We start from the raw sequence: 244,558 nt of genomic DNA, 5'->3' as shown, positions 1-244,558 counted from the left end.
CGACGGTGGGTTTGTGCCCATAGGCGACGTTGTTGCCGGTGATGTCTGGTGAGGACCTGCCTTTACAACAGGCCTACAAACCCTCGGTCCAGCCTCTCTCAGCCTATTGCGGACAGTCTGAGCACTGATGGAGGGATTGTGCGTTCCTGGTGTAACTCGGGCAGTTGTTGTTGCCATCCTGTACCTGTCCCGCAGGTGTGATGTTCGGATGTACCGATCCTGTGCAGATGTTGTTACACGTGGTCTGCCACTGCGAGGACGATCAGCTGTCCGTCCTGTCTCCCTGTAGCGCTGTTTTAGGTGTCTCGCAGTACGGACATTGCAATTTCTTGCCCTGTTCACATCTGCAGTCCTCATGCCTTCTTGCAGCATGCCTAAGGCACGTTCACACAGATGAGCAGGGACCCTGTGCATCTTTCTTTTGGTGTTTTTCAGAGTCAGTAGAAAGGCCTCTTTAGTGTCCTAAGTTTTCAGAACTGAAACCTTAATTGCCTACCATATGTAAGCTTTTAGTGTCTTAACGACCGTTCCACAGGTGCCTGTTCATTAATTGTTTATGGTTCATTGAACAAGCATGGAAAACAGTGTTTAAACCCTTTACAATGAAGATGTGTGAAGTTATTTGGATTTTTACGAATGATCTTTGAATGACAGGGTCCTGAAAAAGGGACGTTTCTTTTTTTCCCCTGAGTTTATGTTAAAGCCACCGTGGACTGTAGAGAGGGGGAGAGTCATCAGCTTTTTTTATCCCAACCTCCTTTCTCCCTTTGGGGCGCCTCTTTGTCTGTTTCAGCTTTGGTTGACAGTGGGGGGCATACCATGTCTGTGAGGCGATTATTTGAGGAAATGGATTTAGAATTAAATAAAAAAACACCCAACAGCTGGACCCTCCCTCCCGCACACACACCACCACTGACCTCAGAGCGGGGTGTCTGGACTGGAGATGAGTTTTGACCAGGGGTTATCTGGAGCCGTGCAAGATAGAAGGTCCTCTGTCCATATGTATGTTCCGTGACAGTTAATCCAACAATGGTGGCGTCTGACAGACACACAGAGTCCGAGTTAGCCTGGCCCTAAGCCCTTAGAGATCCTTTAAGTGTTTAAACCAGGGAACACAATGGGGGGCATGGCAATGAAAGGAGATTTGCCCTTCTGATTGTCATTTAACAGTTAGTTTCTAGCTAAACTAATGGGCTGGTTATGTGTGTGTGTGTGTGTGTGTGTGTGTGTGTGTGTGTGTGTGTGTGTGTGCGCACGCTCGCGCGCATGTCACACTGGTGATATGTCGTCAAGTCAACTACAGTATGAGTAAAGGGATTGGGACTTCCTGTCCGTCTGCTGAGCGTGTGTGTGTGTTTGCAGTATGTGTTTGTCTATGAATCTGTGCATGTCTGCGTGTGTATTTATTTATGTGCAGAAGTGTGTGCGTGTGTGAGGATGTGTGCCTATACAGCTCTGGAAAAAATGAAGAGACCACTGCAAAATGATCACTTCCTCTGTATTTACTATATATAGGTATGTGTTTGGGTAAAATTGACATTTTTGTTTTATTCTATAAACTACTGACAACATTTCTCCCAAATTCCCCCAAACAATATTGTCATTTAGAGCATTGATTTGCAGAAAATGGCAACTGGTCAAAATAACAAAGGAGATGCAGTGTTGTCAGATCTCAAATAATGCAAATAAAATAAAGTTCATATTCATTTTTAAACAACACAATACTAATGTTCTAACTTAGGAAGAGTTCAGAAATCAATATTTGGTGGAATAACCCTGATTTTCAATCACAGCTTTCATGCGTCTTGGCATGCTCTCCACCAGTCTTTCACATTGATGTTGGGTGACTCCACTCCTGGCACAAAAATTCAAGCAGCTCGGCTTTGTTTGATGGCTTGTGACCATCCATCTTCCTCTTGATCACATTCCAGAGGTTTTCAATGTGGTTCAGGTGTGGAGATTGGGCTGGCCATGACAGGGTCTTGATCTGTTGCTCCTCCATCCACACCTTGATTGACCTGGCTGTGTGGCATGGAGCATTGTCCTGCTGGAAAAACCAATCCTCAGATTTGGGGAGCATTGTTAGAGCAGAAGGAAGCACGTTTTCTTCCAGGACAACCGTTGTACTTGGCTTGATTCATGCATCCTTCACAAAGACAAATCTGTCCGATTCCAGCCTTGCTGAAGCATCCCCAGATCATCACCGATCCACCACCAAATTTCACAGTGGGTGTGAGACACTGTGGCTTGTAGGCCTCTCCAACCACTCCACACATTTCTTGATAACAAACGATTGTTTTGGCAAGTTGGTTTGGATATCTACTTTGTGCAAGACACAAGTCATTTTTCCAACAATTGTTTACAGACAGATTATTTCACTAATAATTCACTGTATCACAATTCCAGTGGGTCAGAAGTTTACATACACTAAGTTGACTGTGCCTTTAAACAGCTTGGAAAATTCCCAAAAATGATGTCATTGCTTTAGAAGCTTCTGATAGGCTAATTGACATAATCCACTCACCTGTGGATGTATTTCCAGGCCTACCTTCAAACTCAGTGCCTCTTTGCTTGACATCATGGGAAAGACCTCAGAAAGTCTGGTTCATCCTTGGGAGCAATTTCGAAACGCCTAAAGGTACCACGTTCATCTGTACAAACAATAGTACGCAAGTATAAACACCATGGGACCACACAGTCGTCATACCACTCAGGAAGGAGACGCGTTCTGTCTCCTAGAGATGAATGTACTTTGGTGCGAAATGTGCAAATCAATCCCAGAACAACAGCAAAGGACCTTGTGAAGATACTGGAGGAAACAGGTACAAAAGTATCTATATCCACAGTAAAATGAGTCCTATATCAATATAACCTGAAAGGCCGCTCAGCAAGGAAGAAGCAACTGCTCCAAAACCGCCATAAAAAAAGCCAGACTACTGTTTGCATCTGCACATGGGGACAAAGATTGCACTTTTTGGAGAAATGTCCTCTGGTCTGATGAAACAAAAATAGAACTGTTTGGCCATAATGACCATCATTATGTTTTGGAGGAAAAAGGGGGAGGCTTTCAAGCCGAAGAACACCATCACAACCATGAAGCACGGGGGTGGCAGCATCATGTTGTGGGGGTGATTTGCTGCAGGAGGGACTGATGCACTTCACAAAATAGATGGCATCATGAGGAGGGAAAAATATGTGGATATATTGAAGCAACATCTCATGACATCAGACAGGAAGTTAAAGCTTGGTCTCAAATGGGTCTTCCAAGCACACTTCCAAAGTTGTGGCAAAATGGCTTAAGGACAACAAAGTCAAGGTATTGGAGTGGCCATCACAAAGGCCTGACCTCAATCCTATAGAAAATTAGTGGGCAGAACTGAAAAGCGTGTGCAAGCAAGGAGGTCTACAAACCTGACTCCGTTACGCCAGCTCTGTAAGGAGGAATGGGACAAAATTCACCCAACTTATTGTGGAAAGCTTGTGGAAGGCTACCCAAAATGTTTTCCCCAAGATAAACCATTTAAAGGCAATACTGCCAAATATTAATTGAGTGTATGTAAACTTCTGACCCACTTCTGACCCACTCTCTCTATTATTATTCTGGCATTTCACATTCTTGAAATAAAGTGGTGATCCTAACTGACCTAAGACATGGAATTTTTTACTAGGGTTACATTTCCAGGAATTGTGGAAAAACTGAGTTTAAATGTAGTTGGCTAAGGTGCATGTAAACTTCCGACTTTCAACTGCACACCTATAAATGGTAAAACCAGAGAAACGGATCATTTTGCAGTATGTCTTGTAATTTTTTTCCAGAGCTGTGTGTGTGTGTGTGTGTGTGTGTGTGTGTGTGTGTGTGTGTGTGTGTGTGTGTGTGCGCGCGTGTCAAAGTATGAGCGGGAGCAGGGTGCCGACACATGGATACAGCAGCTGGAGGTTTCTAGTCAATGTTCCGTAGTGAGCGACAGAAGGTTGGAAACATCAGCAGTTCTCATAAAGCGGATCTGAAGAATCATGCAAGTAACACCAGGGCCTTATTCATTAGTGCACGCCGTAGCAAACAGAAAATCGAAAATAAGCAATTCTTATTGGACAAATTCAGTTAGCTCCCTCCCCTTTTCAGCCTGTTTGCTTCAGTTTGGTTCCTAGTAAATACACTCCATGTCTATGATTTTGACTGAAATGGCATCATAGCATAGAGTTCCATTTGTGCCAAATTGCTATTCCTCTTCCTCTGTGAGCGACTGGCAGTTTATTGTTGGAGCATGTGTGATTTATTAAATAGGCATCATGCTACTCACACATGCACATCGTTACTTGACAGAGCTCTCTCACATACACATACACTCATAAAGACATACACACATGCATTCACATTCGCGTACACAAACACACATTGTGACTGAATGGGGGAATCACATTAGCCCAAATAATAAACAGACATGGTGTGTTTCGCAGAAATGCATTGTCTTACTGTGCTAAATCTGCCACTCTGTGACCTGGGAGAAAAACAGCCCACACCGCAGTTACACCCTGTTACTCTCAGTCACACACACTAGCTGTGTCAAACACACACACACTCAAATGTAGAAACACACACATTTACGCAGGCACGTAGACACACACACACACACACACAAACATATATACGCAGGCATGTCTACACACTCAAGCACATAGACACACACACACATAGGCATGTAGACACACATACACCTAGCACACACACACACACTCACCCACACACTAACCCACGCACACACTTGCAGTGTGATGAGAGAGAAATGAGGGAAGTGGGGCAGAGTGGGAGACATTGACAAAAACAACTGTGTGAAGGGGTGGGAGACCATTTCAAAGGAGTACCTCAGCACTCCTCATGTAGACACACACACACACACACACACACACACTCCTCAGCCCTGCTGGCCCCCTCTTCAAGCCACTAGTGGAAAGCAGCCAGTTGGAACCAATTGTCAACATCTTCATACGGAGCGAGAAACGGAAGGCGGGAGGGAGGGAGGGGGATGGATAGAAAGACAGAGAGAGAATGTCTTGTGCAGAGCTTGGCCACATCTCCCTGTGGTGCCATCAGCTTGAAGGGAAACACAGCAGGGACAGAGAGAGAAGGCAAATGGATCATCTTGGAATGAGTTGAGTCTCTCTCTCTCTCTCTCTCTCTCTCTCTCTCTCTCTCTCTCTCTTTCTCTCTCTCTCTCTTTCTCTCTCTCTCTCTCTCTCTCTCTCTCTCTCGCTCTCTCTCTCTCTCTCTCTCTCTCATAAGTCTCCATTTGTTATTCTTTGTTTTCTCTCCATCTTGTTTTTAGAGAAGTGTTTTCATCTGGGAGACTCAGCCCAGTCTGACACTATCTCCTTCCACTCCTCTGCACACACTCACACACACTCCTTCTCTTTCGCGGTGACCCCATTCTTCTGCGGAGGATCATCAATAGTTAAATATCCGTGGTGCCTCTGTCCCGCCGGTGTCCATCCGCTCCAGGCTTTTGACCGTCACATAAATGTGGGAGGGGTTCCGGGGTGTGTATATGTGTGAAGTGGTGCAGTAGGGCTAGGGTAGGGTGGGTTAAGGGGTTCGTTGGGGGGTTCGTTATAATTTCATGACCTGCCACACGAGGAGACAACATGACAATGTTAATTATTTAGCCCGCTTTGCCCTGTGTGCTGTATAGAGGCGGAGCTACCCCCCCCCCCCCCCTATTCCTTCCCATCGTCAGGCAGATTACAAGGTTTGCCCAGACGACTGCCTGAATGACACCCACAGTCTGCCAGAGCAACAATGGGACATCCCATACCATCACATACAATAACACACTCATGCAATTTGCATGAACACATATGATGTACATAGAGCGTACACATGCTCTAACAAAAACTCATGCACACTCATATACCCAAACATCAACTCTAACCCACACACACAACTTTATGACCCTTCTCCTGTTTCCAGCAAATGTCCAGGTGTCTAATGAGCGGAATGACCTTTGACCCTGCTGATAGGGTAATTGAGGTCAGGGGTAAGGATGTAACTAGAGAGAGGAAGAGGAAACAGAGGGGACTGGGGATGTCTGCAGCACGACTCTCCTTCTCCCCCCCCTAAACAAAGTTATATTGAATGTGTCTGACATCACAAAATGGAGTTCTAAAATGTAGTTTGGGCCGTTTAAAGATAAGTGACATTATCTCTATACCATCTGGCAGCAGGTGAGAACTGGCTATGTTCACTTGTGGAGGGCGGTTTGTGGTTTGGACTCATGGGTGTTAGGCTAACACACATGGGTATGAGCATACACAGTGCACAGGGCCAATCAAAATACCGGGGGACAGAGTGGCCTCGGACACAGGGAGAGGAAGATCGGAAGAGAGTGGAAAGACTGTAGTGAGGAAGAGGAAGAGAGAGTGAAGGAAAGGTTGGTAGAATTATTATAGCCTCCGATACATAGAGAGGAGAGAAGAGAGGAGAGGAAAATATAATACAAATTAAGTCAGAGAGAAGAAAAGACGAGGAAGGATATAGAGAGTGAAAGAGAGAGAGGGAAAGTGAGAGAATTACCATAGACACAGACACAAAGGAGAAGAGCGAAAGAGACGCATTGAAGGCACATTCAAGTATTTGACTAGAGGCCTACATTGCATATGACAATAGGCCGGCATTTCATGCAAAAACTTTGCTTTAAATAAGCCTTATTAAAACCTCTAGCTCTGGCGCCCTCTGTGGTCAGTTGGTGTAACGATTCTCCCTGGCTGTCAATCTGGTGCATTTTAGGCCACAATACACGTTTCTACAGTGTCTGTGTCCCAAATGGTACTCTATTGTCTTTGTAGGGCCCTGGTCAAATGTAGTGCACTACATAGGACATAGAGTCCCATTTGGAACACAGACAGTGTCTGCTTTAACTGATATTAAGCTTTGGCCTGTGGTCCTTTCTTATTCTGAGTTCCTCTTATATCTGGAGTTGGACGGTCCAAACGGGGTGGGGGGGGGGGGGGGGGGGGGGGGGGGGTGTGTCTGGGTGTGTTATCGCACCCCAGAGGACGGTCTCGTTGTTTCCTGTGTCTCTCTGTGGTTTCAGACTGGCAATGAGCCTCACTGGAGAGAGAGAGAGGGGGAGTAGAACAGAGAATGGAGAGAGAGTAGAGAGAGAGAGATGTTTTGATGGGGTGTGGTTGGTGGAAGACCTCCAGACTGGATAGAGGGATAGGACATGAGGTGGATCAGACGTCTCTCACCATTGGTTCCTCCCACGGGCATGAGGGGACGTCTGTTATCTGTCTGTGTCCTTCCCCTAAACAAGGGAGAGGCTCCTCTCCTTGAGTCACATTTACCCTCTGACCTCTAACCTCGCTCCCTGAGGGGTCAAGAGAGGAAGGGAGGTGTAAGGAGTGGGGTGGACGTTCAGGACGGATGCCACAGGAAATAGTCCTTGGTCTTGTCCTGCCCTCCTGCGGAGACTTCCTGTTATTGTTACAGAACGCCCAATCCTGTCCGACCTTGCCCTGTCATGTCCATCAAGCATTTCTGTCCACTGTTCAGTCCCCCCAGGGTGGTAGTATGTGTGTACGGTGGGGGAAGGGGAGTGTGTGTTTGGGATGTGTGTGTGTTCTTAGCGTGTGTGTGTCTGCCCTTCCAAACCCCTACCATCCCTCACCGTTTGCCCCACAAACACAGACAGACAGCTGGGTGGGTGTCATTGGATCTGTGTTTAGGTTGTCTGTGCTTAGCTGGGGCTCTGTGTGTGTGCAGCGAAGCGAGACTCACACTGCGGGCTATGGATGTTTGTGGTAGAGAGAGATTGCGAGGAAGAGAGAACTGAAAACTTGCTCGCACACTTTTTCACTTTTGGTAAAAAAATAAAGTCCCAAGATTATTGTTTGGAATGTGAGGACAAAAATCCCCTCTTGTTGACACGCACAGCTCATAGCTCCACGCACCTGCAGATTTCATTGACATTTACATGTTGGTAATTTAGCAGATGCTCTTATCCACAGCAATCCTCTCCTTTCACTGTGTCACTCACTCATCCCCTTCGCACCGGCTGATGCATCGAGCAGCAACAAAGGCTATCCACTTCTGTCGGTGTGTGGCCATCTTCAACACCGTGCCCTAGCACTGCTGGTGTGTGTGTGTGCGCGCGCGTGTGCGTGTGTGTGCGCGCGTGTGTGTGTGGTATAAAATGTGTGTGGTATCTTTTGATTGGTATAAGCGTCTAACCATATACCCCTCTGTGTGTGTTCTCCAGGTGTTCCATGCTAACACAGACCCATATGAGGTGGTGTTGAACCGCGTACCCCAGCCCGTCTTAGCCCGCTTCGTACGCATCCGACCTCAGGTCTGGAAGAACGGCATTGCCCTGCGCTTCGAGCTCTACGGCTGCCAGATCATAGGTGTGTGTGAGAGGGAGCCACGGGGAAACAGGTGTTTCAGTTATTTTGCATTAGATACTTGAAGCATCCTTTACATTATGTCCTCTGTCCCACTCCACGTCAAAACAGAGTATTTTTGAGAGACAAAATGTGTTCCGGCATCTCCTGCTCTGTCAGTGAAGAAACTTAAAATATCCCCTTAGAAGAAATGCCAGCCAGTTCATGCATTAACTACGCAGTAACATGAGCACACACACACACACACACACTCACACACGCAAACATAAGAACTTCCGACAGCAACCAGAGCATTAGTCTAATCAAAGTTTTACTCTGTTCTCAGCCAGCACGTCTCCAATCACTTCCTCCTCCGCATTCGTCTTTTCCCTCCTTTTCCCTATCAACCTACTTTCTCTCAACCCCTACAATCTCGCAGATGCAGTATGTCACAAGAATGGGTCACAATCAATCATTCATGACACTCTTGTTCACTTGTAAATCTTGAACTGTGATTCACAGGGGGAGAGAGAGTACCACTCATTAGCTAGTATTGCAAGTGCATGTTAGACTGGCTCTCACCGTTCAGGTACACACATAGTCACTTGAAGACAAGCACGATGACCTCACGTCGATACGCACAGTCACACACACACACACACACACACACACACACATGCATTTCTGTTGCCATTTATCCATAATTTACATTCATTGCTAGTGCTGTGAGATAACAGCATGAAACTTTGATCTGTGTGCTCTTAAACCGTCAACCCTACTAATGCTCTCCTCTCTTCTCCTCCTCTCTCTCTCTCCTCACTCTCTCTCCTCTCTTCTCCTCCTCACTCTCTCTCCTCTCTTCTCCACCTCACTCTCTCTCCTCTCTTCTCCTCCTCTCTCTCTCTCCTCTCTTCTCCTCCTCTCTCTCTCTCCTCTCTTCTCCTCCTCACTCTCTCTCCTCTCTTTTCCTCCTCTCTCTCTCCTCTCTTCTCCTCTTCACTCTCTCTCCTCTCTTCTCCACCTCACTCTCTCTCCTCTCTTCTCCTCCTCTCTCTCTCTCCTCTCTCTCTCTCCTCTCTTCTCCTCCTCTCTCTCTCCTCTCTTCTCCTCCTCACTATCTCTCCTCTCTTCTCCTCCTCTCTCTCTCTCCTCTCTTCTCCTCCTCTCTCTCTCTCCTCTCTTCTCCTCCTCTCTCTCTCTCCTCTCTTCTCCACCTCACTCTCTCTCCTCCTCTCTCTCTCTCCTCTCTCGGTCTCACTCCCCCTGTCTCGTCTTGTCTCTGGTCTTCTCTCCCCTGTTTCTCCCTCGGTCTCTTCCTCGCTAATCTCCTCTACCGTCCTCTTTCTCTCTCTCTCTACCATTCTCCCTCAATCTTTCTTTCTTCTCTCTCCTAGTTCCATCTCTCTCTCTTCCTCCTGTATCATCTCCTGTAACCCCTCCCCTTCTCTCCCTCCTTCTCTCTCGTTGCTTCTTTTACAGATAATATGTGAGGGTTGAAATGTGATAGTTTTGTGTAATGTATGACATTTACCCAATAAAGGGGATTTTGATGAATAATTTCCCTTCCCACTCCCCCTCCCTTCCCCATCCCTCTCCCCACCCATCTTCTTCCCTAACTTCAGATGCTCCGTGTTCAGAGATGCAGGGCCTCCTCTCTGGCCTGCTCCCCGATGCCCAGATCTCAGCCTCGTCAGCTCGAGACATGCTGTGGTCCCCTGGGAATGCCCGCCTGGTGGGCAGCCACTCAGGCTGGTTCCCCGGCCCCGCTCAGCCCCTGGCTGGGGAGGAGTGGCTCCAAGTGGACCTGGGTGTCCCCAAGACTGTCGGGGGGATTATTACCCAGGGGGCGAGGGGCGGAGAGGGGACAAGTAATACGGACAACAGGGCCTTTGTGAGGAAGTACCGCGTGGCTCACAGTCTAGACGGGAAGGACTGGGGGTTCGTTATGGACAGCAAGACCAGCCTGCCCAAGGTGGGTGTGGGGGAGGGGACATGTGTGGGGGTGATGTTGGGGTTGTGTGTGCGTGCGTGTCAGTGTAAAGTATGATTATACTCATTTTAAATAATCTACATAAAGATTTTTGCCACAGTACATTTCAATATTTCTGCTTTATTTCTGTGTGTGTGTTGCAGATATTTGAGGGGAATACCCACTACGACACCCCTGAGCTACGGCGTTTTGAGGAGACCCTGGCCCAGTTCATCAGGATCTATCCAGAGAGGTGGTCTCCTGCCGGGATCGGGATGAGAGTAGAAATATTGGGCTGTGACGTGCCAGGTAAGCCCGTGGTATTCTATTAACATTCTCAGCTTAGACACATGCACACTCCTCTCCCCACCAGAGACCGGAGTTCCATCCCCGCTCCAAACATTCAATCTGTTTCTCCTCTCTGTCATTTCATAACTGCCAAAATATCCTACAAATATGCACTACCGTTCAAAAGTTTGGGGTCACTTTAGAAATGTCCTCTATTCTGGTTAGAGCCAGTTTGCACTGTTCTGTGAAGGGAGTAGTACAGAGCGTTGTATGAGATCTTCAGTTTCTTGGCAATTTCTCGCATGGAATAGCCTTCATTTCTCTGAACAAGAATAGACTGACGAGTTTCAGAAGAAAGGTGTTTGTTTCTGGACATTTTGAGCCTGTAATCGAACCCACAAATGCTGATGCTCCAGATACTCAACTAGTCTAAAGATGGCCAGTTTTATTGCTTCTTTAATCAGCTGTTTCCAGCTACAATAGTCATTTACAACATGAACAATGTCTACACTGTATTTCTGATCAATCTGATGTTATTTTAATGGACAGAAAAACAAGCTTTTCTTTCAATATCAAGGACTATTCTAAGTGACCCCAAACTTTTGAACGGTTTGGGTATATTTTTAAAAAGTGTGTGGGCGTGCGCGTACTATATATCATCTGTGAGTCTACTGGATACACGATTAGGGAGTTGGAAAGCAAGTGGAAGTGGAAAAATCAGGGGAGTCTTGGAAAGAGTGAAGGTTAAAGTTACAGGGAGTGGAGAAAGGGTTGGACGGGTTTTGAGCAATCTGTCCCAAGGGTACCATGCACGCACACACTGTATGGTCTGCTATCCAGATGTGAGGTAGTAGACACATCTGGCCTCTCACTGCTCACTACTCCCACTGGGGACACCTGAGCTACAGCACCAGGACACCTGAGCTACAGCACCAGACAGACAGTGGGCTCAACACCTACACACACACACACACACACACACACACACACACACACACCCCTGAGCTGGTTCTAGGCCCCTCTCTCTGTTCCCACCCTGACTAGGATGTTCAACACATACGCATAAACACACACAGACAGACACTATAATGGCTCCTAATGGGCCTACACAGGACGTCTGCGCTGAATTCTCAACACCTACACCTACACACTGTAATCAGTGTTAGGGGAGAGCTTGTGTGTATGCGTGCATGGGTGCGTGTGCGTCTGTGCGTAAGGAACACAGCCCTGTTCGGTGGTGTAAGGAGGATGTGGACCTCTTAATATTTCATCCCACTCCTCTCTGACTCACTCACTATGCCATTAGAGAGGAGAAACAAGACCAGAATCCTCCGTTAACATAGAACAAGAGGACACAAACACACACACGCTCTCTCTCCGTCAGAATAACAGGCTAGTGCCCTTTGTTAGGGACCCTCAGTACCACACCCATGATTGGCCTACATGACTGACTGACAAATGAGCTGCATTCCTCTCCTCCCTACATCTCTCTCTCCTTGCTGTCCTATGTCACTTCCTCCTCGCCCCATCGCTTCCTGCTGCTGTCCCCAGTGGGGTCTACACACAGGCCCTGGGATTCAAACCGGCAACCCTTCACCTTGAGGCCACAGCCATCCCGGTGTTAACCCTGCCACATGTAAAAGGCATTGAGACCAGGTGAAAGCCCCGTGTTAAAGCAATCCGTCACAGGCTCCTCTTTATTGGACATGGAGGACATCCCAGAGAGATGGAGTAGTTTAACACCACACTGGTGTTCAACAGAGCATTTGGTCCACAAGTGTTCACAGTGCGGGAGGGTTGGAGTGCTATGCCTCGTAACACAGGAGGGAGGATTGTAAATCTTTTGTCACCCCTCCTTTTTTCTCCCACCACCTCTCTTTCTCATTCTCGCTCTTATTCTCTCTCTTTCTCTCCTCGCTCTGTATCTCTCTCTCTCTGTCTCTCTGTCTATCTGTCTCTCTCTGGTCTCTCTCTCTCTCACTGTTAAATCCCACACATGGCTCTGTTCTCTCCTCTCCTCTCTCTGTCTCTCTCTCTCTCTCTCTCCCTCTCTCTCTCTCTCTCTCTCTCTCTCTCTCTCTCTCTCTCTCTCTCTCTCTCTCTCTCTCTCTCTCTCTCACTGTTAAATCCCACACATGGCTCTGTTCTCTCCTCTCCTCTCTCTGTCTATCTGTCTCTCTCTGTCTCTGTCTCTCTCTGTCTCTCTGTCTCTCTCTCTCTCACTGTTAAATCCCACACATGGCTCTGTTCTCTCCTCTCCTCTCTCTGTTCCCACCCTTAGGCATAGTGCGTGGGTCTGTAAATGTTTTTGTTCTTCCTATTTCCTCCACTCTCCTCTGCTGTTTCTCATCACACACTCCCCCTCTCTGTTTTCTGCTGTCCATTCCAGGCTCTTTGGTCTCATTTCTTACACACACACCTCACACACATACACACTTATGCACACACAGATACACACACACATACACACACACACCTCACACACATATGCACACACACACACACACACACACACACACACACACACACACACACACACACACACACACATGCCTTGGACACAACTCTGCCTGGATATCTCTTTCTGCCTTCTTTCAAGATCAACTTCGGAGGTTTCTCTTAGGCTTTGTTTTACAGTCTTCAAGGACATATTGGGCTCTATTTTAACCTTTTACTGCAGTGGGCTAAATTAGGGTCACACAGAGTGCTTCTCTGTAATCTTAAACAAATCTACTTTGAAACAAGAGTATACACCTCACAAAAAAGTTGGACATATTTTGTCTATTAATTATGAATTTATGACAAATATTAATGACATTCTGGGTTTTGATGAATAAATAAATTGGCCTGTCAACACATTTCATGGCTTAATCCTGCATGCTGTTGCCTCAGGTTGCGTAGTCATCGACTACAATTAGGCTGGTGGCACGGAGTATTATTATTCCGAGTCCATTGTGGATTGAATAGCATAGGCTCCAGTAATGAGTACAGTAAAAAAAACAAAAAAAAAAACAGCTGGTGTTTGCTCAATATGTTTGGAGTGTTGACAGTCATAATTGTTGTAATTGGCGTCAATGAATAAAGGCCTTTACGCATCGCACTTCAAATAAATAGTAATACTAGGCTCCTGTGAATTGTCTTGTATGTGTAAGGCACGTTCTCAATAAGCCACATGTAGCCTGGGCCTACCGTTGATATGGCGTTACAGGACTGAATCAGTTGAATATGTTTGGAGGAGTGCGTCTTTGCTAACTGGACAAGATGTGCTCTTTGGAATGGGGACGTATACCAGCCGAATAGAGTTGCCTGTGCACTGCAGGTAGGCCTATGTGAATTGGGTATAATGCAAACGCATGACGACTAAGAGTGCAACATTTCAGGGGCGGCAGGTAGCCTAGCGGTTAAAACGTTGGGCCATTAACCGAAAGGTTGCTGGATCAAATCCCCGAGCTGACAATCTGTTATTCTGCCCCTGAACAAGGCAGTTAACCGTCCACGAAGGCTATATGCCCATCATGGAAAGATAGATTATATAGTCCGAAGGTTCATGTAACAATTGCTTGTTTTCTGTTTTGTTTGATTCAAAAACAAGCCAGTGTAGGCTACCCTTACCCTACTACAACGAAACAGCAATGTAGGCCGACATTGTAAATAAGATTTTGTTCTTAACTGACTTGCCTAGTTAAATAAAGGTTAAATAACAACATTTGGAAACCTTTTATGGATAGCCTTTTTGGCTAATGCATGGCCAGGATAAGAAAGACACCAGACACATTGCTGTTGAACCAGCTTTCGTTATAGTAGGGTAAGGTAAGCCTATAAGGGCTTGTTTTTTAATCAAACTAAACAGAAAACAACCTATTGTTACAGGAACCTATATATAATATAACCTTTAAATAATCTATCTTTCCATGTTGGGCATGTAGCCTGCGTGGAGGGGTGTTTACGCACATCCAAAACAATAACAGGAGCTGGCTAAGATAATGTACAATAGTACATAGATAGAAAGGAGATGTCTGCTCACTGTTTTTGCTGCTCTCAAACTTGATGTTTTAATAAAGCTTTGGTGATTTAAGATTTATTTCAAAGTGAGCGGATGGATTGAGCAGGACAAAAAAATGCATTGAGCAGGACAAAAAAATGCATTGGGCAGGACAAAAAAATGCATTGGGCAGGACAAAAAAATGCATTGAGTAGGACAAAAAAATGCATTGAGCAAGACAAAAAAATGCATTGAGCAAGACAAAAAAATGCATTGAGTAGGACAAAAAAATGCATTGAGCAGGACAAAAAAATGCATTGAGCAGGACAAAAAAATGCATTGAGTAGGACAAAAAAATGCATTGAGTAGGACCAAAAAATGCATTGAGCAGGACAAAAAAATGCATTGAGCAGGACAAAAAAACACATTGAGCAGAACAAAAAAATGCATTGAGCAGGACAAAAAAACACATTGAGCAGAACAAAAAAACACATTGAGCAGGACAAAAAAACGCACTGAGCAGAACAAAAAAATGCATTGAGCAGGACAAAAAAATGCATTGAGCAGGACAAAAAAATGCATTGAGCAGGACAAAAAAATGCATTGAGCAGTACAAAAAAACACATTGAGCAGGACAAAAAAATGCATTGAGCAGGACAAAAAAATGCATTGAGCAGGACAAAAAAATGCATTGGGCAGGACAAAAAAATGCATTGAGCAGGACAAAAAAATGCATTGAGCAGGACAAAAAAATGCATTGAGCAGGACAAAAAAATGCATTGAGTAGGACAAAAAAATGCATTGGGCAGGACAAAAAAATGCATTGAGCAGGACAAAAAAATGCATTGAGCAGGACAAAAAAATGCATTGAGCAGGACAAAAAAATGCATTGAGCAGGACAAAAAAATGCATTGGGCAGGACAAAAAAATGCATTGGGCAGGACAAAAAAATGCATTGGGCAGGACAAAAAAATGCATTGGGCAGGACAAAAAAATGCATTGGGCAGGACAAAAAAATGCATTGGGCAGGACAAAAAAATGCATTGGGCAGGACAAAAAAATGCATTGGGCAGGACAAAAAAATGCATTGAGCAGGACAAAAAAATGCATTGGGCAGGACAAAAAAATGTATTGGGCAGGACAAAAAAATGCATTGGGCAGGACAAAAAAATGCATTGGGCAGGACAAAAAAATGCATTGGGCAGGACAAAAAAATGCATTGGGCAGGACAAAAAAATGCATTGAGCAGTACAAAAAAAAACTTGCTTTCATTGACTGCAGGGGAGACTATGCTTGGTTTTTAATAATAATACAAATAAATGGGGGGAAAAAACGTTTTTGTGTCTATCTCTTGTTCTCTTGTTCCATGTGCATATGGGTACTGTACATCATGGCTGGAAAGGCTGCACTTCTGCTGTCTTATTGCTAAAACCAGTTTTTGGTTGGTCTTAAATATCCTCACGAGCGCTGCCTGAAATTGGCACTTTGGCGCACGTTTTTAAGGACACAGCTAAAATATTAACACCCCTCCCACCTCAGCACAAGCAAACTCAAAAAACAGGTAAATTACCAATCCAGGGTTTGAAAATAGAAAAGCGCCGGCTTTAACAGGTCGAACTTGCAAAGGAACGTGCGTTTGACAATTGCGCTGGTTTAATGTGTGGGCGGGCGGGTGTGTGTGTTTGTGAGTTTTACAGAGGCTCTTTACATAATTGACATTTTTTTCTTGCTCAAATTTTGTTGAGTCAGATTGTTCAGCGAGAGATATGGCTGTTTTCCAGAAGAGAAGGAGCGGAGTAGGGGGCTTGGGGGGTTCGAGAACAGTGAGCAAGGGGAAGGGGTGGAGCGCTGTTCACTGTATTCTCTGAAACATGACAGTTCCCCTGGTGCCGCTTGTATCAAGCGTCTCAGTGTAGGACTTCTGATTTAGGATCGGTTTTGCGTTTTTAGATCACAGTAGATGACATAACATAGATAGAGGGCTGAGTCGATCCTAAAAAAACAGTCTTCCTACTATAAGACACTTGATACTGTACATATGAGCCCTGTACTCCTTTCCGGTCTGAGGTGCAGGCCTCATTCTCCTCGACTGCACATTGACTCTGTATCGGTACCCCCTGTATATAGCCTCTCTATTGTTATTTTACTAATAATGTTTAATTATTTGTTACTTATATATATATTTTTTTACTTAACACTTTTTTCTTATAAAACTTCTTAAAGCATTGTTGGTTAAGGGCTTGTAAGTAAGCATTTCACTGTAAGGTGAAATACCTGAAATACCTGTTGTATTCGGTGCATGTGACAAATCACAGGGGCTGTTCCTGCACGAGGGTCCCTCTCCCTGAATGAGGAGGCCTTCTGATGCATGAGGCCTTCTGATGCATGAGGGGACGCTCTACCTGAATAAGGAGGCCTTCTCCTGAATGAGGGGATCCTCTCCCTGCATGGCTAGTCCTTCTCCTGCTTCTGATGCACGAGAAGGCCCTCCTGCACGAGGAGGCCTTCTGCGCAAGGAGAAAGGAACAGTGATACTGTATAAAGGCCGGCCTCTCGACGCAGCTCTGTAGCTGTGTCCTCACACATGTCAAGGAGTGGAGAGCCCTCGGGGAGAGGCAGGCAGGTCATAGCTCCTCGTCTCTCTCCCGTTACCCCTGACACCTCTGTCATACACGCAGACACAGAGAGACACACACACACACACCCCTGTCACACCCCACAAAGGTCAATCTGTTTCCACTGTGACAAGGCCTGACCTTTGAAAGCACGGAGATGCAATGGCTTGTACGAATGGCTTGCGCTAAGGGGGATAAAATAACAGGATACACGGTCCTCGGATGTGAAAAAGGTTAGGGAGGAGTAGGGGGTTAACGTATTTCCGGTGGGGTCCCCATAGCTCCTTGGTGATTAAAATCTGATCGGCCAACTAATTGCCTCAGTAAAGGGTGTGACATTAACGTTAGGCTAATGTCACGCAGTCAGAGACCTCAACAGCTGGGCACTATTCTTTCATGTAGCGCTATTTTAGCTGTGTTTTTCCACAGCGCCAGACGTCCGGCTGTGTACGTTTCATTCATTTCATCCGTTTCATTTTTTCCTCACAAGCAGTTGTGTCACGGTAAAATGTCAAAGGGATCAATCAACTATGGTGTCCATATTAGGACAGCCTCAGTCCCAGCAGGACTCGTTTCAATCTGTCCTAATATGGACAACGTAATCAACTTCCCTCCATGTTTGTTGTCGTCTGTGCTTCTCAAACGCCCGCTCAACGCTAACGGTGCTAGCCATGCCCAGGAAGCATCATTACACTGATGTAGCTATTATCTAGCAGCTATGTCTTTGGACTGCAGATGCATCCAGATTCTGCACTAGCAGTCTTGCTTTCCAGATGTTCGAGTTTGGTGTGTCTCTCCAGTCATTGCACTCTCCTAAAGGACATCTTGGGGAAAGTATGAATGCTTGGGGGGAAAATAATTGATACAGATTTTGACATAGAAATTATCAGAAAGCACAAGTATACTCTGAGGCAGTGGTTCCCAAACTTTTGGAACGGAGCCTGGAACAGAGTTTCCACAAATTCCCATGATGCGATATATGGGGCCATGGGTGTATGATAATATGATTAGGACCTTGGTTAGATTGTGGTTAGAATGCAGAGATGACCCAAACCTTTCCGTCTGTCATTGCATAACGGAGCCAGGGTTGTCCCATCTGGTCCCAATAGAATGGCCACTTATCGCCGATAACATTCCTAATGCAGTCTGTAGACCATGTGCTGCTGGAAGGAGTGTGTGTGTGTGTGTGTGTGTGTGCACTCGCACTCGCATGCATCCGTGTGTGTGTGTGTACGCGCTTGCTCGTGTGTGTGTGTGTGTGTGATCATCCATTCGAGGGTGAACTAGCTAGGCCCATTCATCCCCCATGGAGCCAGTGGTGTCTGGCCTGTCCTGACAGGGCCCCAGCCACTGGTCTGACTGGGCTGTGGATGGAGGTGGAGACAGTGGAGACGATCGAGACCCATGGAGGGAGGGAGATGTCGGGGCTAAGAGACACAACATGACTGGGCTATCACCGCCTGGCTCAGCCTGTCACCTCGTCTGGGAGGGGGAGGGAGGGAGGACGGGAGGGAGGGAAGGAGCATTGGAGATGACCTCAGACTCTCATTTAGGTGTGTGGAGTAAGCACTAGTCTGTGAGAAGCAGTCTGTGAGAAGCAGAGATTGAGAGAAGCAGAGATTCTGTGAGAAGCAGAGATTGAGAAATTGTATTCATGGGCAAACTGTTGATTAGTCAGAAAGCTGCGGTCACATTCACAATACGATGTTGTTTCATTGAGTATGTTTCATTTTGAGCATCTTGGATGTAACTGACAACACTTATGTGTTGTGCCTCCATAGAAACCAGCACGCTGGCTGACACAGCCACACCGACTTTGTCTGGTCCAATGGAGAGCAGCACTGCCCAGCGGTCGGGCAGAGGTGAGTGTCTGTAAGCATACTGTGTGGAAATGTTGCAAACTTTATGTTTGTATAATATTGTAGAATGTTTGATGGTTGATGTCTCTCTCTCTCTCTCTCTCTCTCTCTCTGTGTCTTTCTCTGTCCCTCTCCCACCCTTTCTCTCCAGGAGCTAGCTCCTCCCCTCCGTCAATGGGTGGTGTGTGTGACCTTGAGCAGGGTCTGTGTGGCTGGACTCACGACCTCAGCGCCCCTCTCCATTGGTCCCTCCACAGCAGCTCCAAAGCCCCAGCCCAGGGCCCCAGCCTGGATCTCGCTCTGCCCCCCACCGGTGAGTCTCCCTGAGCATAGCACAGCCAGCTTCCCCCCATAAGTCAGGGTTGGCAATGGTGGTTCACAACAACCATGTTCAGAAGGCAAGAAAGAGGTTAGATAGCCACTTGGGCTAATTTAGCTTGATATGCAGTGAAGTACTTGTTTGGTGTTCGTAAACATGTGGATGTACAAAAACTCTGTTTGAGCCCCAGCCGAAGCTGATTTTGTGACTTACACACACAACCACACAGACCTACACACACACACACGCACACACTTATAACGTGTAACTCATCCACTCTGCTCTATGTGACTGCGCTACAACTCTGTGACGCTAACGGATTGTTCCGGGAGCGTTCTGGGCAGGAAAAAGTTAAGAACCAGTAGCACTTATTAACTACAGAGGCAAGAGATTCTAGAGGGAAGAAACCAGGAACACCATATTCCCAGCCGTGCATTCCTGCCCCTCGATTACCTTGCAGGCAAATCTCTGGCTCCCTATGTAGCCTTCCATGTTCTTAGAGCAATTACTAAGTCCCCTTTATACATACCCCCAGATCAAAAAAGAGTGAAGCTTTTCGCATATTAATTAAAGATATGAGCAGTTTGGAGTTTTTCTTTGAGGTTTTCTTACACTGACCGTGCTATAAATGGCATCCTGTTCCCTATATAGTGCACTACTTTTGACCAGGTCCCTATGAGCCGGTCCTATGGGTACTGGTCAAAAGTAGTGCACTATAATAGGGAACAGGGGGCCATTTCGGACGCCGGTAAATGAGGGTTAAAGGGATTGTTATCCTGACCTTGTTTTAAAATTCATTGGTTTTGATATATTTCGAATGGGGGCCCATGAAATATTTAACAAGCTGCAGCTGTGAAGAATTAAAAGGGGGAGTCTCAGGACCTGCTCGCGCTCAAAGTGGTTCGGAATCTCTGATGTCACCTGGGCTTTAGATCGGGGAATCCCTGGGTATGTAGATCAAGGATTGTAGCCAAATCACCCAATCGCATCGCCCTGTTAGTGGTTAGCCTAAGAGAGAGGTTCTCTCTCTCTCTCTCTCTCTCTCTCTCTCTCTCTCTCTCTCTCTCTCTCTCTCTCTCTCTCTCATTCTCCCTCTCTCTCTCTCTCTCATTCTCCCTCTCTCTCTCTCTCTCATTCTCCCTTTCTCTCTCTCTCTCATTCTCCCTTTCTCTCTCTCTCTCTCATTCTCCCTTTCTCTCTCTATCTCACTGTCCCACGCTCCCCCCTCTTTCTCTCTCTCCCTCCCCCTCTCTCCCTCCCTCCCTTCCTTTATCTCTCTCGTGACCCAGAAAACTCAGACCCAGTAACCTCTTGATCTCTCTCTCTCTAAAATGTGAAAACATAACAGCCGGAGAACTAGCGGCGAAGCATATCAACGCGTGGTGCCTGCGGCGTCGATAACGAGGCCTGTGTTTGTAGATTGAGATCTCTTTGTCTTCGCTCGCTGCAGGAGACTGCTGAGAAAATGGATTAATAATGCTGTTGCATCATATCACGTGAACGCGCCCCTCTCGATTATGAGCTGTCTGCTGAACAAGCTGCGGAACAATGGGGGGAGCGTTCAGAGACGCCGGGTTCACCCGAGGTGTAGGGAGAGGGGGGCCTCTGCGAACGCATGAAGATCAGTTTGATAAAGTGGGGATGTTTTCTGTGTGGTGAAGACCCACACATACACACACGCAGACGTACGGACGCATGCACACCCTCGCGCACACACACTCCTACACACAGTCACACACACCCATGCAGTCACACACTTGCGCACGCACACACTCACACACAGAGAGACGCACAGCGATAGAGAGTGCTGTATGGTGCTGCATGGGAGGGCTCCTTACAAACACACACACACTGATGTGGCACACACACTAGAGAGCAGAGGGGGGCTGTCATCGTGACAGACTATTAGGGTGGCTACACACACATGCACATACTGCACAGTAGAATACACACTTGAATGTACTCAAGCTTTCTCTCCCTCTCACATACAATACAAACTTCAGTCGTCTCCCAGATTTAAGTTAGGTACAAATTGTAGAGTGTACATTCCCTTGATAAAGTGTTAAATTCATTACAAGTGAGTTATCTGCATTTACATTATGGATGCTGATTGCTGTCCTTCTACAGGTGGTCTAAATGTTTAATATAATCAAATAAATGATTTAGTTCCCTCCTCGACAACACATTATTTTACGACGTGCATGTAGCTACAGTAACCACCATAACATGGACACAAAAGAGCCATGCTGGATTTAGTTTGCAATCAATCAAACATTTATTTTTCTAATAAAAATAGTCAAGCTTGTGGTTCTACGGCTTCTTATGCTGTGATCCACACATCAAGGTCTCTGTGATGGACTGAGTCTTTTGGTTGTGACACTGACCCTCCATTTTTGGGAAAAAATTACCCTTAAGAGTCTCTCACATTTACATCCTCCTCCTCTTGGGGTCATAGACCTGGTGAGGGCTGCTGCTCCTCATGTCGCCACCATCTCTCATAGTGAAGGCTGCTGATTGGTTGTTGGAGAATGCTGTCTGGGTTGTGGCATTCTGGCTAGTGGATAATTGTTTAGTGGTTGTCTGGCTCGATGGCCAAAATATAGCAGCATTCTGCTGGCTAGATGACCAAAATGTAGCGGCTGCTGATTGGCTGGGCCAGACTGTTGTCTTGGTAGCGGCTGCTGATTGGCTGGGCCAGACTGTTGTCTTGGTAGTGGCTGCTGATTGGCTGGGCCAGACTGTTGTCTTGGTAGTGGCTGCTGATTGGCTGGGCCAGACTGTTGTCTTGGTAGTGGCTGCTGATTGGCTGGGCCAGACTGTTGCCTGCCAAGTGGCTACTGATTGGCTGTTGTCTTTCACCTCCACAACAACATCGACATCCATTGGCTCCACATATTGATGACAATGCACTTGATTGTTGTTGTTGATCTGGGGCCCCTCTTTCCAGTCCATAAAATTGTCCTGGTCTTGTCCATAGCTGGAGTTTAGCTGGAAGGTGGCAGGGGCTGAGTTGGGCTGGAACTGGCGTGCAAGTGGGGTATTCAAAAATTGACTTTGCCATTGTCCCTGCAATGAATCAATCAATAAATCACATTGTACTTATAAAGCCCTTTTTACATCAGCATTTGTCACAACGTGTTTTAGAGTAACCCACCCTAGGCCCAGGGCTCTGGTCAAAAGTATTTCACTAGCTATATAGGGAATACGTTGCCATTTCAGACTACTCACTATAATCTAGGCCAAACAAACCTGGTTCAGGTCCTGGTAGGTAGCCACTCCAGGCACTGGAGATCCTCCAGTCATCTGTGTGATCAGCCATGAGGCGAGAACGTCGTTAGGAACCATCCTCAACACTTTCCAGATGAACTGGTCCAAAAAGGGATGGAACTGGCTCAGATATTGGAGATAGTCCATTATTGAAAGAGCTTGGAGTAATTATATATTTTTTAATTGTTCAGAGCAGATAGCAATGTGATAGGCAATGCTTTCAAGTGCCTAAATGATTTGGTTGACCTCTAGAACGTTGCTTCACAGGTGTTCGGATGACATCACAGATGCATCACAATCGAGGTCAATGACTATGACATGCACGTGTTCTCAAGTTCTTTGAATTCTATTGTCTAGCTTGAACCAAAAAGCAATAAGGGCCATTCCTTAATAAAAATGTGTTTTCTATGAAATAAATCAAATAAATGTTCTCTATGAAGCTGTAGAAATGTAATCACCAAACAATTCGTAGATGGAGCTATAGATACAAGGACTGAAAGTCCAGGGGGTCAAAATTAGAATTTTTATCATATTTTGAAGACATTGTTTTCAATCTACACCTGTTGCCTGAGACCAGGGGACATAACATATACTATTTATATATGTTACATATTTCCATGTCAGTATGTAATATATAACAGTTTATACATGAACATTCAGCTGGAATATGGTCATGCTAATATCCATAACTTCATTGTACCTAGTGCCTCTTGGACAATACTCACTCACTCACTCACTCACTCACTCACTCACTCACTCACTCACACACTCACACACTCACACACTCACTCACTCACTCACTCACTCACACACTCACACACACACACACACACACACACATTTTTATCTGTAGTTCCATCACCTAACTGCTCTAACACACACTGTGATAAAGCACATGTGATCCTGTCAGGAATGTGTTGATACTGGTCCGTAGCCCACTTAACTCTACACACACACACACCCTGTCAGGTTCAATCCCACAAAGGATTCCAAAGTCCACATCCAATTGACTAACTAAACATCCTCTTCTATAAACAACTGTCTGTGTTTAACCCAATGCTATTATGTAATGGGTCTACCTGAATACCAATGGGAATGGCTCCCTTGGGTTGGCTGTGAATGCATCACCTTCCCTTAGCACTTGACTCTCTCACTGACCCTATTCTTCTGTTAGGCGTGTTTTGGTATGTATCACGTCCCTGTGCTATTGTAAGTCTGACCTTGTAGTTGTGGTATTGTGTGGTTTTATTCTTGTGTGTGCAGATGCGTTGATGTGCGCACGTGTGTGTGTGTGTGTGTACACTCCCTCGTGTGTGTGCACATGTGCCTATGTGTATGTATTGCCCATATGTGTGTATACATACTGTGTTCCCCTCACTGCATCATCTCAAGTCTCTAAACCCACCACTGCATTTCTGCCCCACACAGACCTGAATAGCTACCTGTACATCGAAGCCAACCCCAAGACGGAGCGGCAGCGAGCCAGGATCCTAAGCCCCATGGTGGGACCCGACACGGGGCCTCTCTGCCTGCTCTTCTCCTACCAGCTGTGGGGAGAGGCCCAGGGCACCTTGCGCATCCTTCTCCGCGATGCCCATCACAAGGAGACCCTTCTCTGGGCACTCCGCGGCGACCAGGGCCCCGTTTGGAAGGAGGGTCGCACCATCCTGCCCCGATCCCCTAAAGAGTTCCAGGTATTCGGGCGTCAGCATGCTCCCCTCTCCCTTCCAGAAAAATTGTCTGTTGCAGTTAGCTGGAGAAGAGTTAGCTGTAGAAACAAGTAGAAGTATATTACTAGTGGTTATGTGTTGCAGTGGTCCATATTCATGGTTATCGATTCCATGTATAAGATGTATCCCTGCATCTACATGTAGGTAATTTGCTTCTTCCTCCTCCTTCCTCTAATCTTCCTCCTCCTCATTCCCGTACTCTTCCTCCTCCTCATTCCCCTATTCTTCCTCCTCCTCATTCCCTTACTCTTCCTCCGCCTCCTTCCCCTATTCTTCCTCCTCCTCATTCCCGTACTCTTCCTCCTCCTCATTCCCCTATTCTTCCTCCTCCTCATTCCCTTACTCTTCCTCCTCCTCCTTCCCCTACTCTTCCTCCTCCTCCTTCCCCTACTCTTCCTCCTCCTCCTTCCCCTACTCTTCCTCCTCCTCCTTCCCATACTCTTCCTCCTCCTCCTTCCCCTACTCTTCCTCCTCCTTCCCTTACTCTTCCTCCGCCTCCTTCCCCTATTCTTCCTCCTCCTCCTCCTCTTACTCTTCCTCCTCCTCCTTCCCCTATTCTTCCTCCTCCTCATTCCCTTACTCTTCCTCCTCCTCCTTCCCCTACTCTTCCTCCTCCTCCTTCCCCTACTCTTCCTCCTCCTCCTTCCCCTACTCTTCCTCCTCCTCCTTCCCATACTCTTCCTCCTCCTCCTTCCCCTACTCTTCCTCCTCCTTCCCGTACTCTTCCTCCTCCTCCTTCCCCTACTCTTCCTCCTCCTCTCAGGTGGTTATGGAAGGCTTCTTTGACCATGGAACCAAGGGCCATATCATGATCGACAACATCCACATGAGTTCTGGTACACCTTTAGAGGAGTGCACACGTAAGTCTGCAGATTATACAAACATCTGTACACACACACTGACACACATACATACATGTGTATACACACACCTGACCCTCCAGCACCCCAGTTATTTTCCTCCGTCATCCCACCACCACACCACTCAACTTCTGTTCCCCCCTCTCTCTCTCTCATTCCTTCTCTACCTCCGTCTCCTCCGCCTCCTCCTCCTCTCCTCCCTTGGGGTCCCCGACCTGTCACTCCAGTTGTGCTTTAAACACCCCACACACACACAAACACGCACCCCAAGTTCCCTCATCAGAATTTCGGGGATAGACTGACTGGTACTTCTGAAAGCTGGGGCGAAGAGATGAAAGGAGAGAGAATGAACGAAAGAGTGGAGTGTTATTCCTCTGCCAGAAAAAGAAAGGAAGAATAGAAAGTAGGCCATAAATGCCCCGTGGGCCCCCGCGATGCTAATCTATGTTTTGTTAGATTTCTTCTTCTCCTCTCGTATCTGTAAACAGAGCTTTCCAGAGCCGTCAAAGCAATAGATCCGGCACAGGTGTGTTTGTGTGTGTGTTTGTGTGCGTGTGTGTGTGCTGGGCTTTTTAATCTAGCCAGAGCAGGGGTGGTTTAGGAGTAGGTCTTAAACAGATCACAGACAGACTGTGGGTTCTGAGCCAAAAACCTGCCATCACCGTCTGACTTCATAGAGTTGGGCTTAGAGTTGGGCTGTTGGGGTGGGGGTAGAGGTGGAGGTGTGGGGGGGGGGGGGTTAGTGAGTGTGCGTGTGTACGGTAGTGTGGTTGTGAGACGAAAGATGAAAACCCGTCCCCCCTCTGTCAACCGGTGTGGAAGTGCCTCTCCCCCTCTCTACCCATTTTCTCCTTATTCCTCATTCCCAAGGCATGCTGGGAGTGCTCTTATCAACCAGAGCAGTCGAGTTTGTTCACAGCACATTGGTGTTACCGCCAAAAAGGCTCCACTTCCCAAGTCACCCCTCTCGCAGGCCCCAATTCTTTTTGTTGCCATTCCAAGTCAATCAGACTGAACGTTGTGTGTGCAGTCAGCCAGCCAGACAGCAGCCTTCCCCAGCTCAACTGGACTCCACAGCTTTGAATGACTCAAACTTCACACAGTCGCCCTCCAAGTCTCCCAACTCACAGTAACACACTCTTTGACATTGCATTCTACCCCAAGAACATACATACCTACAGGCTATTTCATTCATTTCATTCATTTCTTTTGACTTGCAGTACTGAGAAAGTTGTCAATAGGCTATAGAGTGATATCAGTGCCAAAAGAATCCAAATTAAATTTGTTTAAATGTTGTTTTGGATGACTTTCCTAGCTATTGTTCAGGTTATAAACAGTCTTCTTTCTCTCTTTCAGAACCCTTTGCTGCCTTCCCTCCCGACATGACAGGTGAGTTTGCGCCCCTTTAGCCGTGTAATGATGTCACTTCCTGTGCAAATGTTTCCGCTTCCTGCTCGCTGCGCTGCACTGTACAGCTTTGGCTAATGGGAGCTTTTGCTTGATGGCACCCATGTGACAAGCCCAGTCCAATCAAAATAAATGGGCGTGCAAGAGCTGTGTTCGCCACTTGATTAATGCTGCCTGGGTGACAAACGATTCCCAAAATCATCATCAGCATCCAGACATCATCAAATGACATCAGAGCCCACTGAATCCAGCAGAATCCAGTTTATTGCAGAGAAATTCATACTATTGCTTTGACATCCATGGTTTTAAAAGAGCTGTCTGCCTCAGTAGTAATATTGGGAGAGCTATAGGGGATTGGTGTTATTGCTTGATATAGCGTTTTTGGCTGCTGATTCCAATAAGATAAGAGCTTGGGAATTTGTGTGTGTGATGTGTGCACTTCCTTCCTCCACCGTGACGCACGCAAACATACACACAGACACACACAGACTCATACACACATGCACGCACGCACACCCACACAGACACACAAAAGCACACGCACAAAAACTCACACATACACACTTCCCAGTGAAACGTAATCAAATAGAGTGACTCAGCTGCAACGCCAGTGTCTCTCTCATCCTCTCAGCTCTGTCTAATGAGCGTGTGCACAGTGCAGTGGCAGGTACACGCGCCATTTCCCTCTAATTATGTGACATGGTCGAATACTCAGGGTGGCTTCAACTCTACACCGCATATGGAGTCTCTCAGCTATCTCTCACTTTCTCTATCTCCCTCTCTCCCGGGCCCTTAAACTGCTGCTTTTGGTCCATTTTCCTAGATGAGACCTAAGAGTGCTTGGAAACTGTTGTCGGCGTCTGATTTCACAGACCTGTATGCATAGGAAGACGTTGTTAGGGCGATTGTGCAAAGAATGTGAGAGGGGTTCATAGGATTGAAGTGGAGGATCTGTGTTAGTAGAGGAGGGTCTCCACTGAGATACTTCTTGGCTTGAAGAGGAAAGAACTGACCAAGAGAGCAACAAAAACAAAGACTAGGACAGAACAGCAATGTGTCTTCCAAATAAACCCATGTGAACCTGCCCAACATATTCCATCACTGTCTCCAAATTAAAGAGAGAACAATCCAGAACATTCCTATGTAGGCTCCATGGGGTCTTATGATTGGTCAGTGGAGCACTGGGATTTCCTGTACCAACAGGAAGTAAGGGCTCCTCATTGGGAACAAAAAATATTTGACTTCATTAGTCACGTAACGTTGCATCAGTGACTTTTTGTGTCTTGATCCAACCCAGGTTTCAATCATAAATCAACCACAGGGGTTGAAACCTCTTTGGTTTGATTTCTTTCAAACTGAATTGATGTTTGTTGTCAAGTTAATTAGGTATCAATTCAAATTGTTCAGATGTCTCTGTCCAGTGGGTCTCTGTGTGTGTGTACATCTGTGTGTGTGTGTGTGTGTGTGTGTTTGTGTGCGTGTGTGCGTCCGTACTGTTACAGCTAATTATCACACCCTTTGTTTCACACCCAAGTTATTACATGAGAGCTTTATTCATTGGAGCATTGGATCAATTCAATCCCACGGACTAATTTCAAATCTGTAGCTATACTCTACTGCTCCTAGTGTGAAAATCACCTCTCTCACCATCGACTGCAACCCAAGCTTCAATCCTCAGATCAAAAAAAAACCCTGATGCATTTGATTTGTTTTAGCCATTATCTGTGATGAATAACTTTTTCCCCGTTTGAGCTGGCATGCTTGTGCATGCCCATGTGCTCGTACGCCTGCTGTTCATGTGATGGAAAGCCACAGGGGAGAAAACCCCCCACAAAAAACAAAGCGGTCAATTGGATGTGCTTAGCTTGCCTCCTCTCTACTCCCCCCCTCCCGAGCCAACATATTCCTTATCTCTCCACCAGGGGGAGGTGTTCCTGGCGGGAGTGACCCCACAGTAGACACGTTGGCGCTACCACTCATACCCACCCTCTGGTACTACCTCGTGGCCGCCGGGGGTGCCCTGATACTCCTGGCAGTGTCCATCTTGGTACGGGCGCTCTGTTGCCATCGACGAAGGCTGGCAGCGAAGAAGAGCCAGCTCTCTGTGTCCTACCACAGCCAATCCCAGTACTTTCAGTACTCCCAGTGCTCAGCCAGTAACCCGGTGACCGCCGCTCCAGGGACGGAGCCCGTGCTCACCGTGAGGCTAGACAACCACGGCCACCAAACATATGCCCTCTGCTGAAAGGAAGAGGTGGGGCTTACAGCTAAACACCTCCCCTTTTGATGGCATGGATCATGGAGGATGCAACGGGGGACAAGGATCGGAGTGGTATTGACAGTGACATTTTCTGTTGGGTCCTGCTTTCATCAGCAGCGGATGTTATTGTTCACAGACTAACTCTTCGAACACTATTTCTATCATTTGAATCTGTCTACGGACTATGGACGTAGTTTTGGCCACTGTTTTTCTGGGGGAGTTGGTCGTTGACATTTCACACTTCAAGCTGGGGTGATGTGATTCAGAGAGAGATGAAGCGATCTATGTGAGTGGCTCGTTTCAAACCCAACCTCCAGCCTTGCAGGACTATTGGTTCAAGTTCTGGTTCCTACCCCCTGGGGTTTCCTGAAATCACACCAGCACGGACACACTCAGTGTGGGCTAACCTCCCGGCCCTGTGTGGGTGCAGTAGTTCAGCCATGCAAAACCTCCAGCGCTGTCAGACCACAAACAGACAAGCGAGAGACACTGTCTTGCTGACAGCTCCGCTGGGACACTCCGAGAAGAGAGAAGAGCGAGAGGAGGGGGAATGTTACAGACAGAGACGATGGATGTGCCTACAGGAGAGGCTTCATTGTAAAGATGGTGCTTCAGGACAGGCTGCTAAGATGTCAGTGTTAATATTACTGAAGGAGATGTTAAATAGATACACTGTAACGATTATGTGCGTTTTGTTTATTATGAGTGGCCCGGGTTTATTGGGTATTCCAGTGTAAGACTAAAAGCATGTTTGAATATGAAGTTGAGCATTTTTGTGTCGCCCTTATTGACCTGAGGAATCAATCTCATTCACGCAGCTCAAGAATAATATTTTAGTAGTCCCACACCGGAAACCCCGCATCAAGCTTTTGATTGAATATGACCCCTCAGTCAGTCTGTGAGCAGAGTCCCCGTCTTTATAATATAATTATCATCATCATCATCATCATCACCTGTGATTTAATGCTCATTCCCACATTGTTTGTGTTCTATCTTGGAAAGTCCTCGATGGTGTCACCCATGTGAAAACATGTGTCTGGTAAGCCCCACATCCAACTCTGCAATACTCTCAAACAGCTGGAAGACCATTTTTTTTCCTGTTGCGTGTGCTCTTAGTTGAGAATGCACCAAAACATCATGGACAAACTGCAAACGATGCTTCCCTATAACTTAAGATGGAGGCTGGCGGGATGCATCCCTCATTAGAACATTGAGGGCATGAACAAAATGGCAAAGAATGTAATGGTATACCAACTGGTGGCCAAGAGAATTGGAAATATGTTTCAAATGGGACCAGGCCCAATTATGATTATAGTTAGCACATATTTAAGTTGGTTGGTTTGTTAGTGGTTATGTAGAGCTCTGTGAATCAGATGGCCCTTAAAGGGGAAGTTCATCCAAATTACAAAACATTGGCCATGTAAACAAAGCCTAAGCATGGATTCTATAGACTGATTTCAGGGGAATATTTGTGTTGTTGTTGAATTGTGTAGTTTGGTTGAACTATCCATTATTGTACATCCAGAGCTAGTTTAGTTCAATACCTGCCCATTCAGCCCATTCAGCCACCAAATATGTCAAAGGTGTTGGCCGACATCAAAAGTAGTCTATGAGATGAGTCCACGTCCCATAGTTGCGTAGATCCAGCTATATGCCTCAACCTCGAATGAGTGGAAAAGATAAACACCAAATCAAATCAGCAAATGATGGTGCTTCCATTTTGCAACCGGTGAACTGGGATGTGAACTTATCTCAACGTAAGTCCAATTCCCAGGTCTGAAAGCATCTGACAAACTTTGAGTTTGGAATGAACTGTCCCTTTAAGTAGGACAACCGTGTTTGGGTTAGAGTGATGCCTCCACGGAATTCAATAGAACATTTCTATGGAAGCCACCATGTTATCAGGGGGGGTTGAAGAAGGCTATAAGGAGTCTTCCCATAGAGTCTTCCCATTGAGTTGGGTGAATGTGTATGGCAATCAGGCTTTTTACTTTTCTCAGAGTTAAGAGGAGTTTTTTTGGCATCCACTCACAATGTGCTTTTAAATCAACTGGGGGTTGGGCACCCCACTCTGTCCATCTCACCGTAGGTCCGCTCCAAGCTCTTAATATCTCTAATTAGGTAATGGAGCGATAACATTTATTTAGGCTGTGGTAAGCACTTTTCTCTTTTCCCATCTCCTGCACACACAGACACAATCTCTCACGCAAACACACACACACACACACCCACCCACATGCAGTCTCTCTCACACATGCACACATGCACCCCTCCCCCGACACACACACTGCACCCCCCACACACACACACACACACCAGCAGCCAACAGCAGTTGCCCCTGGAGACCATATTAATGATTCTCGTTGAGGGCTCCAGTTAAGGTGTTCCTGCCAAGCACTTACTCCCACCCCTGTCCACATGCCAAGTGTTGCGCACACACCTCTCGAGATGAAAATCAACCTGAAGTTAAAGTGGCCTTTTCAAAAACGGCGTCGGGGTGAATTTTGGGGCGTTGAACGGAGGGCTCGGCTTATGCACTCCTAAGCACCACTCTCAGTGCTGATACTCATTGGTATCTCATGATGATCGCACCACATCACAACGCACTGGGTGGAAGCCAGGAGGGAACTGTGTTTGATTGTCTCATTGTCTGTTTAGCGCTCAATGCAAAATCTATTTGTATGATGATGATGATGATAAAATGGTTTGCTGATACTTTACTTGGGCTTTGCACCTCTTTGTGAGCTATGTCGAAAGTGTGATTTGAAATAGTTAAATGAATGTGAATATAGTATGGTCTGTGGTAATAAAGTGATATTTTTCTACATTGTGGTATGTGTCTGTATGCCATTGGACTTTAGCAGCCCCAACACATATTATAGTAAAATTATATTATAGTAAAATTATATTATATTAAATGATTGCATGAAACCAAAATGTACTGTGTGGATGCTTGGCATTGTACATACTTTGTACAATTGTTCTGTTGTATCTTCTTCTCTCATAGATAGGAGACCAGAGTTTGGAGACAGCAGACTTTTTAATGGCAGGGACCAGTTAGATGGAGGTAAGTGCTTCCATCAACTACAATGTATTTCATGTGTCCATTACTGCAATAGGTTTTTCCAAATGTGAAAAAACACCTAGTCTCTAATAAGCATCTCTCTTTGTCTCTCCTTCTCTACTCCTCCTTTCTCTCTCTCTCTCTCTCTCTCGCGCTCTCTCTCTCTCTCTCTCTCCCCCTCACTCTCCCCTCTCTCTCTCTCTCTCTCTCTCTCTCTCTCTCTCTCTCTCTCTCCCCCTCACTCTCCCCTCTCTCTCTCTCTCTCTCTCTCTCTCTCTCTCCCCCTCACTCTCCCCTCTCTCTCTCTCTCTCCCTCACTCTCCCCTCTCTCTCTATCTCTCCCTCACTCTCCCCTCTCTCTCTATCTCTCTCTCACTCTCTCCCTCACTCTCTCCTCTCTCTCATCTCCCTCTCTCTTTTCCTCCTGTCGTCCAGGCTGGGCGTTCCCCGAGGAGTTGAGTACCGCGGCCCCGTCCTCCGAGCCACTGGAGACGCGCGTCTCCTCCTCGGCAGACAAGGACAACTCGTGGCTGTACACGCTGGACCCCATCCTGGTCACCATCATCGTTATGAGCTCCCTGGGCGTGCTGCTGGGCGCTGTGTGCGCCGGCATGCTGCTCTACTGCACGTGCTCCTACAGTGGCCTGTCATCGCGTAGTTCTACCACGCTGGAGAACTACAACTTTGAGCTGTACGACGGCCTCAAGCACAAGGTGAAGCTCAACCAGCAGCGCTGCTGCACCGAGGCATGAGGGGAAAGAGTAGAGAGGGGAGAGGGGTAGAGGAATGTAGAGAGGCGGCCATTTTGAGGAGATTATTTTCTCCTTTGTTTTCTCTCTTTTGCTTGGACCGTGAATTTCCTTTCTGAGCTGAAGGACTACACCTGCCAGATGGAAGGACATTTTGGGGGAAATACACTTTTTTTAGACTGATCTTGAGACCCCTCCACCCTGCTTCAATCAAAGTGGTGCAGTCCAGGGTGGGGTTTTCTGGACCAAAACCAATGAGGGAAGGACCGGGTAATTCCCAAAGTGGTCCCTATAGCGGACTGTTCCATTGCCAGGGGAGTTCAAATATCAACACATATCAATACCTACTACCCCCCCCCCCAAATTCCATATAAATACGTCATAGTTTTCTAGGCCTAGTTTTTAAACTGGAAAGATGTTATGCTAAACTCCTTGACACAGGAAACGCCTTAGACAGGTGTTCATGCAGTGCTTAGATAGTATTTCTCGATCACGTGGACACAGTGGCCTAGAACCTAGGGAAGTGAATTCTTTATGAAGTGTTTTCGTTGAGTTAGACTCTTGCGTCTCTGTAACACATCAGCCTCAGTTCTCCACCCCATTTTCTGACAGGTCTGGGCTATTTTCAGATGAATCACCATCTTTGGTGTGTCTTTTTGTTATTTGTTCAATTCTTCTCTGTTTTCTTTCTCGTTTTGGCCCTTTGCCAGCCTGTGAATGCTGATAAAGAAAGGAGGGAATGGGGGGAGAAGGGGGGGGGGGGGGGGGGGGTTCTAATCATGTTCTCTTCTAAACGTGTTCAGTTTGAAGATAGAAAGCAAGGGAGTTTATTGTTAGATTTAGTTTCAGGCTGTTGTTGCCAGTGGGTTTGTATCGAAAAGAAGGTTGACAGTCGTGTTTACAGTAAACTGTGGCTAGGTGAAGTAAAGGTTAAGGTGGAGATGGTTTTGGGCAGTGCAACCTATGGATTGCTGGGAAATCCAGGCAGAGACTGAATAGCCATCTACAAATGAGAACTGATGCAGAGAGAAGGAAACAAAATGATGAATCAATGGAGCACAAAGTCCTAAATCAACCTCTCTGGGGACAATGCACTCTGTGTGTTGGATCAGGAACGAATCGACGATAAAACGCAAAGTGGGATACAAAAAAAAAAGATATATATATTCTAGATCATTACTTGACAGTGGACACACATCTGAGCTTTAAGTCAGCGATTGGCAGAGGAAACCCCAATGGAAGGACACCATTTCCTCAGAGTGGACCAATGTGGTCTTGGTGTCATGGTTCTTCACTTGTGCTCTCCTCGTTTGATGTTTGTTGCTCATTTTTTCACACTTTGACGTTGTCACGGTGAGGCTGGCGTGTTAACAGGAAACAGGTTTATGGGGAGAGGTAAATCAGGAGGATTTAAACACACATCTGCTCCCTCTGGACTCTCTAGCCTTGTGAAGGAGGAGTGGGAAAGAGAACAGTAAATCTTTCCACTGTACCTCAGACTTCTCACTTTCACACACACTGATCACACACACACATGCATACACAGCGTGCACATGCTAGCGCACACACACAGAAGACAGAGTATCCTGGTCATTCTGATGCAATGCTGGGCATGTATAGGGCTGTGTGCGTCTGGATGCACTGAAGTGGACCCAGGCTTGTGCTGACCGAGAGGCCCAGGTTGTTGGGGGAGGGGTCGCTGGGCCGTGAGGTAGAGTCTATCCCCTTCTCCCTTCCACCCTCCACCCCACCAACCCACATTCCCTCTCCTATCCCAGAGGCTCCCATCACTGGACCCCACTGACTCTCTTCCAAGTGCCTTGGAGCTTCTGTGATCCAGCTTGCCTTTGTAGCCCGAATCAGATTACAGATACAGAACAGTAGCCCAATCTGTCTGGGCGGGAGGGGCTAAAACACACCTCCCTGGGCAAGAATGAGTCAAACTCACCCCTCTGGGCAAGAGACCTCACGAGGACGACCTTGACACTGGTCAGACCTAATTGTTGCTTGGTGGTCTTTGTACAGAAATGTTCTTTTTATGATTGTTATTAATATTGTTATTATGATTATTTAATAAAGGATTTATACCGTACAGAGAACGTCATCGCTGGATGTGCTCATTTGTCTTGCTTTGTGTGAGTTTCAGATGGGTTGTTAGTATGAGGACACTGAGGTAACCTCGGCTTGTGCACACACACACACGCACACACAGTACATTGTATCGTCCATAGCCATGTACACACTTGTACACTCTAACAAACCAAACACCCTCACAGGCACATTTCTATTCACACACTGTACACCGTTTGTATTCACAAACTCTCTGTATAGGTCACACACACAGGCTTTCAAACACAAACATGAAAACAGACATGCATACACACAGTGTCAGCCAGCCATAGTTTTCCTCTCATCTCTCCATGGCCTCCCATTAGCCCAGACCTCTAGTCGCCCTTGTTCAGGAGCTCCAACATCAAAGCTTTGAAGTGTCCGGCATCTCTCTCACACACACACACACACACACACAATAACACACAAAGCACACACACACATATGATTACTCTGCTTCCTCCATTTACATGGCTCCCCATCTCCTACACATGGTTTTGTTTGGCCATGTCAGCCCTCATACCTAAACACTAACACAACCAGAAGGTATGGCCTGTAACATATCTGTGACTGCAAGGATTTCTTTGGCTGGCATTAGTAAGAGGGAGGAAATGGATACAGTCATAATATGAATAGGCCGTGTATTGAATTTAAAGGGAAGGTTTAATGAAATTTCGTAATTCGCTAAACTATCCCTTGAAGGGGGAAATTTGCCTCACAACAGACCAAAAAGGTAATTGTCTCATAACTTTTCATATCCCTCACAAAGGATTGACAACATTCACTGTTAGCTACTTCCTGGGAACCGTGGCTCAGCTTAGAGTTAGTTGCCTCCTTACTGAGGGCGTAATACCCACTGCTCCACAACCAGTGATTCAGAGCCTCGACACATGTTGTTACCCAGTCAAAGTGGGTGCGCGGCTGTTAGCACGCTCTGCGGTGCAACATAACAGCCCAATTATGGTCCCTAAACGCAACACCCGAACCAACAGAAGAGCACACCACCATCTGTTAGCTAGCGAGCAAGTGTGATTGATCCCAGCAGAAACGAGCTAGCACACCAGACAAACCATGACCGAACCGTCAACAATAAACTACCAAAGAAGACTGATTGTCGTTGTTCTGTGCAGGGGGGGGGGGGGGGGGGGGGGCTAGGTTCTTAAGACTCAAATTATAAAAAAGAAAAATAATGTTTTGCCAAATAATGTTTTTTCCCTTTTCTCTGTGAGTTAGAAATGGAATACTCCACATGAGCTCAGAGAGACGTCTCGCTTCTAACGTTGCACCCGGCCAGACCAGCCTTCAAAGCATCTGTAAACTGATAGGGCCAGATTAAGAGCGGCAGCGCCAGTGGACGCACAGCTCATTACTCATTCTGTAATCACAGTGTCTGTGTGAGGGCTACAGTGGTTGCTCCACTAAAAGTTTTGCGATTATGCTGCGGGACTTTGTAGGTCCAATCATTTATTTGTATCTTGATTACATGTAGAGAGGAGAGTGTTGTGTGGTGTGATTGGGTGTTGCTGTATATTTTGTTGGTTGTTGGTGTATTTGTTGAATGTAGGTTAGTTGGTTTGAGTGGATTTTCTCTGTGACTGAATCGACAGATGAGAGATAGACCTATTGACAGTCTGGGCGAGTTGGATCTGATCGAGATGGAGTGACAGTCCATTCTCCTCATCAGTGATTAACAGGAGCAGACCCCAGAGAAGCACCAAGAGACTGACCCAGTATCCCTTTCAGCAGTATCCAGACCCCTCACATCACACCATCCCTCCCCCCACACACACACTCCTTCTCCCTTCCACTGAGCAGCCCCCCTGTCTCACAAGGCATGCTGGGAAGTCAGCCCAGTCACATCCCTGCCTGTCCTGTCCTGTGTGCCAATGGTTCAAAGCTTATATCTGGGTCAGAGGAGGGGTGGACAGGGGATCCGGGCTGCTGCTGCCATAGAAATGGAATTAGATTCTAGAATAGATTATCCCATTCAAGTCAATGTTCTGTGATAGGTGGACCGGCGGCCACATTGAGTACTTCCATAGGCTAACCTAATTGCCTCCCTTCTAGTAATTATATTTCTATGATCGCTATCGCCCAAACACAGTGACATCCACAGCCACCTATCTAAACATTTACAGAAAGACAGGCTGTCACTCTTTCCTAGAGATTCATTCTCCAGACACTACAGGATATGGCTTCTGAAAGCAAATAAATGGAGGAAATATTAGAACAAGAACATAGAGTATCTCTGTTTGTGAGCTCAAACTAGGCCAGACTCAATGTGGATCTGTGTCCCAAATGTAACCCTATTCCCTGCATAGTGCACAACTAATGTAGTAGTGTAAGTACACCACTATATAGGGAATAGGTGGCCATTTGGGACGCAACCTGGTTCTCGCTCCCCTGTCATGGAAGGTCATCATGGAGGAAATTCACTCAGTATACATATTCCCTGTGAGCTGATTGAATGAGGCGCTCTTAAAGCTGAAGACAGCAAGAGGAAACCTTCAATTATCAATGCATTGCTCTGTTTGTAATTACCATTCAGATGGTAATTTCTCAAGTTATTAGTCGACCTTTGAGGTCAAATGTTTTTCATAAAGATCTAATATCTATGGGGCTCCGGAGTGGCGCAGTGGTCTAAGACACTGCATCTCAGGCGTCAATGCAGTTCCTGGTTTGAATCCAGGCTGCAACACATCTGGTTGTGATTGGGAGTCCCATAGGGCGGTGCACAATTGGCCCAGCGTCATCCAGGTTTGGGTAGGCCGTCATTGTGAGAAAGAATTTGTTCTTAACTGACTTGCCTAGTTAAATAAAGGTTACATTTAAAAAATAAAAACAACCTCATAGATATAAAGTCTCCCTGTTTAGGGGACCTGTGTGGTTTTGGTACTGGTTCCGACCAACATTTTTGCTTGTATATAGATCTGTGGACACTATATCGAAGGGGTAGCCCTGGTTCTCACGGACACAGAAGTATATCTCTTCCACCTGTGTGATGTAGGACGTGAAATCTGTCACCACTTGAAGTTGGGATTTCCCTCCTCCTACCATTTAATTCGCTCTTATGACTGTCCATCAACTTCTAGCTAAACCCTACGTTAAAGCCACTAATTAAGCACATGCATGCAATCCTTACGACACATTCAAAGCAACTGGGAACTCCGACTTCAGTACGTTCAAGACAACTGGGAAAAATACTAGCTCCGACTGAGATAAATCGTTTTGAATGGTCATCCAACTCGCTAGAGCTGTGTGACGTTCACAGCGGTGGGGAAGACGTTTTGTTTAAGAGAGACCTTTTTATTTTTATTTATTTATTTCACCTTTATTTAACCAGGTAGGCTGGTTGTCAATAATACAATAGAATAAGTATGTATACATATGTGTAAATGAGCTAGGATAAGGGAGGTAAGGCAATACATAGGCCATAGTGGCAAAATAATTACAATATAGCAATTAAACACTGGAGTGATAAATGTGCAGAAGATGAGTGTGCAAGTAGAGATACTGGGGTGAAAAGGAGCAATATTAATAAAATAAACAGTATGGGGATGGGGTAGTTGGATGGGCTATTTACAGATGGGTTATGTACAGTACAGGTGCAATGATCTGTGAGCTGCTCTGACAGCTGGTGCTTATAGTTAGTGAGGGAGATATGAGTCTCCAGCTTCAGTGATTTTTGCAGTTCGTTCCAGTCATTGGCTGCAGAGAACTAAAAGGAAAGGTGGCTAAAGGAGGAATTGGCTTTGGGGATGACCAGTGAAATACAGTGCCTTGCGAAAGTATTCGGCCCCCTTGAACTTTGCGACCTTTTGCCACATTTCAGGCTTCAAACATAAAGATATAAAACTGTATTTTTTTGTGAAGAATCAACAACAAGTGGGACACAATCATGAAGTGGAACGACATTTATTGGATATTTCAAACTTTTTTAACAAATCAAAAACTGAAAAATTGGGCGTGCAAAATTATTCAGCCCCCTTAAGTTAATACTTTGTAGCGCCACCTTTTGCTGCGATTACAGCTGTAAGTCGCTTGGGGTATGTCTCTATCAGTTTTGCACATCGAGAGACTGACATTTTTTCCCATTCCTCCTTGCAAAACAGCTCGAGCTCAGTGAGGTTGGATGGAGAGCATTTGTGAACAGCAGTTTTCAGTTCTTTCCACAGATTCTCGATTGGATTCAGGTCTGGACTTTGACTTGGCCATTCTAACACCTGGATATGTTTATTTTTGAACCATTCCATTGTAGATTTTGCTTTATGTTTTGGATCATTGTCTTGTTGGAAGACAAATCTCCGTCCCAGTCTCAGGTCTTTTGCAGACTCCATCAGGTTTTCTTCCAGAATGGTCCTGTATTTGGCTCCATCCATCTTCCCATCAATTTTAACCATCTTCCCTGTCCCTGCTGAAGAAAAGCAGGCCCAAACCATGATGCTGCCACCACCATGTTTGACAGTGGGGATGGTGTGTTCAGCTGTGTTGCTTTTACGCCAAACATAACGTTTTGCATTGTTGCCAAAAAGTTCAATTTTGGTTTCATCTGACCAGAGCACCTTCTTCCACATGTTTGGTGTGTCTCCCAGGTGGCTTGTGGCAAACTTTAAACTACACTTTTTATGGATATCTTTAAGAAATGGCTTTCTTCTTGCCACTCTTCCATAAAGGCCAGATTTGTGCAATATACGACTGAGTGTTGTCCTATGGACAGAGTCTCCCACCTCAGCTGTAGATCTCTGCAGTTCATCCAGAGTGATCATGGGCCTCTTGGCTGCATCTCTGATCAGTCTTCTCCTTGTATGAGCTGAAAGTTTAGAGGGACGGCCAGGTCTTGGTAGATTTGCAGTGGTCTGATACTCCTTCCATTTCAATATTATCGCTTGCACAGTGCTCCTTGGGATGTTTAAAGCTTGGGAAATATTTTTGTATCCAAATCCGGCTTTAAACTTCTTCACAGCAGTATCTCGGACCTGCCTGGTGTGTTCCTTGTTCTTCATGATGCTCTCTGTGCTTTTAACGGACCTCTGAGACTATCACAGTGCAGGTGCATTTATACGGAGACTTGATTACACACAGGTGAATTGTATTTATCATCATTAGTCATTTAGGTTAACATTGGATCATTCAGAGATCCTCACTGAACTTCTGGAGAGAGTTTGCTGCACTGAAAGTAAAGGGGCTGAATAATTTTGCACGTCCAATCTTTCAGTTTTTGATTTGTTAAACATTTTTGAAATATCCAATAAATGTCGTTCCACTTCATGATTGTGTCCCACTTGTTGTTGATTCTTCACAAAAAAATACAGTTTTATATCTTTATGTTTGAAGCCTGAAATGTGGCAAAGGGTCGCAAAGTTCAAGGGGGCCGAATACTTTCGCAAGGCACTGTATATCTGCTGGAGCGCGTGCTACGGGTGGGTGCTGCTATGGTGACCAGTGAGCTGAGATAAGGTGGGGCTTTACCTAGCAAAGACTTATAGATGACCTGGAGCCAGTGGGTTTGGCGACGAATATGAAGCGAGGTCCAGCCAATGAGAGCATACAGGTCGCAGTGGTGGATAGTATATGGGGCTTTGGTGACAAAACGGATGGCACTGTGATAGACTGCATCCAATTTGCTGAGTAGAGTATTGGAGGCTATTTTGTAAATGACGAAGTCAAGGATTTAGAAAATATGCTAATTTATTCATACAGTTTTGTTGAATAGGAAATAAAAAATATTAAAATATTATATATTTTATAGGATGTATCATATTTACACTGTGTACTTGAGCTTGTGTCCTCAAAGGTGATTACACCTCAGCAATGTATGTCTATTTTTACCAGAACCTTTCTTGAAGTATGCAGCATTACTAGAAATTGTTTATGCCCCTCATGATAAATAATTTTTTGGGATTACGGGATGTGATCCCGCACACCCCGTAACCTTTTGTTGCTACTTTCACTATCTGTTTGTGACAGAAAATCGGTCCTCAGTTGTCTGCACAAAGTCACCAGCTTAATGTGCTCCTCTTCTCTCTTCTCAATGCAACATGTCAACTGCCACCACAGACAATATTTCACTCTGGCCCCATACTCACTCATGTTGTACAACTGATGTACAAACCATTTGATACACTGGTTGTGAATAGGGCTGTTACAGTGACCGTATTACCGTCACACCAGCGGTCACGAGTCATAACAGCAGTCAAATTCCATGTGACCATTTAGTCACGGTAATTAAGCATCTCCAAGCTCTGATGCTGCTGATGGTCATTAGTAGCCTACCAAACTTGCTAACTGCCTGGTACTTGGCACTCTATTGTCCTTCTAATCTAATCAAACACTTCATGAGAGCCCATGAGCTCATGTTGCACAACATTTCTATAGGCTATGCAATTGTGTGAGGAAACAGAGTGATGGCCTCTATTAAAAAGAGGAGGATCCCATCAGCTTTCTATAGGCTAGGCCTACTATATTTACTTCTCAACTTTGCTAATATTGAGCACATTGCATATCTTTACAACAGGAGTATAGCCTACCTGGCGGGCATGAATATAAACCATAGGGAAACGCGCCCTCCAATCGCTATTTAAGTGCAGAGATGACATGTATTTTTTCCTCCTGCCTGTTTCGAGACAGTTACACGATAAATTTAAAACATTCAAGCAATAATTATTTAGTATATGTAAATAGAAAATTAAATCAAGAATAGTGTGATGGGTGACAATATTAGCCTATGAACTGTGAATGATACATTATCACTTGTGAATGCTGCCCAGTTTAAGGCAAGAAACATCACATGCTTTTTTTTGCGACTTTTTCAAATCATCGTCGAACACCTCATGTAGCCTAGCCCATAGGCTTACAACAGGTGTAGTGCCTAACTGGAATACATATGCAGCGTGTAAGTTTCAAGTTAGGGGGAAGATGATTTTCACCATAAAAATGCACCTTTATAATAAAAGCATTACATGCATAATCACATTTGTGTTCACTTTTCGCTTATAATGTGAAGAAATAGCCATATAGTTTATCAACATTTCAATCTAAACGTTCTCATCTGTTGAGTCAGGCTCATTGCGTAAAACAAGTTTGCTGATGCTAATGGTTGTATTACTTTGGGATCTATTGGATCCCACAACTGTCAAATACTTTGTTTGGAATATGTATTTCTCGCACAGAATACAATAGGTCAACACTTGTACTATGGGGGATAGTAGATTGACGTAGGCTAGTGCTTTTGAAGTTCGTTAGGCCTACTCACCTTGTTGGCTGACGAAAAGTAAATGTGGACAGTTCTTCCAATATCTTCAATATGCACCTCGGAATTGGATAAGGACTCTCACAGTTGCATCCCCGATGTGTCTGTCTTCACTTGTGAGTGAGAGGTGCTTCGGCACGCAGCCGGGAGTAGGGAATTATATTAATTTTATTTAACCCAAGGGCACAACGGCCACTGGCCACTTGTAGAACAACTAAAGTTACATGAATAACCGCTCAACACAGAATAGCCCCACGTGCTCACTTCCTCAAATCGTTTGGAGAAAATATTATTTATATTCTAAGCATATCTTGTCTGTTTAATGAACTAGTGTAGCCCACAGCCATATGGCATAGCCAGGTCAGGGCCTAACATAAGGACAACTCAGAGTATACCATTCTATACGGTTCTGCTCTTCTGAAATAGAATACATTTTCTTCATATCATGTTTCTTTAGAACTGTCTAAAATAAATAACTTATTGTCATTGTGTAGGCTTTATTAAATGGATTTGTAGACTTTTTTAAAAATGTAGATGTTCCAAAGGTCTGCATCAGTGGCTGGTAGGCCATGCATGGAAGCCACTCAGTGGCCCTATATGTTGCACACCCCTGAGACCAAAATGAATTAGCTAGCAAGCTAGCTAACTAGCTAGCGAGCATAGACCAATGCTACCTGCTCTCATAAGAGAGATCTGCAATTGATACTAACTTCAATCTTTTAGCCATATAATGAATTATATTCAGAGATTTCATCTGATTGTTTCTTTGAATCAGTACACCATACACACAATTTCTAGCCTATGACAGCCACCTAGCTAAAAGTGACGCGCCCCTATCAAAAAGTCAAAACCTACCTGGCTAGCATTAGCTTGAAGCAATAGATTTGTGCTACATGCTCTCATAAGAGGCTATCTGCAGTTTATACTAGCTTCAATCTATTATATCTGGAATGACTATAATCCCCATAGTTGTCACACCCTGACCATAGTTTGCTTTGTATGTTTCTATGTTTTGGTTGGTCAGGGTGTGATCTGAGTGGGCATTCTATGTTGGATGTCTTGTTTGTCTATTTCTATGTCTGGCCTGATATGGTTCTCAATCAGAGGCAGGTGTTAGTCAATGTCTCTGATTGGGAACCATATTTAGGTAGCCTGGGTTTCACTGTGTGTTTGTGGGTGATTGTTCCTGTCTCTGTGTTTTGCACCAGATAGGGCTGTTTTTTTGTTTTCCACGTTTATTGTTTTGTAGTGTTCATGTTTATCTGTTTTTATTAAACATGAATCAATATAACCACGCTGCGTTTTGGTCCGCCTCTACTTCACCACAGGAAAACCCTTACAATAGTTGTATTGTGACATTTAATGAGTTATTTGAATCACTAACTTTACACCACACACACGATCTCTAGCTAGCTGACGGCCAGTTGGACGTGCACCTCATGCTGAATTGTCAAAAGCCACGCACACTCATTTTCCGGTTGAGCGCACACACACAGCATTGCTAGCTCATTAATAATATATCTACTCACATGTTCAGGGTTTCTGGTTTTCTTTTATATTCCAGTATCGTGTGACTGTCTCGGTCAAGAAAGTTAAAATCCCAAATTGTATCCATCACCTTTGTTGGTGGCATATGTAATTAGTACAACAAGCTTTGACATGACAAATGTGTGCTCAATGTGTCTGCTTCATTGCCATCATTACATGAATGTGGAAAAAAACACTTTTGCCAAAATGACTTCAACCAATCCCTGTGGTCTAGATGATTGGCATCTATGCGGATGAAAGTTGCCATGTGAGGGTGTATTAGGACAGGACAACCACGTCAATATTAGGTTTTATTCCTGTCAATGTCCATCCAATGCAATTTTTTTTGTATTTGTAAATAAAGATCCAAATTTAAGAGCCTTTTTGGGAGCAGGTATGAAATTAATAGATGAACTGAGTTATGACAGTGAAAATGATTAAGATAATGTTTGCACAAGATAAAATCAACATTGATTATACCCTATACTATAGAATAACTGAAAAGGATTATGATCATATGTTTGCACACCACATGTCAGTATTAATTATTATCATCCATGACAGAATAGAATCATTAGGATGCAGGTCCCTGATTATTTGCTCTATTTATTTCAGTTGAGTTTGAGGGCCACATTCCAACAAAGATTTGCTGATCTACCCCGTGTAACTGAAGTCACAGTGTCGACACTATCTGAAGAAATAGAGAACCAGTGGGTGGTCTCCGACTCCTTAGACATCAGACTATCAGATAAGAAATCAATTGCCGACGATGATGATGATGAAGATTATCATCCACCTTCAGAGTTGGATGTTCCAGCACAAGTGGCAGCTGAGCCCGTGGACACAACTCCAGACAACCCATCAAACAAGAAATCCAAGATTCCACCAATGGGTAAGCCATGTGGTCCCAAATGCAAGAGGCAATGTACTCAGAGGGTAGGCAAAGGGAAATCTGGGGAAAGTATTGGGAGATGAAGTATAAGGAGAATAGGACATGGATCTTCCACATGGTGGCACAGCAATCTAAGAAAAATATCACTATTGGTGCTGACAGTCGACGCTGCAGGTCGTTTCTGTACCATCTTCCAAACCAGAGTGGTTCTGTACAACAGGTGTGCAAAGTGTTTTTTCTGACAACATTGGGCTACCACCCCAAAAATGACAAGCTGATTGTCACAATTAATCAAGTCAATCACCACCAAACTGATTCCATCAAAGCATCAGAGGGGAAAGAAAGCTTCAGCGAGCAAATTGAACATAAATCCAATCCTGCAACACATTGAGTCCTTCCATCACCAAATCAGCCACAACAGACGAGAGCATGCCCCACATCGCCTCTACCTCCCGGGTGACGTCAATATTCGGTTCATGCATAATGACTACAAGGAGAAGAACAAATATGCCAACTGCGGTTACGAGACCTATCGCAAGACGGTAAAAGGAAGGAACATCAGCTTTGTGAAGCTTGGAGAGGAGGAGTGCGAGCTCTGTTTGGTGCATGGTCATCATCTGAAGATGGAGCACAGGGAGAATGAGCCAAGACAACAGCCATGCAGCACCTGAATTCACCATCCCCAACCCCGACTGTGACAGAACCTACATCTCTCTGTAAATGCAAATGGTATCTTAGTGGAAGACACACAATCGATGCAGTTTCAACTCTGTTACACTGTCAGAAATTACACTGTTCTTTTATTAATAGCATAAATGAGAAGTAGTGTCACGACTTCGGCCGAAGTCGGCCCTTCTCCTTGTTCGGGTGGTGTTTGGCGGTCGACGTCACCGGCTTTCTAGTCACTACCGATCCATTTTTCTGTTTCGTTTTGTTTTGTCTGATTACATACACACCTGTTTTACATTCACTCATTACATTCCCTATTTAACCATCTGACATACATTTCTGTTCTGTCCGTGATTGTTTATGTTGTTAGTGGTTGTGTTTGTGTTAGAGTTTTGTTGTATGGTCCATTTTGGAATTCCAGTTGGATTACTCAATTGGATTACTCCATACCGCTCATCTCCTGCCTGACTGGAAAAGCCCTGGAGTGGGCCAACGCCATCTGGGGAAGGGAAGGTCCAACTCTGGATGACTAGGAGGACTTCTCCCGGAAGCGGGCAGTTTTTGATCATCCACCTGAAGGGAGAGCGGCGGGAGAGAGATTGTTTCATCTAAGACAGGGGATGAGGAGCGCTCAAGAGTTCGCACTGGACTTCCGAACTCTGGCAGCTGGTGTGGGATGGAATGAGAGGGCCCTGATCGACCACTACAGGTGTAGTTTACGTGAGGACGTTCGTAGGGAGCTAGCCTGCAGGGACACTACTCTCAACCTGGACCAGCTGGTGGACTTGTCTATCCGGCTGGATAACCTGTTGGCCTCCCGCGGACGTCTGGATCGGGGTCCGCCCGTTCCATTACCCAGCACATTGGATCCCACACCTATGGAGTTAGGAGGGGCTGCTATGAGGGGGACCGGAGCGGGGATCATTCCCTGTACCAGTTGTGGCCGCAGAGGGCACACTGCTGGTCGGTGCTGGGGTGGTTCTCCAGGAGGTCGAGGTAGCAGACCTGGTGGGTCTTCCCAGGTGAGTAGGCACACAACTCACCCAGAGCCCTCTGTTGCACACATGTGGTTACCTATAGAATTTCCTGAGTTCTCCTCACATTCCCAGCATAAGGCGCTAATAGATTCAGGCGCAGCTGGGAACTTTATTGACTGCTCCTTAGCACATAGATTAGGGATTCATATTGTTCCTGTTGATGTTCCCTTCCCCGTACATGCCTTCTATAGTCGTTCTTTGGGGTCGGGGCTAATTGGGGAGGTCACAGCGCCGGCAGGGGGATCACGAGGAGAGAATTAGTCTCTTCCTGATCGACTCTCCTGCATTTCCTGTTGTATTGGGTCTTCCTTGGTTGGCCTCTCATGATCCTATTATTTTGTGGCAACAGAGGGCTCTCAATGAATGGTCCTGTCAGTGTTCAGGTAGGTGTGTTGGTGTTTCCTTAGGTGCCACTACGGTGGAAAGTCCAAACCAGGTTTCCACCATGCACATTCCCCCCGAATATGCCGATTTGGCACTCGCCTTCTGTAAAAAGAAGGCGACTCAATTACCACCCCATCGACAGGGGGATTGTGCGATTGATCTCTTGGTAGATGCTGCACTTCCCAGGAGTCATGTGTATCCTCTGACACAGGAGGAGACGGTGGCTATGGAGACATATGTCACCGAATATCTGAGACAGGGATACATTCAACCTTCCATCTCACCTGTCTCCTCGAGTTTCTTTTTTGTGAAGAAAAAGGATGGATGTTTGCGCCCGTGTATTGATTATCGAGGTTTGAATAAGATCACGGTAAAATACAGTTACCCGCTGCCGCTCATAGCCAGTATGACCGAGTCATTACACTGGGCAAGCTTCTTCACAAAATTGGACCGCAGGAGCTCTTAAAACCTGGTGCGTATCCGGGCGGGAGATGAGTGGAAGACAGCATTTAGCACCACTTCTGGGCATTATGAGTACCTCGTCATGCCATACGGGTTGATGAATGCTCCATTAGTCTTCCAATCCTTTGTAGATGAGATTTTCAAGGACCTGCACGGGCAGGGTGTAGTGGTGTATATAGATGACATACTAATATACTCCGCTACACGCGCCAAGCATGTGTCCCTAACACACACACACCTCTCTCTCTTCTGGAAAGGACATCATCTTTGTTTTCTTTTTGACTTGTGTAAATATTTCTGAGTTTTGCTTGGTAGATTGTTGGAACATGACCTGTACGTCAAGGCTGAGAAATGTCTGTTCTTCCAACAGTCCATCTCCTTCCTAGGGTACCGCTTTTCAGCGTCAGGGGTAGAGATGGAGAATGATTGCATTTCAGCCGTGCTTAATTGGCCGACTCCAACCACGGTAAAGGAGGTGCAGCGGTTTTTAGGGTTTGCCAACTACTACCGGAGGGCTCCCATTACCTCACTGCTGAAGGGGGGGACCGGTGTGACTGCAGTGGACAGCAGAGGCGGACAGGGATTTTGGTCACCTGAAGGCTCTGTTTACCTCGGCTCCCGTGTTGGCTCATCCTGATCCCTCCTTAGCGTTCTTAGTTGAGGTGGACGTGTCCGAGACAGGGATAGGGGCTGTACTGTCTCAGCGCTCGGGTACGCCACTAAAGCTCTGCCCCTGTGCATTATTTTCGAAGAAGCTCTGCCCGGCGGAGCGAAACTGTGATGTGGGGGACCGGGAGATGTTAGCTGTTGTCATGGCTCTGAAAGCATGGAGACATTGGCTTGAGGGGGCTAGACACCCTTTTCTCATTTGGACTGACCACCGCAATCTGGAGTACATTCGAGCAGCGAGGAGACTGAACCCTCGCCAGAAAAGGTGGGCCATGTTTTTCACCCGTTTTGTTTTCACCCTTTCCTACAAACCAGGTTCCCAGAACGTGAAGGCAGACTCACTGTCCCTGCTGTATGATACAGAGGAGCGGTCCACGGATCCCACTCCCATAATTCCAGCTTCTCGCCTGGTGGCACCGGTGGTATGGGAGGTGGACGCGGACATCAAGCGGGCGTCACGTGCAGAGCCTACTCCCCCTGAGTGTCCAGCTGGGTGTCTGTACATTCTGTTTGATGTCCGCTATCGTTTGATCTGTTGGGCTCACACGTCACCCTCTGGTCATCCTGGCATCGGTCGGACGGTGCGCTGCCTTGCTGGGAAGTACTGGTGACCCACTTTAGCTAAGGACGTGAGGGTTTATGTTTCCTCCTGTTTGGTATGCGCACAGTGCAAGGCACCTAGACACCTGTCCAGAGGGAAATTACAACCCCTTCCCGTTCCACAACAACCATGGTCGCACCTATTGGTGGATTTCGTGACGGATCTTCCCCCGTCGCGGGGTAACACCACGATCCTGGTCGTTGTGGAACGGTTTTCTAAGTCCTACCGCCTTCTTCCTTTGCCCGGTCTCCCTATGGCTCTACAAACTGCGGAGGCCCTTTTCACCCACGTATTCCGGCACTACTATATGCCTGAGGATATAGTTTCTGATCGGGGTCCCCAATTCACATCTAGAGTATGGAGGGCGTTTATGGAACGACCTGGGGGTCTCGGTCAGCCTTACCTCAGGTTTTCACCCCGATAGTAACGGGCAGGTGGAAAGAGTCAACCAGGATGTGGGTAGGTTTCTGCGGTCCTATTGCCAGGACCGGCCAAGGGAGTGGGCGGTTTACATCCCCTGGGCGGAGATGGCCCAAAACTCCCTCCGCCACTCCTCTACCAACCTATCACCATTTCAATCCTGGCACCATGGCATCAGAGCCAGATCGAGGCTCCTGCGATGAATGGTTTCGGCACTTAGAAGAGACATGGAACGCTGCCCATGTGCAGCTACAACGGGACGTCAGGAGGCAAAAGGCAAGTGCTGACCGCTACCACAGTGAGGCCCCGGTGTATGAATGTATGTAACCCATACACCGGGGGATCGGGTCTGGCTCTCGACCCAAAACCTACCCCTTCACCTGCCCTGCCAGAAGCTGGATCCGTGGTTTGTGGGGCCATTTAAAGTCCTAAGGAGACTGAACAAGGTTTGTTATAGGTTGCACCTCCCCCCTGATTATCACATTAACCCCTCGTTCCATGTGTCTCTCCTCAGGCCGGTGGTGGCTGGTCCACTCCAGCAGTCTGAGGTGCGGGAGGTTCCTCCACCCCCTCTGGACATCGAGGGGGTCCCGGCGTATACCGTACGAGCCATCATGGACTCAAGGCATCGGGCGAGGGGCCTTCAGTACCTCGTGGAGTGGGAGGGGTACGGCCCGGAGGAGAGATGCTGGGTACCGGTGGAGGACATCCTAGATCCCTCATTACTACAGGAGTTTCACCGTCTCCACCCGGATCGCCCTGCGTGCCGTCCTCCTGGTCGTCCTCGAGGCCGGTGTCGGGGGGGGTACTGTCACGGACGTCACCGGCTTTCTAGTCACTACCGATCCATTTTTCTGTTTCGTTTTGTCTGATTACATACACACCTGTTTTACATTCACTCATTACATTCCCTATTTAACCATCTGACATACATTTCTGTTCTGTCCGTGATTGTTTATGTTGTTAGTGGTTGTGTTCGTGTTAGAGTTTTGTTGTATGTTCCATTTTGGAGTTCCAGTTGGATTACTCAATTGGATTACTCCATACCTGTGTCCTGCGCCTGACTCCGCTTTCACTCTGCACCCAATCGCTGACAGAATCACGGACCATTTTAATGGAGTCAGTAGGTACAGCCAGCCCTTCTCTCCCAGTAGAGGAGCGAGTTCAGCAGCACGCGACCATGTTAAACCAGCTAGGGCCAGCCATGGATCGCATGTTGCAAACTATGGACAGATAGGAGAGAGGAGGCTTTCCTGTCAATGCTACTACATCTCCACCAGCGCCTCAACCTACAGGGGTTCCTACTCCAGCTGGAGCTCTACCTGGCAGCTGTTCAGCCGGCTCCTTCCGGACGCGATCACTGACAAGTAGAGTAAACTAACAAATGAAAATGGCAGATACTGCTCTTTGCTTTGGTATTACCCTGCAATTTATAACATGTCATGCCAAGGAGGAAGGCAGTAACTGCCTTTTAAGGGTCAAAGGTCATGTCAGGGTCAACATTAATAAAAGATTTACTCATAGTAAGGCAACAGATCATTACATCTCCAATGATCTCCCTATAATTAATTTGGCTGGACAATTAAACTTTGAAGCCATTTTTCTCAGTTCCACGCTATGAGCAGTTACTGCCTTTTTGCTTCCATATGTGTTATTTCATCGTTTTAATCCAATCAAAGTTTATTTGTCATGTGCGCCGAATACAACAGGTGTACCTTACAGTGAAGTGCTTACTTACAGGCTCCAACCAATAGTGCAAAAAAGGTATTAGGTGAACAATAGGTAGGTAAAGAAATTAAACAACAGTAAAAAGACAGGCTGTATACAGTAGCGAGGCTACATACAGACACCGGTTAATCAGGCTGAGTCAGGTAGTAAGTACATGTAGATATCATTAAAGTGACTATGCATATATGATAAACAGAGAGTAGCAGAGGCATAAAAGAGGGGTTGGCAGGTGGTGGGTGGGTTTTGATGTCTTCACTATTATTCTACAATGTAGAAAATAGTACAAATAAAGAAAAACCCTTGAATGAGTAGGTGTGTCTAAACTTTTGACTGGTACTGTATACTTGACTACTTTGAGTATTTGAAAAGTTGTTCTTTTTTTATAAACCACAATATACAACTATTGTTTGTCCAGTTCTGGTTGCCATATTATTACCCAATTATTTAAAAGGGAGTGAGTCAACATAAATCTGGGTGAAAAACAAAGTGATGTACTGTATTTCATATTGAAAACCATCAATCAAGTATGTAAAATTGAAAATCCTTTACTTTCAATAGAAATGAGTCACCCTCAACAACAGAATGCACTGAACACAACTTGAGGCCCATCATTCAGCCAATTGTTCTCAAGATCTTTCTTTTGTTTTTATTATGTGTCAGGCAGATTTTTGTCTTTTGTTTTGGGAAGAATAATTCAAATGGCCTTCTCATAATTTCCCTCAAATTTCTTCTCTTTCATTACAGACTTCATTGAGGCGATAATAAAATTCAATGGCACTTCAATAAGTTTCAGAATAATTGACAATGTTGTTGCAAAAAAAAAACTTTGAGCCTATAAAGTTTGCCCATAAATAATCTGCCTCTGAATTCACTCTTCTTCAACAAATGATTTACCCAAACTGCATTATTTAGCCAATCTAGTCATATTCTAACTGTTTAATCATTTTTAGAGTGAGAAGCTTGGGTGACTATGTTTCTGCAGTATGAAGGGGCTGGTATGGGTACATTTGCTTTATGTACTCTTTTAATGTTGACTGATGGTTTGTTTTGTTCATTATCGCTCACTGAGTGAGCAGGGGTTTTGTTGATGGACGTTCCCATGCCTTGTAGAAGGTATGTTCACAGACCTTGACAGTGTGTGTCTGTGTGTCTGCGTGCCTGCATGCGTGCGTGCACATTAAAACACACACTTTTGTCCACGTGGGCAAGTGCCCGCGTGTGTGTTTGCCCGCGTGTGTGAGTGTACTTTATGTAATGACTGTGATGTTACCCCTCTCGGCTCTTTCCCCTTTCTCTCTGACTGATAGTTCTGTGCTTCTCTAAGTAACAGCACCCAGGGGAGAGAGGATTTACAACCCGTCAGCTGCTCAAAGACTAAGCTTAGCATCATTCAAACCACTGAGGTACGCACACACACATGAAAGCATGCACACACACGTGCACCCAGATCAGCACCTCTTTCAATCACTTATGAATGATGATATGGAAGTGTTCATGAGGAATTTATGGACGACATATGGAATGTAGAATTTATCTTTGCAAATCCCAGGAATGTTCCTGTATGGTATTGTTTTAGCGAGAAGATGATAATGCCCAGTACAGGAGATAGGAATCTCTAGGCACAGTGTGGTGAGACTCCACACTCTCACACACACACACACACACACACACACACACACACACACACACACACACACACACACACACACACACACACACACACACACACAGAGAAATGCGTAGAAGCGCACGCACACTGAGAGAGGAGGTGGTTGAAGATAGCTAGAAGACGATGCAAGGATGACAGAAATAGCTGGAGATGAAGGTAACAGAGAAAGAAGACAGAGGAAAGGTCATAAAGAATAAAGAAAAGATAAAGAAGTCAAATATAATTGATAGGAAATAGGGCCTAATGCTGTTATCAGTCTCTCTCAAGATTTTATTTTGGAGGGCCTCTGAGACAAAGTTTTCATCCCAAATGGCACCCTATTCAATATTGGCACTGGTAAAAAAAAAAATAGAAACTGAAAGTGTTCTTCGGCTGCCCCAATAGGAGAACCCTTTGAAGAACCCTTTTCTGTTCCAGGTAGAACCCTCTTAGGTTCAATGTAGAACCATTTCCACAGAGGGTTCTACATGGAAACAAAGAAGGGTTTTCCTATGGGTACAGCCAAAGAACCCTTTTGGAACCCTTTTTTCTAAGAGTGTAGGGAATAGGATGCGGTTTGGGACAAAGACCAAACAGCACAGGGACAGTGGGACACTAGCTGTAAACAGTTCTCTGTAGGATAAGCAAGCCTCACAAAAGGCCTTCCTCTCATGAATAGACCGCACACAAAGAGGCAGCACTGCACTTTCCATAAATACACTACACAAAACAACAAACACCCCAGAGTCGGCGGGCAAAATATATCTCTCCAAATACCACGTTATGCATCAATATCCGGTCTTTATTTTTGAAACTGTTTAAAAAGGCGTCACTCTAGGCTTATTTCTATGAATGCCCAGTGAAGGGACCCTTGGACTCGTCACCACCTGCCTGGCCTGTCCTGCAAACAAATTTGGGGAGGAAACACAGACTTCACATGTGTGTGTTTAAGTGGGGGTTGTATGTGTGTGCACATGTATATGCGCACACACATCTGTGTGCATTTGTGCATGTTCAGTGATATCCTGAGCTCTGTATTTTGAGTGGGAGCCGTCCTACCTGTACTTGTAGAAACAACAATGGCTGTTATAATGAATGCAGTTGTACAGTAGGCAAAAAGGGACACAACGTGATTTCCTATGAGCAAAATAACATAAGAACAGAGGTCAGTGGTGAGTCAAGCTCAACCATCAGTATCATATTTAAAGAAGAAATGTGTGCCCAGAAATGTCCCATCTGGCATGCAACATTAGCACAAAAAAACACTCTTTGAATACACAAAGTGTAACCGCTGAGTTAAATATGTGCATATTTGTGTAAAACATCAATGGCCCTGTCACACCTTGACCTTAGAAAACTTTTTATGTCTCTATTTTGGTTTGGTCAGGGTGTGATTTGAGTGGGCATTCTATGTTTATTTTTCTATGATTTGTATTTCTTTGTTTTGGCCGGGTATGGTTCTCAATCAGGGACAGCTGTCTATTGTTGTCTCTGATTGGGAACCATACTTAGGCAGCCCTTTTTCCCACCTGTCTTTGTGGGTAGTTGTCTTTGTTTGCTGGCACTATAGCATTTAGCTTCACGGTTGGGTTTTGGATTGTTTATTGTTTTTGTCGGCGTCAATATAATAAAAAGAATATGTACCCTCACCACGCTGCACCTTGTTCCGGTTCATTCGACAGCCGTGACATTCCCTTTGAGCAATTCAAGGTGATTTTCACATAGTTGTGGAAACAACAGATCATTCCCCAACAGACTAGGAAAGAAACTCAGCTTCACTCTACTCCAGACACTGGCTCCCTGCTGGGCTTAGTCTGGGCGAGGGTGTCAAACTCAGAGACGCACCATAGAAAAATGATCCCTACGAATATGACTCATGAAATCTGCTGCATTCAATGTTTGTAAGAGAGAGGGCAGATAAGATCAGTGTGTTTGTCCATGTGACATCTATCTATGTACAGCGTGATTGTGTGTATGTGTACATGTACTTGGGTGATTCCATGTATGTTTATGTGGTTCCGTAACATGAAACATACTGGCAGGGGAACATGCCAGCCGGACACTCCGCTATTCGTCAAAAAGTAGATGTTTCCCAAATTCCCACGCCCCCAACCAAATAAATAATCGTCCCTGTTTGACAGAGTGAGAGCCCCTTGTCTCCAGATGCTCTGACCTGGCGTGTCACACACACACACACACACTGATGCACACCTAACCCCCTGACACTCACACACATATGCCTGCCTGTCTGTCTTGTATCCTTCTGCACTACCCAAGGCCTCCTCATTCCCACCAACCCCACAGACAGACACCCAGAGGGGGATCGCATTGCCTGCAAATGATCAAACACCAACATGATGAATGGCTATCCTCTCTTGGTAATACATAAATGCAATATCTGTCACGGTCTGTCCCGAGGCAGAGGTAGTAACTCTTTTTAAGACTGACGCTTACGTGGCCTGGGGTGGCCTAGCGGACTGCCAGCATGGGTTTAAATCCAGCGCACTGCACTTTCAGCAATCTCTCTATCTCTCTTTCACCTGTCTTTATCCCAAAACACACAGAGACAAACAATATATGTGACTAAATGTTTTACACTCACTCTCAGGCGGTTTCTCCAGCCACCTGCCAGACCGGGAGTAGGACCCACTCTTGCGGATAGAAGATACCCATCCTCAAGAGTGCTCCCCGGGTGCCAGATCACAACCCTTATACTTAATTGAACACTTCCAACAGTTCTTATAGTTCATTATTCATAGTTGCTATGATTGGGACTATATATGCTCACTTTGGGGACCTTGAACTGTGTGGCTCAGTTGGTAAAGCATGACTCTTCAATGTCATGATTGTGCGTTAAAATCCCTCAACTGAAAATGTATGCACGAGCCATTGTAAATTGCTTTGGATAAAAGCATCCGCAAAATGGCATACATGATTATATTCTGAACTATTACTAGATGTAGGCTGTATCTGTAAAAGAGCATACTGATAGAAATGAAAGTCATGTTCAAAGGCAACCCAGTACATTAAGGCAAAGCCAGACTGTAGTGATGTGCTATACTAGCTCACATGCTAGCCTTCTTGAGGGGTAGGAGAAGCCACCAATGTGATCATCAAGATGCTGTAGCCTATACATCTACACTGAACAAAAATATAAACGCAACAAGCAACAATTTCAAAGATTTTACAGTTACAGCTCACTGAGCCAAGACCTCAGATATACATTTGTAGACCTCCACAAGTCTGGTTCATCCTTGGGAGCAATTTCCAAATGCCTGAAAGTACCACGTGCATCTGTACAAACAATAGCACGCAAGTATAAACACCATGGGACCACGCAGCCGTCATACTGCTCAGGAAGGAGACGCGTTCTGTCTACTAGAGATGAATGTACTTTCGTGAGAAAAGTGCAAATCAATGGGGACAAAGATCGTGGGGACAAAGATCGTTCTTTTTGGAGAAATGTCCTCTAGTCTGATGAAACAAAAATAGAACTGTTTGGCCATAATGACCATCGTCATGTTTGGAGGAAAAAGGGAGAGGCCTGCAAGCCGAAGAACATCATCCCAACTGTGAAGAACAGGGGTGGCAGCATCATGTTGTGGAGGTGCTTTGCTGAAGGAGGGACTGGTGCACTTCACAAAATAGATGGCATCATGAGGGGGGGAAATTATGTGGATATATTGAAGCAACATCTCAAGACATCAGTCAGAAAGTTAAAGCTTGGTCACAAATGGGTCTTTCAAATGGACAAGGACCCCATGCATACTTTCAAAGTTGTGGCAAAATGGCTTAAGGACAACAAGGTCAAGGTATTGGAGTGGCCATCACAAAGCCCTGACCTCAATCCTGTAGAAAATGTGTGGGCAGAACTAAAACAAATGTGTGCGAGCAAGGAGGCCTACAAACCTGACTCAGTTACACCAGCTCTGTCAGGAAGAATGGGCCAAAATTCACCCAACTTATTATGGGAAGCTTGTGGAAGGCCACCCAAAAACGTTTTACCCAAGTTAAGCTATTTAAAGGCAATGCTACCAAATACTAATTGAGTGTATGTAAACTTCTGACCCACTGGGAATGTGATGAAAGAAATATCAGCTGAAATAAATCCTTCTCTCTACTATTATTCTGACATTTCACATTCTTAAAATAAAGTGGGGATCCTAACTGACCAAAAACAGGGATTTTTTTCTAGGATTAAATGTCAGGAATTGTGAAAAACTGAGTGTAAACGTATTTGACTAAGGTGTATGTAAACTTCCGACTTCAACTGTAGGTTTTCAAGCAAATATAAGTCAAAACTGGAACTCAGCCACTCATGAACATTCGCTGACTTCTTGGTAAGCATCTCCAGTGGAGATTTAGCCTTGTATTTTAGGTTATTGTTCTGCTGAAAGGTGAATTCATCTCCCACTGTCTGGTGGAAAGCAAAGTGAACCAGGTTTTCCTCTAGGATTTTGCCTGTGTTTAGCTCATTCAGTTTCTTTTTTTATCCTGAAAATCTCCCCAGTCCTTAACGATTACAAGCATACCCATAACATGATACAGCCACCAGTATGCTTGAAAATATGGATATTGGTACTTACTAATGTGTTGTACTGGATTTGCCCCAAACATAACACTTTGTATTCAGGGAAAAAAGTGAATTGCTTTGCTACATTTCTTGCAGTATTAGTGCTTTGTTGCCAACAGGATGCATGTTGTAGAATATTTTTTATTCTGTATAGACTTCCTTCTTTTCACTCTGTCAGGTTATTATTATGGAGTAACTAGAATGTTGTTGATCCATTCTCAGTTTTCTCCCATCCCAGCCATTGCAATTTGTAACTGTTTTACTTAAAGTCATGATTGGCCTCATGGTGAGTGGTTTCTTTCCTTTCCAACAATTTGTCCAGCCAGTGACAAATCTCAGTTTAATCTGTTTTGTATTCAGGCTGTAGCACAACAAAATGTGGACAAATGTAAGGGGTGTGACTACTTTCTGAAGACACTGTATTCTGTTGGCAGTAATTCTGGTGGGATGTCCCTTTTTAATAATAAAAACATCTGTGATACTCCTACACTGTAACTAATGGAACATAAATGTTTTGAATACAATATCGTATGACAACACCCAGTCAGCAAAACAGTATAGTGACCACTGCTGCTTGTCATAAGAGTGATTTGTTTTTCAATATTTCATCAAAACTATAGGCCCATAGTACGTCAATGGCAGGCAGACAGAAAGGTTGGAGTCCTGCAAATGTATTCTTTCCCTTGCCAGTTGCCAGTGCTTTCAGACCTTTGGTTACAGGAAGCCTCGGAGTCACTCTAGCTATGATACGAGACTGCCCCTGGTGACCAAAACGCACTGTTGCATCGTAGACATGGTACTCAAATGAGTAAAAATGTACGAAAGCTGCTTCTTGTCAAGAAGTCCATGGCATACTACCTTACTGTGCTACCCACCCACTCATATACATTGGAGGTAATGCTTCCCTCGTTCAAGCTACCTCTATTTTTTTGTCTCTCTCACAGCCACGCTGACGTGTTCATTAAGCTTGTCTTAACTGTGGCACTATCTCTCACTCTTCCCTTCTTCTCTCTCTTCATGTCTCCCTTTCTGGCTCTTTGTCTATGTGTCTCTCTCTCCAACTGCCCCTTCCATCTCTCTATTCCTCTCCCCCCTCTCTCACTCTCTCTTGAGAATTTATTAACCCTTTATTTAACTCAAGCAAGTCAGTTAAGAACAAATTCTTATTTCCAAGAAGTGTGGTAAAGGTTTAGCGTTTGCAGAAAGTGTCTGTGTTTGTCAGCGACAACCTGACTGGCAGAGATATCTTCTCCCACTTCCCTCTTCTCCTTTCCCTTCCTCTTTCTCCCCTCTTTTCACCCCTCCTCTTTCTTCTTCTTCCTCTCCTCCTTTCCCTTCCTCTTCTCCCCTCTTTTCACCCCTCCTCTTTCTTCTTCTTCATCTCCTCCTTTCCCTTCCTCTTCTCCTTTCCCTTCCTCTTCTCCCCTCTTTTCACCCCTCCTCTTTCTTCTTCTTCCTCTCCTCCTTTCCCTTCCTCTTCTCCTTTCCCTTCCTCTTCTCCCCTCTTTTCACCCCTCCTCTTTCTTCTTCTTCCTCTCCTCGTTCCTCCTTTCCCTTCCTCTCACACTCCTCGTTAAGACGACAGTGCCCTACAGGGACCAACGACGTGTCCTTCTAAACCCTTTCACCTGGGTGTAAAGTGTATTGAATACCTAAAGGCTGTGGCATAGTTGTTAGTGCCATACCTACACCACTCATATACCAGTGTCTATGATTCACGTTCCGACCCACTTCCTGTGAAACACTCTATTCCTATTATTCCCTGTCTCTCCTGTCCAATAAAAATATTAACAAATACTTTATTAGCATTTTAGACAGGATACTGTGTTTAAAACAAGATAGTAGATTACCCTCACAGTGGAAACCGACATTATCAAAGTTGGTTTGTCAAGACAGTGATGTTTATTATGATCTTACAGAGAGTTGATACTGGCAGACTGGCTTGTCTCTTCGGGGGAGTTCTAGTAAATATTAAGAGTTTGGAGTGCTCTCGTACTGTACTTATTCAAAGATTGAAGTAGAAAATGATTTCCCCATATTTTCTGGGTAGATTTATAAAAGCCTGTGGCATTTGTGGTGCTAAACATGATGTCCTGCTCTTTCTGAGATTCTGAAATCTGACATCGCCATTTTTGGGATGGAACATCTACACACACTGTGTACAATGTGAACAACCAAAGGTGTTAAGATCACAATCTCAACATGATCTGAAAAAAACAACAACCCTCCCCTCCAAAGAAAGATATATCACAAAGTTGAATGGGTTTATAAACTGATATCCCTTTGGTCTCTGTTGAGATCTGAATGTAACATTTCTCCATGCTCCAAAGTGCAAGAATATAGGCCTACAATTTTACCGCTGTGCCAAAGCTTTAGATTGATACACCCCCTATCCTCCTCTCACTCTGCCCATCAAACTGTCAGTCAGTCAACCCACTTCAGTTCAGATGGAAAGCAACAACATGGAGAGGGAAAAAGAAAAGGGAGAAGAATGAAATAAATAAAATATGGACCTAAAAGAGGCCTTACGGTCCTGCTGTGCTGCACAGTGAGGTTGAGCCAGGCCCCACAATGAACAGGAGATATGAGCACTGTGTGGGTGTGTCCCAAATAGCACCTTTTCCCCTATGTAGTGCACTACTTTTGACCAGAGCCCATAGGTTGACATTTGGGACGCACATTGTGACAGACAGGCCATGGCAGCCATCGAATTCATTGGGGACAAAGGAGATGTGTGAGAGGCAGCTGATTGACAGAGGGCCCATTTCCACTCGCACAAAAGACTGGAGAGATGAAGCAGATAAGCCACTCTCTAGACCTTTTGTGAGCGGGCCAAATGATAAGATTTCCCTTTTCGATTCCTACTTATGTGCGTATGCTGCGCGGCGATGGACATAAGTTTTTTTGAAAGGTTCTTTTATTCCCCTTCTTTTTAAGCAGCTCAGATGTGACAGCTGCCTTTTCATTTCATCTCTGGTCTCCTTTGTCCCTTGGCTGAATTGAAAGCAGGATACTGGTGATCGGCTATAAGGCTTAAAGTGTGGCCCTCATCATGAAAAAGTCAATATACTCCGATATCCTCTCCAGGATTAGGTGCATTCTGCCGCATTCTGTAGAATACAAAGCATACTTACACATCAGAGATATCTAATTGCAGGTATCTTCTTAAAAAGCATAAAACTGCCAATAAATGTAATATCATGGGTAGTTCTTGTGCCACATTGAATTTACTTTCCCCCCCCCCCGATCCTCAACACCACTAACAGTAAATTGTTGACACCTTATGGCCCTAACCTACTGCTCTGCAACAGTACCCATTGATTCTTGGAGAATATGACTACTACTAAATGGCTCATGGGTTTATTACATCTGTCTTATCCCATCATAACCCCAAAAATATAAGGTTATTGTTCTCTATTGTAAATTATTACAATTATTCTATAAAATTGTATAATTTCACTCCTGGGCTACTGGGTGTGCAGGCTTTAGGTCCAGATCTGCAGTAACACACCTGATTTTGTTTTATGGTCCAGAGAGAAGACTGCTTAGTACAATACCTGAATCAGGTGTGTTAGTGATGGGCAAGAACATAAGTCTGCACACCAACTTATTGTAAATTGGTCTGGATGAGAGCATCTGCTAAATGATGCTCTTAGGTCATGTGAATGCACAAAAACACATAGTGGTGCAATGATGTCTCTGTGACAGGGATGGAGTGGATAAAGGACCTAGTCAGGTTAGAAGTAAGAAAGAGCATTTTCATGTTAGAACATCAAAAAAAATTATGTGGAAACCTTCAGTTGTCCAGAAGCAAGAAACAGGCCCATGATGCATGGTTCACATCAGTATTTTCAATCCGTTACGTTTTAATCAGTGACCTTTACCACTGCACTCTGCTCTCTCATCACAGGCACTCAGCATTTCAGAGAAATATTTTACATTTAAATAACAAAGGAACACAAAACGTACTCTGTTCGAGTAACGACCCAAAAGCAGATATGAAAAGTGCTACTGGCTGTTTAAGATATGTAAATGAAACGTGCTACTGAAGCAATAAAAAGGCCCATGGTGCAATCGTAATTCACATCAGCATTTTTCAATCTCTGATCTTTTAACCTATCCGTGACCTTTCCACTGCACTCCGTTCTCTCCTCTCATACGATAACTGAGCAAAAGCCGATATAAAGCTAGTGGTTTGTCACAACACAATCAGCAGAGACAGAGTGTGTACAATGGCCTCTGTCACAAAGCTGAACATTCTACTTTCTGTTCTGATGGGAAACATCCATGATGTCTAAGAAGTCTATTAGATGAAAGCAGAAGGAGGAAAGTATGCTTTTTACAACAATCTTGCTTTTTACAACTGTTTGACTTTTAAATCCGAAGCTGAAGAGAGCCTGCTTTTGTTGAACTCTTCTAACACTTCACCTGAATATTCCACGCTGAATGCTGGATTAAGGGATCGATGGAAATTGATTCATAACATGTCAACTGTCCTGATCCAGAACATCTCTGTCAGACACTGGACTATACAGGGCGGAGTGCTGGACATCTGGCAAGAGGAAACTCCAGAAAAGCATCAACCTCAGTGTCTGCAGTACTGAAGCTGTATAATCAGTTTATACAGTATGTATGTATGCTCATTTGGGAGGGAAATTGGACCTGCAGTGTGGGGATTCTTGGGGGGATGGTAACTTTACAGTCAGATGGCTCCGCAAGCACTTTTGGGACATGAACAAATCCGCAAATCCCTTCATGGAGGAAGTAAGGGGCCGGGTGCTGTTGGCTGACAACGGATCCTCTCTCCATATGACCAACTTCACATTTAATGCCTGGTAGTGGCGAGACGGCGTTGTGTTTACAGTCAAACCATCTTAGCGATCTACTGTATAAGGCAGTGTTAATTCACCATTATGTGGGAAAGAAGGCTGTGCTTCCCTGTTTCAACCCTGACCCCAATGGGACAAAGACATGGTGGGGGAGAATCCTCAGTCATCAAGGGAAGCAGACATCGTACGTTGTGAATGGAAGGTTGCAAGGAAAATACTCCCTAGTCATCCCATCACCGATGCTCAACAACTCAGGGTTTTATGATTGCCATCAGAAGCCCCCATCAAGAGTCATCATATCATATTGTCTAACGGTGTACCCTAAGTCTGAGTCCCTCAAAGAGTTTTTCTAAGAGGGAGGGGAGGTTGCCCTCACATGCAGCTGATGTCCCACAGTATGACAGGGTGGAGTGGCGGAGGAAGACTACAAAGGTGGCCAATGTTATTCTGGACACAAGATGTTATGCACGTGAGTGAGGACCCAAAAGCGGTTTAACAAAAACAGAGTCCTTTAATGTCAAAACACAGGTAAGACATAGATCCTCTTCAAATGTATATGATGGCAAAATAAACAACCCGCAGAGAGGGCGACAAATGAAACATAAAGTCCTTCTGAATATCACAGAAGAGTTCCCCTTCTAGCAGCAGAGGAGAATAGCTGGGTTAGAGTCCCCTTCTAGCAGCAGAGGAGAATAGCTGGGTTGTAGAGGACAGCGGTACCTGATCACACGTAGCATCAGATGAACAGGCAGATTCCGACAGGACAGGACAAGGGTGAAGCAAACGAGACGATAGTTTGGTTCTGGCATGAGAAACTCAAACGAGAATCTGACAAAGACAGAAGCAGGAACAGAGAGAGAAATAGAGACCTAATCAGAGGGAAAAAAGGGAACAGGTGGGAAAAGGGTGAACGAGGTAGTTAGAGAAGATGAGGAGCAGCTGGGGGAAGGAGAGGAAGAGAAGGTAACCTAATACGACCAGCAGAGGGAGACGGAGTGAAGAGAAAGAACAGGAACAAGACATAATATGACAATACATGACAGTACCCCCCCACTCACCGAGCGCCTCCTGGCGCACTCGAGGAGGAAACCTGGTGGCAACGGAGGAAATCATCGATCAGCGAACGGTCCAGCACGTCCCGAGAGGGAACCCAACTCCTTTCCTCAGGACCGTACCCCTCCCAATCCACTAGGTACTGATGACCACGGCCCCGAGGACGCATGTCCAAAATCTTACGGACCCTGTAGATAGGTGCGCCCTCGACAAGGATGGGGGGGGAGGGAAGACGAGCCGGGGCGCGAAGAACGGGCTTAACACAGGAGACATGGAAGACCGGGTGGACGCGACGAAGATATCGCGGAAGAAGAAGTCGCACTGCGACAGGATTAATGATCTGAGAAATACGGAACGGACCAATGAACCGCGGGGTCAACTTGCGAGAAGCTGTCTTAAGGGGAAGGTTCTGAGTGGAGAGCCAAACTCTCTGACCGCGACAATATCTAGGACTCTTAGTTCTACGCTTATTAGCGGCTCTCACAGTCTGCGCCCTATAACGGCAAAGTGCAGACCTGACCCTCTTCCAGGTGCGCTCGCAACGTTGGACAAAAGCCTGAGCGGAGGGGACGCTGGACTCGGCGAACTGAAACGAGAACAGCGGAGGCTGGTACCCGAGGCTACTCTGAAAAGGAGATAGCCTGGTCGCAGACGAAGGAAGCGAGTTGTGGGCGTATTCTGCCCAGGGGAGCTGTTCTGACCAAGACGCAGGGTTACGAAAAGAAAGACTGCGTAAGATGCGACCAATAGTCTGATTGGCCCGTTCTGCTTGACCGTTAGACTGGGGGTGAAAGCCGGAAGAGAGACTGACGGAAGCCCCAATCAAACGGCAAAACTCCCTCCAAAATTGAGACGTGAATTGCGGACCCCTGTCCGAAACGACGTCTGACGGAAGGCCATGAATTCTGAAAACATTCTCGATGATGATTTGTGCCGTTTCTTTAGCAGAAGGGAGCTTAGCAAGGGGAATAAAATGAGCCGCCTTAGAGAACCTATCGACAACCGTAAGAATAACAGTCTTCCCCGCTGACGAAGGCAGTCCGGTGATAAAATCTAAGGCGATGTGAGACCACGGTCGGTCGAGAGGGAATGGGAAGCGGTCTGAGACGGCCGGCAGGAGGGGAGTTACCGGACTTAGTCTGCGCGCAGACCGAACAAGCAGCCACGAAACGACGCGTGTCATGCTCCCGGGTGGGCCACCAAAAACGCTGGCGAATGGAAGCAAGCGTACCCCGAACGCCGGGGTGGCCGGCTAACTTGGCAGAGTGAGCCCACTGAAGAACGGCCAGACGAGTAGGAACGGGAACGAAAAGAAGGTTCCTAGGACAAGCGCGCGGCGACGGAGTGTGAGTGAGTGCTTGCTTTACCTGCCTCTCAATTCCCCAGACAGTCAACCCGACAACACGCCCCTCAGGGAGAATCCCCTCGGGGTCAGTGGAGGCTACTGAAGAACTGAAGAGACGAGATAAAGCATCAGGCTTGGTGTTCTTAGAGCGTGGACGATAAGAAATCACGAACTCGAAACGAGCGAAAAACAGCGCCCAACGAGCCTGACGCGCATTAAGTCGTTTGGCAGAACGGATGTACTCAAGGTTCCTATGGTCAGTCCAAACGACAAAAGGAACGGTCGCCCCCTCCAACCACTGTCGCCATTCGCCTAGGGCTAAGCGGATGGCGAGCAGTTCGCGGTTTCCCACATCATAGTTACGTTCCGACGGCGACAGGCGATGAGAAAAATACGCGCAAGGGTGGACCTTGTCGTCAGAGAGGGAGCGCTGAGAAAGAATGGCTCCCACGCCCACCTCTGACGCGTCAACCTCGACAACGAACTGTCTAGAGACGTCAGGTGTAACAAGGATAGGTGCGGATGTAAAACGATTCTTGAGGAGATCAAAAGCTCCCTGGGTGGAAACGGACCACTTAAAGCACGTCTTGACAGAAGTAAGGGCTGTGAGAGGAGCTGCCACCTGACCGAAATTACGGATGAAACGACGATAGAAATTCGCGAAGCCGAGAAAGCGCTGCAGCTCGACGCGTGACTTAGGGACGGGCCAATCAATGACAGCTTGGACCTTAGCGGGATCCATCTTAATGCCTTCAGCGGAAATAACAGAACCGAGAAATGTGACGGAGGAGGCATGGAAAGTGCACTTCTCAGCCTTCACAAAAAGACAATTCTCTAAAAGGCGCTGGAGGACACGTCGAACGTGCTGAACATGAATCTGGAGTGACGGTGAAAAAATCAGGATATCGTCAAGGTAAACGAAAACAAAGATGTTCAGCATGTCTCTCAGGACGTCATTGACTAATGCTTGAAAGACAGCTGGAGCGTTAGCGAGGCCGAAAGGAAGAACCCGGTATTCAAAGTGCCCTAACGGAGTGTTAAACGCCGTCTTCCACTCGTCCCCCTCCCTGATGCGCACGAGATGGTAAGCGTTACGAAGGTCCAACTTAGTGAAAAACCTGGCTCCCTGCAGGATCTCGAAGGCTGAATGGAGAGGATCCGAAGTCGCTGGGTCCATTCTTGGTCAGATTCTTCTGTTATGCACGTGAGTGAGGACCCAAAAGCGGTTTAACAAAAACAGAGTCCTTTAATGTCAAAACACAGGTAAGACATAGATCCTCTTCAAATGTATATGATGGCAAAATAAACAACCCGCAGAGAGGGCGACAAATGAAACATAAAGTCCTTCTGAATATCACAGAAGAGTTCCCCTTCTAGCAGCAGAGGAGAATAGCTGGGTTAGAGTCCCCTTCTAGCAGCAGAGGAGAATAGCTGGGTTGTAGAGGACAGAGGTACCTGATCACACGTAGCATCAGATGAACAGGCAGATTCCGACAGGACAGGACAAGGGTGAAGCAAACGAGACGATAGTTTGGTTCTGGCATGAGAAACTCAAACGAGAATCTGACAAAGACAGAAGCAGGAACAGAGAGAGAAATAGAGACCTAATCAGAGGGAAAAAAGGGAACAGGTGGGAAAAGGGTGAACGAGGTAGTTACAGAAGATGAGGAGCAGCTGGGGGAAGGAGAGGAAGAGAAGGTAACCTAATACGACCAGCAGAGGGAGATGGAGTGAAGAGAAAGAACAGGAACAAGACATAATATGACAATACATGACACAAGATGTATGGATAAGTATAAACAATTCCCTGAAGTTTTGGAGGTCATAATGAATGTATTTCGCCCTTAGGTCTGTCTGGTCCTCTCTGACCTCTCACCAGAGGACAGTGGGATACTGGTGTGCTCTCATCTCTGACCAGAAGAACATGGTCTGTTTATCAATAACTACAACCTTCTTGATTGAAGGGCAGAGAGACCCGTTTGGCATGGACTCCACATTATATGCTGTGTACTCTTCACATGCTGGGCTGTGCTATGGGGATGGACTTTGCTGTGATCACTGTGAACCTTCAGACCAGGAGAAGAGACCAGGCTTCCATGAAGACCAGGAGACGTTACCAGGTTTCCCCTGAAGAACATGAAGTCTGCAGCCAAGACGCTGGGCAGCAGAACAGCAGAGTGGAAGAGGAGAGTGAATAAAGGGAAGAGAGAGACAGGATAGTGAAGAATAAAGAGACGACTTTAACATTTTATCTGTTTTTTCACTTGCTCAATTGATCCAGATAGGTTTAAAGTCCACATACGACTTAAAAAAAATGAATGCTTTACTTTCAGTAGCTTCTGGACAGTATTTTTGTGCATGTAACAAAGCTAATGTAATTGTGTAGGGCAGCTATACCATAGCACATTTCCAAAATAACCTTTTTTTGCACATATGAATGTACACCATTTGTTTTTTAGACATAAAGCATTGATATTGAGTAGGTTTTAATAGGTCCACTCATTAAAAATAGCTCCACAAAAATGTTACTTTACCTTAATAATGTGTTACTTCTATGTACAATTGCGTTCAAGGATTTTGTTAATACTTCTATGTTAAGTTTATTTCAGGAATTTTGCTACAGCCACAATCTAGAAGATGTCCTGCGCTTCATTTGATTTGTCATTTCAATTAATGATATATACCCAGCTAATTGAATATTATGCCTCGTGAGCTTAGTACATCTTTCTTACCCTATCATCATAACCCAAACTATAAGGTTATTAAAGACAAAAAAAACTGCCTAATTCACAATAATGGGTTTTGTACCGCTCGCAAATGGTTTCTTCACACACCACACTAAGACATTATATAAGTGCACAAGGCAAGACCCAGATGCAGATGGTTGGTGTCTTATAATATTTATTCATCCAATGGGGTAAGGCAAGAGAATGGTCGTGGACAGGCAAAAGGGACAAAACCAGTTCAGAGTTCAAAAGGTACTGAAGAGCAGGCAGAATCAATGTCAGGGCAGCCAGGATGATCAGGCGGGTGGGAAAGTAGTCCAGAGTCAGGCAGGGGTCAAAACCGGAAGACTATCAAAAAGAGAATAGCAAAAGGAGTACGGGAAAAACACGCTGGTTGACTTGACTAACATACAAGACGAACTGGCACAGAGAGACAGGAAACACAGGGATGAATACACTGGGGAAAATAAGCGACACCTGGAAGGGGTGGAGACAATCACAGGAACAGGTGAAACAGATCAGGGTGTTTTTTCTTTTAGACATTTTCAATAATTTTTTTTTATGCATGCAAGTAGACCATCAGGTTTGTTTAAGTGAGCTGTATTCACATTCTCAGTTGGAGTGCTGATCTAGTTTGGCCTTTTAGATCCTAATCAAGAATGCTACGTTACGTTACGAGAGAGCGACGTCATCAGAGTGAGCAACAGGACACTGTACTGTCTACAACCCGGTTTGTTGTTTACATTAAAACTTTTTCATTAAATCGAATTTAATCCGAACTAACGTTTTGTTACTAAGGATTCCACAACGCAGTTAGCCTTTACGGCTGGGACTGCAAGTTTGTGTTCCTTATTTGTTGTTGCGTGGATTCCGCGAGTGCTAGCTGGCTGTACTACAGACACTGGTCGTCATCGTGGGAAAGACTCATTGCTATCTTTTCGTGAAACAACTGGTTGCAGTATAGAGCCAATCTGGATACCAAGCAGATCCTGAGGGAAATTGACGAGTACCAACAGTTTTACGCTATGGAGGAACAACATACTCCTTCGTGGAAAGATCCGACCACCTCACAAAATAACTTTAACCTGACAAAAAAAAGAAAAACAGATTAATCTACAGACACGGACAATTTACTTACCATTAAGGTAGAGGCTAGTGCTCTGGCTGGAATCCATGCAACAATGCAAAAGTTGAGTGAGGAGGTAGCAGGGCAGAGGGGGAGTTTGGAATTCAGCCAGAGTGAAATTCTCAAGCTCCAAAAAGAAAACAAGACACTCACAACCAAGGTAAAAATACACGATTCCAACATGGATTGTCTACTCAGGGAAAACAGGGTGATGAAGGAGACGCTACTAGACATACAAAGTCGTAGCATGCGTGAAAATCTAATTTTGTCTGGTATTCCTGAGCACGTATCCAATAATCCAGAGGGTGCGATCAGAGAATTCATGAAATCCGCATTGAAACTTCCTATAGAGACTGTAAACAAGGTGGCTTTCCACCAAGTACACAGACTTGGAGCTTGGAGCGACAAGACCAAGGGTCCCCGACCGATCATCACAAAATTTGAACACTACCAACAAAAGGAGCTGATCAAAAGCAGAGGAAGGGAGCTTAAAGGGACCAAATTCAGTCTCAATGACCAATTTCCAAAGGAGATAAACGAAAGTCGTAAGAGACTGTATCCGGTATAAAGAAAACAAAGGATGGATGGTAGGCGTGCCTTTATCATTGTGGACATAATCTTTATAGATGGACAACTATTCCGAGACAGCTCCATAACACCGTGTGGCTGTACTAAATTCTACAGGGACTTAAGGTTACGAAAAAAAATGAACTATGGGAACTGTTTAAAATATGTGAACATTATGAAGTGGATATGAACACACACGTACTCCACTACATGCTTGCTTACACATACGGACTTATACATACACGCACACACACCTGATCTCGCTCTCTTCTCTCTCTCTCTTTCTCTTTTCTCTTCTCTTCTCTCCCTCTGTCTCTATTGTCGAGAACCGTTTTATAATTGAATGTGTTTATTGTTTGTCTATCTTTTTTATGCATTTGTCTAAAAGTTTATGTATGTTTACAACAAGCAAGGGGAAGATATCAAAATAAGGTCATTGGGGAATAATAACGTATTGTACAGAATACATTTGGACTGTAGTGAAGCCGTCTCTAGGGTAATGCAAGGTCTCTTTCATGATCATGTGAAACGTCAATAACTTTGGAAATGCTGGGATGTATTTTTCAATTATGTTAAAGGTAATTATGATGCAACTATGATGGTGATACAATATGGATTACAATTATGAATATTAAGGCTATACGCACTACATGTTACACACATAGACACTCAACCATGCAAATTGGCAGAGTTATTATTTATTTGGACATCACACATTATATACAGACATCTTATACAGACATCATACACACTCATTATATCATATCCAATATCATACACATCAACCTACTCAGATTTGTTACACACATAATTTGTCTCAATTTTCAAACATCTGTGGCATTGGCTCACAGGCAAACAGGCAAGGGAACAAACAAATATTGCTAGAACCTATTTCTTGAATTCTAAATATCAGACATTTGAAAGCTCTAGTTTTGACCTTCATAATACCTCTGATGGCAGTAACTAGCACTAATTATGGTCAATTTAGCCTGAGAATAGTATCTAGTAAGGGGTGAAATAAGTATAGCTAGTTATAATTGTAAAGGTTTGGCAGATTATAAGAAAAGAAGATCAGTCTTTACTTGGCTAAAAGAAAAGGAATATAACATATACTGTTTACAGGAAACTCACTCTACATCCTTAGATGAAGTTGCGTGGAAAAAAGAATGGGGTGGTGAAGTAATTTTCTGTCATGGACAAAGGAACTCAAAGGGTGTGATGATATTAATTAACAAAAAAAATTGATCTGAATGTGCAAATAATCAGGAATGATTCGCAAGGAAGGTGGATCCTTTGAATTTGAAAGTGGACGAAAAAGAGATTTGGCTCATCAATCTATATGGTCAAAATCAGGATGATCCACACTTCTTCGAAAACTTGTATACCAATTTATTGAACTTACAGGCAACAAATGATCTAATCATTATGGTAGGAGACTATAACACAGTGTTAAGTACCTCAATGGAGCGTAAAGGTAATCACACTACAAACTATCATCACCGGGCCCTTAAGGAAATCACAAATATTATGGACACATTAGAAATAGTGGATATTTGGAGACTAAAAAACCCCGACCTAGTGAGATATACATGGAGGAGACTTAATCAAGCTAGTCGTCTTGACTACTTCCTTGTCTCTTTCTCTCTTGCATCAAAGGTTAAAAAAGTTTTAATAGGAGATAGAATGCGATCGGTTCATCATCTAATTGGCATTCACATAACTCTTGTAGATTATCCACGTGGACGGGGATATTGGACATTTTATCAAAGTTTACTGGAGGACAACTTATTTTTAACTAAGACTAAAGAGTATATAACTGAATTTTTCCAGTATAATATAGGTTCAGCAAATCCCCTTATTTTTTGGGATACCTTTAAATGTACCTTCAGGGGTCATTCAATTCAATATTGATCAATAATTTAAAAAAAAGCAGTTTCTGGCTAAAGAGACAAGAATAACAATAACCATGAACTAATAGTACAGGTAGATAGCAATACAAACGATACTAGAGAGATACAAAATACGTTAGAGGAAAAACAAAATGAACTTGAGGAACTTATTCAAGGACGATCTAATGTAATCTATTACAAAAATAAAGCAAACTGGATGGAATATGGAGAAAAAGTCATCTATGATTCTCCGAATTATATTTTAAAAGAGGAAGCTAATTATTTTAGGCAGATGTTCTCTTTTCCGTCTCATCCTCTTCCCCCTGAATGAAGATTACGGTAAGGAATTCTTTCCAAATAATATAAAAAATGGAAAATTACCAAATGTACAGAAAGATCAGTGCGAAGGCCAAATTACAGAGGAAGAACTTTTTGAGGCTATTAAATACTTTCAGTCTGGAAAACCCCCAGGCCTTGATGGCATACCGATAGAGGGATATCAAGGTTTTTTTATATACTAAAAGCTCCATTGTTAGATTGTTTTAACTACTCCTATAGAAATGGTAGTCTGTCAGGTACTCAGCAGTAAGGTCTGATTTCTCTATTATTAGAACAAGACCCAGATGGCAAATATAAAGACCCGGTCTATCTAAAAAACTGGAGGCCCCTTACACTTCAATGTTGTGATGCAGAAATACTAGCAAAATGCATAGCACTCAGAATTAAAAGGGTTTTACTAGGTATTCTTCATCCTGATCAGACAGGTTTTTTTACATGGATGATACGTTGGAGATAATATACGACAACTACTAGAAATAATAGAACATATAAGAATCCAGGAATGGTATTTATAGCTGATTTTGAAAAGGCATTTCATAAAGTAAGACTGGATTTTATTTATACATGCCTGGATTTTTTACATTTCTTATAAAATGGGTAAAAAATAATGTATAGTAACCCCAGGTGTAAAATAGTAAATAACAGCTACGTTTTGAATTGTCAAGAGGAGTTAAACAAGGGTGTGCGCTGTCACCATATCTATTCGTTATGGCTATCGAAATGCTAGCAATTAAAATCAGCCCCAATAACAACAATAGAGGATTAGAAATCCAAGGCTTAAAAACAAAGGTGTCCATGTATGCCGATGACTCAAGTTTTATGTTAAGTCCGCAAGCTAGATCCCTGCAACGTCTCATTGAAGATCTAGATAACGTTTCTGTACTCTCTGGACTAAAACCTAATTATGATAAGTGTACAATATTACTTGTTGGATCCTTAAAAAATACAACTTTTACATTACCTTGCAGCTTACCTATAAAATAGGCTGATGGTGAAGTAGACATACTCAGTATTCATATCACAAAAGATATAAATAAGCTCTTCACAATGAATTTAGATAGAAATCCTGCAATGAAGAGGTAAATATCTGTCTATTTATGGAAAATTAACTCCTTAGTCATATCTCAGTTTACTCACTTACTTGTTGCGCTGCCTACTCCTGATGATTCGTTTTTTCAAATTATATGAGCAATAAATATTTCACTTTATCTGGGACGCTAAACGAGACAAAATAAAACGAGCCTATCTATATAATGAATATGAATTGGGTGGGTTGAGATGATTAAATATAAACACACTAAACCTCTCTCTAAAAGCTTCACTCATTCAGAAGTTTTATTTGAACCCTAAATGGTTCTCAAGCAGATTAATAAGAAAAGCTCATCCATTGTTTAAAAATTTACTTTTTGCCTTTGTGCAGATTGCCATGTCTCATTTTCGATTAATTGAAAATGATACTTTTTTCAAAGGATCTCTCTTTTTCAAACAAGCATTGCAGAGCTGGCTACAATTTCAATTTCTTCCCCCTGAAAAGGTAGAACAAATATTACAACAAATATTATGGCTGCTGGTTGATAAAATATCTGTATTTATGGGAAAGATGTTTGAAAGGGGTATTTTGTTCTTAAATTATATTGTAAATTGTAATGGTAGAGTTATGTCCTTCATGGAGTTATCAGAACTGTACGGGAAGGTCTGCTCAATCCAAGAGTACCACCAATTGATTACAGCATTGCCCCAAAAATAGAGGAGGTGGGTGGCAGCGGGAGAAAGTGTCCAATATAAAGGAACAAAACTGGCGGAGGAACAAAAATAGCATAAATCGGAAAGTATACCAGTTTCATTTGAGGACCAGGATGTTGACAACTGTGCCATACAGATTGCAAAATAGTTGGGAAGAGATTTTTGATGTACCGATTCGATGGTACAGGGTGTATGAGTTGATGTATAAAACAACGCAAGATTCAAGACTTCGTGCTTTTCAGCTAAAATTATTATATACAATTCTTGCCACCAACAAAATGTTGAATATTTGGGGCATAAAATCATCGAAGCTCTGCAGATTTTGTTGTGAGGATACAGAATCAATAGACCATTTATTTTGGTATTGTTTCTGGTCTCAGGTTCAGGAATTGCTGAAAATGCATAGCATTGATCTAAAATGGACCCTAGAAATAGTGCTGTTAGGAGATCTGGAGAGACCGGGTCAGTCAATTACTACCTTTTTTCTATTTAGTTCATTATCTTGGTTGTTGGTGCATTGGGGGGTTCTTGGGGGTGGGGAATGGAATTAATTGTATTTTTTATTTTTTTTCTTCGGGGGAGGGGTCTCGAATGGTTGAGGGACAGCTATTGGGGAACTGTGGGGGAATCTTGGAGGGTTCGGGTTTCACAAGATTGTGATCATGAAAAAGGAAACTATGACATATATTTTATATCACTATCATGCGCACGCACCCTCACACATAAGGATGGCTCTGTTGCGGAAAGACTGATACATGTTTGATAGTGTCTTGATGCTGTATTGTTTGTCCTTCATGTTCTAATACTTTAATGTTACCCCTTGTGTTTTTTTGTAATAAATAATTATAAAAAATAAAAAAAAATAAAAAGACGATGATCCAAAACACAATCAAGTCTATATGAAAATAGCTGAAAAAGTAACACATTTGAAGTTTTGGAACGGCCTAGTCAAAGTCCAGACATAATCCCAATTGAGATGTTGTGGCAGGACTTGAAACGAGCAGTTCATGCTTTAAAAAAATCAAAATGTCGATGAGTTAAAGTATTTCTGCATGGAAGAGTGGGCAAAATTCCTCCACTGCGATGTGAGCGACTGATCAACAACTACAGGAAGAGTTTGTTTGGAGTCATTGCAGCTAAAGGTGGCACAACCAATTACTGAGTGTAAAGGGGCAATTACTTTTTTCACACAAGGGCATTGGGTGTTGCCTAACTTTGTTTATTTATCTAATACTAGGTTTTGGTTGAATATCTGACAACATTCAATATCAAAAATATGTAAAAGTAGAACAACTTAGAAAGTGGGCAAATACTTTTTCACAGCACTGTAACTAGTGCTCACATCTGTATTCATAAAAAGGCGTTGAAAGGCTGGTCAGGGCTCACATCAACACCACCATCCCAGATACCATGGACCCACTCCAATTCGCATACCGCCGAAACAGATCCACACATGACGCAATCTCTATTACACTCCACACTGCCCTCTCTCACCTACACAAGAGGAACACCTATGTGAGAATTCTGTTCATTCACAGCTCAGCGTTCAATACCACAGTGCCATCCAAGCTCTTCACTAAGGTAAGGACCCTGGGACTGAACACAGCCTTCTGCAACTAGATCCTGGACTTCTTGATGGGCTGCCCCCAGGTGGTGAGGGTAGGTAACAACACATCCACTATGCAGAACCTCAACACTGGTGCCCCTTAGGGGTGCGGTTTAGTCTCTCCCTGTACTCCCCGTTCACCCACGTCTGTGTGGCTGCGCATGACTCCAACACCATCATTAAGAGTGCTGATGACACGACAGTGGCAGGCCTGATCACTGATGACAATGAGACCGCTTATAAGGAGGAATTCAGAAACCTGGCAGTGTTGTGCCAGGACAACAACCCCCCCCCCCCCTTCAACATCCGCAAGGCAAAGTAGCTGATTGTGGACTACAGGACACGGAGGGCCGAGGACGCCCCATTCACATCGAAGGGACTGTAGTGGAGTGGGTCGAGAGCTTAAAGTTCCTCGGTGTCCACATCACTAAGGATTTATCATGGTCCATACACACCAACACAGTCGTGAAGAGGGCATGACAATGCCTCTTCCCCCTCAGGAGGATGAAAATATTTGGCATGGGCCCTCAGATCCCCAAAAAGTTCTACAGCTGCACCATTGAGAGCATCTTGAATGGCTGCATCACCGCTTGTGATGGCAACCGCAAGGCGCTACACAGGGTAGTGAATACGGCCGATCCGTGTCCTCTATACCAGGCAGTGTCAGAGGAAGGCCCTAATAATTTCTTTAGCAGTACCGATGCGCCAAGTCTCGAACCAACAAGACCCTGAACAGCGTCTACCCCCAAGCCATAAGACTGCTAAAGAGTTAGTTAAATAGTTAACCAAATAGCCACGCGGACGTTCTGCATGGACCCTTTTTGCACTAACGATTTTGTCTCATCACATATGCTGCTGCTACTGTTTATTCTCCATCCTGTTGACTTATCAAATGTCAAATAAAATGTATTTATATAACCGTTCGCACATCAGCTGATACCTCAAAGTGCTGTACAGAAACCCAGCCTAAAACCCCAAACAGCAAGCAATGCAGGTGTTGAAGAACGTTGGCTAGGAAAAACTCTCTAGAAAGGCCAAAACCTAGGAAGAAACCTAGAGAGGAACCATGCTATGAGTGGTGGCCAGTCCTCTTTTGGCTGTGCCGGGTGGAGATTATAACAGAACATGGCCAAGATGTTGAAATGTTCATAAATTACCAGCATGGTCAAATAATAGGTCTGGGACAGGTAGCACGTCCGGTGAACAGTTCAGGATTCCATAGTCGCAGGCAGAACCGTTGAAACTGGAGCAGCAGCACAGCCAGGTGGACTGGGGACAGCAAGGAGTCATCATGCCAGGTAGTCCTGAAGCATGGTCCTAGGGCTCAGGTCCTCCGAGAGAGAGAAAGAAAGAGAGAAAGAGAGAATTAGAGAGAGCATACTTAAATTCACACAGGACACCGGATAAGACAGGAGAAGTTCTCCAGATATAACAAACTGACCCTAGCCCCCTGACACATAAACTACTGCAGCACAAATACTGGAGGCTGAGACAGGAGGGGCAGGAGACACTGTGGCCCCATCCGATGATACCCCCGGACAGGGCCAAACAGGAAGGATATAACCCCACCCACTTTGCCAAAGCATAGCCCCCACACCACTAGAGGTATATTTTCAACCACCAACTTACCATCCTGAGACAAGGCCGAGTATAGCCCACAAAGATCTCCACCACGGCACAACCCAAGCGGGTGCGCCAACCCAGACAGGAAGATCACATCAGTGACTCAACCCACTCAAGTGACGCCAAGTCTAGAACCAACAAGACCCTGAACAGCTTCTACCCCCAAGCCATAAGACTGCTAAAGAGTTAGTTAAATAGTTATCCAAATGGTCAAATAATCACTTTATTTCTAGTTGTATGTGTATATCTATCTCAAATAACTCGTACCCCTGCACATCAACTCGGTACTAGTACCCTGTGTATATAGCCAAGTTATCACTACTCATTGTCTATTTATTATTACTTGTGTTAATACGTGTTATTACTTTTCTATTTCTCTATTTCTTTCTCAATTAATTGTTGGGAGGGGCCGTAATGAAACGTTTCACTGTTTGTCTGCACCTGTTGTTTACAAAGCATATGACAAATACAATTTGATTTGATTTGTAATGCATTGAAATTGCTACTCCATTTTGATAGGAACGATCAAATGTATTTTCTTATCCATTTTAATCATCTGTAGCTAAGATATTGGTATACTGACTGACTGTATACTGTTAGCCTATTCTTCTCTGTAAGCTATGATGAGACCCAGCGTTCAGATGGCATTTTGATGTGAGGTATGATGTCTTTGTATGTACGGTCATCTACTGGCCATATATGAGATTGCGTAACATTATATTTGAACATACTTGTTATCCAGGGTGCTCTAGGACCCGGTTCAGGCAGTAGTGTTTTGTAAGAAAGTGTCGATTGTCGAGTGATGGAATACTTTACTCCATGCATGCCACAAGAAGAATAAGGACAATTTACAAGTGGATACAACAAGATTACCATTATTGTTGTTTTTGACTTTTAATATCTCTTCGCGTAAAACGGGTTATTTGTTTGGAGCTTCAATTCACTAAATCGCTTTCCAGCACCAGCTTTTCTTGAGAAGGTGAGTGTTGTAATAACAGCAACAGATCTAAGCTAGCTAATTTAGCTAGCTAGCTATCTTGATAGGTCAGACAGATAACGCCACAAATGTATTTTATAAATTTTTTATTTAACTAGGTAAGTCTCACAAATGATAGCTAGAGAAAAACTCTACTGCTAAGGTTATTCTGAAGCTCTGTCGTTGTTGTCACATTGTTTAAATATGCCCTCTGTCAAAGAGCGGGCCACCAAGAAAAACAGGCTAACAATGCCACTGGGACAAATGCATCATGATTACCATGATAATATCTGTAGTGCTCAATAAATTATTCCATGAGAGCAACAACATCTGAAGCATTTGTTTAGAAAGTTCCATTTCATATGACGACAAAAACATAAACATTGGAGTTTTTTTTGGGGGGGGGGGTTATGAAAGTAAGGTACAGTTGTTCTGAACATTTATGTACATCCAAATGAATAATTTTATTAGTTGGAATTACTATGTGCACCATGACCTCTCTGAACTGGAGCTTGTGAGGGCTTCGTTCCTACATACCAAGCTACTCCATGGTACATTAGCCGTGTGTCAGCACACCACTGTAACCTAATTCTAGTATGATATTTTGAATGAATAACAGTTGATGAAATGTGATGTGTTTCAGGTGTCTTAAGTGCCTTGACTGAATCAGAATTGGTCCACTGCCTACCCCAGATGACAGGCTAGGGTGCTTTTAGGAGCCATGACAAAAGCACTAACCATATCTTAAAGTTCACAGCCCGATATAGCAGGGTTGGCCTGGATCTCTTAGGCCTATTAGGTCTGTTAAATTATTATAGACTAGGAAAAGATGCTTGCTGTGTTTTGCTTCATAGTACAACACACACACCTCAAGGAAATTCAATCTGCTCTTGACCCTGATACATTAAGTAGGGTATAGCATGATTGTCCTGCAAAATAATGCATTGCTGCTGGGGTGGTTATGAATGGAAGAAGTTAGACTAGTTGAATGTCATCATGAATCGCAGTTTAGAATAGGATACAAATACGGTCCTGTGCAAATACTGCAGAGAATGTATTTTTGAAAACTAATTTCATGCAGTCTACTGTATGATTTCCTTTGCCTGTCCTGCCTTTTTAGAATCTCTTAACATACATGTTTCTGATCTTGAGCCCTATGTGTAGGCTTAATGTGGTAGTAATATGTCTGTTATAGTGAATACTCTCTTTCCCCTCCCTGTCTCCCCAGCTCCCAGCCACCATGGTGGTAGTGCAAAGCTACTGTGAGGCCAGCGCTTCCATCTCCGAAGCCTGGCTGGAGGGCGGCATCTCGCCCTGCTTCTACTTCACCCTGGTGCCCACCGTCCTGCTTACCCTCTCTTTCTTCTTCGGCGCCTTCCACTGCGTCTGCTACCGCCGCTACGGCACCGAGATGGAGCCCAAGTTCGTGCCGCGCTCGCGCCTCTATGGCCTCCAACTGGCAGTCTCCCTGCTCCTCCTGCTGCAGTTCCTAGGGGGGCTGGTGTGGAGGGCAGCCGGAGGAGGGGAGCTCCCCGGCTATGTGGTGCTGTACGGCTGCCTGTCCATGCTGGGCTGGGTCTGGGCAGTGTCCCTGCTAAGGCTGGAGAGGAGGAGGGTGCTGGTGAGGGACCGGACGCGGGGCCACAGCACGGTGCTGCTGCTCTTCTGGGCTGTGGCATTTTCAGCGGAGAACCTGGCCTTCGTCTCCTGGGCCAGCCCCTACTGGTGGTGGGGCCTGGAGAACACACAGCAGCAGGTGAGAGAGGACCAATGGTATTGTTGAGGGTTTAACATTATAGAATGTCCCCAATATATCACTCAAAGAGACACGTCTGTTCTACATAATGTATTTATATCTGAATGTTTCACAACCTTGCCTACTGAACGTGGCACTGGGGTCTTTTCAGGAGGGTGTAGCGTTAGAGGACCTTCAGATAGAAATGTATTTGTGTAGAATAAACATGATTAACTGTCAGGTTATGTTGGAAATGGTGTTAGATCTGTTCCTTGCATTTCTGTCTGCATCGTTTGAAACGTTTCATCTCTTTGAATGAACCCCACAGTGAGGATGAACTGTGATCCCACTCCCTAGTTTCTTTGAGGTTGTTAAAATGTTGACATATATTGTTACTGGCTATTAGTATTAAACTTAACATTGAGTTTTTACATTCCATCACACAAGTCTAGTAATTGGCCTCCTCAAAAGTCAGTTAGTCTACTCATAGGGTGTGATACTGTATCTGCATAAATGGGACACATAGGCTAGGTTTTATGTTTCTTAAATCCCATTTCGTAATGACTGTTGTGATTGTAAAAAAAATATTACAAAGCAGTTTCTCGCAAGAAGACTGCTAATATAGAAACTGGCATTCCAACCATGACACAGCAGTGAAAGGGGGCGGAACCATTATCATTAGTCAGCTTTGAGTAACTCTAGAAGTGCAGAGTCATTGCCCCATCTTGTCATTCTACATCCCTCTCCCTCTGGCCACGCCCCCAAATATAAATGTTGTAACCAATCAGAACATGCCTTTTCTTAGTCCCACCCTGTGGCTGTCATTGGTCGTCCTACTCAGCATGACTTTAGGTTGTACAAGTCATGTCTGGAAGTATGGCTGTTTAATATGTCTCCCTGGTGTGTTCAACTGATGCATTCTGAATGCATCTTCATTAGCTTTTTACCAAGCTTTCACCATCTTCGTTCTTCCAATGGGTTGTTATACCACAAAGTATATGACACGGTCCACTGTTTACTTTGTGTCATAATATGTACAGTATTTTACTTTGTACAGTCAGTCTGACTGTAACCACTGACTCACCTCTCACCTTTGAATTGAGAGGTGAGGCAGGCACCTCTGCCTCACAGAGCAGACTTGATGACGAATCTGCTGATGTGCCCTTGAGCAATGCACTTAACCATAATTGCTCCTGTAAATCGTTCTGGATAAGAGAGTCTGCTAAATGACTTAAATGTAAATTGTATGTGTTGAATGGAGTATTGAAATAGTTTTTTCTGTGTTTTATGCAGCTATGCTTGTCAGTCAGCACTTATTTAAAGGAATACAAAACTCACTTTTTAATTATTATTTTTTTTACTCCTGATGTGCACCATTTGCGATTGATGGGATTGTATTAACAGTCCCATTGGGATTGAATTATCAGTGGACAACATACAAAAATATAGTATATGAGTGCAAGATTATTTTAAATAGTCCATGTGTAATTGCTACATCCATTTTTGAACTAATGATCTACACCCATTGATTCTTGAAGATTATAACTTTTGAATGCCTCATGAGCTTAGTTCAACTGTCATACCCCATATGAGCTTGTTTTACTTTAATGTTTATAACATTGTAAATGTAAACAAACAGTGTATAACCTCTAAAGATGGTTAAAACTATAATGTTTATACCATGGATGGTCAGTCCTTGCATCCATAGCTCTGTCTATGTATTTGAGTGGTTCTATTTCTCCAAGCCATTCCCTCAGCTTTTTACCAAAACTGCAGTTTGCCCCTTTAAAGGTTCAGTCATGACTTAGCGTTTTTCATTCATTACCTCAGGTGGAATTTTCTCTGTGGTTGATGCGCTACATCGGCACAGGAACACTCTTCTTCCTGGGCCTGAAGGCTCCGGGATTACCACGGAGACCGTACATGCTCCTGATCAACGAGGACGAACGTGACGTGGAGGGCGGCACTGGCCAGGTAACCTAGTAATGGAATCAAATGTTATTTCTCACATGCGCCGAATACAACAGGTGTAGACTTTACCGTGAAATGCTTACTTACAAGCCCTTAACCAACAATGCAGTTTTAAGAAAATAGAGTTAAGAAAATATTTACTAAATTAACTAAAAGTAAAAAAAAAATCATTTTTTAAAATATCACATTAAAATAACAATAACGAGGCATTTTACAGGGGGTACCAGCACCGAGTCAATGTGCGGGGGTAGAGGTTAGTCAAGGTAATTGAGGTAATATGTACAGGGAGTTAAGGGTAAAGTGACTGCATAGATAATAAATAGTGAGTAGCCACAGTGTAAAAAAAGGTATAGGGGTCCTGGATGGCAGGACGCTTGGCCCCAGTGATGTACTGGGCCGTATGCACTACCCTCTGTAGCGCCTTACGGACGGATGCTGAGCAGTTGCCATACCAGGCCTCGATGCAACCGTTCAGGATGCTCTCAATGTTGTAGCTGTAGAACTTTTTGAGGATCTGGGAACCCACCAATCTTATCAGCCTCCTGAGGAGGAATAGGCATTGTTGTGCATTCTTTGCGACTGTCTTGGTGTGTTTGGACCATGACAGTTTCTTGGTGATGTGGACACCAAGGAACTTGAAGCACTCGACCCACTCCGCCACAGCCCCGTCGATGTGAATGGAGGTGTGTTCGGCCTTCCATTTCATGTAGTCCATGATCAGCTCCTTTGTCTTGCTCACGTTGAGGGAGGTTGTTGTCCTGGCCTGACCTCCTTCCAAAATGCTGTCTCGTCATTGATCAGGCCTTCCACTGTTGTTTCGTCATCAAACTTAATGATGGTGTTGGAGTCATGCTTGGCCAGGCAGTCATGGGTGAACAAGGAGTACAGGAAGGGACTAAGTACGCACCCCTGAGGGGCCCTCATGTTGAGGATCAGCGTGGCAGATGTGTTGTTGCCTACCCTTACCACCTGGGGGGGCGGCCCATCAGGATCCAGTTGCAGAGGGAAGTGTTTAGTTCCAGTGTCCTTAGCTTAGTGATGAGCTTTGTGGGCACTATGGTGTTGACTACAGCTCAGCATTCAATGAACAGGTGTTCCTTTTGTCCAGGTGTGAAAGGGCAGTGTGGAGTGCAATTGAGATTGCATCATCTGTGGATCTGTTTGGGCTGTATGCAAATTGGAATGGATCTAGGGTTTCCAGGATGATGGTGTTGATGTGAGCCATGACCAGCCTTTCAAAACACTTCATGGCTACCAACTTGAGTGCTACTGGGTGGTAGTCATTTAGGCAGGTTACCTTGGCATTCCTGGGCACAGGCACTGTGGTGGTCTGTTTGAAACATGTAGGTATTACAGACTCGGTCAGGGAGAGGTTGAAAATGTCAGTGAAGGCACTTGACAGTTAGTTCACACATCCTCTGAGTACACTTCCTGATAATCTGTCTGGCGCCATGGCCTTGTGAATGTTGACCTGTTTAAAGGTCTTGCTCACATTGGCTACGGAACAGCTGGTGCTCTCATATGCATGCTTCAGTGTTGCTTGCCTCGAAGTGAGCATAAAAGGCATTTAGCCTGTCTGGTAGGCTTGCGTCATTGGGCAGCTGGCGGCTGGGTTTCCCTTTGTGGTCCGTAATAGTTTGCAAGCCCTACCATATCCGATGAGCGTCAGAGCCGGTGTAGAAGGATTCTATCTTAATCCTGTATTGATACTTTGCCTGTTTGATGGTTCGTTTGAGGGCATATCAGGAATTCTTATAAGCGTATGGATTAGTGTCCCGCTCCTTGAAAACGGCAGCTCCATGGCTTCTGTTTGGGACATGTACGTACGGTCACTGTGGGGACGATATCATCAATGTATTTATGGATGAAGCCGACGACTGAGGTGGTATATTCCTCAATGCCATTGGATGAATCCCAGAATTTATTCCAGTCTGTGCTAGAAAAACAGTCCTGTAGCTTAGCATCCGCTTCATCTGACCACTTCAGTATTGAGCGAGTCACTGGTACAACCTGCTTTAGTTTTTGCTTGTACGCAGGAATCAGGATGATCAAAGTTTTTTTTCTTTTTCTGGTTGCACAGGTGACATGTTGGTAGAAATGAGGTCAACCCGATTTAAGTTTGCCTGCATTAAAGTCCCCGGCCACAACCTTTTTTGTTGTTGTTTATTGTCTCTGTCTGTATTTATTACACAATAACCCCTAATATCTCTATCTGTATGCCAGCCCCTGTTGGATGGGGCAGAGGAATCTCAGTCTACCTGGCAGGACTTTGGGCAGAAGGTGCGTCTGCTGGTGCCCTACATGTGGCCCAAAGGCAGCATGCTGTTACAGGGCCTGGTGGTGCTCTGTCTGTGCCTGCTGGGTCTGGAGAGGGTCATCAATGTCTTCGTGCCCATCTACTACAAGAACATTGGTGAGAGAGCATCCCTCCTTTCGCAACATCTGCCCTAGATCCAGCTTTTATCTGGATTCCTTTTTAAATTCCTACGTGTTTGCTGTCACAGCCTTATTGGTTGTGTTGCAGGTTGTCTTTATTGGTGCTGCGCTGCATATTCTCAGAAGTATTGTGTGATATCATTGTGGCTATGATAATCTGCCCAGCAAAACTGCAGAAAAGATGACCTGGGACTGTCGACCCTTTTCAAAACCTCTCTCTCTCACTCTTATAGTGAATGAGCTGACTGATGGAAGCAGCTGGAAGACCTTGGCCACCACTGTGTGTGTCTATGTCTTGCTCAAGTTCCTGCAAGGTGGAGGGGCAGGTGAGTGCAAGGCTCTAAAGTGCGACTCATTTGGTAAATAATATTTTGCCCTGCGACTACTTTTTTATTTCGGGAGCACTGTGCAAGTATGAAAAAAATCTCCCAGATAATTGTTGTAATGATAAGACTTAGCCGTACCGTTGTCTCTGAGTTCCCTAGAGAAATAAGCGAGTGCAGATTCGTTAGTGTCCTTGTTGCACCATTACTACAGCGAAAGCGGCTTGTTTCTAGCCCAACCAGGTCAAAAGATCTGACCCGTATTAGCGCCGCAACATTTTTATCTTCCTATAGCGGATAGCTGGGACCACATTTTACATTCATAAACCATGTTGTGGGCCATTCTAAAACTACTCGCGAACCATTTGTTGACACTTTGTTCTGTCATTGGCTAGCTAGCTAACAACCTGGTGACTTGACCAGTCTATCCAGACATTTGGGGGCACAGAAAGAAAGGAAAAGGGATAGCTTCTTCAGGAGATCAATGAATATAGCAATGAATGAATGAGGGATATATTGCATGTCATCATCACAAACCTGAGTTTTTAGAGAGTAAAATGTGTAAAATGTTTTATCTAATCTCAAACAATATGGTGTATTTGCCGACCGCAATTTTCTGATGTGGTCATTCCTTGATATCAGGAAACGTCCATTGGTGCCTGCCATTGGTCAATTCTGGTGTTATGCAACGGATGGTTTCTCGACACATGATTTGTTTACATGGCAGGTTAGGATAATTAACGTGGCAGTTTAGGATAATTAACGTGGCAGGTTGGGAGAAGACTAAAGTTAGGAAAAGGGTTGGGTTTAGCTACAATGCTACACTTGTCAACAACTGTTGTCCCCAACGTGAAAGAAACGGCCAAGGACCAATGGCGAGCATCAATGGGTGTAATTTGATGGGTCAAGAAACCCCTATATAAAAAATTTTAAAAAACGCCCATAATTGCTGTCTGCAATTACACCCATCTCTCTCTCAATAGGAAAATAGTGCTTTTAATATTCTACAAATTACATTGTAATTTCAATTAGCAGTATTTGTATCAACGTTTTAGCTTTTATAATAACCTCATGTATTTACAGTGTTACATATTAGTTTCCAGGGCACAACATGTGCTTCAAAAGCAGCTATAATTCATCAAAGCCAAATATAAGCTATAAATCAATCAATGTAACAATACAGTGGTGCAAAAAGTATTTAGTCAGCCACCAATTGTGCAAGTTATCCCACTTATAAAGATGAGAGAGGCCTGTAATTTTCATCATAGGTACACTTCAACTATGAGTGACAAAATGAGAAAGAAAAGAAATTCCAGAAAATCACATTGTAAGATTTTTAATGAATTTATTTGCAAATTATGGTGGAAAATAAGTATTTGGTCACCTACATACAAGCAAGATTTCTGGCTCTCACAGACCTGTAACTTCTTCTTTAAGAGGCTCCTCTGTCCTCCACTCGATACCTGTATTAATGGCACCTGTTTGAACTTGTTATCAGTATAAAAGACACCTGTCCACAACCTCCAAACTCCACTATGGCCAAGACCAGAAACAAAATTGTAGACCTGCACCAGGCTGGGAAGACTGAATCTGCAATAGGTAAGCAGCTTGATTTGAAGAAATCAACTGTGGGAGCAATTATTAGGAAATAGAAGACATACAAGACCACTGATAATCTCCCTCGATCTGGGGCTCCACGCAAGATCTCACCCCGTGGGGTCAAAATGATCACAAGAACGGTGAGGAAAAATTCCAGAACCACACGGGGGGACCTAGTGAATGACCTGCAGAAAGCTGGGACCAAAGTAACAAAGCCTACCATTAGTAACACACTACGCCGCCAGGGACTCAAATCCTGCAGTGCCAGACGTGTCCCCCTGCTTAACCAGTACATGTCCAGGCCCGTCTGAAGTTTGCTAGAGAGCATTTGGATGATCCAGAAGAAGATTGGGAGAATGTCATATGGTCAGATGAAACCAAAATATAACTTTTTTGGTAAAAACTCAACTCGTTGTGTTTGGAGGACAAAGAATGCTGAGTTGCATCCAAAGAACACCATACCTACTGTGAAGCATGGGGGTGGAAACATCATGCTTTGGGGCTGTTTTTCTGCAAAGGGACCAGGACGACTGATCCGTGTAAAGGAAAGAATGAATGGGGCCATGTATCGTGAGATTTTGTGTGAAAACCTCCTTCCATCAGCAAGGGCATTGAAGATGAAACGTGGCTGGGTCTTTCAGCATGACAATGATCCCAAACACACCGCCCGGGCAACGAAGGAGTGGCTTCATAGAAGCATTTCAAGATCCTGGAGTGGCCTAACCAGTCTCCAGATCTCATCCCCATAGAAAATCTTTGGAGGGAGTTGAAAGTCCCTGTTGCCCAGCAACAGCCTCAAAACATCACTGCTCTAGAGGAGCATGGAGGAATGGGCCAAAATACCAGCAACAGTGTGTGAAAACCTTGTGAAGACTTACAGAAAACTTTTGACCTCTGTCATTGCCAACAAAGGGTATATAAAAAAGTATTGAGATAATACTTTTGTTATTGACCAAATACTTATTTTCCACCATAATTTGCAAATAAATTCATTAAAAATCCTACAATGTGATTTTCTGGATTTTTTTCCCCTCATTTTGTCTGTCATAGTTGAAGTGTACCTATGATGAAAATTACAGGCCTCTCTCATTCTTTTTAAGTGGGAGAACTTGCACAATTGGTGGCTGACTAAATACTTTTTTGCCCCACTGTATATATATATATATATATATTCTGGTGCTCCTAAATTTGATGTGGTGCCCCTAACTTTTTAAAATTGGGAACACCAGTGATACCAATACATTTAGAAAAAACATTTAGAGCCCTAGGTGAGGGGAATTTCACCTTCCATATTGTCTTTCTCTGCTACACCCATTCCTTGGTCTCCTTGAGTACTGTTATTTTAAATGTCTCTCTCGCTCTATATATCTCCTCTCCTCAACCCCACTCTTACCATTCCCCCCTGCCCTTTCCCTCTTCTTCTCTTTCCTGAACCTCACTCTCTCCCTAGGTGCGTCTGGCTTCATCAGTAACCTGCGCTCCTTCCTGTGGATCCGCGTGCAGCAGTACACCAACCGGGTGGTGCAGGTGCGTCTGTTCGGCCATTTACACTCACTGTCACTGCGCTGGCACCTGGGCCGACGCACCGGAGACGTCCTGCGTAGCATCGACCGCGGCACCTCCTCCATCAACAGCCTGCTCAGGTGAGCCTCCAAATAATAAATTGTGTCCGTGGTTTTCTGAGCCACGCCCCTACCTTTTTTTAAAGGTATGCATATCTGTATTCCCAGTCTTGAGAAACACATAGTTTAGGGCCTAATGAATTCATTTCAAGTCACTGATTTTCCTTATGAACTGTAACTCAGTAAAATATTTTAAGTTGTTGCATGTTGCGTTTTATATTTTTGTTCAGTGTATATACTGTACAGAGCCTTCAGAAAATAATCACAACCCTTGACCTTAAACAAAACAACAAATGATTTAAAAATGAAAAACTGAAATGTCTTGAGTCAATAAGTATTCAGCCACTTTGTTATGTAAAACTTAAATAAGTTCAGGAGTAAAAATTTACTTAACAATAACATTTAAAAAGCATACATGGAATATCCCTTTGAGCATGGTGAAGTTAGTAATTATACTTTGGATGTTGTATCAATACTCCAAGTCACTACAAAGATACAGGCATCCTTCCTAACTCAGTTGCCGGAGAGTAAGGAAACCGCTCAGGGATTTCACCATGAAGCCTATGGTGACTTTAAAACAGTTACAGAGTTGGCTGTTATAGGCTGTGATAGGAGTTGGCTGTAATGGCTGTGATAGGTTAGCCATCAGCGGCAGCTCACCGCTGCTAAATGAATATAGGGGAAATGCTGAACATACGTGTTTGATCTTGGTGTGATTTACCTTATCCTCAAAGTTTAGAGACTGCTTCCTCAGGGGTTTACTCAATTGTCAAAAAGAGAGATTAAACTGTTCTCCTTTCCACCTTAAAATTGAGTCTACATTCAATTTCTTCCATCACTACCAACCAGTGTGATGTGACCCAACTATGATCCCCCTGTAGTATGTCTTAGTTTCTTAGTATCATCCTAACCTGTGGACAGTCTGTGTGTTCATTCCGAGTTAAACCTGGCCTCCCTCTCTTTCTCTCCACAGCTACATTGTATTCAGCATCTTCCCCACCATCGCAGATATCGTCATCTCCATCATCTACTTCATCACCTACTTCAACGCCTGGTTCGGACTCATCATATTCATCTGCATGTTCCTCTACCTCAGTGAGTACAAGGCCTCCTTTCCAGAACCAATTCAGTTATATTTCTAAGAGAGTCAAATAAGAGAGTCAAATGTGTGAAATACTTTCAAATGACTTGACCTGCACCAATGGAATAGTCCCAAAAGTGTAAATTAAATCTAATCAAAATGTATTGGTCACATGCGCCGAATACAACAGGTATTCACCTTACAGTGAAATGCTTAATTACGAGCCCCTAACCAACAATGCATTAAAAAATGTAAAATACAGATAAGAAATAAAAGTAACAAGTAATTAAAGAGTAGCAGTTAAATAACAATTTATTTATTTATTTTTTATTTTACCTTTATTTAACTGGGCAAGTCAGGTAAGAACAAATTCTTATTTTCAATGACGCCCTAGGAACAGTGGGTTAACTGCCTGTTCAGGGGCAGAACGACAGATTTGTACCTTGTCAGCTCGGGGGTTTGAACTTGCAACCGTCCGGTTACTAGTCCAACGCTCTAACCACTAGGCTACCCTGCCGCCCACAATAGCGAGACTATGTACAGAGGGGGTCCGGTACATAGTCAATGTGTGGGGGAACCGGTTAGTTGAGGTATTATGTACATGGGTAGAGTTATTAAAGTGACTATGCATAGATGGTAACAACAGAGAGTGGCAGCGGTGTAAAAGAGGGGGGGGGGGGGGGGGGGGGACAATGCAAATAGTCTGGGTCTTATGGCTTGGGGGTAGAAGCTGTTTAGAAGCCTTTTGGACCTAGACTTGGCGCTCCTGTACCGCTTGCCGTGCGGTAGCAAAGAGAACAGTCTATGACTTGGGTGGCTGGAGTCTTTGACAATTTTTAGGACCTTCCTCTGACACCGCCTGGTATAGAGGTCCTGGATAGCAGGAAGCTTGACCCCAGTGATGTACTGTGCCTTTTACACTACCCTCTGTAGTGCCTTGCGGTCGGAGGCTGTGCAGTTGCCATACCAGGTAGTGATGCAACCAGTCAGGTTGTTCTCGATGGTGCAGCTGTAGAACCTTTTGAGGATCTGAGAACCCATACCAAATCTTTTCAGTCTCCTGAGAAGGAATAGGTTTTGTCGTGCCCTCTTCACAGCTGTCTTGGTGTGCTTGGACCATGTTAGTTTGTTGGTGATGTGGACACCAAGGAACTTGAAGCTCTCAACCTGCTCCACTGCAGCCCCGTCGATGAGAATGGGGGCGTGCGCGGTCCTCCTTTTCCTCTAGTCCACAATCATCTCCTTTGTCTTGACCACGTTGAGGGAGAATTTGTTGTCCTGGCACCACACTGCCAGGTATCTGACCTCCCTATAGGCTGTCTCGTTGTTGTCAGTGATCAGGCCTACCACTGTTGTGTCATCTGCAAACTTAATGATGGTGTCGGAGTCATGCCTGGCTGTGCAGTCATGAGTGAACAGGGAGTGCAGGAGGGGACTGAGCATACACCCCTGAGGGGCCCCTGTGTTGAGGATCAGCGTGGCGGATGTGTTGTTACCTAACCTTACCACCTAGGGTGGCCCATCGGGAAGTACAGGATCCAGCTGCAGTGGGAGGTGTTCAATCCCAGGTTCCTTAGCTTATTGATGAGCTTTGAGGGCACTATGGTGTTGAATGCAGAGCTGTAGTCATTGAATAGCATTCTCACATAGGTTTTCCTTTTGTCCAGATGGGAAAGGGCCGTGTGGAGTGCAATAGAGATTGCATTATCTGTTGGGGCAGTGTGTAAATTGGAGTGGGTCTATGGTTTCTGGGACAATGATGTTGATGTGAGCCATGACCAGCCTTTCAAAGCTACATGGCTACAGATGTGAGTGCTACAGGTCGGTAGTCATTTAGGCAGGTTGCTTTAGTATTCTTGGGCGCAGGCACTATGGTGGTCTGCTTAAAACATGTTGGTATTATAGACTCAGACAAGGAGAGTTTGAAAATGTCAGTGAAGACACTTGCCAGTTGGTCATCGCATGCTCGCAGTACACGTCCTGGTAATCTGTCTGGCCCTGCAGCCTTAAAGGTCTTACTCACATCGGCCACAGAGAGCGTGATCATAGTCTTCCGGAACAGCTGGTGTTCTCATGCTTGTTTCAGTGCCATTTGCCTCGAAGTGAGCATAGAAGTAGTTTAGCTCATTTGGTAGGCTCGTGTCACTGGGCAGCTCTCGGCTGTGCTTCCCTTTGTAGTCTGTAATGGTTTGCAAGCCCTGCCACATCCAACGAGCATCAGAGCCGGTGTAGTACGATTCAATCTTAGTCCTGAATTGACACTTTGCCTGTTTGGTGGTTCGTTGGAAGGCATAGTGGGATTTCTTATAAGCTTCCGGGTTAGAGTCCCGCTCCTTGAGTGGCAGCTCTAGCCTTTAGCTCAGTGCGGATGTTTCCTGTAATCCATGGCTTCTGGTTGGGGTATGTACGTACGGACACTGTGGGGACGACGTCATTGATGCACTTATTGATGAAGCCAGTGACTGATGTGGTGTACTCCTCAATGCCACCGGAAGAATCCTGGAACATATTCCAGTCTGTGCTAGCAAAACAGTCCTGTAGCTTAGCATCTGCTTCATCTGACCACTTTTTTATTGATCTAGTCACTTCCTGTGTTAATTTTTGCTTGAAAACAGGAATCAGGAGGATAGAATTGTGGTCAGATTTACCATGTGGAGGGCGAGGGAGAGCTTTGTATGTGTCTTTGTGTGTGGAGTAACGGTGGTCTAGAGTTTTTTTTCCCTCTGGTTGCACATTTAACATGCTGATAGAAATTTGCTAAGTTTCTCTGCATTAAAGTTCCCTGCAACTAGGAGCACTGCCTCTGGGTGAGTGTTTTCTTGTTTGCTTATGTCAGAATACAGCTCATTCAATGCTGTCTTAGTGCTAGCCTCTGACTGTGGTGGTATCTAAACAGCTACGAAAAATACAGATGAAAACTCTCTAAGTAGATAGTGTGGTCTACAGCTTATCATGAGATACTCTATCTCAGGCGAGCAATAGCTCGAGACTTCCTTAGATATTGTGCATCAACTGTTATTATATCCAAAGATTGCATGTTTGCCAGCAGAATGGAAGGAAGTGGGGGTTATTTGATCGCCTGCGAATTCTCAAAAGGCAGCCCGCCCTTTGGCACCTTTTTCTCCACCTCCTCTTCACACATATCACGGGGATCTGGGCATGTTCCCGAGAAAGCTGTATATAGTTTGCGTTGGGCTCATCAGACTCGTTAAAAGAAAAAAAGGATTCTACCAGCCCGTGGGGAGTAAACGCAATCCTGATGTCCAGAAGTTATTTTCGGTCATAAGAGACGGTAGCGGCAACATTATGTACAAAATTAGTTAAAAAATAAGTTACAAACAACGCAAATAAACAAACAAAAAACACAATCGGTTGGGGACACGTTAAACGTCTGCCTTCTTCTCCGGCGCCATTTTTAATCAACTCCAAGCTAAATCAATCACACCTATTTGAAAGTATTTTACATATGCGTTCGACCGAGATCCAGTAATACCGATGTAATATTTCATAATGGTCCATCGATACATCTCTTCAGCCCTTACCATCATCATCACGGAATGGAGGACCAAGTACAGGCGAGACATGAACACCCAGGACAACAACACAAAGTCCAAGGCTGTGGACTCCCTGCTCAACTTTGAGACGGTAACGAGATGGTCCCATTGACCTTTAACCTCTACTTGGATTGTGTTCTTTAGGGCACACAACAGAACATTTTTAAAAACATTATTCAACGTAAACATTCCAGGTAGTCCCTCCCAGTTTGTCTGTTTGATGCTTAATGAACATGACCCAGAATCCCTACCTGCCATGGTGGCACATGAAGATGCCCGCAAACATATTGCATTTCTGCAATATGAGAGTTGCTTCATGGCTGCGATTTGTAATGTTTTTCCAACAGGTGAAGTACTACAACGCAGAGAATTACGAGGTGAACCGTTTTGAGGACGCCATTCTGAAGTATCAGGTAATCCAGGCTATAGATGTCAAACTCTGATGAGTTGAGAATATAGATCTGAGTGCTTGCTTTGGTTTTTCACATGCACAGTCCCAAGAACCCAGCAGAAATCAGCTTTTCTTATATATGACTTTCATTTATCTGTCCAGTCTTTTATATTTAGCCAACAGTTGCATTCATGAGTTGTATTGACAAATGTCAATGATAAACATTAGGTCAGCCAAAGCAAAAATCTGATAAACATACATTTATATGACTACTGTAAGTACAGAAGTTGTTTGTTCATCGGGAAATGAATGTCCAACTAGACAGTGACAACTGGAGTTTGACAGCAATTATGTAAGCGTATTACAGTATTAAATTACAGACACTTTGTCCTGGGATTTCCTATGATCTTCTATGTAGAAGAACCCCTTATCTTCTAACGATTCTTGTGTTGCTTGTGAGTGTTCGTGGGAGTCTCATCTTTTCATATACTGTATAGCTTTTAATAGTTTGTAGCTCAAACCATTCGGACTCTACAGATGTTTTTGTTTACAAAACCCTGCCCTGGTCCCCTTCAAGCTCCACCCTTGTCTCACAAATACCACTCTAGCTCAACCCCTGTTAATCACACAGACTATGGATGCAGAAGAAATAGACAAATCCAATGTTACAATCCAGAAGTCTGTAGTGCAAACACACAATCTATAAAGTTAGAAGTCCTAAATCACACCTTCATTATGGTGGTGCTCATTGTCTTAACTTGCAAGCCCCTACCCAGCAGTGCAGTATTCAATATAATATCAAAAAAGTATAATTTAATAAGAAAATGTTTTGTAATAACACAAGAAATAAGAGAGGAAGCTATATACAGGGTACATGTGCAATGTGCAGGAATACTGGAGTTAGGTATGTACATGTAGGCAGGGATTAGGAGAAAGTGACTGGTAGCAGGATAAATAATAATAGTAAGTTTTAGTGTGTGTGGTGAGTGAGTGTCAGCAGGTGTGACAGGCGGATGAATACACAGTGCTTTCAGAAAGTATTCATACCCCTTGACTTATTCCACATTTAGTTTTTACAGCCTAAATTCAAAATAGATTAAATAGAATTTTGTCTCACCCATCTACACACAATACCCCATAATGAGTAAGTGAAAAATGTGTTTTTAGACATTTTTGCAAATGTATTTAAACTGAAATACAGAAATATCAAATTAACGTAACTATTCACTCTCAGGAGTCAATACTTTGTAGGAGCACTTTTCGCAGTGATTACAGCTGTGAGTCTTTCTGGGTAGGTCTCTAAGAACTTTCTACACCTGGATTGTGTAACATTTGCCCATTTTTATTCTTTAAAAACTCTTCAAGCTCTGTCAAATTGGTTGTTGATCTTGCCTTAGATTTTAAAGTAGATTTAAGTCAAAACTGTAACTCAGCCACTCAGGAACATTTACTGTCTTCTTGGTAAGCAACTCCAGTGTAGATTTGACTTTGTGTTTTAGGTTATTGTCCTGCTGAAAGGTGAATTCATCTTTCAGTGTCTGGATTTTGCCTGTGCTTGGTTCCATTCCGTTAAAAAAAAAATATTCTGGAAAAACTCCTCAGTCCTTAATGATTACAAGCATACCCATAACATGATGCAGCCACCACTATGCTTGGAGAGTTACGGTACTCAGTTAATTGCTTTGACACATTTCTTGCAGCAGGTAGTCTAGTAATTAGAGTGTTAGGCCAGTAACAGGAACGGTTGCTGGATTGAATCCCCGAGCTGACAAGGTAAAAATCTGTCATTCTGCCCCTGAGCAAGGCAGTTAACCCACTGTTCCCCGGGCGCCGAAAACGTGGATGTCGATTAAGGCAGCCCCCTGCACCTCTCTGATTGAGGGGTTGGGTTAAATGCGGAAGACACATTTCAGTTGAATACATTCAGTTGGACATCTGATTAGGTATCCCAACTTTCCCTTTCCCTATTACTTTAGTGCCTTGTTGGAAACAGGATGCATGTTTTGGAATATTTTTATTCTGTACAGGCTTACTTCTTCTCACTCTGTCAATTAGTTTAGTATTATGGAGTAACTACAATGTTGTCGATCCATCCTCAGCTTTCTTCTATCACAGCCAAGTAACTGTTTTAAAGTCACCATTGGCCTCATGGTGAAATTCCTGAGCGGTTTCCTTCCTCTCTGGCAACTGAGTTAGGAAGGATGCCTGTATTTTTGTAGTGACTTGGTGTATTGATAGACCAGCCAAAGTGTAGTTAATAACTTCACCATGCTCAAAGATATTCAACATTAGCTTTTTTTTAAATCTACCTATAGGTGCCCTTCTTTGGTGCCCTTCTGCATTGGAAAATCTCCCTGGTCATTGTGGTTGAATCTGTGTTTGAAATTCACTGCTCGTCTGAGGGACCTTACAATTATCTGTATGTGTGGGGTACAGAAATGAGCTAGTCATTAAAAAATCATGTTCAACATTTACTGCACACAGAGTGAGTCCATGTGACTAATGTGACTTTAAGCACATTTTTACTCCTAACTTATTTAGACTTGCCGTAACAAAGAGGTTAAATACTTATTGACGCAAGACACTTCAGATTTTAATTTTTAATTAATTTGTAAAGATGTCTAAAATTTATAATTCCACATTATGGGTTATTGTGTGTGTGTGTGTGGGCCAGTGACCAAAAAATCTAAATTTAATCCATTCAGGCTGTAACACAACTAAATGTGGAAAAAGTCATAAATAGTTTCTGAAGGCGTTTTACATGTAAACAAAAGTGACTGGTAGCATATATTTAAATACTATGGTAATATACGAATGATAATATATACAGTTGAAGTCGGAAGTTTACATACAACTTAGCCAAATACATTTAAACTCAGTTTTGCACAATTCCTGACATTTAATCATAGTAAAAATTCCCTGCATTAGGTCAGTTGGGATCACCACTATATTTTATGAATGTGAAATGTCAGAATAACAGTACAGAGAATGATTCATTTCAGCTTTTATTTCTTTCATCACATTCCCAGTGGGTCAGAAGTTAACATACACTCAATTAGTATTTGGTAGCATTGCCTTTCAATTGTTTAACTTGGGTCAAATGTTTCAGGCAGCCTTCCACAAGCTTCCCACGGTAAGTTGGGTGAATTTTGGCCCGTTCCTCCTGACAGAGCTGGTGTAACGGAGTCAGGTTTGTAGGCCTCCTTGCTGGCACACGCTTTTTCAGTTAAGCCCACAAATTTTCTATAGGGTTGAGGTCAGGGCTTTGTGATGGCCACTCCAATACCTTGACTTTGTTGTCCTTAAACCATTTGGAAGTATGCTTGGGGTCATTGTCCATTTGGAAGACCCATTTGCAACCAAGCCTTAACTTCCTGACTGGTGTCTTGATATGTTGCTTCAATATATCCACATCATTTTCCATCCTCATGACGCCATCTATTTTGTGAAGTGCACCAGTCCCTCCTGCAGCAAATCACCCCCACAACATGATGCTGCCACCCCCGTGCTTCACGGTTGGGATGGTGTTCTTCGGCTTGCAAGCCTCCCCTTTGTCCTCCAAACATAACGATTGTCATTATGGCCATACAGTTTTGTTTCATCAGACCAGAGGACATTTCTCCAAAAAGTATGATTTTTGTCCCCGTGTGCAGTTGCAAACCGTAGTCTGGCTTTTTATGGCGGTTTTGGAGCAGTGGCTTCTTCCTTACTGAGCGGCCTAACAGGCGATATAGGACTCGTTTTACTGTGGATAGATACTTTTGTACCTGTTTCCTCCAGCATCTTCACGAGGTCCTTTGCTGCTGTTCTGAGATTGATTTGCACTTTTCGCACCAAAGTACGTTCATGTCTAGGAGACAGAACAGAGTCTCCTTCCTGAGCGGTATGACGGCTGCGTGGTCCCATGGTGTTTCTACTTGCGTACTATTGTTTGTACAGATGAACGTGGTACCTTCAGGCGTTTGGAAATTGCTCCCAAGGATGAAACAGACTTGTGGAGGTCTACAAATGTTTTTTTTTGGCTGATTTCTTTAGATTTTCCCATGATGTCAAGCAAAGAGGCACTGAGTTTGAAGGTTAGCCTTGAAATACATCCACAGGTACACCTCCAATTGACACAAATTATGTCAATTAGCCTATCAGAAGCTTCTAAAGCCATGACATCATTTTCTGGAATTTTCCAAGACGTTTAAAGGCACAGTCAACTTAGTGTATGTAAACTTCTGACCCACTGGAATTGTGATACAGTGATATAAGTGAAGTAATCTGTCTGTAAACAATTGTTGGAGAAATTACTTGTGTCATGCACAAAGTAGATGTCCTAACCGACTTGCTAAAACTGTAGTTTGTTAACAAGAAATGTGTGGAGTTGTTGAAAAACAAGTTTTAATGACTACAACCTAAGTGTATGTAAACCTCCGACTTCAACTATACATGTAAACAGGAGTAATAGTGACCAGTAGCAGAATGAATAGATGTATACAACATTTTTTTTGACCACCTCAGAAGCATAGTTAGAGCTTGCCATCATTAATGATGTTCTAGGATTTTAGAACTGCAACCAGCAGACATTTCTTTAGCTTTTGTATCTCTATCCTGTTTCTAGGTCTGTTCAGCAGTGCAAACAGACAGCACAAACCGATCTGGGACCAGACTATAACTCTTTTGATTGTTGCGTTTGTGGCCTTTTTGTCTGTCTGTCCCCTCCCGTCTTAGACCTCAGAGTGGAAGACACAAGCTTCTCTGGCCTTCCTGAACCAGACACAGAACCTGATCATCGGTTCAGGTCTACTGGCCGGGTCACTGCTCTGTGCCTACTTTGTCCAGGAGGGCAAGTTTAAGGTACTGAGCTCGGAGCCGTTACTAGCTTAAAGGGAAAGTTGAGTATTTTACAATTTAATGTTAGATGGTTCCTCAACCTGACAATAGTCTATGAGCCAGGACTATGATCATTTATCCATGTTTGGTTTTAGTAAATATCCGGATGTGTAACCTGACCAGTGCAGCTTGGTTTGCCTCGGTAGTGTGAAAATCCCTATTGACCCACCTCAAGCTCCCTTCACTCATCCACTTTGCTCTACTCTGTGCTATGGCTATGTTGTTTTTTGGCTCTATGTCCTACATTAGATTAGAAAACGTTATTATACTCTATTAAGGAAATTATTTGTAACTTGCTTTGCCGACAAAAGCAATCAATACAAATGCACAACATCACTACTAGGCCGTGCAGCCTTGCTACTTTATGCATATATGTTTTCATGCATGTTTGAACATTTGCTAAAAAACTTACCTTTGACACAGTGTTGTGGTACTACATGTTTTTCTCAGTAATACATGTGGTGTATGAAGTATACATTCAAGTCAGATGCTGTGAACTTTAGCCTGGTTAAACAAAACTGAACGAAGTGAAACAATAGTGAACCAAGTGTTCAGTCTGGTTTAACCAGGCTAATGCACTCTATTTCCAGGTTGGAGACTTTGTCCTCTTTGGCACCTACATCATCCAGCTCTACACCCCTCTCAACTGGTTTGGAACCTACTACAGGTAAGAGGTGTTATGGGCTGGGTTCCAATTCTACTTCTTCCTACCTTCTCTAGTCTCTTTTATGTCTGTCACTTATAGCTAAATGGACTGTATTGGTTTCCACCATATTGCTTCCACATGTCTGACTTGATCAGGAAAGACACAAGCAAATGAAGCTAGACTTTTGACACAGATCTATAGAAGGCATTGTTTATAGCATCATGTATTACAGTACCCATAATGCACAACTGGTTCTCTTAATAATACTTATGTCCTCAACCTCCACAGAATGATCCAGAACTCCTTTATCGACATGGAGAGCATGTTTAAGCTCTTCACAGAGGAAGAGGAGGTAATTTTGAAATTGGTTGTCAATGACCAGCTTTTTGGTGTGTATGGGAGATACTCAATTGGAAAAGTCTGTCCACTCCTCCACCCTCCGTGACCTGGAAAAACGATAAGTGATCGAGAAGTACCAATTCGCAAGTAGGTAATTTTCTCCCATCCTCGATTACCTACTTCGACCGAGGATGCACAATAGTATCCTCGTGGCAGGAAGCATGGAAGTGTTTTAAAATCCCTTCGAATAAGCTTTTGTTTTCTCGGAGGAGAAAAGCATGTTCACATTTAAAAACAATACACTATATACAAAAGGATAAGTCATTTTATCTATACAATGTCGTGCACAACTAGCTAATTTAGTTTTTTATCACTACACATTTATTTTGCTGTAAGCATCATTTGCCTGATGATGCGTCAGTGGAGAAAGTCTAATTTCATGAAAAGCTTATTTGTTTCCACGTTCCTTCTCCTCGCCACCTCTCCTTGATTACCTTCAACCTTTTTCAAACGAGGCGAGGACGGAAGAGAGGAGGGAGGAGGCAAGCAAAACCAATCGAGATTCTCCCTGTGTCAGAATCTAATCTTTGCATTTCATTATGGGAAATACATTTTTTGTAATTTGATGTGCTTTATCTTGATTTCTCTTCAGGTGAAGGACATGGTGAATGCAGGGAACCTTCTCTATAAACTGGGAAAAGTGGAGTTTGAGAATGTGTACTTTAGCTACACTGACGGGTAAGTCCTAAGATTTGTATTTATTTATATTCAGGTCTTGTTTGGACTGATGAAACGTGTTTAGGCTATACACAGAGACTGATTCAGAAACAGTTTGATGAATAATTATAGTTGTGGTAGTTCCAGCGTTCTCCTTTGATCGGCGACATAGGTCTGGGTGCCTTGTAAGGATCTGACGGCGAGTGGGTAATCTCCCTTTACCATCGGTCCTATTAGCCAACGTACAATCATTGGATAATAAAGTAGACAAATTACGAGCACATGTATCCTGTATAAGACCATAAGCAAACAGGAAAATTCTCATCCAGATGCGGCTCTCCTAGTGGCCGGGGACTTTAATGCAGGGAAACTTAAATCTGCTTTACCTCATTTCTACACGCATGTTAAATGTGCAGCCAGAGGGGGGGGGGGGGGGAACTCTAGACCACCTTTACTCCACACACACAGATGCGTACAAAGCTCTCCCTCGCCCTCCATTTGGCAAATTTGACCACAATTCTATCCTCCTGATTCCTGCTTACAAGCAAAAACTAAAGCAGTAAGCACCAGTGACTTGGTCAATAAAAAAGTGGTCAGATGAAGATACAGTACTGTTTTGCTAGCACAGACTGGAATATGTTCCAGGATTCTTCCGATGGCATTGAGGAGTACACTACATCAGTCACTGGCTTCATCAATGACGTCGTCCCCACAGTGACTGTACGCACATACCCCAACCAGAAGCCATGGATTACAGGCAACATCTGCACTGAGCTAAAGGATAGAGCTGCCCTTTTCAAGGAGCGGTACTCTAACCCGGAAGCTTTTATGAAATCACGCTACGTCCTCCGACAAACCATCAAACAGGCAAAGCATCAATACAGGACTAAGATTGAATCGTACTACACTGGCTACGACGCTCGTCGGATGTGGCAGGGCTTGCAAACTATTATAGACTACAAAGGGAAGCACAGCCGCGAGCTGCCCAGTGACACGCGCCTACCAGACGAGCTAAATTACTTCTATGCTTGCTTCGAGGCAAGTAACACTAAAACATGCATGAGAGCATCAGCTGTTCCGGACGACTGTGTGATCACACTCTCCATAGCCAATGTGAGTAAGACCTTTAAACAGGTCAACATTCACAAGGCCGCAGGGCCAAACGGATTACCAGGACGTGTACTCTGAGCATGCGCTGACCAACTGGCAAGTGTCTTCACTGACATTTTCAACCTGTCCCTGTCTGAGTCTGTAATACCAACACGTTTCAAGCAGACCACCATAGTCCGTGTGCCCAAGAACACTAAGGTAACCTGCCTAAATGGACTACAGGTAAAGGAGGACCGAGCACAACTCCATTCTCATCGACAGGGCTGTTGAGAGCTTCAAGTTCCTTGGTGTCCACATCACCAACAAACTATCGTGGTCCAAACACACCAAGACAGTCGTGAAGAGGGCACGACAAAACCTATTCCCCCTCAGGAGACTGAAAAGATTTGGCATGGGTCCTCAGATCTTCAAAAGTTTCTACAGCTGCACCATCGAGGGCATTCTGAATGGTTGCATCACTGCCTGGTATGGCAACTGCTCTGCGTCCGACCACAATGCACTACAGAGGGTAGTGCGTACGGCCCAGTACATCACTGGGGCCAAGCTTCCTGCCATCCAGGACCTCTATACTAGGCAGTGTCAGAGGCAGGCTCTAAAAATTGTCAAAGACTCCGGCCACCCTAGTCATAGACTGTTCTCTCTGCTACCGCACGGCAAACGGTACTGGAGCGCCAAGTCTAGGTCCAAAATGCTTCTTAACAGCCTATCACACGGCTACCCAGACTAGTTGCATTACCCCCCCCCCCCCCCTTTACGCTGCTGCTACTCTCTGTTTATTATCTATGCATAGTCACTTTAACTCTACCTACATGTACATATTACCTCAACTAACTGGTTCCCCTGCACATTGTACCGGAATCCCCTGTATATATCCTCGCTATTGTTATTTTACTGCTGCTGTTTAATTGTTTTTTTTATTTTTTACTTATCTGTTTTTTACTTAAACAGTTATTTTTCTTAAAATTGCGCTGTTGTTTTAGGGCTTGTAAGTAAGCATTTCACAGTAAGGTCTACACCTGTATTATTCGGGCACATGTGACAAGTACAATTTGATTAAATATATATTTTGTGTTTTTGTTTTTTAAGGAAGGAGATCCTTAAGGACGTATCATTCACTGTGCAGCCAGGCCAGACTGTTGCATTGGTAAGATTTGGATTCGAAGCTTCCGAGCATTACCCAGAGGTTACGCACACTTGAGCAGTGTTTTGATTTCTCTCTATCAGTCATGGGATGGTTTGTGTCTGGACCATGTGTAGTACAGATGTTTCTTGCTTCTCAACAGTTTGTGTCTTTGTTGACATCCCTAGGTTGGCCAGTCAGGGTGTGGTAAGAGCACCCTCCTTCGCCTGCTCTTCCGTTTTTATGACGTCCAGGGAGGATGCATCCGCATCGATGGCCAGGACATCTCTAAGGTGAGTAATTTGCCCAGTTGCACAAAAATAGTTCCCAGACAAACTGCCTTGTTAGCAGATGCTGTATATAACATTAGGTTTGTTATATGTTGGTGGTCTTCTGGTTCAGTTAGACAGTATAGTTAATATGATACACCTGGGTCGTGTTCATTAGGCACCAAATTAAGAAAAAACTTATCAGGACGTTTGAAAACGTTTTTCCGTTGCGTGTCCTAATGAGCTTGAGTGTTCTGAGCCTCTTGGTATCTGGGTGCAGGTGAAGCAGGTGTCTCTGCGTGCCCACATCGGCGTGGTGCCCCAGGACACGGTCCTCTTCAACGACAACATCCGCGACAACATCCGCTACGGACGGATCTCTGCCAGCGACCACGAAGTGGAGGAGGCGGCTATCGCCGCAGACATTCATGAGAAGATCCAGACGTTCCCAGAAGGTATGGAAATACCACGGCCTCTTTTGCTGCTTTCCCAGACACCGATTAAGCCTTGTCCTAGACTAAAACACTATTTCAGTGGAGATTCTCTATTGAGTCCAGGACTAGGCTTAATCTGTGCCTGGAAACCAGAACTGTATGTTGCCATTATATTTCTGTCTGTAGTTAACCTGAAGGTGGCTTATGGGTGTCAATATTGTTGTTTTAAGGGTTTGTATTTACTAACCACATTTGCAGAATAATTTTGACTTCTTAATCTCCTCAAACAAGTGGGGAGATTTTGCAGCGTTCACACAGTAGCTGCCAGGTGCATTGTTACTGAATGAGGTGAGTGACGTTTGTGTCTGTGTTTTCTGTCTGTCCCCCTCCCAGGATACGACACCCAGGTGGGCGAGAGGGGTCTGAAGCTGAGCGGGGGGGAGAAGCAGAGGGTGGCTATTGCCCGGACCATCCTCAAGGCCCCTCAGATTATCCTGCTGGATGAGGTAAACTTTCAGGAAGGGCCACCAGGAGGGTCAATGACCATGTTCAAATAGATGCCCCGAGACACTGATCTTGGGTCAGTTTCATTTTTTAAATTGTTTTTTTTTGGCTAAGTTTAGGATTGGGGAGGGAAAGCTGGTCCTAGATCTTTACCTAGGAGAAACGTCACCCCGGAGCGTTCAAATACTTTAAAAACACCCTTCCTCCCTCCTCTACTCCTCTCCTGAGCTTACACAAATTGATAGGTGAACACAATGGCTCTATCACTTAGCTTTCACCAGTCCAGCCATGTCCGATCAAATATTTTTTCAAGAACGAGAGTAGGCAAGGATGCATTCTTAACGTATTTGATGAGGGCCAATGTTTGCCCCCACACCACTGATCCTCCTGTCATATTGTGTTACAGTGGATTAATAAAGTTTTCCCTCTGCACAGGCCACATCTGCTCTAGACACACAGACGGAGCGCAACATTCAGGCATCGCTCACCAAAGTGTGCTCCAATCGGACCACCATCGTCGTGGCTCACAGGTAAGGGATGGGTCTCAGGTGGACAAAAATGCATGTATAGAGGGAACCCATACATTAGGATCAGTGGAGACTGCTGAGGGGAGGATGGCTCATAATAATGGCTGGAACGCAGCGAATGGAATGGCATCATGATGTATTGGATACCATTCCACTCCAGCCATTACCACTAGCCTGTCCTCCTCAATTATGGTACCAACTAATACCCTTCTAATGTTAAGCTTATATGGTTTGGATCTGTCTTTAGTCTGATTGTGAATCGTCTGTCTTCAGGTTGTCGACCATCATCGGTGCCGACCAGATTCTTGTTCTAAGTGACGGTCAGATAGCAGAGCGAGGACGGTGAGGGAATGGTTGAAAGAGTGATTGTTCTGTTTCTGCACACTCCACAAGCCTATTCCAATCAAAATATTGTTTTATGCTCTTCAAGAAACAAACATCTAAAAAATGTATGTAAATGCCAAGAATGGGACTGGCCAATGTTTATGATGCTTCTCACACTATAGTCCTATTCTCAAAACCATATAGTGGGAACATCTTGGCGATGATGTTAATGGTGATTGTGTGTCCCCATTGTAACTACATATTCTCCACTTTCTCCCTCCCAGGCATGATGAGCTGCTGGCTAAGGGAGGGTTGTACTGTGACATGTGGATGAAGCAGCAACATGCCCAGGACTCAGACTCAGCCTCTGACACAGAAGCCAAAGACAGGAAGTCTGAGAAACTACAGCCCCCATCAGTCACTGCAGGCCACAGGAGCCACTGAGGATAGAGTAAGAGGTTCAAGGATATGTAGACATTGTGAGGAGATGGAGGAGGACGAGAGACGCAGTGAGAGGATTAGATACCTCAAAAGGCTGTTTTGTCTGCACTTTTTTCAGGTATCGAGGTTCATTCGTTCATGAGTTTTAAGCAGATATTTATTGGGTATTTAATGTTTGATCATTCAATCAAAATGTTTGTGCCATGAATGCCTCAGGCCAGTTGTTTTTAAGTGTATTCAGGATCGTGTTCATTAGGTTAACAGAAAATGTTTTAAAACGTTTTAAAATCTAAAATTAGTGTTTCTTATTGGACAAGTCCAGGAAGTCCCTCCTTATTGCAGTCTGTTTTGATCCGTTTTCTGCGTAATTAATCTCACTTGCCCTGCCGCAATTTTTTTTAATTGAGTCAACTGCTCGTTAACGTGTCGGAAAAGATACTAGAACGAGTAGCAGAAGCAGGGCGGTAGCTCGCTCCCACACACACTCTTTCTGCAAGTTACGGGCAAGTCTAGGGGCCAAATGTCCCCTCCCCTTCAAAAATGTGAAAGATATGAACACCTGCAAGATCCTAATTTATCCAAATGATCAGTGGCAAAAATCTGTGCACCTCGCTGTTGTCACATCCCACAGTCTGTTGACATACACTACGATACCAGTTCTGTTACACGCGTCTGTCCACGAGAGATTAGTGCCTAATGAACATGACCCAGGACTCCGTATAATTTGTCCTCTTGCTGTCTGAAGTCGGTTGACTGCAGCCGTCCAGAGAAGTGGCAACAAGTCCAAAGTAGACTAATACCTACCCTTAAGCGCAGGTATACGCAGTTTGGCAAAGTGTCTCACAAAACTTTTAATTGTTGACTAATTTTTAGGGGTTGACGAATGTATTAGTTTTATTTACAGCATCTAAAGATTTTTACTATACCCACTTTAAGCTTATTTCTTTTAGCTATTATACAAGCAATAGACTTACATTATACTTTATAGACTAATGAAATGATTCAGACCGAATTGAATGTTTAAACAAAGAAATCTGTTGCACTCTAAAAAAAATATATATATAAGTACAAAGGTATGTGTACGAGAACTTCAATTTTAAATTTTAATTTGGTTATTAGTAAAAACAGATATATAGTCTTGTGTTTGGTCTGTTTCACATCCAAGCTGCATCAATTTTACCCCAATCAGACTTGGGTCTAGGTGTTGACTGATGCATGCCAAATTATTCTGTAACTTTTATTTGTCACCAATGGTGATCAATAAGAACTACTGGCAGTATATATTTAAGAAAACAGAATCGGTAGAATTGACTAAATCCACAGCGGAAAAGCAAACCTTTCTCTATGAATGAACTCAGAATCTGCAAGCCTGTCTGTGCTGCTACCCGTTTTGAGTAAAGAACTACTGTCAGTGTATCTTTATTTTAATGGAAGAAATATGTCTGTATTTGAATTTGTTAATATCTATGCCTTGCATTCCCAAGGCAGTGTGGAGTTTGTCAATATCTGTTGATAATTATCATACTCCATTTACAGTACGTATTGTCAAATTCTGTTTAATTTATTTTTAAAAAGGACCATAAGGGAAGATCTAGCCATTTAGCTGAACTTGAGTTATTTGAGAGAGAATGTGGACTTTACACTACCGTTCAAATGTTTGGGGTCACTTAGAAATGTCCTTGTTTTTGAAAGAAAAGCTCATGTTTTTGTCCATTTAAATAACATCAAATTGATCAGAAATCAAATTGATCAGAAATACAGTTAATGTTGTAAATGACTATTGTCGCTGGAAACGGCAGAGTTTTTTTTAATGGAATATCTACATAGGCATACAGAGGCCCATTATCAGCAACCATCACTCCTGTGTTCCAATGGCACATTGTGCTAGCTAATCAAAGTTTATCATTTTAAAAGGCTAATTGATCATTAGAAAACCATTTTGCAATTATGTCAGCACAGCTGAAAACTGTTGTTCTGATTAAAGAAGCAAAAACTGGCTTTCTTTAGACTAGTTGAGTATCTGGAGCAACAGCATTTGTGTGTTCGATTACAGGCTCAAAATGGCCAGAAACAAATAATTTTCTTCTGAAACTTCTCAGTCTATTCTTGTTCTGAGAAATGAAGGCTATTCCATGCGAGAAATTGCCAAGAAACTGAAGATCTCGTACAACACTGTGTACTACTCCCTTCACAGAACAGCGAAAACTGGCTCTAACTAGTTATTTGACTTCTGAAGGTAATTGGTTACACCAGATCTTATTTAGGGTCTTCATAGCAAAGGGGGTGAATGCATATGCATGCACCACTTTTCTGTAATTTTAAGACATTTGCTTTCACTTCACCAATTTGGACTATTTTGTGTATGTCCATTACATGAAATAGAAATAAAAATACATTTAAATTACAGGTTGTAATGCAACAAAATAGGAAAAATGCCATGGGGGATGAATACTTCTGCAAGGCACTGTACAGCGCTGTGTACTACTCCCTTCACAGAACAGTGCAAACTGACTCTAAACAGAGTAGAAACAGGAGTGGGAGGCCCCGGTGCACAACTGAGCAAGAGGACAAGTACATTAGAGTGTCTAGTTTGAGAAACAGATGCCTCACAAGTCCTCAACTGGCAGCTTCATTAAATTGTACCCGAAAAACACCAGTCTCAACTTCAACAGTGAAGAGGCGAATCCGGAATGCTGAACTTCTTGGCAACGTGTCATTGGAACACAGGAGTGATGGTTGCTGATAATGGGCCTCTGTACGCCTATGTAGATATTCCACAAAGAATCTACCGTTTCCAGCGACAATAGTCATTTACAACATTAACAATGTCTACACTGTATTTCTGATCAAGTTGATGTAATTTTAATGGACAAAAAAAGTGTATTTCTTTCAAAAACAAGGACATTTCTATGTGACCCCAAACTTTTGAATGGTAGTGTTTATCTACGTGAAGTCCTTAGGGTTACGGGTTTGGGGTTGAATCAGAATTGGAAACTGCATTAATCAAGGGGAAGTGAAAACTGACATACTTAACATCCATATAGTGCACAGCGGACTTTACATCATGAAAAGCTGTCCGACTGGGAAATAATTAGATGAATCACAATGCATTTGAGCATTTGTGACTGCAGAAGTAATACCAAAGAGTGGTTCTGCTAGCAAATCACTTCTCTACCACTACAGCAGTCAATAATTTGTAGGTGTACAATGTGCACAAACTGTTGCAGTCAAATTACTTACACGAATGCACCATGAGTTTGAAATGTTCTGTGCCAATGAGTGACATTGACACCACAGGAGGTTGGTGGCACCCTAACTGGGGAGAACGGGCTTGTGGTAATGGCTGGAGCAGAATCAGTGGAATGGTTCAAATACATCACTATTGGTTTCCATGTGTTTGATGCCGCTGCATTTGCACTGTTCCAGCTATTCTTTTTGAGCAGGCTTCCCCTCAGCAGCCTCCACTGATTGACACAGAGAAAAATGTGTTTGTTTTGTCTTATATGTTAATAAAGGGTATAATTAAAGGTGAATTGTGACGAAGTGGGCTCTGTTTTTACTAATTTACCATATTGCTAGCTTTATATTATTAGACAACATTTTGTAGCCATACAGTAACTTGCATAACTGTTCCCAAGACTGTTCCTTCCCTGACTTCATCTTAGCTGTTGATTGGTTTCTAAGCGGGCTTGGCAAGCCATTACAACGGGTGTAACTGCTGTGCTAGCTAGTGCCGTTTTATAGATATTCAGCTAGAGTTTTCTCATCTAGTATTTGGCTAATTTTGAATAGACCGCATGGATTTCAACTAATTGTTTAGTGAATGAACATTTCCATTTTCTGACTTGGAGACCTGAAAGGAGCTGTGTAGCGACGCTCCCCGTCCAACCTGACAGAGCTTGAGAGGATCTGCAGAGAAGAATGGGAGAAACTCCCCAAATTTAGACCATTTTTCCATACAGAATCTTTCCAGATCCTTGATATCATTTGTCTGTGCTTATGGAATGCCCTCTTCAATTCAAACCACAGCTTTTCGATATGGTTCAAGTCGGGAGACTGAGAGCCATTGCACTCTTTAGATTTTGTGGTCAATTAACCATTTCTTTGTGGATTTTGATGTGTGCTTGGGGTTATTGTCTTGCTGGAAGATCCACTTGCAGCCAAGTTTCAGCCTCCTAGCAGAGGCAACCAGGTTTTGGCTAAACTGTCCAGGTACTTAGTAAAGTTACTAGCTACAGTGGGGCAAAAAAGTATTTAGTCAGCCACCAATTGTACAAGTTCTCCCACTTAAAAAGATGAGAGAAGCCTGTAATTTTCATCATAGGTACACTTCAACTATGACAGACAAAATGAGAAAAAAAATCCAGAAAATCACATTGTAGGATTTTTTATGAATTTATTTGCAAATTATGGTGGAAAATAAGTATTTGGTCACCTACAAACAAGCAAGATTTCTGGCTCTCACAGACCTGTAACTTCTTCTTGAAGAGGCTCCTCTGTCCTCCACTCGTTACCTTTATTAATGGCACCTGATTGAACTTGTCTTCAGTATAAAAGACACCTGTCCACAACCTCAAACTGTCACACTCCAAACTCCACTATGGCCAAGACCAAAGAGCTGTCAAAGGACACCAGAAACAAAATTGTAGACCTGCACCAGGCTGGGAAGAATGAATCTGCAATAGGTAAGCAGCTTGGTTTGAAGAAATCAACTGTGGGAGCAATTATTAGGAAATGGAAGACATACAAGACCACTGATAATCTCCCTCGATCTGGGGCTTCACGCAAGATCTCACCCCGTGGGGTCAAAATGATCACAAGAACGGTGAGCAAAAATCCCAGAACCACACGGGGGGACCTAGTGAATGACCTGCTGGGACCAAAGTAACAAAGCCTACCATCAGTAACACACTATGCCGCCAGGGACAAAAAATGATGTCAACATTGTGAACAGAGTGCCCATGGTGGCTGTGGGGTTATGGTATGGGCAGGCATAAGCTACGGACAATGAACACAATTGCATTTTATAAATGGTATTTTTTTGTTATTTTTTGTTGTATATATGTTATATAACCCTTTTTTCTCCCCAATTGTTGATCTTGTCTCATCTCTGCAACTCTAGCGACTCATAGCACGGACTCATAGCGGACTCATAGCTTGGGCCGACCCAGATTGCCAATTGAACTGTGTTTCCGCCAACACATTGGTGCTGCTGGTTTCCCGGTTAAGCTGCCACGAGTCGCTAGAGTGCGATGAGCCAAGTAAAGCCCCAACCGGCCAAACACCCTTAACTCGGACGACGCTGGGCCAATTGTGCGCTGTGCTATGGGACTCCCGGCCTCGGCCGGTTGTGGCACAGCCCGGAAATGAACCCGGCTCTGTAGTACAAGGCAATGCAGAGCCTTAAACCGCTGCGCCACTCGGGAGGCCCCTATCGAATGCACAAAAATACCGTGACAAGATCCTGAGGCGCATCGTGAGGCCCATTTTTTTAAGGTATCTGTAACCAACAGATGCATATCTGTATTCCCAGTCATGTGAAATCCATAGATTAGAGCCTAATGAATGTATTTAAATTTACTTATTTCCTCATATGAACTGTAATTCAGTAAAAGCAATTAAATTGTTTAGTTTATATTTTTGGCCAGTTTAAACAGTATCTGTCAAAAGTTTGGACACACCTACTCATTCCAGGGTTTTTGGAAAAAAAGTGTTAAACAAATCAAAATATATTTTTGATTTTTGATTCTTCAAAGTAGCCACCCTTTTCCTTGACAGCTTTTGACACTCTTGGCATTCTCTCAACCGGCTTCACCTGGAATGCTTTTCCAACTATCTTGAAGGAGTTCCCACATATGCTGAGCACTTGTTGGCTGCATTTCCTTCACTTTGCGGTTCAACTCATCCCAAACCATGTCAATTGGGTTGAGGTCAGGTGATTGTGGAGGCCAGGTCTCTTGATGCAGTACTCCATCACTCTCCTTCTTGGTCAAATAGCCCTTACACAGCCTGGAGAGGTTGAAAAACAAATTAAAGTCCCACTAAGCACAAACCAGATGGGATGGTGTATCGCTGCAGAATGCTATGGTAGCCATGCTGGTTAAGTATGCCTTGAATTCTAAATACATCACAGACAGTGTCACCAGCAAAGCACCCCCACACCATCACACCTCCTCCTCCATGCTTCACGGCGGGAACCACACATGCGGAGATCATCCGTTCACCTACTCTGCGTCTCACAAAGACAGCGCTTAGAACCAAAAATCAAACATTTCGACTCATCATACCAAAGGACCGATTTCCACCGGTCTAATGTCCATTGCTCATGTTTCTTGGCCTAACCAAATCTCTTCTTATTATTGGTGTCCTTTAGTAGTGGTTTCTTTGCAGCAATTCAACCATGAAGGCCTGATTCACGTAGTCTCCTCTGAACAGTTGATGTTGAGCTATGTGAAGCATTTATTTGAGCTGCAATTTCTGAGGCTGGTAACTCTAATGAACTTGTCCTCTGCAGCAGAGGTAACTCTGGTGTCACACCTTGATCTGTTTCACCTCTCTTTGTGATTGTCTCCACCCCCCTCCTGGTGTCGCTCATCTGCCCCATTATCCCCTGTGTATTTATACCTGTGTTCTCTGTTTGTCTGTTGCCATTTTGTTTTATTTTGTCAAGCCTACCAGTGTTTTCCCTCTGCGACCTCTCTCTTGACTGTTCCTGTTTCCTAGTTTCCCATTATGCCTGCCTGCCATCCTGTACCTTTGACCCACCTTTCTGTATTACTGACCTTTGCCTGCCCTGAGCCTGCCTGCCGTCCTGTACCTTTGCCCCACCTATCTGGATTAACGACCTCTGCCTGCCCTGGACCTGCTTTTTGCTTGCACCTGTTCAATTAATAAATTGATGTTGCTTTGACGTTGTCTGCATCTGGGTCTTACCTGAAACGTAATATCTGGGTATTCCTTTCCTTTGGCGGTCCTCATGAGAGCCAGTTTCATCATAGCACTTAATGGTTTTTGAAACTGCACTTGAAGAAACTTTAAAGGTTATTGAAGTTTTCTGCATTGACTGACCTTCATGTCTCAAAGTAATGATGGACTGTCGTTTCTCTTTGCTTATTTGAGCTGTTCTTGCCATTATATGGACTTGGTTTTTTTACCAAATAGGGCTATCTTCTGTATACCACCCCTACATTGTCACAGCACAACTGATTGGCACAAATGCATTAAGAAGGAACGAAATTCCACAAATGACCTTTTAACAAGTTACACCTGTTAATTCAAATGCATTCCAGGTGACTACCTCATGAAGCTGGTTGAGAGAGTGCCAAGATTGTGCAAAGCTGTCATCAAGGCAAAGGGTGGCTACTTTGAAGAATCACACTTTTTTGGTTACTAGATGATTACAAATGTTTTATTTCATAGTTTTAATGTCTTCACTATTAGTCGATGTAGAAAATAGTACAAAATAAAGAAAATTCCTGAATGAGTAGATGTGTCCAAACTTTTGACTGGTACTGTATATAATATATGTAGGCCTATAAAGTGCATTCGGAAAGTATTCAGACCTCTTGACTTTTTCCACATTTTGTTACGTTAAAGCCTTATTCTAAAATGGATTAAATTGTTATTTTTTCTCATCAATATACATACAATATCCCATAATGACAAAGCAAAAACAGGTTTTTAGAAATGTTTGCAAATGTATGAAAAACAAAAACAGAAATACGCTATTTACATAAGTATTCAGACACTTTGCTATGAGACTCGAAATTGAGCTCCGGTGTATCCTGTTTCCATTGATCATCCTTGAGAGTCCACCTGTGGTAAATTCAATTGATTGGACATGATTTTGAAAGGCACAAGTTCCCAAAGTTGACAGTGCATGTTAGAGCAAAAAAATTGCCATGTGTTGTCCATATGGCTCCGAGACAGGATGGGCCGAGGCACAGATCTGGGGAAGGTTACCAAAACATTTCTGCAGCATTGAAGGTCCCCAAGAACACAGTGGACTCCATCATTCTTAAATGTTAGAAGTTTGTAACCACCAATGTATGGGGTATTTTGTGTAGATTGATGGATAAATTAATAAATTTAATTCATTTTAGAATAAGGTTGTGACGTAACAAAATGTGTAAAAAGTCAAGGGGTCTGAATACTTTCCGAATGCACTGTATACATCATTTTCATAGCAGGACACTGTAAAGTTCATTATCCATCTGAAGAAGGTTTGAATCCTAAGCAACCTGCCTACACTGTCACGCCCTGATCTGTTTCACGTGTCCTTGTGCTTGTCTCCACCCCCTTTGCAGGTGTCGCCCATCTTCCCCATTATTCCTTGTGTATTTATACCTGTCGTTTGCCTGTCCCTGTGGTTACAATAAACGTTGTTACTTCACACTTGGGTCTTACCTTGATTCCTAATATACACATTGTTTGAAGTACAGTAGACCAACATACCCACTGTAGTAGTTCAAAGCTTTGTGCATGTAAACCTTGGTAGAGCATGGGTAGAGTAGGCATTGTGGCGCTCAACCTTTTCTAGTAAGTGACCATTGGACTTAAAAAAATGCCTGATTGATTACATGTATAATTTATCGCTCTCACGTGCGTACTTCTGTCCATTAACAACCAATGATGTGCTACATTTTTTAAGCATTTCTAACAATCTTTTTCAGCCGAATCGCAAAATTCTCAAATCAGACCAAAGCACTTCGGTTGCGCAGCAACAGCGCCAGCACCTAGCTAGCTAACACCAGTGTTTGGTTTTCACAAGACATAATGGGTCACATCTCATCCAAAAAGTTGACTCAAGTTTGCAAAAAAGCACCTGGAAGCACCTGGATGATCATCAAGAGTCTTGGAAGAATGTTCTATGGACAGATGAGTCAAACGTATAACTTTCTGGACGACATGGATCCCATTATGCCTGGCGAAAACCAAACACAGCATTTCACAGTAAGAACCTTATACCAACGGGTCAAGAACGGGGGCAGTATTGTGATAGTTTGGGGATGCTTTGCTGCCTCCTGGACGACTTGCCTTAATAGAGGGAACCATTCATTCTGCTCTCTATCAGAGAATTCTACAGGAGAATGTCTGTGAGCTGAATCTGAAGCGCAGCTGGGTCATGCAGCAAGACAATGATCCAAAACACAAAGTCTATATGAAAATAGCTGAAAGCAACAAATTTGAAGTTTTGGAACGGCCTAGTAAAAGTCCAGACCCAATCCCAATTGAGATGTTGTGGCAGGACTTGAAAATAACCTAAAAAATTAAAAACCCACAAATATCGCTGAGTTAAAGCATTTCTTTATGGAAGAGTTGGCCAAAATTCCTCCACAGTATTGTGAGAGACTGATCAACAACTACAGGAAGTGTTTGATTGGAGTCATTGCAGCTAAAGGTTGCACAACCAGTTATTAAGTGCAAGGAGGCAATTACTTTTTCATGCAAGGTTATTGGGTGTTGCATAACTTTGTTTATGCAATAAATGAAGTATGTATGTAATGTTGTTATTTGTTAATTCAGCTTCCCTATATCTAATACTAGGTTGTGGTTGAAGATCTGATAACATGCAGTATAGAAGATATGCAGAAGTGGAGAAAATTTGAAAGTGGGTAAATACTTATTCACAGCAGTGTAACTAGTACTCACATCTGTATTCATAAAAAGGCTTTGGAAGGCTGGTCACAACACCATCCCAGACACCCTAGACCCACTCCAATTTGCAGACCGATATCAACCCAGAGCATATATTTCTCTACCACATCACCAAATTGCTGCCGCAAGCTCTGGACCATTACACCGGATCATCGCAGCTAGCTAGCTGCAACCGAGTGGCTATTGTGGGCTAATGCATCTTGTCCAGAAGCAAACACCAGTTAGCCTTGAGCTAGCCTCAAGCTAGGCCCATCTCCCGGCCAGCCGACGGAGTATACCAGCAAATTCTTGGGCTACAATACCTCTTTTGCCAATTGGTCTGGACCCTTTATTGTCGTCATGGAGCCCCGCCGATCCATCAGGACTGGTCTGCCGACGTAATCGTCTGATATGGTTTTAACATCTGCTAGCCCCGGCCCGCCATCTTTCTGAACACTGTGTCTCCCGCTCGCCTAGCGTGGTAGCGACTAACGAACGGCTCCCTGACTCACCTATTGCTGCTCACTGGACCCTATGATCACTCAGCTACACAGCTGATGCCTGCTGGACTATTCATTAACACTGTACCTCATTTTGTTTATCTGTCGGCCCCAGCCTCGAACTCAGGTCCTGTGTGTACCTAACTGACCCTCTCTGCCCATTCATCACCATTTACCGTTGTTGTCTTAGCTCTCCCGACCAATCACCTGTGATTGTTTTATGCCTCTCTAATGTCAATATGCCTTGTCTACTGCTGTTTCATTTAGTTCTTATTATTTTATTTCCCTGTAGAGCCCGCAGTCATGCTTTGGATAGCTCTTTTGTCCCAACCCCCACGCATGTCGAGACCTCACCTGGCTTAACTGGTGCCTCCAGAGATGCAACCTCTGTCATTGTCACTCAATGCTTAGGTTTACCTCCACTGTACTCACATCCTACCATACCCTTGTGTGTACATTATGCCCTGAATCTATTCTGTCACTCCCAGAAATCTGCTCCTTTTAACCTCTGTTCCCAACGCACAAGACGACCAGTTCTCATAGCCGTACTCTTATCCTACTCCTCCTCTGTTCCTCTGGTGATATAGAGGTTAACCCAGGCCCTGTAGCCCCCAGTACTACACCTATTCCCCAGGCACTCTCATTTGTTGACTTCTGTAACCGTAAAAGCCTTGGTTTCATTCATGTTAACATCAGAAGCCTCCTCCCGAAGTTTGTTTCATTCACTGCTTTAGCACACGCCGCAAAACCTGATGTCCTAGCCTTGTCTGAATCCTGGCTTAGGAAGGCCACCAAAAATTCAGAAATTCCCATCCCCAACTGCAACATTTTCCGTCAAGATAGAACTGCCAAAGGAGGTGGAGTTAGCCTGCAGAGTTCTGTCTTACTATCCAGGTCTGTGCCCTACTCAATCAATTGAATGCAGTCTATCACAGTGCCAACCATTTTGTCACCGAAGCCCCATATACTACCCACCACTGCGACCTGTATGCTCTCGTTGGCTGGCCCTCACTAAATATTTGTCGCCAAACCAACTGGCTCCAGGTAATCTATAAGTCTTTGCTAGGTAAAGCCCCATCTTATTTCAGCTCACTGGTCACCATAGCAACACCCACCCGTAGCACGTGCTCCAGCAGGTATATTTCACTGGTCATCCCCAATGCCAACACTTCCTTTGGCCACCTTTCCTTCCAGTTCTCTGCTGCCAATGACTGGATCAAATTGCAAAAATCTCTGAAGCTGGAGTCTTATACCTCCCTCTCTAACTATAAGCACTGCACATCACATCACTCCAGTGTTAATGATACATTGTAATTATTTCGCCACTATGGCCTATTTATTGCCTTTACCTCCCTAATCTTACTACATTTGCACACACTGTATGTAGATTATTCTATTCAGTTATTGACTGTACATTTGTTTATCCCATGTGTAACTCTGTGTTGTTTTTGTCGCACTGCTTTGCTTTATCTTGGCCAGGCCGCAGTTGTAAATGAGAACTTGTTCTCACCTGGCCTACCTAGTTAAATAAAGGTGAAATAAAAAAATAAAATAAATACCTCTCCAGCAGATCCACAAATCTCTATTGCACTCCACACTCCCCTCTCCCACCTGGACAAAAGGGACACCTATGTGAGACTAATGTTCATTGACTACAGCTCAGCATTCAATAACACAGTGCCCTCCAAGCTCATCACTAAGGTAAGCACCCTGGGACTGAACACCTCCTCCTGCAACTAGATCCTGGACTTCCTGATGGGTCTCCCCCAGGTGGTGAGGGTAGGCAACAACACATCTGCCATGCTGAACCTCAACACTGGTGCCCCTCAGGCCTGTACGCCTTGTTCACCCATGACTGCGGGGCCAAGTTCAACTCCAACACCATCATTAAGAGTGCTGATGACACAACGGCGGTAGGCCTGATCACTGATGACAATGAGACCGCTTAAATGGAGGAGGTCACAGACCTGGCAGTGTAGTGCCGGGACAACAGCTTCCCCCTCAACATCAGCAATACAAAGGAGCTGACCGTGGACTACAGGACACGGAGGACCGAGGACGCCCCATTCACATCGAACGGGCTGTAGTGGAGCGGGTTGAGAGCTTCAAGTTCCTCAGTGTCCACATCACTATCAAGGTCCATACACACCAAATCAGTCGTGAAGAGGGCACTACGACGCCTCTTCTCCCACAGGAGGCTGAAAGGATTTGGCATGGGCTCTCAGATCCTCAAAAGGCTATACAGTTGCACCATTGAGAGCATCTTGAATGGCTGCATCACCGCTTGGTATGGCAACTGCTTGGCATCCGACAGCAAGGTGCTACAGAGGGTAATGCGCACGGCCCAGGACATCCCTGGGGCCGAGCTCCCTTCCATCCAGGTCCTCTGTACCAGGCGGTTTATGAGGAAGGACCTAAAAATGTGCTAATTCTCCAGACACCCAAGTCATAGACTGTTCTTTCTGCTACCGCACGGCAAGCAGTACCGATGCACCAAGTCTAGAACCAACAAGACCCTGAACAGCTTCTACCCCCAAGGCATTAGGCTGCTAGATAGTTAGTTAAATAGTTAACCAAATAGCCACCCGTATCATCTGCATTGACCCTTTTCTGCATTGACCCCATTGACCCTTTTTGTCTCATTACATATGCGGCTGCTACTGTTCCTTATCCGTCTGGTTGACTAATGACTTCATTCCTAGTTATACATGCAGATCTTTCTCAATTAACTCATATCAACTCTGTACTGGTACCCTGTGTATATAGCCAAGTTATCGCTACTCATTGTTTATTTATTATTCGTTTTACTATTACGTTTTATAACTTTTCAATTATTTCTCTATTTTCCTTCTTTCTGCATTGTTGGGAGGGACCGTAAGTAAACATTTCACAGTTTTTCTGCACCTGTTGTTTACAAGGCATGTGACAAATACAGTTTGATTTGTAATGCATTGAAATTTCTACTCCTCATTTTGATAGGACTTGCAGGAATGATCAAATGTTTTTTCTTATCCATCTTAATCTTCAGTAGCTAAATTGTTGGTATGCTGACTGTATACTGTCAGCCTTTTCTTCTCTGTAAACTATGATGAGACCCAGCGTTCAGATGGCATTTTGATGTGAGGTATGATGTCTTTGTATATGCCGTCATCTACTGGTCATATATGAGATTGCGTAACATTATATTTGAACATGCTTGTTATCCAGGGGGCTCTAGGACCCGGTTCAGGCAGTGTTTTGTAGGAAAGTGTCGATTGTCGAGTGATGGAATACTTTGCTCCTGTATGCCGCGAGAAGAATAAGGACAATTTACAAGTGGATACAACAAAATGACCATTATTGTTATTTTTTACTTTTAATATCTCTTCGCGTAAAACGGGTTATTTGTTTGGAGCTTCAATTCACTAAATCGCTTTCCAGCACCAGCTTGTCTTGAGAAGGTGAGTGTTGTTATAACAGCAACAGATCTAAGCTAGCTAATTTAGCTAGCTAGCTATCTTGATAGGTTGACTGACTGAAAAACCCACAAATGGTAGCTGGAGAAAAATTACTACTGCAAATCTGACGCTCTGTCGTCACAGTCACATTGTTTAATGTGACTGTTTAATTTGTCTGTCAAAGAAATGGACACCAAGAAAAACAGAAAAACAGGCTAAACAATACCACAGGGGAATATGCGTCTTGATTCCTATGATGATATCTGTCGTGCTCAAGAAAGGATTCCATAAGAGCCACATAACGTTTTTGTAAAACATAATCTGAAGCATTTGTTTAAAGTTCTATATCACATGACAACAAAAACAATGGAGTAATAGGGTTTAATCGTTTTTTTGGGGGGGTTATGATAATAAAGTGCAGTTGTTCTTTCATTAAGTCATGTACATCCAAATTAATAATTGTATTACTTGAAATTACAATGTGCACAGTGACCTCTCTCTGAACTGGAGCTTGTGAGGGCTTGTTCCAACATGCCAAGCTACTCCATGGTACATGTGTCGGCATACCACTGTGACCTAATTCTAGTGTGATATTTTGAATGATTATCAGTTGATGAAATGTGTTTTGGGTGTCTTAAGTGCCTTGACTGAATCAGAATTGGTCCACCGCCCACCCCAGATGACACTGTGGGGTGTGGATTCACCTGACTGGCTGGGATGCTGTTAGGAGCCATGATGGAAGCACTAACCATATCGTAAAGTTCACAGCCCGATATAGCAGGGCTGTCATGGATCTCCTAGGCATATTGAAGTCTGTTGAATGATTATAGACTAGGAAGAGATGCTTGCTGTTTTGCACTTCATAGTACAACACACACACCTCAAGGAGATTCAATCTGCTCTTGACCCTGATACATTAAGTAGGGTATAGCAAAATAATGAACAGGTGTTCATTGTGTTGACTAACTTAACTTTTAATCGCTGCGTGGAGAGTTATGAATGGAAGAAGTTAGACTAGTTGAATGTCATCATGAATAGGATAAAAATACGGTCCGGTGCAAATACTGCAGAGAATGTATTTTTGAAAACTAATTTCATGCAGTCTACTGTATGATTTCCTTTGCCTGTCCTGCCTTTTTAAAATCTCTTAACATACATGCGGACCAGGTTTCTGATCTTGAGCCCTATGTGTAGGCTTAATGTGGTAGTAATATATCTGTTATAGTGAATACTCTCTTTCCCCTCCCCGTCTCCCCAGCTCCCAGCCACCATGGTGGTAGTGCAAAGCTACTGTGAGGCCAGCGCTTCCATCTCCAAAGCCTGGCTGGAGGGCGGCATCTCGCCCTGCTTCTACTTCACCCTGGTGCCCACCGTCCTGCTTACCCTCTCCTCCTTCTTCGGCGCCTTCCACTGCGTCTGCTACCGCCGCTACGGCACCGAGATGGAGCCCAAGTTCGTGCCGCGCTCGCGCCTCTATGGCCTCCAACTGTCAGTCACCCTGCTCCTCCTGTTGCAGTTCCTAGGGGGGCTGGTGTGGAGGGCAGCCGGAGGAGGGGAGCTCCCCGGCTATGTGGTGCTGTACGGCTGCCTGTCCATGCTGGGCTGGGTCTGGGCAGTGGCCCTGCTAAGGCTGGAGAGGAGGAGGGTGCTGGTGAGGGACCGGACGCGGGGCCACAGCACGGTGCTGCTGCTCTTCTGGGCTGTGGCATTTTCAGCGGAGAACCTGGCCTTCGTCTCCTGGGCCAGCCCCTACTGGTGGTGGGGCCTGGAGAACACACAGAAGCAGGTGAGAGAAGAGGAGGGGTATGTTCAGGAGGGTGTAACATTATAGAATGTCCTCAATCTACAAATTACTCAGAGAGGCACGTCTGTTATACATTATGCACTGGAGTCTGTTTTAGGAGAGTGTAGCATTACAGGACTTTCAGAAATAAATATATTGTTGTATAACATACATGTTTAACTGTCAGGTTAAGATCTTTTCATTGCCTTTCTATCTGCAACGTTACAAACATTTCACCCATTTGGAATGAACCCCACAGCTCAACCGTCAGTGAGGATAAACTGCCATCCCACTCCATAGTTTCGCTGAGGTTGTTCAAATGTTGACATATAATGTTGCTTGATATAAGTATTAAACTTAGTTTCAACACTCCATTACACAAGTGTAGTAGTGGGCTTTCTAAAAAATTAAGTTAGTCTGCTCATAGGGTGTGATATCCATGTAAATGGGACACATAGGCTAGATGTAATATGGTTATTTTCAAGTACCTACTTAATAACCTCTAAATCCCTTATTCACCATGAGTGTTGTGGTTGTAGTTATTTTTTTAAAGTCTATTTCAAAGCAGTTTCTCACAAGTAGACTGCTAAAATAGGAACTGATTTTCCAACCATGACACAACAGTGGAAGGAAGGGGAGCCATGATCATTATTCAGCTATGAGTAACTCTAGAAGTGCTGAGTCACTGCCCCATCTTGCCCTTCCACATCCCTCTCCCTCTGGACACTCCCCCAAATAAATACACAGTTGTAGTCGGAAGTTTACATACACCTTAGCCAAATACATTTAAACTCAGTTTTTCACAATTCCTGACATTTAATCCTAGTAAAAATTCCCTGTCTTAGGTCAGCTAGGATCACCACTTTATTTTAAGAATGTGAAATGTCAGAATAATAGTAGAGAGAATGATTAATTTCAGCTTTTATTTATTTCATCACATTCCCAGTGGGTCAGAAGTTTACATACACTCAATTAGTATTTGGTAGCAAATAGTTTAACTTGGGTCAAATAGTTTAACTTGTGTCAAACGTGTCGGGTAGCCTTCCACAAGCTTCCCACAATAAGTTGGGTGAATTTTGGCCCATTCCTCCTGACAGAGCTGGTGTAACTGAGTCAGGTTGGTAGGCCTCCTTGTTCGCACACTCTTTCAGTTCTGCCCACAACGTTTCTATAGGATTGAGGTCAGGGCTTTGTGATGGCCACTCCAACACCTTGACTTTGTTGTCCTTAAGCCATTTTGCCACAACTTTGAAAGTATGCATGGGGTCCTTGTCCATTTGAAAGACCCATTTGTGACCAAGCTTTAACTTTCTGACTGATGTCTTGAGATGTTGCTTCAATATATCCACATAATTTCCCCCCCTCATGATGCCATCTATTTTGTGAAGTGCACCAGTCCCTCCTTCAGCAAAGCACCCCCACAACATGATGCTGCCACCCCTGTTCTTCACAGTTGGGATGATGTTCTTCGGCTTGCAAGCCTCTCCCTTTTTCCTCCAAACATAACGATGGTCATTATGGCCAAACAGTTCTATTTTTGTTTCATCAGACCAGAGGACATTTCTCCAAAAAGTATGATCTTTGTCCCCATGTGCAGTTGCAAACCATAGTCTGGCTTTTTTATGGCGGTTTTGGAGCAGTGGCTTCTTCCTTACTGGGCGGCCTTTCAGGTTATGTCGATATCGGACTCGTTTTACTGTGGATATTGATACTTTTGTACCTGTTTCCTCCAGCATCTTCACAAGGTCCTTTGCTGTTGTACTGGGATTGATTTTCACGCATCTCTTCCTGAGCGGTATGACGGCTGCCTGGTCCCATGGTGTTTATACTTGCGTGCTATTGTTTGTACAGATGAACGTGGTACCTTCAGGCGTTTGGAAATTGCTCCCAAGGATGAACCAGACTTGTGGGGGTCCACAATTTTTTTTCTGAGGTCTTGGCTGATTTCTTTTGATTTTCCCATGACAAGCAAAGAGGCACTGAGTTTGAAGGCAAGCCTTGAAATACATCCACAGGTACACCTCCAATTGATTCTCAAACGATGTCAATTAGCCTATCAGAAGCTTCTAAAGCCATGACATCATTTTCTGGAATTTTCCAAGACGTTTAAAGGCACAGTCAACTTAGTGTATGTGAACTTCTGACACACTGGAATTGTGATACAGTGAATTATAAGTGAAATAATCTGTCTGTAAACAATTGTTGGAAAAATTACTGTCATGCAAAGTAGATGTCCTAACCGACCTGCCAAATAGTTTGTTAACAAGAAATTTGTGGAGTGGTTGAAAAACAAGTTTTAATGACTACAACCTAAGTGTATGTAAACTTCCGACTTCAACTGTATATATATATACAGTGCCTTGCGAAAGTATTCGGCCCCCTTGAACTTTGCGACCTTTTGCCACATTTCAGGGTTCAAACATAAAGATATAAAACTGTATTTTTTTTGTGAAGAATCAACAACAAGTGGGACACAATCATGAAGTGGAACGACATTTATTGGATATTTCAAACTTTTTTAACAAATCAAAAACTGAAAAATTGGGCGTGCAAAATTATTCAGCCCCCTTAAGTTAATACTTTGTAGCGCCACTTTTTGCTGCGATTACAGCTGTAAGTCGCTTGGGGTATGTCTCTATCAGTTTTGCACATCGAGAGACTGAATTTTTTTCCCATTCCTCCTTGCAAAACAGCTCGAGCTCAGTGAGATTGGATGGAGAGCATTTGTGAACAGCAGTTTTCAGTTCTTTCCACAGATTCTCGATTGGATTCAGGTCTGGACTTTGACTTGGCCATTCTAACACCTGGATATGTTTATTTTTGAACCATTCCATTGTAGATTTTGCTTTATGTTTTGGATCATTGTCTTGTTGGAAGACAAATCTCCGTCCCAGTCTCAGGTCTTTTGCAGACTCCATCAGGTTTTCTTCCAGAATGGTCCTGTATTTGGCTCCATCCATCTTCCCATCAATTTTAACCATCTTCCCTGTCCCTGCTGAAGAAAAGCAGGCCCAAACCATGAAGTTCAATTTTGGTTTCATCTGACCAGAGCACCTTCTTCCACATGTTTGGTGTGTCTCCCAGGTGGCTTGTGGCAAACTTTAAACAACACTTTTTATGGATATCTTTAAGAAAGGGCTTTCTACTTGCCACTCTTCCATAAAGGCCAGATTTGTGCAATATACGACTGATTGTTGTCCTATGGACAGAGTCTCCCACCTCAGCTGTAGATCTCTGCAGTTCATCCAGAGTGATCATGGGCCTCCTGGCTGCATCTCTGATCAGTCTTCTCCTTGTATGAGCTGAAAGTTTAGAGGGACGGCCAGGTCTTGGTAGATTTGCAGTGGTCTGATACTCCTTCCATTTCAATATTATCGCTTGCACAGTGCTCCTTGGGATGTTTAAAGCTTGGGAAATCTTTTTGTATCCAAATCCGGCTTTAAACTTCTTCACAACAGTATCTCGGACCTGCCTGGTGTGTTCCTTGTTCTTCATGATGCTCTGTGCGCTTTTAACGGACCTCTGAGACTATCACAGTGCAGGTGCATTTATACGGAGACTTGATTACACACAGGTGGATTGTATTTATCATCATTAGTCATTTAGGTCAACATTGGATCATTCAGAGATCCTCACTGAACTTCTGGAGAGAGTTTGCTGCACTGAAAGTAAAGGGGCTGAATAATTTTGCACGCCCAATTTTTCAGTCTTTGATTTGTTAAAAAAGTTTGAAATATCCAATAAATGTCGTTCCACTTCATGATTGTGTCCCACTTGTTGTTGATTCTTCACAAATATATATATCTTTATGTTTGAAGCCTGAAATGTGGCAAAAGGTCGCAAAGTTCAAGGGGGCCGAATACTTTCGCAAGGCACTGTATGTGTATAGATGTAGTGTGTATACTGTAAATAGATGTCCTAGCCTACCTCTTTCTGGTAATACATTCAATGCAGTATTAGCCCTGTATTTAGTTACTTAATGATGGGTTTTGCGTAAAAAGCTTCTAACTTATACTCTTTTGCGCGATACGCACTCACCTGTGCGCCACTGGCCTCTCGCGTTAAACAACTCTCTTTAGCTTTTGGAGTCCCATGCAAGGACAAGCTAGACTAGAATAGCTTGATGGACATTGTAGAACTCACAGGTCATTTTAAAGAAGAGCGAACGTGCGATGGCGGTAGGCTATAGCAGTCATTTATTCAGACCCATAGCCATTTAATCTTCGTGAAGAGAATTGAAAGCCTTCTGCATCTAATTCTAGTCCTATATTATTTAAGGATGTCATTAGAATGATGAAGATAAAGGACAACTGTTGAATGCGAGGAAGGAATGACGCAACAAGAGGAGATGAGGTAGGCTAATAACATTAGGGGAAGTATTATGAAAGGTATATATGCGTCAGCCTACTAATTATACAAATAGGCCCTAATTTATATTTCAAAGTTCAAATCAAATTCACTAGCTTATAGGCTACTTGTAACTTTGAGGTCGCATGTGCTGCACCAGAATTGCATGTTATCTCCCTGCTTAATCATGGCTTGAACGATGTGTGTATTTTCAGTCCATAAATTACAGTACAGTAATACAGTTCGCACTCAAAGATTAGCATAGTGGAGCTTGTTTAATTTATTTACTGAAGAGAGCATATAACTAGCTACATCTATGGGCTTTTATGTGTTTCTGTCATGAGTAATGTGCATTAACCTATATCATATACAGCATGTATTGGATAACGGCACAATCATTTGGGCTTTTTTTCTGGGCTTGGGATCATTAACCTCTACAGGATCGGTGTCCGTTTCTCAAACTAGACACTCTAATGTACTTGTCCTCTTGCTCAGTTGTGCACAGGGGCCTCTCACTCGTCTTTCTATTCTGGTTAGAGACAGTGTGCGCTGTTTTGTGAAGGGAGTAGTACACAGCGTTGTACGAGATCTTCAGTTTATTGACCATTTCTCGCATGGAATAGCCTTCATTTCTCAGAACAAGAATAGACTGATGAGTTTCAGAAGAAAGGTATTTGTTTCTGGCCATTTTGATCCTGTAATCCAACACCCAAATGCTGATGCTCCAGGTACTCAACTAGTCTAAAGAAGTCCAGTTTTATTGCTTCTTTAATCAGAACAACAGTTTTCAGCTGTGCTAAAATAATTGAAAAATGATTTTTTAAGGATCAATTAGCCTTTTAAAATTATAAACTTGGATTAGATAATATTAACGTGCTGTTGGAAGACAGGAGTGATGGTTGCTGATAATGGGCCTCTTTACGCTTATATAGATATTCTATAAAAAATAATCTGCTGTTTGCAGCTACAATAGTCATTTATAACATTAACAATGTATTTCTGTATTTCTGATAAATGTTATGTTATTTTAATGGACAAAATTGTGCTTTTCTTTCAAAAACAAGGACATTTCTAAGTGACCCCAAACTTTTGAACGATGGTGTAGTTTATAAATTCCTCATGAGCTTAGTTCAACTTTCACACCACATCAGAACCCAAAATATAAGATTGTTTTACTCCAATGTTTGTAAATGTTAACAAACACTGTATAGCCTCAAAGCATGATTCAAATTAATTTTTATATTATGGATGGTCAGTACTTGCATACATAGCTTGGTCTATGAATTTGAGTGGTTTCATTTCTCCAGACCGATCCCTCAGCTTTTTTCCAAAACAGGCGGGGTACCCACTTTGTTATTGTTTCAACTGCGGATTGCCCCTTTAAAGGATCAGTTATGACTAAGCATTTTTCATTCATTACCTGAGGTGGAGTTTTCTCTATGGTTGATGCGCTACCTCGGCACAGGAACACTCTTCTTCCTGGGCCTGAAGGCTCCGGGGTTGCCACGGAGACCATATATGCTCCTGATCAACGAGGACGAACGTGACGTGGAGGGCGGCACTGGCCAGGTAACCTAGTAAACACATCCCTTATGTGTGTATAATATCCAATGACTGTATAAATAAGAATATATCCTGATTCAATTTGTGTATGTGTGTAAGTTTGTAATGAGTGTCTGTTTGTCTGTCTGTGCCACCATGTCCCATAATAACCCCTATCTCTACCTCAGCCCCTGTTGAGTGGGGCGGAGGAGTCCCAGTCTACCTGGCAGGACTTTGGGCAGAAGGTACGTCTGCTGGTGCCCTACATGTGGCCCCGGGGCAATATTCTACTACAGGGCCTGGTGCTGCTCTGCCTGTGCCTGCTTGGTTTGGAGAGGGTTATCAATGTCTTTGTCCCCATCTACTACAAGAACATCGGTGAGAGATCCTCCCTTGTTTCTGAACATCTCCCCAAGAACCAGCTTTTTTCTGAATACCTTTTAAGATCTTAGTTGTTGTCACAGCCTTATTATTTGCGTTGCAGGTCATCTTTATTTTCCAGAAGGCTTTGATATCATTGAGGCTGACATCTTAATATCTACCCAGCACAACTGCAGAAAAGATGACCTGAAACTGTCATTCCTTTTCAAAACCTCTCTTTCTGTCACAGTGAACGAGCTGACTGATGGGAGCAGCTGGAAGACCTTGGTCACCACTGTGTGTGTCTATGTCCTGCTCAAGATCCTGCAAGGTGGAGGGGCAGGTGAGTGGGACTTTCACCCCATATTTTCTTTCTCTACCGCTTTACTCATTCCTTGAGTGCTGTTATTTGAATTCTCTATTTTGTTCCCTCGCTCTCTCACTCCTCTCCCCTTTCCCCCTCTCCCCCTTCCCCCTCTTTCTTTCCCCTCTCTTTCCTAGGTGCATCTGGCTTCATCAGTAACCTGCGCTCCTTCCTGTGGATCCGCGTGCAGCAGTACACCAACCGGGTGGTGCAGGTGCGTCTGTTCGGCCACTTACACTCACTGTCACTGCGCTGGCACCTGGGCCGACGCACCGGGGACGTCCTGCGCAGCATCGACCGCGGCACCTCCTCCATCAACACGCTGCTCAGGTGAGTCTCATAATAATAAATTGTGTGTGTGTCAATGAGTACGTTTACATGCACACTAGTGATGCACCGATATGACGATATCTGATATTTACAATTTTATCAGCCTTTTAAGCATTCCACTACAGTTAAATAGTTAAAACACACACATGGCGCAGCGGTCTAAGGCACTGCATCTCAGTGCAAGAGGCGTCACTACAGTCCCTGGTTCAAATCCAGGTTGTATCACATCCGGCCGTGATTGGGAGTCCCATAGGGCGGCGCACAATTGGCCCAGTGTCGTCCGTGTTTGGCCGGGGTAGGCCGTCATTGTAAATAAGTATTTGATCTTAACTAACTCGCCTAGTTAAATAAAAGTTACACACACATACACACCACACTGACCAACAAGTTATTTTGTTGGCATTTACGTATGTCCCCATTACCAGTAAAACATCATCAAAACCTATTTCTTTCACTTACTTGCTGTGCCACTTACTTTCTGTGCCATTGTTAATTTGTTCAGTCATTTCATTCTCAACCACGATTTCTATGGTATGCCGTTTGGATTTTGCGTATCAAATAATATAATATTTAACACTTTCACGTGTCAAATAAGCTTGTTGACCAATCAGGACCTGAATATGACTGCAAGTCACACAATGATTTAACGCATTCATAAATGTTTTACATAGTTATTACACGTTGATTACACTATCACTCGTATTTCATGTCACAATGATTCATCGATACGTGTGCTATGAAGCTGGCAAAGTTGTCTCGCGCACCTACATTGCTGGTCATAAAAAAAGCTAGCTTGCTCATGGATGCAAACAATGTTAATCCAAGATCGCATAGCAGTTCAGACGTCTTTTGTCCTCGTCTTGTCGTGTCCTGTATATATATATATTTACAACTTTTTTCACATACATTTTATTTTTATTTTCCATCAACTCATCTTCTAAACACTCTCCTGCAACCAGCCTCACCAATTTATATTTATAAAAAAGTATTATTTACCTCAGATCTGCAATCCTTCAGGAAGCTAGCCAGAAACTCCAGGAGGCTGGCCAGAAACTAGCCAGAAGCTAGCCAGGAGCTAGCCCAGAAGCTAATCAGAAGCTAACCACGGTTTGTGGTCATCGGCTGTCCTTTAGTTCGAAAATCTATCGAAAATCTATCGCCAGTTTTGTACGGCGCAGCGCGGCTCGGAACGGAACATACCGGACCAATTTTTCTCTCCATGTCCCTGGATTTCAACTGCTCTCTGGACATTCATACCCGGATCTCACAGCTAGCTAGCTGCTATCCGTGTGACAGTCGGCTTTCGTCGATTCCGGAGCAAACATCGATTGTTCCGGTGCTAGCCAGCTCCGTCAATCACGCCTGAGTTCCATCATTCACTCCTGGGCTGCAGTCACCTATCCGGACCCGTTTCACTGCCTACGCGGAGCCCCACCGGGCCTTCACAACCGGACTGCCGACGTTATCTACCTGAAGGAGATCCGGCTGGCTCCTCTGTTGCGACGTTACCGGAACGCCCATCTGCGGCCCGCTAACCGTTAGCTGTCTTTCCGGCTGCTATCTGAATAGACAATCGGACAATTTATTTATTTGAATTATTATGTTTTCTTCTCGGGCCTCTATAACTATATCTATTGTTCTTATTTTTGTTGTTGTGTGATTTGGATTAATCACCTCTACCACACGGAACCCCACTAATCTACTGACCGAACGCAAGAGGTGGCTAACAACAGACTCCATCCTATGCTAGCTTGCTACCGGTTGGCTTGGCTAGCTGTCTAAATCGCCGTGACCCTAAACCAACCTCTCCACTCACTGGACCCTTTTGATCACTCGACTAAGCATGCCTCTCCTTAATGTCAATATGTCTTGTCCATTGCTGTTCTGGTTAGTGTTTATTGGCTTATTTCACTGTAGAGCCTCTAGTCCTGCTCACTATACCTTATCCAACCTATTAGTTCCACCACCCACACATGCAATGACATCTCCTGGTTTCAATGATGTTTCTAGAGACAATATCTCTCTCTTCATCACTCAATACCTAGGTTTACCTCCACTGTATTCACATCCTACCTTACCTTTGTCTGTACATTATACCTTGATGCTATTTTATCGCCCCCAGAAACCTCCTTTTACTCTCTGTTCCAGACGTTCTAGACGACCAATTCTTATTGCTTTTAGTCGCACCCTTATTCTACTACTCCTATGTTCCTCTGGCGATGTAGAGGTGAATCCAGGCCCTGCAGTGCCTAGCTCCACTCCTATTCCCCAGGCGCTCTCTTTTGACGACTTCTGTAACCGTAATAGCCTTGGTTTCATGCATGTTAACATTAGAAGCCTCCTCCCTAAGTTTGTTCTATTCACTGCTTTAGCACACTCTGCCAACCCGGATGTTCTAGCTGTGTCTGAATCCTGGCTTAGGAAGACCACCAAAAATTCAGACATTTTAATTCCAAACTACAACATTTTCAGACAAGATAGAACTGCCAAAGGGGGCGGTGTTGCAATTTACTGCAAAGATAGCCTGCAGAGTTCTGTCCTACTATCCAGGTCTGTACCCAAACAATTTGAACTTCTACTTTTAAAAATCCACCTTTCTAAAAACAAGTCTCTCACCGTTGCCGCCTGCTATAGACCACCCTCTGCCCCCAGCTGTGCTCTGGACACCATATGTGAACTGATTGCCCCCCATCTATCTTCAGAGCTCGTGCTGCTAGGCGACCTAAACTGGAACATGCTTAACACCCCAGCCATCCTACAATCTAAACTTGATGCCCTCAATCTCACACAAATTATCAATGAACCTACCAGGTACCTCCCCAAAGCCTTAAACACGGGCACCCTCTTAGATATCATCCTAACCAACTTCCCCTCTAAATACACCTCTGCTGTCTTCAACCAAGATCTCAGCGATCACTGCCTCATTGCCTGCATCCGTAATGGGTCAGCGGTCAAACGACCTCCTCTCATCACTGTAAAACGCTCCCTGAAACACTTCAGCGAGCAGGACTTTCTAATCGACCTGGCCGGGGTATCCTGGAAGGATATTGACCTCATCCCGTCAGTAGAGGATGCCTGGATATTTTTTAAAAATGCCTTCCTAACCATCTTAAATAAACATGCCCCATTCAAGAAATTTAGAACCAGGAACAGATATAGCCCTTGGTTCTCCCCAGACCTGACTGCCCTTAATCAACACAAAAACGTCCTATGGCGTTCTGCATTAGCATCGAACAGCCCCCGTGATATGCAGCTGTTCAAGGAAGCTAGAAACCATTATACACAGGCAGTTAGAAAAGCCAAGGCTAGCTTTTTCAAGCAGAAATTTGCTTCTTGCAACACTAACTCAAAAAAGTTCTGGGACACTGTAAAGTCCATGGAGAATAAGAACACCTCCTCCCAGCTGCCCAGTGCACTGAAGATAGGAAACACTGTCACCACTGATAAATCCACCATAATTGAAAATTTCAATAAGCATTTTTCTACTGCTGGCCATGCTTTCCACCTGGCTACTCCTACCCCTGTCAACAGCACTGCACCCCCAACAGCAACTCGCCCAAGCCTTCCCCATTTCTCCTTCTCCCAAATCCATTCAGCTGATGTTCTGAAAGAGCTGCAAAATCTGGACCCCTACAAATCAGCCGGGCTAGACAATCTGGACCCTTTCTTTCTAAAATTATCTGCCGAAATTGTTGCCACCCCTATTACTAGCCTGTTCAACCTCTCTTTCGTGTCGTCTGAGATTCCCAAAGATTGGAAAGCAGCTGCGGTCATCCCCCTCTTCAAAGGGGGGGACACTCTTGACCCAAACTGCTACAGACCTATATCTATCCTACCATGCCTTTCTAAGGTCTTCGAAAGCCAAGTCAACAAACAGATTACCGACCATTTTGAATCTCACCATACCTTCTCTGCTATGCAATCTGGTTTCAGAGCTGGTCATGGGTGCACCTCAGCCACGCTCAAGGTCCTAAACGATATCTTAACCGCCATCGATAAGAAACATTACTGTGCAGCCGTATTCATTGATCTGGCCAAGGCTTTCGACTCTGTCAATCACCACATCCTCATCGGCAGACTCAACAGCCTTGGTTTCTCAAATGATTGCCTCGCCTGGTTCACCAACTACTTCTCTGATAGAGTTCAGTGTGTCAAATCTGAGGGTCTGTTGTCCGGACCTCTGGCAGTCTCTATGGGGGTGCCACAGGGTTCAATTCTTGGACCGACTCTCTTCTCTGTATACATCAATGAGGTCGCTCTTGCTGCTGGTGAGTCTCTGATCCACCTCTACGCAGACGACACCATTCTGTATACTTCCGGCCCTTCTTTGGACACTGTGTTAACAACCCTCCAGGCAAGCTTCAATGCCATACAACTCTCCTTCCGTGGCCTCCAACTGCTCTTAAATACAAGTAAAACTAAATGCATGCTCTTCAACCGATCACTACCTGCACCTACCCGCCTGTCCAACATCACTACTCTGGACGGCTCTGACTTAGAATACGTGGACAACTACAAATACTTAGGTGTCTGGTTAGACTGTAAACTCTCCTTCCAGACCCATATCAAACATCTCCAATCCAAAGTTAAATCTAGAATTGGCTTCCTATTTCGCAACAAAGCATCCTTCACTCATGCTGCCAAACATACCCTTGTAAAACTGACCATCCTACCAATCCTCGACTTTGGCGATGTAATTTACAAAATAGCCTCCAATACCCTACTCAACAAACTGGATGCAGTCTATCACAGTGCAATCCGTTTTGTCACCAAAGCCCCATACACTACCCACCATTGCGACCTGTACGCTCTCGTTGGCTGGCCCTCGCTTCATACTCGTCGCCAAACCCACTGGCTCCATGTCATCTACAAGACCCTGCTAGGTAAAGTCCCCCCTTATCTCAGCTCGCTGGTCACCATAGCATCTCCCACCTGTAGCACACGCTCCAGCAGGTATATCTCTCTAGTCACCCCCAAAACCAATTCTTTCTTTGGCCGCCTCTCTTTCCAGTTCTCTGCTGCCAATGACTGGAACGAACTACAAAAATCTCTGAAACTGGAAACACTTATCTCCCTCACTAGCTTTAAGCACCAACTGTCAGAGCAGCTCACAGATTACTGCACCTGTACATAGCCCACATATAATTTAGCCCTATCAACTACCTCTTTCCCAACTGTATTTAATTAATTTATTTATTTTGCTCCTTTGCACCCCATTATTTTTATTTCTACTTTGCACATTCTTCCATTGCAAAACTACCATTCCATTGTTTTACTTTCTATATTGTATTTACCTTGCCACCAAGGCCTTTTTTTGCCTTTACCTCCCTTCTCACCTCATTTGCTCACATTGTATATAGACTTGTTTATACTTTATTATTGACTGTATGTTTGTTTTACTCCATGTGTAACTCTGTGTTGTTGTATCTGTCGAACAGCTTTGCTTTATCTTGGCCAGGTCGCAATTGTAAATGAGAACTTGTTCTCAACTTGCCTACCTGGTTAAATAAAGGTAAAATAAAATAAATAAAATAAAAATGTTCTTCCCCAAAAACATAGCAAAATTACATTATCTGTTTCAGTAGCTGTAGTTAGCTAGCTTAGCTAACTATATAGCTAAGTGTCATCATCTAAAATAACCCTAATTTATAGGACAGTTCTAATTTGATTAATGGTCAGACCCATCTATGTGAAGCTAGCCACAAAAGGATTAACTACAATAGTGGCCTTTCAAAATAGTGGACCCTTCAAAATAAAAGTATGGCATAATTTTACTATTTGTATTCATTTGCATCACTGTCAATGACATACTTTTATTTTGAAGGCAAACATCAAATTCCATTATTGTGCCTAATCCTTATTGTGGCGAGCTTCACAACATATAACCCGGTCTGGTCGAGCCTATATCTAGTCAGATGAACCTAGCTGGCTGCTTATAACGTTAGCTCTGGGCAACAGGTTTAAGTAGCTGGCTAGCAATTTATTTTTCATGAACTGAAGTTCAATTTCAATAGGCGAACAACAATACTTACTCACAAGGATTCCTAAATCATTGCTAAGAATAATGAAAATGCCTGCAGTTTCTACTGGTCATTGTTTTCAGGCTGGTTGTATTGGTGCTAGCTAGGTACCAAGCTAAAGCTTCCTACCTCAGAAGTTGTGGTCGAAGAAATTATGCTTTATTACCAACACAGTATTTATAACACATCGTTCGTGGCCGGTGTTTGCTTGTTTGCAGAATTTGTTGTACAGCTTTGACAGTGCCACTGGCGTGCAAAGACCGAAATGGCGTTCCATAGTATGTATGTCGGGAAGCTAATAGCAGTGACACTATTACTGTGTAACTCCGGTAGTACAACATCTGAAAAATAGCTCACTTGGTAGTGTGTGTACCGGTGCTCAACCAGTCGGCGAAAGCCAACATCACCCCCGACAGAGAACGGTTGATTGTCAAGGGCAATGAAATCCATTATCTTGGCTTTAATCGAATTTGTGTACGAGTTGTCTCGCTGAAATGTTCTTACTCTTTCAAATGACTACTCGACTTGTTGACTGCTCGATCCACACTGCAGACATTGAGGGCTAGGTTAGGAATGCTGTGTTGCACGTGTAGAGCAAAATTTGCCGTGGCGTTATTACGTCATGTACCTACGTTATATAGGTATGCTTTGACATTGATTTTGCACATCGGCGTTAAACTAGACATCGGCCGATACCGATGTTGGCATTTTTAGCTAATATCGTCCGATTCCGATATGTTCAACGATATATTGTGCATCCCTACTAATAATTATAATAGCAGTAGGCCGAGTATGAAAATAGTAATGTAAACACCTTACTCACATGTGCCAGCGTTGGTGGCTCAAGCCTCCCTCTTATTCGCGAGTGAAGCGAGTTCGGAAAAACTGAAAGTAGGCATCTTAGAAATAGCTTTTACTTACAAACATTGGCTGTAGTTGATTCAAGAAGGTAGTTATTGGATATTTCGTTTCCTGTCGACATTAAAATACATATTTTCTTAGTTATCATTCTCAGTAACACAACATTCAACTGTTCTTATGCCTGTGTAATAAAACGAATTACGTTTGAAGCAGCATTTTATTAGCATGTTACATAATACTTTGGTAATATTGTATTTTAATTGCATAGCAATTAGCTGAGTTTTTGTAACTACTGTTACTACAAGAGGAATAGTGACTGTTCCTTAATTCCTACAAACCTGACTCAGTTACTCCAGCTCTGTCAGGAGGAATGGGCCAAAATTCCCCCAACTTATTGTGGGAAGCTTGTGGAAGGCTACCCGACACGTTTGACCCACGTTAAACTATTTAAAGGTAATGCTACCAAATACTAATTGAGTGTATGTAAACTTCTGACCCACTGTGAAGGTGATGAAAGAAATAAAAGCTGAAATAAATCATTCTCTATGCTATTATTCTGACATTTCCCATTCTTAAAATAAAGTTATGATCCTAACTGACCTAAGACAGGTAATTATTACTAGGGTTAAATGTAAGGAATTGTGAAAAACTGAGTTTAAATGTATTTGGCTAAGGTGTATGTAAACTTCCTACTTCAACTGTATATAGCATTTTTCTAAGCGTTTTACATTATAAGTGGGAAACTCATCTGCCTTAGATTACTAATGATATCTTTCAGACACAGGTCGTATATGTCAAACACTGTCTAAGGCAATATATCCCCTAAAATGGGTGTGCAGATCCCCTGGGACTGCTGCGCAGAAGAAATATCAGCCCATGCAGAGAAGCACGAGATTGAACTTCACTTAATTTTCTACAGTTTTCCATGTCAGATAACACTACCAACGTATTCCTTTTACTGTTGTAATTGCGATCGAATCAACGCAATATTAGCCACTTTCAATGCAACATAGCAAAACAAAACTAACTATGCAAGACTTAGTATGCAAATCCAACTATGCAAGAGATTTTGTTGTAGGGAGAATGCATCGGATTGACAAGGCCCGTACTCTATACACAGACCGGTGCACCACAACCAATCAGAGCTGCAGTAGGCCTATATGCAAATAGACCATTGCCATATATGGAACTTGTGCCATTCACTTTGAACTGGACAGTGTTTACAGCATGAGCGGTCATTAGTAGATGTGCTTGTTTTGAGATTAAGGTGAGAGCTACATGTAGCCAGCCACCTGTGCACATTTGTTCAAATCCTTTGCTAGTGAGTGACTTATTAGCCCAGTTATCGATAATTTGTAGTCAGCAATGGGGGAGTGATTGCTTCCTACAAGAGAACAAAACGTGTGCATTTCTAGCTATCTTTGAAAAGTGAGTCAGATCAAGTTTTTTTTTGTCTTAGAGGCAGTGTTGTATTTTGAGACAAGCTTGAATAATCCAATACGCAGAGGGTAGAATAATTTGTCTGATTCTCTGTAATAATGGTATGGGATTAATTGTTTTATTTTGTAAAGTGGTTTCTTGCATCAAAGAGCACAACAACATTTTCAGACTGCCTTGTCTGAAGGACAAGTGGATAAACAGGTTCATGTCAAGCCATGCATGTTTTTTTTCAAAAGTGTCATGGAATGTAGGACTACATTAAACACCACACATTGGCTGCTACTGTAGGCTGGATGATAGAACAATTATTTCCATGTTAAAATGTTTTGGGATACATTTTCTCCATTGTTTTTGATGGTAGGCCACGGGTAGGCCTTCATTATGATCAAATAGCCACAGTAGCCTACTTGACCACTTAACTGTAACTTAAAGTAGGTACAGCCTCAGTGTTCACATTTAACGCCTGCCGGAAGTTGCACAGAATTTTCACAATGTTCAAGTTTGCGCTCAGCAGACCTGAAATTTGCTCAGTGCTGAAAAAAATTGAGGGAACATTGGTCTGAGGTATGCTTGATTGAGCTTGCCCTTAGCTTTGCACTTTTTGAACTATTCAGTATCAATCGTATCTCAAGTGTTTGGAAGTATTTGACATACATATTTGATCTGATTTACTTTATCCTCAAAGCTTAGATATGGCTTCCTCTGGTGTTTGCTCTATCCTTTCCACCTTAAAATTGATTCCACCTTCCATTTCTACTTGCCAGGCCGTGTAACTATGATCCATCCCGTACAGTCGTGGCCAAAAGTTTTGAGAATGACACAAATATTAATTTTCACAAAGTCTGCTGCCTCAGTGTCTTTAGATATTTTTGTCAGATGTTACGATTGAATACTGAAGTATAATTACAAGAATTTCATAAGTGTCAAAGGCTTTTATTGACAATTACATGAAGTTGATGCAAAGAGTCAATATTTGCAGTGTTGACCCTTCTTTTTCAAGACCTCTGCAATCTGCCCTGGCATGCTGTCAATTAACTTCTAGGCCACATCCTGATGGCAGCCCATTCTTGCATAATCAATGCTTGGAGTTTGTCAGAATTTGTGGGTTTTTGTTTGTCCACCCGCCTCTTGAGGATTGACCACAAGTTCTCAATGGGATAAAGGTCTGGGGAGTTTCCTTGCCATGGACCCAAAATATTAATGTTTTGTTTCCCTAGCCACTTAGTTATCACTTTTGCCTTATGGCAAGGTGCTCCATCATGCTAGAAAAGGCAACTGTTCCTGGATGGTTGGGAGAAGTTGCTCTCGGAGGATGTGTTGGTACCATTCTTTATTCATGGCTGTGTTCTTAGGCAAAATTGTGAGTGAGCCCACTCCCTTGGCTGAGAAGCAACCCCACACATTAATGGTCTCAGGATGCTTTACTGTTGGCATGATGGTAGTGCTCACCTTGTCTTCTCCAGACAAGCATTTTTCCAGATGCCCCAAACAATCGGAAAGAGGATTCATCAGAGAAAATGACTTTACCCCAGTCCTCAGCAGTCCAATCCCTGTACCTTTTGCAGAATATTAGTCTGTCCCTGATGTTTTTCCTGGAGAGAAGTGGCTTCTTTGCTGCCCTTCTTGACATCAGGCCATCCTCCAAAAGTCTTAGCCTCACTGTGCGTGCAGATGCACTCACACCTGCCTGCTGCCATTCCTGAGCAAGCTCTGTACTGGTGGTGCCCCGATCCCGCAGCTGAATCAACTTTAGGAGACTGTCCTGGCCCTTGCTGGAATTTCTTGGGCGCCCTGAAGCCTTCTTCATAACAATTGAACCGCTCTCCTTGAAGTTCTTGATGATCCGATAAATGGTTGATTTAGGTGCAATCTTACTGGCAGCAATATCCTTGCCTGTGAAGCCCTTTTTGTGCAAAGCAATGATGACGACACGTGTTTCCTTGCAACTCAACATGATAGACAGAGGAAGAACAATGATTCCAAGCACCACCCTCCTTTTGAAGCTTCCAGTCTGTTATTCGAACTCAATAAGCATGACAGAGTGATCTCCAGCCTTGTCCTCGTCAACACTCACACCTGTGTTAACAAGAGAATCACTGACATGATGTCAGCTGGTCCTTTTGTGGCAGGGCTGAAATGCAGTGGAATTTTGGGGGGGGAATCAGTTAATTTGCATGGCAAAGAGGGACTTTGCAATTAATTGCAATTCATCTGATCACTCTTCATAACATTCTGGAGTATATGCAAATTGCCATCATACAACCTGAGGCAGCAGACTGTGAAAATTAATATTTGTTTCATTCTCAAAATTTTGGGCCACGACTGTAGTATGTCTTAGTTTCTTAGTGTTATCCTGACCTCTGGACAGTCTGTAGTTTCCTGTGTCTGAATGTCTGACTTTCTGTGTCTGAACCCAGAGGTAAACCTGGACTCCCTCTCTTTCTCTCCACAGCTACATTGTATTCAGCATCTTCCCCACCATCGCAGATATCGTCATCTCCATCATCTACTTCATCACCTACTTCAACGCCTGGTTCGGACTCATCATATTCGTCTGTATGTTCCTCTACCTCAGTGAGTACAAGGCCTCCTTTCCAGAACCAATTCAGTTATATTTATAAGGTAATAATAATCTGATCTGAGTCAAATGTGATATGTCCTCTTGCTCAGTTGTTGCTCAGCTCTCTTTCTATTCTGGTTAGAGCCAGTTTGCGCTATTCTGTGAAGGGAGTTGTACGAGATCTTCAGTTTCTTGGCAATTTCCCGCATGGAATAGCCTTAATTTCTCAGAACAAGAATAGACTGACGAGTTTCAGAAGAAAGTTCTTTGTTTCTGGCCATTTTGAGCCTGTAATCGAACCCACAAATGCTGATGCTCCAGATAATCAACTAGTCTAAAGAAGGCAACTTATATTGCTGCTTTAATCAGTACAACAGTTTTTTCTAATGATCACTTAGCCTTTTAAAATGATAAACTTCGAATAGCTAACACAATGTGCCATTAAAACACAGGAGTGATGGTTGCTGATAATTGGCCTCTGTACACCTATGTAGATATTCCATAAAAAATGGAGCAATGTCTACACTGTATTTCTGATCAATTTGATGTGTAGAAAATGGGCTTTTCTTTCAAAAACAAGGACATTTCTAAGTGAACGGTAGTGTATCTTCAGAATGAGGTTGTTCTTCTATAACAGCCCCTTTACCCCACTTGGCCTTTTCATCCACTTTTTGGGGGAATTTAAAAAAATATATTTTAGTGTTCAATGTATTTTCAGTGTTATGTTTAACTCTGGCCTTTTCATTATGGGAGCAATGATAAATAATATTATAAATTTATTTGTTTATTACTTTTTTAAAACTGTTGCGTTAATGTGAATTTTGTCAAAAAGGGTGGTAAAATGCATAATATCTGATCAAAAAACATATTAATAATTATGAAATGGATAAGTACAGATCCTAATCTCAGTGATCCAAGAGGACATTTCATGAAAAATTACAATTTTTGGAGTCAAATTTCAGCTAGTAGTTTACATTTTTGATTGGTCAGATTTACATTACAGATAAGTGCAGGTGTGAGATGCGACTGAAATTTCACCGGTGGGGGAGAGCGAGAGAGAGAGGTGGACATGGAGGGTGCTTTGCTTGAAGCGCTGAACATCATCATGACATGACGTGAACTAGAATGTGCTTGAGCTATAGAGCCCCACAGTGGAGGTGTCATAATTCCCATAAAACCTAGCGGTCAAACAGGGAAACGGTTCCAATTGTTCACATGCGCCAAATATAACCTTTCTGTGAAATGCTTACTTAAGAAAATATTTACTAAATAAACTAATGTAGAAAAAAACAACAACACTACAAATAACAATAATAAGGCTATATTCTGTACAGGGGTACCGGTACTGAGTCAACGTGCGGAGGTACAGGTTAATCAAGGTAATTGAGGGAATATGTTCATGTAAGTAGGGGTAAAGTGACTATGCATAGATAATAAACATTGAGTAACAGCAATGTATTTTAATTTTTTATTTTTTACAAAATACATATAATTCAGCTCTATTTACTCTCAGAATCAAAAATGCTAAGTATCATCAAAGTAGACATCATGCAAGACTACAAATCCCTGCAGCTCCTGCAAGTCATCTCTCGCTGACACCTTTGGTAACAGGTATTGTGTATATTTTAAAACTTACACAAGACAGTTCAAAGAATTGTCAATTTTAAAGAAATGTTGCCAATTTATTCATTGTTCAATTTAGCTAACATTAGGTAGTTAATTGAGACATTCTTACCTTTGCCTCTTTTTGGCAGTCTAATCCAGATCATTAAATTTGTAGTTCTTTATGATCGCCACATTAGCAGCTAATTAGCATTTCATTTTTGGGTGATAAATACAGGCAAATAATTGATAAAATTCATTTAGTCTTCGAGAGATTTACACGGTAATCAAAACGTCACGCCAGGGTAGACCTACACGAAACACCACCCTTATTTGAAGTGTTTCTAAAATAAATGGTGGGAAAATGATTCAAATCTAATCAAATTTTATTAGTCACATGCACCGTATATAAAAGGTCCTTACAGTGAAATGCTTACTTACAAGCCCCTAACCAACAATGCAGTTTAAAAAAAATATGAATAAGAAGTAAAGTAACAAGTAATTAAAGAGCAGCAGTAAAATAACAGCTGTGAGACTATATCCAGAGGGGTACCGGTACAGAGTCAATGTGCAGGGTAGAGTTGTTAAAGTGGCTATGCATAGATGATAACAACAGAGAGTAGCAGCGGTGTAAAAGAGGGAGGGGGGGAGGCAATGCAAATAGTCTTGGTAGCCATTTTATTAGATGTTCAGAAGTCTTATGGCTTGGGGGAAGAAGCTGTTTAGAAGCCTCTTGGACCTAGACTTGGTGCTCCGTTACCACTTGCTGTGCGGTAGCAGAGAGAAAAGTCTATGACTAGGGTAGCTGGAGTCTTTGACAATTTTTAGGGCCTTCCTCTGACACCGCCTGGTATGGAGGTCCTGGATGGCAGGAAGCTTGGCCCCAATGATGTACTGTGCCTTTTGCACTACCCTCTGTAGTGCCTTGCGGTCCGAGGCAGAGCAGTTACCATACCTGGCAGTGATGCAACCAGTTAGGATGCTCTCGATGGTGCAGCTGTAGAACCCTTTGAGGATCTGAGGACACATGCCAAATCTTTTCAGTCTCCTGAAGGGGAATAGGTTTTGTTGTGCCCTCTTCACGACTGTCTTGGTGTGCTTGGACCATATTAGTTTGTTGGTGATGTGGACGGCAAGGAACTTGAAGCTCTCAACTTGCTCTACTACAGCCCCGTCGATGAGAATGGGGGTGTGCTCGGTGCTCTTTTTCCTCTAGTCCACAATCATCTCCTTTGTCTTGGTCACGTTGAGGGAGAGTTTGTTATCCTGGAATCACACTGCAAAGTCTCGGGCCTCCTCCCTATAGGCTGTCTCGTCATTGTCTGTGATCAGGACTACCACTATTGCCTCAATCGGCAAACTTAATGATAGTGTTGGAGTCGTGCCTGGCCGTGTAGTCATGAGTGAACAGAGAGTACAGGAGGGGACTGAGCACACACCCCTGGGGGGCCCCTGTGTTGAGGATCAGCGTGGCAGATGTGTTGTTGCCTACCCTTACCACCTGTTACCACCTGGGGACGGCCTGTCAGGAAGTACAGAATCCAGTTACAGAGGGAGGTGTTTAGTCCCAGGGTCCTTAGCTTATTGATGAGCTTTGAGGGCACTATGGTGTTGAATGCAGAGCTGTAGTCATTGAATAGCATTCTCACATAGGTGTTCCTTTTGTCCAGGTGGGAAAGGTCAGTGTGGAGTGCAATAGAGATTGCATCATCTGTGGATCTGTTGGGGCATTATGCAAATTGGGTCTAGGGCTAGGGGCTAGGGTCTAGGGTTTCTGGGATAATGGTGTTGATGTGAGCCATGACCAGCCTTTCAAAGCACTTCATGGCTACAGACGTGTGTGCTACGGGTTGGTAGTCATTTTTGCAGGTTACCTTAGTATTCTTGGGCGCAGGCACTATGGTGGTCTCCTTAAAACCTCTAGTGACTCCCCATCCCGCATGAGGGAGCGTAATCATCGACTGACACTAATTAGCATAACGCAACGGACATAAATATTCCTATTCATGAAAATCACAAGTGAAATATATTGAGACACAGCTTAGCCTTTTGTTAATCACCCTGTCATCTCAGATTTTCAAAATATGCTTTACAGCCAAAGCTAGACAAGCATTTGTGTAAGTTTATTGATAGCCTAGCATAGCATTTTGTCCAGCTAGCAGCAGGTAACTTGGTCACGGGAATCAGAAAAGCAATCAAATTAAATAATTTACCTTTGATGAGCTTCGGATGTTTTCACTCACGAGACTCCCAGTTAGATAGCCAATGTTTCTTTTTTCCAAAAATATTTATTTTTGTAGGCGAAATAGCTCCGTTTGTTCAGTCATGAAAATGCCGAAAAATATTCCAAATTAGCTCCATAATATCGACAGAAACATGGCAAACGTTGTTTATAATCAATCCTCAAGGTGTTATTCAAATATCTATTCGATAATATATCCACCGGGACAATTGATTTTTCAGTAGGACCGATTGGAATAATGGCTACCTCTGTATTTTACGCGAGAGTCACTCTGGGAGCCATCAGGTGACCAGTTGCGCAATGTAGCCGCTTACGGGTATTCTTCAACGTAAATGCGTAAAACTACGTCACAATGCTGTAGACACCTTGGGGAATATGGAGAAAAAGTAATCTGGTTGATAGCCCATTCACTGCTCAATAGGGATGCATTGGAACGCAGCGCTTTCAAAACATGAGGCACTTCCGGATTGGATTTTTCTCAGGCTTTCGCCTCTCAACATCAGTTATGTTATACTCACAGACAATATTTTTACAGTTTTGGAAACTTTAGAGTGTTTTCTATCCTAAGCTGTCAATTATATGCATATTCTAGCATCTTGTCCTGACAAAATATCCTGTTTACTACGGGAACGTTATTTTTCCAAAAATGAAAATACTGCCCCCTAGTCACAAGGTTAAAACATGTTGGTATTACAGAATTTGACAGGGAGAGGTTGAAAATGTCAGTAAAGACACTTGCCAGTTGGTCAGCACATGCTCGGAGTACACGTCCTGGTAATCTGTCTGTGAATGTTGACCTGTTTAAAGGTCTTACTCACATCGGCTACGGAGAGGGTGATCTCACAGTCTTACGGAACAGCAGGTGCTCTCATGCATTTTTCAGTGTTATTTGCCTCAAAGTGAGCGTAGAAGTAGTTTAGCTCGTCTGGTAGGCTCTTGACACTGGGCAGCTTTCGGCTGTGCTTCCCTTTGCAGTCTGTAATGGTTTGCAAGCCCTGCCACATCTGACGAGCTTCAGAGCTGGTGTAGTACGATTCTATCTTAGTCCTGTATTGATGCTTTGCCTGTTTGATGGTTCGTCGGAGGGCATAGCAGGATTTCTTATAAGCTTCCGGGTTAGAGTCCCGCTCCTTGAAAACGGCAGCTCTACCATTTAGCTCCGTGCAGATGTTGCCTATGTTTCTCTGCATTAAAGTCTGCGGCTACTAGGAGCACCGCCTCTGGGTGAGCGTTTTCTTGCTTGCTTATGGCGGAATACAGCTCCTTCAATGCTGTCTTAGTGCCAGCTTCTAACTGTGGGGGTGTCTAAACAGCTACGAAAAATACAGATGAAAACTATTAAGTAGATAGTGTGGTCTACAGCTTATCATGAGATACTCTACCTCTGGCGAGCAATAGCTCGAGACTTCCTTAGATATCGTGCACCAGCTGTTATTTCCGAAAATACATAGACCGCCTCCCCTTGTCTTACAAGACGCCGCTGTTCTATTCTGCCGGCCAGCTGTATGTTGATAGTGTCATCATTCAGCCACAACTCCGTGAAGCATAAGATATTACATTTTTGAATGTCCCGTTGGTAGTTTAAACGTGCGCATAGGTCATCTATTTTATTTACAAAGATTGCACGTTTGCTAGCAGAATGGATGGAAGTGAGTTATTCGATCACCTACAAATTCTCAAAGGGCAGCCCGCCCTCTGGCCCCTTTTTCTCCACCTCCTTTTCATGCATATCACGGGGATCTGGGCCTGTTCCCTGGAAAGCAGTATGTCGTTGGTTTTGGGCACGTTTGACTCGTTAAGAGAAAAAAAGGATTCTGTCAGTCTGTGGTGAGTAAGTTATTTTTGGTCATAAGAGACGGTAACTGCAACATTATGTACAAAATAAGTTTAAAAAACAAGTTACAAACGAGAGCAAATAAACAAACAAAAAAACACAATCTGTTGGAGACACGTCAGCCTTCTTCTCAGCGCCATTTTTTTGGAACCATTTCCTTGTTTGACCGCTAGATTTTATGGGTATTATGGCTCATACTGTGGTACTCAATAACTATCATTATAACTTTACAGAATTATATAAACATAATAGATCGGGAGGAATATTTTTGGAACAAAAAATAACATTCATTATTAACCGGTTCTCAAGATTTAAAAAGAATGGTTATATTCCGGAACACTAGAGATCAGTTTCCTTCTTAATTTTTAGTTTTTTCTGGTTCTGTTCCCTGAACGGGTTCCAACCCCTGGTAATAACAATGTAATATTTCATAATGGTTCATCAATATATTGCTCCAGCCCTTACCATCATCATCACGGAATGGAGGACCAAGTACAGGCGAGACATGAACACCCAGGACAACAACGCCAAGTCCAAGGCAGTGGACTCCCTGCTCAACTTTGAGACGGTACGGAGATGCTCCCATTGACTTATAACCTCAATACTTGGGTCGTGTTCATTAGTACTATAGTGGAGAAATTACAAGATTAAGTTATAATACTGTTATTGCATCAAATGGTTGTTTTATGCAATAGAATAGGGTTCTATTAGTACTCACTTATCTGTGTGTGTGAACTGAACTGCTTTCATTGTAGCTGGGGATTTTAACAAGGCTAATCTGAAAACAAGACTCCCCAAATTTTATCAGCATATCGATTGCGCAACCAGGGGAGGAAAGACCTTGGATCATTGTTACTCTAACTTCCGCGACGCATATAAGGCCCTGCCCCGCCCCCCTTTCGGAAAAGCTGACCACGACTCCATTTTGTTGATCCCTGCCTACAGACAGAAACTAAAACAAGAGGCTCCCACGCTGAGGTCTGTCCAACGCTGGTCCGACCAAGCTGACTCCACACTCCAAGACTGCTTCCATCACGTGGACTGGGAGATGTTTCGTATTGCGTCAGATAACAACATTGACGAATACGCTGATTCGGTGTGCGAGTTCATTAGAACGTGCGTTGAAGATGTCGTTCCCATAGCAACGATTAAAACATTCCCTAACCAGAAACCGTGGATTGATGGCAGCATTCGTGTGAAACTGAAAGCGCGAACCACTGCTTTTAATCAGGGCAAGGTGTCTGGTAACATGACCGAATACAAACAGTGCAGCTATTCCCTCCGCAAGGCTATCAAACAAGCTAAGCGCCAGTACAGAGACGAAGTAGAATCTCAATTCAACGGCTCAGACACAAGAGGCATGTGGCAGGGTCTACAGTCAATCACGGACTACAGGAAGAAACCCAGCCCAGTCACGGACCAGGATGTCTTGCTCCCAGGCAGACTAAATAACTTTTTTGCCCGCTTTGAGGACAATACAGTGCCACTGACACGGCCTGCAACGAAAACATGCGGTCTCTCCTTCACTGCAGCCGAGGTGAGTAAGACATTTAAACGTGTTAACCCTCGCAAGGCTGCAGGCCCAGACGGCATCCCCAGCCGCGCCCTCAGAGCATGCGCAGACCAGCTGGCCGGTGTGTTTACGGACATATTCAATCAATCCCTATACCAGTCTGCTGTTCCCACATGCTTCAAGAGGGCCACCATTGTTCCTGTTCCCAAAAAAGCTAAGGTAACTGAGCTAAACGACTACCGCCCCGTAGCACTCACATCCGTCATCATGAAGTGCTTTGAGAGACTAGTCAAGGACCATATCACCTCCACCCTACCTGACACCCTAGACCCACTCCAATTTGCTTACCGCCCAAATAGGTCCACAGACGATGCAATCTCAACCACACTGCACACTGCCCTAACCCATCTGGACAAGAGGAATACCTATGTGAGAATGCTGTTCATCGACTACAGCTCGGCATTCAACACCATAGTACCCTCCAAGCTCGTCATCAAGCTCGAGACCCTGGGTCTCGACCCCGCCCTGTGCAACTGGGTACTGGACTTCCTGACGGGCCGCCCCCAGGTGGTGAGGGTAGGCAACAACATCTCCTCCCCGCTGATCCTCAACACTGGGGCCCCACAAGGGTGCGTCCTGAGCCCTCTCCTGTACTCCCTGTTCACCCACGACTGCGTGGCCACGCACGCCTCCAACTCAATCATCAAGTTTGCGGACGACACAACAGTGGTAGGCTTGATTACCAACAACGATGAGACGGCCTACAGGGAGGAGGTGAGGGCCCTCGGAGTGTGGTGTCAGGAAAATAACCTCACACTCAACGTCAACAAAACTAAGGAGATGATTGTGGACTTCAGGAAACAGCAGAGGGAACACCCCCCTATCCACATCGATGGAACAGTAGTGGAGAGGGTAGCAAGTTTTAAGTTCCTCGGCATACACATCACAGACAAACTGAATTGGTCCACTCACACAGACAGCATCGTGAAGAAGGCGCAGCAGCGCCTCTTCAACCTCAGGAGGCTGAAGAAATTCGGCTTGTCACCAAAAGCACTCACAAACTTCTACAGATGCACAATCGAGAGCATCCTGGCGGGCTGTATCACCGCCTGGTATGGCAACTGCACCGCCCTCAACCGTAAGGCTCTCCAGAGGGTAGTGAGGTCTGCACAACGCATCACCGGGGGCAAACTACCTGCCCTCCAGGACACCTACACCACCCGATGTCACAAGAAGGCCATAAAGATCATCAAGGACATCAACCACCCGAGCCACTGCCTGTTCACCCCGCTATCATCCAGAAGGCGAGGTCAGTACAGGTGCATCAAAGCTGGGACCGAGAGACTGAAAAACAGCTTCTATCTCAAGGCCATCAGACTGTTAAACAGCCACCACTAACACTGAGTGGCTGCTGCCAACACACTGACACTGACTCAACTCCAGCCACTTTAATAATGGGAATTGATGGGAAATGATGTAAATATATCACTAGCCACTTTAAACAATGCTACCTTATATAAATGTTACTTACCCTACATTATTCATCTCATATGCATACGTATATACTGTACTCTATATCATCGACGGTATCCTTATGTAATACATGTATCACTAGCCACTTTATACTATACTATGCCACTTTGTTTACATACTCATCTCATTTGTACATACTGTACTCGATACCATCTACTGTATCTTGCCTATGCTGCTCTGTACCATCACTCATTCATATATCCTTATGTACATATTCTTTATCCCCTTACACTGTGTACAAGACAGTAGTTTTGGAATTGTTAGTTAGATTACTTGTTATTACTGCATTGTCGGAACTAGAAGCACAAGCATTTCGCTACACTCGCATTAACATCTGCTAACCATGTGTATGTGACAAATAAAATTTGATTTGATTTGAGAGGAGAGGAGCCTTTGATTTATGAATGGTTTGGTGATTAATTCCTACAGCATGCATTTCATAGAATGATTTGGTGTTTGTTTACTGTTAGGTACCAGGGAGAGATGCCTTGGGTATGAGAGGAACCTTGTCTTAGGGGCCAAACTCTGGTTTCTGTACAATAAGAAAAGTCTACATGACAAATACTATTTGGCTGGGGGATACTCCTTTCTCTTATATCAAGTCTCACCTTGTGACCCATTCCACATATCTGTTGTTTGTCATGTAAACTAAGTGGGTGTATCTTTGCTATACAATATCTTTGTATTCTTTGTGTCAGGGCTCACAACCCAACAGTCAAGAGTGTTGGGTTGACCAGCCTTGTTATTGCAGAGCACTCACATCATGACCTGCTTTCCTTATTAATAAGTTCATAAATATTTTTGTTTAAGTACAACTCTGACTTGTGTGATAAGTTTGTTTCTCCTCATTTGATAATAAAGAAATAACAACCACAAGACACACAAAGGAAAATGTTTCAGTCTGTTGGGTGCCTAATGAACACATTCCAGAATCCCCACCTGGCACATGAAGCTGTCCACAAACACATTACATTTTTGCAGCTTCAAAGTTGCTTCATAACTGTTTTTCCAACAGGTGAAGTACTACAACGCAGAAAATTATGAAGTGAACCGTTTTGAGGACGCCATCCTGAAGTATCAGGTAATCTAGACTATAGATGTCAAATGCTGAAGAGTTGAGAATGTAGATCTGTGTAAAGTTACACCAGAGTGCTTGCTTTGGTTATTCGGGTAGATGTGTTTTACCACCTTAGATGCATGCATAGTTCGAGCTTCTCCATCTCTACTAATGTTGCAGTTGCATTTGCATTCTGTCTGTCTGTCCCCTCCCATCCTAGATTTCAGAATGGAAGACCCAAGCCTCTCTGGCCTTCCTGAACCAGACCCAGAACCTGATTGTTGGCTCAGGCCTACTGTCAGGCTCACTGCTCTGTGCCTACTTTTTCCAGGAGGGCAAGTTTAAGGTACTGAGCTCAGAGTGCTTGCTAGCTTAAGGGTCATTCCACCTCGAAAAGGAGAAGAAAGAGGATTTTGACACCCACTTTCTCAGATTGTGCTGAAATCTTTCTTTAGTTAGAAACAGATAAGATTAGCATTCCTGAAACATTGTTTTGTTGAAATGTATAATTTGATCTAAGATAAATTAAGCTAATTGATTGCACCCAAATTGGCTATTTTAATTTATAGGATTTATATAATCTTCAATAAATAAATAATAATAAACTCAGTAAAAAAAGAAACATCCTCACTGTCAACTGCGTTTCTTTTCAGCAAACTTAACATGTAAATATTTGTATGAACATAACAAGATTCAACAACTGAGACATAAACTGAACAAGTTTCACAGAAATGGAATAATGTGTCCCTGAACAAAGGTGGGGTAAAAATCAAAAGTAACAGTCAGTATCTGGTGTGGCCACCAGCTGCATTAAGTACTACAGTGCATGTCCTCCTCATGGACTGCACCAGATTTGCCAGTTCTTTCTGTGAGATGTTACCCCCCTTTTCCACCAAGGCACCTGTAAGCTCCCGGACATACAATGGGGCAAAAAAGTATTTAGTCAGCCACCAATTGTGCAAGTTCTCCCACTTAAAAAGATGAGAGAGGCCTGTAATTTTCATCATAGGTACACTTCAACTATGACAGACAAAATGAGAAAAAAAATCCAGAAAATCACATTGCAGGATACATTTTTATTTATTTTATAATTTTTTACCCGTTTTTTTCTCCCTAATTTCGAGGTATCCAATTGTTTAGTAGCTACTATCTTGTCTCATCGCTACAACTCCCGTACGGCTCGGGAGAGACGAAGGTTGAAAGTCACGCGTCCTCCGATACACAACCCAACCAAGCCGCACTGCTTCTTAACACAGCGCGCATCCAACCCGGAAGCCAGCCGCACCAATGTGTCGGAGGAAACACCGTGCACCTGGCAGCCTTGGTTAGCGTGCACTGCGCCCGGCCCGCCACAGGAGTCGTTGGTGCGCGATGAGACAAGGATTTCCCTACCGGCCAAACCCTCCCTAACCCGGACGACGCTAGGCCAATTGTGCGTCGCCCCACGGACCTTCCGGTCGCGGCCGGTTACGACAACATTGTATGATTTTTAATGAATTTATTGCAAATTATGGTGGAAAATTAGTATTTGGTCACCTACAAACAAAGAAGATTTCTGGCTCTCACAGATCTGTAACTGCTTCTTTAAGAGGCTCCTCTGTCCTCCACTCGTTACCTGTATTAATGGCACCTGATTGAACTTGTTATCAGTATAAAAGACACCTGTCCACAACCTCAAACAGTCACACTCCAAACTCCACTATGGCCAAGACCAAAGAGCTGTCAAAGGACACCAGAAACAAAATTGTAGACCTGCACCAGGCTGGGAAGACTGAATCTGCAATAGGTAAGCAGCTTGGTTTGAAGAAATCAACTGTGGGAGCAATTATTAGGAAATGGAAGACATACAAGACCACTGATAATCTCCCTCGATCTGGGGCTCCACACAAGATCTCACCCCGTGGGGTCAGAATGATCACAAGAACGGTGAGCAAAAATCCCAGAACCACAAGGGGGGACCTAGTGAATGACCTGCAGAGAGCTGGGACCAAAGTAACAAAGCCTACCATCAGTAACACACTACGCCGCCAAGGACTCAAATCCTGCAGTGCCACACGTGTCCCCCTGCTTAAGCCAGTCCATGTCCAGGCCCGTCTGAAATTTGCTAGAGAGCATTTGGATGATCCAGAAGAAGATTGGGAGAATGTCATATGGTCAGATGAAACCAAAATATAACTTTTTGGTGAAAACTCAACTCGTTGTGTTTGGAGGACAAAGAATGCTGAGTTGCATCCAAAGAACACCATATCTACTGTGCAGCATGGGGGTGGAAACATCATGCTTTGGGGCTGTTTTTCTGCAAAGGGACCAGGACGACTGATCCGTGTAAAGGAAATAATAAATGGGGTCATGCATCCTGAGATTTTGAGGGAAAACCTCCTTCCATCAGCAAGGGCATGAAGATGAAACGTGGCTGGGTCTTTCAGCATGACAATGATCCCAAACACACCGCCCGGGCAATGAAGGAGTGGCTTCGTAAGAAGCATTTCAAGGTCCTGGAGTGGCCTAGCCAGTCTCCAGATCTCAACCCCATAGAAATCTTTGGAGGGAGGTGAAAGTCTGTGTTGCCCAGCAACAGCCCCAAAACATCACTGCTCTAGAGGAGATCTGCATGCAGGAATGGGCCAAAATACCAGCAACAGTGTGTGAAAACCTTGTGAAGACTTACAGAAAACGTTTGACCTCTGTCATTGCCAACAAAGGGTATATAACAAAGTATTGAGATAAACTTTTGTTAGTGACCAAATACTTATTTGTAAAATTGATATTTCATTAGCAAACATTTTCAAAATTTTTTTTTGCTTTGTCATTAAATAATATATTTTCCACATTTGTTACGTTATAGCCTTATTCTAAAATGTATTACATTGATGAGGGGGAAAAACAATCTACACACAATATACCCCACAATAACAAAGCAAAAACTGTTTTTTTTAGGAAATGTATATAAAAAATACAATTATATCACATTTACGTAAGTATTCAGACCCTTTACTCAGTACTTTGTTTCCCAGATGAGTGGCGGCTGTTACAGCAGCAAAGGGGGGACCAACTCCAAAATAATTCCCATGATTTTGGAACGAGATGTTCGACGAGCAGGTGTCCACCTACTTTTGGTCATGTAGATTTACTGTAGAAATCTTTGTCAGAAATAATGGTATATTTCCCTTGACGTAGCGATGCTGAATGTAAAAAATGTCTCAACATACCCCACTGCTATATTTGTTGAATATTATGTGAAAAATTAAAAGGGCATATTTGGATGAAATTAATTATCTTAATTTCTCAGAGATTAAAATATAACAAAATCATTTTACAGGAATGCAAATGTTATCTGTTTCTAACTACAAAAGCAATTTCAGAAAAATCTGAGCAGGTGGGTGTCTTGGCTTGCTGAAATGACAGCATTTTACAAATGAATGTAACAGCTCCTCACCCTGACAATAATAGTCAATGAGCCAGGAAAAACTGTAAAACTGGTTTGGTTTTTGTTAAACAGACACTTTCAGGATGAGAAACCATTTTACAACTTCAGTATTTTACAACTTCATGTTAAGGGCCTAGATACTCATTTTGTTACCTTTTTCACACTATTGAGCCATTCTAAAACAAACTGCTGGCTCTTTTCACATTGTGCTTTTCAGCATGGTTCCAGCAACTACGGTGAATGTCTGGAGGCATAACCAGGCCACTGCAGCTGGGTTTGGCTCAGTAGTGCGAAAAGCTCAACACTCTCACCTCAATCTCAGGCCGCTTTTCTCTTTCACTATGCTAGGGCTACGCTGTTTTTCGTCTCTATGTTTTACATTAGATTCTAAATCTTCATTGTACTCTAATAAGCAAATTATTCTTGCAGCTTGCCTTGCAGACAAACAAAATCAATACAAATGCAAAACATAGACGTATTGCATCACTATAAGGCCAAGCAGCCTTGCTATGGTTTCATGCTTGAAAAATGCATGTTTGAAGAAAAAAATCCTATAACACTGAGTGATGTTACATGTTTTTCTTAATAATAAATATGGTGTGTGAAGTGTTATGATACATTTAACCAGGTTAATGCCCTCTATCCCCAGCTTGGAGACTTTATCCTCTTTGGCACCTACATCATCCAGCTCTACACCCCTCTCAACTGGTTTGGAACCTACTACAGGTAAGAGGTGTTATGGGCTGAGTTTCAAATCTACTTCCTTACATCCTTCCCTAGTCTCCTTTATGGCTATCACTTACAGCTAAAAGCATATTGCTTCACCTGTCATGTGTTACTAGATCAGGAAAGACACAAGCAAATTAAGCTAGACTATTGAGATAAATCTATGAAAGGCATCATGTATTACAGTACCCATAATGCAAAACGGGCTCTGTATAATACATTGGTCTTCATCCTCCACAGAATCATCCAGAAGTCCTTCATCGACATGGAGAGCATGTTTAAGCTCTTCACCGAAGAAGAGGAGGTAATTTTGAAATTGGTTGTCGATGGTCATCATCAGTCAATCTCTCATGGGAAGATTATGCGTGTTAACCGAGAGATTGGGATGCGTAGGATAACGAGCAGTAGTAGTTCCAGTGTTTGGTTTTTCGACACGGGTTATTTGGACAAATCACGATTTCGCAGGTCTTGGGAACTTTCGAATTTCAGAAGTGGGATAGACTTTCTGCCTGTAATTTGCGAACAGAGAGAGTGGAGCTCCTTGTTCCAGTTCCACTCCATGGTCTAGCAATTGATTTCTTCTCTTAACATGTGTGGACCTAGAACTTAATCGAGCAGCTGACCAATTACGCGAGAGTCAATGACCAGCATTTTGGTGTCTGTCAGGATTTGTTTGCACTGCATTATGGGAAATACTTTTTTGGTCAAATAGATTTACTTTAACTTCCCTTCAGGTGAAGGACGTGGTGAATGCAGGGAATCTTCTCTATAAACTGGGAAAAGTGGAGTTTGAGAATGTGTACTTTAGCTACACTGACGGGTAAGTCCTTGCTTAGATCACTTAGATGTATTTTTAGGTCTTCTTTGGACTAATGATCCAGCACCTCTCAATTTTTTCTGATGTTGTGCCGAAAATATTCCCCCCTGCCAGAGTTTCTTCTATAGAAAGTATGTGACTCTGATGTGTGCCGCAGAAAGTATTTGAATCTAGCCACAAACATAAAGAAATTAGAAGGGGGGGGGGGATTTTGGCAAAACTATTTTCTTGCCTCCCGAAACATTTTGTAATATTTTAGAAAATATTGATAATACACAAATATTATCTCACAATAACAAAAAAACATAATTGAAAGTTAAGTTTGTTAACAAACATTAAATAAGAAATACAAATGTAGATATTTGCATAATAAGATATAAAATGACAAATTAAATATAAAAAGACAATAAATAACATAAAAAATATTGGAAAGCTGCAACAGTTTGGCTGAAAACCTGAGATCCTCCCCCCTTCCAATTTTCTTATTTTTGAGGCTAGAGTCAAGTACTTTCTGTGGCACACATCAGAGTCTAATACTTTCTATAGAACAAACTTCACGTCAGGATAGGCAACCCAAAATGAATAATTTATGTATGTGTGTTATATTAAACATAGAGGAGGGAGTAAAATGAAGGCAAGCAATAAACATTTCAGAACAACTGCTCATCGAATAAGACATAGGAGAGATGACGAATTCTGGCAAAGAGATTTATTTATAGACTAACACACTTGAAACAAATAGCCAAACTGAAAACTGTAGACATTACTAGTGCTTCCCCAGCGATCAAACCAACATAAAAAATCAAATGAAACGCAGCGAAATGTGATTAAAAGTCTCAACAAGCAAGCATGTCGCAGCGATGAGGAATTGAGTACGTGCGTGTTCAAGCATGTCGCAGCGATGAGGAATTGAGTACGTGCGTGTTCAAGCATGTCGCAGCGATGAGGAATTGAGTACGTGCGTGTTCAAGCATGTCGCAGCGATGAGGAATTGAGTACGTGCGTGTTCAAGCATGTCGCAGCGATGAGGAATTGAGTACGTGCGTGTTCAAGCATGTCGCAGCGATGAGGAATTGAGTACGTGCGTGTTCAAGCAAGTCGCAGCAATGAAGAATTGAGTATGTGCGTGTTCAAGCAAGTCGCAGCAATGAACAATTGAGTACGTGCGTGTTCAAGCAAGTCGCAGCAATGAAGAATTGAGTATGTGCGTGTTCAAGCAAGTCGCAGCAATGAACAATTGAGTACGTGCGTGTTCAAGCAAGTCGCAGCAATGAAGAACTGAGTACGTGAGTGTTCAAGCAAGTCGCAGCAATGAAGAATTGAGTACGTGCGTGTTCAAGCAAGTCTCAGCAATGAAGAATTGAGTACGTGCGTGTTCAAGCAAGTCTCAGCAATGAAGAATTGAGTATGTGCGTGTTCAAGCAAGTCGCAGCAATGAAGAATTGAGTATGTGCCTGTTCAAGCAAGTCTCAGCAATGAAGAGTTGAGTACGTGCGTGTTCACGCGATGGGGGGGGGGGATTCTGGCAGGGGGGAGCTTTTAGCACAACACCGGAACCCATTTACCAGGATCCGGCACCTCTCTTGGCATAATCAATTAGTTTCACTGTTTGCAATTTCAAAATTATAATAAAATCTATCAGTTAATTCAAGTGCCTACCCTGTAAATCTCATACCCCCTATAAACCGTAATGTGAAAACGTGCCTGATATTCTAAGAATTGATCTGTGTTGGGCCTGTCCAGGTTTATGGTTTGCGCAACATTGAAGCCTGTATAGACCAATGTGTGGCCATTGCTGTGGTGTGTGTGAGAGAGAGGAGCGTGCATGTATCTTTCTCGGAAATAGAATGAGATTCACTTTCTATGATCTCCCTCCCTCTCTCTGCTCTGATAGACATGAGCCTGCAACTCTAATCTCTGCAGTGTTGCACTTTGTTTATTTCCTCGTAGAAACATATCCCTGGGAAGGGTGCTGGACGTGCCTGAGCACCCTTGTAAATACATTTGCCAAAGTTACAGAATTACTGCTGTCTATTCAGAAATAAATGAAATCATTCAGATTACTACACCGTGGAGTAGGCCTATAATTTAGCCATAGCCGGTGAGTGAGCTGCACATCATTGGGTGAGTCAGTGAAACTGGAAAGCTTTTTTAGGACTATAATTTCCTCATATTTTACCATTTGTGTCACTCCACACACCTAGGCCAACTGGCGGCCCGTGGGCTGAATAAGGTTTTATTTGGCCCCCCTATGTTATATGAGCAAATAATACACATTTTTGAGTGAATTTTCATTGTTGGACATAAAAGACTAAAAACTCTGGGTAATCCACTCCAAGTGATTTTAATTTAAGACATTTGTTCCCAAGTATTCCCACGCATAATAGAGACGTGATCGTATACAAACGCAAGCCAGGTTTGAAATGATTTTGTTTTAGTCAAACATTATGTCTGTTTGGGATTCTTGCGGTCGATTCTTTGCAGTCTACAAATGATTTGTAATTATGTTCTGGCCCCCCGACCATCCGCTTAAGAAAAAATCGGCCCGCGGTTGAATCGAGTTGATGGATTCAATACAAGGTCGTTTTTATTGATCTCAGATTCTGTTTGTCAGTGTCAAAGTAGAATGTAATTTCAATCATTTGTGACGTATTAAATAAGATTCTGCTCAAGTCCCCAGTCATTTAAAATGATGTAGAATTGCAAGAAATGTGTTTTATGAAAGGCAACAAAAAATCCCAGACCCTAAACTTTAAAATAAAAAAATCCCCATGTGTGCAACTTCTTCAAGCACCTCTATATGCATGCAATTCTTTATTATAAAGGTGATTTTCTTTTTTTCCCATGTGTTCCCCCCCCAGGTCACCCTCCCTCGGCTCACTTTTTGTTCCGGCACCTCCCAATTTCCAAATGAACCACTAGCCTTACACAGTTAATGATTCAGAAACAGTTTGGTGAATAATCATAGTTGTGGTTGTTCCAGTGTTCTCCTTTGATGACATATATTTTTTGTGCTTCTGTGTTTTTTTTAAGGAAGGAGATTCTTAAGGACGTATCATTCACTGTGCAGCCAGGCCATACTGTTGCATTGGTAAGATTGAATTCCAAGCATTACCCAGAGGTTAAAGAGCGACTGCCTTTAAAAAACAATACTACATCCCTTTGGAAACCGCCTATGTGGCATCGATATGAGTCTGAAATAGTTATTCTAGTGTCAAAATTGACTACAAAGTGTGCGACGTTCATTTGCCCGCTAACATGGGGTGAACAGCTGTGGTGATTGCTCTCTATCCAATAGCATAGACAGTGAGACAGAACTGCCCAGCGGCTCTGACTTTGTTTACATAAGACAACACCTCACGCATTTTTTTTTACTTACGAAATACTGCACCAAAAACCTTAGTTAGATGTAAAATTGCTCCACTTAAACATCAGTAAAAAACAGCTAAATTAATTACAGATTTGTTGCAATGTCTTAGATTCATTCTTGGGATTTTGAGGACATGAAATAGGCTTCTGCGTCTGCAGTGTCTCATGGGGGACAAACATCATTAACCAAACGCGGAATCGGTCAGGAAACACACTTTCGAGACTGAAATCTCGTTTTTTGAATGCCAACAGAAAAACGCACGTGCCAATCAGCGTGTTCAGTGGCTCTTAAAGCAAATAATACTAGACTTCGGTCTTGAAGAGTGGTTCATTTCTCTCTTTTTCTCAACAGTCGTGATGGTTTGGATCTGTCGATTGTTCTCGCTTCTCAATTGTCTGTGTTTGTGTGTGGACGCCCCTAGGTTGGCCAGTCAGGGTGCGGTAAGAGCACCCTCCTTCGCCTGCTGTTCCGTTTCTATGACGTCCAGGGGGGATGCATCCGCATCGATGGCCAGGACATCTCTAAGGTGAGTATTTTGCCCAGTTGCAAGAAAATAGTTCCCAGGCTATCTATCTTATCACATGCTGTATATAACATTTTGTTTTCAATGCGCTCTGGTGGTTTTACAAGTCCAGGTAGTGCCTCCCCGTTTCACCCTTTACTGCTTAAGTGTCATCTGAGACTCTTCATTTCTGGGTGCAGGTGAAGCAGGTGTCTCTGCGTGCCCACATCGGCGTGGTGCCCCAGGACACAGTTCTCTTCAACGACAACATCCGCGACAACATCCGCTACGGACGCATCTCTGCCAGCGACCACGAAGTGGAGGCGGCGGCCATCGCCGCAGACATCCACAAGAAGATCCAGACGTTCCCAGAAGGTACGGAAATACCACCGTCTCTTTTGACGGTTTCTTGAACACCGATTTAAGCCAGCAGCATACCACCCTGCATCCCACTGCTAGCTTGCTTCTGAAGCTAAGCAGGGCCGGTGCTGGTCGGTCCCTGGATGGGAGATCCAGTGGTGTTGGAGGGCCAGTAGGAGGCACTCTTTCCTCCGGTCTAAAAAAAGATTGGCAGAGATTGGGGACATTGCCCTGTGTAAGGTGCCGTCTTTCGGATGGGTCGTTAAACGGATGTCCTGACTCTCTGGTCACTAAAGATCCCATGGCACTTATCGTAAGAGTTAAGGCTGTGTGATATTGCCAAAAAATCATATCTAGATTTTTTTTCAAACTTGTGTGATTCACAATAAATACGCTACATGGCCAAAAGTATGTAGACATCCCTTCAAATGTGTGAATTCAGGTATTTCAGCCACACCCGTTGCTGACAGGTATAAAATCAAGCACACAGCCATGCAATCTCCATAGACAAACATTGGCAGCAGAATGGCCCGTACTGAAGAGCTCAGTGACTTTCAATGTGGCATCGTCATAGGATCCCACCAGTGGTGGAAAAGGTACCCAATTTTCATACTTGAGTAAAGGTATAGATAACTTAATAGAAAGTTACTCAAGTAAAAGTGAAAGTCGGCCAGTAAAATACTACTTGAGTAAAATTCTAAAAGTATTTGGTTTTAAAAATACTTAAAGTATCAAAAGTAAATGTAATTGCTAAAATATACTTACGTATCAAAAGTACAAGTATAAATCGTTTCAAATTGCTTATAATAAGCAAAGCAGACAGCACCATTTTCTGTATGGATAGCCAGGGGCACACTCCAACACTCAGACCTTATTTACAAAAGATGTTTAGTGAGTCCACCAGGCCAGAGGTAGTAGGGATGACCACGTGTTCTCTTGATAAGTGTGTGATTTTGACAATTTTCCTGTCTTGCTAAGCATTCACAATGTAACGATTACTTTTGGTTGTCAGGGAAAATGTATGGAGTAAAAAGTACAATATTTTCTTTAGGAATGTGTCGTGATGTAAAAGTTGTCAAAAATATAAATAGTAAAGTACAGATACTCCAAAAAACAACATAACATTTACTTAAGTACTTTGTACCACTGGATACCACCTTTCCAACAAGTCAGTTGGTCACATTTCTGCCCTGCTAGAGCTGCTCCGGTAAACTGTAAGTGCTGTTTTTGTGAAGTGGAAACGTCTAGGAGCAACAATGGCTCAGCCGCGAAGTGGTTAGACCACACAAGCTCACAGAACGGGACCGCCAAATGATGAAATTGTCTGTCCTCGGTTGCATCACTCCCTACTGAGTTCCAAACAGCCTCTGGAAGCAACGTCAGTACAATAACTGTTCGTCGAGAGCTTCATGAATGGGATCCATGGCTGAACAGCTGCACACAAAGCCTAAGATCACCATGCGCAGTGCCAAGCGTCAGCTGGAGTAGTGTAAAGCCCACCGCCAATGGCCTCTAGAGCAGTGGAAACACGTTCTCTGAAATGATGAATCACGCTTCGCCATCTGGCAGTCCGACAGACAATTGGTGGAGGAGGAATAACAGTCTGGGGCTGTTTTTCATGGTGGCTGAATGGAAGCAGGTCCCCGCTGTAATGTTCCAACATCTAGTGGAAAGCCTTCCAAGAAGAGTAGAGGCTGTTACAGCAGCAAAGGGGGGACCAACTCCAAATTAATGCCCATGATTTTGGAATGAGATGTTCAATGAGCAGGTGTCCACATACCATTGACCATGTTGTGTATCTCCTTTTATTTTTTTACGTTTTTTTCTAAATAGGCGTTGTTGCACAATTAAAGCTCAATACACTGCATTTCAAACAGTCAGGAATAATGTAATGAATTATTTCATCAAATTAGTTTAACCTCCTTTTTGTTGTTGTTGCAATAATCACTGATCTGGCTTTCAAGTTTGTCTATAAAAATGCCCTTTCGTAACCAGAACCATGAAAAATGCACATCCACTAATAATGACCAACTTCTTGAAGCAGGCGTTATGGAAAATTAGCACAGATCTCATAAACAATCTCTCAAGCACAAGCCTATGTGCTAGTGAGTACCTGTATCAATTTTCTTTCTAACAACGTAGAACAATTGAACTGTTATGGACACACCTTCCTGCTTCCAACTGCTTGAAAAACATAGCCTGTTCACTTTGTTTAGATATTGAAATCAAGCGACCTAACTTGATGAGAAGATGCTTATTTCTCAGAATGAGAACGAGTTGCCAATTCATTATATAACTGCATATATTTTATTCTCATTGCACATTTCTAAAACACAGAATAGACCTCTAGCACATACAGTGGGGCAAAAAAGTATTTAGTCAGCCACCAATTGTGCACGTTCTCCCACTTAAAAAGATGAGAGAGGCCTGTAATTTTCATCATAGGTACACTTCAACTATGACAGACAAAATGAGAAAAAAAATCCAGAAAATCACATTGTAGGATTTTTTATGAATTTATTTGCAAATTATGGTGGAAAATAAGTATTTGGTCACCTACAAACAAGCAAGATTTCTGGCTCTCACAGACCTGTAACTTCTTCTTGAAGAGGCTCCTCTGTCCTCCACTCATTACCTGTATTAATGGCACCTGATTGAACTTGTCATCAGTATAAAAGACACCTGTCCACAACCTCAAACAGTCACACTCCAAACTCCACTATGGCCAAGACCAAAGAACTGTCAAAGGACACCAGAAACAAAATTGTAGACCTGCACCAGGCTGGGAAGACTGAATCTGCAATAGGTAAGCAGCTTGGTTTGAAGAAATCAACTGTAGGAGCAATTATTAGGAAATGGAAGACATACAAGACCACTGATAATCTCCCTCGATCTGGGGCTTCACGCAAGATCTTACCCTGTGGGGTCAAAATGATCACAAGAACGGTGAGCAAAAATCCCAGAACCAGCCTCCCGGGTGGCGCAGTGGTTAAGGGCGCTGTACTACAGCGCCAGCTGTGCCATCAGAGTCCCTGGGTTCGCGCCCAGGCTCTGTTGTAACCGGCCTCGACCGGGAGGTCCGTGGGGCGACGCACAATTGACCTAGCGTCGTCCGGGTTAGGGAGGGATTGGTCGGTAGGGATCTCCTTGTCTCATCGCGCACCAGCGACTCCTGTGGCGGGCCGGGCGCAGTGCGCGCTAGCCAAGGTTGCCAGGTGCACGGTGTAGCCTCCGACACATTGGTGCGGCTGGCTTCCGGGTTGGATGCGCGCTATGTTAAGAAACAGTACGGCTGGTTGGGTTGTGTATCGGAGGACGCATGACATTCAGCCTTCGTCTCTCCCAAGTTGTAGCAATGAGACAAGATAGTAGCTACTACAACAATTGGATACCACGAAATTGGGGAGAAAAGGGGGGTCAAATTAAAAAAAAAATGTTTTAAATAAATAAACAAAATAAAAAAATCCGAGAACCACACGGGGGGACCTAGTGAATGACCTGCAGAGAGCTGGGACCAAAGTAACAAAGCCTACCATCAGTAACACACTACGCCGCCAGGGACTCAAATCCTGCAGTACCTGACATGTCCCCCTGCTTAAGCCAGTACATGTCCAGGCCCGTCTGAAGTTTGCTAGAGAGCATTTGGATGATCCAGAAGAAGATTGGGAGAATGTCATATGGTCAGATGAAACCAAAATATAACTTTTTGGTAAAAACTCAACTCGTCGTGTTTGGAGGACAAAGAATGCTGAGTTGCATCCAAATAACACCATACATACTGTGAAGCATGGGGGTGGAAACATCATGCTTTGGGGCTGTTTTTCTGCAAAGGGACCAGGACGACTGATCCGTGTAAAGGAAAGAATGAATGGGGCCATATATCATGAGATTTTGAGTGAAAACCTCCTTCCATCAGCAAGGGCATTGAAAATGAAACGTGGCTGGGTCTTTCAGCATGACAATGATCCCAAACAGGCAACGAAGGAGTGGCTTCGTAAAAAGCATTTCAAGGTCCTGGAGTGGCCTAGCCAGTCTCCAGATCTCAACCCCATAGAAAATCTTTGGAGGGAGTTGAAAGTCCATGTTGCCCAGCAACAGCCCCAAAACATCACTGCTCTAGAGGAGATCTGCATGGAGGAATGGGCCAAAATACCAACAACAGTGTGTGAAAACCTTGTAAATACTTACAGAAAACATTTGACCTCCGTCATTGCCAACAAAGTAGTAGTATTGAGATAAACTTTTGTTATTGACCAAATACTTATTTTCCACCATAATTTGCAAATAAATTCATAAAAAAATCCTACAATGTGATTTTCTGGATTTTTTTCTCATTTTGTCTGTCATAGTTGAAGTGTACCTATGATGACAATTACAGGCCTCTCTCATCTTTTTAAGTGGGAGAACTTGCACAATTGGTGGCTAACTAAATACTTTGCCCCACTGTAAGTCTGTGGCTAAAATGCTGCTAGCGGTACAAACTGAGCATTCATTTTCCATACTCTCGTTTTAGTAGGGTCTGCTCTGTTCTACATTTTGGGAGTTGAGACATAAAAAGGGTGTCGTTAAAAAGGTTAAGTTCTCATGTAATTACAATAAAATGTCAAAGTTTTTCTGTGTCCAAATTACCTCTTCTGTTGGACCAAACTTCAAATGCAAATAGCAAGTTTATCTTTTGTATTTTGTTGTTGTGAGTGGAAGCGGGGAGGGACTTGCTGTCTGTGGAAAGGTGCACACAACACAGAAGGAGTGAAGGAGACGTGACCAAAAAGACAGAAGAACATTCATTTAAAAAAAACAAAAAATAAATAACCTTGATTCTTACGATACAGGCATTGTGGAACATCGTGCTAAAACATACATTTGAATTAATTTGATATACCCAGCCCTAGTAAGAGTTTGGGTGTTAACCCCGGTGTCCTGGCTAAATTCCCAATTTGGCCCTCATCATGGCAATTTAATCATCCCCAGCTTCCAATTGGCCCATTCTTGCCCCCCTCCTCATCTTGTAACTATTCCCAAAAGCGTTGCTGTAAATGAGAATGTGTTCTCAGTCAATTTACCGGTAAGGGTTAAATATGCCTTGTCCTGGACCCCAAAAAATGTTTCAATAGAGATTCTACCTAAGTCCAGGACTATGTTTAATCTGTGTCTGGGAAACCAGCGCTATATGCTGCCATTATAGTTCTGGCTGTACTTTTTAAAAACATTTTACCCCTTTTTCTCTCCAATTTCGTGGTATCCAATTGTTAGTAGCTACTATCTTGTCTCATCGCTACAACTCCCGTACGGGCTCGGGAGAGACGAAGGTTGAAAGTCATGCGTCCTCCGATACACAACCCAACCAAGCCGCACTGCTTCTTAACACAGCGCGCATCCAACCCGGAAGCCAGCCACACCAATGTGTCGGAGGAAACACTGTGCACCTGGCAACCTTAGTTAGCGTGCACTGCGCCCGGCCCGCCACAGGAGTCGCTGGTGCGCGATGAGACAAGGATATCCCTACCGGCCAAGCCCTCCCTAACCCGGACGATGCTAGGCCAATTGTGCCACCAGAGTCTCTGGTGGCACAGCTGGCGCTGCAGTACAGCACCCTTAACCACTGCGCCACCCAGGAGGCCCAGTTCTGGCTGTACTTAACCTGAAGTTGGCTTATGGATGTCAATGTTGTTGTTTTAAGGGTTAGCATAGGTGTTTTGTATTTACCAACCACATTTGCTGAAGCATTTTGACATGCACATCTACATTTCCTGAAACACACAGTAGCTCCCAGGTGCATTGTTAATGTATGACGTGAGTGACATTTGTCTGTGTTTTCTCTGTCTGTCCCCCTCCCAGGATATGACACCCAGGTGGGTGAGAGGGGTCTGAAGCTGAGCGGGGGGGAGAAGCAGAGGGTGGCTATCGCCCGGACCATCCTCAAGGCCCCTCAGATCATCCTGCTGGATGAGGTAAACTTTCAGGAAGGTTTACCAGTAGGCTCAATGACCCTGTTCAAGGTGTAGGGTGACGATGCCCCGAGACACTGATCTTGGGTCAGTTTAGCATTTATTTTTTATTTGTTTGGCTAAGTTTAAGATTGGGGAGGGAAAGCTGGTCCTAGACCTTTTACCTAGAAGAAACGTCACCCCGGAGCGTTCAAATACTTTAAAAACACACACTTTCTCCCTCCTCTCCTTGAAGTTATCGCTGAGCTTACACAAAATGATAGGTGAAATCAACAGCTCTATCACTTAGCTTTCACCAGTCCTGTCATGTCAGATCAGATATTTCTTCAAGGACGAGAGGATGCAAGGATGCATTCTTAACGTATTTGATGAGAGCCAATGTTTGCCCCCACACCACTGATCCTCCTGTCATATTGTGTTACAGTGGATTAATACAAGTTCACTGAACTTGAATATTTTAGTAATGTAATTTATCTCATAAAGTTTTCCCTCTGCACAGGCCACATCTGCTCTCGACACACAGACGGAGCGCAACATTCAGGCGTCGCTCATCAAAGTGTGCTCCAATCGGACCACCATCGTCGTGGCTCACAGGTAAGGGATGGGTCTCAGGTGGACAAAAATGCATGTATAGAGGGAACCCATACATTAGGATCAGTGGAGGCTGCTGAGGGGAGGATGGCTCATAATAATGGCTGGAACGCAGCGAAACCATGTGGTTTGATGTATTGGATACTATTCCACTCCAGCCATTACCACAAGCCCATCCTCCCCAATTAAGGTGCAACCAACCTTCTGGGATTAGGACACACACATTTCTCCCCTCTAATGCTTGAGTTTGTATGGTTTGGATCAGTGTGGTCTGTCGTCTAATTATGAATTGTCTGTCTTCAGGTTGTCGACCATCATCGGTGCCGACCAGATTCTTGTTCTAAGTGACGGTCAGATAGCAGAGCGAGGACGGTGAGGGAATGGTTGAAAGAGTGATTGTTCTGTTTCTGCACACTCCACAAACCTATTCCAATCAAAATATTGTTTTATGCTCTTCAAGAAACCAACATCTAAATAATGGAACAGACCAATGTTTATGATGCTATAGTCACACTATAGTCTTGTTCTCAAAACCATACAGTGCCCATGTGGGAACATCTTGGCATAGTACATGATGATGACTTTAATGGTGATTGTGTGTCCCCATTGTAACTACATATTCTCCACTTTCTCCCTCCCAGGCATGATGAGCTGCTGGCTAAGGGAGGGTTGTACTGTGACATGTGGATGAAGCAGCAACATGCCCAGGACTCAGACTCAGCCTCTGACACAGAAGCCAAAGACAGGAAGTCTGAGAAACTACAGCCCCCATCAGTCACTGCAGGCCACAGGAGCCACTGAGGATAGAGTGAGAGGTTCAAGGATATGTAGACATTGTGAGGAGACGGACGAGGGACGCAGGGAGAGGATTAGATACCTCAAAAGGCTGTTTTGTCTGTACTTTTTTAAGGTATCTGTCCATTGAGGTTCATTCGGTTATGAGTGAAGTTAAGCCCCACCCCAACCCTCTCTGTATGTTACGGGCAAGTCTAGGGGCCAAATGTCCCTTCCCCTTCCAAAATGTGAAAGATGCAAACACCTGCAAAATCATGATTTCTCTAAATGATCAGTGGCAAAAATCTGTGCACCTCGCTGTTGTCACATCCCACAGTCTGTTGACATACACTACGATACCAGTTCTGTTACATGCGTCTGTCCACGAGAGATTAGTGCCTAATAAACACGACCAGGACTCCGCATAATCCGTCCTCTTGAAGTGACAGCAAGTCCAAAGTAGACTAATACCTACCCTTAAGCGCAGGTATAGGCAGTTTGGCACAGTGTCTCACAAAACTTTGAATTGTTGACTAATGTTTAGGGGTAGAGAAAAGTATTTGTTTTATTTACAGCATCTACAGGTTCATTGTAAATTATATATATATTTTTTACTACACCCACTTTTTAGCTCATGAGACGGATCATTTTTGTTAGCTACTATACAAGCAATAGACTTACATTATACTTAATAGACAAATGAAGCGATTCAGACCGATGTGAATGGTTAACAAAAAAATCTGTTTCACTCTAATTGTTTTTTGTCTTAGTACAAAGGTATGCGTACAAGAACTTCAAAATCTAATTTTGGTTATTAGTAAAACAGATATTTAGTCTGTATTTGGTTCATTTAGCATCGAAACTGCATCAGTTTTACTCCAATTAGACTTGGGCATTATCATGTACTGTACAGTCTAGGTGTTGGCTGATACATGCAAAATTAACTGGCTGTAACTTTTATTTGTCACCAATGGTGATCAATAAGAACTACTGGCAGTATATTAAAGAGAACAGAGTCGATGGAAAAGGAAACCTTTATCTATGAATGAACTCAGAATGCTCAAACCTTTCTATGCTGCTACCTGTTTTGCGTAAAGAACTACTGTTAGTGTATCTTTATTTTAAAGGAAGAAATTAGTCTGTATATTTGAATTTGTAAATATCTATGCCTTGCATTCCCAAGGCAGTGTGGAGTTTGTCAATATCTGTTGATAATAATCACACTCCATTTACAGTACATATTGTCAAATTATTGTTTATTTTTTTAAAGGGCCATAAGGGAAGATCTATCCATTTAACTGAACTTGAGTTATTTGAGAGAGAATGTGGACTTTATATCTACGTGAAGTCCCTAGAGTTACGAGTTTGGGGTTGAATTGGAAACTGTCTGCATTAATCAAGGGAACGTGAAAATGGACATACTTGCCATCCATATATTGCACAGCAGACTACATCATGAAAAGTTATTTCAGACTGAAATAAATAGATGAATCCCAAATGCATTTGTGACTACAGAAGTAATACCAAAGAGCTAGCTAGAGTGGTTTTGCTAGCAAATCATTGCTCTACCACTACAGCAGTCAATCATTTGTAGGTGTACAATGTGTGCAAACTGGTGCAGTCAAATAATTTACACTAATGCCCATGAGTTTAAATGTTCTGTGTCAATGAGTGACATTGACACCACAGGAGGTTGGTGGCACCTTAATTGGGGATAACGGGCTTATGATAATGGCTGGAGTGGAATAGTATCAAATACATCAAACTATTGGTTTTCATGTGTTTGATGCCATTCCATTTGTGCCATTCCAGAAATGCAACATTTTTGTTCTGATAATAACTGCTTTGACACAATGTCAAACTCTTTTGTATGTGATTTGGGGGCATAGTTTGTTTTGTAGTGTGGTCTTTGCCTTTGTCACACTTCCAATGTGTGTGGCATCAGGCTATGCTTGGATGTCAAATACATAAATGGTTTGTTTTTTCTTTGTGTATATGTTAATAAATGGTATAATTAAAGATATATTATGACGAAGTGGGCTCTGTCTTGACTAATTTACCATATTGCTAGATGTATATTATTAGACAACATTTTGTAGCCATTTAGTACATTGCATAACTGTTCCCGCCCTCCTGTCTTGTCAGCCATCACGACGGGGGTTACTGCTGTGCTAGCTAGCCTGAGTAAAACCAGGCGCCGTTTTATAGCTATTCAGCTAGATTTTCTCTTTCTTCTATTTGGCTAATGTTGGATAGACATCATGGATTTCAACGAATTGTTTAGTGAACGAACATTACAATTTTCTGACTTTCAGGAGTTTACGGTAAGTTGGCCTGTCAAGGCGAGTGACGCTAGCTGAGTTGGCTAGTTTAGGTAATGAAATATGACAGCAAACGGGTTGACGTGAGTTTTAGACATATTTGGTAATAATCGCATTTTAAATAGGTATACCAGGTTAAACAACGTGTTGTATGCCTTTCTTACAATTGAACATCAAAACACGGCCAAGTTAACGTTTAACGTTACATACTGTACAGTATTGTACTAGCTCACGCGGTAACGTAGCTAACCAGCCTGCTAACGTTAGCTACATGTGAATGTGGTTGTTCTGGACTTAGCTTCAACTTCATGACTTGTCACCTAACGTTTACTGTTACCTCGTAAAACGGTAGCCAGCAAACCCAATGGGATAACCGAATATAAGAGTTTGTGGGATAGCTAGCTAACTTATTCCATCCGTGTTGACATGACTTGCTTATGTAAAGTTAGCTAGCTAACGTTATTTCAGTTTCGTTTTTGTCATGAAATTAGGCCCTTCGCTCAATGAACTCTGATCTGCCTTCACAGTTTCTTCCTGGACATCAGAAACTGTCTGAGAGAGTGCGGAAGCGATTATACTATGGCCTGGACCAAGACGGCTCTCTAGATAACCTTTCCTGTCCTGTTACAGGTTAGCTAATCTGTCTGTTAGGTTGTGTCCTGTCAATGTGTGACTGTTGTTTATTATGTTGTGAATTTGAATGATTGATTCATATGTTCTGAATATGATTTCTAGATATTGCTGTGGAACTCCTTCAGAAATCTGCCCCTAGCCCAATTCGAAAACTGCACAAGAAATATGCTGCTCATGTCGCGAGGTATGTTGTCATCGAATGTTGACACTTGTTATCCTTTTTGGGCATCTAATGGTCTTCATAACTTCATATAGTTGGTTTGTTTTTCAGGGAGGCGTGCATCTCTCCATGTGCCATGATGCTGGCCCTGGTCTACATCGAAAGGCTACGACACAGGAACCCCGAATACCTGCAAAAGATCTCCTCCTCTGACCTCTTCCTTATCTCCATGGTATGTGGGCCAAAGGTTGGATGCATCTCAAATGGCACCCTATTCCCATTGTAGTGTACTGCTTATTGTCAGACCAAAGACCTGCATTTCACTGTTAGTCTGCACCTGTTGTTTAAGAAGTATGTGACAATATTTATTTGATTGATTGGAATAGGGTGCCATTTGGGTTGTCTCGTTAGGCTAAATAGCCTTTGCCTAATTCTATGTGATAAGCATTAAGCCATCTGACCAGAATTATGCAATGGCCATGTGGGTGACTGAAAAGCACAGGTCTTCTCGCCAGAATTAGGTCATAGCGATGTCTGTGAAACACTAGTCGTCTCGTCAGAATTAAGCCACGGCTATGCATGTGATGGGCACAGAACAGCTTGTTATGAAAATGGGCATCTATAATTGCTGGGCATGTAGGGCCCAGACTCATATTCTACACCTAATTCTTGTTCAATTTAGAATTTCCCGCAGCCACCCGCAATGTGCTTTTTAGACCAGGAGTAGGCTTAAGTGTGTGTCTGGAAAATGTTTTTAAATCAAATCACATTTTATTCGTCACAAACTGTTTACAGCAGGTATAAAAGATGCAACAAAATGCTGACGTGATAGCTTCTTCAACAATGCAGGACATCAGTCAACAACAATAGTCACGTCAAAAGTAATAAGATGGAATCTCCTGTGTAGTATGTGTGAGGAGAAAGATGCAAATACATCTAGCTTTCTATGACATATGGACTGATCTTAACCTCCTAATCCTGTTTCGCCTTTCCTCCAGATGGTTGCCAGCAAATATTTGTACGACGAAGGGGAGGATGAGGAGGTGTTCAACGACGAGTGGGGGGCTGCTGGGAAACTGGACGTCCAGACTGTCAACACTCTGGAGATGAATTTCCTCGATGCTATTGTAAGTTATACGTAGTATTACATTACCAGCCTCAGAAATTGCTACCCAAATAAATGCTTCACAGAGTTCAAGTAACAGACGCGCTCAACATACACACAGGCTCAGAAACGTGTGGTCCCACTCAGAGCCATATATTTAATAGTGGTGCGTGGGTCAACCATTAGTTCACCCGTACCCGTCCGCAATGAATGTCTGAGGACCGACCCTAACCAGCTAAAATAGAAAATGCGCTGTAGGCTACAGTCAGAGACGGCAGAATGATTTTTTGACAGAAGGTGCATGATTTTTTTTATTGCCTGACTTAGGTATGTTTCTGCTTATAATTACGGACATTTTGGTAGGCTTTTTTAGTCACCCTGTCTATAATTAGATAGATACATGCAGCTTCCCTTCCATCATTATGTTTCCCTAGAAGACAAAATAAACCCTTGCTCACCAGAATATCATAAATCGATAGAATTAATGCTTCAATCTAGTTGACATTGGTCGTCTCTGCTTCTTTCAAGGAGCAAAGACGTTCAGGAACCGGGAGAAAATGCAATAACAAAAAAAATGAAATATTTTCTGTGTAAATTTCCAAATGGCATCAGGTGGACTTGTTGTAAGGAAATAGAAAGCTGTGTAAACAATCCAACGGGTTTCTGAAAATATTTCAGTTGTGCTTGGATGCATATTTTATGTGGTTGAAATACTATCAGCTTTTATGATGCTGATAAAGATAGCACCTCTACAGATGGTATCTAACTGCGCATTCGCTTTTTCTCAAGATGCTGAAAGAAAGAAATCATATTTCTCCACTCCTGTTTGAGTCTAAATGTTTCCTACATTTGGTGTATCATTTTACTGCAATAAATGCTAAGTTCCGCATGGGGTTAATATTAAGGCTTTGTGAGAGGTTATAGACCTAAAGTCAGTGTCCAGATTTCAGTATCCTTTTAACCCATCTGAACAGTGGGCTACAGTTCCCTTGAAGTGTCATATGCCTATTTTAAAGTATAGCGCCTCACAATCATCACATAACATAGCTGACACTGTTATCATCCTCTTTTACCACTTTACCAAATCTTTCCCAAACATGACTTTTCTTGCCCCGCCTTTTCTTTATTTTCAACTCTCCGTTTCGTAGCTTTTCTCTTATTGTCCTTTTTGCTTCACTGGATCGCCATTAACTTTTTTCTGTTCGGCCCCTTCCCAAAAGCATTTTACAATTGGGGTGTAGGCTATTTGGCGCGTGAATCTGAAAAATGGCAAGAGAAGTACAGTTGCAAAAACCATCAAGTTCTATGATGAAACTGGCTCTCATGAGGGCCGCCACTTGAAAGGAAGACCCAGAGTCACCTCTGCTGCGGAGGATGAGTTACCAGCCTCAGAAATTGCTACCCAAATAAATGCTTCACAGAGTTCAAGTAACAGACGCGCTCAACATCGTCTGTTCAGAGGAGACTACGTGAATCAGGCCTTCATGGTCGAATTGCTGCAAAGAAACCACTACTAAAGGACACCAATAAGAAAAGAAGAGACTTGCTTGGGCCAAGAAACATGTGCAATGAACATTAGACTGGTGGAGATCTGTCCTTTGGTCTGGTGAGTCCAAATTTGAGATTTTTTGTTGTTGACCTCCGTGTCTTTGTGAGAAGTAGTGTAGGTGAACAGATGATCGCTGCATGTGTGATTCCCACCCTGAAGCATGGAGGAGGTGTGAAGGTGTGGGGGTGCTTTGCTGGTGACACTGTCAATGATTTATTTAGAATTCAAGACACACTTAACCAGCATGGCTACTACTGCATTCTGCAGCGATACGCCATCCCATCTGGTTTGCGCTTAGTGGGACTAGTCACAGGACAATGACTCAAAACACACCTCCAGGCTGTGTAAGGGCTATTTGACCAAGAAGGAGAGTGATGGAGTGCTGCATCAGATGACCTGGCCTCCACAATCCCCCGACCTCAACCCAATTGAGATGGTTTGGGATGAGTTGGACCGCAGAGTGAAGGAAAAGCAGCCAACAAGTACTCAGCAAACAGTATGTGTGAACTCCTTCAAGACTGTTGGAAAAGCATTCCTCATGAAGCTGGTTGAGAGAGTGCCAAGAGTGTGCAAAGCTGTCATCAAGGCGAAGGGTGGCTACTTTGAAGAATCTCAATTATAAATATATTTTGGTTTCTGCACGATTCCATATGTGTTGTTTTGATTTCTTCACTATAATTCTACAAAGTCGAAAATAGTACAAATAAAGAAAACAAAACTTTGAATGAGTAGGTGTGTCCAAACTTTTGAATGGTACTGTATATTCCATGATATTTCACACATGCAAGGCTTGACATTAACCTGTTTATCCACTTGTCCAGACAAGGATGTGACTGAGAATATTGTTTGACTCAAACCACTTTACAAAATAAAATACGTCATTATTCCCATACCATTATTACAGAGAATCAGACAAATTATACTACTGCCTATTGGCTACTTAGCTTAAAAATGTTTTTAAAAAAAAGCTCTTTACCCAACACTTTTTGTGCTCTTGTAGGAAGCAATCAGTCCCCAATTGCTGACTAGAAATTGTCTATAACTGGGCTAGTGTGGGCAAATGTGCACAGGTTGCTACATGTAGCTCTTGCTTTGATCTCAAAAAAAGAGCATATACTCACAACCGGTCACGCTGTAAACACAGTTCAGTTGAAAGTAAATTGCACCAATCCATGACAATGGTCTATTTGCATATAAGCCTACTGAAGCTCTGATTGGTTATGGCGCACCGGTCTGTGTAGAGTACGGCCTGAGTTGTGCCTGTCAATGCAATGGTATCCTACTCTGATCCTTTCTGTCTACTACAAAATCTCATGCATAGATCGTTTTGCATACTAAGTGTTGCATAGTTTTGTTTTGGTTTGTTGCATTGAAAGTGGCTGATATTGTGTTGATTTGATCACAATTCCCACAGTAAAGGGAAACGTTAATAGTGTTAACTAACGGGTAAAACTGTAGAAAGTTGATTAAATTCATTCTCGTGCTTCTCTGCGCAGGCTGGTATTTATTCTACTTGACAGTCCCTGGGGAACTGCAGCTTAGAGAGAACATTGCTAGCACACACACGTCATCCACACAATATTTCATGACCCTAAACCCACCCGCCCGTGGTTATAACCATGGGGACTGCAGGTTGTGTCAACCCGCGCATCACTAATATTTAAATCCCATTGTACTGTATTTGTATGGACATATAATATGCAATCTGACAGCTGCTCTCACTTCTGTGTTTTAGGAGTGGAGCCTCTTCACTGAGCCAGGGGACTACTTTGGCATACTGAATCAACTAGAAACCAGGTTTGTGATTGTTGTCATTCACGTAGATCGTTTTTCGTGCTGGTGCAGGTTTCCCCATGGGTGATTTAAAAAATAAATAAATAAATATTTTTCCAATGTATTGTTGGACATTACTTTAATGTAAAAACACCAGCAAATCATTTCCAAGTGATTTTAATTCTGGATTCTGTTCCAAAGTATTCCTATGCATAATAGAGAGAGATACAGTATATGTGATGGTATACAAATCTGTGCAAGATTTGAAATTGTTTTAGTCAAATATATCTGTTTGCCCTTCTTGTAGTCAATTTGCAGTCTACAAAATATTTGTAATTATGTTCTGACCCCCTAACCATCAGCTCGAGAAACAATAGGCCTGTGTGTCGGGGTGGGCGGATGTATCTGTGTGTGACTCCTAATGCATTAGAACCATTAGAAACACAAGAAGCTATGAAGGGTTCGGAATGTCATAGAGACTTCTATTTTTGTAAGCCCCATGACTTTTCAGGGATTAACTAAATTAGTAGTGTCAAGTTCTTGTGGTAATTTGGCTGGTAGATCTGACACAGCTGCTAATTCAAACAAAGGGTTGGTCATGTGTGTCACATGAGCGTAGTAACATGAGCGTAGCCAGACTCTGTTCTAGGTCCATCTCTCTCTCTCTCTCTCTCTCTCTGTTTGCATTGAGTGTGGACTGTGTGTGTGTATTAACTCTGGCCTGTTGTGACTCCAGTATTGCAGAGAACCAGGGGATGAAGCGAGGCTGGTTCACCTACACTGACCTCTGTGTGCTTCTGGAGCAGGCGGCGTGGCGACAAGCACTGACGGCCATCTACCTGCACTTTGCCAAGGTGAGGAGGGGCCAGTGGTCAGAGGACAGGGCAGTGGGGTCCACATTGCACTGAAGGTCTGAGTTGTGGGTAATCCTCAGTATGGGCACACCGTAGCAGAACATTTTGAAATGGACAATAGCATTTCTTATTTGACATGTTCAGGTAGTATGTTTTCTCCTGTTTTGTGCCGAATGGACACAACGCTAGTCTCAGAAACGCCCCTGAAATTAACATGTCATGGAAATTCTTACACAGGGATACTCGAAGTCGATCTTAAATGAATCATTGTTTATTGTCAGCGTGCTGGAGAGGTTTCAACAAACTCAATACACCATAGTGAATTTCTGTTAGGAGCTCTGCTGTGGCAATCCTAGCAGTTGTCTGCTATACACAGACAAGTTATATTTGCATGATTTAGCATAATTAATTCATCATTACAGTTTTGTTTAATTTATGTGACTGATCAATATTGGGTCATACATGTGACAGACCAATACCTCACGAGGCTTCTTCTCTCTAAGCTGTGACCTTGAAACTGAAATATCTTTCTTTCTCATAACAAGGTCTGGGCGTACTGCCAAATTGTAGATACTGATAAGTGAGGATTTGTTAAATCAGTCACTTACATGAACACAAAAATTGGTTATTAGAACAGCACATGAATGAACACAGAAATGAGTTATAAGAAAAGCACAAGTATAACATTTCCATCACATCAATTCCTGAAAACTGCTCATTGTAGAAACCCACATAAACTATGTGTTGATTGAAAGAAACAACACTTTTGAAAGTAGTTAGTTTGGGAGGGAAGGAAGGAAAAACACACTGAAAGAAATCCACTAAATTCACGTCCTCACCTCTCTAGGTGACCTGCATGCTGGGGCTGGTGTATCTGACCAGTGTCGCGGGCCTTATCGCCACCAGCCTCCCCAGGAGCAGCCAGCCCCTGTCCCCAGTCAGCCAAGTCCACCTGCCTAGCTCCAGCCTCTCTCCACCACCACCACTAGGCCTGCTCCCAGTCCCAGAGACCCCAAGTCCAGCATCCGACCTCCCTCGCTGCTGCGTCTTGGGCAACGACAGTCACAAACGCAGACCTGGCATTCTCCACACCCACGACAACCACGGCTCGCCAACCACCTCCCAGACCTCTATACTGTGTCTATGGGGCTCTCTCCTCACTTCCCTAAGCCACACTGACCCACACCCCCAGCCTGACACTGAACCAGCCTTGTCCGCCTCCTCTCTGCACTACCCCGGCTGCCCAGTTACAGTGGGGAGCCTCCCTCTTGGCTCCATCCAGTGCGGCCCATCGAACACCTCTGCTCCACTACTTGAGCCTGGAACCCCTGGTCACCCCTCAGCACCGTGGCTGGCCCCTGTCCCCCTCCTCTACGGAGCCATCCCAATGCTCCTGGACTCCCGTCTGACTGGCATGGCAACCCTCCGTGTCGGACCCTGCTGCCCACAATTCATGCTGCCCATCGAGAAAGCCCAATCTCTCCTCATGCCCAGCTAGACACAGACGGACAAAACAAGCCACAATCGTTACCCTGCAATGACTATGACGCCGGACTCCAAATTAAACCAACCGATTTTTCAGAATGCGTCCGTTGCAGTGAAAGGATTGATTTTGTTTTGTATGTGCATTGTTTTGTTGCATATACTGTCTACATTTGAGATAAGGCCCCCTAAAGGTGAGTAGCACATTTTGTACAGTGGTTTGCCAGCTGAATTGGTGTAAATAAGTGAGATGAACTCATAACAGCGTGAGATCTGAGTTCTGTGCTCAGACCCTCGTATCTTTTCTAACGTAGATTTTTCAAAGGAGGTTGGATCACAGCGCTTTACAATGGGTGTTTCCAAAGTCAAGGAGGTGTTTGAGGTCTAGAAGGTGTGTACATGGCAAACTAATCTTTCTTGTTTGGTTTAAAAAAATACACAAAAATATGTCTATGCATGGCTACCATACCCACACAGCGTTTGTTACTACCTAGTCTTTGGCCTGGGTACCAGATTTGTTTGTGTCATCATTCCACTCACACTCCATGTTTGGCATGACAAAGTGGCATGATGGAAGAAACAGACTGGTACCCAGGCTACCTACTCTTTACCTATGCTTGAAAATGGGGGCTTGTGGGAGTTGGGCTAAGTCAAGTTTTTAGTTGGAAGAGTTAAGTTTTGATGTGACATCATAGCTATTTGAGAATGTGTTGAGAAAGTAAGAAAGTCGAGAAAGTCTCCACAAGTCAGTACTGTACTGTAGCGCTTTAAGAAGGGAGGCAATTTAGCCTGGTCCCAGATCTGTTTGTGCTCTTGCCAACTCTATTGCTGTCCTTGTCAAGCCAAACATTGCATGACAATGAGTGGGAAGGAGTTGGATTGATGGCACAAACAGACTTGCACTCAAGCTAGAGACAACTAGCCTACATTTGATTTGCCATGGAGTTTTTGGGTCATTATTCTCTCATTTACTGTAGTTATTTTAAAAAAATGTCAACATATTTTTGCACAGATGGCTACTGGTCCCTGCACTGAACAATAGTAGAGATGTAATGCTTTTTTATTCCAGTGAAAAAACAGTAAACATTCAATTCATATCTCGGTTTGGCTGCCCCTCAAGTCGTGTTCATTAGGGCACATCATAGCGAAATGCTTTACACCACTTCGCAATAGCAAACGAAAATAGAAGTTTCTTATTGGACAAGGTCAGAGAGCCCCCCCCCCCCCCCCCTTTTTGGGGACATTTGTTTCATTTCCTGCCTACTGAACATGACCCTAAACTCAGATAGCACTGGGGGACAGATGGAACTCTTAACTATTTATTTTACCATGATAGAATGCAGTGGCTATCTCTAATTTAATGTTTGTACAACAGAATGCCACGCAACTGAAATAGGTCATAACCAGTTTACTGTTTTGATGTTTTTTAAATAAGAGTTTTGAATATGATTGAAAATGTATCTAATGAATGCGATTTTCATCCAATTACCCTTTCCATGGAAACAGTTGTATTGTGCAAAACATCACTTTTTTTAAGTAGAAATGTCGTTTTTTTAAATTTATGCAATTAATTAGTATCCCTCTTTAACATACCAATTTGGTTGGGGAGACCTGACAACATTAAAAACCACTCAATCACTCGCATATAATTTGTCTTCTCCACCCGCTCAAAATTGGAAAATGTCTTCTTTCTCCATAGATTTAGTTGAATGGGTATGTCCATTATTGAATGGGGATGTAAATTCTGGTAATACTATTTCAGTCTCTCATCCCTGAAAAACAGTTGGCTCTTCTCATATTCTTCTACTCAAGATAGAAGGTTCTTGCTAGGGAATTTGATATTTGTACATATGACTTGGTTTTACATTGACACCTTTCTTACAAAGCCAGGAGGCACTGTGGTCCCTAGGACATTAACTCATGAAGTTTGGCTTTTGTTGAATTGCTGAAAACATCTAAATTAAACATTTTTCAAATCAGACTTAGATTTTGAAGCACAATATCCTTACATTTTGTAAACAATGTGTAGAAATCTGTAAAAAATAATAATAAAATGCTTGACTCTTAACCACATTTTTTTCATTTGTCATTTATGCCTGTATTGCTGTTCACATGGTCCACTGACATACAGTATGTAATGTGAGTTGTCAACATTGAGCTATTAATCTCACAATCTGGGCACGCACACACACCCTAGAAAGCAATATGCCATTTGAGCTGACATCTAAGAACTGCAGTCACACAGGCACTGATCTACATGTGTGGTGTCAAGCAAGCATTAACAGAATATATGGGGTTCTGTGGGCCGTAGTCACACAGCGTCTCAGCGTAGGATTGCTAATCAAGGATCAGGTTACCTCTGTCATCTAAAAGCTAAGCGAAGGACCCTGGGACTAAACACCACCCTCTGCAACTGGATCCTGTACTTCCTGACGGGCCGCCCTCAGGTGGTAAGGGTAGGTAACAACATCCTCCACGCTGATCCTCAACACGGGGGCCCCTCGGGTGTGTTCTCAGTCCCCTCCTGTACTCCCTGTTCACTCACAATTGCATGACCAGGCATGACTCCCAACACCATCAAGTTTGCCGATGACACAATAGTGGGAGGTCTGATCACCGACAACGATGAGACAGCCAAAAGGGAGGAGGTCAGAGATATGGCCGTGTGGTGCCAGGACAATAACCTCTCCCTCAACATGATCAAGACAAAGGAGATGATTGTGGACTACAAGAAAAGGATGACCGAGCACGCACCATTCGCATCGACTGGGCTGCAGTGGAGCAGGTTGAGAGATTCAAGTTCCTTGGTGTCCACATCACCAACAAGCTATCATAGTCCAAACACACCAAGACTGTTATGAAGAGGGCACGACAAAGCCTATTCCCCCTTAGGAGACTGAAAAGATTTGGCATGGGTCTTCAGATCCTCGTAAGGTTCTACAGCTGCACCATCAAGAGCATGGTTGCATCATTGCCTGGTATGGCAACTGCTCGGCCTCCGACCGCAAGGCACTACAGAGAGTAGTGCGTACAGTCCAGTACATCACTGGGGCCAACCTTACTGCCATCTAGGACCTCTATACCAGGCGGTGTCGGAGGAAGGCCCTAAAAATGGTCAATGACTCCAGCCACCCTAGTCATAGACTGTTCTCTCTGCTACCACACGGCAAGCGGTACCGGAGTGCCAAATCTAGAATGGACTGAGGGCTTGCAGGCCTGTTGTAAGGCAGGTCCTCACCAGACATCACCGGCAACAACATCGCCTATGGGCACAAACCCACCGTCGCTGGACCAGACAGGACTGGCAAAAAGTGCTCTACACTGACGAGTCGGGGTTTTGTCTCACCAGGGTGAGATTCGCATTTATCGTTGAAGCGTTACACCGAGGCCTCTACTCTGGAGCGGGATACATTTGGAGGTGGAGGGGCCGTCATGGTCTGGGGCGGTGTGTCACAGCATCATCGGACTGAGCTTGTTGTCATTGCAGGCAATCTCAACGCTGTGCGTTACAGGGAAGACATCCTCCACCCTCATGTGGTACCCTTCCTGCAGGCTCATCCTGACATGACCCTCCAGTATGAAAATGCCTCCAGCCATACTGCTCGTTCTGTGCGTGATTTCCTGCAAGACAGGAATGTCAGTGTTCTGCCATGGCCAGCGAAGAGCCCGGATCTCAATCCCATGGAGCACTTCTGGGACCTGTTGGATCGGAGTGCGAGGGCTAGGGCCATTCTCCCCAGAAATGTCCGGATACTGACTTACCCACACCAGATACTGACTTACTTTTGATTTTGACCCCCCCTTTGTTCAGGGACATTATTTTTACATTTCTGTTAGTCACATGTCTGTGGAACTTGTTCAGTTTATGTCTCAGTTGTTGAATCTTGTCATGTTCATACAAATATTTACACATCTTAAGTTTGCTGAAAATAAACACAGTTGACAGTGAGAGGACAATTATTTTTAGGCTGAGTTTATTACCTCAATTACCTCGACTAACCGGTGCCCCCGCACATTGACTATGTAACGATATCACCTGTATATGGCCTCACTATTGTTATTTTACTGCTACTGTTGAATTATTTGTTACTTTTATTTTCAATTTTTTACTTAACATTTATTTTTCTTAACCTCTTATGGCATTGTTGGTTAAGGGCTTGTAAGTAAGCATTTCACTGTAAGGTTGTGTTCGGCTCAACTTTATCCTAGATCAGCACTCCTACTCTGAGACTCTTTGTAAATATGAGCCCCAATCTTCTCCAATATGTGTGTTGAGAGGAGAGAGGACATGAGGAATCAAGGCAACGCAATTCAAATGCAATCTACCCAGCAACAACTTTGCACAACATAGTGTGCTTCACCTCGTTTCCTGTTATTGCTGCCCTCCTTAAGCTTGTGCAAATAACAATGAACAACACAATGCCAATGGGAACAGGAAGCCATTACAGCTGAATCAAAACGGTCAACATAGTTACACCCATCACCAGAGTCATAGCAATCCTTTCAAAACACTGCAGCACCTCTCCGTTGCATACAACTTCAGCACATATCCATATTACAACACAACACGTCCTTTTGACTGCTGTTCCTCGTGTCGTCCTACGGTGCCAAGTCTGCGTGAGCATTTCTGACACCCTGCTTCTGTGCAAAATATCAGATCAGTTACATTGCCAGGCAAAATGTTTTCACAACTCAGGAACCACATCAACAACATGATGTAATGCTCCTAAAATCCACACAGAAACTATGCAGAATATGTCAGAGGAATGTACCCACCCCTTTTTCTGCCTGCGCCTCACCCCAGACCCCACCCCCATCCCCTTGGCCCTCTGCATACCACTTGAGACTCCTGCTCCTAATATAGACCCAACTGGTTTGTGGGACAGGCAGGGGGAGAGGAGCCTGCATGTAGCAGGATCTAGCGTTTATTGTTGGGTGAGTTGTGCCCAAGTCTTTCATGGAGAAAATACTTATCAGGCAGGTAAGTCATGGTACACGAGTTGGCCAGATTTGTTCTTGAGAAGTGTGTGTAGGACTGAAACATTTAGGACTACAAGGAGTAAAGCTGGGGTAAAAAAAAAGTTGGTTGGATTGTAAACTGTTTTTGGTTTAGAGCTTAGTTCAACTTGATCCTGAATGTTTTCCCTTCAAGCTTCATTCCAGCAGTGATTTTAGAGCACATTTATCAAGGTGTTATAGAGTGTTGTTGGTGTTCTTTTTCTGTTGGTCTAGATCATGTTTCAAGAGATGCGTGAAGAATTGAAGAATTCAGGTAATTTGGGTAACCTTCAGTGTTTGTGTGTGTGTGAATGTACATTTGTGTGTCTGTTTCATGGAATGAGGTGTATAGGGGATCTATAACTGTGTGTGTGTGTGTGTGTGTGTGTGTGTGTGTGTGTGTGTGTGTGTGTGTGTGTGTGTGTGTGTGTGTTAACTTCAGAGGCTGATGCTGAGATGTACATGAAGTTCATGAAAAGTCATTGCTGCTATGAGGCCATTCCAACCAGCTGTAAACTGGTCATATTTGACACAACACTACAAGTAAGAGTCCAGGGTCCTGTAACCCACTTGTATGTTGGAACTGAACAATACAAAATAATTTGGGGGCCAAATCAAGAGTCCAGGATCAGTGTTCAGTAGGGCACATCGTAGCAAAACGTCTCACAACAGGTTACAGGAAACTAAAATCTGTGTTCTTATTTGGCAAATTCACGTAGTGCCTCCCCGTTTCAGAACATACTCTTCCTGCTGAACTCAGCCTAGATATTCTCCCTCCACTTCCCAAGGGAAAGGTCATGGTCCCTTTTGGTATGACATTTCAAGTCAGAGTTCCTCTCTCCTGTAACTACAGCTACAGCCAGTTCTAGTGGTTTTCCCTTGTCCCTGCAGCAATAATTCATGTGCAGCCTCATTCCTTCTTCCCTAAAACATACTCACTACTAAGACCGGTGTTAACTGGTTGTGTTAAAAAAAAAAACTATGTTTGCAGGTGAAGAAAGCCTTTTTCGCTCTTGTAGCAAACGGCTTGAGAGCTGCACCTCTCTGGGATAGCAAGACACAGAGGTTTGTGGGTAAGTGAAGAGATTAGGGGGTGCTCTCTTGCTACTTGCTTATGGCAACGCAATGTCCTGAATGATTGCAAGCTTGGGCTGGTTTTGGGGGTAGTGTGATATGAAGACTAGACACTAGCACGTATCCATGCCAACAGTGATAAGAGCTCTCTCTCTCTATCGCTCTCTCTCTATTGTCCTCACAGGTATGCTGACTATAACAGATTTCATCAACATTCTCCATCGTTACTACAGGTCCCCATTGGTGCGTAATCTGAACCAAATGCAAGTCAATATCCCAGTCATAAGCATGTTTCACATTTCATGTCCAAGTCATCCCAATGTGTCTGAAATGGATTGTGTAGCTCAATAAACATCCTTAAAGATGATTTGGACATTTAACATACAAAATGCTAATAACGGGAATATTGACCTGCATTGATTTTTGGACGAAAATTCTTAAAAGTTAGCCTTTGGTGACAGTGGCCAGGTTAGCAAAGCCAAAGCATGGATTGCTGTCTTACCTTGTCCATACATTTCTTACATGGTAAGGAAACCATTTCGTAATTTGGGTGGACTATCCCTTTAAGCCTAGTCTTGGCCTATAAAGCATGTTCAATGGAGACAAGATCATGGTTGTGTGAATAACACAGAAATCATTCATCATAATTTGTCCAATACAGTGCCTTGCGAAAGTATTCGGCCCCCTTGAACTTTGCGACCTTTTGCCACATTTCAGGCTTCAAACATAAAGATATAAAACTGTATTTTTTTGTGAAGAATCAACAAGTGGGACACAATCATGAAGTGGAACGACATTTATTGGATATTTCAAACTTTTTTAACAAATCAAAAACTGAAAAATTGGGCGTGCAAAATTATTCAGCCCCCTTAAGTTAATACTTTGTAGCGCCACCTTTTGCTGCGATTACAGCTGTAAGTCGCTTGGGGTATGTCCCTATCAGTTTTGCACATCGAGAGACTGACATTTTTTCCCATTCCTCCTTGCAAAACAGCTCGAGCTCAGTGAGGTTGGATGGAGAGCATTTGTGAACAGCAGTTTTCAGTTCTTTCCACAGATTCTCGATTGGATTCAGGTCTGGACTTTGACTTGGCCATTCTAACTTATTTTTGAACCATTCCATTGTAGATTTTGCTTTATGTTTTGGATCATTGTCTTGTTGGAAGACAAATCTCCGTCCCAGTCTCAGGTCTTTTGCAGACTACATCGGGTTTTCTTCCAGAATGGTCCTGTATTTGGCTCCATCCATCTTCCCATCAATTTTAACCATCTTCCCTGTCCCTGCTGAAGAAATGCAGGCCCAAACCATGATGCTGCCACCACCATGTTTGACAGTGGGGATGGTGTGTTCAGCTGTGTTGCTTTTACGCCAAACATAACGTTTTGCATTGTTGCCAAAAAGTTCAATTTTGGTTTCATCTGACCAGAGCACCTTCTTCCACATGTTTGGTGTGTCTCCCAGGTGGCTTGTGGCAAACTTTAAACGACACTTTTTATGGATATCTTTAAGAAATGGCTTTCTTCTTGCCACTCTTCCATAAAGGCCAGATTTGTGCAATATACAACTGATTGTTGTCCTATGGACAGAGTCTCCCACCTCAGCTGTAGATCTCTGCAGTTCATCCAGAGTGATCATGGGCCTCTTGGCTGCATCTCTGATCAGTCTTCTCCTTGTATGAGCTGAAAGTTTAGAGGGACGGCAGGTCTTGGTAGATTTGCAGTGGTCTGATACTCCTTCCATTTCAATATTATCGCTTGCACAGTGCTCCTTGGGATGTTTAAAGCTTGGGAAATCTTTTTGTATCCAAATCCGGCTTTAAACTTCTTCACAACAGTATCTCGGACCTGCCTGGTGTGTTCCTTGTTCTTCATGATGCTCTCTGCGCTTTTGACAGACCTCTGAGACTATCACAGTGCAGGTGCATTTATACGGAGACTTGATTACACACAGGTGGATTGTATTTATCATCATTAATCATTTAGGTCAACATTGGATCATTCAGAGATCCTCACTGAACTTCTGGAGAGAGTTTGCTGCACTGAAAGTAAAGGGGCTGAATAATTTTGCACGCCCAATTTTTCAGTTTTTGATTTGTTAAAAAAGTTTGAAATATCTAATAAATGTCGTTCCACTTCATGATTGTGTCCCACTTGTTGTTGATTCTTCACAAAAAAATACAGTTTTATATCTTTATGTTTGAAGCCTGAAATGTGGCAAAAGGTCGCAAAGTTCAAGGGGTCCGAATACTTTCGCAAGGCACTGTATGTTTCCCCCCTCCCACAGGTTCAAATGAAAGAGCTGGAGAGGCATCAAATTGGAACATGGCGAGGTGATTCATTCAAGTAAATAAGCTAGAGAAAGCAAATGATACAGTGTTCTATGTCTATGGTATATACGTACATGTCTTTCTGTGACTTTCCATTCTGTTTATTTCTCTCTCTCTGCAGATGTGTACCTGCAATACTCCAACCACTGTCTTCACAGTATCGCTCCAGACGCCAGGTGAATCTACGCAAGCTCTCAGTCAAACCAACTCCTGTCACCTGGCTTTGCCTGAGTTGTTACTTTTACTGATAACTTTTTAAAATGAGTAACAGGCTAAGGAAATTGAGGCTGGGATTCAGTCAATTACAGGCAGTGTTCTGGGTTGTGTTCAGTACGGCACACTGTAGCAAAACGTTTTGCAACATGACTCAGGTGTGGATGTTGGTTGTGTTCTCCAGGGTTAGACACTATAGGCCTACTCAGTCTCCCCTCCTCTCCCCTGCAGCCTCTTCGACGCCATCTATTCCCTACTGAGGTATAAGATCCACAGATTGCCGGTTATCGATCCCGTGTCCGGAAATGTCTTACACATTCTCACGCACAAGCGAATCCTCAAGTTTCTCCATATATTTGTAAGACAACATGACTTGAAGAAGATGTCCGTGTGTTTATGCTCAAATCATATGGTCATCCATTTCAAACAGTGGTGTTGTGAACTGTATGTGTTGTGTTTTTAATTTATTTTAAAAGTACTCTACACAGAAAGAGACAGTCCCAAAACCCTGCTTCATGCAGAAGACGATCCAGGACGTTGGGATCGGGACATTCCGGAACATTGCCACGGTCCAGCAGACGGCCTCAGTCTACGATGCCCTGTCTGTGTTTGTAGAGAGGAGGGTCTCCGCACTGCCCGTAGTAAACGAGCAAGGTGGGTTAACCTCATCTCTTTTTCAAAGTCGAACACTGACTAGTACAGTATGTGTACAGTGCCTTGCGAAAGTATTCGGCCCCCTTGAACTTTGCGACCTTTTGCCACATTTCAGGCTTCAAACATAAAGATATAAAACTGTATTTTTTTGTGAAGAATCAACAAGTGGGACACAATCATGAAGTGGAACGACATTTATTAGATATTTCAAACTTTTTTAACAAATCAAAAACTGAAAAATTGGGCGTGCAAAATTATTCAGCCCCCTTAAGTTAATACTTTGTAGCACCACCTTTTGCTGTGATTACAGCTGTAAGTCTCTTGGGGTATGTCTCTATCAGTTTTGCACATCGAGAGACTGAATTTTTGGCAAACTTTAAAAGACACTTTTTATGGATATCTTTAAGAAATGGCTTTCTTCTTGCCACTCTTCCATAAAGGCCAGATTTGAGCAATATACGACTGATTGTTGTCCTATGGACAGAGTCTCCCACCTCAGCTGTAGATCTCTGCAGTTCATCCAGAGTGATCATGGGACTCTTGGCTGCATCTCTGATCAGTCTTCTCCTTGTATGAGCTGAAAGTTTAGAGGGACGGCCAGGTCTTGGTAGATTTTCAGTGGTCTGATACTCCTTCCATTTCAATATTATCGCTTGCACAGTGCTCCTTGGGATGTTTAAAGCTTGGGAAATCTTTTTGTATCCAAATCCGGCTTTAAACTTCTTCACAACAGTATCTCGGACCTGCCTGGTGTGTTCCTTGTTCTTCATGATGCTCTCTGCGCTTATAACGGACCTCTGAGACTATCACAGTGCAGGTGCATTTATACGGAGACTTGATTACACACAGGTGGATTGTATTTATCATCATTAATCATTTAGGTCAACATTGGATCATTCAGAGATCCTCACTGAACTTCTGGAGAGAGTTTGCTGCACTGAAAGTAAAGGGGCTGAATAATTTTGCACGCCCAATTTTTCAGTTTTTGATTTGTTAAAAAAGTTTGAAATATCTAATAAATGTCGTTCCACTTCATGATTGTGTCCCACTTGTTGTTGATTCTTCACAAAAAAATACAGTTTTATATCTTTATGTTTGAAGCCTGAAATGTGGCAAAAGGTCGCAAAGTTCAAGGGGGCCGAATACTTTCGCAAGGCACTGTATATCCTTACGTAGGTGCCCTTCAAAAATAAAGTTTGACTTGTAAGATGTAGGTAGGCTATGTATCTCACTGTCCTTTGTACACCAAGGCAAGGTGGTGGCTCTCTACTCCAGATTTGATGTGATTGTAAGTACCCCAAAGCTGCCCGTTACAGTTGAATTCACTTGAAAACAATACAAAATAAAGCCCTTCACATCTTTGTTGGTGCATTGTGTACATTTTTATTGTTCTCTCCTCTTCTCTTCTTCTCGGAGACAGAATCTGGCTGCCCAGAAGACATACAACAACCTGAACATGTCCATGCAGGAGGCCATCCGACGGCGCTGCTGTTTCATTGAGGGCGTCATCAAGTGCCTCCCCGACGAGACCCTGGAGACCGTCATTGATCGCATAATTAAGGCTGAGGTTAGTGTCCCACTCTGCTCCCACCAGGGTTGTATTCATAAGGCTCCAAATGGAAGAAAACGGGCTGCAACAGGGAGGGACTACTTGAACATGTCCAATTAGAAACACTTGTTATTTTTGGTACGGTGTGCACTACTGAATATGACCAAGGTCATGTCCTCTATCACAGTGGCCCTCTCTCTCCACTCCACCTACGAGTTTGTTTAAAAAAGACATCAAAGTAATGGGCTGTAACATTTAGCTCTATTAGCCCACACAATGAAATATAAATAGAGTTATGAAGGTTTCTGCTTACTGCTTTACTCTACTCTACTTAATTACTGGTAAGTCCTTGTTGTGTAACCATGACCAACCCTTTCCCACCACACACTCCTATCCTCTCCCCCTCCTGTTCCCATTCTGCACCAATTCTCTTCCCATTCTACCCCATCCTGCCCCCATCCATTCTCTATCCTCTCCCCCTACTGCCCTCATCCGGTCTCCATCCTCTCTCCCTCATGTCCCCATCTTACCCCCATCCTGCCCCATTCCTCTCTCCATCCTCTCCTCACCCCTTTTACTCCTCATCCTTTCCCCTCAGGTCCATCGGCTGGTCCTGGTGGACAAAGAGGACGTGTGCAGGGGGATCATCTCTCTCTCTGACCTGCTCCAGGCCATGGTGTTAAGCCCGGCAGGTATTGACGCCCTTTTAGCCTCTTAGCACCTGTGGGAGTCAGGCCTCCTTGCCCTACCTCCATCTTCCACCGCCTCTAGCCCCACCTTCCTGGCCCAGGTATGTCCACCCTTTTTCTCTCCTCTCTCCAATCCCCCCAGCTCATTGACTGGCTGTCCGACACACTTCTTTGACCCCCCACAACAACAGCTGCTGCTGCTATACGTTGCACCCTGTTTCTCTGTGCTTCAGCCACATATCAACCCCCCACCACGTACCCTGAAGCACCAACATGCAAGTGGGCACACACGCACATGCGCAGACACACACACTTTCTCTGCAAAGGGTGATTATGATGACCTCTGACCTATCGTTCCCTGCTTGCCTGATGCATGGGCAGCAGTATAAATCCAATGACTTTCAAAAGGACTGGAATCTTGAAGATTCCAAGCTTTTGTGGTTGACATTCTATGGACTATCTGCAGCTAAAAGGCCAAGTTACAGTATGGCACTAGAGGAATGTGATGATGTATCTGCATAAAGATTTGATGATATCTGATTTGATCTGCGTGCCAAATGGCACCCTATTCCCTATAGTGTACTACTTTTGACCAGTGTCCATATGACTTAGGTGAAAAATTAATAAATAGCTTTGCTTGTGCAAGCCGAAACGGTTCATCTCCTGTTTCTGTAACGTGAGGCAGCTTGATGTACAAGTACAGCCCCTGGATAGGACACTAGTCTGTCTCCGGTCAGTAGTTCATTATATATAGGTAATAGGTTGCCGTTTGGGATGCAACCATGTTGTTGTTAATTTGCATCTCTCAGATTGGTTTGTGTCTACGGCAAGAATCTGTATGGAGCTTATTATCTATTTATGCTGATATAATAACACACTTTGATGCACACAACCTTTTTTTTATCATATGCTTTGGTTACAATCATTCCAATCTTTGATAATATTGCATTTCCACTATTGTTTTTTTTTTTTTTTTCCAGAGATTTCAAGCAAATCAAACTGAGATCACTAGAGGACAATGTGAAGTCCATGGTGGATGAAAAGGGAGACCGTTTTCAAAATGTCAACATACTGTTGTAGAGAAAAACAATCTGCAACAATCAGCTGTATCAGTTGAGTTCAATAAATCACAATAGTCATTAGTTACCTTTGATCAAATGGACGATATAAGTTTGAGTTACTTTGTGTTGCGCTGAATTTGTGCTGTATTAAACATGTTCAAATCAATTTAACTTGTTTTTTTATAATGGACTTGCACAATGGATTTCACTGTTTTATGTAAGCTTTTCAGAGAAACAAGTGGAGATATAAACATAAATGTTTTTTTACGTAAGAATGGATAGTACTATCCAATTTATCCAGCAGATGTCAGTAAATAGCTATTGTTTTCGCAAAACCAAGCGCAGTAAACAAGGAAGCACGTGACATGCTGAGCCAGTAAACTGGGTTTCCACTAGATAGCACACCTATAAAGTCTTAATTTGCTAGATCGTAAGAATTCATGAAAACGAAATTTTTGATTTTTGGTCTTAATTTAAGGTTAGGCATAATATTAGCAGTGTGGTTGGGGTTAGATTTAAAATCTAATTTTAAGACGAGCAATTGTAGAAATAGGCGGGGTTTATGACTTTGTAGCTGTAGTAACCACCAGTAACATCGGTTCCTACTTTTTTTTTTAATCCATGACGGGCCTTCGCGGATCTATCCGCCTATCCATACCCCGTGATCACCAAAACAACACAACAAAGTGGGGGAAAGATGGCGAGCGGAGAGGAGGCTAGATGCCCCTCTGTTTCTTCCGTACTCGAGGACCTGTTCCCTGCCGGAGGATCAGAGCAAGTATGCAGTGATGGGAACCCTGAGCTCGTGCAACTGCGGGAGCGTCTTCAAGGCTGGCTATCGCAATATGAGCCTTTGCTGTTATGGATGCAGAGGCTGCTTGTTTGGGAAAGGCCGCTCTACAGCATCTTTGTTGCTCTCACGCTGAACACCTTGTTCTGGTAATGCTAAATAATTAGTAAGAATCACTCAAGTAATTTTGCACTGAATAGGAAGATGCACTGTAGCTAATGTCTTAGCTTGATAGTAGTAGTAGCTACTTACTGTAGTTAAATTGAATGACAACGATAATCCTCCTCGGGCGACAGTGACGCGCTAGCTAGGTGGCTAATTAGCTATTTAATGATGTCTGCTGGTAGTTTGGTATGCCAAAGTTTACCCTACTTATCGAATAAACGAGAAACGTTTCTCTAAATACTCTACATACATTCTAAGTGCGCTATCTTTCAAATAACAGTAACTTACCTAGTTGACAGCTGTCAAATCTAGATAAGACGTGAGCGTTCGGATATAAATGTGTAAGTAAATATAGAACAAACGTGCCTCTCCGACATGTAGACCAAGAAATCATGACGGCTGTATTCATGGCATGTTAAATCTGCAACGTTTGACAACTGAACGTGGCCAAGTTGACAGGAGTTCTGTTTTATGTATTGTCCTGAACCAGGACAGGGGGCTAGCTGACAGTCTATTCACTCGTGTGGCTAGCTAGTTAACGTTACTTAATGTTAGGAACGTGACTAACATCGGTTACATGAAAACAACCCATACCATTTTAAAATGTATTTTTTACAGGCTTCTGTCTTCGACGTCCCTGCGTCCTCTCTTCCTCCTGAGTCTTTCCATTCTAGGGCTCATGCAGCTGGAGAGATGGAAGCATAAGTTACCTCTTACAACAGGTACGTTCATAAACGCAACAAAATAGAAAACGTCCTCACTGTCAACTGAATTTATTTTCAGCAAACTTAACATGTGTAAATATTTATATGAACATAAGATTCAACAACAGACAAACTGAACAAGTTCCACAGACACATGCCTCTTGGAGGGAATGCAACACAACTCCCTGTGGAGTGAAAGAGGTATGTGACTGTAGGTGCAGGTAAGGATGACACAGAATTTTACCATTAACATGGAATTTATTCCTTCACAGGGTAATTTTGGGGAAAAGTTGCTGGACGGAAGCAAAGAAAGTTAGAGCCCCCTCTCCTACCCACAACTTACCTAACTAGCAACACCTGGCGCACTAACCAAAATACAGGGGATGGTCTGCCCAGGTCTTACCTAGTGTGCATCGACAGAGTACATACTAGGGGGTATATGTATGCCCGCAGGCCTCTTGCCTAAGCACTCCCAAGGTGCCTTCCCCCTGGGAACAAAAACAGAATAAAACTAACGTAACGTGAACAACTTCAATCATCAAAACACAGTCCTTGTGACAAAAACATACCTCAGCAGGACCGGCTACTAAATACTGTACAAAAAATGTCTGCGCAACAACCAACACGACATACTAATAAGCTCTTTCTTTCTGAGCAAAGGAACACTGGCTTATATACAGCTGGACAAGGTGTCTGTAATCTGTATCCCCTGACGAGAGGGTGGGGTTCAGCTCCAATCTACAATGGGGCCGACCAATCAGCTGCTTGGGGGAATCCAGGAAGCCATTTCCTGACATACATACATACAAACCCACAACAACACAGAAACTGGGGAACGTAACACGTGACTAACAGAAATTCCATAATGTGTCCCTGAACAAAGGGTGGTCAAAGTAACAGTCAGTATCTGGTGTGGCCACAGCTGCATTAAGTACTGCAGTGCATCTCCTCATGAACTGCACCAGATTTGCCAGTTCTTGCTGTGAGATGTTACCCCACTCTTCCACCAAGGCACCTGCAAGTTCCCGGACATTTCTGGGGAGAATGGCCCTAGCCCTCACCCACCGATCCAACAGGTCCCAGATGTGCTCAATGGGATTGAGATCCGGGCTCTTCGCTGGCCATGGCAGAACACTGCCATTCCTATCTTGCAGCAAATCACACACAGAATGAGCAGTATGGCTGGTGGCATTGTCATGTAAGGATGAGCCTGCAGGAAGGGTACCACACAAGGGAGGAGGATGTCTTCCCTGTAACACACAGCGTTGAGATTGCCTGCAATGACAACAAGCTCAGTCCGATGATGCTGTGACACACCGCCCCAGACCATGACGGCCCCTCCACCTCCAAATTGATCCCGCTCCAGAGTAGAGGCCTCGGTGTAACGCTCATTCCTTCGACGATAAACGGAAATCCAACCATCACCTCTGGTGAGACAAAACCGCGACTCCTCAGTGAAGCGCACTTTTTGCCAGTCCTGTCTGGTCCAGCGACGGTGGACATGCCTTACAACAGGCCTACAAGCCCTGTCCAGCCTCTCTCAGCCTATTGCGGACAGTCTGAGCGCTGATGGAGGGATTGTGCATTCCTGGTGTAACTCGGCAGTTGTTATTGCCAACCTGTACCTGTCCCGCAGGTGTGATGTTCGGATGTACCGATTCTGTGCAGGTGTTGTTACACGTGGTCTGACACTGCGAGGATGATAAGCTGTCCATCCTGTCTCCCTGTAGCACTCTCTTAGGCGTCTCACAGTATGGACATTGCAATTTATTGCCCTGGCCACATCTGCAGTCCTCGTGCCTTCTTGCAGCATGCCTAAGGCATGTTCACGCAGATGAGCAGGGACCCTGGGCATCATTCTTTTGGTGTTTTTCAGAGTCAGTAGAAATGCCTCTTTAGTGCCCTAAGTTTTCATAACTGTGACCTTAATTGCCTACCGTCTGTAAGTTGTTAGTGTCTTAATGACTGTTTTACAGGTGCATGTTCATTAATTGTTTATGGTTCATTGAACAAGCATGGGAAACAGTGTTTAAACCCTTTACAATGAAGATCTGTGACGTTATTTAGATTTTTTACGAATTAACTTTGAAAGACAGGGTCCTGAAAAAGGGACTTTCGTAATGCATGCATTACTCATGCCACAGCCACCCCTGGCCCTGGGGTCAGTGTGAAGTCTGAAATGCTAGTATAGGTCACGATTTGATAAGATGGTTAAATGTTAGTGCTGTCGATTTGGATTTGATTTGACATAACATTGTTCTGATGACTTTGATTACCAAGCCTACTCTATGAAGTCTAAAGTGTCTTGTTGATGTTGGACTTAGATGAACAAATCTGTACTGTCTCCTCTCTCCACTACAGTTCAGTATCCTGAGGCCAACCCAATGGAAAGGTACACATCTTGATTCAAAGGTCCAATGCAGCTGTTTTAATCTCAATATCAAATAATTTCTGGGTAACGATTAAGTACCTTACTGTGATTGTTTTCAATTAAAATAGTACAAAAATAAACATCACTTCTTAGCAAAGAGCAATTTCTCAAGCAAGAATTTAGCTAGGAGGGGTCTGAGTGGGTAGGGGAACATGTAACATTAGCTGTTATTGGCAGAGGGTTGGAATTCTCTTTCTTATTGGTCTATTAACTAATTTAATGCATGATGATGTCACCATGGAAGGCCTAAACTTCATCCCACCAAAACAGGCTGAAATTGCAGGCGTTCTTTTCAAACAGCTCTTACACTAAAAGGGAATTGTCATAATTTTCACAATTTCACAGTATTATTCCAACCTCATAGTGTGGAAATATAAAACACAGGACAATCACAATTTTGACTACACTGGGCCTTGAAACACATCCTAACTCACCCTGCTCCTATAACACCTTCAAGCACTTTACTGTTAGTGACTTCATGTGAATATTCAGGCGTTTTCCCTACTTGTTTGATGGTCTGTGCCTGTCAATAGCATCAGGGCACATATTTATAAAGAGTAGTCGAAGAGCTGATCTAGGACCAGGCTCACTCTATCCATTGTAATCTGATCCTAGATCAGCTCTCCTACTCTGAGATGCTTGAATCCTTTTAGGTCTGGCTTAGTACTGCTTGTGTTCGTGTGTACATCCCACAGTCTCTTTCTCTGACTGCAGAGAGACCATGAATGTGCAACCCCGGCTCCTCAGTATTCCAGAGCTCAGCCACCACCTGGTGGAGAGCTACCTCTACTGCTGCCTCTTCGTCCAGGAGATGCTGCAGTACAAAAGGCAGAACCATGGAAAGGTATGTTGGGTTTGTTGGCGGCTCAGTGGGTTAGAGCTCATTGCCTCCATCAGGGTTGTGGGTTCGATTTCCACGTGGGCCACATATACTGATTGTCATATGGTATCTGGAGGTCGAAGTGTATTAAAACTGTTACCATATTGATATAGTATAAAGTGCCTCAAAGTCATGATTTATCAAAACATTAAATTGGTTGAGTTGAATCATTTTTTTTGTATAGCTGAAGCAGAGGAGGCTGGTGGCAGAAGCTGTAGGAGGGGAGGACGAGCTCATTGTAATGGCTGGAATGGAATTTATGGAACGGCGTCAAATGTGATTTCCATGTGTTAGATACCGTTGCATGAATCCCATTCCAGCCATTACAATGAGCCTCCTCCTATAGCGCCTCCCACCATCCTCCTCTGACCTGAAGAGGTATTTGCTGAAGTAGTTGTCCCTCCTCTACATTAGTTTCAGCTAACTTGCAAGTTTAATGACACTGCGTCTCTTTTCTCCCTCCAGTTCTGTGCCATGATGTGCTCTGGCTGTTCTGTGCTCGCCGTGGTGGGACACTACGTACCAGGAATCATGATATCCTATATCATCGGTGAGCTGCCTTGCATTTTCAATTACTTTTCCTTATTTTTCACAAAGGCAACCAACCAACCAACCAACCAGTATGCCAAAGGGTGTGGTTGTCTAAGAAATGCAGTGCTACTGCATAACAATTGCCAATAACTTCTAAATGCAACCTTCATACCACCATTTATAGTGTTGCCATTCCCCAACCTGGAAATGTATCGACCATATGTGACACTCAGTATTCCAGGGTTCTAGTCTATAGTGCACACATTAGCCAAACATTTGCAATAGGAACAGCTTAGTTGTAGTGTTTGGAGTAAATGGTTTCAGTTGCAAAATGTTTTGCTACGTTGTTCACTAATGAATACAACCCTGAGGTATATCCCTTTCTCTGGTTAAACTAAAGATGGTGTGCATTCCAAATGGAACCCTATTCCCTATATAGTGCACTACTTTTGTCCAAAAATCTATGGGTCCTGGACAAAAGTAGTGCACTATGTAGGCAAAAGGGTGCCATTTGGGATGCTGCACTTGTCATGGTGAGTCAAACGCCATTTAAGTGCCATGTTGAGGTTGTTTTTTGTCCTGTGCCCAGCGCTGAGTGTGTTGGTGTGGCCTCTGGTGGTGTACCACGAGCTTATCCAACGGATGTACACAGGCCTGGAGCCCATTCTGATGAAACTGGACTACAGCATGAAGGGAGACACGCAGCACCGCAAGCACGATAAGAGGAGTGAGTTTACACTGTGTGTGTGTGCGCGCGTGTTGTCTGTCAGTATGTGTTTGATGGTGCGTGTGTGTGCCCTGCCATCATTCACATGTCACCAGGTCCCCTCTCTCTAGCTGTGAACACTGAATGTCAGGGTTGCCTGGGAAATCGTTCTCCTCCCTTCCGGTTTGTGGCACTGGTGTGGCAGCTGGAGCAAATTTATTTTCAGACATATAAGGATCCTGTCCACGGATCCTTAAAGGCCTTAAGTCTTCAAATGTCTTAAATTGCACTGATTTATTTTTATTTTTATTAATATAATTTTTTTGGGGGGGGGTTCTAAAAACCATTATTTGGTCAACTGTAATGTACATGAACCTGCTTCCTGCAACAAAAGTATCTGCCCTGTCCATGTTTCTCACTCTCGCTCCCCTCTTTGCACATGGATTGAAGGGAGACATGTATTCTAATAAGCGCAAGCATACTGAAAGTTGAGCAACATTTCAAAATATAATTGTGTGAAAGACAGTTTTTCAAACAACTACTGTTACTGTTGTTAAGCGACTCAGCTTTATTTACGTAACAACTATTTCTGAACTGTCAATATAGAGGAAAAAAAAAATTTACAAACCCAGTATGGAATTGAGATGATTTGCCAACGGAGCAGTGAATTTTACGGTGAATACATCAAGTATGCTACCAATGGAAAGTTTTTGTAGAACGTTACATTTACTGTTAGTTTCTTTAGCCATACAATTAATCTAACATATTTAGCAATCTAGCTAAAGTGTTTTGAGTTCCCACTTCCTCAGTTGGTAAATGTATGTAGCATTGGCTATAGCCTAGGCCAATATATATGCATAACAAATATACAGGCAAATTAATCTCTAAAGAGACAAAAATATCAAATTATTCTGGATCATATTTTGAAATATTGTACATCAAAATATCCATCATGCACTCCCTGAATATGTTAATGAAATGGCATACTTCTTTACTTGACACTGGAAAGTCAGTCTAGAGCCCTCCCACTTCGCTACCTTGCTTCGAAGTATAGCCATTTGGTACCTGACTTAATGAATAAACTTTTTGGTTGTAGTCTAATGTTATAGCATAATACCCCTAGAAGAGCTATTGTGTGTGTAGACTTTTGTTCCAGCCCCACTCTAACAAACCAGACTCTACAAATCAACTGCTCAACAGGACCTTGTTAAGCTGACTTCGGTGTGTTTGAGCAGTGCTGGATCAAAAGCCTGCACACCCAGTGGCCGAGAGTTGACCATGTGTTTTATACAGTAACAGTGCTGTATATTTGACCCTTTTAAGGCATTCTTTTTATCGGTGGTATTGAGTATCATTATACTAAGCTGGTATTGATATCAAAGCCAAAATTCTGGAAACTTAGTTAATGATTAGTCAATTGGGGGTAGCCCTACAAATGCAGATGGACGAACCCATGCTTCAGCCATCTATAGTCTAGCCAGTAGCCACTATGCTACTACATTCATCGGGCTCAATGCTAAAATAGCACACCTGCCTGATAGTGAGCCACTTGGTGAAAATATGACTTGTCGCCAACATGGGCTCATTTCTGGAGAAGAATATTAGATCGTGTGGCACTCGCAGACCTCAATTTGTATTAAATTGCATGCCAAGTGACATTAAAAAGGCCTTAAGTCTTAAATTCAACTTATTGGATCCTGTAGTTACCCTTTAAACTGTGTGTGTGTGTTGCAGAGGTGAAGAAGGAGGTGGAGGAAGGGGATGAGCCCAGGGCTGAGACAGAGAGCGAGAGTGAGGAGGAGCTGTCCTGCTTTGCCCCCCTGGTAAGCACCACATCGTCTGCCATCTTGCACTAGGATCGTGTGTGTGTGGACATATTTACCTATACTTGTGGGGACCAGAACAAAGATTTGACTAACTGGGGACATTTTGTCGGCCCCCACAAGGGGAACAGGGCTATTTCTAGGGGATTAAGGTTATAATTAGGGTTGGGGGCAATGTTCCCTCATTTATTTCGTCACTGAGCAAATTTCAGGTCTGCTGAGCCCCAACTTGAATGTGACAATTCAGTGGAACTTCCAGTACACGTTTACTGTGAACACTGATGCTGTACCTGCTTTAAGTTCGTTTTTTAACAGTGGCCAAGTAGACTACTATGGCTGTTTGATCATAATGTAGTCTTACCAGAGTGACCTACCATCAGAAACAATGGAGAAAATGCATCCCAAAACATTTCAATCTGGAAATAGCTGTTCTATCATTCACCCAATGTGTGATGTTCAATGTAGGCCTACATTCCATGAGACTTTTGAAAAAAAACAAACATGCAGGGCTTGACATGAATCTTTATCCAGTCAGACAAGGAAGTGACTGAAAATGTTGTGACTGATGCAAGAAACCACTTTACAAGATAATATGCATTATTATTACAGAGAATCAGACAAATTGTGCTGCCTATTGTCTACTTAGCTTATTCAAGCCTTCCTCAAAAAACAGCACTGCCCCTTTAAAAATATATATATATCTTTACCTGACTTGCTTTTCAAAGATGTTTAGAATTGTACAGGTGTTGTGCTCTTGTAGGAAGCAGTCACTTCCCCATTGCGGACTACAAATTATCTATAACTGGGCTAATAACTCACTCACTAGAAAAGGATATGAACAAAATGTGCATAGGTGGCTTACATGCAGCTCTCGCTTTGATCTCAAAACAAGATTATCTACTCACGACCGCTCATGCTGTAAATACAGTTCGGTTTAAAGTAAATGGCACAGATCCATAAATGGCAATGGTCTATTTGCATATCAAAAATATAATTTTATTTGTCACGTACACGTGTTTAGCAGATGTTATTGCAGGTGTAGCGAAATGCTTGTGAAATAGGCCTACCGCAGCTCTGATGGGTTATGCCGCACCGGTCTGTGTAGAGTACTAGCTGAGTCATGCATGTCAAATAATTATGCTGTTTCAAAATTTGACAAGTGTTGCACCCCAATAATCTTTCCTTTCTCCCGAAGTGTGTACATGTTCACTTCCCCTTATGGATTTGAAAGGAAATTAATGTTTATGGAAACTCCCCACGCCTATAAATTCAATTATTTTAAATATGTATGGAATAGAACAAACGCACACTTCAGGAGGAATGAGAGATTATTCATACTTTACCAAGACATTCCCCTCAATGAATGGCTAAATATTTGTTTTTTTACAGAATGTGGTTTAATTCATGTTTCAATGTTGACATTCAATTGAGAGGATAAGACAATATTATTGCTTGACTTTCTAATCACCTAATTGGGCTCTAGTATGGGTTTTGTCGAGAGCCTTTCACTATAGAACAATGGTGATATCATAAAATTGTGCCATGTCATTGGTCAGGTGGATGCAAAGACCACAGCCCTGGCTATGGCCATCACCGACTCAGAGCTGTCTGACGAGGAAGCATCCATTTTGGAGAGTGGGGGGTTCTCCGTATCCAGAGCTACCACCCCACAGCTCACAGACGTCTCTGAAGGCAAGTACCCAAGCACAACAGGCCCTTCCTCCAAAGTATCTGTCCTGCAACTTGGATTTAAAAGAAAATAAATGGTGTGTATTAATTAGTGCAAACCGAAGCAAAATGTTTTGCCCCATAAACAAATACTCACCGGTAGCCTAGCGTGTTGTTATTGTCGGTCAATCAAAGCGACACCACAGTCAGGGGCTCCATGTGTAGCAAGTGAAGTGGGAGATTTCTAATCAATGCTAAATGGAATTAGGCTACAATGATCAACCAAGTGGTAGGCTGTGGTTTCATATGAATAAAGTTGTTGTACACAAGGATGCCTCAATAAGCCTTGCTACTTTAGCTAGTTAGCTGGCTACTGTAGCTAGCTTCTTTACAAAGATTAGATGCAGTCAAGAAGGGCACTTGCAGATGGTATGATAACCTATGGCAGCAACAAGTTTGTCTAACTAGCGCGAGTCGTTTTGGCATCTTTCTCTCTCCCTCCATACCACACACACAGACTGTCACACACACCGGCCCCTGCTCCCCTATCGCCCCTCCCCCACACTTTCAAGCAGAGCGCAGCGCACCTCCTCTCAAGTTACGCCAGCAAGTCTCCATTGAAGTAAACAAAAATATATATCTTTAAAACATGTATTTAGACTATCTGAAAAATCATGTTATTCTAATAGTGAAATAATTTTAAATGCCCAGCCCTAGCATATAACCCGATGTTAGAAGTACTTCTGTGTTAACTCAAATACGACAAGGTTCCAGTTTAACAACGTTTACGCAACTGTATTAGCACAATACATGGCTGCAATTGGCTCAGGCCAGGTTAATATACAACGAGACTCCTGCTAATAACAGAGTGATAGCGCCATAAACAGAAATATAGTGATACTTACTTAAAAAATGAATTTAACAATCTCCCACTTTTTTATTTTAAAGACAAGTAAACCATCAACAACAATTGAATGTCCCAAGTATTATTTAAGTTCCCCATTACAAATGGGTTGTGTGAGAACGTTTTTATTTGTATTTCTCAAGCTGCCACTTTCCATTACTGAGTGCCTTTAGGAGCACAAGACCGGATGCTCCCTTGTTGCCGACCACAAAATCCGCTGGATTCTCGATGCTTGAATAAGTTCCTTGATGCTGCTTATCTCAAGGCAGTCTTTTCTCTGTGACAGACTTGGTTGAATTCACAGCATCAACTAAGGAGTAGTTGTCAGTGACACAAACTACAGGTAGAATGTGCCGTTTTGTCTCACCAGTGGTAAGCTCTGATGAGAACAGAGTTGCAAGAAAGATAGCATTGTCAATTTCATCCGCAAGAGCAAGTGTTTCTCCAGCAAGTGTGCTTCAGACAACCCTTCTGATCCTTTTTGACTGCCAACAGATAGGTGAGAATCTTCCTCCTTCATCCATTAACACAATTACATGTCCACCTTGTGTGCCTCCATCTGTAAGGTTCCCTAGGGAAGCATCACTGAAGACAACTAGTTTCAGAGTCATCTTTTCAAACATGCTGAAACTTTAGTCACTTGTGATTACAGGTTACGAACAACTTTGTTTGCCTCGTGAATAGTGTTTGTAGTGGTGTTTTGTGTTGGATGCCAAGTTGCATCCATCAAACATTACATCAGGTCTACTCTGTCAAGGAACATATAGAATTTGAACTCAATTGATCAACTTCAATTTCACCGAGAGGGGAATTATTCTACGGCTCTTGAAGAATCCATGTGGATAGGTTGACGATTCTTGATTTCGCTCTCCTGTTGCATCAGTATTGTTCCATCGGCTGTAATAACCTCTATGCCAACATAACAAAAATGATCATGCTCCTCACGGCTGACCTGGAAAACAGCTTTGAGGTGTGGAATCAGTTGGAGTAAAGGTCCGTGAGCCAACCCAGATAAAGTCATCAACATGACAGGGAAGTACTCCAGTCACATTGCATTAGAAGCCTGCAGGATCCACTTGTGACATTTTTCCACCTGTACTCAGCATTGTTGCCTTGACATTGTTGTATCAGTAAGAGTGATGCCTCTGCAAGGCCTTACACATTTTTTAGTTTCCACAGTGTTCCTTCACTCTTAGCTTCAGGCGGAGGTCGGATGTGAATGTCCCTTGACAGCTCTGTTCCCTGAAAAAAATGCAGATTTGATGTCTATGGAATTAAGTTTCCATTTTTTCTGGCAGATCACTGTCAGCAGCAATCTGAGTGACTGAGGTGCATGTCGGTGAGTCTTTTGGGAGTTCTTCAGCAGCTAGCTCCCCAACATTTAGCCACTAGAAGTGCTTTTGGCCCTATTGCATTTAAGGATTATTTAAGGGCACTCACCCACCTTGTTGAGACATTTTTGGCCAATGTCTTTGACTTCCTCAAACACTCCATTTACTGAGCTCATCTAGCTTAGCTGAGTCAAATGACACATCCTTTGTTTTCAAGTACATCATCATTTTGAATGTCAGTCTGTTTTTCTTGATTTTTCCATTGGTTCAATTCTCAGATTATCTACAAGTGACAGATCAGCTGACCCTGTTGTACCAGAAAGTGTAGCTGGTTCAAAGTACTGCAAGTTGTACCAGTTCTGGTGTTTTCCTTTGGCTTTTCCTGCTCGTCCAATGACGGTTGCTGTATGTGGAATACCACTTTCTTTGTCCATGTATTTAAGTTTGCCCAGTTTTCAGATGGGAACAACCTTGTTGTCTTAACACGTGGCTATTGTTGAATGTTTTCCTAATTTGAATGTGCAACAGTATTACCTGTGTCGTGGTTGAAGGTCTCTGCTCAATTTCCTGTATAAGTTTCAGTGTCCATTAGAGGTTGACCGATTATGATTTTTCAACACCGATACCGATTATTGGAGGACCAAAAGGCCGATACCGATTAATCGGACGATTTTTTTAAATGTTTTATTATTTGTAATAATGACAATTACAACAATACTGAATGAACACTTATTTTAACTTAATATAATACATCAATAAAATCAATTTAGCCTCAAGTAAATAATGAAACATGTTCAATTTGGTTTAAATAATGCAAAAACAATGTGTTGGAGAAGAAAGTAAAAGTGCAATATGTGCTATGTAAGAAAGCAAACGTTTGTTCCTTGCTCAGAACATGAGAACATATGAAAGCCCCCTTTTTCTCCCCAATTTCGTGGTATCCAATTGTTAGTAGCTACTATCTTGTTTCATCGCTACAACTCCTGTACGGGCTCGGGAGAGACGAAGGTTGAAAGTAATGCGTCCTCCGATACACCACCCAACCAAGCCACACTGCTTCTTAACACAGCGCGCATCCAACCCGGAAACCAGCCGCACCAATGTGTCGGAGGAAACACCGTGCACCTGGCAACCTTGGTTGGCGCACACTGCGCCCGGTCCGCCACAGGAGTCGCTGATGAGACAAGGATATCCCTACCGGCCAAGCCCTCCCTAACCCGGATGACGCTGTGCCAATTGTGTGTCGCCCCACGGACCTCCCGGTCGCGGCCTTTCCACTCTTGACAGTCAACTCATTTGTAGTACACTTTGTTTCCAATCTCGTACTTCTCATCGGTGGGTCGAAGCTGTTTACGCAGAGCCCTGAGAATTCTCTCTGAACACTGCTTCAGTGAACGCCTTTCTCGCTGCATGTAGTGCTGAAAGGTGCTGTCCCACCCACACACTCACACTGGTCCCTTCTAGTGCTGGTGGCTTGTCAACCAGTACAGAGGAAAGATTAAGGTTCTGCCCGAACACTAGTTGGTGTGGGCTGTGGTAGTGGTCGACCGACTGATTTTTCAAAGCCGATACCAATTATTGGAGGACCAAAAAAAGCTGATACCGACTAATCGGATGTTTTTCTTTTTTTTATATATATTTATTTATTTGTAATAATGACAATTACAACAATACTGAATGAACACTTATTTTAACTTAATACATCAATAAAATCGATTTAGTCTCAAATAAATAATGAAACATGTTCAATTTGGTTTAAATAATGCAAAAAACAGTGTTGGAGAAGAAAGTAAAAGTGCAATATGTCCCATGTAAAAAAATATAACGTTTAAGTTCCTTGCTCAGAACATGAGAACATATGAAAGCTGGTAGTTCCTTTTAACATGAGACTTCAATATTCCATGGTAAGTTTTAGGTTGTAGTTATTATAGGACTATTTCGCTCTATGCCATTTATATTTCATATATCTTTGACTATTGGATGTTCTTATAGGCACTTTAGTATTGCCAGCCTAATCTCGGGAGTCATAAACAGCGCAATGCTTGAAGCACAGCGAAGAGCTGCTGGCAAAGCAATAAAGAGCTGTTTGAATGAATGCTTACGAGCCTGCTGCTGCCTACCACCTCTGTCAGACTGCTATATCAAATCATAGACTTAATTATAATATAATAACACACAGAAATACGAGCCTTAGTTTCCGGATTTGACCATAGTAATGAACTATCATTTCGAAAACAAAACGTTTGTTCTTTCAGTGAAATACAGAACCGTTCAGTATTTTAGCTAACAGGTAGCAACCCTAAGTCTAAATATTGCTGTTACATTGCACAACCTTCAATGTTATGTCATAATTATATAAAATTCTGGCAAATTAATTACGGTCTTTGTTAGGAAAAAATGGTCTTCACACAGTTTGCAATGAGCCAGGCGGCCCAAACTGCTGCATATACCCTGACTCTGCTTGCACAGAACGCAAGAGAAGTGGCACAATTTCCCTAGTTAAAATAAATTTATGTTAGCAGGCAATATTAACTAAATATGCAGGTTTAAAAATATATACTTGTGCATTGATTTTAAGAAAGACATTGATGTTTATGGTTAGGTACACATTGGTGTAAAGCCGGTGCTTTTTTCGCAAATGTGCTTGTTAAATCATCACACGTTTGGCGAAGAAGTCTGTGATTCAATGATAAATTAACAGGGACCGCATCGATTATATGCAACTCAGGACAAGCTAATCGGCCATTCCGATTAATCGGTCGACCTCTAGGCTGTAGCCATGAAAATTGTGCATTGCGTTTTTATTGCCATCAAAGCCTAATCTAGGGCTGTTTTCCAGTCACATCCATTGTCTTGCTTCACTTTCAGAATAATCTCTGAGTGTTTGATTGTCTCTCCAAAAATCCATTGCTTCATGGACTGTTTGCAGCAGTTGTCTTTACATGTTGAATTTCTCAGCCATTTCTCTTATTTCATTATTATTGAATTCTCCATGGTCACTGTACAATTTCTGGGGCGGGCCATGCACACTTATCCAGGAATTAATTAAGTAATTGATGTTTTCACTGGGTTTCTTTGTATTGACAATGCTTCCAGCACTGAAGCATGTGAAGGTACCACACACTTGGTCCCAACTCATGTAGATCTACAGCCACTTGGAAGCCAGTGGCAAACCAACAGCTGGCCTGGTCTTAGTTTTGCTATATTTCTGACAGGTCTCACAACTGTTAACTATCTGCCGGAGAATGTAAAATACTCTCATCATTATTCCCAGAACTGCTGAGTCATTTCTGAAGTCTGTCAACTGCATGTCCAAACGGTTTGACGTTTTAACAATACATTTTATCCTGTGTTCTGTGTCTGTCAGAATCTAATTTTTACATGGTCTCTGTGTGATGTCTTTGTCTAAAACGTTCACACAATAGTGGCCTGAGGTAGTAAGTTCAAGGGTCACTGATTGTTTAAACGTCACTGCCTTGTCATTTTTTTATGTCTAGTACAGCCCCTGACTTCTTGATGGAAGCTTTGCTTAATAGTAAGGGACCACCTCTGTTTCAATGTGACACTTATTAGTCTGACCAATAGTTGCTGGTATCTTAACTCTTTTGGTAGAATGAACAATTCCCCTATCTCGGGGTGGCAGGTAGCCTAGTGTTGGGTCAGTAACCGAAAGCTTGCTAGATCGAATCCCCGAGCTGACAAGGTAAAAATCTGTAGTTCTGCCCCTAAACAAGGCAGTTAACCCACTGTTCCTAGGCCGTCATTGTAAGTAAGAATTTGTTCTTAACTGTACTGGCCTAGTTAAATAAAAAATTAAATATCCAAATTTGAAAGCTCTGTTGCTTGGTGTGTCAATCATATTTTGTACCTCTTTCATATTTAGTTCACTGACATAGTTATCAAGCCATTTTGCGCCATAAACTATCTGTGTACATGCAGTAGCAATCACAGCAGATCCTAAGAACTCAGAAGCAGATTGGTTTGAAAACAGTGTTACACTGCTCTCTCTGTTTGCATTTTCCTGTTTAACTTGTTCATTTTTTTACGAGGACAGTCTTTAACCCAATGGTAAGTGCTTTGACAAATGGCCCATTTTAAATCTCCTGCCATATCTGTCCAGTGGATTTGTGCCGGACAATGGCGCCCTCGTCTGGTTGTCATGAGAATAACATTTTGGCGCCTTTTCTCTGCTGCTCTATGCCACTAGTCAAAAGTAGTGCACTATAGCTGGAATAGGGTGCCATTTGGGATGAATCTTGTGTTTCTCGAGGCTTGGGCTTGATGGCACCTGTGTTTGACAGGCTTTTATTGCTTTTAACCAAGGGAACAAGCCATCTGCGTTTTGGGAGTGTCAATGATTTAGTTATAGGAGAAACGAGACCAAGATGAGACTCTGGACAAGGTGGATACGGTATATTTGAGGCATTTTAATCTAGCATAGTAATATCTGGCAAACGTGCAGCACGGCTCCTATCGTCCACTCTTAGGGAGGTTTCGGAAAAAGAGGGCGTAACACATATTTGGGCAGTACATTTATACATTGAAATGACGTAGGTAGATTCTAGTAGTCCTGGCTCCTGGTTGGTTGTTCGTAGGTGATAGACAGTCCTCTCCAGCCTGTTGTCTGTATCCCATTGGTTCTTGACAGAGTTCTTTGTCTTTGTAGCCCATCCCAAAGGGTTTGGAGCAGTGTATATTAATGGGTTATCAGTGTGTTTAACAACAGTCCGTGAATGCGTCATTACATGTTTTAATATGTTATTACAACACCCCCTCTTCACGTCTACTAGACGTGACAAAAACTAAATGTAAGAAAAATAGAATAGGACATTTTAGGAAATTTGTAGTCCCCCTCTTCACGTCTCCAAAGAGACGTGAAAATTACTCATATGTGCATGTTTCAAACTCCACCAGAGGATCCTCCTGTTGTATGAGGGGGAACATCAGTGCAGGGTCATTATTTGGTGCAATAGCAGAAGTAATGACTCGAGAAAGCAGGGAGCGGGCACATGGGATGCAACAACAGCCACAGAGGGTTAGTATTGCAACAAACACAGAGATAGAGACCAGAATAGAAGAGACCAGGACCTTATATTTACCAAATGCATCCATCCAGGAGTCCCACTTGCTGGTATCAACCCCAGAGTGGGATTTCATTTTACCATTCAGGGTACGTAGTCCTTCTAACGCAACAGTGAGACTGCCATCAGAGGCTGTGTTATTGGGGATAAATGTGCAACATTGCTCCCCAAACATAAAACATATACCACCCTTCTCAGCCAGCAACATGTCAACGGCAATGCGATTTTGAAAAGCCATAAGGGAGGTAGCCGCCAGTTGACCATGTACGGCCTCAAAACCTTGTTGAGTCCAGTTCCCTAATTTTTGGACATTGAAATGTATATAGTTAATGCGGTCAACATTTTTATTCACAGTGCACCACCAGCAGAGAGATGATTCAAAACCTGCGGCGACCTGGTCCACCAGCTTGTACTCATCAGGGACCCCCCTAGGAACACCTATAGCATCAATATATGTGGGATCCCCAACAGTCAGGGCTGCTTCCCGCTTGGTTCTGGTAGGCAGAAACTGTGGGTCCACAGCCTGTATCCGGGTCACCAAATCACCCACACCTATAGGGTAAACAGAGATAGGCAGTAGAAGTGTCACAAGCGCACAAGTACCCGTAGCCTTATTGGGAGGTCTGTCAAAAAGCCGAGGTCCCCCACACCACCACCAGATGTCAGCCCTGATCACTGGCTTAAAAACACCAACTACTACGATAGTATTTGTACACCAACCAACAGGGAGCAAACCTAACTGTAGTATACCCCCTGTCATGTTAATACAGGAGAATTCGGCCCTGGCAACATCAGAGGAAAATACTGGTGCCCTGTCCGTAGCGGAGACAACAGGGTAAACTGCATCCCACAAGAAACAATTACCAGTCGGATTGTCTTGGTCCATAAGGGGCATTAAACATCCGATCTCGACAGTAGCCGGGACAATGCGGAGCAATGGTCGGGCACCCATGCAAACTACACAACTAGTGGGGGTTGTATTGGCTGCTTGTTCGGTCAATAATAGCCAATTGTTAGACAAACCTGAGATACCTGTAGCAACCCGAATGTTCTCATCCGGGGTAGGGGTGGTGACCACTAAAACAGCAGAACCCCACCCATCCCTGTGCTGGGGCAGGGTATGTGGCTTTGCCATATCGTCACGCACCGTCACAGAAGTAGGCTGTGGTTCTGGCGTAACACAGATATATAGTGTGAAATGGACTTCAGCCCTGTCGGTATCTACATATGGGGCCAACGTAAAAACCTGACACCCCATAGTGGTCCCAGGTCGTACAATCAGCTTTAGTTTAAAACCAGTGTGTGAAAATGTAAGCCGTTTGCGCCAGGCAAGAACAACCCGTCCCTCGGAATAGCTGGACCAGTCATGCCCCGTTTCTGCCACCAAGTTTTTCCAAGACCACTCACCATATCCCCCTTTGGTTATATACCAGTTAAAACTGGAATAGGTCCAGGCAGGTAGCCCCAAACTATTTTGCGCATGACCCAAAAGGCCCCAAGGCAGGTAAACGGTGGTGGTGGCATTGAAAGGCAAACACAAGGTGGTGCTCTTCAACTCCTGGGGGGTGCACTTAGTGACTCCCACCTCACGCCTAGAAACGGTATGGTCTTGTGGTAGATAAGAGGGAAAAGAGAGAGAGTTAGTTTCACCTGGCAGAGTAGAATTCAGTGTGTGAGTCTGTAGTGGGTGCATCTGTAGTGGGTGCATCTGTTGGTTTATAAGCCATGTGAGTGTACATACAGTGACTCCTCCCATGAGAAGAAAAATAACAAACAGTGGTCCGGAGATCCCCAACCGTTCCCAAGGAGTACGGTGTGACTTAGTCAGTGAATATGGGGTTGAACCTCCCATTTTCCCTGACTAAGGAGGTGCAAGATTTGGGGCCGAATGTAGACCACTTAGGTCGGTTCTGACTTCCGTCAGTGTGCGGGAAGGGGTTGGAGCTGGTGTACAATGTGTGTGGTGGTGCCAAGGTGCGCCCAATTTACCTTTGACCTGGACTGAGTGTGAAGTAACCTCCTTCACTTCGTACAGACCAGTCCACCTGGGTTCCAGCCACTTTCTCTTGTGGACCTTTCCCCTTACCCAGTCTCCAAGTTTTACCTTCAGTGGTGGCGTGTCCCCCGGCAGCTCCCCCTCCGGTACCTTGTGAACCTGGGTAGAGAGTGCTGCAGAGAGAACCGTCAGTTTTTTCACATAATTAGACATTACAATTTATTGCACATCAAGGGCGGGCATATGACCTCCCTCCCTTGGTGGGCCAGGCATGACTCTACCAGTCATTATCTCATGAGGAGAGAGATGGGTGCCTGATCCTGGTGAGGCTGTCATGGCCATCAACGCCAGGGGCAGGGCTTCGACCCATTTCAACTTCGACCCGGCACATACGTTTGACTTGCGCGTTCCATGAGATCTTGGGATTGTGGCCTATAACTGACTTCGCATCCTCCCCCGCCGCTGGAATTGCCTCTACCCATTTGGAAAACCTATCCACCATCACTAATAGGTATTGTTTCCCATTAACCACCTTATCCGCCCCCATGTCTGTGTATTCTATGCTAATAACCTGAAATCATGCATTAGGTAATGGGTATGAGCCCATTGGTGTTCGATATGGTTTCTTTGGGTTGTGTCTGTCACAAACATTGCATTCGTCACAAAATAAATCATAAAATAAATAAGTCAGTCATTTTTTATGTGAGGGTCTTTTGGAGGGTCTTTAGTTTGCCTTCGTGTGTGTGTGGGCCATGTGCTTCTCATAAAAGTTCTGGGTCCATCAGTGTGGACTGCTTCATGGGCATGGGCTGAGTCTGTATAGATATTCAGTCTTTCCTTTTCCTCTGATGAGGACCTGCGTCAATCCGATGATTTCAGCTAATTTGGCCGATGCTGGTTGAGGGATGATGGCTGATTGAAGGGTGACATCACGAGGTGAGCTGTTTTTTCAATAGCTTTTGCTACTGCAGCAACGTATCTGGAGCATGTTGTCTGTTCTACCTCAATGTGGTCAAGTTTGGAAGAGTAGTGCATCAAGACCCGTCTCTCCCCCTCTTGTTTCTGGAATAGGACGGATGAGGTGAATCCTTCCCTTTCAGAAACATCCAAATGGAACTTGTTCTTGTAGTCAGGTGCAGTCAGAGCTGCTGCCGCTGATAGATCTGTTTTCAGGAGTGCTATGGCTGTTGATGCTTCAGCCGTCCAGGCCAGGGGTGCATGGAGGTTCCTTGATCGTAGGATGACCGGTGCTGCCACCCCCTCTGGGCCACACACAATGGTACAACACCTGATAGGAGGGGTCAGGTGCATCCTGTCTTCGTCCCAGTCTGCAGTGTAGAGGCAGTCATCAGTTTCTGTTGCATTGAGTGTGCAATGGATCTCAGCTTGGGGAGTCTTATATGGGTGCAGAGTGTAGATTTGAGCTTTCAGTTGGTTGAACTTAAACTGGATGTGAGGGGTGGCAGGCCCTGTGGGTAGGCATTTTGGCCAGTACACTTCTGGGGTTTCAGACAGTGTGGGCATCTTTTATGGCCAGGGCATGGTGTTCCCTGCCATACCTTGAAACTGTGGTTGGTTGTAATCTTGCTGTTGCTGCTGCATGTGGCTGGGCCCTGGGTGGTTGTATTGTAGAGGAGGGGGTCCTCTTCCTCCTCCTCCTCATCCTGTGTTCGTGGCTTTGGGTAGTAGTATTTTCATTGCAGTTAGTGTATCCATGTAGAGGCTCCTCCATGTAGGCTGGGCATCTGTCCCATCAAGGCGGTCTTCCCAGGCTGGTACTCAACGAAGCGTGGATCAACTGCTGGGCGTAGGGGAAGTTGGTAGGCCCCTTCCTGCTCCTTTCAGTGCTTGTGTCAAGCCTATGATTTCAGCTAATTGTCTGTGTTTGGAGTATAGGAGAACTGAATAAGATCGTGGCCTTCTCTCTTTAGGAGGCCCGGTTGAGATCCACCTTCCCTTCCTTGTGGGTAGTTCAGCAGGGACCCACCTGGGCCTTGTAGTGCTGTGGGGCTTGAGCAATCGGGCCTTTCTTCACAGACGAGGTGGCCTTCTTGAATCCCCACAGTCATGTTCCCTTTTAGCTGTCCTCCCTGCACCATGAAGACCGGGGCCTGTATGGCTGCTGGTGTGGTGTGGGTTTTTAAATGGGTTGTGTGGGAGGTATGCGAATGGATTTTGTGAATAGGGAGGTGGCACTTCAGTCTTCTCTTCCTGTGGCAGTGGCGGGTATGGAGAGAGCGGGGCCGATGGGGTGGTCACGGTGGGTGGTGGTGTGTTGTGGTTGTTGTTTGTGCCTTCTCTGACGTCATCTGAGGCCCCAGCAAGCACCCCCATCATATCAGGTTTCTTTTGTGGGCATGTCCTTTTTTTCACCTCTATTGCCCATGTCCCTATTCTCAGCTCCGCCTCCGCTCTCTCTCTCTCCTTCGTTCCTTTTTTCTTGAAAAAAAATGGCTGCTATTATTTTCTGCCTCACTCTCTTAGCCTAATTTCCCCCCATATCTTCTTTATTGTTTTATATTCCTGTTTTCCTCCTGCCCTTTCCTGTATTCTCTGATCTAAATATTCATTGAATTTGAGTTTGGGAACGGTAATTGAGGCCATATTGACGATTCACTATGTCTGGGTCCGATAAAAAATTATGTAAAACAATTAAAAACAACTAAATGTTGCACATTGCACTATGGCCCTCCGCAACTATGTGCACTTAGCCCGTCACTTGGTCGAAACCAGCGATGTATCCCTGGTGCCCACACAGACTTATCTCTCGTGTCTCACCCTCGTGCACACAGAGTTTTGTAGAATTGCTGTACTATAATATCGCAAAGGGATATTCACGAGATAATTATGCGTCTAGGGTATTTTACTGGAGTAATTTTACAGGTTCACACATTTCTACTGCCTGGCGAAATGTTAGTGTCCCAAACGCCTACTTTTGGGTCAATGTCAATGCATTCAGATGCCTTCTATAATATTTGTCAAATTAATTCTAGGCAACCCCAACAGCACAAAGAGAACAGAAATCAATTCGTTACACGGCACGGCGGCCGCACAGCCCCGCCCAAACTTTTGACTCGGCGGTCAAATTTAGAGCCGGTGGTCAGTATCCCTCGGTCTCATGGAACGGTGAATCAGTGACATTAATCTGGAGAGATCAGGTTTAATTCCTTCACTCCTAGTCCAATTATTTAGCTTGTTAACTGTTGCTCCTAGTGGGATGCTACTCCACTAGTTACAGTCTTAAATATACGTCTCGATCAATTAACAAAACATTTCATCATATTTCATTTCACTGAGTTATCGAATCCCTCACCGTAACACCTAAACGATTGCCAAATCGAAAATTGCCAGCCTATTTGGACCCGATTAAAACAGTGCATCACATTCCATCAAATTCTGTTATCAAATCCTTCACCGTAACACCTAGTTGATTTACATATCAACTACTGACAGCCTATTTGGATTAAATTTTAAACAATATATCACATCATATCACATTCTGTCCTCCAATTCCTCACCACGACACCCAGTAATTGTATTACTGTTGCAGGACTATTTGAATCAGATTTGAACAATATATTTACACAGATATCATTATGCAAATGCCTTTGGTTATCGGAACAATTTTCCTAAATTTTAACGGCAATTCATACTCACGCACTCAGTACTTCTGACCATAATTTGGATATTGATTATACTATAATATGCAGAATTCGATTAAACCGGTTCTGCGTACCTTTATAATGTCGAGCTCTTTGGTCAGTTTCCTGAGGCGAGTTGAATCCCCGATGGCTCCTGTAGACAGGTCGCCCGTCCTTCTAGAATCTGTCGTCAACTTGTCTTTTCTCTCATCAAATCTATGGACCGAATTCATGGATTTCAACCATCCTCTGCTACCAATTTGTCAATGATTTAGTTATAGGAGAAACGAGACCAAGATGAGACTCTGGACAAGGCGGATACGGTATATTTGAGGCATTTTAATCTAGCATAGTAATATCTGGCAAACGTGCAGCACGGCTCCTATCGTCCACTCTTAGGGAGGTTTCGGAAAAAGAGGGCGTAACACATATTTGGGCAGTACATTTATACATTGAAATGACGTAGGTAGATTCTAGTAGTCCTGGCTCCTGGTTGGTTGTTCGTAGGTGATAGACAGTCCTCTCCAGCCTGTTGTCTGTATCCCATTGGTTCTTGACAGAGTTCTTTGTCTTTGTAGCCCATCCCAAAGGGTTTGGAGCAGTGTATATTCATGGGTTATCAGTGTGTTTAACAACAGTCCGTGAATGCGTCATTACATGTTTTAATATGTTATTACAACAGGAGCTACTAGTAATGTGTTTGGTTTGCAGGAGAAGGTTGTGGAGCCTCGTCCCAGGTCGTCCCATTTGTTATTGGCGCGACAGAGTATTTTTCACCAAAACGTATATTTAGTGCCGTGTTCATTGACACCAAAGTCTGGACAGTACAAGCAGTCAAAGTCAACTGTTTCTTCCTACCACCCAGAAAGGCAATATATAGCAACTTGAAAGCTAACACGGCATCCGGGAGAACCATCTCGTACTTGCGCATCCTATTGTATCTTTGTTCAAAATCTATTATGTAGTCTGTAATTGCAACCGAAATGTCTCTAACGCTGTCAAAGTTTGAATATGCCTCATAGGCACGGTCTTTCTCTTCTCTAAGAAACACAGAATCCAGTGCTCTAATCAAAGTTCCCATACCGTCATCCCTGTTCAAATCCTCAACAGATATTTCCAGTGCTGTATCTCTCGCTCATCCTTCGAGCGATAATACAACCGCAAATACTTTTTCTTGTCCAGATTAGTAACCCGTGTCCAGATTCCAAGTTAAATGTTTCCAACTTTCATACGACCTCTTCTCGTCGACGCGAGGTGGCACATTGTAGGTACTAGCCATCCGCTGCTACCAATGTTAAGTGAAATACGACACAACTACAAGGTTCCTGTTTAACACTGTTTACTCAACTGTATTAGCACAATACATGGTTGCCATTGCGCTCAGGCCAGGTTAATCAACAACGAGACTCCTGTGAAAGGCACACTAATAATAGTAATAGCACCGTAATAACAAATATAGTGGTACTTAAAATTATGATCAATCTGATGCTTTTAAATGTGTGCGGAGAAAGGACAGAATTGGCTTGCAGGGATTTTATAATTGAGCAGCATGTTACATGTGTTCCACAGGCCAAATCATGTGAATCAAATATCGGCACTAGCAAAATTTGATTTGTCATTATCTTGATATATGCTGTTGACTCCTTCTTCATTCACTATATATCAGAATTTCATATTAATTTTAATTTTCTAATCACTATATATAGATTTTTCTATTGGGTTTTTGTCTGTACCTTTGTTTATCCCACGTGTAACTCCTGTATTTGTCGCACTGCTTTGGCCAGGTTGCCGTTGTAAATGAGAACTTGTTCTCAGCTGGCCTACCTGGTTAAATAAAGGTGAAGTAAAAATAAAAACTGTGACTCATCGACATGGCGTTGCCACAAGCAGGATATTGTAGATATTCACTCAAAACATATCTGGCCATGTGAGCTTCAAGCTGCCGCAATGTGACAGCTGCTGGACCAAAACAGCAGAGAAGTTCAGCCTTGCGATTCACACTCTTAGAAGTCAACCCAATATTCCGATTTACTTCATGTATCGCTGACTACCTTTTAACCCCATCCTCTCTCTCTCCTGTGACTGTTTAGACCCGGACCAGCAGAGTGTGCACAATGACCCAGAGGAGGCCTTCTTAAGGGACCGATCTGAATTCCCCTCGGTTGACGAGTTTCCCATCGAGCACAGCCTCCTCCACTTTCCGTTGCGGGGCCCCGGTCAGGGCCAAGGGGACGGGGCTACGGCTGGGGGAATACGGCCCTCGGAGGGGGGGGAGCCCATGAGCCCGGCCAGCCTCCTCATCCAGCACCTGGCCTCCCCACTCCACTTTGTCAACACACACTTCAACGGACGTGGAAGGCCACCAGGTGGGGACCAGGGACCACTGCTGAGTGCTGGGACAGCGGAGGAGGTGGTGCATGGGGGGGAAGTGGAGACCCAGGCCCCGAGGCAGTCACTGGAAGCCCTGAGTGAGGAGATTGTGAACACGGCAATCTCCACAGTGGTGCAGAACACTCTGTCGGCCATGCTACGCTCCACCGAGGACAGCAAGGTCCCCTCAATCGCAGATTTCCTGCCCACCGACACGCCCCCTAGTACCCTGGAAAGTCCCCATGTCGCCGAGGCAGAAAAGGACCAGGATGAGGTCGCTGTGGAGACCGAGGAGAGGAGTGCTGAGGAGATGCCGGATGACATGTTTGTACCGACCGAGGATGAGGACTTTGAGCTTCTGGACCAAAGTGAACTGGAGGAGATGGACGAGGACCTGCTGGGTCTTCTCAGTCCTGATGGACAGGGGATAGTGGGAGTGGCCACTCCCACAGACACACCCCCATCTCCAACGCACCAACCAGAGTCCTTCTAGCGTCCTCATCACCGCTCATACCCTACTGTTTTGTTTTATGTAGAATAACATTATACAGATATATATGTACACTTATCAAAGTGTCTGTGGTTAGTGGCAGTTGGTTAGTGATTGAGATCACTGTGGTTGATTCTGCCTTCACACTATCACTGTGGATGAGTCCCGAATGGGACCCTTCCCTTTACAGTGCTCTACTTTTTTACCAGGGCCCATAGGGCTCTGGTCAAAAGTAGTGCATTATAGCTAGAATAGGGTGCCATTTGGGATGAAACTTGTGTTTCTCGAGGCTTGGGCTTGATGGCACCTGTGTTTGACAGGGTTGTATTGCTTTTAACCAAGGGAACAAGCCATTTGAGTTTTGGGAACTACTAGTAATGTGTTTGGGTGGCAGGAGGAAGGGTTTGGAGCCTTGTCCCAAATCTGTTTGTGCTGTATGTTGTAATGCTAAATGCAGTTTGGTATATTACAGCACAATCTGCAATGGGACCAGGCTATAGGGACCAGATCTACAACCACCCTTCTCAAAGGAAATTATTAACATATTATATGTGGATGGATTCTTTGAGAGAAAGAAAAGGTTTTTGTTTTGATTATATTAATATATATGATATAAACTATTTATTGCCGTCATGCGGGAATTTTAAACTAATAAAGATTCTCTATGGTCAGTAACCCAAGTCGATTCTACAATCTGCATTGGATTTAGATCTTCAGCAAAACACGTTTTCATCATTTATGCACAAATGCGTACATTTGGGAGTTTCTTTGAAGGCAGTTTATTGACCAGCAACCCCTCAAGTAAATTCAGCACTCAATTGTGAAATCTTCCAAACAAAACTTAGTACTGCAGTAATTAGCCATACACAAATGACTTATTTTAACCATCTATTAAAATTACATTTCAGATTCACAATAATAGGTCTTTGTGTTGGACATCATACGCACAAATACATGTTTGGGAGTTTTATCGAAGGCAATTTAATGACCAGCAGCCCCTCAAGTAAGTTCCACACTCAGCAAAATTGTGAAATCTCCCAAACAATAATAGATCTTTAAATTTTAGGGTGTATTATCTTTTTATCCCCAAACCAGGTGATGGTCAATTTCTTTACCCATATAAAACGTACTTACTGTGGTATGCTGACAACCTTTTCAATTGCTCATTGTCAACATCTCAAAGGTCTATTTTGTTAGTTGTATTCTGTAATGTTTGTAAATTAATGCAAGTGCTACTTCACCTCCACCAATTGCTTAATATGTGTACAACTTAAATGTTATGGGTACTTAATACTCTTGGAAATCCCAGACCTAGGGCAAAACATTTGTAACATTGTGGGAGGCAACCAGTCTGTCTAGAGACTAGGTACCTTACATCTAAAGGTTATTTATGCTTGTTTTGTCATGGCAATCCCACAGACAACTGCGATTCGCTATGACAAATTATTGAAGGTAGGGAATACATGCATTGCATTATCTCCCCAAAAAGGTATGTTACCTAGGTCCTATGTAACAATGGGTTATAAATGTTGCAACCTGATGATAGGAATTCTTAATTTCATAAATTGGTCATTAGTGGGAATTCAGCTTGACCCCAATTTAACTAGGACAGCTTTGTTGCTGCAAGTGTGCCTATCTGAATCTCAAGGAGTGAGAGGTACTTTAGTTTGCGCAATGGAAGATACCGTTGCACATGGAGACTAATATGTAGACGAAAAATTAATGTGAAGTAGAAAATGGCGTCCACCAATGGTATAGCCTAAAGTTCCCCAACCCAAGTTGTCCCTGTGCACTGTATTGTAATATAAACTAACCTTTTTCCCGGCCAATGCCTTCCAAGCACTTCTGTAAGTTTCCCTCAAAATGAGAGCAATTTGGAACATTGCATGTGATTACCAAGCATTAAAAATGCAATTGTCCTCTCCAAACTTGAAGGGAGCAAGACCTTGGGTAAGCATGCAATTTGTATGTTGCAGCTTTTATTACACCAATGTCCCTTAAAGAATTCCGATAACACTACGTTGCCAATGAGGCAATTTAGTGCGATTCATTTAAAAAGTAATTTATTTTGCTGTAATCCCACTGTAATCAACTATAAAATTATATTAACAAATTGTGTTATAGAAATGTTTGCCTATGCTTTTACTGCTTCTTAATCTATAAAGGCACCTAACAAGAACTGTATTGTGAAGAAGGGTATCTATTTTAAAATGTATCCTGTTTTTCAGAAACTACTCATCAGTTTTTTAGTAGATCTTTTACATCTACAAAGGAACACAAACAAGTTCAAAAAATGCTGATAAGATTTATTGCAATTACAACAGGTTAAACACTGACAGCAGCTCTTTGTGCAGTGAAAGAATAAAATAATAAACTGAAACCAGGAATGGAATGCAGTTGAAATTGATTTTTAAAATCCCTTTTATCCGTCTAACCCATATCCTCTTCTCCCTCCTCTTCAAACTCGCCCTCCTCCTCGGCGGTGGCATCCTGGTACTGCTGGTACTCAGATACCAGGTCGTTCATGTTGCTCTCGGCCTCGGTGAACTCCATCTCGTCCATGCCTTCTCCGGTGTACCAGTGCAGGAACGCCTTGCGGCGGAACATGGCTGTGAACTGCTCAGAGATGCGCTTAAACAGCTCCTGGATGGCCGTGCTATTGCCGATGAAGGTAGCGGCCATTTTAAGGCCGCGGGGCGGGATGTCGCAGACTGCAGTCTTGACATTGTTGGGGATCCATTCGACGAAGTAGCTGCTGTTCTTGTTCTGCACATTCAGCATCTGCTCGTCCACCTCCTTCATGGACATGCGGCCACGGAAAATGGCGGCCACAGTGAGGTAGCGGCCGTGACGGGGGTCGCAGGCAGCCATCATGTTCTTGGCATCGAACATCTGCTGGGTGAGTTCAGGCACCGTCAGCGCTCTGTACTGCTGGCTGCCTCTGCTGGTGAGGGGGGCAAAGCCTGGCATGAAGAAATGCAGGCGGGGGAATGGGACCATGTTGACAGCTAGCTTACGTAGGTCGGCGTTGAGCTGGCCGGGGAAGCGCAGGCAGGTGGTGACACCACTCATGGTGGCTGACACCAGGTGGTTGAGGTCCCCATAAGTGGGAGTTGTCAGCTTCAGAGTGCGAAAGCAGATGTCATACAAGGCCTCGTTGTCGATGCAATAAGTCTCGTCAGTGTTCTCCACTAGCTGATGCACAGACAGGGTGGCATTGTAGGGCTCCACCACAGTGTCTGACACTTTGGGGGAGGGCACCACACTGAAGGTGTTCATGATGCGGTCAGGGTACTCCTCACGGATCTTGCTAATCAACAGGGTACCCATACCAGAGCCTGTGCCACCTCCAAGGGAGTGGGTGAGCTGGAAACCCTGAAGACAGTCGCAGCTCTCGGCTTCCTTTCTCACCACATCCAGGACAGAGTCTACCAGCTCTGCTCCCTCAGTGTAATGGCCCTTTGCCCAGTTGTTACCTGCACCACTCTGTCCTTTAAACAAACAACAAAAAGTACCGCAATGAGATGTAGGCTATTCACTATGACAAGGTGAAATGAATTTGCAATTTCAAAGCATTTCCTCACCGAAGACAAAGTTGTCCGGTCTGAATATTTGGCCGAATGGTCCAGAGCGGACAGAGTCCATCGTGCCAGGCTCCAGATCAACTAGAATGGCACGAGGAACATACTTGCCACCTGAAATAAATTAACAATTGCATTATGGGTCAATAATTTGTGACAGATTTTCATGCAAATTGTTGAGGATAAAAACCAGTGTGATAAGAGAAAAAGTACATGTTTCCATATCAAAAAAAAAAACCTAAAGTTCAATCTGTTTCCATCGCAAACTGTTGAATTACATAGCAAATGTTCCTACTCTGGTCTTGGCACTCTAGCCAACAGCTTGCAGATACAGTGCGGGTAGGCTAGTCTACATGAGATTGTTTATGGATAAGAGTGAGAATATTTGTATTTGTCAAAAAGCAGACAAGCATCAAGTCACCAGAATTTGACCCTCTATTTATTGGAAAGGAGCATAAAGATCTCATCTGTAGCCTAATAAATGGCATTGTTTCTCTTGAGTCGGAGACCACACCATGTTGCGTGTTTCCAAGTTTACTTCGATATGATGGTTGTTATATCAATATTTGCGCGTAAATGCGTTTCCACCGACAATTTATTTTACCAACACCAAAAGATGTCCATGTCTAGTGTATTTTGTTGTCGACATTTGGAATGTTTACTGACATTCTGTTTCCATCAGGCCTGTCATGACATGCATTACCAGGTTTCCATCCAACCCTTTTAAGGCCTTTGCTGACTACGATTTTAGCCGTCCTAGACAAAATGTCCACATGTCCACAACGATTGTCTGACGTCTTGGCTCATTCAGTGTGACAGGGTCTAGGTCTGGCAATTTTAAGTACCGCTTCGTGCGGTCATAGGCTCTGACAAAATTCTAGCAGTGTCTAAATTTTGGGGCCTTTATCATGTAGTGTGGCTGGTGTTATGAGACGATCCTGGTGACTGACCAATAGGAACACGGTTGGCACTGAGTATGCACACAATAATACAATTAATATAATAGTAAAATTAAAACAAACATTCAGCCTACATGCTGTGCAAGAACGATTTTCCTAATTATCTTTTATACCTGAGATCTGAAATCAGGCCTATTTTATGTCCAAACTCAGAATAAAGTTTTCACAAACCTTATAAGATGCATACCTTGTTTTTCAGAACTCACTTCACTGGCACATAAACAAAAAAGCTTGAGCTGCTGGCACATTCCCAGATCAAAATATCAAATACAATGCTGCAGCTGACTGCAAGCCAATTTCAGAATGTGACTACAGAACAGGAGCAAATCTTACAATCTGGACAGGTTGATATCAATATTTTAATTTAATAATATCAGTGTGACGATGTGTATCTTACGAAGGCCTTTAACTAAAGAGAACACATATTTTTTTAGAAAACTTGACACTACTACAAGCGCAAATACACTTTAAAATCACTTCAACTAGCTACTTTCAATTTGTATATAAGATCTGAAACCACAATAATGAACCAAGCAGGGAGCAGGTCTCCAACCCTCGACCTTCTAGCCCGAAGTCCAGCGCGCTATTGACTGTGCCGCAGAGTCGATATCCGCGCTTATAAAACCAAGATCGTTACACTACTCCCTCCTTTCAAAGAGCGCGTCCTCGCGCTAGCTTGCGATTCAACGTCTTACAGGAACGCGCTCACCGGCCAAGCACACGCACTGTCGTGGATGCAAGGTCCGATCACTTCTGACACCAATGTAATGAAACCGCAGGGAGCAGGTCTCGAACCCTCGACCTTCTAGCCCGAAGTGCAGTGCGCTATGACTGTGCCGCAAAAGCATGCTCGAGCGGACGCTTATAAACCCCGGGTCGTTACAATATCTAAAAAAATACCGCTATGTACATAAAGGATCATTTTCAGTTAGTTACCTGTTGCCTCATTATAGTACACGTTGATTCTCTCAAGCTGCAGATCGCTATCTCCATGATAAGTGCCTGTTGGGTCTATTCCATGCTCGTCACTGATAACCTCCCAAAACTGCAAAAGTATGTTGGAATGGTTAGTGGCATGTGGGCGGGTAAACGTTACTCATAGCATTATAGCTAGCAAGCTAAAGTTAGGTGCTAGCCGAGCAGCCATCGACAGTTGACCGAATTTTACTCTTCATATCAACCACACATTTCAGATAACCAAAGCTAACGTTAACTAACTAACAAATCGCAAATACTTAGTTTGGATTTACCTCATGAGCAGGCTAGCGACACAAAGTTAGCTAGCTAACGTTACTTACTTTGAAAAATGCAACTGTGTTTGCAATACATTTTCATTAAAAAAATGACCTTACCTTGGCACCGATCTGATTTCCACATTGACCGGCCTGCAGATGAACAATCTCCCTCATGTTGAAATCGAGTTTCCGAGTAAATGAATCAAGATCACTTGTAAACTTCCGACTATTTAATCTTTACTACGCGCCTTTTTGTAAGCGTCTGTCTAGCGAGCCGTTGAGAGAGCGCGAGAGGGAAAAGACAGCTTCAGAGCACGTGAGGAATTTGTCTTCTCATGCATTTCATTGGCTAAATCAATATTACATAATTTATCATACAAATGAAAAAAATGCTTGGGTGTGAGCAATGATGTGTGTGTAAACTCAGCAACAAAAAAATATATCTTACTGTCAACTGCGTTTATTTCAAACTTAACACGTGTAAATATTAAAAGTTGTTCATAGTGATGTCTGATGAGGACCTTCCTTATAACAGGCCTACAAATCCCTCAGTCCAGCCTCTCTCAGCCTATTGTGGACAGTCTGAGTGCTGATGGAAGGATTGTGCGTTCCTGGTGTAACTCGGCAGTTGTTGTTGCCATCCTGTACCTGTCCTGCAGGTGTGATGTACCGATCCTGTGCAGGTGTTGTTAAACTTGGTCTGCCACTGCGAGGACGATCAGCTGCTCATCCTGTCTCCCTGTAACCTGTCTTAGGCGTCTCACAGTACGGATATTGCAATTTTCTCATGCCTCCTTGCAGTCCTCATGCCTCCGTTGTGGGGACAGTAAAATTAGTACTCCCCCCCCCCCAAAAAAAAATGCAGTTATTTTTGTATTATGTTTAGTTTAAAAGTATGCATTAACGTAAAGACTTTAAACTCAGGATTCTGTAAAAGCCTACCCCAATCAGGATATGCGTTCACTTTTAGCTTCCTGTGACAACCGGAAGTGCCTTAAATTGGGGTCATAGTGGCTGTTTCGAAGGGTTAAAAAGGTCAGATGTTTCCAAAACTTCGTATCTGTGATTAGGTAACCCTCAAACTGTAAATCAGTCATTTCTCCCAACAGATGTCAATGAAAAAAACTCTCTCACACACACACAGCAAGGATGGAGTGACACAGTGTGGCGCTTAAAGACACACAGAGCCTGCAATGGCATTACCATAATCTCTAGCTCGGTCTGAGCGCAGCGACCGTGAAAAAAGGTAGGCCCATAATGAAGCCTGGACCTAAATTTCAAGTGCTTTTGGGTGACAGCGAAAGAACCGTTAGGGTTAGAAGCACAATTCGACCTCGGGAACGTTCCCGAGGTCCTCCCGATCTGTGCAAGCCTAACCTTGACCGTGTGGCATTAACCCTTAACAGTGAAAACAGTTTTTTTTCATCTCACCGTTTACAATGACATCTCTCCCCATTGGAATACATTGCCTGCTCCCCTAAATTCAACCTGAAGCCTATGTGGGTTATGAATGCCTTATGAACCTGTTTTCGATGACAATTCATCAGGCCATTATGAGGTCAACCTGTGTTGATTCTAAGCTTCCTGGAGCAACCAGAAGTGGTTAAATTCACCCTAAAGGTGTTTTGATGTACCAAACCTGCAGTTTGTGAAAATCACTGCATTCAACCCTGTGTAAATCAGTCAATTCTTAAGGTGTCTGTAATAGAATAATTGTGAAAAAAAGGAAAGTAGTCATTTATAAATGCAATATTTTTGCGCTGTGGCTTCAATACAGCACCCCCCATGTTGAGTCAAAACTCAAATATGCAAACGCCTGTGGTGAGTTGCAGGTCTAACATATGGTGTGAATTTCCTCTGCGGAAGTCTGTCTGTCTGACAGGGGTTCAAGTGTAGTTGCACTGCCTGAGCTAAAAAAAAAAAGGAACAAGGCTTTGTCTATCTAAATACATCTCAAGGTGTTGAACATGGGCAAGCTAAGACCCTCTTGTTTAAAATGAATGATTTCTAGTTGGTTCGAAGCACTAGGAGGGTGTCAGTGTGAACGAATGGTGAACTATCTTGGCCAGTGCTGTGTTACAGTACTGACATGAACACTTGGTAAGCAGAGCCTCTTGAAAACGAGACATGCAACTCTGCAAACATTCCTCACTAGAACCTTGGCGTTCCAGCCTTTGCCCTTAGGTCTGATGTGGACGATTTCGGATTCAAACCCCACCAGTTACATAAGGCTTACAGACATGGAATCTGAGAATGGCATGAACTATGTAAACATAACTTCATAGCTCAAACAATGAGTTGAAGGGGAAGGATGCAGTGGGGAAGAAGGATGCAGTGGGGAAGAAGGATGCAGTGGGGAAGAAGAATGCAGTGGGGAAGAAGGATGCCGTGGGGAAGAAGGATGCCGTGGGGAAGAAGGATGCCGTGGGGAAGAAGGATGCCGTGGGGAAGAAGAATACAGTGGGGAAGAAGGATGCCGTGGGGAAGAAGGATGCCGTGGGGAAGAAGGATGCCGTGGGGAAGAAGGATGCCGTGGGGAAGAAGGATGCAGTGGGGAAGAAGGATGCCGTGGGGAAGAAGGATGCAGTGGGGAAGAAGGATGCAGTGGGGAAGGAGGATGCAGTGGGGAAGGAGGATGCAGTGGGGAAGGAGGATGCAGTGGGGAAGGAGGATGCAGTGGGGAAGGAGGATGCAGTGGGGAAGGAGGATGCAGTGGGGAAGAAGGATAGGTGCAACCAGAAGTCCAGTGATGATGATATAATTCATTGAGGTCATCACTATTTATTTAGTCACCAAAAATGTAAAACATTCAACCTTGAACAACTTTAATACGCAAATAAATAAATAAATCAGATGTCTTTATCAAAAAGTATAAAGAGCATTGTTTGTTCAAAATAAACATATTACAACTCTGACAGGAAGTGCGTCAGAAAATAGTGTAAATTCATGCAGTGTCTTTTCTTGTCCTTGATGCAAGATCTTCCTCCTAGGGATAGTGTAAACAAAATAGTGTAAACACAAAAGAAACATTACTTTGCAACTAAAAGTTAATGAAAAATAAATTAATCCAAAGGAATGAGAGTACAGATGTTTCCCCTGCCATTGATACAGATCAGCCCCCCCCCCCCCCAACACACACACACACACACTCTTACCACTGTGCCTCCCTCCTAAAAATATTTGGGATTTAATTGGTTTCAATTGAAATATTAAAGGTCCTGGGAAATAATCTAAAAACACTGGCACAGAAGCATACTAGCTATGAGACACCATGTGATTGCTGTGTCTGTGTCCTAGTTACTATACTCACCTCCCGGAGTTGGTCTGCAGCAATCTGCAGTGTGGCCCTCTTCTCATCATCAATTACATCAGACAACACGGACCATCTACCATCCTGGAGGCTCACTGGCATTGAGAATACTACACCAGCTGGGAGGTTGTACTGTCCTGCAGAGAGGCCAAGAGAAGACAGACATCAGGGCCTTTATTCATAAAGTGTCTTGGAGAAGGAGTGCTGATCTAGGATCAGTTTAACCTTTTAGATCATAAATTAACAGAGGGCGGGACCTGATCCTAAATCAGCACTCATACTCAGACACTATGAATATAGGCTTCATAGGCAGCACTTATTTAGTATGCTTACTTACTTTCTTGTGTTCTTATTTATTGTATGTTTTTGTTATACCTTGTTATTTTTAGTATTACGTTTGTTGTTGATTACTGCATTGTTGGGTTAAGAGTTTGCAAAAAAAGCATTTCACTCTACTTGTGCCCGTGACATTGAAACTTATCCTGAAACACATGATATAAAATGCTGATACAATATATACAATTACTACATACCCTGGTCCCAGATCTTTAGGTGCTGCAATAGCCAAATCCTATTGCTGTTGTCAATGCTAATGTTACAGCACAAACAGATCTAGGATCAGGCTTAATGATGCAGTCTTTCTATAGCTAAGTCATGTCAATGACTAAAGGAGTTGGCACGTCTGCAAAAACAGATCTGGGACCAGACTAGTATTATTCCCTCCTACCTGCAGCTGTCACTATGTTGACTTTTAACCCTACCTGTGCTGAGTATGCCAAAGGAGAGGACCTCCTTAGCAGAAGAGTTGCAGTTCCAGGCCTTTAGAACCGCAATGATCCTATTAGTGGCTGATATGGCTGTAGCCCTCTGGGACTTGGAGGCTACAGTGGCACGTTGGGAACTGACCAAATTCAGAAAGTCAGACTGTAGCCATTTCCTTTGAGAAAGAAAATATATTCAAAATGTGGGTGTACTATGTGTGCGTTAGAACTAGAGCACTGATGACAGGGAGGTATATTATCAAAACTTAGTGCAGTGGTATTTTTATGGTAGTTGAATATAGGTATGAAATAGCACAGGTGAAGACAGCTTGTCTGTCAACGTTGGACATACAATTTTTGCATCTGAGCTCCTAGAGTGTGCGGCTCTCCTTTTATTTATTTTTTAATGAAATAGCACAGGAACCGTAGCTTCGTCCCAGATCTGACGGTGCCGTCTTGCCAAATCCTAAGGACATTTTGTCATGACAACAACCATAGGAGTTGGCTATACAGCACAAACAGACTAGAGGAACAGTACAGACTCATTGATAAACAATTTGGCAATAACCTATTGGCAAACAGTTAAATTACCTGTCATATATAATCTCTAGGACTGGCTGAGAAAAATCTGATGGTCCCCAGCTGGCCCCTTTGTATTGGAAAACCTTCGCCCTCTGTAGGTCAACATGGGAACTGCCGCTGATGTTGCCCCAACCGATGACATCTGTCACATCTGACAGAAATGATAAAGAAGAATCGCATGAATGTTTGAGTTTTTTTTTCTCCCAATTTAAGGTGAATATGTTTATCCATTTTATAGATACAAATGTAATGGTAATGAAAAAATGAAGGAAAAAAAGTTCATTTGAGGAAGGTTTCACTTGGAATGACTGGGATATGTTGTTGTTGTCTACTTTAGTTGAATGCACTGACTAAGTATGAGAGCAAAATGTATGTAAATGTACAATTTTGATTTGTTACCTGCAGTCTTCACAGACAGCTTCTGTGCAATGTGGGCCCCGCCTCGTACTCCAGTTGACTTGCCATGCCCACAAAGCGTCCGCTGTCAACCGAGGGAGCATTCTCTAGCAAAAGGGAGCACTTCAGATTAACCGAGGAGTTCCCAGCCACAATCACCGCCACGTTCATGTGCGCCCTTTCGTCGTTGAGGTGCCCATACGGTTGGTAACACTCCGACACCTTTCTCACCTTAAAAATAATATGTTCATTTAGCAGACACTTTTATCCAAAGCAACTTAAAGAACTGTCAACACTGAAAGAACTGGACATATGTTCAGCGTATGTGGAGTGGATGATACAAGAATCCAACCCACAACCCTGGTGTTGCTTTCACCGTGCTCTAACTAACCCACGAGCCATTCAAACTACATACCTTGCTTTCTTCCTCGTCCTCCACCCTCTCTGTCCTCAGGCAGTGGTCCTCCTAACCTAGTGGTTAGTCTACCCTGATAGTCAGGGTAGCCTAGTATCAGGGTAGCCTAGTGGTTAGAGCGTTGGACTAGTAACCGAAAGGTTGCGAGTTAAAATCCCCGAGCTGACAAGGTACAAATCTGTCGTTCTGCCCCTGAACAGGCAGTTAACCCACTGTTCCTAGGCCGTCATTGAAAATAAGAATTTGTTCTTAACTGACTTGCCTAGTTAAATAAAGGTAAAAATAAATGTTTAAAAAATCCAGGAGGATGATGAAGTGTGCTTGTTGGAAGGCCTGGTGCAGCTCTGTGTAGACAGTGACTTTATGGAGCTGTGGGAGGGCCAGGTCCTCTGCCTATGACTTCTGTACAAGACAAACATATTTGAGCCAAACATTTTCAAATATTTTCAATGGCAATGGAAATGTCACTTTACTTCCTGAATTGACTCAATTGAAATGGAATTGATCCCAGCCCTGCCTCACATTGAGACGCAGCTAGCTTCCCAACGTACCTGCTGATCCGTATGTGCAGTGGCTTGATGAGGCTCTGATGGTACACCTCCTCCTTCATGCACAGCTCCTGTGTCAACAGGTTCTCTGTTGCAATCTTCATCACCAGTTGAACCTGTCGCCGGCTGGAGCGAGGGAACCTGACAGACCAGCTGAGGCAGGGGAGCCTGGCAATCCGACTGAAGCATGAGAGCCTGACGAGCCGGCGGAGGCAGGGGAGCCTGTAACGGCTCCCGGACCCGACGTCATTCCCACCTAAAAAATCAATTATAAAAAAATGAATAAACACTCCCTGATGTTTCACTTAGGTGAGGCGTCATTCTATAACGATGTGCTCTGAAAGTCTGGAAGCAAGTTCAGGGAGTGAGTGTTTTAATAAAATAAACAGAACATAATACAAAACAAGAAACACAAACAGCACACAGTGATGGAGTCCAGGTAAGTCTGATGACGCGATGGTGACAGGTGTGCGCAATACCAAGCAGCCTGGTGACCTAGAGGCCAGAGAGGGAGCACATGTGACAGTGGGGTTGAATGTTCGATGATTAACGACTCATGGTGTAATTGTAACAACATACAAGAGCTCAAGTCCTTTTGTTCACCTGACCTAGAATTGCTCACAATCAAATGCCAATCGTATTATCTCCGAAGAGAACTCTCCTCAGTTATCGTTATAGCTGTGTTTATCCCCCCGCAAGCTGATACCAAGACGGCCATCAAGGAACTTCACTGGACTTTATGCACACTGGAAACCATATCTTGAGGCTGCATTTATTGTAGCTGGGGATTTTAACAAAACTAATCCAAGAACAAGGATAGAACTACATTCTATCAGCATATCGATTGCAGTGCACGAGTGAGTAACACACTCGACCACTGCTACTCTAACTTCCGCAATGCATACAAGGCCCTCCCCCACCCTCCTTTGGCAAATCTAACCATCTTGTTGCTCCCCTTCTATAGGCAGAAACCAAAACAGGAAACGCCCGTGCTTAGGTCTATCCAAATCTGGTCTGAACAATTGGATTTTATGCTTCAATATTGCTTTGATCACGTGGAAATGGGATATGTTCCCGGGTAGCCTCAGACAATAACATTGACGTATACGCTGATTCGGTGAGCGAGTTTATAAGGAAGTGTATAGGAGATGTTGTACCCACTGTGACTATTAAAACCTTTCCTAACCAGAAACCGTGGATTGATGACAGCATTCGCGCAAACTGAAAGCACGTACTACCGCATTTAATCATTGCAAGGAGACTGGAAACATGGCTGAATACAAACAGTGTTGTTATTCCCTCCGTAAGGCAATCAAAAAAGCAAAGCGTCAGTATAGAGACAAAGTGGAGTCACAATTCAACGGCTCAAACACAAGACATGTGGCAGGGTCTGCAGACAATTACGGATTACAAAAAGAAAACCAGCCCCGTCACGGACATCGACATCTTCCTCCTAGACAAATTAAACAACTTTGTTACGCACTTTGAGGACAATACAGTGCCACCAACATGGCCCGCTACCAAAGACTGTGGGCTCTCCTTCTCCGTGGGCGACTTGAGTAAAACATTTAAACGTGTTAACTCTCGCAGGGCTACCGGCCCAGGGGGCATCCCTAGCCACATCCTCAGAGCATGCGCAGACCAGCTGGCTGGTGTGTTTACGGACATATTCAATCAATACTTATCCCAGGCTGCTGTTCCCACATGCTTTAAGAGGGCCACCATTGTTCCAGTTCCCAAGAAAGCTAAGGTAACTGAGCTAAATGACTTTGAGAGACTAGTCAATGATCATATCATCTCCACCCTACCTGACACCCTAGACCCACTCCAATTTGCTTACCGCCCCAATAGTGGCGGTAAGCCTCAGGAGGCTGAAGAAATTTGGATTGTCACCAAAAACACTCACAAACTTTTACAGATACACAATCGAGAGCTTCCTGTCGGGCTGTATCACCGCCTGGTACGGCATCTTCTCCGCCCACAACCGCAAGGCTCTCCAGAGGGTAGTGAGGTCTGCACAACGCATCACCGGGGGCAAACTACCTGCTCTCCAGGACACCTACACCACCCGATGTCACAGGAAGGCCAAAAAGATCATCAAGGACAACAATCACCCGAGCCACTGCCTGTTCACCCCACTATCATCCAGAAGGCGAGATCACTACAGGTGCATCAAAGTTGGAACCAAGAGACTGAAAAACAGCTTCTATCTCAAGGCCATCAAGCAGTTAATTACTGTTAAATAGCCACCACTTACACATTAGAGGCTGCTGCCCTATATACATAGACATGGAATCACTGGCCGCTTTAATAATATTTACACATATGTACAGTGGGGAGAACAAGTATTTGATACACTGCCGATTTTGCAGGTTTTCCTACTCACAAAGCATGTAGAGGTCTGTCATTTTTTATCATAGGTACACTTCAACTGTGAGAGACGGAATCTAAAACAAAAATCCAGAAAATCACCTTGTATGATTTTTAAGTAATTCATTTGCATTTTATTGCATGACATAAGTATTTGGTACATCAGAAAAGCAGAACTTAATATTTGGTACAGAAACCTTTGTTTGCAATTACAGAGATCATACGTTTCCTGTAGTTCTTGACCAGGTTTGCACACACTGCAGCAGGGATTTTGGCCCACTCCTCCATACAGACCTTCTCCAGATCCTTCAGGTTTCGGGGCTGTTCCTGGGCAATACAAACTTTCAGCTCCCTCCAAAGATTTTCTATTGGGTTCAGGTCTGGAGACTGGCTAGGCCACTCCAGGACCTTGAGATGCTTCTTACGGAGCCACTCCTTAGTTGCCCTTGCTGTGTGTTCATCTTCAATGCTCTTACTGAGGAAAGGAGGTTGTTGGCCAAGATCTTGCGATACATGGCCCCATCCATCCTTCCCTCAATAGGGTGCAGCCGTCCTGTCCCCTTTGCAGAAAAGCATCCCCAAAGAATGATTTTTCCACTTCCATGCTTCACGGTTGGGATGGTGTTCTTGGGGTTGTACTCATCCTTCTTCCTCCAAACACGGCGAGTGGAGTTTAGACCAAAAAACTATATTTTTGTCTCATCAGACCACATGACCTTCTCCCATTCCTCCTCTGGATCATCCAGATGGTCATTGGCAAACTTCAGACGGGCCTGGACATGCTCTGGCTTGAGCAGGGGGACCTTGCGTGCACTGCAGGATTTTAATCCATGACGGCATTGTGTGTTACTAATGGTTTTCTTTGAGACTGTGGTCCCAGCTCTCTTCAGGTCACTGACCAGGTCCTGCCATGTAGTTCTGGGCTGATCCCTCACCTTCCTCATGATCATTGATGCCCCACGAGGTGAGATCTTGCATGGAGCCCCAGACCGAGGGTGATTGACCATCATCTTGAACTTCTTCCATTTTCTAATAATTGCGCCAACAGTTGTTGCCTTCTCACCAAGCTGCTTGCCTATTGTCCTGTAGCCCATCCCAGCCTTGTGCAGGTCTACAATTTTATCCCTGATGTCCTTACACAGCTCCCTGGTCTTGGCCATTGTTGAGAGGTTGGAGTCTGTTTGATTGAGTGTGTGGACAGGTGTCTTTTATACAGGTAACGAGTTCAAACAGGTGCAGTTAATACAGGTAATGAGTGGAGAACAGGAGGGTTTCTTAAAGAAAAATGAACAGGTCTGTGAGAGCCGTAATTCTTACTGGTTGGTAGGTGATCAAATACTTATATCATGCAATAAAATGCAAATGAATTACTTAAAAATCATACAATGTGATTTTCTGAATTTTTGTTTTAGATTCCGTTCTCCCCACTGTATATACTGTATTCTATCCTATTCTACTGTCTTTGCCATTCTGACATTACTCACCCAAATATTTATATATTCTTAATTCCATTCCTTTACTTTAGATTTGTGTATATTGTTGTGAAATTGTTAGATATTACGGTTAGATATTACTGCACTGTTAGAGCTAGAAACAAATCTGCTAAATAACATCTGCTAAACACGTGTATGTGACAAATAAAATTTGATTTGATCTGATTTTCAGTTTTGATTTTTAATACATTTGCAAAAATGTCTAAAAACGTGTTTTTGCTTTGTCATTACAGGGTATTGTACTGTATGTAGATTGATGGGGGGGGGGGGGGGGGGGGGGGGCGACAATTTAATCCATTTTAGAGTAAGGCTGTAATGTAACAAAATTTGGAAAAAGTCAAGGGGTCTGAATACTTCACGAATGCACTGTAGTATACAGTATATGTAGTATATAATATTACAATTGTGCACTATAAAGAGAAAAGGGTGCAGTTTGGTATGTAGCTACTGTTTCATTGCGACATGAAACCTGTACACCTCATAGCCTGTACAGCCCTCTCGCTGTAATTGATTATGGTGACTTGTTGTATATGCATGCAACCTCCTCCGTCTTACAGAGACTGGACTGTTTATCATGCATCCTTGCGCTTTATTACAAATGCCAAGTCACTCACCCACCATTGCACATTGTACAAAATGTTAGATTGGACCTCACTTTATATGCGCAGAAAGATACATTTGCATGTGTTCATCTACAAAGCCCTAAACTCCCTCTTTACCTCTGTAGTCTGGTCTCCTTCTCCACCAGCAGTTACCATACCCGGTCTGCTAGGTGGTTGCTACTTAAAGTCCCCAGGACATTCACAGTATTAGGCAAGATAGCATTCTCTTGTTGTGCACCAGACGCATTGAATAGTCTACAATCCATGTTTCATCTAGATATGTTAGTGCCACTGAATTAATTTAAAATATTGATGGGAGACTCTGTTACAGAGGAGTGTAAATGCTTTTATTTAGGCTGGATCATGTTGTATTGTATTGTTGTATGTTTTAATTATGTAATGTATTGATTGTTGCTGCCTTCTTGGCCAGGTCTCCCTTGAGAAAGAGTCTGGGTCTCAATGGGCTTTTCCTGGTTAAATAAAGGTAAAAAGAAAAATGTAATAGTCTGTTGGTTTAATGCGTTTGCCCTATCTACATAGAAACTACAAGGTGTGCAACATCAGGGTGCAGTCCCTCTTACGCATACTCTAGTGCACAATGGCACAAAACACAAGCCTCCAAGGAAACAGTAGACAGGAAGTGATGCTAGGTGTGTTTTTTTTTTTTTTTTTGTCATTACAGCAGTTTTTTTTGTATTTTAACGTTTCCTCGTGGCTGAGTTACTTAAGTTAACCCTTAAAGGACGAGTTGTAAGTTGTTCTATAAAAATCTGGTTAAACAATGGTTACAACTAAAATATTTGTAATGTGGTGCATGCTGGTGGCAGGGAAGTCAGGCGCAGGAGAATGAACTTGGTAAAAACGGAGCTGTTTAACAAAAATCAAAACCTCCGAAAACCAAAGTAAACAAAATAACAAATAGAGGGTGCAAAAACCATCGCACACCAGAATAACAATAAACACCTACATACAACAAACAATCTCAGACAAGGACAAACAGAAGGTTAAATACACAACATGTAATTGATGGGATTGGAACCAGGTGTGTAGGAAGACAAGAGAAAACCAATGGAAAATGAAAAATGGATCAATGATGGCTAGAAGGTCGGTGACCTCGACCACCGAACACCACCCTAACAAGGAGAGGGACCGTCTTCGGCGGAAGTCGTGACAATATTGCAATACACTGAAACAGTTGAGAGAGGCCTGTAACTGCGGAATGCTCGATTTGAACCACCAGAACCACCAGCAGGGTAGCCTAGTGGTTAGAGCGTTGGACTAGTAACCTGAAGGTTGCAAGTTCAAATCCCCGAGCTGACGAGGTACAAATCTGTCGTTCTGCCCCTGAACAGGCAGTTAAACCCACTGCTCCTAGGCTGTCATTGAAAATAAGAATTTGTTCTTAACTGACTTGCCTAGTTAAATAAAGGTATACATTTAAAAAAAAAAACTTAAGTACAGTAACAAAGAATTAGTCCATTAAAAGGACAAGCAGGGATTTAATAATTCAGTATGCCAGTTTCAATGTAAGATAGTCCCTTATTTTGATACATATACTGTACATGACAATCAGTGGCTCTCAGAGAGAGTGTGTTAAAATGTGGTTCAGTCCCCTCATATTCGGGAACCACTGTTTCCTGTGAGACCCATTCACCACAGAGCTAGGGTCTTCCTACACACCCACTACAAATCAAAGAGGATATCCCTGTGACTGTACGCATAACCAAATTGTGTGTGTTGGCGTGTGTTCGTTCTCTACAGTATGCATGGGGATATTTTCTTATATAGTATGCTGCCCACAACTTCAAGAGTCCATTCTCAATAGTTTCCCAGAAGATCATATTACATCAGACTATAATTATTTGATTAACATTTCTAAGACAACTCTCTTTATTTACACACAATCAGATGAACAATTAGATGTACACCACATAATTTGAAGAGCTAGCTTTTGTATTTACATAAAGAGCTTTGTCTGTTTCTCCAGTCAGCCCTCAAGGGCCAATAAAGGCTCGACTCTCGTGTTGCTTTTGTCTGAGGATGACTGATCAGTATCGTCCCATTCGGATTGGATGCCGGACCCCCTGCTTCTTCCTGGGCCCCCAGAGTGGAGCTTTGGGTTTGATGTTCATGTAGTCGCTCTGGGAACACTTCACTCTCCTCAGTCTGAGCTGAGGATCAAATTCACAGAAAGAGGTGGAGAGTGAGTAGGGTGAGCTCTGTATATGTATGCTGTGGTAGTTGCATAAATCTGTCTCCATGTATCACTTGTGTTTTCAATACATACAGTACCAGTCAAAAGTTTGGACACACCTACTCATTCAAGGGTTTGTCTTTATTTTCTACATTGTAGAATAATAGTGAAGATAGTGAATAGTGAAGACATCAAAACTATGAAATAACACATATGGAATCATGTAGTAACCAAAAAAGTGTTAAATAAATCTAAATATATTTTATATTGGAGATTCTTCAAAGTAGCTACCCTTTGCCATGATGACAGCGTTGCACACTCTTGGCATTCTCTCAACCAGCTTCATGCGGAAGTCACCTGGAATGCATTTCAATTAACAGGTGTGCCTTGTTAAAAGTTAATATGTGAAATGTCTTTCCTTCTTAATGCGTTTGAGCCAATCAGTTGTGTTGTGACAAGGTAGGGGTGGTATACAAAAGATAGCCCTATTTGGTAAAAGACCAAGTCCATATTATGGCAAGAACAGCTCAAATAAGCAAAGAGAAATTACAGTCCATCATTACTTTAAGACATGAAGGTCAGTAAATTCAGAAGATGTCAAGAACTTTGAAAGTTTCTTCAAGTGCAGTTGCAAAAACCATCAAGCGCTATGATGAAACTGGCTCTCATGAGGACTGCCAAAGGAAAGGAAGACCAAGAGTTACCTCTGCTGCAGAGGATAAGTTCATTAGAGTTAACTGCACCTCAGATTGCAGTCCAAATTAATGCTTCACAGAGTTCAAGTAATAGACACATCTCAACATCATCTGTTCAGAGGAGACTGCGCGTATCAGGCCTTCATGGTCGAATTGCTGCAAAGAAACCACTACTAAAGGACACCAATAAGAAGAAGAGATTTGCTCGGGCCAAGAAACATGAGGACATTAGACCGGTGGAAATCTGTCCTTTGGTCTGAGGAGTCCAAATTTGAGAATTTTGGTTCCAACCGCCGTGTCTGTGAAACGTAGAGTAAGTGAACGGATGATTCCAGCATGTGTGGTTCCCACCGTGAAGCATGGAGGAGGTGTGATGGTATGGGGGTGTTTTTCTGGTGACACTGTCAGTGATTTATTTAGAATTCAAGGCACACTTAACCAGCATGGCTACTACAGCATTCAGCAGCGATACGCCATTCCATCTGGTTTGCACTTTGTGGGAAAATTCACAGGACAATGACCCAAAACACTCCTCTGGGCGATGTAAAGGCTATTTGACCAAGAATTAGAGTGATGGAGTCCTGCATCAGATGACCTGGCCTCCACAATCACCTGACCTCATCCCAATTGAGATGGTTTGGGATGAGTTGGACCGCAGAGTGAAGGAAAAGCAGCCAGCAAGTGCTCAGCACATGTGGGAACTCCTTCAAGACAGTTGGAAAAGCATTCCAGGTGAAGCTGGCTGAGAGAATGCCAAGACTATGCAAACCTGTCATCAAGGCAAAGGGTGGCTACTTTGAAGAATCTCAAATATAAAATATATTTAGATTTTTTTTAAAACTTTTTTTGGTTACTACATGATTCCATATGTGTTATTTCATAGTTTTGATGTTTTCACAATTAATCTACAATGCAGAAAATAGTAACAAAAATGAGTAGGTGAGTAGGTGTGATGACTTTTGACTGGTCCTGTATTCTATATTACATTCTTGGACTAAATAGTTCATTATGCATTGAATGTATGCCAAGGCTTGAGAGATTACTTATATATTTTTTTATCTCAGGAGGCAGCACCTCATGGATGTAAGACAAGTTACCATCTCTCTGAGTAAAGGAAGCGAGATGCCACTTACCCAGATGACAAAGGCGATGACAGTGACAGCCAGGCCATAGATGATGGTGATCCAGAACCCCAGCACCCATGCCCAAACAGGGACACCATCCACTCTAGAGCCTACACATCCCACAGGCTTTCCTGCCTGGCACTGGTATGCTGACCAACCAATCAGAGAGAGAGAGATGTAAGTTTTAAACTTCAAGGGGTAGTTTTACAGATCCAGATGAAGTATACTCCTGGGGTACTTGAGTTTTTACACTGAAAGTGCTTTTTAAGTCAAATAAATAAGATGATCTAGGTCCAGGAAACTGGCCCGTTTGGCCTTTAAGCACAAGTACATCATTAGAATATACACTAAATGCATAAAACATTAGGAACACCTTCCTAATATTGAGATGCATCCCCTTTTGCACTCAGAACAGCCTAAATTCGTCGGAGCATGGACTCTACATTGTGTCGAAAGCGTTCCATAGGGATATTGGCCCATGTTGACTCCAACGCTTCCCACAGTTGTGTCAAGTTAATTGAATGACCTTTGGGTGGTGGAACATTCTTGATACACACGGAAAACTGTTGAGCATGAAAAACGCAGCAGCGTTGCAGTTCTTGACACACTCAAACCGATGTGTCTGGCACCCACTACCATATTCTGTCTAAATGCACTTAAATCTTTGTCTTGCCCATTCACCCTCTGATTGGCAAATATACACAATCCATATCTCAATTGTCTCAAGGCTTAAAAATCCTTCTTTAACTGGTCTCCTCCCCTTTATCTACACTGATTGATGTGGATTTAACAGGTGACATCATTAAGGGACCATAGCTTTCACCTGGATTTACCTGATCGGTCTTTGTCATGGAAAGAGCAGGTGTTCCTAATGTTTTGTACACTCAGTGTATATTCCTTCAAATCAAGATATAGCATTTTGAACTACTGTGCGTGCATGCATGCCTGCGCGCATGCATGTGAATTTGTGTGTGCTTGCAATAGATTAGTTCATTTTGAAGTAAACATACCTTCAACCAGGACCACAGTCTGAGTCTCGTCTTGTACTTTCTCAATGGGAGGTGGGTACATGGGTTGCCCCTCACAGGTATAGACCCCAGCGCGCTCCGTGGTCATTCCAGAGAGGACAAAACTGACCGTATGGTCCTGTTCGTTCACCCTCAGCCCCAGACCCTCCCCAACAGGACTCACGGTCTCTGTGGAGTTGTGGTTGTGAGCACTGTCGTGAGTGTGGTTGCCAACCTCGACCAAGCCCAAGTAAAGGTGGAATCTCATTTCCTCCTGGTCCTTGCCTGTCAGGTTGGGGCAGCTGACCGATGCAGTGCCGTTGACAGACACACGGACCACATGGAACGTTCTAAGCTTGTCTGGTGAGGGAAGGTCAAAAGTCAAACAGAGGCCGTCAGTTGTGTGCGTTATATCAGGGGGAAGTAGACAAGGGCTCTGTTTAAATACTTCCCTCCGTCTTTCCTTGAAGAAATCACTGATCTGACACAGCAAGATTTGGTGAGTGCAATGGGGTGTAAACTTCTGAGGACTTTTGGAACTCACAAGTATAGTAAAACGCGCACGCACGCACGCACGCACGCGAGCACACACGCACGCGCGCATGCACGCACACACACACACACACACACACACACACACACACACACACACACACACACACAGGAAATGGCTTCTGAGGCTTACCTAGTCTTTTTATACTCTCATGTTTGGATTATTCACATGCATAATTTCACAGTATTTTAACCCACACATTGAACATTCTCCAAAACAACTGTTGTGGCCTGAGATTTCAAAAAGTGGTGGAGCGAGGCAGTCCCGTAACTGTGTGGAATAGAAAATGTGAGTCATTTAGTTGAATCCTTGTCACCCCCACCCCTGCCGTTTCATTTCTGCAAGTCCTATCAAAAAGAGGAAACAGCCAATTCAATGCATTACATACACCTGCTTATTCTATTCATAATATAGCTGCAGTACAGATGTAAAAGCATATCCACATCTGTAATAGGGGTTTAACTACAGTAGTTTGAGTAAAGCGTTGGAGGAATTCAAACCACTGCAACTAGCATCCACATCTAATAAAACCATGCAACTCTGCAAGCATTGCAATCTTGAATGATCTGCAACTCTTTGATTGGTCCACCTTTTGCTTTTGTTCCAGTTATCAGAATGTTCTGGTAGTGCTATGGATCCTGCCTGATGTGACATTTGTTGATACTGAGAATATAGATTAACGTAAATGACAAAGTCCAATGGTGAAACATTCAGATAGAAATGTAACAATTAGAGCTGAAACGATTCCCTATTCTGCCTGACAGACATTCATATCTATTCTACATAATACATTTGTAAATGAACATTTTATAACGTTCCTGAACTGGCCCAGAGCTTTTTATTTATTAATTTTGGCCCATATCGATCCCCCCCAGGTTTTTATTTTGATGTTACATGTACATACATTACATCTGGGTGGATAGTACTTAGTATACATAATACATCATGTTTTCAGTCATAACTACTATAGAATGTGAGCTTTTAAGCAGGCCCAGGTCTTACCTTTACAGTTGTGGGAGCTTATCATGTTGGCAGCACTGGAGAGGCAGAGGGAGAGGAGGATTGTGGGTATCCAGTAAACGTTCATCTTGAAAGTCCTCAGTTTTGTGGTGAAATTGAAGCTCCCCTAGTATCCCTTTACAGTGCACAACAATCAGGGTAAATGAGACGATACACTGTATGCCAACCAGACCGAGACAGTGACTGCTCTGCTCTACCTAGACATCACTCAACACATGCTCGTCACACGATGACAGCGTACATCTCATAACATCCTTCCCTGTCACTTCACTGTGACCAACAATCTGGCCCTCGTTGACTGTAAGCAACGCTCTCTCTGCTGCACATCTAACAGGGCGACTGACTGCACAGACTCTTAAGGAAAAAACATCCGCACTCTGTGGCAGTGCACTCTGAACTTCACAAGAGTATCCGCCCTCTAACGGTGTGTGACCTTTGATGCCCTTTGAATTTGATACTTCTCTGTGTGTTAGGGCTTGGAACCTCGTATCGCATTAGTCATGTTTGATTTCGCCCTTCTTATCTCAGAACTGTTATGTAGATTCACTTTATATCATCTTTCACTGCTTCTGGTAGAACTCGCAGAAACCCACCTGGGCTACAGCACCAATGTGAGTGACCGGGGTTCGAACCTGGGTCTTGCCCACAAGACTGTGTTAGCCTGCTGAGCTAGAGCTAATGCAAGCTCTCAGGTCTCAGGCAGAGTTACTCATCACGCGGTTGTTACATAGGCCTACCTAGCACCTGTCAGTGACAACCATCGCACAACGTGGGGTTTGTCTGTGGTTATGTGACTGTCTCCTGCAACAGACAGTCAGTCAGTCAGTTAGTCAGATAAACTAACATAATGTTGCACTTATATTATCACAGACGTGCAATGCGCCAAATCCTATAACCATACACCACGTTGTGCCGAATGTATAGGCCAAACTTTCCAGTGAGCGTCATTATCCAGAGTCACTTCACATCATACAAATAGATGGAATGAATGAAGGTATCTATTTGTATGATGTGAAGTGACTCTGGATAATGACGCTCACTGGAAAGTTTACTCAAAAATACCACTCCTACTATAGGCAAACACACACAAGTCAAATCAAATTTGATTTGTCACATGCAACAGGTGTAGACTTTACCCACACACACACCTACTGTAGTTCACCCTATTTCCTCTCTACATTTACGTCTTCATAAAATAATAATAAAATATGTGCCATTTAGCAGACACTTTTATCAGTTATGCATACATACAAAGCATCATGCTCTACCGACTGGGCCACACAGGATATTATTCATTACTACATTTGTTGGTAAATGATCATCAACTCAGACTAAAGAGAGTGGAGTCTTCCCAGAGTGACTACATAAACACCAAACCCAGAATTTCCCCCAGAACAATCATACACTCACACGTGACTGTCAGTCATGTCAAGGCTGAAGCGACGCAGATGATCCTTTCATGATCATCCTAACGGCCCTGCTACACTATAGCCATCCGCCGTCCCGCATTGAGAGCAATATTAATGGCGTTTTTTTGTTGTTGTAGGCACTAACTCAGCCATGGTTCGTTGGACAGAGCCTATGGGAAAATGTATGGAGTTTTTGGGTAATTGCCAAAAAATAAGGTCTGTGGTCAACACAGGCTTAGGAGATCATATACGTTTTGTTCTATGAGATAATCTTGGTCATTTTGAAGCATTTATGTCATTTAAAAAAAGCCCATACAGCACATAAAAGGCTTTATAATTCATAAGGTTCACGATAGCTGAATCATATCTCAAAGAATAAAACGTGTGAGATCTCCTAAGCTTGTGTTAACCTCAGACTTTTTTTGCGGAATGCGTTCCAAATGGCACCCTATTCCCTATAGCGCACTCCCTGGTCAAAAGTAGTGCACTAGAAAGAGAAAAGGTTTCCATTTTGGACATACTCACTACTACATTGTGAAATGAAACCTGTACAGGCCTCATAGTCTGCTGCAGTGTGTTTACCCTAACTACATAGAAACTGCAAGGTGTGCAACATCGAGGAGGAGTGCCTCTTATGCATACAAAAGTGCATAATGGCACAAAAAAACAACCTCCAAGGGAACCTTAAACAGGAAATGATGCAGTGTTTTTTTTTTTTTTTTTTTTGTCATTGCAGAAGTTTTTTCCTATCGTTTTCTTATCGGCCGAGTTACACACGTTAACACAATGTGTTCCGTAGTGAAAATAGAGAGATGTACCTTACATTAAGGTCATGACCTAAAGCACAAGCAGGGATTTGTAATTCAGTGTGTCAGTTTCAATGTAGGACAGTCCCTTATGTTGACCCATACATGAAAACCACAGTGGCTCTCAGAGAGAGAGAGCATGTGGTTTAGTCCCCTCGTATTTGGAAACCACTGTTTCATGTGAGACCCATTCACTAGGGTCTTCATCTAGCTACGCCACACGCGCACTACGTATCACTGAGGGTGTCCCTGCGTCTATACGCTTAACCTGTCTCTGTGTGTGTTTGTGTGTGCGCGTTGACTACCGTATGCATGGGGATATGAGAGATGAACATTCATTTCGTATTATTTGTTGTTGTTGGGGGTATGCTGCCCACAACTTCAAGAGTCCATTCTCAATAGTTTCCCAGAAGATCATATTACATCAGACTATAATTATTTGATTCACATTTATAAGATAACTCAATCTTTATTTACACACAATCAGTTGTACAATTAGATGTATACCACGTGACTTAAAGAACAGGCTTACATAAAGAACTTGGTGTGTTTCAGCAGTCAGCTCTCAAAGGCAAATTAAGGCTCAATTCTCGTTTAGCTTTTGTATGAGAAGGATTGTGATCTGAGGATGACTGTGGTCAGTATCGTCCCATTCGGATTGGATGCTGGACCCCCTGCTTCTTCCTGGGCCCCCTGAGTGGAGCTCTGGGTTTGGTGCTCATGTAGTCGCTCTGGGAACACTCTGTCTGAACTGAGGATCAAACACACAGAAAGAGGTGGAGAGCGAGTAGGGTGAGCTGTGTATATGTATGCAGTGGTAGTTGTAGTTGCATAAAACTGTCTCCATGCATCAGTTATGTTTTAAATACTAATTTCTAGGGTCAATTTTAGATTAATGTTATGCTTTTCAGCCATTCCTGAAACTGACACCAGAAACCGGCAGCACAAATGGCAGTAATGGCAATAATAGTGAAGACATCAAAACTATGAAATAACACATATAACTCATGTAATAACCAAAAAAGTGTTAAACAAAGTAACCACCCTTCGACTTGATGACAGCTTTGAACATTCTTAGCATTCTCTCAACCAGCTTCATGAGGAATGCTTTACCAACAAACTTGAAGGAGTTCTCACATATGCTGAGCACTTGTTGGCTGCTTTTCCTTCACTCTGAGGTCCAACTCATCCCAAGCCATCTCAATTGGGTTGGGGTCAGGTGATTGTGGAGGCCAGGTCATCTGATGCAGCACTCCATCACTCTCCTTCATGGTCAAATAGCTCTTACAATAGCCCTTACACAGTGATGACGTTGAATGTGTTGCTGAGCAATGTGTTGCTGATCATAAGAGCATTTAGTATTTTTTTTTCAACCTAACTTTTTTTTTTGGGGGGGGGGGGTTTCATGTTGAATTCACAACCGAATGTAAATCCCAACTACAAGGTAATATCACAACTGAAAACCTGACATCTCTAGCAAACAATGAAGCTACAGGCAGCAATCTCAAGGGGATTCAAAAGATTCAGATTGCTTTTCACTTTGATCATGTGCACACATGTACACACAGCTTTTTTATTTTTTAATGTGAAATATCTAGACTTTTTAGGGAGTAAAAATGTATTCCCATTCAAAATCCAATTTACCCTAACTCCTTTAGCCTAAAATAGCATTTCAACAAATTCAGGACATTATCTGGTTTTCCTATGTTGTCAGGACATTATTGTGACTTGTGTAGGAAATGTAAAAAACACACACAAAGGAAATAGTTTCTGAGGCTGAATCCTGCAGTACACTATATTTTACCTAGCCCCAAATCTGGATTATTCATATTTCATGATTTGTAATTTCATAGTGTTTTAACCCACACATTGAACATGTTCAGAGAAAGAAAGAGATATCATCAAGTGGTGGAGAGATGCAGTCACAGAACTGTGTGGAATAGAAAATGTGAGTCACTTAGTTTCATCCCTGTCACCCCTGCCCATTCATTTCTGCAAGTCCTATCAAAATGAGGAAACAACCAATTCAATGCATTACATACACCTGCTTATTCTATTCATAATATAGCTGCAGTACAGATGTAAAAGCATATCCACATCTGTAATAGGGGTTTAACTACAGTAGTTTGAGTAATGCATTGGAGAGATCCAAACAACTTCAACTAGCATCCCCACCTGAAAAACCATGCAGCTCTGCAAGCATTACAATCTTGAATGATCTGCAACTCTTTGATTGGTCCACCTTTTGCTTTTGTTCCAGTTATCAGAATGTTCTGGTAGTGCTATGGATCCTGCCTGATGTGACATTTGTTGATAGTGAGAATATAGATTAACGTAAATGACAAAGTCCAATGGTGAAACATTCAGATAGAAATGTAACAATTAGAGCTGAAACGATTCCTTATTCTACCTGACAGACATTTATATCTGTTCTACACAATACTCTGAACATTCTATAACACTGCACCCTCCTAAACAGACTCAGATCTTACCTTTACAGTTGTGGGAGCTTATCATGTTGGCAGCACTGGAGAGGCAGAGGGAGAGGAGGATTGTGGGTATCCAGTAAACGTTCATCTTGAAAGTTCTCAGTTTTGCTGTGAAACTGAAGCTCCCCTGATATCCCTTTACAGTGCACAACAATCAGCGTAAATGTGACAATACACGGTATGCCAAACAGAACGAGACATTGACTGCTCTGCTCTACCTAGACATCACTCAACACATGCTCGTCACACGATGACAGCGTACATCTCATAACATCCTTCCCTGTCACTTCACTGTGACCAACAATCTGTCCCTCGTCAACTGTAAACAACACTCTCTGCTGCACATCTAACAGGGTGACAGACTGCACAGACTTTTGAGGAAAAAAAACACACTCTGTGGCAGTGCACTCTGAACTTCATAAGAAGTTTCTGCCCTCTACTGGTGTGTGACCTTTGATGGGCTTGGAACCTCGTATCACATTACTCATGTTTGATTTTCTCCTCTATATCATATTTCACTGCTTCTGGTAAAACTCGCAGAGACCCACCCGGGTTTCTCTGTTGCTATGTGACTGTTTCTGGTTTCTCTGTTGCTATGTGACTATCCCAGAGACAGGGGTGTAATACATCTCGTTGTGGTCACAGTATAGGCCAACATTTCCTGGTTGTCATGCTTTTTCTGTGCAAGAACTTTCCAGTGAACGCATTATCCAGAGACACTTCATATCATACATATCATCATCGTCTTCATTAGAAATGTAGTGTGTTATAGGTTGTTTGGGGGAAGCGGAGAGATTTACTGGTCTCCTGCACACTACAGCTATAGACACACACACACACAGAGAGTCATGTATACATACATTTTTGGTATGGGTGGTCCCAGCGGGAATAGAACCCACAGTCCTGGGGTTGCAAGCATCAAGCTCTACCAACTGAGACTAAAGAGAGTGGAGTCTTCCCAGAGTACCTACATGAACACCAAACGCAGAGCTTCTCCCAGCACAAACGAACACACACACACACACACACACACACACACACACACACACACACACACACACACACTGGGACAAGAATTCGGCCCTGGCATTTTATCAACAAGAGCCAACTCACAACCCCCAGGCGGGTCACAAGCCATACACACACCCCACCCATCTCCACACACCCTACATAGTCACAGGCAGAGGTGCTGACAAATAATATTGGCAGTACAGTTCAGCATTTCTCAACCATATCTATTCTAGTGACTGGCGGGACATGTCCCTCCTCCTCTATTTTAACCAGCTCATGTTTAAAACAAATACAATGTGTAAAAACACCACTGGAGATACAACTAACTCATCACTATAACTGTGCCTCTGCTCTAGTCATTTTATTTGCCTCCCTCTTGTGCTGTCTACCTGTCTCAGCATCTTCTCTGCGGTCACACTGTGCTTCTTCTTGTCTGTCTGCTTAAGCCTTGTATGTTATAAAAGCGAAGCCACCGACATAGGCTATATTGCAAATTAGTGCCTGTCATATACTGAGTATACAAAAGATCACAAACACCTGCTCTTTCCCATGACATAGACTGACAAGGTGAAAGCTATGGTCCCTTATTACAGTTTTTTTTTATTGCTAAACGACAGTGGACACAACTGGAGTCACATGTGCAAAACTCTAACTACAGTCTGCACAGCAGCAGTTCATGTGGACCAAACTCTAGTTCGTTTTTCATTGCTTGAACACAGTTTTCAAAACTCTACACACTTATCCCATGACGTTAACCACAACCTGCACAACACTGTGGATTTACAGCACTTTGTTCAAATGCTAACACACTGCTGTCAACACTGTGAACCACACATTCAAAACGGAATAGATTTCAGCCTTGTGCCTTTCAAACACTGCTGATTGCAATTTCAGCTGAAAGGCTAAGCAGGTGTCTTGTTTTAGACTTGTTAGTGAACACACACACATATACAGTATATATATATATATATATATATATATATATATATATATATATATATATATATAGAGAGAGAGAGAGAGCTCAGAAAGACTCATTTTGGAAATGGAACAAGGAAGATGGGTTCGTGGAGGGAGAAAGGTGGCAGGGAGAGGGCGGATGTGTGGAGGAAGACAAAGAAGACAAAGAGCTGTTATTTCAGATTAAATAAGGGCTACACTTATAGACCATGTCGTGAACCATGGTCTCTCATTGAGAGAGGCAGGGTTGAGGGTGCAACCCAATCTGCAAAGATCCACAGTGGCATCTGTAATGCGAATTTTCCATCATGCAAACAGGTGAGAGTTACATCCTTACAGTAAATGAAAACATTACAGGAATCTATTTTGTATTGCAATTATAGAATATTTACACATATATATATTACAGTAAGTTTGACTGTAAAATATATTTTTACAACAGGACCCAAAGGCTGCCCCCAACAGGGGGAAGAGGAAAAATATTTTCAGATGCGCAGGAAAATGCTATTGTTGACATGGTTGTTGTCAACAATGCAATGCAATAAAACTCTATTCAAGATAGAGTGCTGGCTGATAATGATATATTTGAAAATGTTAATTCTGTCAGCACAACAACTATTGCTCGAGTCCTAAAGAAACACCAAGTTACAATGAAACAGTTATACACTGTACCGTTCGAGAGAAACAGTGAACGGGTAAAAGAGCAAAGATACCAATATGTCCAGGTAAGACGTCTGAGGTTACGTACACAGCTATACAAAATATTTACAGTAAAAAAAACACTAGCATTTCTACAGTAAAACTGTGCACTTACTGTTTTTCAGAGAGTAATGGAGGTGGAAGCACTGGAAAGACCACATTAATTTTGTATTTATCGATGAAGCTGGATTTAACTTTGCCAAAACACGGCGCAGAGGAAGGAATGTTATAGGGCCACTGTGGAGGTTCCAGCCCAAAGGGGGGGAAATATCACCATGTGTGCTGCAATGGCCAATGATGGTTTGCTTCTCAACACACCACTCATTGGCCCATACAACACAGAAAGGCTTATAGCTTTCCTAGAACAGCTCTATGCTCAGCTAGTGCCAGCAGATCAGGGGGAGCCAGTAAGAAACCCACAAGTTTTTGTCATAGTTTGCGATAACGTTGCTTTTCACCACTCTGCAGCTGTCACAGATTGGTTTGCAGCACATCACAGATTTATGGTTTTGTACCTGCCTGCATATTCACCTTTCCTCAACCCAATAGAGGAGTTTTTCTCTGCCTGGAGGTGGAAAGTGTTTGGTCACCACCCACATGACCAAATGTCTCTTTTGGAAGCCATGCGTGCCGGATGTGAGGACACGAGTCCAGAGGACTGCCAGAGATGGATAAGGCACCCCAGAAGGTTCTTCCCCAGGTGCATGGCAAGAGAAAACATTAGATGTGATGTTGAAGAAAACCTGTGGCCTGATGCTAGAGAGAGGCAGTATTAGCCCCTCAATTATTTGTTCTAATTACAGTATGTACTTTTAGTTTCTACCTTTTTTTTCTCATTACTGTAATTCCGTAAATTACTACAGACTATTGAAGCAAACTGCTAATTTTCATTTACCTTAAAGAATTTTAATAAATCATGTGAAAGAATGTCACTCTTTTCTTTGAAGAAAATATTACTTTGTATGAAGTCTTAAATTGTTCAAACTGTAAAGATGAAAAGTTTGTATTTTCTGTATTGGTGTTTGATGCTAGTGTTTTTACTCTCAGTGTGTTCTGAGTGACAGTGTGTGTTATCTCAGTGAGGGTTGTGCATAGTGTTTGGCTGCACTGAGCGTGTTTTGAGCCATGTGTTAAGAGTTGTGTTGCTTGGAATGAGTTTTGCAGGTGATGTGAACTGTTTAGCTCAGGTGACTGTTGGTAATGCAGACTGTGGTTAGAGTTTTGCACATGTGACTCCAGTTGTGCCCACTGTCGTTTAGCAATCGAAAAAAACTGTAATGTCAGTTGTTAAATCCACTTCAATCAGTGTCGATGAAGGGGAGGAGACAGGTTAAAGGATTTTTAAGAATATTATGATATAGAAGCTAAAATCTAAATGCTTACATTAAAATGGTATGATTATTATCACACAAGTGATAAGAGTATGGAATGTGAGGGAAATGTTATATTTGTGCTTTTCTATTTACCAATTTATATGTTCTATGATTGTGCTTTTCTATATGCTGTCAATCATATCAAGGCTGAAGTGCTGCAGGCATAGATTTAGAATATAGAGGAGTCATTTTTTTCCATCACTAACACACCTGATTCAAGTATTCAACTAATCATGGTCTTCTCCCTTGACCAGGGTCAGAGAGCTACTCTCTAGACCAGTTCCTGGTGAGTGACAGTTCTGTAGGTTTTCACTCCAAACCTAGTCTAGCACACCTGATTCAAATAATTAGCCGGTTATTAAGCTGAATCTGGACAAAAGCCTTCAGCGTTGTAGCTTTCAAGAAACAGACTTGGAAAGGCCTGCTCTAGACCCCTTAAACTCAACTGGACCTTGAAGCAAGTTTTCATTACTCCCCTCTAATCAGGGACTGATCTAGACCAGGGACACCAGGTGGGTGTAAATAATGATCAGGGCAAACAGATAACCAGCAGGCTCTGGACCTTGTAGGGTAAGAGTTGAATAAGCCTGGTCTAGACCATAGCTGTGTTCGAATACTCATACTAACAGCACTATTTGTGATGTAAATTGAGTATGTAGTATGCTTATTGGTCATAGTATGGATATCGTTAATATGCCAAAAGTTCCCAGACGTCGTACTACATTTGCAAAAATGCAAAGTATACAATCAGTGGACAATATTTCTGAGCTTTTGGGGTCCATAATGCAATTCTTCAGAAGTGGGCGTGGCTTCACATCATTTTCAGATTTGAAGAAAATGGCAGAAAATATGCAGCCGAAGTCTGTCAAGAGCAGATACAAATGAATTGCTTTAACAAATTATGACAAATGTTAAGCAATATAATAAAGTAATGTATTTTCAAATAAGTTACATTACATGTTGTATGACAATTAGCTTCACTAGCCTCATGAACCGCATAGCACATCATTACAGCAGTTGTTGTATGTACCGGTATGTTAGCTAGCTACCGTCCAGTTGTACAACTGACTAGGTATCCCCCTTTCCCCTAACGTATTTCCCCCCAGTATGTTAACTATATACTAACCAACTACCCAATGTTTTGACTTGATCATTCATGTCATTCTTAGCTTAGCTTCTCAATGGACAGTGTTAATGAAGTCGTAAGATGTCGTGCTAGTATTTTTTTTTTGCTATGCTAACTAGCTAGCAAGAAGTTGCATAGCAACAGCATCAACTTCCGGTAGACAGGTGAAGTGCTAGTACACTTAACTGAAAGGATACTGTTTGTTTACAGTATACTACAATTAACTTGTAGTGTATATACTCATTAAGTATGCAGTATACAGTATGTTACTATGGGTATTTGAACACAGCTCACATAACTTCTGCTTTTCATAGCCTTCTTTGACAGCATGGATGGTTCCGATCAGAACAGCCAGTAGAATGTTCCGTTTTGTGAAAGATGCTATTGAACAAAGCCTAATATCTTCTCATCTCTTTCTCTGAAACACTGAGGGACTGACATGTCAGAGAGGAGAGAGCAATGGTAAAGGCCAGTGATGGGTCAAAACATCACAGATTGAAAATGATGATTATATCAAAACCAGAGCCAACTGGTGCTTGCTTGCACATCACTGTCAGACTGTCATCACTGTTTAGACATGCAGCCCAATTCTGATATTTTTTCAACTTATTGGTCTTTTGACCAATTGTGTTTTTAATTAGATTTTTCAAATCTGATTTGTCAAAAGACCAGTTAGGCAGTCCAATTCAGATTTTTTTTACTATCTAAATGCAGCCTGACACACCCAGATTCAAGTATTCAGCTCAACAAATGTTTCTCTCTGGCCCAGAGCCAGGGAGAAGGAATAAAAAATGTCATGGCAATATTGTCCACTAGGTGGCATAATTCGTTTAGATGTATCTCTGCTGTTGATAATTATATTTGTGTGACACATTTAAACACACTTTTGACAAATGATTTTTCAAGCACTTATATATATTATATGTATTATCACATAAGTCCTTTGTACACCATTGCCACTTTACTGGGTTACCACTTTCAGATTTAGCCTAATTAGGTAATGGTCAACGGTGTTAATTAACTTGCAGTATCCTACAACTGGGTTAGATGGCGCCGACAGATATCGCAGCTCTGCTTCTAGCTCCTAAGCAACTTTGCAGTATTTTGTTTTTTTGTGTGTTATTTCTTACATTACTGGCCCAGACATTTTTTGTGTTATTACATTCAGATGGAAATAACTTTCTTTTTTTTTTTTACAAGCATTTCGCTACACCCGCAATACCATCTGCTACAAATGTGTATGTGACCAATAAAATGTGAACTGTACATGGGTCTGGGGTTGGTAGAATAGAAACACCAACAAATGGTAAATAATTTTAGAAAGAATTTGCAAAAAAAATCAATTTGAATTTGACAGGATAATGAATGAGGTTTGATAATAATGAATCAGTCCATATGAATTTGCAAAACATGGTACATGGAATTGGCTTCTTCAGCAGCCTGGTTGAGAAGGGTGCAACTTCACTCCATACCCCCAAATACAAACTGCAACCAAAACAGGAGACAATTTTACAATTAGAGTTAATTTTGTAGAATTCCACTTAAGTCTGCCTGTCTTAAGTCTGTACGCAGCATGCGGGAGGCAACAAGGTGTGCTGACTTGACACCGCATATTAGCTAGCACAAGCCACGGCGTGGCTCGCGCCTGCAGTGCTAGCGGGTGGCAGGGGCGACCGGTAGACAGTATCCCGCCTGTCAGCCATGGTTTTCTTGGGTACACAGCTGGCGGGAGGAGGGTGCGAAACCGTGTGTTAGCTAGAACACGGTGTCGCTCCCGCCTGCTGTACGGCTTCCTGCAGTTCTATTCACAACGAGGAGAGAAGGACAATGTCCAGTTAGCAAAGAGGACTCCGGT

The 244,558-nt window shown here is 43.4% G+C and overlaps 7 protein-coding genes and 1 pseudogene across 21 annotated transcripts in view; 5 read left to right on the top strand and 3 right to left on the bottom strand.

Annotated features, from left to right (window-relative positions):
* The window catches only part of LOC110495961 (neuropilin-2), a 75,160-nt gene extending 40,311 nt beyond the window's left edge, over positions 1-34,849 (top strand). Inside the window, exons 8-17 of one of the 2 annotated variants that reach the window (XM_036952470.1) lie at positions 8,256-8,400; positions 9,999-10,348; positions 10,510-10,654; positions 19,012-19,092; positions 19,241-19,402; positions 24,104-24,369; positions 25,169-25,265; positions 26,622-26,654; positions 31,940-31,999; positions 32,432-34,849. In XM_036952470.1, coding sequence (XP_036808365.1) covers positions 8,256-8,400; positions 9,999-10,348; positions 10,510-10,654; positions 19,012-19,092; positions 19,241-19,402; positions 24,104-24,369; positions 25,169-25,265; positions 26,622-26,654; positions 31,940-31,999; positions 32,432-32,748 — 1,656 coding nt within the window. In that variant the 3' untranslated portion in view covers positions 32,749-34,849. Of the gene's footprint in view, positions 1-8,255; positions 8,401-9,998; positions 10,349-10,509; positions 10,655-19,011; positions 19,093-19,240; positions 19,403-24,103; positions 24,370-25,168; positions 25,266-26,621; positions 26,655-28,594; positions 31,758-31,939; positions 32,000-32,431 lie in introns of those variants that run through there. The other variant, XM_036952471.1, reaches the window with a different exon arrangement.
* A 32,402-nt stretch (positions 34,850-67,251) lies between these two features.
* LOC110495955 (ATP-binding cassette sub-family B member 6, mitochondrial) lies at positions 67,252-164,067 on the top strand. 7 transcript variants are annotated; one of them, XM_036952464.1, is made up of 20 exons: positions 67,252-67,396; positions 77,764-78,291; positions 80,101-80,244; positions 82,465-82,654; positions 82,911-83,003; positions 86,050-86,242; positions 87,195-87,316; positions 90,838-90,947; positions 91,204-91,269; positions 95,964-96,089; positions 96,716-96,792; positions 97,060-97,123; positions 97,763-97,848; positions 100,024-100,081; positions 100,246-100,350; positions 100,607-100,781; positions 101,154-101,266; positions 101,700-101,794; positions 102,065-102,133; positions 102,400-104,312. In XM_036952464.1, the coding sequence occupies exons 2-20, from the start codon at positions 77,776-77,778 to the stop codon at positions 102,557-102,559; spliced, it is 2,562 nt and encodes an 853-aa protein (XP_036808359.1). In that variant the 5' UTR covers positions 67,252-67,396; positions 77,764-77,775; the 3' UTR covers positions 102,560-104,312. The 7 variants fall into 7 exon arrangements, with proteins under 7 accessions (XP_036808359.1, XP_036808360.1, XP_036808358.1 ...); XM_036952465.1 differs by lacking the exons at positions 67,252-67,396; positions 102,065-102,133; positions 102,400-104,312 and adding exons at positions 76,245-76,538; positions 161,562-161,630; positions 161,900-164,067; XM_036952463.1 differs by lacking the exon at positions 67,252-67,396 and adding an exon at positions 76,248-76,538.
* Positions 164,068-164,151: 84 nt separating this feature from the next.
* Positions 164,152-173,982, top strand: LOC110495959 (protein CNPPD1). The gene is made up of 8 exons (XM_021571510.2): positions 164,152-164,356; positions 164,881-164,983; positions 165,089-165,170; positions 165,258-165,378; positions 166,145-166,273; positions 169,536-169,597; positions 170,310-170,427; positions 171,275-173,982. The coding sequence occupies exons 1-8, from the start codon at positions 164,294-164,296 to the stop codon at positions 171,923-171,925; spliced, it is 1,329 nt and encodes a 442-aa protein (XP_021427185.2). The 5' UTR covers positions 164,152-164,293; the 3' UTR covers positions 171,926-173,982.
* A 2,760-nt stretch (positions 173,983-176,742) lies between these two features.
* On the top strand, positions 176,743-184,640 carry prkag3a (protein kinase, AMP-activated, gamma 3a non-catalytic subunit). Of its 7 annotated transcripts, none has more exons than XR_005037421.1 (13): positions 176,743-176,890; positions 177,142-177,181; positions 177,350-177,450; positions 177,899-177,980; positions 178,166-178,224; positions 180,266-180,311; positions 180,430-180,484; positions 180,753-180,879; positions 181,010-181,175; positions 182,426-182,463; positions 182,596-182,742; positions 183,323-183,514; positions 184,394-184,640. XR_005037421.1 is itself a non-coding variant. In XM_021571512.2 (13 exons), exons 1-13 carry the CDS (start codon positions 176,867-176,869, stop codon positions 184,414-184,416), a joined length of 1,014 nt encoding a protein of 337 aa, XP_021427187.1. In that variant the 5' UTR covers positions 176,743-176,866; the 3' UTR covers positions 184,417-184,640. The 7 variants fall into 7 exon arrangements, 1 of the variants encoding a protein (XP_021427187.1); XR_005037420.1 differs by having other exon boundaries at positions 180,998-181,175; XR_005037425.1 differs by having other exon boundaries at positions 180,998-181,175; positions 182,592-182,742.
* Positions 184,641-185,042: 402 nt separating this feature from the next.
* On the top strand, positions 185,043-210,670 carry LOC110495957 (reticulophagy regulator 2). 2 transcript variants are annotated; one of them, XM_021571507.2, is made up of 9 exons: positions 185,043-185,413; positions 186,048-186,151; positions 188,495-188,525; positions 189,279-189,408; positions 189,910-189,994; positions 190,565-190,702; positions 192,416-192,504; positions 194,061-194,196; positions 209,216-210,670. In XM_021571507.2, the coding sequence occupies exons 1-9, from the start codon at positions 185,172-185,174 to the stop codon at positions 209,986-209,988; spliced, it is 1,728 nt and encodes a 575-aa protein (XP_021427182.2). In that variant the 5' UTR covers positions 185,043-185,171; the 3' UTR covers positions 209,989-210,670. The 2 variants fall into 2 exon arrangements, with proteins under 2 accessions (XP_021427182.2, XP_036808364.1); XM_036952469.1 differs by lacking the exon at positions 185,043-185,413 and adding an exon at positions 185,594-185,770.
* Positions 210,671-212,270: 1,600 nt separating this feature from the next.
* LOC110495958 (tubulin beta-4B chain) lies at positions 212,271-216,075 on the bottom strand. Its single transcript, XM_021571508.2, has 4 exons — positions 215,878-216,075; positions 215,462-215,570; positions 213,570-213,680; positions 212,271-213,476 (listed from the first exon to the last, which is right to left on the bottom strand). Exons 1-4 carry the CDS (start codon positions 215,932-215,934, stop codon positions 212,416-212,418), a joined length of 1,338 nt encoding a protein of 445 aa, XP_021427183.1. The 5' UTR covers positions 215,935-216,075; the 3' UTR covers positions 212,271-212,415.
* A 2,574-nt stretch (positions 216,076-218,649) lies between these two features.
* Positions 218,650-221,416, bottom strand: LOC118941047 (annotated as a pseudogene).
* A 6,693-nt stretch (positions 221,417-228,109) lies between these two features.
* On the bottom strand, positions 228,110-233,666 carry si:dkey-1h24.6 (T-cell-specific surface glycoprotein CD28). Its single transcript, XM_021571503.2, has 4 exons — positions 232,813-233,666; positions 231,261-231,617; positions 230,260-230,399; positions 228,110-228,408 (listed from the first exon to the last, which is right to left on the bottom strand). The coding sequence occupies exons 1-4, from the start codon at positions 232,895-232,897 to the stop codon at positions 228,286-228,288; spliced, it is 705 nt and encodes a 234-aa protein (XP_021427178.1). The 5' UTR covers positions 232,898-233,666; the 3' UTR covers positions 228,110-228,285.
* Positions 233,667-244,558: the final 10,892 nt, after the last annotated feature.

This window comes from Oncorhynchus mykiss, chromosome 18 (genome assembly GCF_013265735.2).
Source record: "Oncorhynchus mykiss isolate Arlee chromosome 18, USDA_OmykA_1.1, whole genome shotgun sequence".
NCBI lineage: Eukaryota > Metazoa > Chordata > Actinopteri > Salmoniformes > Salmonidae > Oncorhynchus > Oncorhynchus mykiss.
Note: the sequence above shows the minus strand (reverse complement) of the source record. Positions and strands in the feature narration are given on the sequence as shown.

Bases quoted from the DNA above. Each gene is read 5' to 3' on its own strand.
- prkag3a (XM_021571512.2), top strand. From the start codon at position 176,867: ATGGAGAAAATACTTATCAGGCAG. The intron at 177,981-178,165 runs GTAAGTGAAGAG...TTGTCCTCACAG, and splicing joins CAAGACACAGAGGTTTGTGG to GTATGCTGACTATAACAGAT. The intron at 180,880-180,997 runs GTAAGACAACAT...TTATTTTAAAAG, and splicing joins TCAAGTTTCTCCATATATTT to TACTCTACACAGAAAGAGAC.
- LOC110495959 (XM_021571510.2), top strand. From the start codon at position 164,294: ATGGATTTCAACGAATTGTTTAGTGAACGAACATTACAATTTTCTGAC. The intron at 164,984-165,088 runs GTTAGCTAATCT...TATGATTTCTAG, and splicing joins CCTTTCCTGTCCTGTTACAG to ATATTGCTGTGGAACTCCTT. The intron at 169,598-170,309 runs GTTTGTGATTGT...TTGTGACTCCAG, and splicing joins CTGAATCAACTAGAAACCAG to TATTGCAGAGAACCAGGGGA.
- LOC110495958 (XM_021571508.2), bottom strand. From the start codon at position 215,934: ATGAGGGAGATTGTTCATCTGCAGGCCGGTCAATGTGGAAATCAGATC. The intron at 215,571-215,877 runs GTAAGGTCATTT...ATACTTTTGCAG, and splicing joins GAAATCAGATCGGTGCCAAG to TTTTGGGAGGTTATCAGTGA. The intron at 213,681-215,461 runs GTAACTAACTGA...AATTTATTTCAG, and splicing joins GTACTATAATGAGGCAACAG to GTGGCAAGTATGTTCCTCGT.
- LOC110495957 (XM_021571507.2), top strand. From the start codon at position 185,172: ATGGCGAGCGGAGAGGAGGCTAGATGCCCCTCTGTTTCTTCCGTACTC. The intron at 188,526-189,278 runs GTACACATCTTG...CTCTGACTGCAG, and splicing joins GAGGCCAACCCAATGGAAAG to AGAGACCATGAATGTGCAAC. The intron at 190,703-192,415 runs GTGAGTTTACAC...TGTGTGTTGCAG, and splicing joins CCGCAAGCACGATAAGAGGA to AGGTGAAGAAGGAGGTGGAG.
- LOC110495955 (XM_036952465.1), top strand. From the start codon at position 77,776: ATGGTGGTAGTGCAAAGCTACTGTGAGGCCAGCGCTTCCATCTCCGAA. The intron at 78,292-80,100 runs GTGAGAGAGGAC...TCATTACCTCAG, and splicing joins TGGAGAACACACAGCAGCAG to GTGGAATTTTCTCTGTGGTT. The intron at 82,655-82,910 runs GTGAGAGAGCAT...TCACTCTTATAG, and splicing joins CATCTACTACAAGAACATTG to TGAATGAGCTGACTGATGGA.
- si:dkey-1h24.6 (XM_021571503.2), bottom strand. From the start codon at position 232,897: ATGAACGTTTACTGGATACCCACAATCCTCCTCTCCCTCTGCCTCTCC. The intron at 231,618-232,812 runs GTAAGACCTGGG...TTCCCTCACCAG, and splicing joins AAGCTCCCACAACTGTAAAG to ACAAGCTTAGAACGTTCCAT. The intron at 228,409-230,259 runs GTAAGTGGCATC...TTTGATCCTCAG, and splicing joins TCATCGCCTTTGTCATCTGG to CTCAGACTGAGGAGAGTGAA.